Raw genomic sequence first — 288,358 nt, forward strand, 5'->3', positions numbered from 1 at the left:
TGTGGTCTTGTCATTTGTGTCTTTTACAGCAGTCAGTCCATCCGATCCTTGGATACCACCAGTAATGCTGGTTTTCTGTTGTGCCAGACAGTTTGTTACAATGACCTGTTGTTTCAGGTTCAAATAGCTGGAATACCTGAAACAGTAGGTGAATGTAATGAAAATGAAAAATGAAAGCCACTTCATTTTGTCATTGTACGTACGGTTACAACGAAATGTGGTCTCTGCATTTAACCCTTCCTATAGTACAGGAGCAGTGAGCAGCTGCTGTGCCCATGGACCAACTCCAGTTCTTCTTTCCATTGCCTTGGTCAGGGGGACAGACAGGAGCATTAACCCTAACATGCATGTCTTTTTGATGGTGGAAGGAAACCGGAGTGCCCGGAAGAAATCCACGCAGACATGGGGAGAACATGCAAACTCCACACAGAAAGGAGCTGGGACAGCCTGGGGTTCGAACCCAGGACCTTCTTGCTTTGATGTAACAGTGCTAACCACTCGGCTACCATGCCGCCTGAAATTCTGCCAGGTAGAAAACCAGTACTAGTGGTGGTATCTGAGGACTCAATTGAATACCACTGGTGAGAGCCCCACAATTACTTAAAAGGAAAAGATGTCAACTCGTATCTTAGGGGGTACTCGCTAACGTGGCAAAGGTAACTTAACAATTGCAGAAATACAACTTTCATTATTTCGCGTTAACATGGGTATAACCTTCCCTAAAGATGAGGATCCATGATATCTAGAAGACCTTGTTTGCATGAGAGCTCTCTTTAACTCCAAGGCCTCTAGTTACTAAACTGTTGTCAGTGCATGGGGCCATCCCTGCTCTGTGGCGGCATTACACTCGTGCCTTTAGAAGACTCTATAAAATCAGAACGACAAGGTCAGCATGTCTGAATTAGCACATAACACCCTTAAAAACCAAATGTTAATTTACCAGAAGGTAGTTAAGGATGCGAGATCAGTGTACTTCTCTGAACTAACATCAAGAAATAACCACAATCCTAAAGTTCTCTTCAGAGTAATTGATTCTGTTATCAACGGTCCCTCCACTTCTCTTTTTGAACATGAGTTGTCCAAAAATTTTCTCACTCATTTTGTAAGTAAGTTGGAGAATATTAGGTCCCAAATCCAGCCAGGCTCTTGCATTCATTCCATTCCCCATGTTAATTCTTCCTCTTTTACCCAGTTTCAACCAATTACAATTACAGTGTTAGAGAGTAAAGTCTCCAATATGAACTACTCCTCCTGCATCTTAGACATTCTCACTAAGCTGCTCAAGGAGGTATTTTCAACTATGAGCCCTGTTATTCTGCAAATTCTTGATAAATCTCTGGCCTCTGGTTCTTTTCCAGACAGTTTTAAGCATGCCATTGTTCACCCATTGCTGAAGAAACCTAATTTAGATCCCCTGTCCCTAAGTAACAACAGACCAATTTCCAAAGTGTCTTTTCTATCTAAGGTTCTGGAGAGAGTAATTTCTTCTCAATTGATTTCTTTTATGAACACTAACACTGTTTTTAATAGTTTCCAGTCTGGCTTTAGAGCACTTCATAGCACCGCGACAGCTCTAGTTAAGGTCACTAATGACCTACTGCTGTCTGCAGACAGAGGTGACTGCTCAGTTTTAGTTCTTTTAGACTTACGTCCTGCCTTTGACACAGTCAATCACAACATCCTCTTACATCATTTAGAGACTTGGGTTGGCATCAAGGGCTCGACTCTTAGCTTATTACACTCTTACCTTACCAACAGAACTTTTTCTGTTGTTCTGGGTAACTCTACCTCCTTGGTGGCTCAGTTGAGTTGTCATGTCTGTAACGGGGGCAGTCCTATGCTGTCCTATGCTGGTCAGCCTGCTGCACGCCCGTCACTCTCATCATTAGCTCTGCGTTGTGTTCTATTTTGGGTGGGGCCCCAGGTGTTGTGGGAGACCCTCAGTCTCTCATCATCATCATCATCATGATCAAGGAAGGAGGGGGGACACACAGGACTCTATTTGGCCCACCTTGCCATTTATTTTGGTTTCAAACCCTTCGACAAACGTCCAGTCCTCAGCGGGAGCGGTGTTTCTTACCGACGTGGGGGTCGAAGTTCAACCACTGCCCGGACTTCACTCGTGTGCATTAGAAGGAGAAACCGTCCACGGGACTCCGATGTAAGAAAGGATAAACAAGTATTTTATCCCACAGCTTGCAGTATCTTCTTACAGGGATACTCAAGGTTACGTTCTCCTCAACCAGCAAAACTGTCCTACCGTAAGAAACACGCGTGGCTCGGCTCGATCGCTGCTTGAGACTCCTCCCACAAAACAAAAATGGCCTCTCCCGCGTTCCCTCTTCCGTGTACCCACAAGACCTCTCTCTTAAAGCGACAGTACAAGTATATGACGGTCGTTATAAAACATACATAAAAGTAAATAATGACATAAAATAAAATGTAGTAAACACAAATAACAGCACACAGACAGGATCTGGTGATATTTCATACTCAAACAAAATAAAATAAAAACATTAATTTTAACCTGGTTACATGTCCCTCAAGGCTCAGTTGTTGGCCCCCTTCTCTTTTCTATATACATGCTGCCCCTTGGCCAGGTCATTCAAAATTATGATGTGCTCTACTATTTTCATGCTGACAGCACTCAGTGTTAGAGAGTAAAGCCTCTAACACGGAGTGTTGTCAGTTATACATGCCACTAAAATCCACAGATCCTAACACCTTAGCAAATCTCACAACTTGCCTCTGGCATTAAATCCTGAATGTTGGAATGGAGGAGTTGGATGCGCCTCCCCAAAAAGAAACTTACTGTGATGCTAAACCCAAAAAAACATACACTTCAAAAACCACATCCAAGGATGTAGGGTAGCACTCACCAATTTGAAAAAGGGCAGGGACAGTGCCTCATTTTCACCAATTTATTTTGGCCAGCAAAACATGCTAGCGTTTTGGCCTACCGCTACAGGCCTTCATCAGAGCTAGCAATCTTGGGGTAATATTCGATGCTAACATCGGTTTTGATAATCAAATCACACATGTTGTTCTGTCATGCCTTCTCCAGCTCAAGCTAGTCTCCAAAATTAGGTCGTTTTTATCAACTGCCGATCTGTAAAAAGGTGTACATGCTTTTATCTATTCTCGGCTTGACTATTGCAATGCACTTTATTCTGGTATCAGCAAGGGCTCCCTCCACTGTTTGCAGTTACAAAACACCGCTGCTCAGCTCATTACCAGGACAAAGAGGCATGACCCTAGCACTTATGTGCTTGCCCCCCTACACTGGCTCCCTGTCATATTTCGAAATGATTTTGAAAAAATTATTGCTCACCTGTAAGGCTTTAAATGGTCTTGCTCTTACATACATTTCTGATTTATTGACCTGGCATATGCCCCCTCAACCATTAAGATCCACAGATGGAACCTTGCTGGTTATTCCCAGGTCTCGGTTTGTTACAACGGGTGTTCGGTCTTTTGCTGTTGGAGCCCCCCACACTATGGAACGCTCTACCTATTGAACTAAGACAAACCAAGTCTCTTGCTTCTTTTAAATCCCGTCTTAAAACTTTTCTTTTTTATGAAAGCTTTTACAAGTGTTTGACATTTGTTTTTACTTGTTTATACTGTTTTTATTTTTACTCTTACTTATTTGGTCTTACGTTTATTTTTTACCTTGTCTGGTTTTATTTCCTTGCAAAGCACTTTGTAACATTGTTTTCGAAAAGTGCTATATAAATGAAAGTTGTTATGATTATGATGATGATGATTATTATTATTATTATCTGGGTGCCTGCCGTCTCCGTACATATATTTTGCCTCGTTTCTGTACAGCTTATGTACTCATTTGATGCCTCATTGAGTCACTATTGTAAATGTGTTACTGCTTGTCTAATCTTCAATATGTAATTCGGCACATATTGCATGTCTATCTGTCCTACAAGAGGGATCCTTCCTCTGACGCTTTCCATAAGGTTTCTCCCAGTTTTTGTCGAATAAGGTCATCTGGGAGTGTTGCCCACATTGTCATTGATTGTTGCGCGTTGTTATTAATTCTGTTAACACCTACTGGAGAATTTAATATGCTCATAAAGCCGTCTGGGACCCAACTGTGATGTAGGGCGATACAAATAAGATTGGCTTGACTTTGAGAAGACGCATAATTTACCTCGTTTGCGCAAAGTAGCGCAGCACTGAGTCTCAGAACAGGAAAAGGAATTTTTTACTTCCGCCGGCTCACGAATGTCTTCCGGTGCGTAGGTCACGGCGTCGCATGTGTTTGACATTCGTACAGTTGGTACGGCGCCGTGTTAGCTAACCGACCAGCGTCAGGGATAGAGATGTTAACCTTGTTAAACAGGAACAAAATATGCGCGTTTGCCTTCACGGCAGCGCGGATGTGCAGCAGTACAGCCAACAACAACCCCACTGTGTACTTTGACATTGCTGCGGACAACGAGCCCCTGGGGAGAATAACTTTCGAGGTGAGTTGTAAAACAGAAAATTAAGTGCACCGCATTAGCCCCCGTCGACTGCGTGCTTGTGCATGGATTTAAACACTTGTCATGCCGATATCAGATCTGCCCCGTGTGCTAGTTTGCTAAGTTCACCAATAACCCGTCAAAGGGGAACAGTGTGTTCTCATCTGGTATCATTTCGTTTCCCCCCGCAGCTTAACGCCGATGTTGTGCCCAAAACGGCAGGTAAACGCTTCCAGTTGTTCCAGTGTTACGTGACGCTGGCATGGCTGCGTCACCTTGAAACAACTGTCAATCACTTAAAACCTTAATTATCGTCGTATTTGGAAAAACGAATAAATCCTGATCTGTCCCTCAGAGAACTTCAGAGCCCTGTGCACAGGAGAACACGGCTTCGGTTATAAAGGCTCAACTTTCCACAGGGTGATTCCCCAGTTCATGTGCCAGGTACAGCAGAGGGTGTATCTATGTTGGGGGTTTATAAGCCGTGGTATTCAATTCATGGTCAACAAACTAATGGCGTGTTTACTGTTTCAGGGTGGAGATTTCACTAATCACAATGGAACTGGAGGAAAGTCGATCTACGGATGGAAATTTCCAGATGAGAACTTTAAACTGAAGCACACCGGACCTGGTAATTGTCCTTAACTGTTTGTGTACTGATAATGATGGCTGAATGTATTATGCCTTGTATGCCATTCAACACCAGGTGGTAGCATTGCACTAATGTTTCAGCCCCTAATAAAGATTAGTGAACCTTTGTTTTAGCTTCTTTTTTTTTGGAGCTGAAAACTTGTTAATGAGCCCAGGATGACAAAACTAATTGCCCTCAGTAAATTCAACAAAAATTGATAAACCATCACACGGCTGCAGTTAGGCTTTTTTCACACGGCCTTTCAGGGTGAAAATCAGTATTTTTCTTAAATGTGAGTAGACAAGATAAAAACAAGTGCTTACTGATCCTTAAATTGATAGGTTAACATACTTTTTTTAAACCCGAATCTCAATAAAACTTACATCATTTAGAATCGGTCAAACAAAACTTTACTGATTGGTTCCAATACGGGATCCAATGGGGAAATAGTTTAACCCTTTAGAAATCATGATCTATCTCCTTTTCAAAAACGGGACGCTCACAGTACAGTCATCTCAATAGGTTAAACTGGAAAATGTAGTCGCAAGTAAGTAACGTTGCTTTCAATCAAGTTAAAATGACTTTATTTTGTTTTCCTTACTACTTCCCCACCATTTCTTCTTTTACTGGACTGCCAGACAACAGGACTTCCTGCTCTCACAAGTTCAGAAGTGTACAAATGGTCGGGGATGCAAAAAGCAGTTCCAAATCAAATCGGATTTTATTCTTATTCAAAACACAGTCTTAATAAACATGAAATAATGAAGATACATGTGACTGTACTGTACATTTCCCATATTTGCAAAGGCTTAACCAATTGTCCCATTGGATTGCATTGAAGCCAAGCTAGATTAAGATTCAGCAATGTGACAATGTTGTCAATACTAAAATGATTAGTGACATTTTCTCTGTAGAATTATAAATGACAACAGTGTTTTAATAAGGTCTGGGTTAAAAATAAAATTAACATCTTTTACAAAAGTCAGTGTGGTTTCGGATTAAAGTGAGGCTATATACAGCTAAGCGATGGTGAAGAACTTTTCATGCAGGTCTCATTGTCTTAAACTTCAGTTCAAAAAAATTTTTTTTTCATTCAAGGAATCCTTTCTATGGCCAATGCTGGACCCAACACCAATGGATCTCAGTTCTTCATCTGCACCGAAAGAACAGAATGGTATGTCGTGAGAACCTCACCATTTTATGAGGTTGGAGCATCATTTATACTGCACGGGGGGGAGTAATAAAACCTCTTCTTTTTTCATTTAGGCTTGACGGCAGACATGTGGTCTTTGGCAGTGTCAAGGAGGGAATGGAGGTGGTAAAAAAAGTGGAGTCCTTTGGTTCCCGCTCTGGACGCACCTCAAAGAAGATCACTGTTACAGACTGCGGAGAACTTCAGTAGACCAAAGCCACGATCGGGGTCTGAACTCCTGTTGCAATTCCAATGTGACATAGAAAGACTTGCAGGGATGTTATTTTTTAAGGGTGTGGCAGAGTTGTACCTCTGACTGTTAATAATACACCCAGCAGGCATATGGCGCTAGTCGTCTTGTTGGTACATTAATCCTATGCTTTTTCAATGGGCAATGATAAACAAGTGCTTACATGTTTGTGTGTAATACTAGTCAATGTGAATTTGAATAATAAGTAGACACTGAATGCTCTTTTTTTTTTTCATAAAAAGAACTGTGTAGTAATCTGTGATGCAGAGTTATGCTGTAGATTTGGGGAAGGGGAGATGTCATTATATAAAATAAAGCCTTTTTAGATAAGTTTGTGATTTTAATGTTTCCATTCCATTTGGCATCAGAATCTGTTCTATATGCCAAGAAAGCTTTTATGAAATCCTTGAAATTTATAAAAGTGGGTGTGTGTATGTACCAAATTCTGTGGCTGTAAAGTTTGTGCAAATATTAGACAACAGTCAGTCTGTGTAGAAGAGGTTGTAAAAGTAGTAAAAAAAAAAAAGCCAGAAGCTGGAGAAGCAGGTCTCCAATGTACTCGCTTTAAAGTATACTGCACTGCAAAGATAACATTTATGCAGATCTTAAGCTATAACGGATGAGCCAAAACATTATGACCACCTGCCTTATATGATGTTGGTCCTCTGTGCACCACCAAACAGTGCTGACCTGCTGAGACATGGACTCTACAAGACCAAAACATTAGCAGCAGATCCTTCAAGTCCTGTAAATTGTGAGTTGGAGCCGCCCTGGATCGGACTTGTCGGTCCAGCACATCCCACAGACGCTCAGTTGGATTGAGATCTGAAGAATTTGGAGGCCAGGGCAACACCTTGAACACTTACATCATTTTCCTCAAACCTCGAACAATGTGTGCAGTGTGGCAGGGTGCATTTTCCTGCTGAAAGAGGCTACTGCTATCAGGGAATACCATTGCCATGAAGGGGTGTACCTGGTCTGCAACGATGTTTAGGTATAGGTGGCACATTTGACGTCCACATGAATGGCCGAACCGAGGGTTTCCAAGCAGAACATTGCCCGAAGCGTCACACTCCTTCCACCAGCTTGTCTTCCCACAGTGCATTATGTGAGCGGCCCAGTGGTTAGCACTGTTGCCTCACAGCAAGAAGGTCCTGGGTTCGAATCCCAGGCCGTCCCAGGTCCTTTCTGTATGGAGTTTGCATGTTCTCCCCGTGTCTGGGTGGGTTTCCTCCCACCATCAAAAAGACATGCATATTAGAGTTAATACTCCTGTCTGTGCCCCTGAGCAAGACAATGGAAAAAACGAGTTGGTCCTCAGGCGCTGCAGCTGCCCACTGCTCCTATACAATAGGATGGGTTAAATACAGAAGACAATTCCATTGTAACCTGTACAATGACAAAATAAACTGGCTTTCTTTTCTTTCTTTTGAGGGGCCACCACTTCCCCAGGTAAACGGCACACACGTACACAGCCTTCCATGTGATCCAAAAGTAAACGAGACTCATCAGACTAGGCGACTTTCTACCACTGCTCCAAGGTCCAGCTCTGAGGCTCATGTATCCATTGTAGGCGCTTTCGACAGAGGACAGGGATCATCATGGGCACTCTCACCGGTCTGCGGCTACGCAGCAGAGTGCAATGCACTGTGTTGTGACACATTCCTCCTACAACCATCATTAAAATGTTCTCGGACTTCTGCCACAGTAGGCTAGATGGGTAGCCTTAGTTGCCTTCTTGCATCGATGAGCCTTGGGTGCCCAACACCCTGTCACCGGTTTGTCCCTCCTCGGACCACTGTCGGTAGGTACTCCCCACTGCTGACCGGAAACACCCCACAAGCCTTTCCGTTTCAGAGATGCTCTGACCCAGTCGTCTGGCCATAACAATTTGGCTCTTGTCAAAGTCACTCAGGTCTTTACTCTTGCCCATTTCTCCTGCATCCAACACGCTGACGACAAGAACTGATTGTTCACTTACCATCTAATCTACACAGACCTTGCTTGACATGTGCCCTTGTTTGGAGACGATCGTTATTGGGTTCGCCTATGAGTGGTCATAATATGTTGTCTCATCAGCGAGGGCGTGGGAACGGGGGGGGGGCGGAAGGGACAAGTCCCCTCAATGTGGGAGGGGGGGCGGAAAAAGTCCCCCCACCCCCATAAACAAGAACATCCACTACTAGATATATGCATAAATATATATAATATTGGACATATACTCTCTGTATTCCCATCCCACAATATGTAAAAGTATTAACAACAACAAAATCCTCCCCCGCCTCCCCATGTCTTTGGCACTGGCGGCGGCGCGCTGAGACGTGACTGCTGTGACGTGGCAGTGGCCGGCACGACTTTTAAGCGCAGCAACGACGAATCCTCCTCTATTCATCATCGCTCACAGGTTTGTGAATTCCCTCACAAAACCAAGTGTGCTTACCCATTTTTAAACGATAAACATGTCGTTATGATTAAATCTGAGGTTGAAACATTTGTATTTGATTAAGTAAATGTATTTTTGCTAGCTGCTGTCAATGCTAGTCAGTGAGCGGGAAGGCTAGCTTTAGCTAGCGGAGACGCTGTGATAGTCACACGCAAATAAATCACAAAGGTCATGAAGTTAATACGGAACGGGTTACGTTCACCTCATTTCGAATACAATGTTTTATGTAGCGTTTACATTCATTCCAGAGTACCGTGTTTTGGTAGTCTGGGAACTTCATAATGTGTTGCTAAGCTGTTGGGTAACTTTGCTAGCTAGTTAAGCTTAATATGAGAAATGGAAACGTTGCATACAGTACAGCACCCTGACCTTGCAAGGCTGCACAGCATTTACAGTATGCATTACAGGCAGGTTAAATGCATATTTTGTTGCACTTTGTTGCATATTGCTTTCTTGCACTGTTCCATACTCTTTTATTATCAGTACAATCTTTCGGGGGAGGCCTTATCATACGGCCAATGAAACATGTTTTTCTTTGCTGAAAAATGTTGTAAAATGGTAGTTTAAAACAGTTTTTTCTTTAATTCCCGGGGGAGCTTGCCCCCCAGGCCGCCCTACAGGGTTTTGTCCCCCCCAATATAAAACTCTCTCCTACGCCCTTGCTCATCAATAGGTATGTCTTCTTCTACTTTAGGCATGTTCCCTGTTTTTCAGGGGTCGCCACAGCGGGTTTTATGGTTTCCGTCAGGACCCTGCGAGGGCACAGCACCGATGGTGGCCTCCACTGATCCGGTGTGGTCTTGTCAATCCGAAATGTATGTACAGGGATTATAGAAACAGAATATTTTCTCTTGAATGAGACATAACATTGAAACAATCTAATACAGTATATCACATCTTCATAGCATGTTATCATGAAATGTAGACTTTAAAAGAAGTGACTTAAAACACCATAGGCTTAAATTTAAACATATTTGTTGAAAATATGTTCTCCTAGAGGTCTAAATTTTAGTAATAAAAAAGTCATGGCCTTCACGTTATTCTTCCAGACCCTTCCATCCCGATTTAGCAGTTTTATGTGTTGCTAAATTACAGCTATGATATCAGTTTATGTCTTCAATCTTGCTTGATTGTAACTCCATCACAGATGTGAATGTCAAAATCCACCAAACAATAGAAGAAAAAGCAACACATTCAAACAAAACACAATTTTAATGTACTTGAGATACAAATTAGGCCATCGACTGTGTTGAGATATCCATTTCAGATATCCATTTCATGGGCAATCTTAACTAAGGCACATATGGGAATCTATTCTGTTCTCTCCTGGTGACGTGGCCAATGTATTACTAGCTGTAGACAAAGAAATCGGTTGGTGAGAATAAAGTTGACCAATACTTTTTAAAGCTTGCTTCTCCAATGGTATTCAGCTACATAACATTATTTTTTAACCTTTCAGTTTTAACTGGTACAGTTCCTAAGGTCTGGAAGGTCGCTTATGTACTTTCTTTACATAGAGGCGATGGAACAACCGACCTTAACCATTATAGGCCTATATGTAAACTACCTTGCCTAGCAAAAATAGTAGAATTCCTTGTAAATAATCATCCTAAATAATTTCTCGGCACATTCTATTATAAGCATACACCAATTGAGTTTTAGAGAAAAGAATAACACTGTTACTGCCACCACTCTTGTTTTAAATGACATTATTTTGGCTTTGGATAGAAACACTGTGCAGCTCTTTTTATTGATCTTTCAAAGATATTCAATACAGATGACCATACATTGCTTTTTAAAAGGCTTCATAATATTGGATTTGATAAAATTGCACAGTGGTTAGCATGGTCGCCTCACAGTAAGAAGGTCCTGGGTTCGAGCCCCGGGGTAGTCCAACCTTGGGGGTCGTCCCAGGTCATCCTGTGTGGAGTTTGCATGTTCTCCCCGTGTCTGCGTGGGTTTCCTCCCACAGCCCAAAGACATGTAGGTCAGGTGAATCATCCATACTACATTGTCCCTAGGTATGAATGTGTGTGTGTGTGTGTGTGTGTGTGTGTGTGTGTGTGTGTGTGTGTGTGTGTGTGTGTGTGTGTGTGGGCCCTGTGTGACAGTCTGGTGGCCTGTCCAGGGTGTCTCCCCGCCTGCCACCCAATGACTGCTGGGATGGGCTCCAGCATCCTCGCAACCCTGAGAGCAGGATAAGCGGTTCGGAAAATGAATGGAATGGATGGTTTCAGAGTTACCTCGTGGACTGACAATGGTGTGTGGCTATTGGAAATGTTAAATCTGAGTTTGTGCATGTTAAAAAAAAAGGTGTACCTCAAGGCTCAATCCTGGGACCGGTTCTGTTCATTCTGTATATAGATGATATTGTTTCTTCTGTAACTGGTGTAATATTCATCTTTTTGCTGATGACAAAATTTTGCACTGCAATGTACATTCTGTACATTCTGCTGTTAATTCCCTTCAGCACTACTTAACTGATTTACAAGTTGCACTCAATAACCATAAATTAGTTCTTAATGCTGATTTATGGATGTGGTGAGGGAGGTCATGGAGATGGCTGGCATGACAGACGAAGATGCAGAGAACAGGAAGAGATGGAAATGGATGATCTGCTGTGGTGACCCCTAACGGGAGCAGCTGAAAGTAGTAGCAGTAGTAGTAATAGTTCTTAATGCTAATCAAACTAAATTCATGCTTTTTACCAGAGCCAAATATATTATGATAATCTCATCATCTGTACTATGGTACAAACACTGAAAAGTCGCAGAATACAAGTATCCTGGAACTTGAATTGATGAGGACACAACTTGTAAATATCATGTGACTAATCTGGTGAGCAAATTAAGGGGAAAAAAAAGGTTTCTTTTATAGGAATAAAACATGTTTTCCTCTGCTTTGTAGAAGGACACTTATTGAGGCAACTTCTCTACCAGTATTGGATTATGGTGACATTTTATAAATGCATGCTTCAGCTGCAACCCTGAAGCCCTTCGATACTGTTTATAACTCTGCACTAAGATTTATTACCAGTGATAATTATAATACTTTTCATTATGAGCTGTATGTTAAGGAGGGGTGGCCCTGTCTCTCTGTAAGGTGTGATAAACACTTGGTTTATCTTTTAGTGTGGGCCCCTGTCAAACACGCTCAAATGATTGGATTACATTGCAGGTGCTGGCTGTATTTACTGAGTTTAGCAAATCCAGTTTTTTGCACTGTGCGCCTGCAACCTGGGTAAGATGCAGAGCTTACCTCATTTTATCCTTATGGAAATGTAAATCTTTAATTTCATTTTATTTCAATTCCGGTTGCTCTTCTTTTTACCTGGCTCATTTACTGGGAATTTTAAATTGCTTCAGTTAATCTTTAAGGTTTTAATATGTTCGTATTTTACTGATTTGATTTTTTTATTACTTCTGCTTTTTTATTGCCATTTCCCCCCCAAGTATCTTATCTGTGTTTCTTGGAGCGTAGGATGTGTTGTGTTTTTTTGCTCGGCGATATTTTAAACGAGGTCTCTACATCAATATATTTCTGAGTTTAAATAAAGGTTGAATGAATATATCACAACCACAAACTTGGGAATATTTCTGTTTAAATTTCCCTTTAATTCATAATTTCACTTTCCTGGACAGAGGGCTCTTGAATCTTTGAAGCTACATTCCTGAAGATTTGCATGCAACCAAATGTCCATTCTCATACTTTACATTTCTTGTGTATTCAAGACCATCGCCAGTACACACACGTATCCAAATCATGAACGCTTTAGTAGTTGCCCATTTTAATGGTTGCTGTCAGGTTGGACTTTGCTGGGAAAAATGATTTCGATGAATAACGTTTCATGTCCACCGTAGCAGCCAAATGTTGAATAAGGCAAGTAGGGGTGAGATCATCAAGAAAGCCAAGTCGTGTTGGCCAACAAGCAGATTTGATGGAACAAGATCACAAAAGACTTTTGCCAACAGATAGCACAACATCAACAGCAACCATGGGTATTTTTTATTTTCTTGGCAGTGCTTAGTTTAATTTCAAATGGATGTCTGAGATTTGGAGCAGTCATTACAATACAATTGCCAGTATCACCATAAATGTCAGCAAATGCAACAAATACAATCTGTAGCATTGTAGCCTTCGGCATCCGTTTCAAACAAAGAGCATGCACATTCATTCAGCCTTTCCCTTACTGAGGCCTTTCCACATAGCACGCTCCCAGTATATCCGAGTTTTTCCTTTTCTTTTTTTGTTGGTCAGAGTTTCCTGGATAGACACCACAGCAAAGACCAAGTTCTTCAAAAAGCACTTTGGTGAGTTTTTCCTACTACACAGTGCAGAAACGATGAGATACTTGAACTTTAAATGACCACCGATGGGTCAACCACTAAAATGGCACTTCATATTAGCTTTATGAACACAGTCTCTTAAAAAATAGCTAATAAAACTACCTGAAAGATATTATCGCAAATAAAAAAATGGCACATAGTATGCAACGAATAACCAATTGCTGGCTAATATATAATACTCCTTCACAAAGTGTCATTACCAAAACAGTAACAGCTTTAAAAAAAAAAAGTAAAAATATGTACCCTTTCTATAAAACTGATAGTGATAGATACACATTAATATATCCTTCTTAGTAAAGATTTGTTGCGTATTTTATACATAGTATGTTGCAGAACGTACATTTTCTAATAAAGTTATTATTTCTGTCATATACATCCAAATGTAGGGAGACGATCCCTGTCTCAAAACGTAGCTCAGTACAGACAGAGAACAGGCAGAAACATGTCCGACGTGAGAAAAGAAAGTGACAATCCGCAAATTTCTCGGTTCACAGTTGATGGAAGAGACATGTTCACATAAATTGATGAGGGGTCCGACTGCAAAAGCGAAAAAGAAGCCAGCAAACAAACTGAGGAATACTTCACGAACCCCACCTCCCCAAAATATCCACTGTGTGGAAGATGTGAAAATACTGAAAGTCATAAAAGTACACATTATGGGAATAAACAGTTAGTTTGATGTATTACAGTACAGTGAAGTTTACCGTCGGGACGTTTTAGTAACCGAAGTGTCGTCACCGCTCGGCGATAAGCTTTGGAGGAGTTATCTGAGTTTTAAGGCGAGCGGTGGAGTTTACTGCACGCGGCGACAGTAGTAGCCGAGGACTTTGCATTTTTCACACAGGTGCTGGGGATGCTCCTTGCTCTGGTCGGACACATCCAGCCCGTCAGGTTTCTCTAGTGGGCGCTGAAACAAACAAACACACACGGAGGATTAGTCTGGTACATCACATGCTGCATAGAGAACACACATAATTTCGAGATGCATTTCTCCCTGTCGCCTACCACACACTTAGCTACTTACTACAATACCTTACACCAACAAATACACTTTTTTTTTGTGGCTTTTTCCCCTCTTTTTCTCCCCAGTTGTACTTGGCCAATTACCCTATTTTCCAAGCCATCCCGGTTGCTGTTTCACCCCCTCTGCCGATCCGGGGAGGGCTGCAGACTACCACATGCCTCCTCCGATACATGTGGAGTTGCCAGCCGCTTCTTTTCACCTGACAGTGAGGAGTTTCACCAGGGGGACGTAGCGCGTGGGAGGATCACGCCATTCCCCCCCCAGTTTTCTTGAACAGGTGCCCCGACCGACCAGAGGAGGCGCTAGTGTAGCGACCAGGACACATACCCACATCCAGCTTCCCACTCGTAGACACGGCGAATTGTATCTGTAGGGATGCCCGACCAAGCCGGAGGTAACACGGGGATTTGAACTGGCGATCCCCGTGTTGACAGGCAACGGAAGAGACCACTATGTTACCCAGATTGCCCAGCAAATATACTTTTAACTTCATGTTCAGACAAAACCTTCAAAAGTATATTCATCCTTTCACCTACATGTTTTCATCTCGCAGCTAAGAAGTCCTGCTATTGTTGTTGCTATTGTGATTGTTTAAGGTTCCCATATATTTCATTTCCACAGTGAAGCAATTTACCGTGGGGCACCAGGAAAACACGCAATAGCTCTTGCATTGTATAAACTGACATGTCTGAAAAGATGAATTTCTGCTGAAGAAAAAGATAGCAACCACTTGATTATAGTGCAATTTATCACTTTTGTACAGTCAAAAAATACCAGGATATGCACAGGCGGCCACTTTGAGGCTTAGCATTGAAAGGGTAAAGTCTTCAGCGGTGAAAGTTGAGGGTTGAAATTTGACAAACAGGCAGTTACCAAGTACAAATCCGTTTCAGAATCAGAATCATGTTTATTGGCCATATACACTACCGTTCAAAAGTTTGGGATCACCCAAACAATTTCGTGTTTTCCATGAAAAGTCACACTTATTCACCACCATATGTTGTGAAATGAATAGAAAATAGAGTCAAGACATTGACAAAGTTAGAAATAATGATTTGTATTTGAAATAAGATTTTTTTTACATCAAACTTTGCTTTCGTCAAAGAATCCTCCATTTGCAGCAATTACAGCATTGCAGACCTTTGGCATTCTAGCTGTTAATTTGTTGAGGTAATCTGGAGAAATTGCACCCCACGCTTCCAGAAGCAGCTCCCACAAGTTGGATTGGTTGGATGGGCACTTCTTTGAGCAGATTGAGTTTCTGGAGCATCACATTTGTGGGGTCAATTAAACGCTCAAAATGGCCAGAAAAAGAGAACTTTCATCTGAAACTCGACAGTCTATTCTTGTTCTTAGAAATGAAGGCTATTCCATGCGAGAAATTGCTAAGAAATTGAAGATTTCCTACACCGGTGTGTACTACTCCCTTCAGAGGACAGCACAAACAGGCTCTAACAGGTACTATTTAATGAAGATGCCAGTTGGGGACCTGTGAGGCGTCTGTTTCTCAAACTAGAGACTCTAATGTACTTATCTTCTTGCTCAGTTGTGCAACGCGGCCTCCCACTTCTTTTTCTACTCTGGTTAGAGCCTGTTTGTGCTGTCCTCTGAAGGGAGTAGTACACACCGGTGTAGGAAATCTTCAATTTCTTAGCAATTTCTCGCATGGAATAGCCTTCATTTCTAAGAACAAGAATAGACTGTCGAGTTTCAGATGAAAGTTCTCTTTTTCTGGCCATTTTGAGCGTTTAATTGACCCCACAAATGTGATGCGCCAGAAACTCAATCTGCTCAAAGAAGTGCCCATCCAACCAATCCAACTTGTGGGAGCTGCTTCTGGAAGCGTGGGGTGCAATTTCTCCAGATTACCTCAACAAATTAACAGCTAGAATGCCAAAGGTCTGCAATGCTGTAATTGCTGCAAATGGAGGATTCTTTGACGAAAGCAAAGTTTGATGTAAAAAAAATCTTATTTCAAATACAAATCATTATTTCTAACCTTGTCAATGTCTTGACTCTATTTTCTATTCATTTCACAACATATGGTGGTGAATAAGTGTGACTTTTCATGGAAAACACAAAATTGTTTGGGTGATCCCAAACTTTTGAACGGTAGTGTAGGTTTACACATACATGGAATTTGTCTCCGGTTTCGTGGCTCTCTCAGTGTACTTAACATAGAATAACAACACTACAGCACAACAATCTTCAGATATATACACAAGGATTGGCTTATACAGGTGAAATAAGAGGTGATATGGTGCAAAGAATATATCAGAGATGCTGAAATAGATGTTACTTGCATACATAGGGATGTATGTAAGTAGGCATCAGTTTGAGGTGTCATTGTGTTTTGTGAAGCGGTCTTTATCCGAAACATTTCCACCATGTCAGTTTGTAGTGAACTAAACTGAAGTAAAATAATGAAGTGTGTTAATTGATAAAAAATGTAAAAAAGAAGAAGAAAAAAAAGCCCACAGCATCTGTAGTTGATGCTGTGATGCTGGTGTTGGGATCGATGGTTACCTGTTTGTGAGGGTAAACGTTGATGTGGCACTTAATACATTCTTGTCCCATGTTGGCCCAGGAGTTCCCACTCATCCACTTCCTCTTGCATTTGGGACACTTGTATTCTCCAAAACACCTCTTCTTTCCCTGATACGGGGTCAGGCCTTCACCTTTAGGGCGAGCCTGTGAATCAAATGCAGTGCTTCAGTTTTCAAACAAAAAAACAGAACAGGCGCGAACACGACGCAGTTGAATCTGCGGTGAACATATAGACACCCATGTTTTAACCAATAACCATTCACTTGTAGGCAGGTCATTTTAAAGCGCTACGGGGAGTTTTGGAATTTTGTTGACTTCGCGCCACCGTGGACAAAAGCGGCACTTTCACATACGAACCTAATTTAGCATTAGCAATAGCATTAGCATTGCCTCTTGTCATAAAGACTTACATCCACTCTCTGGTAGCTTGTGCATCTGTTTTGATGAGAAAAGTGAAAGTTGTAGTGGTTTTTGGAAAAACAGCGGTTTGCAAGATATACAGCGATGAGCTATAGCTCCAGTTTTCACCATGTAACCTGTCTGTGTTGCTGTAAATCATTTGGTCAGATCTTGCAGGGAATCTGAGCCGGATGCAAGCATTTGAAATCATCATAGAACAATATCTAATGTTCTGGCTGGTGGTCTTGTTAGCTCATATCGAGGCATCAACATTAAAGTGGGACTGATGAATAATCGGTGAAAAACTCCTCGTAAGTTAACCACAAACTAAGGCTTTTGCTTGGGGCCATGAAAGAAATTATATAATTCTCAATGTGTGTAAAACACCAAGGGCTCTGAAAACATTTTTGCTTCCCTCCTCTCAGCACCTCGTTGCAGGGGTGACCTCTTTGGGTCCTCTGGACAGCGGCCAATTCAAAGCGCTGCATGATTGCAGAAGGGAATGGAAAGCAGCCTCGCCGGTGGCCGAGGTGGTGGAGTTTATAAAGTAGATCACAATCAGCAATTGGCGGATGACTTAAGGTTTATGATTATCGCAGAGCAGGAACCACAAATCTGCCGTTAATTTGTTTTAATATTCTGCAGGCGGGAGTTTCCATATGAAAGGTCTCGGTCTGAGAAAGCCTGCCCGCTTCCGCTGGCCTACATTTTAACTAAGGGACCTCGCTTATCTGTTCTATTTTAGATCCATAGGTGTGATGTGAAGAGCAATACTTATGATACAGACCATGCAAATTCTTGCTTACTTTAGATGGGCTATATAGTATATAGGTAAGAGATAAAAAAAACACATTTGGAAAATGATGGTGTTACTCTTTTATAAATGTACACATATAAGACAGAAAAAAAGATGAAGTTTCAACTTTCCCATTAGAAATGAATTCCCTCCCTCCAGCTGTGTCCCCTAGAGACCATAAAGGAGGCCCCTGCCTCACGGAGGGGACCAATGAGAGGGGCCTCTCCTCTACGGGACAAATACCTCCGGCTCTCAGTCATCCCTCCAGCTGGCCGCGGTCCACCAATCGGCACGCAGAGAACTTGGTGGAGAGGAAATCAAACCCAGATGAACCCTGAACTTGTATATCATGACCAAAATCTTAAACCCGTTGTTGAAAAAAAAATCATCTTGACATGAGTGGTTTGAATTAGAGGCACCTTGGCAGAAAAGTAGGGCAAGTCAAGATTAGGCGTGGAGATGTGGGGAACCAGTACTGTCAGACCTGCCTACGTCAAACCTTTGTTTTGAACATGATAGCGAGGAGAAAACGTTGGCGGGTGAACGAAACCCTTTGTTGGTCTCTCCACCACAGAGTGAAACTGTCAGAAAGTGTTTCAACATCCAATCAGCGAATCGTTCCTAAACCCGCTGTCGATGTTGGCTGAGTGACGCGGTGTCATTAAGGGCCTGCGTTAGCGCCGCTTTGCCACTGCGGGGCACTGTGGGAGGTCCCTGGGAAAGAAGCACATGATAACATGCATCTGACAACCCCGAGGCCGCTCCCGGAGAGAGCAGAGGGAGCATCGCCTTCCTGGAGGAGGAAACAGCTTTCGCTCCCCACAGAACAAGCAAAACAAACTGTGCGTACGGTTTGCGGAATGTAAGGGTACCGGTGGGCACGGCGCTCCACAGTTTCCACTGGCCTCAACAAAGAAAGGCCGTCACACCAACAACTGACACGTGAAAAGGAAACGCACAAAGCGGAAACAGAATGGCCTCTTAAGAGTGGATGGGAAAGTATAAGTAAATCTATGTTTGGAAAAGAAAAAGGTTCAACTCTCACGATGACATCTGTATCCAAGAATGCAATCGGAGAGTTGGGTTTGAAAATCAAAAGAGGGATAAAGTGTCTGGTTTTCATATCGGGCTGAGAGCTTTGCAAGTAGAAACCACAACAGGTGTGAAGCTGTTCGAGTCCAAAATGCACTTCAGAATTGTACTTGTTAAGAAAAACTACTGTAGACAATGTGTTATTGTAATTGTATAGTATCTACCTTTCTACTTATCTCACAATCTATTGATCGATGACTGTCTAATTACATATAGTTGGTTACAGTTAGTTATAGTAAGTTAATTAGTATAGCACACTAATAAGCAGCTTATCTAAAGACCTTATCTTCTGTACTGTATTCAGTTAAATTAGACCTGGAAAGGTAAAACTAGATTTCCCCACTGTGCTGGATAGGCTTGGCTGGGATCCTTGTTCCTGCTGAGAGGGGCCCAGGAGGTTGGCCGCCTCCCACTGCCATCATCTGGAAACCATCAGGATAAACAATGGAGTCCTCCAAAGCCTGGATACCCCCCCACCACCCCTTTTCTTTCTTTCTCTCTCTCACTCATTCACTTTCTCCCCCTCGCTAATGATTCCATTAGACATCCATCCCAGAGAACACGGAGCCCGTCCGATACCATGTGACCAATTACTGCACACTAACGAACCCGAAGCCGTCTTGCCCTCATTGTGTTTCATTTGGATTAGGCCCACAAGCATGAGGGAGAAGCCCAGCTGTTACCCAAGGAACGCACCAGATAAACGCTTGGCTTGACCTCCACGGAGATAGGCCTCATGTGTTCTTTAAGACACCTACGTGGGCTTATGTAATATCTTTCACTGCCTTGGGCAAGCAATTATAACTCATCTCCAAGAGGGTTTCAAAACAAAGATATCTGACAGGGCAGTCATCTGTTGTAGTCATGGTCAGTTTCTTCCGGACAAATATAGCTATTGTACTTAAGTGGTCATTTTAACTTTATAGTGTTCATTTCCTCGTGGTTTCAAGGAAACATCTGTTTTTTTATTCTTTTGCATTAGTATTTTATTATACAACCTCTCCCTGTCCCTTCTTTCTTTCTTTTTAGTCCCTGCTAAAGCATATTGGCGGAGCACCTTTAAGATGAATTTAGCTGATATAGTGAAATTGGAGGCCATGTTGATAATGGTCATCAATGAAAAACCATTGACAAAACTCCAGTGAAACATTTCCAATACGTTTTACATTTTGTCATCGTCACCCACGTATTGCTATAAAAAAGATGAACTCTCTCTAAAGGATGTACTTGTAAGGACATTAACCTCCTCCTCCTGCACCTCAGCTGGGGCCCGGGCCTCTCCACAACTGCCTACTTTAGAGGCCCCCTCCTCCCCTACCACAAGGACAACTCTCCATCCTGCAGAGGGACATTAACAGGCTGTTCAAGAGAAAGAACCCCCACAATGCAGCTGGACCAGACTCTGAGGCTGTTTACACCTGGCATTAACATGCGTCTTGCATGATCCAATCACAAGTGGACAGCTCTATGTACAGGTGTGAATCCACCCAATGTGTCCCCCCCCCTTTTTTTTCTCCCCGGTTGTACTTGGCCAATTACCCTATTTTCTGGGCCGTCCCGGTCTCTGCTCCACCCCCTCTGCTGATCTGGGGAGGGCTGCAAACTACCAGCTTCTTTTCACCTGACAGTGAGGAGTTTCACCAGGGGGATGTAGCACGTGGGAGGATCACACTATTCCCCCCAGTCCCCCCCCTCTCCTGAACAGGCGCCCCGACCAACCCGAGAAGGCGCTAGTGCAGCGACCAGGACACACACCCACATCCAGCTTCCCACCCGTAGACACAGCCAATTGTGTCTGTAGAGACGCCCGACCAAACCGGAGGTAACACTGGGATTCAATCCGACGATCCCCGTCTCGGTAGGCAACGAAATAAACCGCCACGCCACCCGGACACCCTGCACCCTGCACCCAATGTGTCTTGATCACTCAGGCCACATCCTGAGGTGGCCTGGGATTTATTTGTCCACATCGCATTTGAAGTGTAAACCCACGTGTCCCAGGCCACATTGAAAGACTGCCTCGCCTCCTCTGGGTTTAGTTTAGTGGGGGTTTTTTTTTTAATTGTTTACCTCATCCGTAATTTCTGACACACATCAGACCCACAACTGTGGAAGAGCCCCCGCCTGCTTGCACATTCAATTTAATCTTTAAATTCATTTATACACCCACCGCAGTACAGAGCCCAACCCTCTCTATCTAATCTCAGTCTGAACCGACGTGACCGGGTCGAGCCTGACAAGGTTCGGGCTGAGAATTACAAACTCTAGTGTTCAGAGACATTTACATTTTCCCACATAACGAGTTTTCAGAATGAGTTTCAACTTTTGCTGTGTATTTTGAGCACAAAATGGAAGAAGGCAAACAATTGGAGCCTGACGCTCCTAATTCACGCAGTTAATTTTCCTCAGATTCTTTGTCTCCATCTGGCGCAACATGCATTTACTGCGTCCATGCCATTGTAATAATGTGAAACTATGTACCCACAATAAACTATTTCTTAAATACAATAGTATACCAGGTCAGGGATCTGAAGGCTTTCAGACAGATCTATGTCCCCATCATCAGAATAATGTTTATTTACTCTGCACTTTTTAAGAACCTGTTGTGGTTCACAACAAAGAGGAATGGAATACAAGAAAGGTCTGTGACATGTGCCATGGGGAGGGTTCGAGACGAGGGCGGACATGGTTTTGGGCAATTAACACGGGCTTTATTTAATAATGTCTTTCATTCATTCACTTAGGCAGGTGCGCTGCTCTCCCACAAGCCACACTCCCTCTCTCCGCTTGCAGCCGCAAACCACACCCTCCTACCACAGTGATGCATGTGTTTATTTGAATATGGAGCAGGGAAGGGAAATCCAATCACAAGTGGTCACTCGAGATGCATGTGGAGACACATTCTAATGCCAGGTGTGAACTGACGTACTTAGAGCTGTCTACTTGTGATCGGCTCACCCAAGACGCATGTTAATGCCAGGTCTAAACAGCCTCTCTGTCTCTCCCTCCACCCTGAAGCACTGTGCAGATCAGCTGTCTCCAGTGTTCATAGACATTTTTAACACCTCACTGGAGACATACCCTGTACCCGCCAACTTCAATACTGCCACTATCATCCCCATCTCCAAAAAACCAAGGACCATAGGACTCAATGACCACAGACCCATCATCCTGACCTCTGTGGTAATGAAGTCTTTAGTGCGCCTTGTTCTGTCCCACCTTAAAACTATCACTGACCCACTTCTATAGCCCCTGCAGTTCACCTACAGAGCCAACAGGTCTGTGGACGATACAGTAAACATGGCGCTCCACTTCCTCCTCCAGCACCTGGACTCTACAGGAACCTATGCCAGGACCCTGTTTGTGGATTTCAGCTCTACCTTCAACACCATCATCCCAGATCTGCTGCAGGACAGGCTCTCCCAGCTGCGTGTGCCTGCAGGTGGATCATCGACTTCTTATCTAACAGGAACGAGCATGTGAATCTGGGGAAACACTTCTCTGACTTCCGGACCATCAGCACCTGTTTTCCTCAAGGCGTGTCCTTTCCCCTCTACTCTTCTCCCTGTATATGAACAGCTGCGCCTCCAGTCACTAGTCAGTCAACCTCCTGAAGTTTGTTGATGACACCACCCTCACTGGGCTCATCTCTGGTAGGGATGAGTCCACCTCAACGCTCTGAAGACAGTTGAGATGGTTGTGGACTTCAGACAGTACCCAGCCCCACCTGCCCCCATCACCCTGTGTGGCTACCCAGTTGACACTGTAGAATCCTTCCTCTTCCTGGGCACCATCATCCCCCAGGACCTCAAATGGGAACTGAACATCAGCTCCCTCACCAAGAATGCACAGCAAATGATGTATTTCCTGTGGCAGCTGAAAAAATTAAATTTGCCAAAACCAGTGGTGGTGCACTTTTATACTGCCATCATCGAGTCCATCCTCAGCTCTTCCATCACTATCTTGTATGCTGCTCCGACTGCCAAGGACAGGGACAGACTGCAGCGTATCATTCACTCTGCTGAGAGGGTGATTGGCTGCAACCTTCCATCCCACCAGGACCTGTAGTATGCCTCAGGACACTGAGGTGAGCAGGAAAGATCATGGCCTTCCCTTCCCTCCCAGGCCATGGTCTCTTCTAAACACTCCCCTCTGGCAAGAGGCTTATGTCTATAAAAACCAGGACCTTGTGCAACAAGAACAGTTTCTTCCCTACAGCAGTAGGCCTTTCTAACAAGCCCCCAGACACCCACAGATACTGGCACTACCCCTCACCCACCCCACCCCCCCTTTTTATATTCCCTAGTGCTCTCTGTATTTGGTCACCTTACATAAAAACCGCACTACCGTGTAAACACCTCTTATTCTATAAATAACTTCTTTATATTCTCATTTAGAGAATTAAGTCATTTAAGACTTAAGTTGCATCTTAACTAGTAGACCGCTAAGGGGCCACTATTATTTTTTTTTGGATATTTATTATTCCTTTTTTTAATTGTTTCCTTTTAGAGCAAAAACAAAAAAACAACAAAACAAAACATGAGAACAGAACAGAATGAAACCTATAAGCCATTTTCCAACTGTACTTCAGTGTGACAGTGAGGAAAAATAAGGAAAGTGAGCGAGGGTTGTATTAAACTGAGGAGAAAGGAAATCAAATTAGAAATCATTAAAACCTTCAACTGGGCTCAAAAGTGAATTTAAAACAATTGATTTTCTATTTTTCCCTTATTTTGACTTAAAACAAAATGAACTAGGGTGGCATGGTGGCACAGTGGTTAGCGCAGTCGCCTCACCGCAAGAAGGTCCTGGGTTCGAATCCCGGGGTTGTCCAACCATGAGGGTCATCCCGGGTCGTCTTCTGTGTGGAGTCTGCATGTTCTCCCTGTGTCTGTGTGGGTTTCCTCCGGGTGCTCCGGTTTCCTCCCACAGTCCAAAGACATATAGGTCAGGTGATCAGCCATACTAAATTGTCCCTAATGTGCTGGCCCTGTGACGGACTGGCGGCCTGTCCAGGGTGTCTCCCCGCCTGCCGCCCAATGACTGCTGAGATAGGCTCCAGCGTCCTGCGACCCCAATTAGTATAAGCAACTTGGATAATGGATTGATATTCTCATTTAACTTTTTGTAAATACAGCTCCTGCCACCCAGTGCCGGGCAACAAGGGCTGCTACATGGTCTCATGTTCAACTCTAAACTGGTGTTGGGTGCACCTTATTTTTATTTCATTTTATCTTGTACATATATTTTGTTTATTATTCTTTTTAACTTTTATCTTTACTATTTACTGTTTATATTTCCCTCTTGCATCAGCATACCAAGACAAATTCATTGTTTGTTGTTGTAGTTGGCAATAAATACTATTCTGATTCTTGAACTACACCTCTGTCATCTCTATCTGTACGGTTATGTGTGACAATGTATTGGCAAGGACTTAGACTGCTTTTATTTGTCATTGCCTCATATGCATGTCTCATACATACAGGGGAACGAAATTACGTTTCACACTGACCACAGTGCCACATAAAAACAAATAACACACAATAAATATTAAAAACAAAAAGTGCATTAAAAACAAAAATTACTCCATAGACCTAAACATCACAAGCACACCTGACACGGACAGTGAGTAAGAAGGTCAAAAAGTAATTTTGAGGAAGGTCTGAGTGTTCAGGCTGTTGAGGAACCTCACAGCCTGAGGAATAAAACTGATGCATAGTCTGGTGGAGGCAGCATGGATGCTCCGGTACCTCCTGCCAGAGGGTAGGAGGGTGAAGTGGATGTGGCAAGGGTGGGTGGGGTGCTTCATGATACTGAGGGCCTTCCAGGTGCGCCGTGCATCATAGGTGGCCTGGATGGATGGGAGAACAGTTCCTATGATCTTTCCAGCTGTTTTCACTATCTGCTGTAGGGATTTGCGGTCGGAGGCCTTGCAGTTCCCATGCCAGACAGTGATACAGCTGGTCAGAATGCTCTCTATGGTGCCTCTGTAGAATGTGATGAGGATGGGTGGGGGGAGACTCGCCTTCTTCAGATGCCGCAGGAAGTGAAGATGTTGCTGGGCCTTCTTGGAGAGCGCAGTGACATGTGAGGACCAGGAGAGGTCCTCTGTGACGTGAACTCCCAGGAACTTGGCACTGCTGACTCTCTCCACATCCATACCATTGATGGTCACAGGGGTATGGTGGGCACTGGTCTTTCTAAAGTCAATAATAACCTCCTTAGTTTTCTCTATATTTAGGGAGAGGTTGTTGTTTTTGTGGCGGCACGGTGGCGCAGTGGTTAGCGTGGTTGCCTCACAGCGAGAAGGTCCTGGGTTCGAGCCCTGGGGTAGTCCAACCTTGGTGGGCCATCCCGGGTTGTCCTCAGAGTGGAGTTTGCATGTTCTCCCTGTGTCTGCGTGGGCTTCCTCCGGGGGCTCTGGTTTCCTCCCACAGTCCAAAGACATGCAAGTTAGGTGAATCGGCCATACTAAATTGTCTGACTGTGTGTGTGTGTGTGTGTGTGTGTGTGTGTGTGTGTGTGTGTGTGTGTGTGTGTCCGCGCCCTGTGATGGCCTGGCAGCCTGTCCAGGGTGTCTTCCCACCTGCTGCCCAATGACTGCTGGAATAGGCTCCAGCATCCCCGTGATCCTGAGAGCAGGATAAACAGTTCGGTTAATCCGGCTTCCCACCTGCAGACACGGCCAATTGCGTCTGTAGGGATGCCTGACCAAGCCGGAGGTAACAAGCGGATTCGAACCGGCAATCCCCATGTTGGAAGGCAATGGAATAGACCGCTACGCTACCCAGATGCCCTTTATTTTGTCCATTCTCACTGTGTCACAGCCCCGGCCATGCCTCCAGTTATTTCCCGTGTCTCCTGTTTTCCCCTGTCTTTCTGTGTGTGTGTGTGTGTGTGTGTGTGTGTGTGTGTGTGTGTGTGTATTTAAATATATATATATATATATATACATATACATATATATATATACATATAATCCAGTGACTCAAGTAAATTCTTTATGAGACAGTACAAGCCTGTTAGCCTGTTTCATGCCATAAGCAATCATATATATATATATATATATATATATACAGTGCATCCGGAAAGCATTCACACCCCTTCACTTTCCCCACATTTTGTTATGTTACAGCCTTATTCCAAAATGGATTAAATTCCTTTTTTTTCTCATCAATCTACATACAATACCCCATAATGACAAAGCAAAAAAGGTTTTGTAGAAATTTTTGCAAATGCATTAAAAATAAAAAACTGAAATATTGCATGTACATAAGTATTCACACCCTTTACTCAGTACTTGGTTGAGGCACCCTTGGCAGCGATTACAGCCTCAAGTCTTCTTGGGTATGAAGGTACAAGCTTGGCACACCCATATTTGGGGTATTTCTCCCATTCTTCTCTGCAGATCCTCTCGAGCTCTGTAAGGTTAGATGGGAATTGTCGCTGCACAGCTATTTTCAGGTCTTTCCAGAGATGTTCAATGGGGTTCAAGTCTGGGCTCTGGCTGGGTCACTCAAGGACATTCACAGACTTGTCCCAAAGCCACTTCTTTGTTGTCTTGGCTGTGTGCTTAGGGTTGTTGTCATGTTGAAAGGTAAACCTTCGCCCCAGTCTGAGGTCCTGAGCGCTCTGGAGCAGGTTTTCATCAAGGATCTCTCTATACTTTGCTCCATTCATCTTTCCCTCGATCCTGACTAGTCTCCCAGTTCCTGCCGCTGAAAAACATCCCCGCAGCATGATGCTGCCACCACCATGCTTCACTGTAGGGATGGTATTAGCAATGTGATGAGAGGTGCCTGGTTTCCTCCAGACGTGACCTTTGGCATTCAGGCCAAAGAGATCAATCTTGGTTCCATCAGACCAGAGAATCTTGTTTCTCATGGTCTGAGAGTCCTTTAGGTGCTTTCTGGCAAACTCCAAGTGGGCTGTCATGTGCCTTTTACTCAGCAGAGGCTTCCGTCTGGCCACTCTACCATAAAGGCCTGATTGGTGGAGTGCTGCAGAGATGATTGTCCTTCTGGAAGGTTCTCCCATCTCCACAGAGGAACGCTGGAGCTCTGTCAGAATGACCATCGGGTTCTTGGTCACCTCCCTGACCAAGGCCCTTCTCCCCCGATTGCACAGTATGGCTGGGCGGCCAGCTCTAGGAAGAGTCCTGGTGGATCCAAACTTCCTCCATTTACGAATGTTGGAGACCACTGTGCTCTTTGGGACCTTCAAAGCTGTAGAAATTTTTTTGTACCCTTCCCCAGATCTGTGCCTCGATACAATCCTGTCTCGGGGGTCCACAGACAATTCCTTTGACTTTATGGCTTGGTTTCTGCTCTGACATGCACTGTCAACAGTGGGACCTTATATAGACAGGTGTGTGCCTTTCCAAATCATGTCCAATCAATTGAATTTACTTTGGGTGGACTCCAATCAAGATGTAGAAACATCTCAAGGATAATCAGTGGAAACAGGATGAACCTGAGCTCAATTTTGAGTGTCATAGCAAAGAGTGTGAATACTTATGTACATGCAATATTTCAGTTTTTTATTTTTAATAAATTTGCAAAAATTTCTACAAAACCTTTTTCACTTTGACATTATGGGGTATTGTATGTAGATTGATGAGAAAAAAAAGGAATTTAATCCATTTTGGAATAAGGCTGTAACATAACAAAATGTGGGGAAAGTGAAGGGGTGTGAATACTTCCCGGATGCACTGTATAGCTGCAATGTATTAAAATCTTTTTTCCTGTATCTGTATTGATATTCCGCTCCTCATTAGTTGAGCACTCACAACACAATTGACGGTTTCGGGGAAAAAAACGCTATAGCTTTTATATATATATATATATATATATATATATATATATATATAGTGTGTGTGTGTGTGTGTGTGTGTGTGTGTGTGTGTGTGTGTGTGTGTGTTTGTGTATATCTACTCATATATTTTCGTAATGTGTGTGTGTGTGGTGTTAGTGTAGATAGCGGGACCGAAAACTAAAGCGCTTATGATCCTAATTCTTTTTGGAGGTGGTAGGTATTGTCTCAAGAGAGTACGGGAAAAATCCCAGAAAATTAAAATTATGCATAAATATGCATTTTTCTTAAAATGGCTAAAAAAAAACACTTTTCTTGGCATTTCAGATGATTCTGAGCATCTTTGATTTTTTTCCCCTATTTAAAAAAAAATTCTGGGACTTAGAAATGTTTTGACATTATGCAAAATATATGCATTTTTGCAAAAATGCAATTATGATCCTAATTTTTTTTGGAGGTGGTAGGTATTGTTCCAGAGAGGACCAGAAAAATAGCAGAAAATTAAAATATAATTATAATATGCATAATTATGCAAAATATGCATTTTCTAAAAATGGCTAAAAACCACTTTTCTTGGCATTTCAGATGATTCTGAGCATTTGGGGGGAGGGAGGGGGGGGTTTAGGGGCAGGGGGAAGGCGGTTAGCTGGCAGGATGAAGAGGAGGGAAATTTAGACGGGTGGATAACCAAACCGCTACATTGTAGCGGGGTTCTTCTAGTATATATATATATATACACTACCGTTCAAAAGTTTGGGATCACCCAAACAATTTTGTGTTTTCCATGAAAAGTCACACTTATTCACCACCATATGTTGTGAAATGAATAGAAAATAGAGTCAAGACATTGACAAGGTTAGAAATAATGATTTGTATTTGAAATAAGATTTTTTTTACATCAAACTTTGCTTTCGTCAAAGAATCCTCCATTTGCAGCAATTACAGCATTGCAGACCTTTGGCATTCTAGCTGTTAATTTGTTGAGGTAATCTGGAGAAATTGCACCCCACGCTTCCAGAAGCAGCTCCCACAAGTTGGATTGGTTGGATGGGCACTTCTTTGAGCAGATTGAGTTTCTGGAGCATCACATTTGTGGGGTCAATTAAACGCTCAAAATGGCCAGAAAAAGAGAACTTTCATCTGAAACTCGACAGTCTATTCTTGTTCTTAGAAATGAAGGCTATTCCATGCGAGAAATTGCTAAGAAATTGAAGATTTCCTACACCGGTGTGTACTACTCCCTTCAGAGGACAGCACAAACAGGCTCTAACCAGAGTAGAAAAAGAAGTGGGAGGCCGCGTTGCACAACTGAGCAAGAAGATAAGTACATTAGAGTCTCTAGTTTGAGAAACAGACACCTCACAGGTCCCCAACTGGCATCTTCATTAAATAGTACCTGTTAGAGCCTGTTTGTGCTGTCCTCTGAAGGGAGTAGTACACACCGGTGTAGGAAATCTTCAATTTCTTAGCAATTTCTCGCATGGAATAGCCTTCATTTCTAAGAACAAGAATAGACTGTCGAGTTTCAGATGAAAGTTCTCTTTTTCTGGCCATTTTGAGCGTTTAATTGACCCCACAAATGTGATGCTCCAGAAACTCAATCTGCTCAAAGAAGTGCCCATCCAACCAATCCAACTTGTGGGAGCTGCTTCTGGAAGCGTGGGGTGCAATTTCTCCAGATTACCTCAACAAATTAACAGCTAGAATGCCGAAGGTCTGCAATGCTGTAATTGCTGCAAATGGAGGATTCTTTGACGAAAGCAAAGTTTGATGTAAAAAAAATCTTATTTCAAATACAAATCATTATTTCTAACCTTGTCAATGTCTTGACTCTATTTTCTATTCATTTCACAACATATGGTGGTGAATAAGTGTGACTTTTCATGGAAAACACGAAATTGTTTGGGTGATCCCAAACTTTTGAACGGTAGTGTATATATATATATATATATAGCGTTTTTTTCCGAAACCATCAATGGTGTTATAAGTGCTCGACTAATGAGGAGCGGAATATCAACACAGGAAAAAAAGTTTTAATACATTGCAGTACATGCCTGTTTCGTGCGTAGCGTACTCACCAGCTGCTTATGTGGTTAAACAAAGAATCATACAGTTTGCGTTGCCCAGCGTCACGCCTCTAATTTTGGTTGGACAGCGACCAATCCGATGAGGAAACATTTAAACTATAACAACCAATGGGATAGGTACTTATGATGCACAGCAACCAATGGAGGAGTAGAAAACATTACAACCAATGGGTTAAGGGACTGGGGCTTGTTTTGAAAAGCATTTAGGGGCCAGGGCGCTGTTGAAATGGCACACATTAAAAATATAACAAGGTGATTTATGTGAATTATACAGTAGGGTGGTGTTGGGGCACAGTTGGAAGGACAGGCAGTTAAAATATTAAAAAGATATTTAAATAAAAATCTTCTAATGAATGTCATATATGTATCTAATGGGGGGGATAATAAAGACGTTTTATTTAGTTACAAAGGAGATATTTTTTCGTTGTCTAAACACCAAACTAGAAACGAATTGGCCACCAGCTGTAGACACCGAAAAAAAAAATACAGATACAGGGAAAAAAGTTTTAATACATTGCAGTACAGGCCTGTTTTGTGCATTGCGCACTCATCATCAGCTGCTAATGTATGTACTATATATGTATATATATGTGTGTGTGTGTGTGTGTGTGTGTGTGTGTGTGGTATGGGCATGGCTTCCTTTTTTGGCACTCTCTGGCTCTTTCACCTCACATGCCCAGTCTGCACACCTGCCTTCCATCAGCTCAACAGTATATCTACTCTGGCTCTCCATCCACTCATTGTCAGATTGTTGTTTCTACTTCAGTGGTAGTGTCTCGCTCTCGGCCGCACTGCAAGCACATATTCAGAGTTATTCCTCATGTTGTTTGCATTCCCTGTATTTACCTTGTTTCCAGGATCACTACTCACCAGTCCCCCTGCCTGTCTGCCTCGGCTGCTCTCTTACTGAACCCTCGAGCTTGTCCTCAGACAGCCACGCTTAATCCCTCATCCGTCATTCTGCTCAGTTCAGCTTTGACATCCACCATCACCTCTCTACCTTCTTCCTTGCCTGCCATCCTCATTCCCCCCTTTATTCCTGCAATAACATGCTTTTCATATTACTTCATTCCATTGTCTGTGCCTGTGTTTGGGTCCAACTGTCCTGATCAAAACAAAACGATCTGGCCATCATGGACGAAGTGGACTCAGACCACCTCTGCCAAGGTCTCGCCGCCCAGGGCACCCTCATGGGGCAACGTGACCAGGTCCTTCACGATATTGTGGAGACCCTCAAGTCACTCTTGGTCAATGTGGCCCAGACTGGACTTCAAGTCGACCAGGTTTCCATACATCTTTCCTCGCCAATCCCTGACGCCCTGGCTAGCCTCCCTGCTCCAGTACAACCTGCAGCTCAGCTAGCTCTCCAGTCCAGAGAACCTCATGTCCCAGCGCTGGAGCACTGTGCTGGAGACTTGGGGACATGCAGGTCTTTTCTGATTCTGTGTTCCCTAGTGTTCAAGCAGCAACCCTCTACCTATATAACCAATAAGGCAAAAATATCTTATATCATGGGGTTACTTAGGGGGAATGCATTTGCCTGGGCATCAGCTGTGTGGGATAACCAGTCACCTGTTAGCGCCTCTTACCTTAGCTTTGTCTCTGAAATAGGAAAGAGGTTTTTTCACGACTCTGTGAACGCTAGGGATGCTACCAAATGCCTCCTGTTACTGCGTCGGGGTTCCCGCAGCATAGCTGAATATTCAGTTGAGTTAAGGACCATAGTTGCAGATATGATGCTTCACTTCAGGGGGTGTTTCTCAATGGACTATATGATTCAGTTAAAGATGAGTCAGTGGCTAGGGATCACTCAGGCAGCTTAGACACTTTAATCTCCCTAGCTATTAATTTGGATAATCATCTTTGTAAGCCTTCTCTTGCTCATCCTATCCTTCTCTTGCAAGAACTAGCCCTGGTCCTTCCCCAAGCCTCCATGCACTTCCTAGCCTCCTGCCCCCTTCAGCCAAAAGAGGCAGCTCACCAGCAAGAATGGGGATTCTGGTGAGCCAAACCACCTCCCCTTTCTGTTCCCTGGTCCAGAATGAAGATTGACACCACACTTATGTGGAACCAACAGTCTCTTCCATTGTGTGTCTTGGTGAACTCAGGAGCTGATGAAAACTTCCTTGACGCCAACCTTGTTACCCTAGCCAGCATTTCCATTCACCCACTCGACTTTCCCCTTGATGCCCACACCCTCAATGGAAAGCTCCTTGCTGGAGTAACTCATGTTACTAAGCCCTTGCACCTCATCCTATCTGGCAATCATTGTGAATCCACCCAATTCCACATCATCTCTTCCTCTCATACCCCTTTGGTCCTTGGTAAAACCTGGTTAAAACTTCATAATCCCCACATCAATTGGTCCACCAATAAAGTTCAGAGCTGCAGCTCTTTTTTTTTTGGTCATTCATCTCACCTGACATCTGTCCTAGCCCCAGCAGAGGCTGCTGCTCCCTCATTTGACACTGAATCCCCAAACCTGTCATCTATTCTCTCTGTTTACCATGACCTGGGAGACATTTTTAGTCAGGAGCTCTTTCTCTTTGCCCCCACATTGCCCTTATGATTGTGCAATTGATCTGCTCCCAGGAGCTCTCTATCCTTCCAGCTGCCTGTTCAAACTGTCTCGACTTTTAAATCACAGGTTAGCCTTCTTAGACTGTGAAATTGCAATTGGTGATGGGGGACATTTGATTGTTGATGTTTACCCCGTAAATCAACACACACTGATCAGTACGTAAGGTTTGACTGTCATCATCCACTGGAGCACAAGCTAGGAGTCATCAGGATGCTGTGCCACCAAGCTGACAACATCTCCACCGACACAGTGGCCGGGGAAGGGGAGAAATCCCACATTAAACAGGCCCTGGTTAATGTGGTTATTCTAACTGGGGGTTTGTCAAAGCCAGGAATATGCCAAAACAGTACACCAGCCAATCGAAGAGAGAAGGACAACAGCTGCTGAAGCGTAAACCAGTGGTGATTCCGTATGCGGCAGGAGCATCGGAACAGTTGAGACGTGGATTTTCCAAACATTGCATCTTGGTTGTTTTCAAACCCCAAAACACGCTGCGCCAGAAATTGGTCCACCCCAAGGATCAGGTCCCCCGGCACAAACAGAGCAATATAGAATATGCTGTTAAGTGCCAGGAGGATTGCCATGAATTGTACATCAGGGAAACTAAACATATGCTGGCCAAGAGGATGGCAGAACACAGGAGAGCTAACACATCAAGCCAGGACTCCACAGTCTACACAATCTACAGGCCAGTGGCCACTCTTCCAAGGATGAGGATGTGCACATCCTTGATAAAGAGGAGCAATGGTTTGAGGGGGGGGGTGTGCTAAGAGTACATCTGTTGCCATCTTACAATGCTGTGATTGCAACCATTTTCAAATCTTCTGTGAATAGTACACATTGCCATTGAAACTCTAGTTAATGGTCCCGGCAATTTGCATATGAAACCGATCGTTGTTTTTGGTCATCATGCCATTGGATTGTTTATAAGGGTGGGCATACCTGCAGTCATTTGAGACTGAAAAGGTCACTTAGATGAGTGATGAAACCTTTCTCTTTCAATAAACCTGTCCAGATGAACTGATTCAACTTTCTGTGATTCTTGGACTTAAGTTTACACACTATTTTGTTTGCTTCACAAATAGTCTGCACAGTTGCATTTTTCATGCCTTATGCGAAGTTGCTGGCATCAACCCTTACATCTGGCCTGCTATCTTTTGCAACCCAGGGGATTTGGCCTATCTTGGACCTGAGTTGATCCTTTTCCTTTTCACAGAGAGGTTAACCTTGTTCCACAGCTCATGAAGGGATCCATATGTATGGGCTGCATATGTTGATTGTAGTTTTCTTGGTGTATTTGCACTTTTCTGTCAATAGTCACAAAGTCTAGCCCCACATAAGTTTTCATGTTCCTCATGTCCAACTTGGAATGCAGATATGAGCTGAGGTATTACTGTTGTGGAGAAACCTTGTGTGCCCCCCCCCCCCATATGAAGTCATCTACAAGGCAGGCAAGAACCCTGGTTACAGCACAGTCCTGATCCAGCCAATAGAAAACAGCTGGATCAACTTGAGACATTTTTCCTCCTGCTGTCAGCAATATTTCCTTTACTCTGTTGTAACAGTACAGGGAAGCATCTGCCAGACCATACACACACTTTTTGAGCATCCATAATGTTCCTTCACTCTCAGCCTCAGGAGGGGGCCTGATGTGAATGTCACGTGATAGATTCATTCTCTGTAGAAATACAGATTTTATATCCATAGAATGACGTGTACACTGTGACAAATTACTGTCATAAGTAGCCAAGGAGACTCTTTAGCACATGTGGGTGAATCTTTTTGCTTTTGCAGCACTGATACTTCTAACTCCTCAAAACCTCTAGCCATAAGCTGTGCTTTTGGTACTGGCCCAGTGAGTGTCTCTTTGAGGGTGCACATCCATCTGGTAGAAACACACTTCTGTCCCTCATCCCTAACATCATTAAACACATTGTTATCACTCCATCTCTTTATCTCCTCATGTTTTGCTAAGTCAAATGGTACACATTTTGGTACAAATACATCCTAAAATACATCTGTGGTATTAGTGTCAGTAGCATTTGTTTCTACCTGAAGGTTCTTCATGCTTGACTTGTCAGCTAACCATGTAGTGCCTGCAACATTAGTGGGCTCAATATACAGCAAGTTGCACCATTTACCCATAGCTTTGCCTGTATGCCCTAAGACTTTAGATGTGTGTAAAATACCTCTGTCTTTATCGCTGTATTTCATAATTTGTTCTGTTTTCAAACTGACATCTGATCTCTGCTCGGTACCACTATGTGTCTCTGTATTGTCATTTTGTGTGATGTTCTGTTTCAATCTGCGCCCTAGTGGTCATTCCTGTTGGCTCCATTTGTCTCAAACCTTGCTGTACCTCAGTTACAGTGTCTTCTGTGCTCTCTGTGTTATTGTCAGCAGTCTCCTGTCCTTGCTCAAGGTCTGTGTCCTTTTTGGTATCATCCTTTGAGACACATTGATCCAAATTTTCTGTATTCATTTTTCTCAATCTGAGATATTGTATCCTAATATAGGTTCCTCCATGTCTGACAAACGCCACTGCACCATCCTGACCGATGACAACTCCTGATCCTTTCCACTCTGGACAATCCACTTGATTGTAATACACTTTGCCTCCAGTTTCATATTTCTCATCTGTATGACGTATTTGTTTCCGCAGTGCTCTCCATATTCTTTCTGAACATTCTGCTTCTGTAAAAGCCTTTCTTGCTGCATGTAAAGCAGAGATGTGTTTTGCCATTCATTCACTTTTTGTGATGCCCTCTAGAGCTGAGGGTTTATCAGTTTAGCACAGAGGGCAGGTTGGGATTCTGTCCAAAAGCCAACTGGTGAGGACTGTAGCCATGGACATTTTGCATGGTGTTCTCTGCCATAAGAGCCAAGTCCACTGCAGTGTTCGAGTCACAACAGTTAATTGTCTTCACTTTCATTATGATCTGTGTTTGGTTGTGTCACTCCAGAAGTTCGTTGCTCCATGGGCTATAGGCAGCTGTTGTCTTTAGTTCAATTTGCAAGTTTTCTGCCATATATGTCACCTCATTGTTAAACTCTCCCCCATTGTCACTGAACAGTTTCTGAGGTGGACCATGCACAATTATCCAGACATGGACAAAGTGTTTCACTATTGCTGGCAGCCATACCAACATGTACCCTGGCTGTAACGGAAGCTAAGCAGGTATGGGCTTGGCTCATACTTGGATGGGAGACCTCACAGGAAAACTGAGTTGCTGCTGGAAGTGGTGTTGGTGGGCCAGTAGGGGGCAGTCTTCCTCTGGTCCTAGTAAAAAAAAAAAAAAAAACCCCAATGCCCAGGGGCAGCGACGAGGACACTGTGCTATAAGAGATGCCGTCCTTTGGATGAGACATTAAACTGAGGTCCTGACTCACTGTGGTCATTAGAGATCCCATGGCACTTATTACAAAGAGTAGGGGGTTCCCCAGTGTCCTGGCAAAATTCCCAACCTGGCTCTCTCCATCTGGCCACCTAATCATCCCCCATGTAATTCGCTCAATGATTCCTCCCTCTCAAGCTCGTGTGGTGAGCGTTCTGCGCAAAATGGCTGCTCTGCATCACCCAGATGGATGCTACACATTGGTGGTGGTTGAGGTGAGTTTCCCCCCTTCAAGGTGAAGCACTTTGGGTGTCTAAATAAAGCGCTATATAAATGTAATCCATTATTTCAGAAGATTTCTTTGTGGTCAGAATTCTGCCTGCACTAAACCGTGTGAACTGGTCAATAATGTGGAGATACCACATACCTGGCTCAAGTTCATGCAGACCTACAGTCACAGATGCCTATCGGAAGGAGGTGAGAGACATATCCATATGGTGTCAAGCTAACCTCTCCCTAAATGTTGAAAAAATAAAGGGGATAATTGTTGATTTTAGAACATCCAAAACAGTTCGGACACCAGTTTACATCAACGATGTCCCTGTTAAAATTGTGAAGAACTTCAGATATTCAGGCATTTAGGTCTCAAACTCCCTCTGCTTGTCTTCAAACACCAGTTGTATCATTAAGAAGGCAAAACACAGACTATACTTTTGGAGATGTCTTAAAAATTTCAGAATGTCCACAAAAACCCTGGTCAATTTCTATCAGACTACCATAGAGAGCATCCATACTGGACACATACTGGTGTGGTTTGGCAACCTGACAGAACAGAAGCACAAATAACCGAGGAGGTTAGTAAAAATAGCTTCAAAAATCATACAAACGGCACTACCACAGCTTCAGGACATTTACACCACCTGTTACAGAAGGAAGGCCCTAAATATCATGAGGGACGCCAGCCACCCAGCACATGGTCTGTTCTCGCTCCCTCCCTCAGGACAATGCTATCAGAGCTCAGACCAGCCACCTCAAAAACAGTTTTTACCCCCAGGAGGTCAGAGTAATAATTTCTTATTGTTTTTGTTATTATTTATGATTTCCTTATATTAGTCTTAAGAGCTGAGAGAGCCAGGGCATATGCATCTCACTGCATCTGAAGGAACATGGTACTTTTTATATGTATATGATAATAAAGTGAAACTTGAACTTGTCTCATTGTACTGAGATGCCAGTGGTAGGCCAAAAGCAGGCTATGGTGTAGTTTTACTGTATCTTTGACATATTTCACATTCACCCACAATTTTCTGCGGGATGGTGTTACATTCTGTATCTTTATTGACTGAACATTTTAGAAGCATCTGTAGTCTGTCAGCGGAAGCATCACCAAATTGTTTATGACGCTTCAACAAGATTTTCTGTTTTGTTGCTGAGGTCCTTTTTTCTGAGATTGTCAATATTTCATCCTCACACTGGCTTTCTTCATGCTCTTTCTCCTTTTTTCTTTTGGAGTGCCATCTTCTGCAGTTGCCAAGACCTGGTCATCCCATTGAATGTTTTTGTTTTTGTTGTGCATAATTTTCACACAGAGCTTGTAAAGTCAAGTTTTACAGGTTTGTTGAACATCACTATCCTGTCATTTTTCATATCCAGTTCTGTCCCTGCTCTTTTCATGAAGGCTTTGCTCAAAAGCAGTGGAATGTTAGCTGGGCCTACATTAATTTCAACATGACAGTCTGTCAATTTTTTGCAGGAATTTTCAGACTTTTAACGGAATAGACCACTTTTCCATCTCCAAATCTAAAGGGTTTACAACTGGGTGTTTGTTTTCCTCAAGTCATTCAACTCGTTCTGGCTTAGTCCTGTAATGTAGCTATTTAGCCATTCCTGTCCACACAGTCTGTGTGCATGCGGTGTTGATAATTGCTGAACCAAAACACTCTGTCAAAGATTTCTTCTTCAGTGGTTGACTCTTGTGTGTAGAGTGATGTTGTACTCCTCTACCTCATCCGTGCGTGTTACTATTTTCAGTCAGCTTGACTTGCTCACCTTTGTGTTGACAGTCCTTGGCCCAGTTAAATGTGGATTGACAAATGGCACACTTTGATGAGCGACCATACCTGTCCAATGGGTTTGTGCCAGGCAATGGTGTCTCCTCTTGATCGTTTTGGGGCAATGACTTACCTGTCTGTCGTCTCTGCTCCATTATATATATGCAGTTTCTCGGCTAATTCCCATGCTGGAAGCAGACACTTTTCCTTCAATTATCCTCTTCAATGCTGACTTCACTGATGTAAAAGTCAGGTCTGTACATGCTGTGAGAGCTAACTGTCTATCTTTCGTGTCCAAGCATGTAGTATCCAGCAGTTTTGAAAGCTAACACTGGATCAGGACGTTCCATCTTGTACTTACGCATCCAAGAGTACTGTTGTTTAAAATCGATCATAGAGTCCGCCATGGATACACTACAGTCTCTTGTAATCCAGTCGAAGCTGGACTGAGCTTCATAGGCTTGATGTTTTTCTTCCTTGAGAAACAAATTGTCAAGTTTCGCAAGTGAAGTGTTCATACCAATCTCTTTATTCAAATCATCTACCAGTATTCCCATCACCATTTCTCTTGCTCTTCCCGACAGCGCCAAAACCACAGCAAGCGCTTGCGTATTTTTCTCAAGTTCCATAACTCTGGTCCAAATTTGGACTTCATTCTTCCAACTTTCGCATAGCTTCCCTTCATCAAAGCCTGACAGGACCCTGTAGTTGCTAACCACTCTCTGCTACGAATGTTACTCGACAAGAAAACAACCATTTACAATTAGTCAACAGCTGCTTTGCTGGCAACCGCCATGTTCACAATAAACTCCATGTTCAACAACTTACACATCACTTCCTGTACCTTCACAATAGAAGTTCCTACTTCCTCCCAATACATGTATACTTTCACACAGGCTGTTATTTGGCCAACTGGATATATTGCAACCAGTAGAAAAATCTTGGTATCTGTAACTTAACAATACTCACAATTGTGGACAGATTTTCCAAGACCGTACATTTCATGCCCCTACCCAAACTCCCACAGCCTCGGAAACCATCAACCCCCTGGTCCACAATGTTGTCCGACTCCATGGGATCTCATCTGACATCGTCTCCAACCATGGACCACAATTCATATCCCAGGTATGAAAGGCATGCTTTCGGGCTCTTGGAGCATCTCCAGGTGAATGGACAGATGTAGCGGGCCAACCAGAACCTGGGAACTGTGCTTCGTTGTGTCACAGCCTGGAACACCTCTTCTTGGAGTAATCATCTTCCCTGGATTGAATATGCTCACAATTCCTTGCCCAGTGCTGTCACATGTATGTAACCCTTTGAATGAACAGAGGCGGCTCTGTTTCCTGCTCAGGAGGATGACATTGCTGTACTCTCAGTCCAGGCCCATCTTCACAGCTGTCACAAGGTGTGGAAGGATGCCCGCTCTGTCCACCGCAACCAGTGCATCACTGCCGTCACCAGACTCCAGCACCCAATTACCAGCCAGGTCAGAGAATTTGGCTTTTTCCCAAATGCATCCCTTTACAGTCTGTTCATGTCATTCATTTTCCAAGCTGCTTATCCTAAATAGGGTTGCGGGCTGCTGGAACCTATCCCAGCAGTCACTGGGCGGAAGGCGGGGAAACACCCTGGACAGGTTGCCAGTCCATCGTAGGGCTGACACGCGGACAGACACATTCATGCACACATTCACACTTAGGGACAATTTAGTATCTCCGATTCACCTGACTTACATGTCTTTGGACTGTGGGAGGACACCGGAGCTCCCTGAGGAAACCCACACAGATATGGGGAGAACATGCCGACTCCACACAGAAAGGACCCTGGCTGGCCGGCAGGGAATCAAACCCAGGACCTTCTTGCTGTGAGGGGACAGCGCTAACCACTGTGGCACCATGCTGCCCCCTTTATAAACCAAAACCAGAAAATTAAGGCCCTGTTACATTCGACCTTATGGAACTGAACCTTAAGAAATGGAAACGGATTATCCGCTGTGGCGACCCCTAACGGGAGCAGCCAAAAGTAGTAGTAGTTGTACATTGGACCTTATGAAATAGACTGTACCATCAATCCCTCTGCTGTTAAACTCAAGTTGCCTCCCTCCATGAGAATTCGTCCCACCTTCCATGTCTCCCAGTTGAAACCAGTTCCTATCAGTCTATTGTGCCCTCCGGCCTTTCTTTCTCCACCCACTTGGATCATCGACGACCACCCGGCCTACGCTGTCCGGCAGCTGTTGGATGGATGTTGCCAAGGCCGTGGATACCAGTATCTGGTATACGGCCCAGAGGAATGCAGCTAGATACCCCATCAACTCATCTTGGACCCTGCCCTCATCTGGGACATCCATAAAGACCACCCTGACAAGCCTGGTGGTTTGCCTGGAGGTTCTTGTTGGGGGGTGGGGGGGGGTATTGTAACATCCCTGGCCATGCCTCCAGTTATTTCCCTTGTGTTTCCATGTGTTTCCCTTTTCCCATGTCTCCTGTTTTCCCCTGTCTATCTCTGTGTGTATATGGTGTGGGCGTGGCTTCCTTCCCCGGCTCCTTCCTGATTGCGGCTCATTCATCTCACCTACCCAGCCTGCACACCTGCCTTCCATCAACTCATCAACTCAACAGTATATCTATTGCAGTTCTCCATCCACTCATCCCCAGCTCGTTGTTTCAGCTACAGTGGTAGTTTCTCGCTTTCAGCCACTCTGCAATCACATATTCAGAGTTAATCCTGGTGTTGTTTGCATTACCTGTATTTACCATGTTTCTTTGTACTTCCAGGATCACTACTCCGCAGTCCCCCTGCCTTTCTGCCTTGCCTGCTCGCTTACTACACCCCCAAGGTTATCCTCAGCTAGCCACTCCTTGTCCACCATCCTGCTTGGCCCAGCTTTGCCATCCACCATCACTTTTCTACCTTTTGCCTTGCCTGCCATCCACATTCCCACCTTTTATTCCTGTAATAAATCTTTTTTTCATATTCCATTATCGGTGTCTGCGTTTGGGTCTGCCATCTACTGATCATATCATGATGGGCCATAAACGCTGAACTCACCATTCCTGTTCTTCACATAAGTTGGAAAGTCTAGGTTGAGTCAGTTCATCTGAATACAACATTTATTGACATACGTTTCACCACTCATCTAAGTGACCTCTTCAGTATAAACTGACTGCAGGGATCCCCACCCTTATAGATGAGTGATGATCTGTCAATAAACATTGTATCCCGATGAACAGATTCAACTTTTATTTGATTTTCTTACCTGGATTGTTGAGCATGCATGAAGACACAAGTTTGAAAGCTTAAATGCTGATCTGCTCAAAATCAAGACTAACCAACATGCCCCCAACTCCCCCCCCCCCTTCTTCAGAGCTGGTAGAATAGTTTAATACCACAAAAAAACACCACAGCTGAACCACTGAGCACAAACCACAGGGCTGTGATTCAGAGAAATGAGACATGAGACGCTCCACCAACAAAGGCTGACATGTGTTCTGTTTACCACGACATTTCCTCATTTCTAGAAAGTATCAGCCCAAATGGTTGGCAAAGGGCAACATTAACATATCACATTATTTCGTTTCAAAATATAAAGCTGTAATCAACCCTTCTCCAAAAAAGTCTTGCAAATCAGCATAACAGCTAGATTTCACCTCCCCTACCAATAGAAACATGATTAGACCTGAACGAGTAGATGCCGCAGACCAGAGGGCTCCTTCTCTGTTTTGCTTCGGGACCCCTCAGTCCACCCAGTTGGAACGTGTATTACCTTTATAACCCAGATTTATATTACCACACACACAAAGCAGAAACACAAACTGATGCTATGCCTTTCGGCTGCCATTTCAGACATAGCGATGCCTTCGCAGAGCAAGGATCATCTATCAAATAGAATCGATGATGATGTCTAAACGCACACCGCTTTCTCCGGGGTCGGGCTGAGAGCGGGTCTTGGCCACGATCGAGCTGACGACTAGTACAGCTGAACAGCGGCATTATATTTCACATAGGGTGAATGGCAGGGGCAGGTGGTCTGGCAGACGAACAAGAAATGCAGCAAAACGTCTATTGCTTTATTTCCAAACACCGCTGAGGGGAAACTTCAAGAAGGAGTTATCAAAATCTTACAGTGGAGAACGGGAAAGGAAGAGTTATGGTTAAGGGTGTGAGGTCCTGGCAGAGAGGCTCCCAGGGACCCACCGGGGCCACTTTAAGGGGCTCCAGGTGCACAGATAAATGGCAAAAACTTACATTCAATCACCCCTGGTACACCAAAAAGTCCAAATTGCACCATTTAACTTAGAGAATGTTTGTTCTGATTATGGATTACGCTCTTTTCCTGACTTTTACTACCTCTCCATCAAGACGGATTGGAGAATTCAGTGCTAAATCACACCTTACAATTGCAGCCAAAAAAATTTTTTTCCTGTCTGCTTACAAGCAGCAGTATCTGCTTTCATAAGCCTCCTTATGCTCCTTGTCGGGCTAAATGTATTTGAACGTCTCAAGTGTATAAAAAGCCTGAGAATCCATCCCACATGTTCAAAGACAGCATTTTGTCACTAATGCTTTGTGATATCGCTCTGTTATTTCAATACTTATAAAAACAACTATTAATTTAGGAACGTCGTCTCCTTTAGAAATAAAATCCATCCCCTAAACATGCCGTGTTTTGGTTTGCTGCAGAATGAACTGGTGCCCAGTTAGTCTGGTGGCATTTTGTTTTACATTTGCATACAATATCTGTTAGAAGGCGTCTTCAGTCATGTCCGTCAACCATTAAAATACCATTTAACTTTGTTTGGTAAGCAGCCGTATGTACATACATACCAATCTACAACCTACACTATAAAACCTCCTCTGCTCTACTGAAAGTGGAGTGTTAATGGTTAACAGCTGTTCCCATGTTTCCTCCATACACAGCCTTTCCATCACTTAGATAGCTGTTTAGTTTGGTCTCATCCATCTATAAAACCTTGCTCTAAAATTCCTGCTTCTCATCTTCATAGTTGCTTACAAATAGGGCCCCTTTCTTCACACTTTAAAGATCATCTACTCCACTTGTCTGTTTTGGATTACCTTTGTTTCAGTAAATTGATGAGTTAACCGTTCGCTTTGGTTTTTGTTTTTTTTTGGGGGGGGGATTTTCCCCCTTTTTTTCCCCAATTGTATCCAATCAATTGCCCCACTCTCGTCACTGCTCCACCCCCTCTGCTGATCTGGGGAGGGCTGCAGACTACCACATGCCTCCTCCGATACATGTGGAGTCGCCAGCCCCTTCTTTTCACCTGACAGTGAGGAGTTTCGCATGGGAGGATCACACTATTCCCCCCAGTTCCCCCTCCCCCCTGAACAGGTGCCCCGACTGACCAGAGGAGACACTAGTGCAGCAACCAGGACGCGCTTCCCACCCGCACACATGGCCAATTGTGTCTGTAGGGGTGCCGACCAAGCCGGAGATAACACAGGGATTTGAACCGGCGAGCCCCGTGTTGGTAGGCAACGAAGTAGACCGCCACACTACCCAGACACCCTAACCATTCACTTTTGTGCAAGTACGCTCGAGATTGCTGATTCGTCAGTGTCCAACGTTTAACCTATTTCCCTGTAATACAGTAGTTTTCTTTCATTTTATCTTCAACATGCCACTGTTTTCTGTAAGACATAGTTCTCTGGTCGTGTTTTTTAGTTTTTACTGACTAGATCACATAGAGGACTCCAAAGTAGCTTCAGAAAAACTCAGCCTAGACCATCAAAGTTAGAAAGTAGTTGGAGAAAATATGCAAAATGTATTGCACAGGGGCATTTAGAAACATGTAAACTCAGCCCTTTGGCCAGATACTCATCAGCTAGTATATGATGGATGTGAGGCCTGGGCTATTGTTCTATAACAGTGAAGCATGTATGCATAGAAATTACCCACAGGACGAAAGGGGATAGCCTACTTTCTGCTTTTGTCTCGTATTTGTCTTTCGGTCTGTAATCCAAATTTCTTGAACATACAACAGAAATGGACTAATTTGACCTCCTGCCTCGATACTTGAGAGAGGACAGTAAAGTTGCACGAAACAACTCTTACAAAACCAATGAGGTCTGTTTCTGTTACATGACATATCATCACCAGCAGGGTAAAATTAGGAACTGGTTTGCTTAGTAAATTCAAACTATGCAAATAACACATGTTGAGATTTCAAAATACCTTGCACTCATTCCATTTTCCTGTTGCTATTATGTGCCTTTCTAATGACCTTCTAATACTCCTGCATAACGGTAAAGGCTTCATTTGGTCCTCAAGTGTGTTACTGTAAGATTAAAAAAAAAACAACACACACACACACACACACACATATATGGGCAGAGCAACAGAGAAGATGCAGGGACACCAAGCTCCATAACAGTCGTAGTCATTGTTCATTAGCTTTGACTGTGCAGCCCCTGACAGCCTCTGCTTACCAAATGGGAGTCTATCTGCTCCACATTCCAGTGTTTGCTCTATCTGGTTTGTCCCTTTGCTCCTCGGCAGATGTTTCAGCCAAAGGCAACAGACACCATACTTGGGACAGATAACAGATTTATCAGCCGCAAAAACAAAAAGGACCAAAGCAATCTTAATCAGTTGGTGTTGCTTGAGATTCACCAGCCATGCTTCTAGCTGTGAATGACTCTTGCACTGACTCACTCCACTTGAGTTAAAGTACACTGTACAGTACTACAGTGGGTGAATTTAAAAATCTACCGGAAAGTATGTGTATATTTTCTAAGATGAAACATCGAACATCAAACAAAAAAACTCTATTTTGGTTTTTGAGTCCCCCCCCCCCCGCAGGCCTCAAATAGATAATGTAGACTTCAACATAAGGCATGCAATGCCTCTTCAGAACAAGCCAGTATGGAAGAGAGGCAAACTTCAAAGCTCCGAGCTCGAGCTACCGTCTCTCGAACCTTTGCAATTGCCAATGGATTCCCCATCTGAAGTCATATACCAGACCTGTCATCTTCCTCTCATATTTAAACAATATCGAACCCTAAATTAAGACATACTATAGCGCTCCTCATCCGAGGATCCCTCAGCTCTCTCGTTTCCTCTTTGGTTACCCGAAAAAAAGGTGCCGATACTGTGGCCGTCATTAACATCTCTGGCTAGCCAACCGCTGGGGCCCCCTTTAAACCAAGGCGCCGATGGCCTTCTTGCACAGCAAGAGACATGGATGATTGCGTGGCCGCAGCCCGGTAGAGCTGCAGGCGGCGCCCGCTGAGCGAACAATACAGCCTGACTTCCTGACCTTTGGGTCCACAACCCTTTGGGAGAAACAATACGCGCCTTATTGAGCCCCGGCCCTTCCCGCCACACAGCCATTTACTGTCAGCACACTGTCCCTTGTGTGTTCGCTTTACAGTAACAGAGTTCAGCGACTTAATTGATAATGGGGTCGCTGAGCTGTGACGACCTTCAGGTCAGAGGATGGAAGGGTCTGACGCGGCCGCACATTTATTGCAATATGTGGACTGACCGGCTCAATAACATAACCAGCCATTCATCGGTGGGGCTTGAGAAGCAGCCCGAGGATCCAAGAGAGATGCTAAGGTTTTTGATGTGATGGTGCAAAATAGGTGGGTGACCCTTACTTTTGATGCTGTCTGTTTCTACCACATTGTCCGCTTAACTGCCTTGCAGAAAGTTAGCTGGAGAAATAAAAGTGTATGTTTTTCTATCATGGCTAATATGCTACACAATCGTTAGTGTTCTCTACGAATTCCACACATTCCAGCTTACGAGAACAAAAAAAGCAGCTAAGGATGTTGAGCTCGGCCTAAATCGGAGAGCTTTTTGTAGGCAAAAAAAAAGAAAAAAGAGGGGGGGGAAGGGGAGAAGGACTCCTAAATCATTACTTTGGATCGAAAACTTTGCAACACATGATAAAATCTGACATCATCTCCCAACCAGACAGCTCGAGTAAAATATAGCCGGCAGAAATGCTTTCCAGATTTTGCACATCTGAAGGGGCGGAGTTGTAAAAAAAAAGAAAAGAAAAAAGAAGTTGTAAATATCTCCTTGTAATCCTTTGACGTCTCAGCCTCCTCCGAGAAGCAAGTAACCCAACTCTCAGCTATGTTCTCGACAGGATGTTTACAACCACGGCGAACACCGCGGATGGTATATCCCATGTCTTTACGTGGAACGGTAACGTTTAAACCAAGTCTCTGTGCCACATCGAATAAAGCTCGTTTTTTTCACACTTATTTACGATAGCGGCACAGAAATAGTATGACACTCCCCCCTCCCCGCCTCCCACCCCAACCGACTCCCATTCAATGTCCACTGTGTTGTAGTAGCAAAGTGGCAGACTTTCAGAGTTGGCAGGGCACAGGGCCCCTCTCCACTTTACCTCTGGCTGAGAGAGAGGCCGTTAAAGCCAAAAGGAGAGTCCAGATGCCCCACATCCCCGTGTGCTTCTTCAGCCTTCTTACTGAGCCATGACGCACTTGGATTCCTCTCCCCTGCTGCTTTCCGTCCGAACCGGTCAGCTATAGAGACACTGCTCAAACCCCTTTGTTCACCATATTTCACTCCATCACGCTCCACCACTAATGGCGCAGTGTAACCGAGTCACCGAGTAATTAAAGAAACACTTCGATTCATCCATTTCAATTGTATGGCGCCCCTTTCGGCCTTAGCGCACGCGGGAGAAGTTTGCCCTCAGGGCTTTCTGCCAGAAAGGTTAAGAGCTTTCAGGGCTTTCTGCCAAATTTAATGAGTTTGCCTACACTTAACCCAGCCTCACCTAATATTAACCTAACCTCAACCTACCCTTAAACTAACCCTAACCTCAACCTAACCCTAACCTTAACTGATTGCTTACCGTGAACTAACCCTAACCTCAACCTACCCTTAAACTAACCCTAACCTTAAACTAACCCTAACCTTAACCGATAGCTTACCTTCAACTAACTCTAACCTCAACCTACCCTTAAACTAAGCCTAACCTTAAACTAACCATAACCTTAACCGATGGCTTACCTTAAACTAACCCTAACCTCAACCTAACCTTAAACTAACCCTAACCTCAACCTACCCTTAAACTAACCCTAACCTCAACCTAACCTTAATCTAACCATAACCTTAACCAATAGCTTACCTTAAATGAACTCTAACCTCAACCTAGCCTTAAACTAGCCCTAACCTCAACTTACCCTTAAACTAACCCTAACCTCAACCTAACCTTAATCTAACCCTAACCTTAACCAATAACTTACCTTAAACGAACCCTAACTGCAACCTAACCTTAAACTAACCCTAACCTCAACCTAGCCTTAAACTAACCCTAACCTCAATTTACCCTTAAACTAACCTTAACCTCAACCTAACCTTAAACTAACCCTAACCTTAACCAATAGCTTACCTTAAACTAACCCTAACCTCAACCTGACCTTAAACTAACCCTAAGCGCAACCTAATATTAAACTAACCCTAACCTTAACCGATGGCTTACCTTAACCTAACCCTAACCTCGACCTAACCTTAAACTAACCCTAACCTCAACCTACCCTTAAACTAACCCTAACCTCAACCTAACCTTAATCTAACCATAACCTTAACCAATAGCTTACCTTAAATGAACTCTAACCTCAACCTAGCCTTAAACTAGCCCTAACCTCAACTTACCCTTAAACTAACCCTAACCTCAACCTAACCTTAATCTAACCCTAACCTTAACCAATAACTTACCTTAAACGAACCCTAACTGCAACCTAACCTTAAACTAACCCTAACCTCAACCTAGCCTTAAACTAACCCTAACCTCAATTTACCCTTAAACTAACCTTAACCTCAACCTAACCTTAAACTAACCCTAACCTTAACCAATAGCTTACCTTAAACTAACCCTAACCTCAACCTGACCTTAAACTAACCCTAAGCGCAACCTAATATTAAACTAACCCTAACCTTAACCGATGGCTTACCTTAACCTAACCCTAACCTTCGCCGATAGCTAACCATCAAGCTAATCCAAACCTTAACCGAACACATCTGTTAGACCGGACGCCTGAAGGCAAACTTCTCCCATGTGCAGCCTTAGTTGAGGGACACATGTCGTACCAATATCTCACTCAAATAAAACCAAAACGTTGGATTTACTTAAAATTGTCGGTCCCACACAACCGTGTTAAGTGACTTACCATCAACTTGATTTATGAATATGGGCCAAAGGATTTAGAAAATTCCTTAACACAGTTGTGTGGAACCAGTTGAGATAACATTTTTGAGTAAATCCAACACTTCATTTTTCAGAGTGTAGAGTTTCCCGATCTGCTTCCCCCCCATTTCTTGTCTTAAGGTCAGCGGGCGGATCGTACATCACGGAGGTTGAATCTGAGTGGGGATAGAAGGGGTCAAGACCTGAGACTCAAAATGACAAAACTCTGGTACCTGTAGGGAAGTAGTATCATAAATTACCCAGCGAGCAAAGAAGTGTTATTATTTGCATTACCACCACAAGATGTTACTGCTTTTTTTCCAGATTTTTAAAAAAAAATATTTTGCATTTGTTGATTACAACCCAGTAGGTAGGTATTCATCATCTATTATGGTGTTTCGATTAGATTAAGATACATATTACGGAACAGATAATGAAGCCATCTGGTTTCTGTTTCACTCACACAAAAAAAGTAGCAATTACAATTTACTGACCACTTTATTTGACCGACCCTAAAGAATCTGACCAATTTTTGCAGTCTATACCTCACTTTTGACTACCTGCACTGTAATGGAATTTAAATGTCTAGATTTCCTTACCAGGCATAACCCCGACATCCCGGCCATAAATCATTTGCCATTACCATTACATCTGACAAATGTCAGGCATTTCCCTATGAAAATGATCACTGGGCAACTCCAGCTGCACATAAAGTTGTGGCAATATTTCTTTCCCCCCGGTTTTGAATGGAGTTCTTGCTTCAGCTCCGCAGAGACGCCTATCATCTTTCATTAAAGGCTGGCTTGGAGATCCAATCTAGCATCTGCTGCTCATTACCAACCTGTGGCGGCACAACTAACTCAAACATATACACGCGGTATGTGCTCTGGGATCCGTTTCACACTGAAGAAACAATACCCAGATAAGACTCCAACTCGACTTTGTTGTCTCTGATAAAGTTCAAAAGTTTCAGCGGATAGAAAAACGAACGCGGGATGAAGAACGAAGTTGTTTTTTTTTTTATATCACCGACGATTATGAGATCACTTCTCCCAGGGCGCATGTAAATGAATATTGTCAAAATATTGACTTACCTATGGTCTCTTCCAGTCATTGTATATGGCGGCGCTTCATTTCAAAGTATCGTGCTGTATTTGATACAGTTCAAAAGGCATGGGCGACACAACTGTTTCGAATTAGGCCGCCGTGTCTGCGCATCTGCATTTGACTGCAGTTTTTGCTAGAGGCAAATGCAAAGAGACCCCGTCGCGCACGGCTCACCTGAGGGCAGTCTTTGATGTAATGTCCTTTGTTGAAGCAGAGGTGGCAAAGGTAGTTCGGCGGAGGCCTCTTGCTGGGCTTGCGCGTCTCGCAGGACAGGGAGAGATCTGAGAAATGGTCCGTCAGAGAGCTGAGGCCCTCCACGATGTTGTTGAGGGACCCGTACTGCGAGGAGCTCTTGGAGAAATTGTTGTTCAAGGCCTGCCGAACAAAGACATGACAGAGCATGACCCACGGGTCACAGAGAGCGAAACCATGTGGATGTAAGGACTGAGAGGCGGGCATATCAATGTACATGGCCGTCTGGCATTTTACAAAAACATTGTAGAATGGGATTATGTATCTGTGAGAGGACCCTACTACTCCCAATATTGTATGAGAGCATTTTCCCATCAGTGTTTCAGCCCATCACACTGATAGGTTCTCCTGTTTGCAGAGGACAGACAGTAGTAGACGTGATTTTATTTCTCTGCACATGGGCCGCATTCACTCCATGAAGTAATAGTGTTCATTTCCTTAACGGAACAAAATGTCTTTGTCGTGCGTTATTCTACTTGGTGCTATTGGGACGGCACAATCGGCGTCATTGTGTCTTTGGAGGAGATTGGTTCTATGGTACCATAGAGGGAAGTGTGAAGAACCAGCCTGCAAGACACAGGCTCTTTACTCTCAAGTCATCACAGAAAAGGAATTGTGTTCAGAATGCACGCCAATGTACATTGCGGGGGGTGGGTGGGGGTATCTTGCCAACAGTCTGCTACACATTCGTGCAATGTGTGTGGTCCCTGTGTGACAAACAACGGACTCAACACTATGTAGTGCTGACACGATGACACGCCCATACCATTATAAACTGCTCAGCACTTGATGCACTTACAAAACTTACAGGTGTCTTGTTGATCGTTTTATTATTTTGTAATCCAAAATTAGAACCGAAGTGAAATTAATATTTGAAGTTCCGTCGCCGACCTTTACACAACATCACGTTCTCGAGCCCTAACCGATAATCATACCCGCTTTTAACACGGTATTTACTATTTCGTGCATTTCAGACTTTTGCTTAGTGGGAAGGTAATTGAACGGAACACCACCAAGTCCCCACAGAGCGAACACCGCACACACCACCCAACTCCCCACTGACCGGAGGGAGGCCGGCCAGGGTGAACTCTCACATTGAACTTTGGAAACCTTGTGAGAGTCCCTTTATCAACCTGCCACACCACCTTCGGCTGCGCACTGACACCGGAACAGGCTGGACACACACGGGCACTATCCCAGGGCACAAAACACATATTCATACACTACCCACTCACACACAGGGCTGCCCAACGGAGGTATGCAGGTGGGGTTTTCTCTATGGGCGACAGAAATAACACGGTGTGAGTTGCCGAGTCTAATATCCGCGGAATATTACACTCAGCATCCGTGGAATGTGACACGCAATATAAGATTTGCAGGGTCGAGCATGTGTGACGCGGGCAGCAAGGTCACGTCAATCATCGGAGCACTATAACGCTCAGGTGCACGGTCATTATACTAAAAGACGCTTCGTAAAGAATAACGCACCGAACTTCTAACTGCACATATACCCACGTTACAGATGCGCCCCCCTCCCCCCCCCCATGTCCTACCTCGCTCCTCAGCTGCAAGAAGTTGTTGAGATAGTTGGAGCTTAAAGAGGAGCTCAGATCCGCTGCGCTGCAGCTGGTATCCGGGTCCGATGAGGACTTGTCCGATTCGGGTCTGAACACGTCGAAGGCATTGGCTTGGGTGTCTTGCAGAGACATGTAGACCCAGTTCAGCAGCTGTGCCGGTTGGTACACCGAGGTACCTGAGTCTATGGCAGACATCATGATGCTTGGTTTGTTGTTGTTGTTGTTGAATTTTTTTTTTTGCTCCCCTGAATTTCACGCGCGTCTGTGGAAACCCCGCCGTCAGCAGCGCCGTGTCCGCTGGATCCCCCGACAGTCGTTCCCCCCACTCATCCCACTTTCCCCTGCAAAAGAAGAACCAAATTCACCTGAGGAGTCCTAAGAGGACCCCGCGTGCAGGACTACGGTCGCAGAGAGAGCGCGGTGAAAGCATGACAGAGCAGAAAGGTTTGTGCCGGTTCAAAAAAACAAAACAAAAAAAAACAACAAAAAAATAAAAACATCAGCGGTCTCAACGCTCGCAGCGCTCTGCGCGCGGAGCAGCGGCAGATCTCATTGCATTTTCCGCCGTCCTGGTTGCGTCATCGTGAATCATGAATAGGAAGGGTGCGAATTACCGGGGGGGGGGGGTACCGGGGGGGGCTAAAAAATAAAATAAAAACCCAACAGCCTGTGACCTGTATTCCCCTAAATAGGCAAATATATATATATATATATATATCATAAGGGCTCTTATGTTTGGAAGTGAAGCACATTTGAACGTTTGACGCTTATTATTGTGTTATAGACCATTTCTCATGACAATTAACCCCCCCACCCCGAGCATTTCTACATGACCCAAGACCCTTAAAAGTTTCTATACTACTTACTACACCCTCACTATCCTCTCACCTTTGACACTAAGTAAGGCTTACTGCAGTAAAGCAACGTTCAATCCCCCCCCCCCCCCGCTATAAACGGTTCGCTAAAAACAGCAGAGAGGTCACCGACAGAAGAAGGTGTTCATCAGCCTGTCTTATGAGAAGGACATTCAAGGTGGCTCTTAAAAAGCCAGCTTTAATTTGGGCTGTTTGAAGAGACGTGGGGTGTAGATTTTGGTGTTATTGACGTGTCAGTGTCTGCAGGTCGAGGAAAAAAGCGTCGAGCCTCGTGCTTACACCTTGTTGTGGATTAAAATGGAGTTTATGAGGGCAAATTAAATGAAGGGTAGCTGCGTTGCAACGTAGTGCATCCGCTGTTTTCAGCTGTAGTCATTCATTTTAAAGTTATAACTTCAACCTGTTTGGTGGCTTTCCTGGTTCTCAATTTTGAAGAAAAAAAAAGTTGCATTTTCTTTTATCCATTTAGATGGTCAAAGCTGAGACACAGCAAATACTGCGATGGTGTGCATGCAAAGCACGATGAAGCCTGAGGGCACCCCTGTTCCAGGGGAATAACAGTAAATAAGAGAAATAAATACCGAAATCTGGCGCCTCGTTTCTTCTTCTCAACTCTGCCACTGACGCAGATCGACTGTGCGCCATACAAAGGCAACTGCTGCCATCTAGCGTCTGTAATAGATAATGACCCGCAGGACTGGGGCTTAGAAATGTAATTCATCCCGTCTTCATCAGGTCGTCCACGTTGCCAAATAACAATGGCAAAAGCATTACGTTAAAACATACCTATACGAATGACCCCCACTGGATAAATCGTGTTATTTTTCCATAATCCAAATTATTCTGCGAGGAGGAGTTGCGGTAGGATGCGCGTGACCACCGGCTGAGCCCATACATTGAGCAACCCGCCTAAAATAGATAAGGGGGCGATTAAATAGTCATGTTTTCCGTTACTATTGTTTTTTAAAACTGCAGATTTACAAATCGAATATCCGTTGTGGTGAAATGAGGGTAGATTAAAGGGTATAGTCATCTGCAAATTAGTAAACGTCTACTGTTGTCAAAACAAAAAATGTGTTTAGAGAAAGGAAAAAAAATCTTAAAAGTTTGCCATGATACTATTTAGAGAAACCTGTGGCCCCGTAGGATTTCCTTAGCGATCCGGGTTTTGATCGCTCCGACCAAAGGTTATGCTGCAGGACGGAAACAATGTTGGGGACCCACCCACTTGTACGCCTGTTGAACCACGCCGAGCTGTCCGCCTTATTTTCCCCACCCGCATTTCGCGAAGACGGCCCCTATTCTGCTTCTGATTGGCTTAACTGTAACCCCAACCCCACCCTAACTCTAATTCTAACCAACCTAACCCAGGGAGGCAACAACTAATAACCAATCAGATGCAGAGGAGGGCGGGTCTTCGTGAAATGCGGGTGGGAAGAAATAAGGCGAGCTGTCCCCGTCTCTTCCTGGATCTGAAGTCGGTGGCGATAAAGTAAGTTCATCTAATCTTTTTTTATTGTCATCGGGAAATGTCAACGAAATACCGGGTTCACAGTTTCAAATACAATTCACCACCGCATCTCCATAGCACAAAGGTGTTGATCAAATCTGTCACGGTGTAATGTAAATCAAAGTCTGCCCTTGTTGTGAAGTCCCTCTCGGTGTTCATGCTAATGTATACACGCCGACCGTAAACGGGGCGCTTTTTCAATCGTCAACCTTCAGGATGGAGTTTTTTTTTTTTTTCAAAAAAATGTCTCCGCTTGTTTCTGCTTTAAATCCTGACACGTTGCTCAATGCGACCGACTCTGCAACTTCGCCTGGGTGGGATTATGTAACGGCTCACGGCAGGGCCGTGAAACGGATGCAGATGTCGGAGAGATGCGATACAACGTTTGTAACGCACACCCGGTGCGCGTTCTGCCGTAGATGCTGCGGAGCAGGAGGCAGGGCAGGTCGAAAGCCTTTGGCCGACGCGTGGATTGCAGGCCTGTCGAGCAAGAGACGGCTTTATGCGACAGGGACTAAATAGTCGAGTCATGCCAAGTTTCGCATCCCCAAAATAGTATGTATCCCGTAGCCAATATCCGCGGTATCTCTGGAACGCGCATGGATTTATCTAAAGTGGGTGCAGTATGTGAGTTTATCTAGTCAAGTCAAGTCAGTCTTCTATAAAAAATTTAAAAAAAAATGTAAATAATATACCCGCGGGAATTGTTATCAAAGTAATGCTTTTATTGGGTATAAATATATCAACCTTATATTTTTATGATTTAAAGAAATCGATTCGAACACTGTTTTGTTTGAAGTCAGGCGGCAGCAACATAACTGATTTTGATATACAGAAGTGTATCAACAATTTATTTATTTTATTCTCAAGAAAAATCAGTATTTCCATTTTTTTTACATTTTTATTGTTTAAGTAGAAAACCGTACTTGTTGTAGATTACCTATAATTATTTCCATTAAAGAAATTTAGTTATATATATATGTGTGTGTGTGTGTGTGTGTGTGTGTAGATTGTCATTATCAACACGGTTTTACAAACGACATGGCATACTGATAGCACAAGTGTTTTTCTAGTTGCCATTTGCCGACTTGTGGTTGGCTGTGCCACTTTGTACAACCAAAAACCAACTCCAACAACGAACAACAGTAATTCAAATAAAAGACCATCTAAAAATACGGGTCCTACGTAACCGTGACGTTGCTTTTCCGCGAAGCCACTGAACCAGGAACAGCCGCGGGAAACATATTCTTTCGGGGATACAAAATGTGTCGTGACAGGGCGCCACTCTGCAGTACTGCCAGATATCCGCCACCTCGTATAATCCAGTTTTCCAAGGACAAGCCTGTAAACCCGCGTAGTAAACGACGGGAGAGGGCGTGGAGGAGCAAATAACTCTGGGCAAACAATTCCTATTTACACTCAGAGGAGGGAGAGTAGGGACTTGCACCTTCAACAAACTTGCGTTTTCATTTAAAATAGGTCCAAAACTAATCTGCGTTCGTTAAACATAAGTGCGCCATAGGTCTAAAGAATTGTGAATTTGTTGCCGTAGAGATAATTGTGAAGTAGCCTACATTTTACCTATTGATTGACTATCCTTGAAAATTCATCATCTGATAAATAGACAATTTGTAACACCACTGATAACAAAATCAGCCAAGACAACGACAACAAGCTCCACATATAGTAGTAGTATGAGGTGCAGCATCCACACACACAAAGTTTCAGTCATTTTGTTTCACACTTTTGCCACGCTTTGGCATATACTGGTAGACATAAATGATCTGTGAGTTCGCCGGGTTCACATGGGTGGTACTCTATGATGCTGGCCAGAGGGCAACGACTCATATACAGTAAACAGAGGATGTGCACTGCATGCCCTTTCCTCCCCAGTCGGGACTCACAAATTGTTGTTGTGCACTTTTGCTGTCGTCCAGCGATCTTACTGGATATGCTGACTATCTTATGCAGTCTGTTTTTTATTATTCTCTGGCAATGAAAAGTACCACGCACAAGTAACCCAGCATAGTACTCTAGTCTGTGATCACTTAATTACTTTTTGAGAGGAAGGAAAACTCAGCCCTGTAAAAAACAATGAGCGTACTCTTATGTAATCGTCCAAGAATGGAGATCTAGACACAAGGAAATCACGAGAGCACTGTCCTCAAAGCACTCAAATAGCATTACATATGAAAAAAATTTATGACCAGAGATAAATTAAAACTTACAATAGCAGCCTAGTTAGAACATATTTCTTTATTGTTTGTTTATCCAATTTTGTTTGGCAGTGTAACCATGAACGTGCCACAAAATGGGGTTTAAGCTGCAAAAAATTATCTTCAGGCTTTTGACCAGAGTTTCAACAATTCCCTACATTGCTCTTAGGGGAAGGGAGGGACAGTTTTACACCCGTGCCAAATGGGAGTGAGGATTTGGGGGTGTAAATATTAGGTATTTCATCTTGCTTTTTGAATGTGGCTCAAGAATTCAGCTCCATTTGAAAAAAAAAAACTTAACTCACTAGAAACCCATGTATTAACAGCAATGAAAATCCACTGGCGCTTCAGACAAAATGTGTTCTTCATGGTAACATTCAATCACAAAATGTTTACAATAAATCCAATTATCTAGATTTCTCACATTCATCAGAGAAATAAGCCATGGCTTTATCTTGTCCCTATAGGAGCTTAAGATGAGCTACCCTGGATACCCTCCACAGTCCGGTGCCTACCCACCACAAGCAGGGGGTTATCCACCCCAACCAGGGACATACCCCCCTCAAGTAGGTGGCTACCCACCAGCAGTGGGGGGCTACCCTCCTGCACCAGGAGGCTACCCCCCACAGGCGGGGGGATACCCACCACAAGCTGGCGGATACCCACCACAAGCTGGCGGTTACCCTCCTGCTGCAGGCGGTTATCCTCCAGCAGCGGGGGGCTACCCTCCGGCGGCTGGAGGCTTCCCCCCTCAAGCAGGAGGCTACGCACCGCAGCCTGGAGCAGGAGGCTATCCTGCCATGCCTCCAGCAGGTGAGAATACGTGTTGTGACGTATCTGTTCATGAAGTTGAATCTATCAAAGGATGTGCCTTCTCGGTATTTTGTTTGTGATGTTAAACCAAAGTCATATATAATAATAATCTGAGTGCTGAGTACCTCAAGGCTTAAAAGTTTGCACACATGCACTGATCTTCCGGACAAAGTTGACTTGTCTCAATTCACCAGTTTTATTATGGCCCACTGTTGCCTTCATCATATCATGTAACATATACAGGAATTCCCTCCTATAAACAAAATCCAGTATTCAGTATGGCAAAGATAAAATGTATTGGTATCTCGAGGGCTGTTGCCTCAGTGAGATTATTAAAACTATATGTCACTTCACTTGCTTTTAGTCACTACCGTATTGTTAAAGAAAAATGCTCATATGACCTTATGGAATGATTAACTATGTGACCCTCTGAGCTAATCATCCACGAACACATACATATATACTACATACATACATATATACTACATACGCATGCATACATATATACATACATATGTATACATACATGTATACATACATACATACATACATACATACATACATACGTACATGCATACTTGTATGTATGTATGTATGTATGTATGTATGTATGTATGTATGTATGTATGCATACTCATATGACGAGACTGCTTTTTTTCCTCCATGCCCTGATGAAGGAGGCTTAGGGGCGACACGTCAGCATGTCTATTGACACGGCCAAAATAAAATTGGGTAATTGAGACAAGTCATCTCTGTCTTGTTCAGGAAGTCAACAAGACTTGGTCTTAAGCCTCTCATTACACTGGCTGCGGTGTGCGTAACTGGTGCACATGTCAGACTTGAAACTTGAGACAGAATTCATGTGAACAACAGGAACATTTTATAACGCCGTCGTCCATTCGTGTATTTATCTTCTCGTCTCCAGGAGGAGGATGGGGTGGGGCACCACCAGCTGACTATGGAATGGTACATTTGAATATTTTCTCTTGCTTCTCACCTTTGCACTGCCAAGGAGTGAATAACATATGGGCTGACTTAAGCATAATCTCTTATTTGTTCAAATCACCTTATCTCTGCTTACTATCCCATCTCAGCCTTCTTTGTTATGTATGAAGTTTGTCACCAAATTGCGTATTACCACTTACAGCTGTCCTCTCTTTCCAGCCAGGCGGGGCTCAGCAGGGGTACCCAGCGGGTCCCGCTCCAGGCCAACAGCCCATGCCAAATTACCCCGGAGCCCCCCCGACTAACCCCTCCATGCCTGGATACGGCGGCGCTGCCCCCACCCACTCACCAGCGGCACCTGCCATCTCAGTACGCATTCATATTTATTTTTTTAGCAAAAACTATATTCTGATGTCGATTACGGCGAATTTACATCTGAAACATTTCAACATTATCATAAATGAAAAAGTCCCTTTCTTCTTTTTCTGTTTTTTTTTTTTTTTCATCAGAAAGGATACAGGGGCTCCATTAAAGACTACCCAGGGGCTGATCCACTGAGGGACGTGGAAGTCCTTCGCAAAGCAATGAAGGGTTTTGGTCAGTTGATGATATTCATTTGAATAATGACTATGTTCAGAAAGAAACGCTGTTCATTAGATGACATGGACTCTGACATATAGTAACGTGATCTCGATAAACCTGAACAGGAACTGATGAAGGAGCTATCATTGAACTTCTTGGAAGTCGCACTAGCAAGCAGAGGGTGCCAATGGTAGCCGGCTACAAAACTACTTATGGAAAGGTAATATTTACCAAAAGAACAACAACCAAAAAACAGATGATTTGGCTTCCTTCGGCTGTTGTGGTCCACATGCGCCATATGGGATTCATATCTCGGGTGACCTTGCTTTCATGATGTTGTGCTTTTCTCTCAGGATTTAATCCGCGACCTGAAGTCTGAGCTCACTGGAAACTTTGAGAAGCTTGTTATTGCCATGCTGATGACGCCTGCACAGTTTGATGCCTCTGAACTCAGAGAGGCCATCAAGGTTGGAAAGCCAAGTTATTTCTTGCCCTCACTGCAGTTTTGGTTCTGGGGGCAAAAACCACATTGTGTGATGACTCATCATGTTGTGAGAAGGAAAAAAAAAAATCCTAAATTGAGTGTTTGAGTCGGACTTGAATCACTTGTAATAATAACAGATTAATTTTAAGTTATTGTTCTTTAAATGAGCTCTTCTTCTGTGTAAGTCTCAGGAGGTATGAGTTGCATTTTCATTTGGTTATGCTGTTTTTCCTTGCAGGGTGCAGGAACTGATGAAGCTTGTCTGATTGAGATCCTGGCGTCTCGCACCAATGCCGAGATCCGTGAAATCAATCATATTTACAAATCTGGTGAGCATTTCTCTCTTCCTTTCCATTGTTGATAAAAGTTAGTGGGATTATAAGGGCATGATAATACTATATCTGGTATGCAAACTTTTTTTTCAAGTGAGGTAAAAGTATTGGCTGTTGTATGTTTTGTATTTGTACTCTGATAGGAGCCAAATGGGTATCATTTTAATTCATCATTCGTATTTATGCTAATATTTGACTATGGAAATCTGATGTATTTCCATGCATCTTCTAGCTTAAAATATGAGTATGTATGCTTTTTCATGTTAATCTAGCCTGCAATCCTTTTTTATGGGTCTAATGATACAAGAGAGGAAGGAGCTCCTGATCTATTCAGTTCCCAGTTGGTTTGTGTTGTACTCTGCATTCAGATCAAAGTATTGTATTTATTTTAGATGCAAAATAGCTTCTCACCCATAGCTTGAACCTCTCTCAAAAATGATGTCTTTGTATAGCAACATATGGTGGATGAGGAGCCAGTCTTACCATGAACATCGTATGGCTACTGAGATAGATGCTTATTAGACTAGGTACATTGACCATGGATAGTAATAGAAGATAAGCCTGCAACCACTATTTATATACTTAGAGTTCTTAATGCTCATACCAAGATCAGTTGGCCACTCCTAAGAGACCGTGTGTATGCGTGTACTTAGCAGCACACACATACACACAGTCTATATTAGGAGTGGCCTTCTTTCCATTCAGGGCTGTAGCATAGCAGCTGGCCAGTGTGGATATTGTCTACCACTGCAGTGCATCCTGCAGCCAGACATTTGTGCATTGCCTGCTTTTAGCTGATGAGTTGACGCAATAGTCAGTTCTGACTTCGTCTCATTCAGCATATAGATTTAAGTGCATAAGTGCTGACTGTCGCTGTAGTTTTCCTTTTGCCATAGTGTGGTTGCATTACCTTGTTAGCCTGTGTCGGGTATGATGGAGATGGTGCACATTTTGAAACCTCGATCTGGAATTTTATTTGTAGCTCTAGGTTTTAGATACATCTTTTTTTTTTAAACATTTTTACATAGATTTTTTTTACATTTTACTACATTTAAATGTAAAATGCAATGTATTAATGCCTTACAGGATGAAATCCTGGAACTTGATAGAGTTTATGCCACTTCCCCATCACCCGACTTACATAAAAAAGTCTTTCACTACAAACAGAATATGAAGTTTTGTCAAATGGACATGCAGAGAGCCTGCTTTTGAAATCGCGCTCCAATAATTATGAACGGGGGGAAATCCGGTAGAATTCTTGCACATCAGCTTTGCCAGGCATCGGCTCGTCAAACCATAGTAGAAATTCCTACTCCCTCAGGTATAGTCACTACTGACCATGATGAAATAAATTATACATTTTGTGATTTTTATTCAAAACTTTATGCTTCTGACCTCCATGTAGGTCCGTCATTAATTGATTCCTTTTTCCAAAAACTTGAGAACCCCTCCATTGATGTGAATGTTAAAGATAGACTTGAGGAGCCCATCTCTGAAATTGAAATAATGCAAGCAATTGGAACCATGCAGAGTGGCAAGTCTCCAGGGCCAGACAGTTTTCCAACTGAATTTTATAAGAAATTTTCTTAGCTTCTTTTCCCATTATTGTCCAAAATGTTTGCGAATCATTCAGTGCTGTGAGGCCTCAGTTTCTATATTGCTCAAAAAAGGTAAGAAACCCCTTGATTGTGCATCTTACCGACCTATCTCACTACTTAATACTGATCTGAAGATACTGGCTAAAGGAGGGGTGGGCAACCTATGGCCCGCATGCCACATATGGCCTGTTGGGCTGTTTAATCCGGCCCGTTGGGCATTTAAATTAATGCTATAATTAATTTAAATTATTTAAATTAATACTATAATTAATTTAAATGACTGTTATTCGGGGCGGCGTGATGGTGCAGTGGTTGGCGCGGTTGCCTCACAACAAGAAGGTCCTGGGTTCGAGTTCCGGGGTAGTCCCCCCTTGGGGGTCGTCCTGGTTCGTCCTCTGTGTGGAGTTTGCATGTTCTCCCCGTGTCTGCGTGGGTTTCCTCTGGGGGCTCTGGTTTCCTCCCACAGCCCAAAGACATGTAGGTCAGGTGAATCGGCCTTACCAAATTGTCCCTAGGTATGAATCTGTGTGTGTGTGTGTGTGTGTGTGTGGGCCCTGTGTGATGGCGTGTTGGCCTGTCCAGGGTGTCTCCCCGCCTGCCGCCCAATGACTGCTGGGATAGGCTCCAGCATCCCCGCGACTCTGACAGCAGGATAAGCGGTTCTGATAATGGATGGTTTTAGATACGTTTATAGATTTTTAAAGAGCTCGACTAGAAAATGGAAGATGCTTTCACAACTTTCATAGCTAACCGTTATTCAGGGGACAGGTCTGTTTTACTGGAAGGTGTGTAAACAATGGGGCTGGATGTTGCCTCCTGATATTACAGCAATATTTTTGTGCCAGTTCAATGCATGTTGTGATTTTTCAGATATCACGATATTATAAATATTGCGATTTTATATTATAATTTTTTTAGGCTCTAAGTAAATTGTGAAAACTGCAACAATCCAAAGAAAATATACAATAAAGTACATTTAATTTAAACCCTTTGTGTTAGAAAAGCTTAAGATATGAGTAGTCTTCCCTTGAGTCAACATTCAAATAATTCAAATTCACTTATTCAGAGATGTAGTATAATCATAATGTAAAAGCTCAATTAACACATCATAACGTGTAAATTGTGCTTCTGCATTATGATTTGGTGGAAATACTACAAAATTAAAATCATCATGGCTTAGAAGCACAATATTGCCCTGAATCCAGTTTTCTCCCCTCACTGGTTAATTGGTGTAAAAAACACCAATTAACCAGTTAACTTAGAAGCAAAATATTGCCCTGAATCCAGCCCCCCCCCACTGGTTAATTGGTGTAAAAACACCAATTAACCAGTCTCAGTAAACATAAAACCATTAGAGATGTAATTAAAGTGGTATGAATGGTGAATGGGTTCCAGACATAGTTACAGTAGTAGTAGTGGTATTACTACTAGTGATAGTCATGGTAATTGTTGCTGTTGCTGTTGTTGTTGTTGGTGGTGGTGGTTGTAGTGATGGTTGTAGTTGTTTGAAGTAGTAGTAGCAGTAATAGTTGTTGTAGTAGTAATAGTAGTGGTGGTAGTAGTAGTTGTTGTTATTGCATGTAGTAGCAGTAGTAATTGTTGTTGTATGGAGTTGTAGTAGTAGAAGTGTTAGTAATTGTGGTATTAGTAGAAGCAGTAGTTGTAGTAGAAGTGGTAGTAATCGTGGTAGTAGTATTAGTAGAAGCAGTAGTTGTAATTGTAGAGGTTGTGGTACTAGTAGTAACAGTGGATATTTATTATCAACAAGTGTACCAGGAGAGATCACCCAGCAGCTCACTGGGAGCAGGCCAGAGGTGTTAATAACACAGCTGTGTGCACAGCATGGCAAGTTGTTGTATGACTTTTTACCCCGATAACGTGACACACATGGCCGTGTTATAATGAACAGTTACCTCTACAGTCCAGTTGAAAAGCCTACGTTCATGACACATTAAATGGCAAAAAAAGAACTCCACGGAAAATTGGGCCGTCGTTCGGCCAGCGGGTCTGACCTCACGAGTTCATCTGGCTGACATTCTTGAGTGCATGTTGTATACGAGACAGTTAAGGATACCGAATGGATTTGGTCAGTTTCCTAAAAGGTCGTGATTTTGTTTTCAGAGTACGGCAAGACTCTGGAGGATGCTATCATCAACGATACCTCAGGACACTTCCGCAGACTCCTGGTCTCCCTCTGTCAGGTAGCTGACCTGTAATAACCACCACAGTGTTTGTATACTGAGACTGAATTACTGCTTTTTGTCCGTTGCAATTGATTCTGTTTTAGAGTGAAAAAAAATTTTTTTTTCGCCCTGCTTTCCAGGGAAATCGTGACGAAAGGGAAACTGTGGACATCTCCCTGGCCAAACAGGATGCTCAGGTACACATTTGTTAAAATTCCGTTTCCATTTCAGAACATTTTATAAAGGAATTGGCATGCTAAGCTAAGCTAACTGCTAGCCCGTGCAGACTGGCAGTTCCGACAGTCATCCTGGCTGGCGTTCGTTCACTTGGACAGGGATTTTTATTTATTTATTTTTTGCTGTTGCTTAGTTTGGATATATGTGTTTAGTTTGGATATGTGTTTTTGTCGTTGTGTTGCACTTCTGTGGGCTGGGGGGAAACGAAATGACAAATAAAGTGTTGCTGATTCCTGTTGCTGCTATTTATGGGGCTCCTGTGTTTGTGTATGTATGCATGAAACAGAAACTGTATGCCGCTGGGGAAAATAAAGTCGGAACTGATGAGTCACAGTTCAACGCCATCCTGTGTGCCCGCAGCAAGCCTCACCTTCAGGCAGGTGAGCCTTTTTGACATGGCAGTCCTTCCTCAAATGATTATCGCTCTTCCTTCAAACACTTTGAGTTCCCCATTTGACTTATTCATTTTTGAAACATTTGACTAATGTACACACAATTTGGCATACTAAATCATGAACTCACTAACTTCTGAAAAAGCAAAAACAAAAAATGTATTATACAAATTTTTCTCTCATACATCCTAGTAGTCCTATACCTTGGGTGACATTGTCCGTATGCTGTGATTTAACCGATCTTCCTGTGACTCATGTCTCTGCCAGTGTTTCACGAGTATCAGCAGATGTGTGGCCGCGAAATTGAAAAGAGCATCTGCAGGGAGATGTCTGGAGATGTGGAATCTGGCATGGTGGCTGTCGGTAGGTCCTCCAATATCCCACATTGAAAACTCACCTTTGCACATCTGAGACTACCAAACCGACTTATCTGACAATGCCTGAAATGTGTTTCTATAATTTTAGTGAAGTTGCTAGAACTTCCCTGTTGTTAGCAACTTCCCTGTCACATAAAACTAAAACATTTTATTGCAGATTAGACTAGATGTGGCATTTTGAAGACATTTGCATTCATTATTTTAAATTACATTTCCCATTTCCTGGGAGTCCGGGTAGCGTAGCAGTCTATTCCATTGCCTACCAACACAGGGATCACCGGTTCCAATCCCCGTGTTACCTCTGGCTTGGTTGGGCGTCCCTACAGACACAGTTAGCCGTGTCTGCGGATGGGAAACCAGATGTAGGTCTGTGTCCTGGTAGCTGCACTAACGCCTCCTCTGGTCGGTCAGGGCGCCTGTTCAGGGGGGAAGGGGAACTGGGGGGAATAGTGTGATCCTCCCACGTGCTACGTCCCCCTGGTTAAACTCCTCATTGTCAGGTGAAAAAAAGCGACTGGCCACTCCACATGTATCGGAGGAGGCATGTGGTAGTCTGCAGCTCTCCCCAGATTGGCAGAGGGGGTGGAGCAGAGACCAGGATGGCTCGGAAGAGTGGGGTAATTGGCCGGGTACAATTGGGGAGAAAAAAGGGGGGAGAAATCCAAAAAAAAAAAGCATTTCCAAGTACTCTATGTTAGAGAGGTTTTACCGAAAATTAGAGCTAATGAAAATACACAGCTAGCCCTTTTGTGTCCCGTTAAAATTAGAAATGGACTGTGCACTAATTCTAGTCACTAATATTTCCTCTTACTTTTTAGTGAAATGTATCAAGAACACCCCTGCCTACTTTGCAGAAAGACTCCATAAGGCAATGCAGGTATGCTCATTGTAAAATCATGGTTTCCTGTTGTACAAATCCATGTCAATAAAGCGTTTGTGCACATCACTATACCTTTGAGCAGCAGATTGGCATTGGTTGAATGACCCTAACCAGAGATTCATAACCATGCATTAGCATGTGTTTGCCTTGCTGACGTGTCCTTTAACAAGACTTTGAATTATCAACTCGCTCTTGGAGGGCTATTCTCTAGCTGACCCTGTTCTGTGACCTCCTTGCGAATTATCCTGGCACCCTGTCCTGGCAAAATTCCCAACCTGGCTCTCTCCGTCTGGCCACCTAATCATCCCCCATATAATTGGCTCAATGATTCCTCCCTCTCCACCTCAAGCTGATGTGTGGTGAGCGGTCTGGCGCAAAAATGGTTGCCGTGCATCACCCAGGTGGTGCTACACATTGGTGATGGTTGAAGTGAGTTACTCCCTTCAATGTGAAGCACTTTGCATGTCTAGAACAGCACGATATAAATATGATGATGATGGTGATGATGATGCTTATAATTATGCATTGACAGGGAGCTGGGACCAAGGACAGGACCCTTATCCGGATCATGGTGTCCCGCTCCGAAATTGATATGTTGGACATCAGACCGGTGTATGTCAGGACCTACGGCAAATCCCTGTACACCCACATCTCTGTGAGTCAAAAAACTGGGTCTTCAATTTCTGCTCCTCATAATTGAGCATTTCTATGAGATTGGTTTTCTTATATGATAGCGTTACAACCATCCTCCGTCTCTTTCCCTCTTCATCGCAGGGTGATACCTCTGGAGATTACCAGAAGCTGCTGTTGAAGCTCTGTGGAGGTAGTGACTAGCAGGAACGCGCTTCCGCTCACAAGGATGGCGCAGTTGTCCACATTGTACCAATGTTGCCGGACCTTGTATCACTGATGCATGCATGCAGTAAATTTTACTTTTTAAACGACAGCAGCCAATCAATCTTATATACGTGAGGCATTTTCTCAACTATATTCAAAGATGTGTAACTTTTTGCAACTGTATAGTTTTATGTGATTGACAAATAATAAATAACTTTTATTTAGATACAGATAAATGGAGATATATGGAGATTTTTAAAGACGGGGTAGATAACTTTGCCTCACTGTTCGAGGCAAGGCAGTTTAGAGCAAAAAGTGGGCCCCCTAACGTTGTGTACAGCATTGCAACACCCCCCCCCACACACACACACAAACGCACACATTTTTGTGGCATAGACTTTGTGAGAACCACTCTTGATTGGCTGCAAAATTAGCCTATCATAACTGTGAGCAAATGTCAATCATCTGATTCATCTGCACAGCTAATAGTTGTAACCTATAGGAGCAGAGGGTCAACATGAAGCATTTATCTTCAGCATCAGTGTATCAGTCTACCTCAGTGCATTTTTCAATTTAATACAGTTATCCCTTCTCTCACAGGATCAATACAGTCACAACATAAGAACAAAAATAAAGGAACAGCTAAATAAAGTATAGCAGCAGCCGTGCCGTTTCCATTTTTAGAATGAGGGCAATATCTAAACGCATTATTTACATAACGCTTTCTTTTCCGACACAACATCAACAGTACACATGCATGAAATCTCGTTAATCATGAGTTGGCTGACTAATTGCCAGCGGGCAAAAGCTTCAATGATGAAATCATGCCCACATCGAATACAATTATGAATGTTGCAGCTGCAATTGCTCATAGTTGTTTGATGATGCCATTACCGTTCAGCCGTGTTAATTAGCAGTAATCTGTAGAACAGAAGAAAACGAGATATCGAGATCTGTAAAGTTACCTATTCCGTCTTTGAAGTGGCCATGTACACTAACTAACCTGAGCTTTAGTGCTGCCTGCAAGTCTATGCAAATGTCTAATTTACACAAGAGTTGCCACATTTCTATTTTTGTTCTTTGCATATGAATAGTTCCGTTTATGGTTTAACAGTTGTAGGAACAACGTGGCCTTTTATATGGGAAGCTAAAAAAAACAAAAAAAACCCCAAAGCCTATAGCATGTGCCTATGTCAGTGCTGCTGTGTGTCAACAACTGGCCTTCTCAGCTGTAATGGAAGTCCATATGTTAACACTTTTGTGTGGCAGTCAATCAGTATCCTTGTTTCAATGAAAAAAAGATGTAATAATAGCACTGTTTGTTTCTCAGTGCTGCTGTTACAATACTTTCATTCATAGATAGTATATCTATTCCTGGTTTGTGTGTTATTACCAGTAGAGGGCTCTTGGTGCACATAAAGTGGATGTATGATGTTTCTGACCTAACTCTGAGTAGCTACTGCACTAACACTGTTTTGCCGCCTTCCTTGCAATATGATAATATTCCAGTCCTGAATTTCAATGTATGCTGTTGTCATTTCTTTTTTTAACATTTGCCATGTGTAGTTGTGACGTCTCCCGAGGATTATGTAAAGCCGCCAATTATTTCAATAAAAACGTTTGGACATAATAGAATATTCTGTGTGAACCGGGGTGATGTGTTTGCATTACAGCACCGACCGGCCATTGCCTACCAACATGGGGATCGCCGGTTCGAATCCCCGTGTTACCTCCGGCTTGGTCGGGCGTCCCTACAGGCACAATTGGCCGTGTCTGCGGGTGGGAAGCCGGATGTGGGTATGTGTCCTGGTCGCTGCTCTAGCGCCTCCTCTGGTCGGTTTGGGCACATGTTCAGGGGGGAGGGGGAACAGTGTGATCCTCCCATGCCACTCCCTGGCGAAACTCCTCACTGTCAGGTGAAAAGAAGCGGCTGGCGACTCCACATGTATCGCAGGAGGCTTGTGGTAGTCTGCAGCCCTCCCCGGATCAGCACACGGGGTGGAGCAGCGACCGGGACAGCTCAGAAGAGTTGGGTAATTGGCCGGGTACAATTTGGGAGAAAATGGGGCCCCCCCCCCAAGAAAAGTAAAAGAAAAACACTGACTGGCGACTCCACCGTGAGCTGGCACACAATATGCACATTTGCATTTCAAAGCAAGGTCCATATCCCCCTCACCACCTTGGGCTATATCATGACAGCAGCAAGCAAGGCTCTCTTTGGAGGAATAGAGGTTGCACCTACTGTAAAGGTGCAAGTGATTTGGCTTATATAAGTGACTTATCTGTGTGTCTTGCTCTCTATTCCGAGGAGGAAGAAAATGTTCAAGTTTCGTTTTACAGTTCATTGACAAGGGCAATGGCGTGGCAGAGCACAAAGAGCTTTTCTGGAGACTATAAATAGTGTTTCATGTGAGACACACCAGCAATGTCTGAAAGTTTTGTGTCTATTGTCTCTCTCTCCTTGGAGTTGGGATTGGTTTGGATAGGGGAGCCCAATTACTTCAGCAACCTTTACTTCATTTTGTGCTATTCTCACTTCATTTATGCAAGGAATGACCAGCATGTACAGGCACAACAAATGTGTTTCTATATACAGGTGTGTAATGGTGCATTTAATGGTATTGGTATATTTTCTCTAAATATGACTTCATGGTGATACGTCCTGAAAATGAAGGTCAAAAGGAAATCAAGCCTTTCATTTGGTTGGTATATATATTCTTGTCATTAGAGATAAAGCAGAACATATCCTTGAATCTGATTTCTAAGTAAAATGACTTTAAATCATTAACAGCTGGCGCTGATGTGAGCTAAACAGTTTTGCCAGTGCTATGTCCAAAATGGAACTCATCACACACACACACACACACACACACACACACACACACACACACACACACACGGAGCGAGCCAGGGATGTACGCTGTCACCAGCTGTTTAGTGCAGCTCTCCGTGGCAGCACATGAGAGGCTTGCCGATCAATAATATCCCTTTTCACCACTAGTGCTGCTGGTAGAGACAGTGATTATCTGTATGCCTTCACAGTCCCTCACACCCCTGACGCTTTAACTCATATTCAATATCTGAAATTGAATCCGCTGACCATTTTTGACACCTACTCTTGCAAAATAATTGATATTGTTTCACAAATGAAGTATTGTCCATGCATGCAAAGTCCCATTTAATGCAAATCTTTTGTGAAATTAATGCAAGTTCTTACTGTACAACTAGGATAAATCTGCATTTTCAACACGGACCTATACCATTACTACTGTGTTATAGAAACAGGCAATCAATAGAGTAAGTATTGAACAGTGGCAACAAATCAGTGAAGTCAAGTCTTGAGTAAATAGTTGGTTGGAGTGGAATTTCCCCTGAATCATCCAATGTGGAATGTGTGGTTAAGTGACATTTGGTTGCCAGGGACATAATCCCGCTTTAAACTTCATGAGTGCATTTAAGCAAATTACAAACCCAAGGATTACAGCACATGAACAGCACATAATGAGATGTAGTAACAAATATCAGTATCCAGTCTCTCTGCTTTAAGCATGCAGGTCTCATCAAAACACTCAAAGCAATTCATGCAACCCAAAGACTTTTTTGATGAAATGTAAAAACAATCATCCTCAGACTATTTACTCTAATTTTCAATGCTTTGTGTACACAGTGTGCTTGTCAACTCGGACGGATTTGTAGGATAAAAAAGAAAAACACATCTTGAAATGACACCGCTCCACAACACATGGCTCTCATTCCACTTGACTGTGTTTAAACTTTTTTTTTCAAGTAGGAATTCCCAAACTTTAAAGATAAAGATGGAATATCCTTTTTTTCTTGGTACAATCAATGTGGAATTTCGCCTGTTACCAAAAAACAAAAAACAAAGAAAAAAAGATGTTGTTGAGTTTCATAATCAGCTAAAACTGTTTAAAATTCAAGTGAGACAATTTATGGGCACACTGAACGCTGGATTGAATTCATAAACCACATCCACTATGCTTTCATGGTTTACTCAAGGTAAGTGTAGTTACACTCCCCGGGGCTGTTGCGTCCACTTAACGACACTGTCATCCGCAGTCATAGTAATAGATCTAAAAAGCAGATTTCCATATCCTCATCTATGACTCCAGGGGGGTCAGAGGCATCTTGTATCCTTACACGTAATCTCTCATATTCTCGACCTCCCAGTTTCTTAAGAATCGCAATCTCTCTGCAGATGCAATATCTGCTTTGAGGGAGAATCCTCATTTTGGATCCATCACATGGATTATGTGGGCACTGGAGGACCAATAGCACTGTCTAGCTGTATATATAGAGAGAGTAACCTTGTTTGGAAACGTGTTATATACACAAAGTTTATTATTATTATTATTATTATTATTATATACATGGATTATGTGGGCACAGGCAGACTAATAGCACTGTGTGTGTGTGTGTGTGTGTGTGTGTGTGTATGTGGGCCCATATTAGATGAGAAAAATGAAATTGCAATATTCATAGCGTTGCATAACGAACTGTATGTAGCACAAGCACCTTCAGTTTGAACGGGAAAAGAATGTTCCGGGAGGTAAAAAGCTGAGAATAAGCGGTGTATTATTTGGAAAGTTTTGACATTGACGTAATTGTCAAGCGGTGAAAAGGTTGTGTTGGCCCTTCATGTTTGTTCACATGCAGATGGGAAAGTGTCGTTCTGCATTACCAGGTGCGCCTGGACTAAAAAAAATAAAAATAAAGGTCCCGCCCTCTTTTACCTAACATGGCCATTGGACGAAAATATGATTGGCAGGGCGCTCCAGCTGCTGAAACGCAGAGACATGGCGGAGTTTGTAGGCGCAGTAGTGAGAGGGACGCTTGAAGAGTTTGTCACACTTTGCAACATGGACACCGAAGTGATGACCCTGGGATGATTATCACGTACGGGGTGGACGGCTTTAGGCGTGTTCCCGACGAGGAGGGCAAACAGTCGGAGGGAAGGGTGCCGCTGGGAAATGTGTTGTTATTTCTTAGCGCAGTCAACAGCCGCGGGCAACAAATATGGCCACTTACGGCCGTTTCCATTCGGCTTGAAAAGCTTCTCGACTCGGCGATGCGACGGGTTTTCGTGGGCCGCCGTCACCCCGAACTGAAGCGGCTGTCAGAAGTCGCGGCGGTGTTCGTTTCGACGCCATCATCTTTCTGTCTTTTTCTGTGCTTTGCTTTACTTGCGGTACACCGCAGAGATGGAGTCCGAACATAAAGAGTTGCTGGAGAAGTGTCACCGCAACTTGTTGGAGTCGGTAACGGACGCGGACGGAGTGGTCGACACGCTGGCTCGCTCCGGCGTCCTGAGCCCGTCGGAGCGGTACGACCTCGGCCACGGTTGCTCCTCCAGCTCCGAGAAAGTGGATCTTCTGCTGAAGATGCTGATGAGAAAGGACAGAGACCATTTCCAGGAGTTTCGCACGGCTCTGGAAAAGACGCACCCTCACCTGAGCTCCATCCTCTCCAACAACACCGGACCGGTAGATCGCACAACTGGTGAGAAGTTTTTTTGTTTGTTTGTTTTTTTTTGTACCGACATTTCGGGTGATGCTGAATCACGGCATCGTAATGTGAACGATCAATACTGTATATCGTGAAGTATGTTCAAATGGGCAAACTTTGGGGGGGGGGTTCTCTGATTGGATAACATCTGATGGTACAGCGGTCCAGTTTGGGTTTAACCGGACCTTTGAATCTGATCCAATTCTGATAATGATCCGAGCTGAATGACGTTGACAAAATGACAGCCTCATGAAAGAGAGGACTCTCCTTTGGGCGAAAATGGTAAGAGAGACAGTCTTTCTGCACAGTCATGTGATTTGATTCTCATTCAAACTCGCCCTGCTGTGTTTGTCTCCTTTCATTCTCCTAAAGCACAGCCTGCTTGCTGTTTGTGATAGTATTTAATGGACTTAAAGCACTGAAACAATCAATGCAGTGACAGCATGGCCGGCTGTGCCATTACTGAGGGAATGGAATCAATAATGCCTTGTCAAAGTCAAATGAATGAGTCAAATGAATGAGCAGACACTTAAATGAGTTGCTATGTAGCTGGGTTCGAACAGCTTTGTAGTGCACACAGTTTACAGTGATCATTTCAGAGTGATGCGTAGGGAGAGCGTGCAGCGGAGATCACAAGATCTGGGTTTCAGTTGGTTTTTCTCCATCATGAATACATTGATGCATGATGTGTTTTTAAGAGGGGAGAATAAAATCTGTTTCAGCCATGACATCTGAATCATTGTACACGTGGATAACTCAATACAAGGAAGGTGGAAAATGTCAGACCCTTTTAATCATTGACGAAAACTTTTCCGAGCACATTTGAAGAGAGCAATTGGCCATGTCATTCCTTTTAGTCTATTTACAAACACATTTAAGGTTGAGCGTTGACTGCAGAGTACACCATTTGACACGTTCTTGATGGTTTCTAGTTTAGTCACCTAAAAAGACCTTGTTTGAAGGGGATGACACGAGACAGAGCCATGTTGCATTAGATTTGACTTGGCATGGCAACGATCCAATGCATTACAAATTGCATTTCATGAGGTCAAGGTAAACTTCATTATCCCAGATAAGGAAATTCAGGTGGTCAAAGTGCAGAAGTACACAAAACAGACATAAAAACAGATATACATACAAATATACAGTATGCAGTCCCCACTTCCATCCCCCTAACACACACATATGCAAATTGCATTAAATCCTGAAAATGTGAGCCTCCTCCAATCAGCTGAATGCCACTGTTGTGTTTTGTTTCCTCACATGAAAATAACAGCCTTTTGTGGCTGGTAGTTTTAAGTTTACAAGAAGGAGATGACACAGATCATAGGCTCCGGGGTAGATCTATTTTTGGATATATGTACTCCTCCCCCGCATCCCATTCAGTATAATTTAGGGGTAATTTTCTCCTGTGTTCATGAAAATGCCTCCTTCTGTCCACTTCTTTTAACCCCTCAAAATAAGCTTTTATTTTCCACAGCTATATCTTAACTCAGTAGTTATGTCTGTAGTTGAAATGTTAATCCATCGATCATCATAAGACAAAACACACACAGCACTGTACCCCGAATGGCCGTACTGTACATGATAATGCCTTGTCCTCTTGCCAAGAAAATTGAATGCCTAAGTCAAATTTAGGAGTGTGTCAGGATTGATTAGTTGTGTATGCATACGCATAAAACATGTACTGCCTCTAAACTGCATGTTTGCATTTCAAAGTAAATTTTAAAATGGCTTGTTTCTCTCATTGCCAAGCTATCATGTCATGCTTGGTAAGCCTGATAGGATTCTAAGCAGTTCCTCTCAGTGAGCTGTTAATTATGCATTTATTCCATTCTCATGAGAAATATTTGGCTTAAATGTGGACCAATATGGGGCATAGCATAGTGGTCTATTTCATTGCCTACCAATACGGGGATCGGCGGTTCGAATCCCCGTGTTACCTCCAGCTTGGTCAGGCGTCTCTACAGGTACAATTGTCTGTGGGTGGAAAGCTGGATGTGGGTATGTGTCCTGGTCGCTGCACAAGCACCTCCTCTGGTCGGTTGGGGTGCCTGTTCGAAGGGGAGGGGAAACTGGAGGGAATAGCGTGGACCCCTGCGTGCTACGTCCCCCTGGCGAAATGCCTTACTGTCAGGTGAAAAGAAGCGGCTAGCAACTCCACATGTATTGGAGGAAGCATGTGGTAGTCTGCAGCCCTCCCCGGATTGGCAGAGGGGGTGGAGCAGCAACTGGGACGGCTCGGAAGAGTTGGGTAATTGGCCGGGTACAATTGGGGAGCAAAAAGGAAAAAAAAAAGTGGGGGTGTCTGGGTGGCGTGGCAGTCTATTCTATTGCCTACCAACATGGGAATCGCCAGTTCAAGCCCCCGTGTTACCCCTGGCTTGGCCGGGCATCCCTACAGAGACAATTAGCTGTGTCTGTGGGTGGGAAACCGGATGTGGGTATGTGTTGTGGTCAGTTGGGACGCCTGTTCGAGGGGGAACTGGGGGGAATAGCGTGATCCTCCCACGTGCTACGTTCCCCTGTCAAAACTCCTCACTGTCGAGTGAAAAGAAGCGGCTGGTGACTCCACATATATCGGAGGAGACATGTGGTAGTCTGCAGCCCTCCCCTGATCGACGGAGGGGGTAGAGCAGCAACCGGGACAGCTTTGAAAATAGGGTTATTGGCCAGGTACAATTGGGGAGAAAAAAAAGGGGGGGAGGGAATATAAAAAATGATAATACATTTTAAAAAAGTAGACCAATATTAATTTTAATTGTTTTTTTTCCCCGGTCGTGCTGCATTTCACAATTGTGCATTGGCGACTGCATCCGGCAACTGTGGGGCAACTATGCTGTCTTTCCTAGGTTTGTACATTAAACACGTTGGAGTATGTTTTAAAGTATCTCGGTTGTCACACGGGCCTTAATGGGCCTTTGCTTCTTTTGGGAGCGAGGCTGTGACCGGGCAGACAGGTTCCTCCACTGTGAGATTGAAAGAAGGGCCTGTTTTAGGTCAACAGTAGCTTGTTGGAGCCTAAGTTTTCAATAACACTCAGTCTGCAGGGCCTCTCGGCTCACTTCAAGTCAGCTTGGCTGATTTTGAGCTGTTTTTGAGCTGGATTACAAATGCAATGAAAAGTAAGCGAGTCGAGAAGGGGGAGGCATTTTATTTGTTACCTATCACAAATACTCTGAACCTAAATATGAAGAGAAATCTTTTTTGCACTATGTCAAATTTGGGATAAGGGCGAAGATTAATGTTGCCTAGCTAAAAAAAGATCACTGTTAGAAATTTAACTGACGTAAGCCTAATACACATACGTGTATTGAGTTGACTTTTTTCCACTTCTGGTGTGAGAAGATGACGGAGCAAATTCACGTTTGCAGCAGTGTCACCCAGTACCGGTGTGGGAAGATGGCAGTGCGAATTCTCGTTTTTGGCGGCCTCACCCAATGCCGTACAGCCATGCAGTGTCTGTGTCTAATTTTAAGTCTTCTTTTGATGGCTGGGAGAGCTTGGTCTGCTGCGTCCTGTAGGCCCAGGGACCACGGCCCTACCCAGAGCTGCGCTCGAAGAGGAAACACTGAGGGTGGTCTGACAGGACAAGGAAGTGGGGCAGGCTAAGCTAACTGCTAGCCCATGCAGGCAGACCGGCAGTTCCGATAACACTGAGGGTGGTCTGGCGGCGGCCTCGCCTAGCGTTGACTGTTTTTAGTGTCGTCGTGTAGAGTGCGGAGATGTGTGTCAAAGGTGTCTGGCTGGGAGAGCTAGTAGTGTTGGATCGGCTGAGGGAGCCTGGTTTGCTGCCCGGAGCTGTGCCCGAAGAGGAAACACCGAGGGCGGTCTGACAGGACAAGGAAGCGGGGCAGGCTAAGATAACTGCTAGCTCATGCAGACTGGCAGTTCCCAACAGTCACCCTGGCTAGTGCTCGTTTTCTTGGATAGTAATTTTTTTTGTTTTGTGTAGTTTTTAGTTTGGATATATGTGTTAGTTTGGATATATGTGTACTTGTAGTTCTTGTAGGTTTTGGATATGTGTTTTTGTCTTTGTGTTGCACTGCTGTGGGCTGGGGGAAACGATATTTTGTTTCATTTCATGTACGCAAGTACATGAAATAAAATGACAAAGTGTTCCTGATTCCTGATTTATAGACAGGTGGTTAAAGCCTGGGGGCTCTTTCTTTCCATGTTAATAACCACATATTTTATATTTTATATAACTCTAGCTCCAGGACCTGGCAGCAAAGACCTTTATGTTTTCACAGTGTTCTCACGGTCTGTAAGGGAACAATAAAGTGAATAGATTGGTGTTTGGTAGCTTACTTAGGTCATGTCTCCCCATCTACAGCATATTCTGCCTCACTTCAAAATGTGCACACGCATGTAGTAGCAGGATTTTGCTTTATTTCTTAATCTCTTGGTTGTGTAGGTGAGGAAAGCGCAGAGAATCTACAGTTGTCTCCTATGCAAGTAACGACAGTTAAAAAATGTAGCAAAAAAGATGACAAGTGAGAGGCGAGATTGACTTTGTGAACTCTTACTAGATTGTAGCCCATGTTTGAACCATACATCCAAATGTGTTTTACATTAGTGCTATCGGTTACATGAGAGAACACATGTCCTTGTGTTAGTTTGTCCACAGAGTATCTCTCATTTTTATTAACAGAGCAGCTGCAGTCATGTGTCGTGATGACATCGCAGGTTAGTCATTATTCTCCTATGTCTTCCTTTGAGGAAGATGAAATCTCAGTTTATACTGAACTGTGCGAGGCCTTTTTATTTTTTTTTTTATAAAGAGTGGCTCATTGGTCTACTTCAAAACACGTCAAGTTAAGAATTTTAAACTGTCGCAACATAAACTTGCCGGTTCCTTATGATTTGTGTTGAGAAACTCCATCATGCAGTGTGATGCGTTTTCAGACCGATCCAGTTGGTTTCTGCATGCGCAGGGCGCTGCCGTGACTGTGGCAAAGCGTGATCAAACCATATGAGATGCTTGAGTGGTGAGTTGGGCCGCTGCGAGATCCAGGTCACATGTCTTCCAAGAAGCAGAGAAGTGAGCGAGCATTTCCACAGTGAACCTTGCCCATTGTGACACTGCTCAAACAGACTCATGGGAAACTTAAGCTTCAGAGGGAACAAAGACTGCTTGATCCATGGGATGCCACGGTTCCTGAGGCACATCACTCTTCTCCCCCCTTCCTCTTCTTTCAGCCCTGCTCAGAAAAAAAGAGGGGCGAACCATTTTAGCAGGGTTCCCTCCAGTTTTAATCAAACCCACAGTCTCCTTTTTAGCAAGTGGGAACCCGTCCAGTCGGGGATTGATTTAAAGTGCTGGGATGTGGGTAAATGGAATCATTTGTCATGCTCCCACTCTCAGCTGGGCCTTGGACTTTTATATCAGGGGTTGAAGTTGCTGATTCAACTCAATTGGTCAGCTGTTCATCCTAGAGCCAAGTTAAAGCTTAACAGTCTTGCTGGTTGGGGAGTTTTGGATGTCTGCGGCTTTAAGATGACACATGAGTCTGTATAAAACTGACAGGCATTGTCCAAATTCTCAAAGCCTGCTCCTTGATACCTCTGTCACAAGTTTAGTTCTATACAGAAACCTTTTTTTTTCTTTTTTTCTTCTTCTGTTCACATTTACATCGATGACATGACATCAACAAATAAACTTAAGAGTTACAAAATTAAGCTTTTTTTTTCTTGACTCTGAATTTAATTGGTCCATAAAACAGTTTCTGTTTCAATCTATTAAAATATTGTAGGATTAGTTTTCCCATCACTTTTTATCACACTGTTAGGAACTTTTCTGTCCAGTTAATTATGAATTGGGCTACGGGGGGGGGGGGCTTTCACACGGGGGAGACAGTGTGGTGTTGTCAGAGGAGATGAAAAGGAGCAGCTCTGAGGCTGCAGTGCTGAGCCTCTTTGGGGCCCTGGCTAGTCTACATTCAAGCTCCCAGGCCCACTGATAATTAGCTACACTGTCAGGCCCACAGGGCTGTCATCCCAAGTTGGGGAAAGTCCCACTTTATTGTTCTTCCAGCCAGCCTTCTTTGACTAAAGCCTCTGAAAAGTAACTCAAGCCACCGAGTCTTGATGTACAATACAATGCTGGAGGTGCTCGGTTAACTGCCGTGCAGGAGTCGCACAAGCTTTGGGGCTGACTTTCATTGACTTTGTTTTGTCCGCCTTGCAGGGTCCACGTACAGCGTCTTGTCCGCAATGCCGTCGGACTCAGAAAGCAGCAGCTCTCTCAGCAGCTTAGGTGAGTCTTGACACGCTCACTTTAGTTTTTGCTGTGGATTGCAATGTTGCTGTCAGAGAAAGGCACCATAGTAATTTACCGTAAAATGGATGAGCTACTGAGATACTGCGTCCTTGTGTAAACTCTAAGCACATGCATGTGATTACACAGACAAAGAGAGAAAGATTTAGACCCTCACCCCTGCAATCAAAGAAAAAAAAAATCTGTCGGTTGAATAGTGAAATGGTTCTGGTTACAACATTGATTTTAAGATTATGCAATAAATTGTAAGGAAAATGTGTTTTCTTACTTTGTGCTAAAGCTATAAAAGTTCACTCATACTGCAAGAGTATCACATTAAGTTTGACATTTTTATGGCACGTCAGAGCTTTTAGTGTGAGTTGTTGAATTTTCCTTTTTTTCTTTTCTTTTTTTAGTCTTTTAAAAAAAGCCTGCCATAAAATTGATGCCTTAGTTTTGCTTTCATGTGTTTTGGTTTCTTTATTTTTTTTTGAGTTTGCACTCCATCTTGCGTTCCACAGCTTGGCTGCCCTGCGCCATAAGCACGGGAGCCTTATAAATAGCGTATGCCACTAGTGATATGCTGACATACACAGGTACATCTGGTCAAGCCTCATCCCCTCCACCTGCCCACATGGAGACCCGCCAGACAAGTGAAAAGATGGAGACGGTTCTGTTTCAGCTCAGGCAGGTGACCCGCGAGAGGGACGAATTGCGTAAACGGCTGGCTCTGTCCTCGCCTGGAACCACTTTCGATGACTGCAGGTACTGTACTGAAGTCTAGGCACTTAACTGCTTACGTTCCAAAACAAAACTTAATGGAAAGACACTGCGACCTCAGTGCACACTCGCACGGAATAGATGGTCCATGTCTTGTTTATCTTTAAAACCCCTTAAAAACAACCTGAGTACTTAAAGAGATGCAAAATTGTTTTAGGCATTTCTTGTCTGTATAAAACAAGGGGTATGCATGCAATTTTGATGATGCTTTTTCCCCCACCATTCCCATAAGCACAGACTGCATGCTTTTATCTCGGTAAGGCTTCTGCCATCCTCCCATGAGGTATCTCAGAATGCCCTTTTCTTTTTTCTTTTTTCTTTTTTTAATGTCACACTTTTTTGTCCTCCCACTCCCCTGTGCAAATGTAGACCCAACTCCAAAGCAGGTCATGACTACGAGCGTCTGAAGATGCAGTGCATGAAGGCAATGGCTGACCTGCAGTCCCTGCAGAACCAGCACAGTACCACATTGAAGAGGTGTGAGGAGGCTGTGAAGAAAGCAGACTTTTACCAGTGAGTAGAACGCCAGCTACAGTGCCTTTGTAAATTTTTCAGTAGATTGTGCATTTGCGTTGCGTGCTCTCAGTCTGCAGGGTTTTTAAACCTGTATTTGGTTCCTATGTCATATTCACAGTGGATTTCAGAGAACAGACCCCCCCCCATTAAGGGAGTTATTGGGGCAAAGCTTATCACATTCTTAAAGCTACTCATTTTGCTCATAAAAACTTGGAACTTTTAATTTGTATCATGTTGACTTAAATCGATGCATAGATATTGGAATGTCTTTTTCGACAATATTGAGGCTGCAGTTGAGAGCGGTGTCTGACCAACGTGCAAGGGAAAGCCAGTCCAAATTACTCTGCTCTTAAGGGAAAAGCTGGTCCAAGTGATTCTGCTGTAAGTAATGTCCTGCTCAGTCCCAGGGGGGCCCATGCCAATGCGTGCTCCATAATCATCATCCGGCCGCAGTGGGCATGGCATCTGTGCCATCAGGATAATGCCACCAAGCGAGCATTTGTCATCCCATGAAATAAGCTGTGCTGACTTGCCGGTGAAGAGCAGGCCAGCCCATTTGTGTGATTTAATGATGCCATACAGTCTCCAAAGTATAGCGGACCAACAGCTGGTCCCAATGCAAAGAGACAGATGAAGGATTATTGCAGTGTTTAAGCCTCTCCCTTCAGGCCCTGTTGGGGTATCAGAAAAAGTCTTTACTGCCCTGTGCGGCCTACCGCTCACCATTCACATCAAAATGCCATTTCTTTTGAATTAGAAGTCATTTAAATCATGTATATCTTACAGACAACAATAAGTCATTTAACCTGTAAACTGGCATTTTCTTGCTGACACATGCCTAAGAGTAATATAGTTTTACTCAAGGATTTTACTGGTCCTCTTAGTAGCTCTGTCCTGTGCAGTCATCAATTTGTCAGTATTTCAATCAGGCGAGACATAGTGAATGAAGCAATCATAATTGTTTATTATAACAGATGATTTAGGGGAAATTAAGTCATATCAAGAAAGTCTTTGGTGCTTGGTCTCAACAGGGCATCAGACCTGAGCAGCAGCATAATAAAGTGTCCAAAATAAGAGACGTAAGCTGATAGCTCAATTGACAGCCCCAGATGATGACAGCAAGGGCAATTACGAGTGAGCATGCGTGAGAGATGAGAATGGTAGGATAGAATAAAGAATATAACTACAGGCCTTTGCATGCAAAAGGTAGTCTTCCAGACGGAACTTTCACTAAAGCTCCATTACACAGGAAGGTGTTATCACCATAGGCATGAAAGTGATACAGTCAACATCCGTTAACACTGCTGAAGTAGCAGTAAGCTCACTAAAGAATAGCTGCGGCAGCGATGAGATCCTACAACGGTTGCCACCAAAAGACTGTCATCTACATTTTCCCATTGAATAAGATAAAAACTATTTTAGCATAACTCTTGTGCTTACAAGCTAGTTTGTACTTACCAAAGACTCCACATAACTCCCTAGCAACCCTGAGAGGGTTCAGCATATAGCTTATCAGCATATTTAACCTCCATAATGGTCTGTATCTGTTTAAATAAGGAGCCGAAAACATCTCGTTCACCCCTCTTTCTGTATGTTGTAGTCAAAATAGTAGACTAACATCTTAAATGCAGCTCCTCGCGAAGAGCATGCCACAATTTTCTTACATCACCTTCATGAAAAGTGCAATATCTTGGGAATCTTTTAACTATATCTGATTATTTGTTTCAGTTATCGGTGTTTTTTTTATGGTATGTGGTTCGTATGCTGATAGGAGGCATGGTTGGAACTATTTTACCAGTCAAATGGCTTGGCTGGATCTGCCCAACAATTGTGTTGACTGTGTCCTCCACACAGTACACTCCACAGTCGTCTGGCGAGTGAACAGGCACAGCTGAAAGAGGAGCTGGAGTCGGTGAGGCAGGACAACATCCAGCTGATAAGGGAGCACAATCACGTCAAGCAGGTCTGTGAGGAGCTGAGGAGGCTGCATGATGAAGACCAACGAGAAGTGGCTGACATGAGGATGCTGCACCAGCAGGTAACTACAGTACACAGTGAGCACTCTATTTTCGTTCAGTCTCGCAATGCACAAACACGCAAACTACTAGTAGCTCTATACACACACACACACACTTGCTGGTTGTCCATCGTGCCCGATGATGACCATCTTCTTCTATTTGTGGGTCCTTTGAGGACTCAGATAGCAGAAGATACCTGCGCAGAGATGGTTTTTAAAGTGGCATGGGGGGTGCGCTTCTCCCAACGCCACATGACTTGATTGTAGAGGAGATGGTTCCGATGGCAAGGGGGATCCTTAGACGACCGGCACCTCCACACAACTGCAGGGGGCTGCCGGAAATCCAGTTTTTCGGAAACCGCCTCGAAGCGTGCCGCCACAGCTTGCTTTTCTGTTGGGGTAAGCTCCCTTAGCCTTATGTCTTCCAGACTCACCCACAAGGCAGCGGGGCAGTGGTTGATAGGTGCCAGGGTGTGTCCACCAGGGTGGGCCTGCACACCATATCTCTGGGGCCCACTGCTGCTCCGAGATCCCCTGCCAAGTTAGCCTGGGGCCGCAAGACCCCAGTTACCATGTGTGGCCACGGGGAGGCCTGGCAGGAGTCTTGGTGAAGGAGAGGCTATGTACTGGCAAGGGAAGGGTTACACGCTAGGATGCTTCCCTATTCGCCACAAAGGCTAGCCAGCGGCAGCAAGCTAAGGGCAGGAAGGACACAAGCGGGTTGGAAGAACACGTGCACCTTCCCTCCAACTACACACTGCTGCACTAGACGCATCACAACACTCTGTGTGTATGTACACACACACACACACACACACACACACACACACACACACACACACACACACACACACACACACACACACACACACACACACACACACACACTCTGACCTCCCACAGGATGCAATCATCAGTTTTTATCGTGACATTTGAGACGGAAGTCATATTATTTGCTCTTCAGTGACCACTCATTCTGAGAGCACGACTTCATCCAAGGAAATGGGGTCAGGCTCATTCATCCAATGTCCTTTTGAATCAGGAATTCTTTCAAATGAGGCAGATGACCTAACCTGTATCTGCCATTGCTGCTGTGTGTGACATTCTCTGCCCTGTTGCAGTCAGCAAGGTCAGGTTGTTAAATGTCTATAATAACAATACATAACTGTGGGGAATGTCTTTTTTTATGGCATTTTCATAAAGCTGATGGGGATACATGCCTCATTGTATCCATCCTGGAGAGTTTATGAGCTTACATTATGATTAGGTAAATGACTGTTTAGTATCATTCAAATGAGCTCAGTGATGTCCAAACTGGGGTTGTACTATGAACATGTCAGACACTAGTGACACGCACCAGCTCTAGCTGTTTATTTCATCCTGACGTACTCTATATATGTGTGGGTGTGTGTGTGTGTGTGTGTGTTAAGTTCAGGAAAGTTTTAATTACTGTTTAAATAAATAATTTCCGTTTGGCCTTGTTAAATGGTAAATTCAAGGGAAGCTGAGTGATGGTAACTTGCCTGGCCAAACATCCACAATTGCCTCCTCATCACCCCCTCAGTGATGGACCTAAATGTTGATCTTTCCAGTTGATGAGAGAGGGGTCCTCAGATGTGCTTAACAAGCTGTACGACACGGCCATGGACAAGCTGGAGGCTATGAGGAGGGACTACGAGGCGATGAGGAAGCGCTACAATGAGACAACAGCCAGCCACAACAAGGACCTGGGCCGCCTGGAGCAGGCTGAGGAGGAACATCGCCGGCTGCAGAACCAACTGGACGTGCTGTTGAAGCAGAGGGACGCGGCCATCCACTACCAGCAGCAATGTTCCTCCTCCATGAGGAAGTAGGTGCTGGCGCAAGCAAACACTCGCACAAAGACATGGATTCAAAACATTGACAGCTCTGTTCTTTTTCAAGGGGGAGATTGAACACACACACACACACACACACACACACATACACATTGCATGTACACATTGCATCACAATCTGCAGCTGTAATCAAAGCCTGACCATTAGCAGCAGTAGCAGCAAATTTGACTACTTCCTCTAAACATGGAGTCAGTGTGAGAGCCAGATCTGTACACTGTCAAGTGCTCAAAGCACTCTTAATCCCAAACAGATGAAGCTTTGCAGATGAGCAGATGTTCCCTTATTTCAATATTCCTTCTGTGACACTTTCATTGCCAGTTCACATCTTGTTTTCGCATGTCATTATTTTTAACAACCTAATGTTTTTCAGTCTGCCTGAGATTTCTTTTACAGAAGTTCTTATTGTATTCATTCACAAAGGGCAAAACTGATACAGTTTCAAACTCAACCATCTCAACACCGCTAATGTGCCCTTGTCTGTCCTGGTGGCAGGTTTGACACCACTCAGCAGGAGCTGTCCAAGGCCACCGCCCAGAACAAGGAGCTGCAGCGTGAGATGGAACGGCTGCAGTCAGAGGCCACGCGGCTCAAGACCCAGCAGCTGAAGGCAGTCAAGGACTGCGAGAAATACAAGGAGGAGCGGGACTCCGTGTTCAGTGAGTACCGCCTGATCATGAGCGAGAGGGACCAGGTGATCAAGGAAGTGGACAAGCTGCAGACGGGGCTGGAGATGGCAGAGGCTAAGCTAAAGAACACCTCCTCGGAGAAGCGGGTAGCCAGTGAAGAGCTGGAGGCCCTCCGACAGGTAACGCAAGCTCATTTGTTCTAATCAAGTAAGGAATGAAATTGTGTTTGCGATGTAACCACTGTAGCATATTATGGTACAGCATAGGTTAATATTCACTTCTGTTTCACAAGAAATAGAATTGATCATGGATTTTTATAAACGTACTGGCTTTAAAGTAGCTCTAACATTATAATACATGCTCACCATTCCACATTTAAAGGATTATTTTCCATACCATATGCAATATGTTGGAAGGGATGTAACTTATCAATAGTATATGTATAACTGTTTGAGATACACATATTAGTGTACACTATGACTAATTGATATTATGTCTGTGTTTCAACATGATACATTTTTGATTATATCTGCAGTATTTATTCAGTTTGGTTCTGCCCTCAAAAAATTTGCTAACTGGACCCCATAAGCTCATCATTGGTTCAAACTTGAGAGAAATGTCAAATGTAGACGATATAGAATGCAAGTCAAACTCATAGTTTTTGTGGAGATGTTTTCACCTCTTTTCAGTTTTGGGCTCCTTACCTGAAATATTGCATTCTAAAGTGCACACTTCTAAATGTATACAATCAATATTTTTCCAGCCTGTTGGACAGTAGCACACCTCATTCTGTATCAGGCCCAACCATCCAGGTCTTAAACATTTAATCTCTCTTTATACCTAGTTCTTTAAGCCATAATGATTGGTATGTCATCATAGTGGGTTTGATTAGATATCTTGTTTTTGTGTGATAAAGGAACTGGGCTCGGCACTGGTGGATCGGGACAGGGCCATCTGTGAAAAGAATGAGCTGCTGGAAAAGTACTGCCACGAGGTGAAGGACAAGGCCGAGACCCAGAAAGAGCTGAGCCAGGCTTGCAAGGACATCGAGACGGTGCGGGAAGAGAGGGACGTGGCCCGCAAGGAGAGGACCGAGGCCATCATCCAGAGGGACCAGCTGCTCCGAGAGTATTACCAGGCCAGACAGGTAGACAGATGGGAAATTTCTCATTACAAATAGGGGGATTGATTTATTTCCCCAACAGTAATCCCTACATCCCAGCTCATATATGGGAATGTTTTTTTTTGGCCTGGTGGCCTCCTATGCTTTTATTTCACCATTATCTTCTTATTTGTAGAAAAGCACACATGGCTTACCTTCCACTGTACATTGTAGAGTAGATGTCTGTCTTATTGATTGTTGAGATGAGAGTCCCAAGGTTCCTGCATTAGGAAATTACTAGCAATTACATTGAAAAGGCTTTATCTGACTCGGATGCATAGAACAAAATAAAAGCATGCCGTAATAGCAATAGTTAATTTAGCCAGCCACTCTTAAGTAGAAATCTAATGGAATTGATTCAGCCCCTAAACATAATTCATACTGTCACTACGACTCACTTTCAGTTCCCCTGCAGTATTTTTTTTTTTTAGGTTTCAGGGACCAAATGCAAATGTATTTTTGTAGTCTTTTATCCAATTGTCTTGGTCTCTATAGTTAGCTCAACCAACTTTGTGTGTGTGTTACACCTGCTCAGCATGGGTATACTGGCAGAATTTTCAGATGGAGTCAAATCCAGAAGTACTATATCTCACCTTCTTCACACCATTCTTCTTAATCCAATACACTGACTGTCACGCCCTAAAAAATCTCTACCACAAACAGTGCAATGGGAAAAGTCACTGTTTGATGTACAGCTTCAGCAATTGATTTTAGGTGGTAAGGCGTGATGGGAACATTCAATTTTCAACACATTAATCTTAAAGTAATTTAACTGAAGTTGTTCCTTTAAAAGATGGCTGGCTTTTCATTCATATTTCATTTACCTTTTTTAGGCAAGTCCTTTTCTCTTAAAGACAACTTTTGGTGTTTGATTATTTTATACATATTTTGGAATAAACAGTGTTGGGGTAAAAAGAATAAAGTAACGGTACAAGCCACCAAGTCATTTCCCCGCCTTGAAAGCTTGCATGAAGCCGTGACATTTCCTCAAACCTCCTTTCAGAAACAAGACTCTGCCACCCTGGACATGGAGCGAGCCAACAAGGAGATCGAGATGCTGAGGAAACAATGTGAAGCCATCTCCCAGGAGCTGAAGGAGGCCTCGCAGGAGGCGGAGGTAGCAAAGTGCCGTCGGGACTGGGCCTTCCAGGAGAGGGACAAGATTGTGGCGGAGAGAGAGAGCATACGGTAAAGATGCAGAGATTGAAATCAGGTTTAGGAAAGCTATATGCTGTATTTATTTCATGCTCCCTTATCTGTGCTCGGAGGCTTGAGGTGAAAATTGATTTGTTTCACGGTGTCTGTGACACTCATGGAAATGTGTGTGTCTATCAGCACACTGTGTGACAACTTGAGGCGGGAGAGGGACAGAGCCGTGAGTGATCTGGCAGATGCCCTGAGGAATCTGGATGACATGAGGAAACGGAGGAATGACGCTGCTCGTGAGCTCAAAGAGCTGAAGTGAGTCGTTCCTTTCCACACCTCCTTATTTTTTTTCTTGCGGGAATTTTGCCATCTCTCACACTATTTATGGAGCAGAAACTGGAATCTTGTTCTCACATTTTGTCTTGTGTGAGTTCCCTCTCTGAGTCGGTTTTAAAGATCCACTTCTGTGATTTCAATTAAGTTCTGTAGTGCCACCCAGTGGTGAAAATGCAAAACCTGTGGCACAGGCACCGTTCAGGCTGTTGATATACAGTATTCTGGTTGCACTTATTAAAGCGATACAAAAACTTACTTGTTTCCCACAGAGAAAAGATGGAAGATCAGTTGGAGAAGGAAGCTAGGTTTCGTCAGCTAATGGCCCACAATTCACACGATTCGGCCATCGACACTGACTCAATGGAATGGGAGACGGAAGTTGTCGAATTTGAGAAGGAAAGAGTATGAACAGTTACATGTTGTTTCCACAAAAGCATATTGAATAGATTACAGGGTCCAGTTGAATGGATCCTTATTGTGTAGTCAGTATATATATCAGTGTTATCCAAAGGAGTTGAATGAAGTGCAACTGGACTTGGTATATATCCAGTTGCACTTGATTCAACTCCTTTGGATAACCATGACCTGGATGAATGAGAACATTCACAGACATATATCAGTGTTTTTTTTTTTTTCCCTCTCTAATTCTAGGAGGACATGGACTTGAAAGCACTTGGGTTCGATATTGCTGAAGGGGTCAATGATCCATACTTTCCGGGAGACTGTGGCATATTTGTCAGCAAGGTGGATAAAGGAAGTATTGCAGATGGAAGATTAAGGTAGTTGTTAAACTGCACTGCACCATCACTTTGGGAACGAAACCAAATCATTGCTCATGTCACTTTGGGAGAGATTAATTCACTGATTTGTCACACCCCTATTTCTGCAGGGTGAATGACTGGTTGTTGAAAATAAATGACGTGGACCTGACCAATAAAGATAGGAAGCAGGTGATCAAGGTAGTGCTCAGTGGGGAGGGAGTCATCAATATGGTGGTACGCAGAAGGAAGTCACTGGGAGGACGGGTCATTACTCCCATCCAGTTAAACCTAGCTGGACATAAAGGTCTGCTCCATCATAGTGAAAAGATATCCTTCATTGTTATCAAGAGTATAATTACATTGCATTCTATTTTTATTAATTTAAACGTGCAATTCTATTGCAAGGAGTCTAATGTGGTTTCAAAACTTCATTGCTCAAATATTTAATTGACAACCATCTTTGAAATTGATGATGAGCATTTCTCCCCCTGTTTCTTCAACCCCCAGACAGTGGTATAGGTTTGGAGAGTGGTGTGTTTGTTGCTGCTTTAGCTCCAGGTAGTCCAGCTACCAAGGATGGCTCTCTTACTGTCGGTGATAGACTATTTGCTGTGAGTATTTGACTTTGTATTTACATGAGAAGGACTGACGGCCTTTAGCAACACTCTAATGGCCATTTTACCTCTTATAATACGGAGCTGTTTTGAACTGTAGTGCCCTTTATTGTTAATAGCCATGTAGTCCTCAGAACAAGACATCACAAATTTTGTGTAATATTCAAGATCCTCCCAAAATATCATATTTGATCATCATGTATTGGGGGACCATCCACAACAAATTGGTAGGGCTTTGGTTGCACACTAATTTTGTTTACAAGCTGAACAATGCTTATATTATACTGTCTTTTGGAGAGGAGAGCATGCTGTCTTGATTTGAGCAATAATCTATATTTTTTACATTTATTTCAGATAAACGGGATTGCACTTGACAACAAGACCCTTTCCGAATGTGAAACTCTCCTGAGGAACTGCCGTGATTCTCTCAGCGTTTCCCTCATGAAGGTGAAGTCTGCATTTACTGCCACAGAATCAAACCAACAATCATCCAGCTCCTGCAGCTATAGAATAACTGCAGACAAATAAGAGAGAGAAAAAAGATACTCTCTTCAAAGCTGTTTAGGTATGAATGATTACAATGAGAGATGAGTTAAAGTGTGTCTGGCTGAGCTATTGTGTCTACTTGTTGAAGGTGTGTTCTAAGATTGAGCTGAGTGAACTGTTAAGTCTTGTTCAGCATGCCACTTAAATGAGTTGGCACAGTCTGAAAAGTAAATATTCACTAATAATAATTTGAAAGTGTCTCATCTGAGTCTCAACAGCGCCCATAAGCACTGAAAGATATGAAACCATTTAACATTTCTGTTCCTCCCAATGGGATGGCATTTGGCTCTGTATCAAACATCAGTACTTCGTTCTCTCAGCCTGGGTTTTGTTTTTCACTCAACCAAGCTACAAAGACCGGTTTGAGCATTATAGCTTCTGTGTGATCATTTTGTTGGAATACCTTGTTTTGTGGGTACTGATCAAAGTCAGGGCTGTTGTGATGTTAGGAAATGGTTTGGCTGGATATTACCTTTTTGTAGGGTGGAATTGATTAGTATGTCACATCCCATGATGAGTCACATAGATGCATTGGTTTACAAAATCAATCCCATCTATCATGTCTTGAGTTCTAGTCCTGTGAAGGCAATGACAAAACCACCGATTTTTCCTCCACAGTTCTTCCCACAGAGCTGCTCTGGGCAAAGTTTGTTTGAAAGCTTGAGAGACTCGGAAAAGAGCTCAAACTACCGACTTCACTTGTGTGAGCTCCATGCCAGAGGCGGCAGGAACTCCAAGCACAACAGCTCCACCCAAACAGATATCTATAGCCTGGACTTGCTCAGCAGAGGAGACGGAGGGCATCAGGACGCGGATGACACTTTAGACAGCAGCAGCAGCTCCCAATGCCACCGCAAGCCCTTCTCCAGCAGTTCTCTGCACTCCCGATCTCTTTCCCACCGAGCGGGCTCTGCTGGCCTGCACTGCTTATCAGACCCTCACCAGGAGTTCTGCTACAGGAGACAGGAGCATCACCACCGGCCCCTCGCCTTCATCCCCATGGTCTCTGACTGCAGCCCCCAGCAGGTCCCCGTGGACAGAGGCTACGGCCCGGTGGAGAAGCCCAGTGGAGGCACGTGGCCCAAAGTCATGGTGGGCTCCCCCGTTTCCGAGTGCACCCAGCTCTCCATTTACAAAAAGCCCAAACAAAGGAAGTCCATTTTTGATGTGGATGCTTTCAAAAGACCAGAGGCGACCCCTAAACTGGACTATCTATCTCTGTCTCAGATGCCCAGGCACTCCCCACAGAGCTCCAAATCTGAGGCGGGGCAGACTCCGCCGACCCCTCCAGCCAGGAGTGACTCGTTCAAGTTCAAGCATCGTCAGCAGAATAGTTCAGCATCTGATTCCACTGTTACAACTGGCACTCCACCATCCTCCCCAGCCCAAGCTCCGTCACTGAAGGAAGAAGAGGAGCAAGGGAGGCAGCAGTACTATATGAATGTCTCCCCAGGGGATTCCAAAGCCAGCTCCAGGAAGCCTGGCGTGGAGGAGGGGAGTCGAAAGAGGCCAGAGGAGCAGGACAGGAAAAGGTATCGGCCCAAGTCTGCACCGGCCCTCCGGCGAAATGTGACCCCCTTACATATACAAGTTCCCATACAGGTAATTAAGACACCCTATGGTATTGGTTCTCAGTGACTCCCAGCTCTGCTGGGTTTTTCTTCTTTTTTTGGTTTCCTGCCAGATAGTTCATTGCACTAACCTGTTGTGCCAAGTTTAAAAACTCCCCAGCTGTTTCTGAAACCACATACTACTCATACTACTAATACTAGTGATACTGTGATGTAAGGGAGTTATCCTTTACATCACAGTGTGATCTTATATTTGTGAGACAGGAGAAGAAATGTAAGTCAGATGCAGTTTTGAGTTTGATTTAACAGCAGTACTTGGTAGTCATGAAGCTAATGAGATGTAAACAGTCTTTCAGAAATGTTGACATACCATTTGAACATGTTACAGTCTAAATGGTCTTGATAATGTTATGCCTAATTAATATTTGAGCATGTACATATTTGTACATAGTCCATGAGTCATAGAAGGTTGAATCAGTTCATCTGGATACAACGTTTATCCAACGTTGTACCCAGATGAACTGATTCAACCTTCTTTGATTTTCTTACCTGGGTTATTGAGCATGCATCAAGACGTAGTCCATGAGTATGTGATATGCAGCATGCTGGTGTGTGGTTTCAGATACAGCTCCTCACTAAGTGTCTAAAATACCAGCAATAGGTTAAAGTCAAGAACTACCTGACAACATAGAAACCCTTCAAGCGCTATATAAAATTGATTTATTATTATTATTAATGTGTTATTCTTTTTTTGTTGCGAGTTTGATCCCAGCCCTTTTGTGTGGGTTTGCATGTTCTCCCCATGTTCAAATGGGTTTCCTTTTGGGTGCCCGGACTTCCTCCCGCAGTAAAAAGACATGCACATTTGGTGAATTAGAGACCCTAAACTGCATTGGTATAAATGTTGTGTGAGTGATTACATGTGACTGTGTGTTTGGGACTGTGATGGACTGGTGACCTGTCCAGTTTGCCTGTCTACCTTCAGGTCAATGGCTGCCAGTTCCGCAACCCTTATGTGACTTATGCTTGTACAGTGAATGATTAAATTGATTTTTTTGACATCTTTATTTTGTTTCAATTGTTTACTGTAAAGCTTACGCTTTTGTATCTTCCCAAATGTCCAGCAAGTCTCAACAACTGTGTGTTTGCCTTTTGCAGGTACAGAGTTTCTCTAATGACGAACATTCTCCAGAGCCAGTAGACTTGGTGCGCTTCTCTCCCATGCGTTCCCATCGTTACAGTATGCCTTTTGTACCTATAGGCTACAGCAACACCATTGCTGGACGTAAGTCATGTGACCATCCTAATAAATCATTCTGTCAAGTCTAGGTCTAATGGAAATCTGAATTTCTATGCATGAGTGTTTTATTCATTCTTGTTATCGTATGTGGGTTTTTTTTTGGTTTGCTTTTAACCAGATTCGTTTCCTGTATTCAAATGTTTGCTGTCCTTTAGACCCCACACACCGAGGCCTGGCTCCATGTCCTGCAGTCACTGCCGTGATGAGGAATCCAGTTTATACTGCCTGGAGCCACGAGATCCAAACCAACAATGGTTCACCAGCATCCAGCTCAGGCATCCACCTGCACAACCACACCAGGTGCTGTATCTGTCTCTCAACCCAGCTTGTCTGTGTGTTTGTTTACACTGATAAATCCAGACTAATACCTCCTATTAAGATGTAACTGGTGAATTTTTTTCCACCTTATATGCTTATCTCAGGAATTATTTAAGTCATCAACCCTGCAACATGACGATAATTATTGTGCAAAACAATGTTGTTTACCCTGCCCCAGATCTCGTGAACAGATGGCTAGGAGCAAATTTTATCTGGCTCTGGGCTGAATGATTGCTGGGGGACTTACTTAGGTCTTCCTCTCTCTGTCTAGCCCCCAGCATCAAGGTCATCTCAGTCTGGACCTTAGCCACAAGCGCACTGGAGACTTTGCTGACACGAACCATAGCCAGCCACCACACAGTACCAACTCGCTGCCATCCAGTGCCAGACTGGGTAATTATGGAGGTCTACATTTACGAAAATGGGCTGTTGCATGCAGATAATTATCTTTCATAGTCTGTCCCACAAATGATCTGTCCTTGTATGTCCTCTTGGTAAACGATATCTTTGTTTCTGGGGCTTCTCAGGTTCCTCAAGTACTTTACAGTTTAGGACAGAACGCATAAAAATCCCCCCGACTCGATATCCACGTTGTACTGGATCTGACAGAGGTATATTGTTAATTCTGGTGCTAACAGAGTCAAGCCATATCAAATGAATATGAATCACATGAATGCATTGTTTCAAGTCATTGAAATGGCATTGGTCTGGTTATGTGATGACCCCTCTCCCTCTTGCATCTACAGGTTCGCTCTCTCATTCAGAGTGCAGCAGCCCGACACCTCCATTGTCCCCTGTCAACCTGGACACATCGTCCTTCACCAGCAGCCAATCACAGAGCTCCATTTCCACCCAGCCAAGGATATCAGTCAGCCCCGCTCCAATTGGTGACAGACGGAAGGATAGGTAGGCCAGCCCCCTCAAGGGCTGTCACACTGCCATTAGTCAATGAAACACAGTGGTGTGATTATGTCTATTTGTCTGCACCTCTGTCTAAGTCATTGTGATGAAGTGCTTGTGAAACGGTAAACAACGCTGTCAGACCTGTCCCACATCATTAGCCGCTGGCTCAGACTTTCCATCAATCAATTCATCCTAATCTCATCCCTTGTTTTCCTCTACATTAGCTCAGAATTGCCTCCTTTTTATGGATGCTCTTTCTTCCTTTTCTCTATCTGTCCCTCAGATATCTCTCTAGTAACACAACCTCTGTGATTTCCACTGGCAGCTAAGCCAAAGTTCATCTCTTTTAGAAGTTTGTGGTTTGTTTTTGTGCTGCTAGAGGAAATGTTTGCCACCATCAAGATTTTCTAAGAATGCAAAGACCCTCTTCTGAATACACATATTATAAGATTTGTTATTGTTGTTGTTACACATCTACTCAGCAAAAGTGTCTACAAGTTGCTTTGAGTGTTACAAATGAAATAATGAGGAAATGATAAAGATAGATTCCTTTAGTAACCCATCATTCTTTTACATGCCTGATTTATTTACAGTGCTGTTAAATTTTATATGATCTTATGACTTTGACATGGAATCTAAAATTCACCGTGCATGTGTGGTTCAGCTCTCCGTATTACCTTTTTTGAAATCTTATCAAAAAGGGCAAGGATTGCACCTTTGTTTTGGAGAACTGTCAAATACATCTTGCAACCAAGACAGATGATATTGTCTTGCTGCAGGCAGCAGCGTTCCTTAAGATATTGTTTACTTTTGATTTTCTTACCTGGATTATTGAGCATGCATAAATACATTGTTTTTTATTTTTGACAAAGACCGTACTTGGAGGAGCCACGCAACGTGACGGTACAGAAAGGGGCAGAGCCACTGGGCATCTCCATTGTGAGTGGGGAGAATGGCGGGGTGTTTGTGTCCAAAGTGACGGCAGGCAGCATCGCCCACCAAGCCCGGCTGGAATATGGCGACCAACTCCTGGAGGTAATAGCCGTCCTCTGCCCCAGTATTGTGGTAAAGCTTTCAATGCAAAGTGTGACTTGCTCCTTCTCTTATCACTTCACAACCATTTTAATTTCAGTTCAATGGAATCAACCTGCGAAATGCCAATGAGCAGCAGGCGCGGCTGGTCATCGGGCAGCAGTGTGACATGGTCACCATTCTGGCACAGTACAATCCTCACATGTTTCAGCTTGGCAACCACTCCCGTTCAGGGTAAGGTGTTGAGTCAGTGAGAGAGAGATGGATAATTATAACTATGGGGATTTAGCTTGTGTTTTAATGAGTTTCAGATGGCCCCTCCAAATGACAACACAGTGAATTAATTTACGCAGTGTGGAATGGATCCACATTGCTTTTGGTTTTTCATGCCATGCCTTTTAAAACTGCTATGAGGAGTTTTTCACTGATCATCAGTCTCAATTTAATTTTTTATGCCTCTATATGTGTATATACAAAATAAAAAAATGAGGCCATCAGTGAGAAAATTAGATACTGCAATATAATTTCAAATGCTTTTCTATGGTTGGATTCCCTTTTGAACGAAACAATTTATGGCACACAGATGGGATACATAGCCACAATTAATATTAGAGATACATTTCCTTATTACTGTACATCTTGCAGACAGCTGATTTTCCAAAAAACACGACTAAATCTCTCACTCTCCTCTTCAAAAACAAAAACAAAAAAAACCCACAAGCCTCCCAGAGAGTGAATGTAGAGCTTTGTAACAACGAAGTTGTTCTTTCGCGATACTCTACCGCCCCTGTCTACAGTGTTGCACAAAGTCAACCAAAATCTAAAACGCCTCATAACAGCTTTAAGATTCATATTGTAAATTGAAAATCCCTGAATAATTTCCATATTGTCAAGGTATTGAAAAGATGCTTCCACTTCCCCTTTCAACGCAGTTCTCGAATGGAGTCCATCAGCAACCAGCCCACCCCTCAGGACAGCGGCACCACCACCCCAGACAATCGCTCCACTATCGATACACTGAGTGAGCAAGATGAGGGCACCATGACTCCGCAGTCCAAACAAACCACTCCTGCCACCAGCCCCCACAACTCCTTCAGGTAGGAGTAGAGAGTATCTCAGCCAGCCAACTTCTGTGAGGTTTTTTTTCACTGTTCAGTGTGTTTTCATGTTTGATCTTCAGTTCATACTTCTCATCGCATTTTATTATTATTCCATTAGCTTTGCCAGATATTTTGTGGCTTGTGCTAACTTTCCTTAGCACTCTAGGCAGATCATGCAAAAAGCCTAAGGCTACAAGTTGGAGTTGTGAGTAGGGGACCCTGACCACAAATTCCTCTTTCAGGTTGCCAGGTACGGGCTCATGCAAGGCAGCAGAACCTCGGTTGGTGAGGTTGAAGAAAACCCAGGTGGATCTGGGGGTTCAGATCTGCGGAGGCAACCTTTATGGAATCTATGTGGAGTCTCTGGATGACGACAGCCCTGCTAAGTGTCCTGATGGTCTACTACCTGGAGACTTGATTCTGGAGGTAACGAGCAGAACTGATGGTTTTTGTTTTGGCAGGCACAACAGGTGCACATGAAATAAAGTTAACATCACTTAGCTAATAATACAGACACGACATACTGTAGGACAGCACACTTACACTGATCCTGTCCAAGTATACATTTGAAGTTGAAAAATATTCCACTGTACAGTAGCAGAATTTGTAGTGGTCGCAGATGTATACTGTACAACTGGTTTGATTTAAATGTCAACAGATGCAAAAATAACCTACCTATCCTAAGGTAAACATGATTTTTTTTTTTTACTTGATTTTTACCTATTCATTGTTAATTTCCCAAGAAAATAAGTTATATTGTGGATGCAACCTAGCTCATTGAACATACGGTGTAATCTGTCCTTCTAAAACAGTACAATGGCATCGGCATGAAAAAAAAAACTGCAGAAGAGGCTTACCTGGAATTATTGAAACCAGTTGAAACGGTCACGTTCAAAGTCCAGCATAGTTTGAAGGATCTTGCTGTGATCAGAGATTCCCCAGGAGATGGATTCTTCATAAGGTAACTTTATAATCAAACTAAGCTGACTTTTAGGTGCCAAGTTTTTCCCTCATAATTTGATGTTTCCTCATTAACACCAAGGTTCGGGGAAAAATCCTCCCTTTATTTTGAAACTATCACTACATTTTCTCCATTTGTCTCAGAGCACTTTATGATCGGGTGGCGGAGGTCGAACAGGAGCTGAGCTTTAAGAAAGATGACATCCTGTATGTCGAAGATTCACTGCCAAATGGCAACTTTGGCTACTGGGTGGCTTGGCAGCTAGATGAGAGTGCGCGGAAACTGGAGAAAGGGCAGATTCCTAGTAAATACATGTAAGTCCAACCTACTCCCTGTGCCTGTGATGTTTTTCCAATTTGCCCATAGACACTGAAAATTAGAAAATTGTTCAAAGTATTTTGAACTAGGAGGAGCACACTAGTATAGAAAACTAGCTTAGATATTTAAGGAGTAAAAGGGTGAGTACAGTCATTTTTAACCCATGTCCCTCCTTGCTGTGTATCTGTCAGGATGGACCAGGACTTTTACAGGAGGCATAGCATGTCCGATATGAAGGATGATAACGGTGGCGGCAAAAGTCTCTCTGCCGCTGCACGTAGGTCCTTCTTCCGCAGGAGGCTGAAGCACAAACGCAGTGGATCCAGAGACGGGAAGGACCCGACGGCCCTAGATGCCATCAGCACAGACTCCTTACCCATCACAGAGGGTGACCATCCATTTTGTCATGCCAATATGCAATGCTTGAAGTTGTTTTTTTTTTCCAAGAAAGAAATCACAAGGTACAAGCCAGTCACAACCATTAGGATAACTGTAGGTATCACGTATTGCAATGCACAGTGAGTAAAACTACTTACTGGATTTTGGTAAAACCTAGGAATTCAGACCAGCACTGGTACAGCACCTTTACTATGTTCTGTTGTGTAGCTGCATAACTGACGTCTTTTTTTTACTACATGCTCAGAAGGCGTTAGTCTGGCATATCAACGGGTCCAGAAGGTAGAATGCTCCTCTCCCAGACCAGTGCTTCTCCTGGGACCATTAGTGGAGACCAGCAAGGACATGCTGGTGAAGGAGGCTCCTGCAAAGTTCTGCCGTTGCCTGCCTGGTGAGCTTGTAAATGCAGTATGGCAAGTCTGTTACTAATTTATTCATTTGCGAGGGATTTAATGTTTGGGCCTCAGGTTTGTATTCTTGGTAAAGTAAATGCTTTAGATACATAATTCAGAGTACCCAATTTCCCCTCGGGATGAATAAAGTATTCTGACTGATTAATAAGAATATATATGAGGTAAATCATTGCTTAATTTTTTTTTTACATTTTTTGGTTGACCTGTTCTTAAAAAGCTTTCTTGTTTTCAGAGGTAATGAAGGCATCTCAGCAGGCCATTGAGCGGGGGGTGAAGGACTGTGTGTTCATTGACTACAAACGAAGAAGTGGTCATTTTGATGTGACAACTGTTGCTTCAATTAAGGAAATCACAGAGAGGGTACATAAATTCTCATTTTCTGCAAGGTGGTACCCACATGATAGATTTACATTTTTCTGCATGGGATCATTTTAAAAGCAGTTAGATACTTGATGGATACTTGCAATCCATACCAACTTGTGCGTAACTAATGTAAGAGTAGAGAAGCGAAGAAGTAATGTCCCCACATAATAATCAATGTCCTGTATTATTCCTGGTGACAATAGCCCATTGGCCATATTAAACGGTGGCTTGTAACTCTCTGTGCCAAAAAGGTTTCAAACCTTACCTCAAAAAAAAGACTTAGGCTGCATTTCAGATTAAAGTCCACGCAATGGGAAGTTGAAAACCAAAGCAGTATGTGTCAGAATTCAGACAGACTTAATTTTCTGCTCTTATGGGGCAGATGTTTGCATGGAGTGGGGTTATCCCAGATCAAAACTTGGGGGTGTAAAGAACTTGAGAGAGTCTACATTCTCCCCTGTCTTAATATGGACAACAGCAAATTGGCTAAAACCAATCTCATGTGTTGGAAAAGAAAACAGCAAAAAGAAAAGAAGAGACTTCACTGACCAAAACTGTCATCACAGGAGACAGGTGTTTTAACCTCTGGTTTCAGGGTTTTGCTCCCACTTGCAAAATAAGAATGTTTTTGTTGAGCATGCTGAAATGTGAATGACTTGCACCTCATCTCCAGACTGAACAAACTTTTGTTTTGACCCTAGTCAGCCAACTGAGTCGCTGTCCTAGTAAGCATTGCAACTTAAAGCTATTTGTTTATCTGTGTATGTAGTACACCATATGTATAGAAGTAACAATATTACACTGTATTTGTCATCTTTTGCCCTTTTTTTGCAACATTACGCTTCTCCCATCTTCCATTTCTCATGCAGTGTCTGTTGTTGCCATTTTCTTCCGTAGGACTGTCACTGCTTACTTGACATTGCCCCTCACGCCATTGAACGACTTCACAGCGTTCACATCTATCCAATCGTCATATTCATTCGCTACAAAAATGCCAAGCAGATAAAGTGAGTAGCCACATTACCTTACATGTGTTGACCTGGTTTTATTGTTTTTCTTTTTCTTACCCAAAGACATGTCAAGGTGCTGTGTTTGTTTCAGTGATGTGGCTGTTCTTAATCTAGTTCAAGAAGACTGAATCTTCATAAATTCCTCTGAAGAAACTGTTCCATCAAAAGACCTTTTGTTTGGAGGTTTTTAATGGAGAGAAAATTAAATTGTATGTGAAAATTGTACCAAAGGGCGTCGGGGTAGCGTAGTGGTCTATTCCGTTGCCCACAACACTGGGATCGCCGGGTCGAATCCCCGTGTTACCTCCGGCTTGGTCAGGCGTCCCTACAGACACGATTGGCTGTGTCTGCAGGTGAGAAGCCAGCTGCAGGTATGTGTCCTGGTTGCTGCACTAGCACCTCCTCTGGTTGATCGGGGCGCCTGTTCGGGGGGGGGGGGACTGGAGGGAATAGCGTGATCCTCCCACGCGCTACATCCCCCCGGCGAAACGCCTCACTGTCAGGTGAAAAGAATTGGCTGGCGACTCCAAATGTATCGGAGGAGGCATGTGGTAGTTTGCAGCTCTCCCCGGATTGGCAGAGGGGGTGGAGCAGCGACTGGGACAGAAGGGGTGGAGCAGCGACCGGGACAGAGGGGGTGGAGCAGCGACCGGGACGGCTCGGAAGAGTGGGGTGATTGGCCAAGTACAATTGAGGGAAAAAAACAAAAGGGGGAGGGGGGATTGTACCAAAGCTTATTTTAAATTTGAAACCTTAATGCACATATGTTTTAAACTGAACTATACTGTTTGTAAATGTTCATGCAGTAGCAATTTGCCATTTGATTTACATGCATATTTAAAGAAAGTCAAAATATTTTGCACCATTGTGTTGTTTTGCTTCACTGCTTTTCACGCTCATTTTGCACGGTCGATAACTTGTTAGGGAGATGAGGATAAATGAAATTGTACTATTCTCTCTGAATTACCTGACCTCTGTGCCTGTCTCATTTATGATTTGTGCCACTTCTCCTGACAGTTCCTATTCTTGATTGTTCTTCATTAATGTCCGCAGTGTTTTTTTGTTTCTGTCAAGGCCAGTCTTTGGGGAAACTGACGTTTCCAAAATTACCGCCAGTTGATTATCACTGATTTGTGTCACAGACGTGCCAAAAAATAATTAATCAAATTGATTTGATCACAATTTCATTAGTCCAGCTGCCTCTCTTCCACCACCTGCCAGGGTTTTGATAGGATCATTTTGATTTATCAAAGATGCCTAGGCTTTTTTTCATTTGTAATTGCAGGGGAAGATTAAGTCTGCTGAACCTTCACCAAGGTCTTTTATGCTCATGGACACACAAACACATTCTCTCTCTCTCTCTCTCTCTCTCTCTCTCTCTCTCTGTCTCTCTCTCTCTCTCTGTCTCTCCCTCTCTCTCATATATATGCACAGGCCTGGCAAACGCAGACTTTCTTAAACCAATACATGTACACAAACATGCACACAAATGCACAGATCCGTGAAGTGGTCCAGCAGGCCGACATTGAGTGAGACTGATTGCTGCTAAGCCTTCTTTGTCATCAGCTGAGTGCCAGCTGTTCCAGGGAGAGGCCTATGGCTCCACTTTGTGGTGTAGGCAGCTAAACCACTGACATATCCCACACATACACACACTGTCTGCCTGAAGCTTGACAGAGGCTCAGGCTACTCCCTGGGATTTTATCCTCTGGAAGGCATCACTAGCCCAATATGTTGATTGCATACTTAGTGCCAGTGAAAGATGGAGCGTGATTTTAGGTTAGGTCAGAAGCTCTCAGTGGATGTGACGAGGAACCCATTCATTGCTTTACTCCTCCTTTTGGAATTTTTTTAATCAGCTGTAAAGTACACCAATGGGTTGTTTGGCTATGGAGGGTTTCTTAAAGTTGCTGGTCTGTAAGTCTTTAAGCCTCTAGGTATGACTCGAGTATGAAGTCATATAAAATCTGTGATATTACATTGTCTGCCACAACATACTCTTTTTCACTGCAGCACAGCAAACTTGGTTGTGATGTGCTGTGACTTGAGGAACAAAAAAAAAAGTACATACATATATACATACATACACAGATAAATAACTGATCCTGTTCTCTCCCTAGAGAGCAGAAAGATCCTCTGTTCCTGCGGGATAAAGTTTCACAGAAACACTCCAAGGAACAGTTTGAGACGGCACAGAAAATAGAGCAAGAATACAGCAAGTTTTTCACAGGTTGGTCCTCGAAGTACCTTGATAATCAGTCTGACTCAGGCTGACACATGCTGTGGATACAGGAATGATGATTATTGATTTTATTTGCATAGAGCTCGTACAGATATTCAGAGCACTCCACCTTGGTGTAAGCCACTTCCCTTCTAAGGCTACTATATCTTGTTGCAAGTTTCCATAAACTAATCACGCATGATGACCACAACTTTAGATTAAGTGAAATAGACCAATCTCTGATATGAACGAATAGTGATAAATATCATCTCTCATTGGAGAGTCATTACAGGAGTAAGGGCCAGTTTGTTGAAAGGTATCCCTAAATACCGTGCTTCCAATGTCTACTTGAATTTTAACTTCCCATGTTGTGCTGCAGGTGTTGTACAAGGAGGAAACCTGTCCTACATTTGCAGTCAGATCATGGCCATAGTGGAAGAGGAGCAGAGTAAAGTTTTATGGATTCCAGACGGAGCGCCATAGAAGTGTCTCTTCTTTCGTCTCGCTGCATGTAACACCACAAATGTAGAACGGTTTTCTATGTGGTACGTGTGCAATGTATTAGGGTGTCTTGCAGCCATTGGGACAGACTATGTATATCTTTCCCAAACAATGACATTTTGCGTTATGATTTATGAATAAGCATGGATTTTATTCACGTAGTAATCTCACTACACTAGTGATGTACTGATGTACCACAGATTTGTTTACACTATTTTTTAACATATTGCTTACTTGAAGGTTTTATTTCACCTTGACTCTCAGCATACCTCTATGCTATTATGTTCCAAGAATTTTTAGGACCACAGGCAGAGCTCATTGAAATGTACACACATCAGTTAAGATTCATTCATAATGGCAACCGTAACACTAGTTTTTGCCAAACTATTTTGTTTTTGTTACTCAATGCCCATCCTGTCATGAATTAACACAAATACTTCCATTGTTAATCATGTAAAAGGTACGTTTTCTCCGTAGAGTATCAAATTCTGTTGTACTGATAATGCCACTATTGATTTAAATATTGCCTGATGTTCCTCCTGCTGAGGCGAACTATTTAAAAGGGACATTTGATTTCTGACCCATAACTGTTAACTAAACATATTTAAAAGCGCCTCTTTGTCTCGCAGTAAAGTTGTCAACGTTTCCGTTTTTCAGGTTGGATGAAACAATCCAGTTCAACTGTTACTTCCTAATGAAGTTTAATATTTGTATCAAATATTTAAAAAAAAAAAAGAATTAAAACAGTTAATGGTGTGGAGATTGTCAATTATTTATATCATTACATGTAAGGTAAATTTGTGTAGGATGTGATGCAAGCTGCTCAGTGCATCCTTCAGCCCTCACCTAGAGCCAAGAACGCCTCGGTTACCGCACGTTTAGTCCACTAGGGGGCGTAAACGACCACTTGTTATTGATGGGTTTGAAACCCCCCCCTCTTAAAAAGTCCTCACAGTTCTTCCTTAAATAGGCATTTTTTTAAAAAGCTTTTGTGACAGTGTTTGCCTTGTCTCCATTTTAAAGTTATCAAATGCGAACATATCCAATGATCTTTAAGGCCTATGGACACAAGCTATGACGTGCATCTTGATGACTCAGGACCAAGGCGATCAGAACTTGTATCCAGAATGTGATTAACAGGTTTTTTTTTTGTCTTAAAATATTTGACTATTTTCTGCAGCGACATCTTAAAAAAAAGTAACGTGTAACTCGACATCATTCATTACAGCAGCGAAAGTTATCCGAAAGTGCTAAAAGCGTCCAGCGTACATCCTCATCAGAGCGCCATAAAGCATCATATCGCTGATGGCTCCGCCCCGCGCACCCCCCCCCGCCCCGCCCCGCCTCCCTGGTAGCTAGCCACCTGTAAATCTGCGATGCCGCCTCCGGTGAAGATGTGACAGCCGCTATCAGCCGCCTGCCGGCAGGGGAAAATCCAGCCACACGTGAGGACGCGCGATACATTTTCATTTCGGGAGGTTTCATTGAAAGAAAACTTAACTCCTAAATCGGGTTTAAAAACCTGTTGCGGAGGGGCAGATACGGAGCAGTAGAAGTCAGTGGAGCTTTTGATTTATTTATTCATTCATCTATTTTCTTCTGTTTCGAGCGCCAGGCTGTTCTCCACCGGCTGTCACGGGGGGAGTGAGAGCCGTCCATCGGCGTCAACGACGAGAATCGAAGGCGACGCGTTTTTTTTTAATATATTTCAACAAAAATAGAAAAAAAATAAATCAGTCAGTGGGAATAAACGATCACAGCAAATCGGGAGCATCGCGTTGAACGCGTTTTGCTGTTTAAAAAAAAAAAGAGTTTTCCAAGAAATGTCGGGCGCAGATGCATTTCGCGTCATGAAGGAGTGAAGGGGGTGTCGTGAGGCGCACAAGTGAGTGGCTGAGTGTACATATATCCCGAAGAAGAGTTTGGCTCCGCGTTAACGGATCAGTCGAAATTTCCCAGAGACAGATGACATCGGAAAGGAGCCGGAGGTGATTGACGCAAACATGGCTGAGCCGCTGGGCACGGGCCGCTGGCAGGAGGTGCCCGAAGCCTCCGTATGATCGTCTCGGCCGGCGAACCGATCCCCGGGCGTCGCTATCCTCGGCTTACCGCGATGCCGAGAAACAGAGAGAGATTCAACCCGGACTCGTCCGTCCACATCGCCAAGATGAGCGTGATCATCCCCTTCACACCAGATGTGCTCTGTGACAGCAACGGCCAGCGGATGTGGTGGGCATTTCTCGCCTCGTCCATGGTCACTTTCTTCGGGGGTCTCTTTATAATTCTTCTGTGGAGAACTCTGAAGTACCTGTGGACCGTGTGCTGCCACTGTAACGGCAAAAAAAAGGTACGTCTCCCCCCCGTCAGACGGGCCGCCTGCACGGGCCGCCTGCGACACCATGTAAGCGCATTCGTCGTAGCCTCCACTGCGCTGATTGATTGAACCGGGGTTAAAGGTCACCCATCATCACAGACGACGGCGCACCTGCCAATGGCGTGGTTTAAAAACACCCATTTCTCTGTCTACCTTAATGTCGGAAGTGGCACCACTGAGGCATATTGGAGTCTAAAAGTCAGTTTCAACTCAAGAGTGATGCATTGTGTATTTTCGTTATGCATGGTATGCCGATGACACCTGCGGTTTCACACACGTGTCCAGTAAATAATCCATTTACTGGACACGTGTCAAGAGTATCCACAATGTGCAACATGGCAGGTTGTCTAACCATGCTTGTTTGGCACTTGAATGGGATATTCGATATTTATTATTAATAATATTCAAACACATTTCATGCCAGTTTTGGCATTGCACAAGTTGTAGCCTATCCCTTAACATTAGAGGCGTCGTTTTATCATCTCCAAGGATCATGACTCTTCTCTGCTTGACACCTGAACTTTCCATATTTAAACTTAGTGAATTAGCTTTGATAATTATTGATGGATAAACGAGCCTTTAGACTCACGCTGAATTCTTGGTCTATGTTAAGTATCACATATTGTCATCTTTGTTAACCATCAGATGACCAACATGTTGCCTGGTAGTTGTTGACGATATTCCAAGAACTGTTTTCCACTATTATTCATCCTACTTATTCCCAGGAAACGTTTCGTTGTCTCCCTGACACAGTGGACATTTGAGCTCCGCTTTCGTGTGTGACAGGCTTCCACAAGTTGGGAATAGTTTACTGCTTTTGTCCGGAACAGGCCATGAATATTCAAATCTAGCCTGCCAGCTGCCACTCCTACACAAGTCAAACGTTGTTGGATATCTGGGATATTCCTTGCCAACAGCAGTAATTTCAATTGCACGGTGTATAAGTCAGTACGTGCCATAGCACAACACTTCGGAATACTCTTCGGCATATTGAATTGTTATTGCAAACAACTAAATATTAACCAACCAATCAATCAATCAATCAATCAATCAAGTTGCATCTTAACTCATTAGCAACTATAATCTCTATTTAATAATTGGGATGCTGCTGTCTTTTTGAGACTTGGCTGCAGTGTCGCACCTCAGAAACTGTTATTTCTACCAAAACGAAAGGCCCCCTGACAGTATCTCTCACTGCTTCGGTACTTTTTTGATTGAGATATCACATTTCTGTCCGTCCAGCCACGTTAAAGGACAGAGAATAGTTGTAGCTGATAATGGTGCTGGTAATAATGGCAGTAACGGGGTATGGAGGGTACTTCCCCTGTTCTCTATGCTTGTATGTTAATCTGGATAGAAGGTCAGGATGGAAGGAAGGGAAATGGCTACGGCAGTGTCGAGAATACAGTGTTGGTCTTTGAACAGAGATGTCTCCTTCATATTCCTCATCTCAGTCTTTGCATGGTTTAATGACTGGTACCCAAACTTTATTCTCATGTCTTTGATGGGTATAACAAAAAGAATCAGGTTAGCGATTTTAATCCATTTGCGGCTAGGCCAGAGTGAAATATAAGTGTGCTTGCACCAAGTCCCGAGTAGTCCATGTCGACCAGACAGGCACGAACTGTCAGAGACCTCAGTCGGTCCCCTATACCCATTTATTTTTGAATAACAGCAGCACAGCACAATTATGAAAGCAAAAGCAAGTGTTCAGATATTGTGAAAAGAAACTGGTGAACTCCGCCAACCTGTTGTTCTGCCTCTGTGGGAGACAGCCAGAGAGGGTCCATCATCTTTCCCTCCTTGCCTTTTGCTCCCGTCTTGTGCACGCTGTCACCGCTGTCCCATCTTCTCCTCCACCACTTTTTCTCGTGTTCTTGACTACCTCCCCTACATTGTAAGAAATGCAGTGTCAAATGCATACGGTATGTGCCATATGAATCAGTGTTTTTGTTGCTAAGCAACTAGCAAGTGAAGTATTTCATTCTGAGAGAAAATCTCTCTTATGCAATTGTCTAGGCTCTGGGATGTGGCAGGTTGTGTTGTAGGAACACCTCCCACCCCCACCCAGTCTGTGAATGCCATGAGAATCCCAAACATGAAGCTTTCCGCGCAGCGCTCACACATGAGATGAGGGCCGATAATGTATCTTCCTTCTCTGTTGACTTCTGCGTAGTCCACCTCTGCTCGTACCTGTGGGAAGCTCCTTGTCCCGTACTGCCGGCTCTCCATCTCCCCGATTAATCCTTCGTGGCGGCCGTTCTGCCTTCCCAGTCCGATGACAATCGATTTAACTCCATCATTTGCGAGGTGCTTGATGGATGACAGCCGCTGCGTGTCTGAGAAAAACAAACCCTGCTCATTGTAAAGAAAAGCGTTGTACTGACACAGTGAGCCGTGCACACCAAGGCTGGTTTTCATTCATATTGCCGTGGCGGACTGGTTGTGACAGTTTCTTTGAGGGGACTATGATATTATCCATGGGGCGTTTAGAAAGAGTAGTCAAGCGTTGCTTGTCCACAAGTCAAGAACATCTGCTGTCATGCAAAAGTAGTCGAAAAAGGCAGCGTGCTTTGCTTAAAAACGCACTTGGGTGAAGATGGTGCAGGAGCCACGGAAGTAGGCTATGCACAGGCCATTGGCAGGCTCATCAAAAATGCACATCTTGGGGCGATGATTCAGTCAGATGCGTCAGGTAGTAGGAGGACGATGGCGAGATATATGCGCCTCACAACCCGTGGTTCAGAGATCAATTTTAGAGTCAATTATGTGGACACCAGCTGTCATGGTACCTTCAAGCGCTGTTGGAAGTAATGATTTCAGGATGGGTAATTGACCCAACAAGGTGGTTGTTATGAGCTGTAAAGTTGGAATAATAGCCTGTTGATGCTTCCTCACACACACACACACACACACACACACCGACAGATGAGGACACGCTATTACAAAAAAAAGTCCAGCACAGCTTGATTCTCAACATTAGTCTGTTTCTAAACTGAGTAAGTTATGAACATGCATGCTGTTGTTCAGAGACAAAGATGGAGGCGTTGCTGCATCATGCTGCATCTGTTTAAAAATGAAAGAGCCTCCAAAGCAGCTCCCATGTGAAACACTTGAATCCATGACACTTTAGCAGGAGCGTGTAATTGGCACTCGAAAGGGGCATCATTTACTTCATGTATGGAGGCCATCAAGTAAGTCTTCTCTTATTTCCACTGCGAGTACCAGTCGTAATGTCTATATAACCGGTTGTGTTGTCGGTCAAGTGAGTCGTAGCTCCTCAGACGGCTTAATGCAGCCAGTATGATGCGGCTGGTTGCACCACTTGTGGTCCAGTGGGTCGCACAGCAACACACATAGTATGTGTATCATGTCTTTTTTTTTCTTTTTTTTTGCAGCTGTGTGTTTGTGTTTTCAGTCAAAATGACGAAAGATGGACGAAGGATGGCTAGTGTAGCGGTCTATTCCGTTGCCTACCAACACGGGGATCGCCTGTTCGAATCCTCGTGTAACCTCCGGCTTGGTCGGGCGTCCCTACAGACACAATTGGCCTTGTCTGCGGGTGGGAAGCCAGATGTGGGTATGTGTCCTGGTCACTACATTAGCCTCTCCTTTGGTCGGTCGGGGCACCTGTTCGGGGGGGGGGACTGGGGGGGGTAGCGTGATCCTCCCAAGTGCTGGTTGGAGAGAGGAAGCGGTGGGATCCGGTGTCAGAAGTGGGGTGGTTGAGACCGCGAGGCCATCGGAAGCATGTGCGCCCAGAGGCGTGAGGGAGTTGATATGCTGAAGCGTGGGGACGCGCTTCCCGGAGGAGCGGGGGTAGTGTAACGTGCACGGATAAATAGACTCGCTAGTCCTTGGCTAATGGGTCGGACCCTTTAGTCGACTGGTTAACGTTGTCGCCCACGGTGCAGGAGATACGGGTTTGCATCCCGGCTGTGGCGGTTCCCGGGCTGCCCCCCTAATTTGCTGCATTGGTGTCAGAGGTGGGACGGTGAGACCACCATCAGGGTCCACTTGTTACAACCCCAGCTCAAGGGGTTGTTGTTGTACCCCGAAGCAAGACACAAACAAATCAAACCAAATTTTAAAAAAAAACAAACAAAATACTGGCCTGACCTGGGACAACTTCTGTCTCCTTCGGTCACCTCCCCTAACTGATCCCACCGCCCCCTTGGTGAAACCCCTCATTGTCAGGTGAAAAGAAGCGGCTGGCGACTCCACATGTATCAGAAGAGGCATGTGGTAGTCTGCAGCCCTCCCCGGATCGGAAGAGGGGGTGGAGCAGTGAACAGAATGGCTCAGACGAGTGGGGTAATTGGCCGGATACAATTGGGGGGAAAAAGGGGGAAAAATCCCCCCCCCCAAAAAAGATGAAAGATCCCCTGCATACCATCAGAAAATTAATTTCCTCCAAAGTGGTTTTTCAGGAAAGTGAGCCATTATGCAGTCCCAGCATGCACAGATAATCCTTAACAGGCTGTCCCTGTCACTACGACGACCACCTGTATACCTCCCCTCCTGTACCTTGCACTGTCATTTATGATAACGTCCATCACAACAAGGGATTTTAGTCAATGAAAACTGGAGTATGAACGTAGCTTTCGATTTATAATCTCACATCGACTTCACATGCTGAGTCTCAGCTTTGATGCCCTTTGTGTTTAGCGTAGTAGAGTTTGATATGTAGATATTGAGCAAATACATCTTCTATGGATATCTCAGTGGTTATTCACAACAAAGTATGATGACGGCTATGACAACAAATTTGGCCTGGGCTGTAAAGAAATGAGGCAAGGATCACTCCAAATTTGGGTATGTCCTTTTGTCTTAACTTTTTCCACCATGTAGAATTCTTTGATTCATTATTGAAATCCTCTCATATGTATTAATGTATATTTGAATAATTTAGACCCTTCTGCAGAGACTGTGTCATACATCACACTTTCTATTCTCGTGTAATGTAGCTGCCTTTGACAAATTACTGTGCAGGGTCCAGAGAGCAGACTTATAACGTTGGGCCATGGTCTCTGGTATCAGATGGGCTAGATTTAGGGTAGACAGTGAAATCTAAATTTAGAGACTTGTATAGTTGATCAAAATGTCATTAAGGGGAAGTACTCGGCGAATGGCTCGTACCCGAACAAGTAGTTAAACTTTGCTTGCATCTGCACTCTTTTTTAATTTCTCGAGATAAAATTCAGCATGCTATGGTGCGTTTTTCTTTCATTTTAGCTGTTTGGCTATTTTATTTTATTATTATTATTATATTATTCCATTATCAAAACCACTTATCCAACTTAGGGTCGCAGGGATGCTGGAGCCTATCCCAACAGTCACTGGGTGGCAGGTGGGGAGACACCCTGGACAGGCCGCAAGGCCATCATATTACATATTATTGTAATAATATATATTATATTATATATTATTATTATTATTATTACATGTAAGTCAGGTGAACTGGCCATACTAAATTGACCCTAGGTATGAATGGGTGTGTGTTTGTGTGTGTCGGCCCTGTGATGATGGCCTGTCGGCCTGTCCAGGGTGTCTCCCCACCTGCTGCCCAGTGACTATTGGGATAGGCTGCAGCATCCCTGCGACCCTGAGAGCAGGATAAGCAGTTCAGATAATGGATAATGGAAATATTTACTATATGATTTTTATTTTATTTTAGCTGTTTAGCTGTTTTAGCAAGTTTAAATAAAACTTTGCTTGAACAGTGACCAAAATAACAATTACCAAGGGTGTTTGTTAACTGTCAAGTTAAGCTTCATGGTGTTATCCAATCAATTGATGACAATTAGTTTTGAATTGGTCCTCTGTGTACATGGAACTCCATGCAAAACTGAAAATACTGTGGGACTTATATATTGAAAAAAAAAGTACTGGGGTGCACATTTTGTTGGATATATCAGAGGTTGAATCTATTTCCCCATTTTTGAATAGTACGGATTTGCGGGATTTTTCGTTTAAAGGGCTTACACAATGTCAAAGGTGGGGACCACGCGTGTGAATGAGGCCCCGCATCTTTTCATGGAAGGTAACTGTGCTGCGTGTGACTTTTGAGGTTGAAACCGGGCATCTTGGTCCCACGAGGGATCCCTTTCAAGAATAATTGAGCATGTCAGAGTCATGTCTTATATCGCCACACAGGCCGCTTACCGTTGAACTTTGCCTCCTCCGACATTAAAAATTCATCACAAATCCGCCTTTTTGAAGCCTGTATTTAGATGCGGTCATTAAAAGTGGTGGAGAGTAACAGTAGGGTGCCAATTAGGCCTACTTAACAGCCGTCGCGTTCTTCAACACTGTCAATTGTTGATGGATTTATTATAGCCGTGAAGCGGCACCGTCAGATACGGAACACTAATGGATGCAGCAGCAGGTCGGTTGTTGTATGCATTCCATGCGTTAGTCAAAAAAGCAACAGCCTATGAATTATGGAGGTCCGCTGCGGAAACACAAATCACACACAGGCGGTTTCAGTCAATCAATACGATTGGTCCAAGACGTGTGTGTGTGTGTGTGTGTGTGTGTGCGTGCGTGCGTGCACTGTTAATTCTCAAAAGACACCTTGGTTGTTGCTATGCAGACTCCTGTGCTAATCGGGACGGTAGTACCCAGCCTGTATTGTTTTCCTTTTTCGTCATTATGTATTTATGCTGCTTGGCTCTGTCTGTGGGCTGCAGCAGTTTAAGAGAAACAGCTGTACTACACACCTGCTGCATAACCGGCGTCTTCTCATAGTATTGCTGTTTTGAAATTCAGCGGAGGGGATTCCACCCTTACCGACTTTTAGCTCATCATTCAGCAAAAAGGCAACATCATTCTACAGTTTCTGAAAATACTTTTTTTTTGGGTTGTAATTTGAGTTTTGAGTTGGGATTTATTGAGATCATGCAAAACGCACAACATCATCTGGCTGAAAGGATGTTGGAAAAGAAATGGACTGACCCAAACATACATACATACATAAATACATGCATGCATGCATGTATATAGTATATGTATGAAATAATAATATAATAATAGTAATTACATTTATATAGCGCTTTTCTAGACACCCAAAGTGCTTCACATTGAAGGGGGTAACTTACTTCAACCACCACCAATGTGTAGCACCCACCTGGGTGATGCACAGCAGCCATTTTGTGCCAGAATAATCACCACACATTAGCTTGAGGTGGCGAGGGATGAATCACTGAGCCAATTACATGGGGGGATGATTAGGTGGCCAGATGGAAAGAGCCAGGGTGGGAATTTTGCCAGGACACCAGGGAACCCCCCTACTCATCGCGATAAGTGCCATGGGCTCTTTAATGACCACAGTGAGTCAGAACCTCAGTTTAACATCTAATCCAAAGGACGTCATCCAGCACAGCGTCCCCCATCACTGGACTGGGGCATTTGGGATTCTATATTTGTTGTCTTTATTGGGATCAGAGGGAAGACTATCCCCCACTGGCACACCAACACCACTTCCGGCAGCAACTCAATTTGCCCAGGAGGTCTCCCATCCAAGTACTAGCCAAGCCCATACCTGCTTAGCTGCCATCATTTGGCAGAGCCAGGGTACATGCTGGTATGGCTGCAGGCAACAAGGCATGCATGCATGCCTTCTCCTGGATCGCCATGTTGCCGTGGCGGAGAAGCTTGCATGTACTAATGATCCCAAGAGCTATGCTGTCCGGAGCTTGGCTCCTGGTAGGGTCACCCAAGGTGGATAGATCAAGGGGGAGGTTCCAGACGAAGGGCAACCCAACAAAGACCTCAACGGCGAATCCGGCGGAAGATGTCTCCAGGTCCCAACGGCAGTGAAGGCGGATGAAGGCTGCAACAGAGGGTGGTCCCCAATAGTCTTGGTTCTCCATGCCATTGGACTCTGGCCACCCCCTGCCAAGGACCGTGTGGTGGCTGCAGGAGCATCAGCCACTCCACATAAAAAGCTGTCACATGTAGGCATCCTCCCATTATGTGGCTCCAGGATCGGCCTCTACGCCCATCTGAAGACCCAGAGGGACCCAGGAGGAGGACAGTCATACTCGACCCTGAGTGACTGCCGATGATGATACATACATACATAAATACATTCATTTAGTATAGATTCTACATGTCTAATATGGACAAATGACTGGCCAAAATACGTTTCTCTCTCTTCCATTTAAACCAGTGCATCTTGATTGGGATGCTTTTTATTTTTCTTCTTTAGGGCACATGTCATCACTTTTCTCGTCATCTCTATGTTGCTAAAAATCAGTGTGGCTGGTGTCGCTGCTCCTGTTCACACAATTTAAAGGTTGGGATTTAGCTAAATTTGATAGAAGTGCTCAACCACAAATAGAAGATTTGTTTGTTGTTGAGTCTTTTCAAAATATGACATTAGCAATTTTGCAAAACGTCCTTTTCATACGTGCAGTGTCAGCTCTGTATTTGTGGCGCGGTGCTGTTCATGGACACGAAATTGAACTGGATGTCATGTCAGGGTCTTATCTGGTTAGTGCTGACCAGAGGAAGTGTAGCGTGGCTAATGCATGTGGGTGGTCTGGATTGGCTCTGACTAAATGGGTCCATGCCTTGATGACTTTCTCACTGTGTGAAACATTTTAGTCATCATGGAGTTTTTAATTTACTTGGCGTATTTGCCACATGCATTTTTCATATCTATATTAGTTTTTGTGGCAAAGTCCACAATTTAAATAAAGGCACAATCGATGTTGGTTTTCAAACATACATATTGATCATTTATCCCGATTATGGATTGAGTTCATTTTACCGAGCGCATCTTTTATTGAATTAGAGGTCGTCTGACTCGTGTTGGCTTTAAATGTGGTCTCTTTTTCTGCTCTAGTTCAGGTGAAAACGCCGGTAGTCTGCCTTATCAATCATAAAAGGCATGTTTCTTTGACCCCCATTCACTGTAAACAACATGAAGTGCCATTATATTGATTATAAAATCAACAGATAGAAGCTCTTTTACAGCTGCTGTCAACCCACTTGCATTATGTTATTAATTTCATGTTGCACTGTGAGCAGAGGCACTTGTGGTGCTCATCGTCTCATATTTGTCAAAAAGTAGAAGGCAAACAATGTGCTAGTTTTTACCCATATCTCATCCCCTTCCCATACCCGCACCAGTAAGTTCAATGGTTAGAACTTATCACTGCCGCCAACTTGGAATAGATGAGCAAATAACAAGAATTCCTTTGTTCCAGCTTGGAGTTTATTAGCCATAATTACCATTTAAATGGCCACTAATGACATAGATACAGTAGCTGGCAGCCCATGCGTAATATAGTAGCCTTATTGTTTCATCTCTTATTGTGTAAAAGAAAATATAATGTATATGATAGTGGTGTAAAGTAAGAAAACCTGTTGAGAGTCACAATCCAGGTTTTTGCATATCAAAGGTATATGAATTCATATGAATTTATATTATATGTTTTTAGTATATTGTATGAATTTGGGTCTAAACTTTTTGTCTTGCACATTTTTGTTACAGTTTACTGACATGGGATAACTAGATGTGGTCTTGGATACAGTGCAGAAATTACAGATGAACAAGCACTCATGATCGAGACATAATTCACATCAAACATAGGTTGTTTTGGGCATCCGGGCAGCATAGTGGTCTATTCTGTTGCCTACCAACACGGAGATCGCCGGTTCAAATCCCTGTGTTACGTCCGGCTTGGTCGGGCATCCCTATAGACACAGTTGACCGTGTCTGCGGGTGGGAAGATGGATGTGGGTATGTGTCCTGGTCGCTGCACTAGTGTCCCCTCTGGTTGGTTGGGTGTCCTGTTTGGGGAGGGGGAACTGGGGGGAATAGTGTGATCCTCCCACGCGCTACGTCCCCCTGGCGAAACTCCTCACTGTCAGGTGAAAAGAAGCGGCTGGTGGCTCCACGTGTATCGGAGGAGGCATGTGGTAGTCTGCCGCCCTCTCCGGATCGGCAGAGGGGGTGGAGCAGCGACCGGAACGGCTTGGAAGAGTGGGGTAATTGGCCAAGTAGAATTGGGGAGACAAAGGGGGAAAAAAAAAACATAGGTTGTCTGTCGGGTATCAGAGTCCTTCAGAGGTGCAGAAGTTTTAAAGGATCTCTAAGATGTGCCATGTGCAAATCATTGTTGAGTGAGAAGGCTCTGCAGGGGCTTGTTGTTCTTATTCGGCACTTGACATCCTTCCCCCATAGTCATGATATGCATGGTGCAGACCAAGCTCACTCACTCACTCATTCATTCACTCATTCATTCACTCATTCATTCATTCATTCATTCATTCATTCATTCATTCATTCATTCATTCATACCGCGAGTGTTGCAAGAGTGCTACCTCAGTGATGCTGTGCCGCTTCAAACCATCAAAAAAGATTTACGACGGAGTGGAAGCATAGCACATGCTGCGCAGATGCCAGGAGTGCTTTGACCACACGGTGCCCCATCTCAGGGTGACACAATGCCACCCCCTCTGCCCCGCGTGTGTTAAAAACAGTCCGCGCTTAAATCCTTGACATAAACACTCAGAGAATGCCCATTGATCCCGGCCAACTGCTGGGGGAGGGCACATGTGCGGAGAGAATGTAGCAGCATTGTTACATGTTCAGATTAATCCTCTCGTTGGGCATGACAAAGGTTGCCCGAATCAGAGCAGGCTTCTGTCTCCCCATCTGTCTCCGTGGTTATCAAAGCGTTGTCCTAGGATCCTCAGGGGCCCTTGATGGGGTTCCAGAGAGTCTCCAGTAAGAATAGGATTATATTATAGTATGTATATTATGCCAAAAAAAAACCCTCCCATGTGGGAGTCCCTGGGACATAATCATTTCACATCAGATGGGTCACATGCCTCGCTATATGGCAGGTGACATGGAGTGAGCCCAGAGCTGCTGGAAAGAGTGACGTGACACCATTTAGGGTAGAAGCGTAGGACGTTATGGGGTAAAACGGCAGAGCCGCGCTAGCCTTCAGGTGCTGGGCTGCTCGGCGTTTCATCAGGGAGCATGACTAACCTCGACATCCTGTCTTGATTTCCTGCTCTGTGAATCACGCCGGTCCCAGCAGACCGGCCAGCCGGCGGTGCACTCAGTGGAGCAGAAGCAACAAGCAACAGGAGCTCTGCAGCTACCATGGATACACTTTCTGAGTCTTTTCGCTCACTCTCTCTCTCTCTCTCTCTCTCTCTGTCTGTCTGTCTGTCTGTCTGTCTGTCTGTCTGTCTGTCTTCTTTGTGTTTCTCTGTTTTGCTCTCTCTGTATAGAACTATGTAGAGAGACGCATGTGTGTGCACGTGAACTGCTCACCTTAACCACTGATGTTTTGTTAAGACTGCTGCTTGTGTGGTCTTGCCTTTAATGTGTTCATCATGGTTGAGATGAGAGTTAATTGGCTCTAATATACTGGAAGTGTGTCTGATGTCTCAACCGCATCACTGTCTCTGTTCTTTCAGGATGTCCATCGAGTCACCACAGGCGAGGGCATCAAGCGTGTTGACAAGGAGGACGGGGCAGCCAGCGAAGTGGGGTGGATGACCTCAGTCAAAGACTGGGCCGGGGTCATGATATCTGCTCAGACGCTGACGGGCAGAGTCCTGGTGAGTTCCTGCTCTGTCATTGTTACTTCCGGTTATCGTTTGATTGACAGGGGCAGGCCAATGTGGCAGACATCTGGATGTCTGTCAGTCAGGCCAAGAACGATATGAAATGTGACAGCCAATCACGATTTGCCTCCAAACTTTTTTCATGACAGTTGCACACTCTAGTTGAACCCTCCTTTAACTATATCTCACCATGGCGACGGCAGCGGCGACGTTGGTGGTGGTGGGGAAATATATGCCCTTGTAAGATGGGCCAGAAATCTGAGGCAGAGCTGACATCTTGCAACTGACAAGTTCAGTCTACAGAATATGATGTACAGAATGTTGCTGTATGCTCACAACTGGTTGAGCTGATTGTCTCGCGGATTTGTGTTTGCTCCCTGACATATGATAGGGCCATCTTGAAGCATGTAGCGCGGTAGTCCATCTTCCGGAAAGGGACAGCAGGGCCATCAAAACAAAGCCAGGCCGACAACAAATTGGAGAAGATTTGAAGAGTGTATTAAGGTCATACTTCCCATAATGCCCTTAGCAGAGAGAGAGAGAGAGAGAGAGAGAGATTATCAACCACATTTTGGTCAGTGGAAACGGGGAAACGGACGGTTGCCATGGTTCCCTGTCTGTTGGAGGATGCTGTCATGGGGAGCACACATGCTGTTTTTATCACACGTTGTCATCACTATATCGTGCAGCGGGATTAAGTCGAGGCCTGAGATTAGAGGATCCTGATTGTGTTGTAACCTGTCCTGCTCAGAGTTGTGGGCTGCCAGTGGGGTGAGCGGGGGTTCAAGGACAATCTTTTGGAAGGAGCTGGCGCACAGCCATGTTGGCCTGAAAGGTTGGCAGAGTTGGGTTGATGCTTTTATGCTCTTCATTTTTTTAAATTTTTATTTAAGGCTTGATGGTTTGGCTATAAGTGCTTAGCAAAGCTAGTTTAGAGGCAAGGAGTAATGAAATGAAATGGTGGGAGTGGGTATGCCATGCCAGGTCTTGCCGCAGTGCTCAGGGCATTATCCCCGTCCTACTCTCACCCTCTCCCAAATGTGGCTGGCTGAGGGAGGATTATTAATGACGAGCGTCTGGCAGTCTCTCATTGTCTCGGGTTCAATAGGATTTATATCGTCACTGAGTAACTCCTCTTCTCTTGTTGTTGCTGTATTCATTAATAAGTGACACAAGTGAGCAAAAGTAGCAAAACAACATAATTCATGGTTGTATGAACACTTCACAGGGGTTGTCATTGGGGTATTTGCTGGTGAAATTTACACGGAATGAAAGGCAACGCCAACGTCACCGAGAGTACTGACAGTGCTAATTTTTTTTGTAGTGGTAGTTGGGCAGTTGCGTTGTAAACAACTGAGGATTTTCCACACGAGGATTTCACCATATTTATTTCTGCCCCCGTAAGACAAAAACACTTGAAGAGAGAACTTCAGTTATCCTGAGTGTGGCACCAACGTCTCTGGTCTTAACATGCAGATGATGATGTTTATGACCGCGCAAAGTAAGGTTTCGTTTGTTTGTTGTAGTTGCAAGTCGATTATACAGACCCAGAAAATGATATAGAAAACATCCATTTGGGGGCGTCTGGGTGGCGTGGCAGTCTATTCCTTTGCCTACCAACAGGGGAATCACCGGTTCGAATCCCCGTGTTACCTCCGGCTTGGTTGGTCGTCCCTACAGACACATTTGGTTGTGTCTGCGAATGGGAAGCCGGATGTGGGTATGTCTGCTGGTCGCTGCACTAGCGCCTCCTCTGGTTGGTCAGGGCGCCTGTTTGGGGGGGGGGGACTGAGGGGAATAGCGTGATCCTCCAACGTGCTGCGTCCCCCTGGCGAAACTCCTCACCGTCAGGTGAAAAGAAGCGGCTGGCGACTCCACATGTATCAGAGGAGGCATGTGGTAGTCTGCAGCCCTTCCCGGATTGGTGGGGGGGGGGGCAGAGATTGGAGTGGGGGAATTGGCCAAGTACAATTTGGAGAAAAGGCGGGGGGGTCGGTTGTGCTCCATTTATATGTCTTCCCCCCTCATATGAATCTACCTGTGACCTCATCGTATATGGTTGATAGTCATCCATTGCAGAGTCCACAGCTACTGAAGGCCACAGGATCAGGCTGGCTGCTGCTCTCTGTTTCCTTGTCCTGAACTTTAAGCAACTACGGAATCACATGCTGCCTCTGGCCATTTGGTCGACACTGTTACTAACCTGATGTGGGTCTCATCCCACCTTAAACTCCATCCTGTGCTTCCTTTTTATCGAACACACACCTCAATTATCAAACTGCCACTTTATGGGCCCCTTTTTAAGCTTTGGCACATATGTATGTATGTATGTGTGTGTGTGTATATGTATGTATGTATGTATGTGTGTGTATGTATGTATCTGTGTGCATATAATGGTTCTGCTGATGAGTCTCAACGATGGCTCGGCATACAAACTGTTTAGCAAAGCCCTCCTCTGTAACCATGGCAACAAAAGCTTGCCCAAGAGCAGCAGATATGTGTATTCTCTGTCATTTTGTTTAGGGGGGGTACATTGAAACCTTTTTCTAGGGCATCTGAGAGGGTTTTTAATAGGTGAGTATAAGAGAAGAGTGTATCTTAAATAAAGGTGTATGCGTTCATGTCAGTGTGTGAGATGTGTGTGTGTGTGTGTGTGTGTGTGTGTTTGTATGTGCACTGCTCCACATGTACTTGCCCCACATTGTTTGCTGTCTTTCTCTCTGTAATATGGCTTTGTTTGCAAGGAGCCCATTTTTAATAATATTCTCTAACTGTTTAATACTCAGTGATATAATACTATTTTTTCTCTACATACAAATCTCAATCATCGAGGACCAGTGCATTGTGTAGGATTTTGCTAGAGAAAGTGCACAATAGGAAAACCTTTATTTTCCTTGAGACAATATTGCATCTGGGGCAATTTCAACCTTTATTATGACAGAACATTGGTGGCAGTCAGGAAATCTAGGGTTGAAGAGCGAGAAGGAAAGACGTGCATGCATAAGAGGCCTGAAGCTGGAGTGGAGACGGGGTGTTAAATCAAGCGTGAGCTAGTGGGGTTTGCACTCATCTGGATCCCCACAGGAACTCCTTCCTGCACAATGAAAGTAAAATTCCAGAGAAAAAACCCGTCTGTGTGTCCTATGACACGTACTGCTCAGGTGAATCCAAATGAAAGCTGTGTCCCTTTGCTACTCTCAGCTGTCAGACCCACTTAATTCGTCCAGAGGAGATGTCACTGTAAGGCAGGAGAAACGTGAAATAAAGGTTTGCATGCTGTAAGACAGTCAAAGCAGGAACTGAACAAAAGCAGGTGTGCTTGAAATGTAGGCGAGGGTTTTTGCAGAGTCCTCTGCACACTCAGTGGAGGGACCGAGGCAATGCACGGGGTAAAACCCAAGGTATCATAACAACAGTGGCTTCTCGGCAGACTTCGGTAAATACAACATAAAAAAAGTTTCCTTATCATTCCCTCAAGTAAATACCATTTAAATTCCCAAAACCGAGCTACTAGAGCATGGTGTTAAAGATATGTGCCTTATTTTATACAGGACAGAAAAGACATGAAGGGCAACAAAGGGCTAACGTTTTTTTTTTCCTTTGGGGACCCCCCCCCCTTTGTTCTCCCCAATTGAATCCGGCCAATTACCCTATTTTCCGAGCTGTCCCGGTCACTGCTCCACCCCCTCTGCTGATCCGGTGAGGGCTGCAGACTACCACATGCCTCCTCCGATACATGTGGAGTCACCAGCTGCTTCTTTTCACCTGACAGTGAGGAGTTTCACCAAGGGGACGTAGCGCGTGGGAGGATCACACTATTCCCCCCAGTTCCTCCTCCCCCCGAACAGGACTCCCAACCAACCAAAGGAGGCGCTAGTGCAGCGACCAGGACACATACCCACATCCGGCTTCCCACCCGCAGACACGGTCAATTGTGTCTGTAGGGATGCCCAACCGAGCCGGGGGTAACACGGGGATTTGAACTGGCGATCCCTGTGTTGGTAGGCAACGGAATAGACCACTACCCAGATGCTCTATATTTTCATTCTTGATACCTCTTGATACCTCTGCACTTAACGTAGTTGTCTTTATAACATTGTGTTCCAGAAATTCACAATTTTTTTTGTGTGTTTATGACACTCTTTTTTTTCTCTTCCTGACAATTGCAATATTTTTCAATCACATCATCCATACACAAAAACAATATTTAACCAATGGGAGCGAGATGAGAGAAGAAGAGTGGTCTTCTACCCCCAAAATGAAACTACAGCCAACAGCATATCGATGTCCACATTCTTGTAAAATTGCCCGGCCGCCATTGGCTGTTAGTCAAATCAAACTGCCCCTCGCAAAATCCCGCCAGACCGTTGTGTTTCATTTGGATGTAAGTGAAATTGGGGAAGTTTGCAGAGCTCCAGGTGCCGTTCACCTTGCAAGAGCCTTAGTGTTTACCCATTAGATCAAAGTTAGATTTTGACTAAATTTGTCAAGTACCCAGTCTTGTCGGCTAGTCTTCCAGTGTTGGTATTCATACAGGACAGTGTTTGTCTCCTTTAGACATCAGATGGTGAGTTATTAACATGTACGCGCAGCCCCAGTGCAGGTCCAGCGGCACTTTGGTCATTTTCTGGTCTTGAAGCGGATCAAACCTTGCATTTCAGGGCGGTTTAAGTACCAGGGAGGATGTGTCCCCTATGACCCTCTACTTTGTGAAAGCTTATCTGTTCCAGATGAGCACTTGTCTACCCATGTTGGCTCAAATCAAATGGAAAGACCTCGTATTTATGTCCTGATAACTGCAGCTGGCTCTGCTGTATGTTTAAGACAGGGTTTCCCACAGTTTGAGGGAACAGAAGGATCCCATCTGTCACTTTGTTCATTGTTCGACTTGTTTTCCCTTCCCTCTACTTAATGTAAAGAGCCGGTGCTGAGGGCGTGAGCACAAGGTCCGTCCACGCACCCGCCTATTCATCAAAGATGTCATCGCATTACTGTTAGCTTGCGGCAAATCAAACAAACTCGCTAAGCAGGTGGCTGCTGTACCCTCTACCAGACTCCACGGTTCTCCCAGAGCAGCATGCATCTACTTCCTGTTTAATCAATGTTCCCTTTAGGATGCAGTCATGCAGATATCATTAAAGTTGAATATTTGATTTTGCAGAAGGGTTCTGCAGCTCTGGGTTTATGCATGTTTTTTTTTGTGGGAAAATGTGGTTTCTCTCAAATGTTGGGCCCTTGCTGAGTGACATTTAGCCCACCTGGGCTTGGCTGCGGAGGTCCACAGGGGGTGCCAGGACGTCACATATCTATTATGCTGGTCAGTGAAAGATGTTCTATTAATGGAAGCATTACTACCCACTGGCACTAGTCTGCCTGGCACATCATCTGCGGTACCTGCCCTCTGTCTCCAATCCCAGACGTAGACGGGAGTATAGATGTCGTTTGTTTTAAATGATTCACATTGTCCAGCATTGTCTGCCATATTCTACCTGTAAGAAGTAATGATAGAACTTGGAGCTTATCATGATGGAGGGAGACGTTGTCGGCGGACAAAGCACGCTCCGGACTCGAAGGCGTATGAAATTACCAGGGGTCAATATGTGGAAGTCATATTGGATGACAGGAACAATAGAGTCGTCTTTTGGAGTGACTGTTGTTCTTTAAGCTTCTGTGTCACACAGGAACTGCTACAGGAAGTGTGGGAGGAAAATATAGGCAGACCAGAAGGGCATTTTCATCAGGCAGACAAAACTCTCCCTCACCTCCCACCCCCCACCCCCCCTTCCTCCTTTGAGAGCCTTATTGAGCAGCGGCATTAGCAGCACGACAAGAAAAAGCTCTTTGTGTGATGAAAGAGGGCGAGAGAAAGAGATGTGCAGTTCAGAAGTAATACGAGCACTCCACTTTTACGCAACTGCGTATGGAGCCGAGGTCTAATTCGTCATTACATATTTTCTGTGGTATTCGGCTCGGTATAAAGGGTTTTCTATTCAAACGGCATTCCTATGCCCTTTCCGGGCCACTGAGACATGCCCAGTGGATTTTTGGCTTGAGCTCAGTGCAACAGTGTTGGCATATGTAATGGATACTTAGCAAATGCCACCAACCTGCCTGTGGCCTTTTGGCAGAGACAAGGGAACTGAATGCCACCTGTGGCCTGTGGTACCAGTGCAATCAGGAGGGTGTGTATGACTTTCACCTCTATTCATGTCTCTTGCAACGGAGCAAGGAAAAAAAGAAAAGAAAACACCAGCGCCACCAGTCTCTCTTTGCTTGCCCATTAGGCTGTCTCTATTTTGGGGTGACAGCAGCTGCACAGCCTGTTCTGTTATGGCCGCATTGACGGAAACAATGCCATGTGGGACTTCAGTCACTTTTTTTAGGTTTTTTTTTTTCATCCCTAGTTATTAAGTTTATTGATGTACACTTGCGATACGTTAGTCCAAATATAGATTCATTTCATAGCAGTTCGCTCACTCGAAAGGAAACTCCGGTATTGCATTTGTTGTTCTCGTCTCACGGACACAGCGCTGAATAGCACCGCTTGGGGGTATTAGCAAGATTTATACCGCACAATTATAAGTATGCATCCTGCAGCATGTAGGCGTACACGCAGACAAATGTGAGCAATGTAATATTGTGACAAGTTCGTCAGAGGTCTCTCGGACCCATGGCCATCTTTACCTCTGGGGTCTACAGGTTGAAAGTCGTTTTGGTCCTTACCGTCTCTCGGCACACTGGGGCCAAATCCTTGCAGCGGCACATCATTGTAGTTCGGGAGGCGAGTGTATACCAGGTGTAATAATAATAATTACCATCCCTCTGGCAGCGAGGGAAGGGGGGCATATCTGACTTGGAACATATCTGTGGTTGGTGGCCATTTTTCAGCAGGACCTTATCCAGCAGGACCCTATCCATCACAAACAGCCAAGTGAATGTGATTAGGGCGGCACAGTGGCATTAAAGGTTTTACTGTGGCATTCTTCTCCAGCCAAAAAAAAAAAAGAAAAAGATCTGATGTGTTTGCGGTATTTCAGCGTATTATATAAACCATAAAAGAAATGGTTCTTCGTATCTCAGCCCCTGATTAGCTGAAATTCCCCCCTGTATTTTAACAGCCGGTCTTTTAAATCTCATCGCAGTCTTCAATCGCTAATGGGCAGGAGGCAGCCGCTCAGACATGGGAGAGGTGTAAATGAACTAACTCTCCATTTTGCGGCTGGCACTTTATTTTATTCTGGCACTTTACATCAAACAAGGCGAGGCTTTTTCTTGGCAAGTTGAATGTAATTAATTAACAAACCCACTCACGGAAAATTAATATTTAGAGGTTAATAGATGGCAGCACAGTAATTCAGTCACAAGATTGTACATACATTGGAGGTTAACTTTAAAGTCGTTCAGGTTCTCTGGTGGTTAATTGCAATCAGACCGTGGCCATCTTTATTGACTAGCTAATTGAACATATCCGTCAGTGGTTATTCTGACGGTATTCGCCAGTTTACCTCGTGTTCCTCAACCTTTATGTACTTTTACTCCCGACAGCTCATCGGTCCGTTACGCCCACATATTGCGTTTCTAGTGTTTTTTTGACCGCTTTGCCTTCACCCTTATACACAGTATACGGTCGCTCTGTCTGTGACCGGCTCCCAGGAAGCCGAGCACGATTTACACTTTAACGCATGATGGGAATTTCCATTTTCCTCTGTAAGTAGGAGGTCAGAGGTTCTCTCTCTCTCTCTGGGTAAGAGTCCCTCCTCTTTAAAGAGGTGCTTATAGGGGTGAGTCATTGCTTGTTAGCTACAATCATACTCCCTCCATGAGATCCCTGTGTGCACCAAAGGGGTTGAATTTGCCCTTTGCTCACGGTCGGCCAGTTCTTCACCTTGTCTTCTGGACTTGGACGTGAGCGAATTGCAGTATAATGTTTTTGATTTTTGCACTACATTTTGGGGGGGAAGACCGCATCTATCTGTGCCATCCTAAGCTCTTTACGTTTGACTGTGAAAGGGGTTGGAACCTGCCCAGCGTGGCTTAAACGATGGTTTTGCCAAAATGGGATTTGGGATTCTATACTGAAGGTTTTATTGAGAGCAGGGACGTAGACTTTTTTTTAAATATATATATATATATATATATATATATATATATATATATATATATATATATATATATATATATATATATATATATACATTTTTTTGACATTTTTTATCTTTATTATAGACAGTGTCAGTGAAGAGACAGACAGGAAATGAGAGAGAGAGAGAGAGAGAAGAGGCAGACAGGAAATGGGAGAGAGAGAGAGAGAGAGGTATGACATGCAGCAACGGTCGCCAGCTGGAATGGAACCGGCAACGGCTGCGACCATGTTGTATGCGCTGTAACCATTTGGCTGCAGAGGTGCCCCCTAGAGAAATTTTTTAATAACTGACCAAGGAAATATACAGTATGCTGCACCAGTTTAACTAGTTCTTCGTTTTCTCCTTTGGACCAAACAAGACCCCGATCAAATCAGAGTAGAATAAAACGTGTCGTTACTGTGAGAAATTTGGGTCACTTTTGTGTCAACCATGACACTTTACAAGAAAAAGTGGATGAACTGAAGACATCCCCCTTTAAAAGGTGAAATCTGTGATTCTTCCCCCTCAATAAATCATTGTTTTCTTCATCTGAACCGTGATGTCAGATTACATAATACTACCCGCCATGTTTTCTTTTTTTTTCCACCCTTTTCCTCCCCAATTGTACTTGAACAATTACCCCACTTTTCCCGGTCGCTGCTCCACCCCTCTGCCAATCCGGTGAGGGCTGCAGACTACCACATGCCTCCTCCGATACATGTGGAGTCACCAGCCGCTTCTTTTCACCTGACAGTGAGGAGTTTCACCAGGGGGACGTAGCACACGGGAGGATCACGCTATTCCCCCCAATTCCCCCTGTGACAGCATAGGACAAACACGAGGGCAGCAGCAAAAATGATGAAACATGATACCGATGTGGTGATGCTTCTGTAGTTTGATATTTTGATTAAGTCGGTCACACATTAGACTGCCTGCATTAGGTTTGGGATCCCCTGACCAAACCTATTTTTACAAGGATGGGAACTGTGTACTGGTGAGTCGACAGCACACGAGCGGCTGTGGCAGTTACTCCTTGTTTGTAGTCTCAGAAAATCAGTTGCAACAGGTCTTCTCCTCTCTGCCTCCTACATCGAACTGTTTAACAAGACCGTTCTACTATAATATTGATTGTCTGTCCGGCAGAGTCGCCATATCATCGTCATCACATTTCAAATGGATGCGATAACCAGAAAAGTGGCGGCTTGCAGCTTTAAGCTCCAAACCAGACGGTACGGTGTGGCTGTCGGGCCGTCGTACGAGATGACCTTTAATGTCCGAGGCTAGCGGCGTTGTTTTTTCAGTTGGGAGAATGTCGTCACCACTCACAGATCACATCACTCACAGTGTACCACAGCCTTAGTCAAATAAACAGAGGATCAGGTTTCTGGCCCTGGGGTAGTTACAGTACACCTTACACTACATGAAACACAACCGAGGTGTTGTTGGGGGTTTAGGGGAGGCTCTGGTGTCTTAAGTGATTTAACCTCCATTATTTCCCTTATTATCTCTGCAGGCTCTCTAACGGGTGCATTTGCACTATGCAGAGATGAACCTCATGCATTTTAATTCTGACACCGCGTTACTACTTCCTGTTGATTTCTGCTTTGTTCCAAGTTTTATTAAGCATTTAAATGGCTTTAAATGTGCAGGGGACTCTAGATCTCTGCATGTAGGGAGTATTTTTTTAACTTTTTATTTCTGAGTATTTTCATCACAGGAACAAGAAAAAAAAAACAGACAACAAACAGAAAAAAAAAGAAACGGAAAAAAGGGGAGGTCATGGGAAGATCAAGAAACCGCTAAAGTGGAATGTCTCATATATACAGTATACTTACAATAACTATGAGCTGTCCTTCTCATTGGCCAAATAAATGCACAATTTTCGCACCGTTTTTCTCCCGAGCCGAATAGAGTAAGTCATCTGTTCTGAAAGATGTAATTGTTTGACGATACTGATAACAAGTCCAATAGTAGGACTATTTCTCTGAAGCTAGTGTTTTGTAATGGCCTTTTTACTTGCCACCAACAAAATCTGCAAAAGATAGACATCAGTTGTCTTAGTCCATCAGGGATATGTCCCAAGAAAAAGAATGGGATGTAGTACTGATGCTAAAACTCGGGGTTTTTGAGATGATACTTCCTTCCAAAAAGTCTGAATGGAGGGACACGATCAAAAAAACATGAGCATGTTAACTATGATTTCGCCACATTCCCTCCAACAGCTCAGCTGAGTGCCAGTTTGTTTGGACTTCTGTTTAGGGGTGATTAAAAAAAAGCCAATCGGGTTTTCCCGGCAGAAGTCTCTCCAGGTCCGGGAATTGGTGGAGGACGATTGCGTTTTCCGGGCATCCAACCACATGTCCTCAGTTATTTCAGTGTCCAGCTCTTTTTCCCATCGTTGTTTCACATAGTCTGTGGAGTCCTTATTCAGTGATGTGATGCCGTAGTATAACTTACTTATAAGATGTTTGTTGCTTTCTGAGTTAGATGCATCAGTAAATACACGACTAACAGCTGGAATCTCTCTTGGATCAGAACCTTTTATCTTTTTAGAGAAGTAATCGCGGCGCTGTAAATACCATATAAAAGTCCTGCCTCCCCAACCGATATGTCTGACGTAGATTATCAAAACTGTCAAGCTCCCGGTTTTTAGCAATCTTGCATACGGAAGTGATACCAAAATAGACCCATTGTTTATATCTACCATCTAAAGATGCCGGTGCAATGTCAGAATCATATGCCGGCTATCTGAGCAGGTTAGCTTCTCTGTCGAGTTGGAAACGTTTAACCACTTCCTCCCCATATTTCCCATGAAAAAATCCCCCATTGACTCGCTGTCTGTAATATTTCCCTGTCTTTGCCAACACAGCCAAGCGATGGCTGTGTTGGTGTATCAGTTGAGGATAACTCCATAGTCTTCCATCTGGCCACATAAGATGGGTTACACCAGTATACAAGGGGTCTCAGCTGAGCTGATAAGCAGTAATCCCTTAAAGATGGGAGGGCCATGCCCCCCCCCCCGGTAGCTGGAGAGTAGAGAATCTCATCCTTGCCCCCCCCCCCCCAATTGAATCGTGAAATATATTCCATTCTCTAAACTGTTTCTGAGGGATTTCTACTGGAAGTGATATAGTAATCTGGGAAGAATGTTCATTTCGACTGATCTGATTCTGTTATCGAAGTCACGTGGGAGCGAGCCCCACCCACTGAGGTCCTCATATATTTTTGTGTTAATGCCATTTTAGTTGATATCAAATTACTTCGACAAATCTTTAGGTAAGTTTACTCCTAAGTACTTAATATGAGATGAGTTCCAATTGAAATTATACTTTGCAATGAATTCTCATGTGGGAGTGTAATTAAATGTCATAACCTGGGTTTTGTGTATGTTAAGGGCATACCCTGAATATACCCCATATGTCTCCAACATTGCCATTAGGACAGGCAGACATGAGCCTGGGTCCTTGATCGTGACCAGTACATCATCTGTGTACAGACTTACTTTATACTCTGCTCTGCCTATGGATAACCCCTTTAATTCTGTCTTCTGTCATATTGCTTGGGCTAAAGGTTCTATGAATAAATTAAAGAGACCGGGACTAGTCGGGCAACCCTGTCTACAGCTCCGTTGCAGGGTTATAGAGTTAGAAAGGCCACCATTAACCTTTATTCTAGCAGCAGGAGAAGAATATAGTGCCCGAATACAACCTATAAAATGTTCACTGAAGCCAAATTTGTTCGGTACTAAATACAGAAATTCCCACCCAACCGAATCAAAAGCTTTTTCCGCATCTTAACTGAGAACAAGAGAACTAATTCTTCCTTTAGTAATCTGCTCAATAATGTCTAAGGCTCTCCTTATGTTGTCATGAGTTTGTCTGTCTTTTATGAATCCCGTCTGGTCTTCATCTATTACACCTGTCATTATTGCAGAGCTGTTAATAAAAAGCGTTGTTCATGCATTATCACTATTTTTCTCACACCAAAATCCGCCTTCAGTTGTGTACTCGACCCAGGGCTGGGCAATATTGACAGAATTAAATATGACAATAGTATTTTTTTGGGGGGGCTCCCCCCCTCTTTTTTTCTCCCCAGTTGTACTTGGCCAATTACCCCCGCTCTTCCGAGCCATCCTGATCTCTGCTCCACCCCCTCTGCCGATCTGGGGAGGGCTGCAGACTACCACATGTCTCCTCTGATACATGTGGAGTCGCCAGCCGCTTCTTTTCACCTGACAGTGAGGAGTTTCACCAGGGGGACGTAGCGCGTGGGAGGATCACGCTATTCCCCCTGGTCCCCCCCCCCCCCCCAACAGGCACCCTCACTGACCAGAGGATGCGCTAGTGCAGCGACCAGGACACATACCCACATACGGCTTCCCACCCACAAAGACGGCCAATTGTGTCTGTAGGGACGCCCGACCAAGCCAGTGGTAACACGGGATTCGAACTGGAGATAATAATAATAATTCCGCGAGCCTAATTAGGATAAGCGGAAAATGGATGGATGGAGGGATAATAATGATAATAATTATTATTACTATTTATTTATATAGCACTTTTCAAAACAAAGTTACAAAGTGCTTTACAAGACAAAGAAAAAAATGGTAGACAAACAATGATAAAAAACAATTTAAAAACAGTTTAAACATTAAACAAGATCCCCGTGTTGGTAGGCAATGGAATAGGCCGCCATGCTGCCCTGACTCTCCATATTACAATATTTTTGACTGAATACATTGATATCAATCATGTGATTGTACAATAATTATGTGACGATGTGGTCATAAGATATTTGTACACAATACCATAATGAGAAATGATCATTAGTCATGTGGATATGATGGCCAAGCAGGTAAAGGCGTTCATTGTTCATTTCATTCAGCTAAAACGATCCAGTGCAGTAATTTCAGAAAATGTTATCTGTCTACTATTAAGCAGCCTTTAACACAAGGGAATTTCAACATTTAAATTATATCACAATATTACGGTAACCAGAATCCCAGGTGATACCTGGTGATCCTGGGATCAATAATATATTGATATATCAGCCAGCTTTATGTAATAGAGTGTCCACTATAATATATTAAGACATTTAGTTTCCAAAATCTCCACGCCTTATAAGGTCCTCTGCACCAGATTGCCGAATTCATTCACCGGTGGCCAACACAAGCATCGCCTGTTGAGGGTTAACACACTGACGGCTGGTGAACGACTCCATCTTCGGAAAGTCAGATGGTTGATGCGTTTCAACCGCAAACCCTTTCTCTTTTTCACCTGCATTGGCGATATCGACGTCAGGCTCCATTAGCGACAGTGCAAGGCGTTGTAGATTGCCAAACCGAGCTCGCTTGCGCAGAGCCGTTAAATTTATTACCTTCAGAGGATCTTATCTACACCGCGACAGGGAAGTTGATGCAGTGAGGTGCTTGTGACAAGGTGCTCGTGCTTCCTCTAGTAGGTATACGGCCTTGTCTGCACAAAGTCACGATGTGTCTGTTTACCGCTACAGGTCTAACCGGGCTATATTTGGCAGCACTATTAGGCACACCTGCATATGGTGGTGAAGAATATGGCATTTCTCTTTATTAATCTTTATGCATAGTCGCTCAATGCTCAGTGCAACTCTCAGTAAGGTCTAACCTCTGATATGTCTCACCATATAAAAAATAAAGTCAACCCATAAACATAGAAAATAGGATACTGCTTGGACTTCATATACAATATAGAGCAGCCCATGAAAGCAAGAGGTATGCGAGGGGGCCTAAGCATGCACAAATTATGGCTCGGTAAGCTGGGATATTGAGTGAGTCAGAGTGCCTGGAGCTATGGGGATGCTCCGGGCCCTCCTGCTGGCAAAGCTTGATATCTTAGCCTATACCACGCTTAATGCAGGCGATAATTTCCGGTCCCCTGTTGTTTTCACCACGCATGGAACAGCTCTTCTTTTTCCTCTGGTTTACAACATCTTTACATGAGGTGCAGGGTTGTAATGATACAAGTGCGTATCCATATGCAAAAGTCAAGCAGTCCTTTTATTGCCGCTGTCTAAACTGTGGTTGCATTATATTGGACCCTGCAGTTGCTTAGCAAACATGGGATCTCCTGCTGCAGTGGCGGAGTGCTGGAGTCAAAGATGGGATTATTAAAAGTGACAAGTCATTTCTAAGTCACTTTGGTTTAATCAACAAGCGCCATGCTGCATAATGTGGACACAAGCTGTTGGGAATGTTTATCAGCCGAGAAAGTTTTTTTGAGGGGATCCCCCCCCCCCTTTTGTAAGTTGTAGCCGGCCAATTACCCCACTCTTCCGAGCCGTCCCAGTCGCTGCTCCACCCCCTCTGCCAGTCAGGGGAGGGCTGCAGACTACCACATGCCTCCTCTGATACATGTGGACTCGCCAGCCTCTTCTTTTCACCTGACATGAGGAGTTTCACCAGAGGGACGTAGCGTTCGGGAGGATCACGCTATTCCCCCCAGTTCCCCCTCCCCCCTGAACAGGCGCCCTGACCGACCAGAGAAGGCGCTAGTGCAGCGACCAGGACACATACCCACATCCGGTTTCCCACCCGCAGACACGGCCAATTGTGTCTGTAGGGACGCCCGACCAAGTCGGCAGTAACACGGGATTCGAACCGGCGATCCCCATGTTGGTAGGCAATGGAATAGACCACCACGCCACCCGGACGCCCCAGATAGTTATTTTTGACACGCTGTTTTTATCACCAATAAGTCATAGTTGAAATCAAGGTTGCTATCATCATGACCATTCACTGGTATGGGTGTGTGTGTGTGTGGGGGGGGGGGGTTAGATTAAAAGCAGTCATCCTCTTCTATTTTAGTGCTGAAAATGCTGCACAATGTTCCACATTTTTAGCCCAAGAGTGTTAATGCGTTTTATTGCAACAATCTAGTTTGCAGCACTTTCCTTGGAACTGTAAATCTCATCAAAATGCATTTGTGTTATTTGTTGTACTATATTAATCTCCCCGGAGGCTGCAAAAAATATGCACAACCAGAATACTGTTTGGATAGTATTTCACACGCTATCGATTCTATTTCCATCCCCATTCTTTTAAGGACTTTCATTCATACCTGCTGCTGCTTGCTTCCTGTATTTGAGCAATATGTGGGGTTTAAGATATTGGTTTTGGGTACACATTATTTGTTAACAAGATCATTTAGAAAATGGGAGAATTGATGGATGGATGTTTGTTCTGCTTCCCCCCCCCTCAAAAAAATACTCCATCTGAGAGAGAGAGAGAGAGAGAGAGAGAGAGAGAGAGAGAGAGAGAGAGAGAGAGAGAGAGAGAGAGAGAGAGAGAGAGAGAGAGAGAGAGAGAGAGAGAGAGAGAGAGAGAGAGAGAGAGAGAGAGAGAGAGAGAGAGAGAGAGAGAGAGAGAGAGAGAGAGAGAGAGAGAGATTTTTCCACATTAGGTTCCAACTGGTCCCTGTGCTGTTGAGCAGGTCTCTCCCAATGATGTCACCGAGGGCGCCTGTTGGCTTTTTTCGCCTGGCGTCTCTCTGCAAACTGCAGCTGAAAGCGGTGATATCGAGAGGCTCTGTGGCAATTACAGCTAGCCATTCTGTCTCCCGTGGGGTTGAATGCCACTAACAAGCCATCAGGACCTTTTTGCTGGTGCCTTCCTTAATTACCAACAATAACAACAACAACAACAAGAATGTGCACACTGCACCAGTCGCACAACTCAATGCAAGGTGTAAGCAGTCTACAGCAGGAGCTGCATAATGAATGAGGGCAGTATGATAATGTCAGAGGTCACCACATCCAGCGCCACAAAATATAATGTTGTTGGAGATAGCCAATAGCTGAATCCAACAATGATTCACCAGTAGAAAAAGCTACTCTGTACAAATAGCCATTTGGGAATGGTCAAGTCTTTACTTACAATGATACTGTGACTACTTCGATGCCAGTCGTGATCTGTATTGACGGAGAAGTGGCTGCACACAGCTCCCTGGAAAGCCAATGCAGCAGACAAAAGGAGTAATCTACATGCATTGATAAGACGAGAGTGAAAATCCCCTATTCCTCCCGAGGCGGATTTTCTCTCATGTGTGTCAGTGTCACAGGCGTGTGAGAGAGATCCCACCGGTAAAGCCCTGCTCGGTAGACTCTGATTTCTGTGCAAATATTTGGAATGATTCAGTGCTGTCCTTAAAATATCATATCAAAGCATGAGTCATCCAGTTTCCTAGTTCGTGCATGAGAAACGTTTTAGCCGATACTCATTCTCTTCCAAATTGCACAAGGTAGATTTATTTTATTTGCAGTTTTACACAGGTAAGCGCGTAAGGGAGTATACTCAGAGTGGGTTTGTGGTTTGCCTGCAGTTTTTCAGTGGTTTGTCGTGCATGCACTAATCCTGAGTTACAATGACATAGTGAGGGAAAAGCCACTGAAAGTCCATGACATAATTTTGTGCCTTATGAACAATAACCTAGTCTCAGACACACTTTACGTAGTCAAACATGGCAAGTCCGATTCCTGTATCGTATGCTTTCTTCTGGGTTGTTGTTTCTGCTGGTTATGATGTACTCTCCGCAGGAGTGCTCAGCCCACTTAGTGTGCAGCCACCACTTAGTCCAGTGTCCTTAATAAACCAGTAGGGCCAGAAAGTGAGGAAATCACTTTGACAGGGTCTCTAATGTCATGGTCTTTCGACTCGGCCCCCGTTGCTACGTGTCTTTATCCTGTTGTGATATAGGTGACACATTTGAACAACGAGTTGTGTGTCCTTCAGTCCCTCCTCGTTCACCAAACACTTATACAGGAGCTCAGGTGACATCAGAGTGACATCCATTCCATCCATTATCCAAGCTGCTTATCTGAATTCGGGTTGCGGGATGCAGGAGCCTATCCCAGCAGTCATTGGGCAGCAGGTGGAGAGACAGCACAGGCTGCTCGTCCATCACGGGGCCCACACATTCACACCTAGGGACAATTTAGTATGGCCGATTCACCTGACCTATACATGTCTTTGGACTGTGGGATAAATGGCGAGGGTTACCTCAGGACAGGCATCCGGCGTAAAACCTTTGCGGATCATAAATCAGATTTGGGGCGGAACGGTGGCGCAATGGTTAGCGTGGTTGCCTCACAGCAAGAATGTCCTGGGTTCGAACGCCGGGGATTTCCAACCTTGGGGGTCATCCCGGGTCGTCCTCTGTGTGGAGTTTGCTTGTTCTCCCCGTGTCTGTGTGCGTTTCCTCCGGGTGCTCCGGTTTTCTCCCAGAGCGACATGTTATTTATTTATTTATTTATTGGAAGTTTTTTCGCCCTTTTTCCCCCCAATTGTATCCAGCCAATTACCCCACTCCTCCGAGCCGTCCCGGTCACTGCTCCACCCCCTCTGCTGATCCGGGGAGGGCTGCAGACTACCACAATGCTTTCTCCGATACATGTGGAGTCACCAGGAGCTTCTTTTCACCTGACAGTGAGGAGTTTCGCCAGGGGAACATAGCACGTGGGAGGATCACGCTATTCCCTCCAGTGCCTCCTTTCCCCCCGAACAGGTGCCCTGACTAACCAGAGGAGGCGCAAGTGCAGCGACCAGGTTCACTTACCCACATCCGGCTTCCCACCCGCAGACACGGCCAATTGTGTCTGTAGGGACACCCGACCAAGCCGAAGGTAACACAAGGATTTGAACCGGCGATCTCCGTGTTGGTAGGCAACGGAATAGACTGCCACTCCACCCAGACGCCCCCCAGAGTGACACGTTTTGAGCTGAGTTTCTCACCGTATGTCAGCATACCGTGTAATGGATGTGTCGTCCTCCTGTTGTTATCATTGCTGACTCGAGCCCACTCTGCAGTTTAATTGTTACCATGTCTAATGATGATGAATCTCACTTTCTGCCAGTGCAAGGCTCAGGCCTCCTACAGTCCACAGATTGGAGTACGCTTTTAAAAATTACCCTCGCCACAAATGCGTGCTATCCCAGCAAATCTAATGAAGGTAACCCATTTAATCAACTGTTTGTCCCTGTTCTCTTCTCAAATGAATCCAAGAGGTAGCAGCAAAGTGGCACTTCCCCCATTATGCGGCATGCTGATGAATTAGTGTGACTAATATATTCTGAGGACCTCCCAACATCTTTGCAGCTAATGGGTGGCTATAGATCTTTTTTTGGATTTAGTTCATGTTGGCCTTTTAAACTGCTGTGTATCCAAGGATGGAGGAATGACATTTTGCTTTCCGGACTGTGACCTTGTCAAATATGTCTGCAAAGCATGTGTATGCATGCACACACAGACACACACATACAAACACACACATACACATAAAGTGTGTTAGTAAGGTGTTGGTCCACTGAGAGCCTCCAGAACAGCTTCAGTGCTCCTTGTCATAGATTCTACAAGTCTCTGAACGCTACTGGAGGGATGAGCACCATTCTTCCGAAAGATATTCCCTCATTTGGTGTTTTGATGATGGTGGCAGACAGCGCTGTCTCACACGTCGGTCCAAAATCTCACATAGGTGTTCAATTGAGCTTAGCTCTGGTGACTGTGAAGGCCATAGCATATGAGATACATCATTTTCATCCTCATCAAACCATTCAGTAACCCCTCGTACCCTGTGGGTGGGGGCATTGTCATCCAGGAAGAGACCACTCCCATCAGGATAGAGATGTTTCACCACAGGATAAAGGTGGTCACTCAGAATAACTTTGTATTGATTTGTGTTCAACGTTGCCCCCCCACAGCATAGCAGAGCCCCTGGACCGCCTCACTGTAGCGGTCACGCATTCAGGTTTTTCCTTTAATGTGTCTCCCGTCTGTGTGTGTGTGTGTGTGTGTGTGTGTGTGTGTGTGTGTGTGTGTGTGTGTGTGTGTGTGTGTGTGTGTGTGTATCTATATATCGATATATATCTATATATATACGTATCTATATCTGTATGTATGTATGTATGTATGTATGTATGTGTATGTGTGTGTATGTATATATATATATATGTGGGCTGTTAAAATTAATGTGTCAATGCATGTGATTAATTTGAGATGTTTAACGCGTTAATTAAAAATAATGCAATTAACTTCAATGACATAGTACGCACACGCAAGGCTTATTACCTGCCTTGCTAGCTAGCTGAGGGGGAGAAAGATTTATTTCTCGGTGGAAATTTTACTTTCAAAAAGTTTCTGGATGGTACTTTGGACGAAACAAATGTAATATGCATAGTTTGCAAAGCCGAGTAATTGATCGTTGAAGTATCACGCCAGGGCAAAACATCTGAAGACCGAGACAAAAGGTGGGCTAAGTCAACAACCTACACTGCAGCAGTTTGGCCACTGAGGTCGATCAATGGCCAAAACAACCCTTGACAAGACAACGGAGGAATTAGCTAAATGGATAGCCAACGACTTTCGCTCGATTAACACGGTAGAAGACGATGGACATGTCTTATATTCCACCATCAAGAGGAGCCGTTGTGTCCATAATCCATGTGTTGTATGACAACGAGAGGGCCATTAAGATGAACATGCTGGAACAAGCGAAAGCTGCCACTCTGACTGCGGATTACTGGGCTTCAATCAGCAACAACAACTACTTGGGTGTAGCAGCGCATCTGATTTGCTCTCATGGGAGCAAATTTGGATTTGCTTTCCTTTTGCCGTAACTTAAAAAAAACCACAGAACGACACTACATAGGCATGTGCTGATTATTTTTTGGATGTGGCAAAGGATTGGAATGGAAAATTAAAGAAAAGTGAACCCCATTGGCACAGAAAGTGGCCGAAACATGATTGCAGTCGCAAGGCGTGTCCCATTTGAGCACCTGCTCTGCTCTACGGATGGTTTGCAAAGATCAGTTACAGTTTCCCTACGCGATAGTGGAGTTGATGGTGTTCTGGCCAAGTGTCGCAAGATTGTAGATCGCAAGATTGGCACTTCCAGGCATAGTCCATCAAATGTGCAGGAATTAGGAGTACAGCCAACAGCACATGGACAGAAGCAAGACTCGCTTGTTCGAGATGTGGCAACAAGATTGAATTCTACCCTAGAAATGGTGAAGCGGATCCAAAGAAATAAATCGCCTCTGGCCGCTACCCTGCCTCAGCGAAATAGCAAACTTTCCATGTTGACCACATTGAAGCTTGACAGGCTGCAATAGCTGGAAGCACTGCTTCAACCTAGCAGGTAATAATTCTCCCTATGCTCACTGTGGGTGCTGACAAAAAATGGCATATCACTCTCTAATTACGACATTTACTAGTATGTTGAAAACGTCTTTTATCTGTCATTACAGATATATCACTGAGCTCCTGGGGGGAGAGCAGCACATTTCCTGTTCGGTTGTTTTACCTGCATTGTGGCAGTTATTCAGAGTCATGCAACCCTCAGGTGATTGATCCCGTCTATGGTGTGAGATGCAAGAAAGCATTCACAGCAGTCTTGGCTACGTAGAGCGACAGCAGCAACATGAAATGACTATAGACCCGAGATTTCAAGACCTAAAGTGCATTCCCAGGGGTGAATGGGATGTGGTGTGGTGTTAACTTGATAATGGGAGAGAGGCAACAATAATCTATAGAGGCAGAAGAGCGGCAACTACCAAGGAAGGGGATGGTGTCCCTCCTGCTTGGTTCCTTTGATTCCGAAGCAGACGAAGGGGAGGACTCCGTTGCAAATTGTGCGGCTGCTTATAAAGCAGAGCTCAAAATTGGCATGACAGGGGTCGTGGTCAAAGAGAGAAGGGGCACATGCCAGGTTGGCACATGATTCCTCCTAAATACCTGTCAGCACCTGCAACCACAGTGCCCTGTGACTTGCAGGACATATTTTGCAAACAAAAAGAGGGCCGCTTTGTCATCTGAACATGTGAACCGACTGGTCTGTCTCAGTGAATGGCTGCATAGAAAGGAGAATTAGCATCTGTCTCTATAGAAGAAGATAGAATATTAACATTTTGAATTCTCTGTGGACTGTGGACAGCTGAGGTGAAAATGCAGCTGGCACTTTAACCTAAAGATATTTTTGGTATTATTGGGTGCATGCAGAGAAAGCAGAATTTTGTTGCAGTTATGTGACATTTGTATTATGATTGAAAGGCAAAAATGCTATGAAACAATATTTTATTTGGTTTACCTTTGTATCTCCCTCTAGTAATTCCAAAAGCATCAAATGTTGTTGGTTATTATTAAGGGTATACAGAGAAAGCAGATTTTTATTTGCAGGAATGTTGCTTTTATGTTGAATGCAAAGAAAATGCCCTTAAACTATTCTACTTGATATACCTCTTTTGTATTGATTTCTCATCAATTTGGGGGAAGTTTCATTCCGAATTCAAATCTTTTCGATTTTAAATGTTTGGAAAAAAATGCAGTTAATTACAGCAATTTTTGCAATTAATTTTTTTTTTTATCGATTCACAGTCCTAATATATATATATATATACACACACACACACACACACACACACACACACACACACACACACACACCCAGACACACACACTACCCCCTCTTCTTGTCAAAGTGATGGAGACTTTAATTTCTCGTCCAAGCCGATGACACCGTAGAATAAGTGTTTATGGAATGTGTGCTGGTTATATTAGGTTAGGTTATATTAAGATCACACTAGAGGAGGATTCAAGGCTATTTGAGCACCGCCTAAGGTCCTATTAGTATGCATGTTGTGTTTTTCGACTTCCACCGAGAGCGTGAGGTACACACACACACACACACACACACACGTTGTAAATACCAGTCGGAGCTTTTGGACGGGGATGCAGCTGTCTTTCAAGACATTCCCTGTGTGTCTCTGTACAGCCGTAGATTGTGGCGAGGAAGTGGAGAGATGAGAATATTGGATGTGAAGTTGCCTATCTTTAACCAGACCGCCTGCCGGGGCAAATTCTGCCCAGCATTAGATTAACGGTAACAAAAGCCTCTTTCAGTATCTAACCTGATTATATTGAATCCATCAAAATAATCAGAGGGCATCAAGTGAAAAGTTAACGTGTGTGTGTGTGTGTGTGTGTGTGTGTGTGTGTGTGTGTGTGTGTGTGTGTGTGTGTGTTTTCAATTCACTAAGGCCTAGATCTGGTGTGTTGCTACAGTGCTCCCATTGGCTCTTACAAGAGATGAACAGCTGAGATGATGCCATTGCTCCGTGTGCTGAAGTGACAGACTTAACTGTGTTTAAACACTGCTGGCAGGGCTATAGGAGACCTCATGTGTTCCACTGACTTGAGATCGCAGGGTTTCCTCTGGGTGCTCAGGTTTCATCCCACCATCAAAAAACATGTATGTTGGGTGTCAGGGGTAGCGTAGCAGTCTATTCCGCTGCCTACCAACACAGGGATCACCGGCTTGAATCCCCTCGTTACCTCCGGCTCGGTCGGGCATCCCGTGTCTGCGGGATGGAAATTGGATGTGGGTATGTGTCCTAGTCGTTGCACTAGTGCCTCCTCTGGTCGGTCGGGGCACCTGTTCGGGGAGGAGGGGAAAGTGGGGGAATAGCGTGATCCTCCCACATGCTACACCCCCCTGGAGAAACTCCTCACTGTCAGGGAAAAGAAGCGGCTGGCTACTGCATGTTAGGGTTAATACTCTTGTTTGTGTCCCTGACCAAGACATGGCCGGAAGAACTGGAGTTGGGCCCCGGGCGCTGCACGGCGGCCGCCCTCTGCTCCTAGCCACAGTGTGTGTTGGGTTGGGCTAAATGCAGAGGATGAATTTCCCCATGAGGATTAATGAAGCACATCCCTCTCTTATCTCTCTCTTATGATCTCTGATGACCTCTGTCCACCAGGAAGCTAAAGGTCACAGTCTGGACATAGACCATTTGTAGGGAATCATGCTGTATTTACAGTATGTCGGAGGAATCATTTCCAAAGGTGATGTTTATGCCAAGGTTACACAACAGTTGTATAGGCCTGTTGTTATAATCCATGATTTTGCAAGGAATAATTTCAAAATTTGCAGAATTTTTTTTTGCATAGGACACGAAAAACTCAGGTTCCCCAGATGAGCTTGTTGATGGGAGAAAACCAAACGGTTAAAGGGTCATACCCTGACCAGAGGTCCTTATCCCCCATGGTACTTCAGCACCCACTATGCAGCCAGTCTTCTTTCTGCCCTTGTTGGCAAAATGGAAAACAGCAGCAGCTGTGAATTTGAGATGGTTGAGAATGAAAAGTCATCAGATTTCTCGGATTTGGGTGAAACACATCCTACTGTGGGCTAGAAGAGAGCTGGAGTTGCACAGTAACGGCGTTGTAAATTGACTCAAATGTTCACCCAGTGTGCCTTAGTGCCCCGATCAATAATGTTCATGGATTCTGTAGTAAACATGCTAATGTGCTCTTATTGCCCTGAGTTTCAACTAAAACATATACTCTGGAGGAGCAGTGTAAACACAATACAGGCTGGAGCAGCTGTCCAAACCCATCCCTCCCATTCTGGTCTGGTTAGTGGGTATATTTATGATGCCAGTTTGGAACACATCACACAAATATTTATAGTGGCGCTGATAGGTATGATGAAAAAAAAAATCAAATAAAAAAAATGAATCATTTAAAAACGAGTTAATCCTTAATTGGCGAGGCAAATTTTATGTTATGTTCAGGGCTGTGGATTCATTTGGAAATATTTACTGAACAGATTGTTTTTGTACAGAATCCCTGTTCTGCATAAATCACCATTTATTTTCTAAAAACATTGAAACTGAGCAAATTAAGTACTGGCAATATAATGCCAGATGGTTTATATAACTATATACAGCCTTAATAGTGTGTGTGTGTGTGTGTGTGTGTGTGTGTGTCTATATATATATAAAATATTCACACACAATACTAGGGCTGTTGATCAATTAAGAAAATTAACTAATTAAATGCACAATTTGCTGTGGTTAATCAATTATTTATCGATTCCCCCCCTTAAGACTGAAACTTGTAATAATGCATATTAAAATGTAAAATCACTGAATCAATGTAGAATCAGCACAACGGAAGTATATTTAAATTCAAATAGCATCTTTTTAACTTTGAACACAGATTCTCTCCTGTGAACTACAGATGTTCAATAAAACTATATCAAGGCCGTCAAAACTGACTGTCGGCTTGAAAGGCATATTTCTTCTATACACTAACAGAAATAATAATGAAACCCAGGCCTAAAGTATCAGTTGAATTTCAAAACCATCAAGGCCATTAAAAGTAGATGTCAGCTTAGAAGGCGATAATTTCTTGTATGCACCAATATAATCGATAATTAACAACAAAAAATGTGTTCCATGTTCAAGTGCCAGTTGAATTTAAAGTATCGTGAATTCACGATATCCATTACGCGTTCATACTGGTTTATCACAGAACCCAATATGCGGCCCAATGGCACAGCGTAGTACTAGAATATCTAATGTTCTCCATGAGGGGATGAGAGCTGGGAACAAATAAAGCCTTCTGCTGTGAGAAAAAAGAGATGAAGGTTACGCACTGTAACAGAGGAACAGAGCAGGGGAAATAGACCTATCCATGCGCCAACAAGCAGGAAGGAGAGTGCACAACCGAATCCCCCCCATATGCCTGTCAAACAGCCTCGCATAGCCACCACTTCCTAGCAAACAAAACACAGCTGCATTAATTGCATTAATTTTTTTTGAACGCATTAAATATTTCAAATTTATCCAGGCTCTGAAGGAAATGGGGGGGGGGGGGTGTTGAGGTTTTTTTTTTTTTGGAGAGTTATCTCATTTGAATGACTTACTCTCATTTGAACAACTTAGTATCTTATTTGAACGACTTCGTATCTCATTTGAACAACTTCATACCTTGTTTGAATGACTTAATATTTCATTTGAACAACTTAATATCTTGTTTGAATGACTTAGTATCTCATTTGAATGATTTGCGATTGGTTTCATTTGCATAAGAAACCGACAATCACCAATCGCCTATGAAACCAGCAACAGATCATCAGTCGATGACTACTGCCAGCCAAAGAAGCTGGTTCATCCTCTTCTGCCTGTTGCCCCCCCCCTCCTCATCCTCTCTTCCATTTGTAGGAGCTTTTCATCTGTATACTCTGGCTCAAATAAATATGGGCGGCCATTGAACTCAAATGCCTCATCCACATTGTCGAAATCGGCTAAATATTCAGCCATGTTGTTGGAAATGAATTATTGCTAGCAGTTCCTCCATGTCTCAGGCTATGCTACCTCAAATGAACGGTCAGCTTTATAAGATTTGGCATGACTTCTTACTTTGTAAACATCCGAAATCACGCCCCTGCATGCAAATAGTAGCAGCAGTAAAAGGGAAGTTACAACAGAGACCGGAAGAAGCGTAAAGAAAAAGCTCTATCTCTGTAGGGATCCTTTCCATAATGTTGTCAGACGCTTATAATATCACTAAGAGAGTTTTCTGGTAATTTTTAAGGAAGTCATTCAAACGAGATTGTAAGTCATTCAAGCAAGATACTAAATTGCTCAAACGAGATGATACTAAGTCGTTCAAACGAGATAACTCCTCAAAATAAAAATCTCCTGAAATCACCCCCCCCATGTCCTTCAGAGCCTCTGCACAAATTAATTACAAAAATTCACATATTAATTTTGACAGTATATATATATAGCGTTTTTTTTCCCCAAACCGTCAATGGTGTTGTGAGTGCTCGACAAATGAGGAGCAGAATATCAACACGGATACAGGAAAAAAGATTTTAATAAAGGCCTGTACTGCAGTGTATTAAAATCTTTTTTCCTGTATCCGTGTTGATATATATGCAATATCATGATACTAAGCTGTAACAATTTCAGTATTGCAACATTTCTGGTGAATCATAATATTGAAACAAAGAACAGATGCTGTGAAGACGTCTGATGAAAGGCTTTCTACATCTCTGGATTTGAATTGTTTGACTCTTTACTCAGGAAAGTGTACTCATGTTTTGAGCTTCTGTAACACACGGAGCTTAAAATAAATGCTCTTTGTCACACATTTTCTTTGGATTATTGCATTGTCCATGTTTTGCTGTAGATTAGAGGGGGTGGAGCCTAAAAAAACATCCTAATTACATAATAATTAATCACAGTGTTTTTAATATAGGGACGTTTGCAAAATCACAATATGTATAGAACTGGCTGATAAAGAAAATGTTTCATTCCACCAAGTCAAATCCCATGTTTGTGTGAATGTACTTGCCCCCCCCCCCAAAAAAAGATTCTGATTATATGGAACAAAAAGATAAATTTTCCACACTTACATTGCTTCCACAATTGTAAGATTCATCCGTCCATCCATCCATTATCTGAACCGCTTATCCTGCTCTCAGGGTCACGGGGATGCTGGAGCCTATCCCAGCAGTCATTGGGCAGCAGGCGGGGAGACACCCTGGACAGGCTGCCAGGCCATCACAGGGCCCACACACACACACACACCCATTCATACCTACAATTTAGTGTGGCCAATTCACCTGACTTACATGTCTTTGGACTGTGGGAGGAAACTGGAGCCCCCGGAGGAAACCCACACAGACATGGGGAGAACATGCAAACTCCACACAGAGGACAACCCGGGATGACCCACCAAGGTTGGACTACCCCCAGGCTCAAACCCAGGACCTTCTTGCTGTGAGGCGACTGCGCTAACCACTGTGCCACCATACGGCCCTTGTAAGATTCAACAGAATAAATTGATTGCAAGATAAATTCTGCAATTACACAGTTGCACTCTTTCTATGTGTGAGACGTTGTGTTAAAATTGTCTCGCAGTTGTAGCGAAAGCATCACTTCTCAGTATCATGATGGGCGGATGGGAAGGTCAGGAATTTCTCAGGACAGCCCTCTAGTTTCTAAATTTTGGAAGATATTGCACACTAGGGCAACTTGGTGACCTTGGAGGAACAAGTGATATTTGGGTCTAATGAACACTCAGCCAAGTGGCATACAATGAAGACAGAGAGTTTCTTTTCCTGGACGTGACCGGGAGGGCATCGTCTGTCGACCAAAATGGATTTGGTGCAGAGTGGATAGGTTTTCCTAAACAAAGATGGTTTATCTTGAGCCCACACAAATATTTGGCATCCCACCAATGCCACTTTTATCCCACGCCAACCACAGGCTTTCAGGGAATACGGAACAAACCCACCCCTGGTTGTTGCGTACCCAGTCTTAAGATAGTGCCACATATATTAAGGGACAATGCAGTCCTCGGGGATGTTGTGTAACTAGTCATACATGTGTCTTTTCTTTTTTTTTCCCGATTTTTTCTCCCCAATTGTACTTGGCCAATTACCCCATTTTTCCGAGCTATCCCGGTCACTGCTCCACCCCCTCTGCTGATCCGAGGAGGACTGCAGACTACCACATGCGTTCTCCGATACATGTGGAGTCGCCAGCCGCTTCTTTTCACCTGACAGTGAGGAGTTTCACCAGGGAGACACAGCGCGTGGGAGGATCACACTATTCCCCCCAATTCCCCCTCCCCCCACTGACAGGCGCCCCGACCGAACAGAGGAGGCGCTAGTGCAGCGACCAGTACACACACCCACATTCAGCTTCCCACCCACAGATATGGCCAATTGTGTCTGTAGGGATGCCTGACCAAGCCGGAGGTAACACGAGGATTCGAACCGGCGATCCCCGTGTTGGTAGGCAACGGAATAGAGCGCCACACCACCCGGGCGCCCGTACATGTTGTGTCTTAAGCCATCACATTTAGTGGAACGCTGGGTGAAATTAGTAAAATATGTTTGTTTCAGTTAGGTTACTCGAGAGCTTGATGCTGTTGGCAGTGCAGTTTGTACACCCACAGTCACACGTTATTTCTGCATACTGGAGAGGGAGAACTGTTCCGCTTCAGCTTAGATATGCTGTATTTCAACTCTAAGAAGTGGGAACACCACCTTGCAGTTTCTTTTAAAGTAATCTAATGTAAATTTGATTATGTCTGTGCTATTGATTATCTGGTGTTTTGTTATTTTTCACTTGAGCTCCTATGGGTTTTTTTTTGTTTGATGCCTGGCAGAAAAATAAGATAAAATAATAAATAAAGATGAATAATAAAGTAATAAACAAAATAAAAAGATAGTAACGATAAATAATAATAAAAAAAGATAATAATAATAATGCCTGTAAACATTTTCGGTTGAGCACCTCCCGACACTGCGTTTTAAAGATAAATAAAAAATAAATAAATTGAAAAATCTGTCTGGTTCCTGCTTTCTGGCTGCCACCTAATAAAAATGAGTTTACATGGTCTGAACTTCCCTGTTCTCAGCATTGTCAATGTGATTGGCATGTGATGGTAACACTACCTCAGGCCTTGAGGTCGCTCCATTGTCATTTGGTTTCTTGGTCAAGTGAAGTTGCCGTTGGTTCTGGTTGGTATTCACACGAGGCTGTAGTGAGTTAGACCGCATGGGGCCCAGAGGAGTCGTGAGTCTCTTCTCTGATGTGTGCCAGCGGGTTTCTGAATGGTTTGGACTCATTGCCGCAGTATTGCTATATTCATGCAGACGTTTAGCACCGAGTGGACTGTTGTTAATATGCTAGATAAACCTGCTCCAGGGGTATTCTGGGGCAATTGCCTGCATACAACTCAAACACACATCACCTGACTCAGTTGTTGGCTCAGGATTTAAATTATACAGTGATAGCCTGTACTGTACAAAGCGAAAAAACAATGGCGTCGGATGGAACGCTCCATATGGCTGTCGTGTCAGGGAGAGCGGTACTTCCGAGAGAAGTGACGAACGCGCTAAGTGTATTTTGTCACACAGGGCTGTGATGGCAGTGCGGGTGTTAAATCTGAGCTGGACCGGGGTCAAACCCTCTGCCAGCGGTTTGGAGGAATCATAATAATGATGACAGTCTTTTTTTTCCTACATGTCAGTCTGCGTCTTCTCACAATCTCCTGCGTACACAGGTTTTCCTTGGCTGAAAGCACGCATCGTTAGAGGAGTAAACACAGGTCTACTCTTCTATAACCTTGGACAACTCCTATTATTTCTAAGCCATTACTGAGCGGGCAGTGCAGATGTGTCCAGCCCATCGACCGTCACTAGTAGTAGATATTTTACCGAGAAGCGTTAAGGCAATACAGAGATTTCATTGGGAGACATCACCAGGGAAATACATGCACAATGGCCTCTCTTTGATTGCACGTGGAGTTTGCATGTTCTCTCAGTGTTCACACAGGTTCCCAACCTGGGGTTAAACTTATCTCTCCCACAATTTAACTATCAAAGAAAGCCACTTTATTTTGTCGTTTTACAGTTGCAATGAAATTTGTTCTCTGCATTTCACCCATCCTATTACCCAGCTGCAGCACCCGGGGACCAACTCCAGTTCTTCTTTCCATTGCCTTGCTCGGGGGCACAGACAGGAGGGGTATTAACCCTAATATGCATGTCTTTTTGATGGTGGGAGGAAACCGGAGCATCCGGAGGAATCCTACGCAGACATAGGGAAAACATGCAAACTCCACCGAAGAAAGGACCTGGGATGGCCTGGGGTTCGAACCCAGGCTCGTCTTACAGTGAGACAACAGTGTTAACCACTGGGCCACCGTGCCACCCTATATGCATGTCAGCTGAATAGGAGACTCCCAATAATGTCCATACTACTACTACTATTACTTTCGGGTCACCACAGCAGATCATCCATTTCCATCTCTTACTGTCCTCTGCATCTTCCTCTGTCACACCTGCCACCTGCATGTCTTCTCTCACCACATCCATAAACCTCCTCTTTGGCCTCCCTGGCAGCTCCATATTCAGCATCCTTCTCCCAATATACCCGGCGTGTCCATACTACGTTTAAAATGTGAGGGAGAAAGTGTCAGGGTACTAAGTTCTGCATTGAACAGCTGGTGAAGACGTTTTTCCGCTTGCACCCAATGTCTGCCGCCTGCCCACCCCCCACCCCCACCCCATAATCCCAAATTGGATTAAGCAGGTAGCGAGAATAAATGGAGGATAACTTAATATCACTTCCCCTTTAGGTTTCATGCTGCGTGGATTTTGTAGAACTTAAACCTTAAATCCTCTTCCTGGAAGGGATTTATTTTTATTTTTTCACATTGATACGACAAAGTTGGCATTCTCTATTGTTACGAGGTCAGCAATCCATGATAATAACAATGCTGATATTTTAAAAGAGAAATGGAAATGTGTAGAAAAGATGGCAAAGAAATGAACAAAATACTAAATGGCTATTGTGCAGACATTCATTAAAACTATTGGGAAAAAAAACACAGACCAGCAAATAGAAGCAACACAAATAGATAAACAAACAAATGGGTAAATAAGATGCATTTAAGGCTAGCTAATCTAGAGGAAGTTATATTTTTATAATTTGATTAAAATATACAGACATCAATATACAAGTGCCACTGGAGCAGATGGTCGTTGTAGTCCTCCATTAACGAGTGGTAGTTTAAGATCCCCATTTATTGGGGAAGGTTTACTTGATAATCACCACCATACTGAAAATATACAATTTCAATTACACAACTGCAACATGATGTAACAAAGTCAAACATTTATTTTTATGGCATTTTTTACTACACTTCTTCACACCCAACTAACTGAGTGCGTTCCTGAGAGTGTGGAAAATAAAGTGCGCTTATTTTGTATCAGACGGGCAAATGAAAACCAACTATTAGATTAGAAGTTAACAACCGACTCAAACGACAATCATCAGCTCACTTCCTTTACGCCCCCGGATACTTAAAAGTAAATCTTATCGGTTTCAAATGAAGACTAAAGCAGAAAGAAAGCATCCTGTATGAACACTGTCATTGAAACTGACTGCTGTATTCTGTACACAAGTTCACAGTTCAAGTCCTTATCACCGACCATAGCCTATTTTGCAAGTGTGTAGGGTAGCTATTTCTCCACAAACTGAAGGATTTCTGCTTTCTCGCTACTCCATTTATTTCTTCTTCCATCTATTACTTTAGATGCAGTCTTTCACTCTCTATGCAAGTGCAAGGTGAAGTGGCAGATGCCAACTACTGGCCAACACAATGATGCATCCCTAGCTAACTGTAAACATCCTACATAGTCAGCTTGATGCTAATCAGTGTCTGAATATCCCACTTACAGTTTGACAGCATTATATCTCGGTACGGTATCTAGATAGATATGATCCCAGCGGTGTTGCAATTAAAAATTGTAGAATGGTGTTTTTGAAATATTTTCCGTGGCTGTGGGAGAGATGCAGGCATGCAGATGTTCATGCCCAGATGTATACTCTTGTGTGTTAAGGGCATCAGTGATTTGTCATACTCTAGGGCTTCCTGGACACAAGTGTGAGTTCCAAATACTTGACAGAAAGACGATTTTGCATACTGGCTATCATAGCTCACGGGGTTTTGAACAGCAAGATCCAAATTGGACAGAACTTTTCTTGGCAGGTCTCTCCGGTTTGCAGAGAACCTCATGCAGCGGTCAGTTACCCTTGTGACTCATTCAACCTGTGCTCACCGTGCCCCCTGGTGGACGCAGCCATCCGCCAGTGTTGAGGCTTAAGTTGCAGATGTGGCAGTGTATGGTGGTGCAGAGGCTGATAAGGATGATGAAAGCTGCCACGTTATCGTCATCGATGGACCAGGTCGTGGCGGTGAAACCCCTCGTCACGGCCCAGCTGTAATGATTTAATTTTCCGCTCAAATTTCCATTTGCTGTAAAGCGCTGGCATAATCTAGGGTTGCATTAGCATCGTCTTGGGTTTCCAGACTGAGATGACCAGAGACAAAAAAAGAAGAAGAAAGATTTCCTATCTTTGAAAGAAAGAGGAGGATTACATTAATAATGCGTGGAGGCGTTTCGTCATTATGGAGCCGTCAATGGTGCAGTCACAATACAAATTTCCCATCATGGAAATGACTTGGCCTAAGCTCATCTATTATATATGCCAGTGGGCTGCTTATTGGTGAAGGCCATTGTGTCGTTTCTAAATACCCCAAACAAAAGCCAGGTTGGGTCACAAACACATTGGTGTTACGTACGTTATGTAAAACGTGTGTGGGCTCGCTCCCGGGGGAAGAACCTCTCTGTTCTTATCTGCGGATTAAGCCCCTGTGTACATTAGCTCTTGCTTTTAGAAGTGGAATTTAGGTCATTCGTTTTGTGACAGTAATGATGAGCTGCCGCGTCGCGTGGCCTGGCAATGGGTTCTATGCTACATAACGTGTTTTGGGGGAATATTCTGGATGGCAGACGCGGCTATGGGTGAATTTCATGGACTGTGCTTTGAGGTTTACTTGCTTTTAGCCTACTTTGTAAACACAATGCCCTGATTAGGTAATGGAGATTTTGCCCTAGAAAACCATTTCCTGATAATTGTTTACCTTTTTCTCCCCACTAGATTTTTAAAAAAAAAAGTTTTGACCGATTTCTTAGGTGTTGCACGGTATCGGTGTTAACGCACCACATGTGTCGTGTAACAACACACATCACAGATTGTGTTAGTCTTTCCGAGTCTGCCTAGACCCAGGAAGCAGGTTCCCGCTGTACGCTCACTGAACACACGTCTAAATACTGCGTGTTGAGTGATTGCAGGGTGTAACCCTGTTTTCCGCCTCAGACTGTTTGTCTTCGCAGTTTATCCCAATTTCCTCTGGCATCTCGCGACTTTGCCGCTGATTAAGTTTCATCTGAGCTCGATCAGTGCCCGAGCTGTCACCTGTCATACGGCTTCGTTCAACAATGCCTCTGGAGCTCTGGCGCTTATTACCCCCCCTGAAGCCCCGAAGCCTCGCTCCAAATCTGTTCTGTAAAGTTTACACACACACACACTCTGGTCCCTCGTGTTATTCTGCGGCATATCCCACTCGGAAAACAAACAAAAAAATAGGCAGAGTGACAGAACGTAAGCCGTGCCCCGGTTTTCTATTATTGTGCTTTCCTGTGGTGGCAAGGCTGCCGTGTCCTCGCTCGACTCTGTGAAAGCTGAAGCCACATTCTGCCACCTTGCCGCTCTTCGAGGGCCAGTTTAGATGATGAGCCGATGTCCTGCGTGGGCGCTTATGTGTATGTGTCTCTATATCCCGTTTTCCTTAGAAGAAGAAATTTTTGTCATTGTAAATACATAAAATGAAATTCATTCTCTGCATTTAACCCATCCTAGGAGCAGTGGGCAGCCACAGTGTAGCGCCCGGGGACCAGCTCCTGTTGTTTTTTCCTACTGTCTTGGTCAGGGGCACAGACAGGAGTATTAACCCTAATATGTATGTCTGTGATGGTGGGAAGAAACCCACGTAGACACGGTAAGAACATGCAAACTCCATACAGAAAGGCCCCGGCATGGCCTGGGGTTCAAACCCAGGACCTTCTCGCTGCAAGGCAACAATGCGAACTACCGGGCCACCGTGTTGACCAGCGTATGTATTTACTGTGAGATCAAGATGACGGGCAAACCCTTGACGGTGCCATTTTATGGAATAGTTAATTTTCTGTGGAGTTTATATAACACATCCATAACAAGGGGGCCTGCCAAGACTCAGCCATATGAATCAGGGGTCATAGATAAACACTCAGTATTAACAACCCTTTTATGGAACAAAACTACATCTGTTTTCTTTCTTTTCAAACATTTTAGTTGGACTGAATTTGCCCCTGAGCTCTGAGGAATAAGCAAACTTGTTGAAGGCCATATGGCATTACGAAGCCAAATGGGATGAGAATACTTAAGAGTAAGTTTGAGACTTATTGGACAGGAGCGCCTGACCGCAAAAATAAATCTGCCCTTAATAAAACTGGTGAAACATTTCGAATTCAAATGATGTAATTTACCAACATCCCTCTACTGTGATTTGTGGTGTTAGAGCAAACAACGTATTTGTCAGCAGAACAGGTTCCACGGGGTAGTAACAGCTTGTTTGGTGACTATACTACTCCTGCCGTGCAATCCACAACAACACCCATGTTTCCAATAGTCATATGAAGGCTCAAAATATCTTTTGGTGGGGTGGCGTTCTATTCCGTTGCAAACCAACACAGGGATCGCCGGTTCGAATCCCCATGTTACCGCTGGCTTGGTCGGGTGTCCCTATAGACAATTGGCTGTGTCTGCGGGTGGGAAACTGGATGTGGGTATGTGTCCTGGTCGCTGCACTAGCACCTCCTCTGGTCGGTCGGGGCGCCTGTTCACCTGTTCGGAGGGGAGGGGGAACTGGGGGGAATACCATGATCCTCCCACACACTATGTTCCCCTGGTGAAACTCCTCACTGTCAGGTGAAAAGAAGTGGCTGGCGACTCCACCTGTATTGGAGGAGGCATGTGGTAGTCTGCAGCCCTCCCCGGATCGGCAGAGGGGGTGGAGCAGCGACCGGGATGGCTCAGAAGAGTGGGGTGAAAGGCCAAGATTCAATTGGCGAGAAAAAGGGGGGGGGGATACATATATCTTTTGGTGATTTCATAGTTTCATCACTGAATCCCAGTCTTTTTCTCTTTTTTTCAGGTGGTGCTCGTATTCGCCCTCAGCATCGGAGCCCTTGTAATATACTTCATAGATTCCTCCGAGTGAGTATATTTCTTCTCTATTTTTTTTCCAGTGTTTTATTTCACATTTATAAGTGAGGTCCTAATCTTAATCACCGGCTATGAAATTAAGTCCCGTAATCACGGATACCCTCTTGATCTTTGAGGCTCAAGCTGACCACAGATTGTCAGGCTTCACTTTAGAGTATGGTTTTCAAAGGATAACTTGATTATTATTTCATGTGCAGCATAGGCGAAATATCAGCTCGCGAGCTTGATGTCCCTTATTTGTCCATAAGATCAGAGTCTGTTGAGGCGCACTGCCTTTCAGGGGTTGTAGCCCACTGTACAAAACAACACCACCGGCCAAGATCTTAGTACACTAGTGTGGGTGCTTGACAAACCATGTCCTGTGTGTTAGTGTTACCATATCTTAAAAGCCTGTCTAGATCATTTGTTTGCTTTGAGGCTTGCAAAAGTGGTTGGAGAGACCATGCTGTATAACCTACTAGGTTTCACATTTGAGGTTGTACATTTGGCTCCTCTAGCCGTGAGGCTAGATTTATTATCAGCCTGGGAGACTCATCGTGGTTTGCTGGCGCCAACACCTAAACACTAACAAATTCTTACAGCATATGGAGTACTTTCCTGATAACCTTGAATGCTGTATGCTCCCTGCGTGGGACATGAGCATGTCTGCTGTCCCTTTTTATCTGATCCCCTGTCAGGTAACTGCGTGTGACTTACTGGCAGTTTTTCATGACAAACAGTCCTTGCCCACAGATGAAAATTGCCTAATCTCTGTAATGAAAGGGTCGGACTCTCAGACAGACAGGAAAGACGAAAGTTCCTGTGCCAGAACAATCGCCATCACTCATCGAGCTCGCAGAGGCAGGAACAGCCTCCGCTTTTTATGCTACAGTATACCATCACTATTGCCTGTTGATGTTTGGACAGGACGTGTCGTTAGAAAGTGGAACAAAATACACCAGGTTAAAAGCCCTTATGGAGCTGTAAGCACACAGAAGTTCATGTTAACAAAAACAAGAAAAGAAGTTTTTGTACTTGTAGTATCTGGGGCATGGTCCTACATAGCTGTGAGCTAGTTGTTATTTGGGATTTGCGTAGACAGCCTACTGCTGAGGGCTTGGCTTGCTCTGATGTGGTTTTGTGAGCATGGTCTCATTTCATTATCCGGACAAGCCCAGGTAGAGTTACATCCTCAGCAAGAACCATCTGTGGCCTCCCATCCTTTCCATCCTGCTTACAGTGTGCAATACCTTTTCATCTGATGAAGGGTGACCTTTGACCCCTCTCCACTGACTTTTAAGGAAGAACATCGTGTATGGCAGATGAAAAATGATACTGCAGCATCTATTTAACTACTTTGGCTTTCATATTTGTCCTTGTGCCCCACGTTATCTGCCCTATTTTCTGTTGTTATGCTCGCTTTTTCCAGTTCTCACCATTATTCAGTTGTATTTTTACATTACCTGTCAACCCAACTCGCCTGATATTTAAGGCCAACGCGCAGCCGGTTAGCTGCTCTCTTGTGTACCTGTTAGTGGCAGCAGGCTGTAACAGATATGGTCCTTTCTTGTAATTAGTCCAGTGGGCCTGCTGAGGTATCTGTATGATGGACGGGCAGACCTGGATTGCAAGAGACACCAGGACGCAGTGAAGAAAAGTCAACACATCAGACCAACTTCGATCCACGTAAAAGAACAGAGGCTATTACCTGCAGAGAGATAAACAAGGCAGACAGATCTGAGGAGGGGATTTGTCTTGTGGGCAACTAACCATCAAAGAAATTTCTTAATCATAAAGCTTCTTGGCATGGAAGCTGTAAGGCTGGCTTTACACGGTGAAACTTTCACACAGCTAGTTGCAGGTTGCAAATTGCCTGAAACATAATTTCCATGCAGCTTGACAGTTACATGAATCCAAAAATAATCAATCTCATGCAACATGATTTAATAGTTTATTCACTAAGATTAGCTAGCTAGATTGGTAATTTTTCCATCTATTGTTTTCTCGCTAGATTATATCAAGTGGGAAGTGTCATTGTAGCTACATTTGCATCTTTGTATCTTATTTCATATCGTTTCCTTGCTGGGTAATATCAACTTGGCTGTGTTGTATCACTTTTTATTCCAGCAGTGCCTGGTCACTTTGTTTCATAATGGCTGTCCTGGAGAATAGGAAGAGAGCTATATGTGCATTAATGCTTATTGATATCTACTACTACTACTTTCGGCTGCTCCCATTGGGGGTTGCCACAGCGGATCATCCATTTCCATTTCTTCCTGTCCTCTGCATCTTCCTCTGTCACACCAGCCACCTACATGTCCTCTCTCACCACATCCATATACCTCCTCTTTGGCCTTCCTCTTTTCCTCTTCACTAGCAGCCCCATATTCAGCATCCTTCTCCCAATATACCCAGCATCTCTCCTCCACACGTCCAAGCCATCTCAATCTTGCCTCTCTTGCGTTGTCTCCAAACTGTCCAACCTGGGCTGTCCCTCTAATATAAACGTTCCTAATCCTGTTCTCCTTTGTCACTCCCAATGAAAATCTTAGCATCTTCAACTCTGCCACCTCCAGCTCCACCTCCTGTCTTTTCATCAGTGCCACTGTCTCCAAACCATATAACATAGCTGGTCTCACAACCATCTTATAAATCTTCCCTTTAACTCTTGCTGGTACCCTTCTGTCAAAAATCACTCCTGACACTCTTCTCCACCCACTCCACCCTGCCTGCACTCTCTTCTTCACCTCTCTTATTGATACGCTGGAGGAAAAAAATGGGAATCAGCATCAGTTTATTTGGCCAAGTATGTGTAGACCTACAAATACAAGGAATTTGACTCTGGTTCCTACATTGCATTCCATGTATTTACACAGAATAGACCTACAGCTAAAACAAAGACAACAAGGTAAACATAAACATTTAACTACTATGTACAGATATAGATGTATGTAAAAAGTGTATTATAGAAAATGACGTTATAACAGAAAGAAAATAGTGCAATGACGCAGAGTGCAAAGATGCTGGAATAAATATAACAGGTTACTTTACATATACATGAGGTAGGTGGACATGGCAGAATATGCATGTATACGATATACAGTATATACAGCATGCTTTGATTTATGCTAAAACCATGTTTAAGCTACAAGATATATAATTTAGTATTTGTAGATGCAGTGGATGTTCAGTGTTACAGGTATATTGCACGGGGATTGTTTCTGACACTGTGTGACTGTATTAAGTGTTCGTCAGAGTGACAGCCTGCGGAAAGAAACTGTTCTTGTGTGTGGGTGTTTTTGTGTACGGTGCTCTGTAGTGCCTACCAGAGGGGAGGAGTTGGAACAGGTTGGAACACGACCTACAAAGTCTATGCAGATAATCGCCCTCTGAAGCATCCAAGAGACGAGCTTCTGTTTTGTTATTTTGTTTATTTTGGTGCTAAGTCACATTTTCGAGTTGAAATCAATCAGTTGAAATCGGTTGAAATGATCCTGCATCAACAGTATTTTGAGGTAATCACCTGACATGTTATCAGCGTTTTGATTGGCTGTTGCATGAAACTAGTTTCACAAAGTTGAGAGTTTTGCAACTGTTGCGGCTGACTCTCAGACAGGTTTTCAAGTGCGTTGCAGAGGACTTTACACCATGCAACTCAACTGTTTCACCTTAAGTACTATTCCCATGGGACTAGTATTACCTGGGGACCTCATGTGATTTAGAAATCACCCCCCCCCACCACCACATCTGTGTTTTGTGCGGTGTATTCATTATGGGATAAGCAAAGTGTGTATTTTACTTGTAACTGTAATTTACTGACATTATACCCCTGGATATGATTGAAAATGTCAATGTTCTGCCTAACATCTGCATCTAAATCTTACTCTGGCTTCACCCTGCCCAGGCACCATCTTTTGGGTCCTGTCACACACGCTCATGTGCCACCTCCCTGGTGGTACAGGATGGTACACCCAGTGCCCTAGTGGCCAGGATCCCACCTCAGCCGGCCCACGCTAACCCTCACTTTAATTGCAGAGATTTTGCTCTTCTTATGGATTTGAGCTTGCTCTCTCTGTGAATGGGTCTCCATGCTTTGTAGCAAAATGAGCCTCCTGAATTTGCATCCATAGTGCTGTCAAAATATTCCCAGAAAGCTGAATCAGTTTAGTGGGAGAAACATTTCATCACTCATCTAAGTGACTTCATCAGTCTCAGCCGACTGCCGATATCCCTAACCTTATAAACAGCTCAGTTGCATAACTACCGAAACCGTCCCAGTTGCATCACAACTGAAACCAGTGATTGGGCTCATGTGCAAATTGCCGTGACCATTGATTAAAGTTACAATGGCTATGTGTACTATTCACAGAGGAATAGTTGGGGAATAGTTGCAATCACAGCATTGTAGGATGGCGACATATGTACTCTTAGCGCCCCCCCCCCCTTTCGGTTCAGGGATGGTTGTTCCCTCGTCACGTAGATGGCCTCTTTGACTCCTTGTTCAAACCAGCGTTCTTCCCTATCAAGGATGTGCACATCCTCATCCTTGAAAGAGTGGCCACTGGCCTGTAGATGGGTGTAGACTGTAGACAGTGGAGTCCTGGCCTGATGTGTTAACTCCTCTGTTTTGTGCCATCCTCTTCACCAGTGTCTGTTTGGTTTCCCCGATGTACAATTCATGGCAATCCTCCCGGCACTTAACAGCGTACACTATAATGCGCCATTTGGGACTCGATCCTTGGCGTGGACCAACTTCTGACACAGCGTGTTTTGGGGTTTGAAAGCAACTGGGACACGATGTTTGGAAAAAATGCATCTCAAGTTTTCCAACACTCCCGCCACATATGGAATCACCTCTGGTTTATGCTTAGGCAGCTCTTGTCCTTCTCCTCTCTTTGATCGGCTAGTGCTCTGTTTGGGCATCTTCCTGGCTTTGACGACTGCCCAGTTAGGATAACCACACTTAACCAGGGCCTGTTTAATGTGGTATTTCTCCCCTTCCCTGGCCGCTGTGTCGGTGGGGATGTAGTCAGCTTGGTGGTACAGCGTCCTGATAACTCCTAGATTGGATAATGAGAGTCAAACCTTAAGTAATAATCAGTACGTATTGGTTTACAGTAAATATCAACAATTAAATGTCCCCCATCACCAACTGCAATTTCAGTCTATGAAGGCTAACCTGTCATTTTTCACATCCTCCCTGGTGAATTTGATGTGGTTGTCCACAGAGTTAATGTGGTCGGTGAAATGTGGTACCTCCTGAGATATAATTTTAACCCAGGTGTCATCCACATATGTGAACCAATGGCTAGGTGGTTTTGCTGGATAGGACATCAGAGCCCCCTTTTCCGCTTTCTCCACATACAAGTTGGCCACTACAGTTGACACTGGGGAACCCATAGCGCATCCATATTTCTGCCTTATAGTATGTGAAGTACATGGACTGAAGACATAGTTTCAGGAGCAGACACACTTGGTCAGTGTTGAGGGTGGTCCTATTGCTAAGGGTGGGATCTTAATGATCTTAATAATCTTTTCTTTTTTTTCTTTTACTAGTCGTTTATCTGTGAAGCACTTTGAGATCTGTCTCCCCAGATGAGAAATGCTATACAAACTCACTTTATTATTATTATTATTGTCATTATTATTATTATTATTATTATTATTATTGTCTTGTAATTTCATACGGACTACCTCCACTGCTTCATCAACAGGAATGCACGTGAAGAGGGATGTAACATCATAAGAGACTTGTTTCATCCGCCTCCATAATGTCCCTCACCTTATCCACAAAATCTGTAGTTCTGAATGTGGTGTTCAGTACTTTCTACCAATGGATGAACAATAGATGCCAGAAACTTAGAGATGCTATAGGTCACTGAGTAAATCATATAAACAATAGGCCAAAATGGCACATCCTGTTTATGCATCTTTGGTAAACCATACAGACTGGGTGTAGCTTCCTCTGGGTATAATCTATGGTACAAAATTATGTCAATAGCATTGTCCTGTTCTAACAGTTTCAGACAATCTATCAAACTTTTCTTATTCCACTGCCTGGATCTGGTTTCAGGGGCTCATAAGTATTCATGTCACTAAGTAACATCTTAAATTTCTCATGGTAGTCTGTCTAGTTTAATAAAGCAGTGCATCTGCCTTTGTTCTCGGCCCTGTGGTGGCCTGGCGGCCTGTCCAGGATGTCTCCCCACCTGCCGCCCAGTGACTGCTGGGATAGGCTCCAGCATCCTCGGGACCCTGAGAGCAGGATAAGTGGTTTGGATAATGGATGGATAGAATTGTGATGATGTTATTGTCCTTACTGAGAGTCGTGAGTGCGTTCCTCTCGTCTCTGCTGATGTTGGACAGTTCAGCTTAGCATTGCTTGAGGCATGCTGAAACGTTTGTCCACAGTTGCTCTGTTTCACGGTCCGTGATGTTGTTATGGATCGCTGATTCTGTGGCTGTGATCAGTTCTACTAGTGGGACTTGCCTCAGCGTGACAGCAAAGATCAGCTCCTTTGCAAGGATGTCTTTCTCCGCCGGGATGAGTTGTCTGTCAGACAGATTCTTCACCCACTTGCCTACATTGTTGTTGTGTGTCTGGTGTTCGTCTCTCTGTCTGCCGATGTCTCTGGCATACAGCAAGTTGGTTGAACTACTTTTGCTGCCTGGTTTTTGACTTTCCATGTTGTGCTAGATGAGCCTTATCCATGAACTCAATCACATGTTGGAAAGTGGTCTCATCTAGATGCAACATGAGTCTCTGTTGGATATGCTCCACTTTGGCTGTCAAAGCATCGATGGTAAAATTAGTTTGTCTTACCCGTTCATTCAACAGAGGCTCTTGCTAGCTCGGTGGCCCTTGACTGAAAATGTCATTTGCAGGCTCTTGGGTATAATCCCACTGTCTGCACCCGTGGCTGAATCTCAGGTGGTTGCTGTAGTCTGCCATTTTATGTGCCGTTTGCTCGTACTCACAAGTTTAAGGCAATCCTCGCCGAAATGAGTCAAAGTGTCTTGATGCATGCTCAATAATCCAGGTAAGGAAATTCCAGAAAGTTGAATCAGTTCATCTGGACACAACATTTAGTGGGAGAAATGTTTCATCACTCATCTAAGGGACTTCATCAGTCTAAACTTTCTGGGATTTCCTCATTTCTGCATCAAGATGTCAAAACATTAATTTATAATTTCCACCGCAGCCTCCATAATTCTCAACTGGGAAAGAGGCAGAAAAAGGTGCAGAGAAAACGAACTCCTTGCTTAAAAAAAAAGGGAGAAAAAAAGACCCCAAATTCCTGAGATGCCTATTCGTACGGGACTATTATCAGATGACCTTTGTGTTTGCCAAAATATGCTAGGTAAATTGCGCTGGAGTCTTTACTTTACAAATTACAGACATGGCCAATTCGCATGGGATTAAGATCGCAGACAACCGCCACAATTATTACAAATTACTAGAGGTCCCCAGGTAATACTAGTCCCGTGTAAATAGGACATAAGTTTCAAGCAACTGAAGCCACATTAAAATTTCACTGTGTAAAGCCAGCATACAACAGTAGCATTTACCCATTTTACGTAAAAAATCTCATTCCAAATCGTAAATGCGTTTTTTCATCCATAATCTCTGTAAGTAATGGCTTCAGTCAGATTTGAGCAGATTGCACTATGTTTTTGTGAAAATGAGAGGAGCTGGGTACAGTTGGTCAAGATAAGGGTTTTTGGCTTGACCGGTTGGCCCTGTGATGGCCTGGCGGCCTGTACAGGGTGTCTCCCCGCCTGCCGCCCAGTGACTGCTGGAATAGGCTCCAGCATCCCCGTCACCCTGAGAGCAGGATAAGCAGTTAAGACAATGGATGGATGAATGGACGGCCAGCCCTATAACCGCGAATGTCCATGGGACGACCGACTGAGAGGACAAGTTACACAATTGGGCTGCTAGATCAGGTGACCAACGACATCACTGAAGTTACATGATTGGTCGATCGGCGCAGTGGTTCCAGGTCATTCGAATAGGATCTGACTGCAGCCCGCAGAATGAGGCGGGGCTACATATGGGGCGGGGCTGCACATATAGCCCCCTAACCCTTTTTTTTTTTTTTATTGAAAGCGATTCATTTTCAAAACATAAGGGCATACAAACTATGACAGTAAACATCTCTCAACATAGAAGGTACTTAAGTAAGAAAGAGAAATGGTATAAAATAAAATATATAACATAGATGGCTTGGACATGTGTGGAGCAGTGGCGCCCCCAAGGGGTGGCCAGGGGTGGCCACGGCCACCCTGATACTATCCCTGCCCCCCCCGCTGGCCCCCCCAGCCACGAGTTGCATATGCAGAATATGCTTCTGATTATGCATAATATGCTTCTATCTGATATTTTACATTAGGTGCTGTTCATTTAAATCAATCTACTTATATTTTCGTAATGTGTGTGTTTGTGGCGTTAGTGTGTGTGTGTGTGTGTTAGTTAGTGTAGATAGCGGGACCGAAAACTAAGGCATTTATGATCCTAATTCTTTTTGGAGGTGGTAGGTATTGTCTCAGAGAGTAAGGGAAAAATCCCAGAAAATTAAAATTACGCATAATTGTGCATAAATATGCAAAATATGCATTTTTCTAAAAATGGCTAAAAACCACTTTTCTCTGCATTTCAGATGATTCTGAGCATCCTTGATTTTTTCACCTATATAAAAAAAATTTTCTGGGACTTTTTTTGGAGGTGGTAGGTATTGTTCCAGAGAGGACCAGAAAAATAGCAGAGAATTATAATAATTATAATTATAATTATGCATAATTATGCAAAATATGTATTTTCTAAAAATGGCTAAAAACCACTTTTCTCGGCATTTCAGATGATTCTGAGCATTTTGGGGGAGGGAGTTGGAGTGGGGGGGGGTTTAGGGTCAGTAGGGAGGCGGTTAGCTGGCAGGATGAAGAGGAGGGAGATTTAGACAGGTGGATAACCAAACCGCTACATTGTAGTGGGGTTCTTCTATATTTTCGTAATGTGTGTGTGTGTGTGTGGTGTTAGTGTGTGTGTGTGTGTGTGTGTGTGTGTGTGTGTGTGTGTGTGTGTGTGTGTGTGTGTGTGTTAGTTAGTTAGTGTAGATAGCGGGACCGAAAACTAAAGCATTTATGATCCTAATTCTTTTTGGAGGTGGTAGGTATTGTTCCAGAGAGTACGGGAAAAATCCCAGAAAATTAAAATTATGCATAATTATGCATACATATGCAGAATATGCATTTTTCTAAAAATGGCTGAAAACCACTTTTCTCGGCATTTCAGATGATTCTGAGCATTTGGGGGGAGGGAGTTGGAGTGGGGGGGTTTAGGGGCAGGGGGAAGGCGGTTAGCTGGCAGGATGAAGAGGAGGGAGATTTAGACGGGTGGATAACCAAACTGCTACATTGTAGCGGGGATCTTCTAGTAATGTATATTTTTCTTAACTCTCATATTGACAGTTTTCAACTAGCCTATACAGTATACTGCAACAGTATCATAGAATTCCCGAAATTCAGTCATGGCTTTTGGTTTTGGAGTGCCACCCCAAGATTTTCAGTGGCCGCATTTGGCCACCCCTATGAAAAATTTCTGGGGGCGCCACTGGTGTGGAGGAGAGATGCTGGGTATATTGGGAGAAGGATGCTGAATATGAAGCAGCCAGGGGAGGGGAAAAGGGGAAGGCCAAAGAGGAAGTTTATGGATGTGGTAAGGGAGGACATGCCAGGTAGGTGGCTGGTGTGACAGAGGAAGCTGCAGAGGACAGGAAGAAATGGAAACGGATGATCCGCTGTGGCGACCACTAATGGGAGCAGCCAAAAGTAGTAGTAGTAGTAGTAGTAGTTTATGTACATTGTCGGTCTCTCGGCATTTGAATTTGAGTAAAAAAACTTTAAAAGTCACTTCTGTCTGACAGTGTGGTTTATAGTGATACAAGAAGCTTGTTATTTTCTCTATAAAATGTATTAGTCTATATATATATATATATATATATATATATATATATATATATATATATACACCCTGTGATGGCCTGGCGGCCTGTCCAGGGTGTCTTCCCGCCTGCCACCCAATGACTGCTGGGATAGGCTCCAGCATCCCCGCGACCCTGAGAGCAGGATAAGTGGTTCAGATAATGGATGGATGGGTAAATGATAGAGAAAAAAATAGACGAAACAAATTAAAGATAATATGTCTGCACTTTTTCAGTTCTTCATAAGCTTTGAGGGGAGATTTTGCATGTTTTTTTGTTTTTTTTCCATTAGTCTCAAAGCACTGCAATGATTGTCCACAAGGTTCCTTTTGAAAACAGAAAAAAGGGGGTTTCATTTTCCTCCATTTGGATGTGTGGATGAACAATTTCGCCAGGAGTATCAGGTTGTTCAAAATCAAGTCCCTCTTAATGTCCTTCATGGTAATACCAAGCACAATATTTTCTCTTGTGAGAGGAACAAGTTGGATTTTAGTTAACAGCCAGTCCTGCAAATCCTCCCAAAACGTCGCAGAGTACATGCCATGGAAAAATAGATCATCAGTAGTTTGAATTTCTGTATCACAGAAGCTGCAGTTATTATGATCAATAGCAAATCTCCTTCTTAACAGCTCATTTGATGGATAAATATTATTCATAATTTTGATATGGAGTTCTTTAGTCTTGGGGCTTACAGGATAAGTGATACAGTTAGTCCTCTATTTCTTAATGTCTGATTTAGAAAACAGTTGGATAATCGAGTTTCTATTTGATAGTATTGGGAATAGTATGTTGTTTAAGTGATACACATTAATTTGTTTGAGTTTTCCTCAGCTAGAAAATGATGACCATTAAAATGAAGCACAGGTAGATTTATCACACCTGACTGTGTCTCTATATTTTGGACTAACATTCTAACTGATACAGGGATCGTTTTGATTACTCTATCAAATTGAGCACGTGTGCAGACTATGTCCTATTTCGAGCAGAAGTTTTCACAAGATAGCCAGTATCCCTGATCGTTAATTAGATGGGTTACTGACCAGACGTTTTTATCCATCCAATGTCGTAAGTAGAGAGATTTGCCATTACAAAGTACATACTATCTGTTGTTCCAGATGGGGGTTTGATGTGGGGTGAAATTATGCGTGTACATGAGTTTCCAGCTTAACAGTACCTGTTTGTGAAATGAGGACAGTTTGACTGACAATTGTTCAACCTGAAAATCACATTTAAGGACAGACTCTATACCACCCTTTCTTTCTTTTTTTTAACAAACCTCTGGGGAGACAATACCAAATACAATTTTTGTTCAGCAGGAATGATTTTAGCCATTTTAATTTTAACCCAGCATTTAAGCATTCAAAATCAATAGCTTTTATATCACCATCTTCGTATTCTTTCACTATTTCTGATTTTTTTTAATATAATGAACCCGATTTTTCCAAATAAAATTCAAGTTCAGTTGGTTAATGGTTTTAATGAATTTATTAGGTATGGCCATTGAATATGCAGGATAAATGCATCTTGCTAAGGATTCCATTTTAGTTAAGTATGTTCTTCCAAAAACTACAAAGTCCCTTTGTAACCACATATTCAGCCTAGATTTACTTTCAAGAATTTTGTCTTGTATATTTAAGGTTTCGCTAGTTTTTTCATCTTTGGTTATATGAATGCCAAGATATTTCACAGAAGATTTGATGGGAATATTATAGGCATTTGTAAGGTTGCAGCTGTGTATGGCCATTAATTCACATTTAGTGTGTTAAACACGATGCGTTAGAGAAAATATCAATTAATTCAGAAACTTTAGGAATTTGTTCTAAACTTTTTATGAAGATGGTGGTATCATCAGCCAGTTGGCTATCTGTACATCAAAAACATTCACTTTGACAAGAATTTTTTTTTTATATGAATCGTCAACATTTCTGCTGCCAAAATAAATAAGAATGGAGAAATGTTGCATCCTTGTTTAACCCCTCTATTGATGGCGAAACGAGGTGAGGTACCTTGAGGTTGTGCTACTGAACTAGTTGTGTCATTATAAAAGGATTCTGTTATGTTACAGAATCTAGGAGTAAATCCATACACTACCGTTCAAAAGTTTGGGATCACCCAAACAATTTCGTGTTTTCCATGAAAAGTCACACTTATTCACCACCATATGTTGTGAAATGAATAGAAAATAGAGTCAAGACATTGACAAGGTTAGAAATAATGATTTTTATTTGAAATAAGATTTTTTTTACATCAAACTTTGCTTTCGTTAAAGAATCCTCCATTTGCAGCAATTACAGCATTGCAGACCTTTGGCATTCTAGCTGTTAATTTGTTGAGGTAATCTGGAGAAATTGCACCCCACGCTTCCAGAAGCAGCTCCCACAAGTTGGATTGGTTGGATGGGCACTTCTTTGAGCAGATTGAGTTTCTGGAGCATCACATTTGTGGGTTCAATTAAACGCTCAAAATGGCCAGAAAAAGAGAACTTTCATCTGAAACTCGACAGTCTATTCTTGTTCTTAGAAATGAAGGCTATTCCATGCGAGAAATTGCTAAGAAATTGAAGATTTCCTACACCGGTGTGTACTACTCCCTTCAGAGGACAGCACAAACAGGCTCTAACCAGAGTAGAAAAAGAAGTGGGAGGCCGCGTTGCACAACTGAGCAAGAAGATAAGTACATTAGAGTCTCTAGTTTGAGAAACAGACACCTCACAGGTCCCCAACTGGCATCTTCATTAAATAGTGCCTGTTAGAGCCTGTTTGTGCTGTCCTCTGAAGGGAGTAGTACACACCGGTGTAGGAAATCTTCAATTTCTTAGCAATTTCTCGCATGGAATAGCCTTCATTTCTAAGAACAAGAATAGACTGTCGAGTTTCAGATGAAAGTTCTCTTTTTCTGGCCATTTTGAGCGTTTAATTGACCCCACAAATGTGATGCTCCAGAAACTCAATCTGCTCAAAGAAGTGCCCATCCAACCAATCCCACTTGTGGGAGCTGCTTCTGGAAGCGTGGGGTGCAATTTCTCCAGATTACCTCAACAAATTAACAGCTAGAATGCCAAAGGTCTGCAATGCTGTAATTGCTGCAAATGGAGGATTCTTTGACGAAAGCAAAGTTTGATGTAAAAAAAATCTTATTTCAAATACAAATCATTATTTCTAACCTTGTCAATGTCTTGACTCTATTTTCTATTCATTTCACAACATATGGTGGTGAATAAGTGTGACTTTTCATGGAAAACACAAAATTGTTTGGGTGATCCCAAACTTTTGAACGGTAGTGTACATACATAAGACTTGTAGAAGTCAAGGAATAGAATGAATCCTTTATCCTCTATTAGATGGCTATATTCTAAAAGGTAAGGTCTTGCACTAGTCTTATGTTATTATGTATGGACCTGTCGCTTATAAACCCTGTTTGTGTTTCACTAATTATTTGATCCAGACTTCTTTTTAATCTGTTAGTGTAAATGTAGGTTAGTAACTTAAAATCGTTGTTTAATAGACGATAGTTATCTAAGAGCTTACTGACTTTACCTGGCTTTGGTATGAGTGTAATGATGCCTTGTTTCATGCTGATTGGTAGTGAGAAATTAGTTGTAATTCTCTAAAGACTTGGAAAATTAAATTTCTAAGCAAACCCCAAAAGTGTCTGTAAAAGTTGGCTGTCAGACCATCAGGGCCTGATGGTCTGACAGCCTGATTTTACTTTGGAAGAATTAGACAAAGCAGTCATGCACTTAAAATTAGATAAATCAGGAGATTTATCTTATTTTAAGCCCATGACTGCTTTGTCTAATTCTTCCAAAGTAAAATCCTCATTACATTCTTCCCTGAAGCCACTGTCAATTTGGGGAATAAAATCTTTAATTTTGTTCAAGAAAAATTCAGAATCTGCTATAGAAAAGGATGAGCTATATAGATTTTGATAGAATGCCCTTATTTCTTTTGCAGTTAATTTTGGGTCTGTGCAATCTGTACCATTAATTGTAAGAGTTCTGATAGAATTTCTCTCCTGCCATTTTTTTCCCAATCTACAAAAATACGCAACATTTTTCTCTCCTTCTTCAATCCACTTAGATCTAGACCTGATAAATGCCCCTCGAGCTTTTCTTTCATAAATTCTATCAAGTTTGAGTTGCAATGAAGATAGTTTATTTTTGTCGTTCTCTGTTAATATTGGGTTGATGCTAATCAAATGTATCTCCTCTCTATTTTCTTCTTCCAAGCCGTTTATCTTCGTAATATATTGTAACGATCACGAATAAGTAGGCTCGGTAGCCATTGGCTAACGGGTCGGACCCTTTAGTCGACTGGTTAACGTCGTCGCTTGTGGAGTGGGAGACACAGGTTCACGTCCCGGCTGTGGCCATGGTCTCCTAGACTGCCCCCCGAATTTGCTACATTGGTGTCAGAAGTGGGATGGTGAGACCGTAAGGCCATCGGAAGTGTATGCGCCCAGAGGTGTGAAGGAGCTGATATGCTTAAGCGTGGGGACGTGCTCCCGAAGGAGATTGAATATTGGCAGATTTTTTATTTTAAAAATGTCCATTTCTGACAATATGATAATATGATGTCATCCTGCAAGACTTCTTGAATAAGGTCTTCAATGCCATTATAGTATTCATCATATTTTAGACGATCGGCATTACATTTCCAGTATCCTTTTTTCCTGGCAGACTGCATTATATGTGTTACTGATAAATCAATACAGCAGTGATCAGTAAGTGGTGCAGGGGATATTTCGCAATTTGATATTTGGCTAAGCATTGTATCTGCCTCTAACCAGTAATCTAATCTAGATTCGGTTGAGACATCTGGTTTGAACCAAGAAAATTGTCTATGATTTGGATTTTTTTCTCTCCAAGGGTCATGAAGGCATAACATGTTGCAGAAGTTTACCAATACTGTGTTAGGATGAGGGCTCATAAATTTGCTGGGAGATCTGTCAAGTCTCTCGTCCAAAACCACGTTCCAGTCACCACCTATTATTACATTTTCTGTAGAATATCTTTCTTTGAGTTGTAACAGTTTCTTTGATGTCTGCAAGAAGGTTTCTATTTTGCATTGTGTTGCGGTAACCATAAACATTTCCCAGAATTAGGGAGGAGTTGTCTAAATGTAACACACATATAAGCCAATGATCATCATGACTAGATTTAGTTGTTGCTACTTTTCCCGGACAGTTATTAAATAGAATTGCAAGCAACATAGCTTTTCTTTTTAGATTGTCTCTGAGGCCCCTCGCATTAACTGTTAAAAGTTTAAGATTGTTTTTTAAGGACATTGAAATGCTGCTATATATTTTATTTTATACCATTTCTCTCTCGTGGATACTACTGAAATGCCAAGAATGGGATATTTGGCTGCTCCTTCCCACATCTGGTTACGCACTTGCCGGTCCAGCATAGAGCAGAATAGGAGAGAAAACAGCTTGCCATGTGCTGAGAGGCATGATGGAGAGCGCACAGTTAAAGCACCCCAAATAACAATCACTCTGTGACAAAACACTCAATACAGAGTGAGTCTTGGAAAAATGAGAGACATCCGCAAGTAGATATTGCACACTAACAAATGGAATGCGGTACATTGTAACAACAAACATAACAGGGACCACCACAGAAAATTGCAGGTAAACATTTAACATCCAGTAATTAACATTATAGACTCTACCACTGACTTATCCCTTTAACAAATTGGCCAAACTTTCGAACATTGGCCATACATGGTCCAGTCTACGAGGTTTTTTACCTAGTCTCGTTTGCATTTGGCTGCATCTGGTCCATCCTGGACACACCCAGTTTGATTTGAGTATCACAGCTAAGTGATGGAGAGAGGACCAAAATAGGAATAGAGGGGCTTGTGCTTCATATCAGGCTTAGTCACATCCTGACCAGGCTCACTAGAACTCAATTATTTAACATAGCAGATCTGGCTGCAGTATGGTCATTACTCTGGCCTGTCACCTTGCTGTGACAGGGACTCAGCAGACTAGTACATCATTAGTGTGATTGAGGGTAGGACTATTCAACACATTGAACTATTCTTAGAGGTGCCAGTGGGAAAGAGTTGTCCCGTCTTACGATGACTGTACTATTTCAGAATTTCCATGAATACTGACTAGACATGGCCACGTCCTCTGGATGGATGAAAAATTGAGGTTTTTGTGACGGTAGGAAGTTTGATATGCCCAGGCCAATAGCGGCTGTTCGGCTCCGATTGGCTGCATCACACAGGAAATCACCTCACCTGAATTGCACCGGTGTACATCAGACTGGCCTTGAAATGGTATCCCCGAAGGTATTCTAGTGTCTGCAAACTTTATTTTGGGAGAGTATTTGATCATAGCTAGTTTATTATATTTCGATGCAACAGAAGGAGTTTGGCCTAAATCTGTCTGGTATCAAATGGTGTTTGCCACGCTCAGAGAGACTTTCACTGTCAAGATGAAACTATTGGAGCTCGGCGGCACAAGAGAAACTGCATGGAACGGTTAACTATGAAAAACCAACAGCATGTATGACGAACAATCACTCTTAACATGTGACAGTAATCCGCTTGACACTAACATAGGCTGCAGATATCTCTGGTACGCTCACTGAGGAATAACAACATGCATGACTCGCATTTACCAAGATGCCAAGTACCATTGAAAACTTGATCAATCACTTCGTCCATCATAAAAAAAAGTGACATATGTGGAACATCAGGTTGAATGAACTTATGTGCTTTCTTATCTACCTCTTTCAAGCTTTTTAACTGCAAAATTCATGAAATATGTCTAAACCCCCCCCCCCTACTTTTTATGGTGAGTTTTGTGTGTGCGGTATGTATGAAAAGTGAGCCTGTGTTGTCATTTCAGGTCCGGATAACATACAGGGTGTGCTATGTTTCATCACCAGGTTATGAATGTGATAACAGTTTCATCACCAAGTCATGACATTTACTCGATTAATTATCTCTTTGTACTTGAATTCTTAGTGCCAGATACGAGCGTTTTGAGGGTGAGACTTCACTCCATTGCTAGCATCTGCTATGGCTGCCTGATCACTCAAAAGAAGACATAAACCCTGCATGTGTTTAACCCTTAAACGACTGCCCCGTCTCTGCATTTCCCCCAAAATATATCCCTCCATTCACCTGAAATGCTCCGGAACCCAAAACGGAGGAAATGCAGTGTTGTGACCAAAAAAAAAAAAAAGAAAAGAAAAAAGAAAGAAAAAAGATGAAAATCATACTTTCATGAAGTGATATTGCACCCAGAAAACATAATTTTCTTGGAAGTTAAGGATTTAGGGAAGATTATTTTGGCAGTTATTTAAGGGTTAATCAAGCACATTGAAAAATGATTGCTTGTATGACAATAAATGCATGTTCCTTTCTCAACAGACAAACGATTGGGAAAATATCAACTATTGCACTTTTTTGAACACTTGTGTTGCTCTTCTTTTGAAAATCTTAAAATGCATTTTCAGGAAAAGAAGAATGCACTATTATTATTATTATTGTTATTATTATTATTATTATTATTATTATCATCAATCATTTTCATTAAATGAAATTTAATGCATTTTAATATATTCATTTTTTTGCCCAAATCTTTTCTGGGCTGCTGATAACATTTTTCATGATTATATCTTACTTTCTGCTCCACAGTGCTATCGAGTCCTGTCCGAACTTCTACAAAGACTTCACTCTGCAAATTGACATGGCCTTCAACGTGTTCTTCCTATTGTACTTCGGCCTACGCGTAAGTAAAACCGCTGGTACCTAATGCAAATCAGACCCCCCTGGGTTCAGTAGAGAAACACAGAGAAGGAGTGCGGGCACAGATCTCCGTCATGGACAAGCTTTCAAATATGAACAATGTTTTCTTTATTTCCACAGTTTATTGCTGCCAATGACAAGCTGTGGTTCTGGCTCGAGGTGAACTCAGTGGTGGACTTCTTCACGGTCCCCCCAGTATTTGTGTCGGTGTATCTGAACAGGAGTTGGCTCGGTAAGGAGATGGAGATTGATTTTGCTTGGCTGCAGACCATGTTTTTCAGAGTAGCCATTCATCTCTTGTTGTCAGACCAGGATAATGCATGTGGTGCCACCCTGTGGATCTCGGGTGTGTAGCGGTTGTCAGTGATGACAAAGTCTCAGCCTCTTGTAACGGAGAAAACAGTTAGGCTGTAAACTTTGTAAAGTACTTTGGTCGAATTATCATGCCGAACATGCATTTTTGCTCAACGCAGTGACTTTGCAAGTTGAGATGAGACCTCAGTACAGAATAAAACAGCCTCCATTAGTTTTCAACCAAGGTATCGATCACCAATGATTCAGGGCTCAATGCTTAGTGAAATAAATATACTAAGCCCACCATCATGATGGGTGCAGATTGGAAACCCGTCTTGATGCATGCTCAATAATCTAGGTAGGGAACGACCATCCCTGAACCGAGGGGAGGGGGGTTAAGAGTATATCTGTCGTCATCTTACAATGCTGTGATTGCAACTATTCTCCAATCCTCAGAATAGTACACATGCCCAGTGTAACTCTGATTAACGGTCATGGTAATCTGCATATGAAACCAGTTGTCTGGTTTCAGTTGTGATGAAACTGTGCCGGTTTCGGTCATTATGCAACTGTATTGTTTATAAGGGTGGGGATACCTGCAGTCAGCTGAGACTGACCAAGTCACTTAGATGAGTGATGAAACGTTTTTCCCGCTCAGCGTTGTATGAACCGATTCACTTTCTGGGGTTGGAAACCTGTTGGTACAATGTGGTACTGTACATCTGTAACCATCAGCAATAATCTTAATTCCATTTCATGTTCTGCACGAAATGCATGGGGAGGTTGAACGTTTGAAAAATCACGAGAGCTTTTAAAGAATAAATGTTCTGTGCTGCTAACATGGAAATGCTCAGCGGAAGGATGCCTCTGCCGCAGTTGCTTATGAGCTTCTTGAGTTTCACGCATCAGCCTTATGCTCGTACCTGAGATTATTAAACACTCAGTCACTGTCATCCGCCGCACCGTTCAGACGACCTTTTCAATGACCTTTCACGAATAGTGATTTGATTTGAATGCTCCTTAAAATGATTCTCGGTCTTTGACTGTACGGGCTCGGCTGTGCCGCTATCGTTCCAACATCCTTCACCTCTCGAACTGAACTCTCCAGCAGACCTGTAATTACTCTCAGCGGAAATCTGTCTATGATTGAATGTGCTTGAATGGATAAAAAAATAAAAAAGGCCCCGGTGCTGGAAGACAATCTGCTAAAATGTGTGAAGCTCATCACTAGGAAAGGTCTGGAAGGATTTAGAGGATTACGGAGATAATTTTGTGCTGCCTTTCAGGTGTTTTAATTCTGGTTTCTAGGAATATGCGCTACTGGTACTGTCCGCACCACCTAGCTCTACCCTGAGTATGCGATGTGCCCCCGCCACAACTCTCACCGATAGCAATTTCTTACTTGTGTGTAAATGCGGAGGCCCATAGATACAGAGACATAATCTACTTGTGTGTCTGTCCAGGCGTGATTAAGGAAAGTCTGTGGTAGCTTTAAAACAACAGGGCCACAGCTGCCGCGTAAGGCACGTCTAAACACTGCCATCTGGTGGACATATGAGACTTTGAGGTTGCAGTTTCAATTTTTTTTTTAACTGTAAAACAATTCTTATGGAAGAAGTAGGGTGACTACAAATACAATATGCAAACAGTAGAGACGCCCATGTGTGTTTGCAAAGGTTTTTTGTTACTCTACTGATTTTGGTTTGTGAGAAACTGTGAGAAATGGATCATAGGAGGATCTTTTTTTGAAAATCATCTGTTTGATATATTGTCTGTAGCCTAACAGAATTTATCCTCAAGCTAATATAAATCATTAAGAATCTGCTGGTTATGAATTTCAGTGAGGTATGACATGACTTACTATGGACGGCAATAGTCTTTTATCGCTTGGCTTTAGTGCTGAACTCGTTGTGCAAAGCTTTTGTGCATTTTTAACCATGCACCCATTTCAGTGTCCACTCAGTTTAATCAGGACTGCACTTAAACACGTGCAGACCAGCTAGCTGTGCCTACGTAGGCCTGCAGATGACTATCTTTCTTTTTTCTTTTTTTTACCCTCTTTAGTGAAGCCCTAGCCTGCGTGTTGACATATCAGTGATGCCATTGAACTGTCAAGGATACTTGATAAGGAGTTCATCCTCCACCAATCTCATATTTATCATTTTACATGTGGAAACTGTTAGTTTTTTTTACAGTATGCATTTTCCTGCACTGATAATGATAAAGTAACGTCATTGATGTCAACGTCGTATTATATAGTAACCTAAGATTTCTTTAAATGTTGCCTTTCAGAAGGTAGGGATGTCCAAACTAACCTTTTCCTCTGTTTGCTACACAAACCTGCATAATTTCAGAGGATCCCGAAGAACAATTTACTCGGATCCTTAAAGCTCATTTCAGTGGAAGAATTGTACCACAAGACATAATCCTGGTCGATATGGACAGGGGATGATTGTTTAGTAGAAGATTAGCGCATTGCTTTCTTTTATTCTGTTTAAATGAGGTGAACCATGTGACAAGTGCAAGGCCATAATCTTTGGCTGTAGTTTAACACTATTTTAGATAAGGCTATGAAAACTTCTCCTGCCATCAAATTGCTGTATCTCAATTATTCGGCCCTCAGTCATTTTACCAGTGCTGTTATCTTAGCATTTTGATACAGACACACACATATGCTCAGGAATACACACACACACACACACACACACACACACACACACACACACACACACACATCGAGGAAGCATTTTTTGCATGCCATAGAAAAACACTTTCGAGGTAATGGTGTAACCATTTTCCAATGGACCTGTCAGAGGAGTTACTCTTGAGAATGATGTGTGACGTGTTCAAATAATGGACTCCTCAGCCAAACCTGTCAGAGTTAACCAGCAAGCTTTTAATGACTGTAAGACAAGCCAGTGATAACAGACACAAGTTTGTATTGGTCTCAGCTTTTTTCCTTTTTTTGGCCGCAGAACTGATCTAACCTATTTGCCTACTCTTTACACTGATGGTGTCCAATACAACTTTTCTAATAACGTCCCCATTACCTTCCACAACATCCCCGCTATCTGTAACAGATATGCCCGTTTTTAACATGTTCAATATCCTACAATATAACACAAAACATTAACACTCTTCAGCGGCATTGTGGGTAATAAGCAAATGAACCCCCTGACTTCCAGCAGGAACACTCCAATAGAATTCGCCACAGATATTAGAAGTACAGCTGCAGTAGTTTTTCCATGTATGTTGACATTTGTAGTCGCAGGTTGAAAATCTACCAGATCTATGTTTGAGAACTTTGCTCAGACAGTAGCCACGCAAGTCATTTGTTTCCGATTATTCGCCATTGGAATATTCCAGCAGTATTCCAAGGAGCGAAAAGAGTAGAAAATAGATTAAAATAGAAAATAATAGAAAAGAAAAGAAAAAAATTAATAATAATATAAAATAATAATAATAATAATAATAATAGAAAAGAATAGAAAAGAGAGTAGAAAATGGTAGAGAGAAGTATAGAAGTGTAGTAGTAGTGGTAGTCCTGCAAATGTTAAGTTGAACAGAGCATTGGCCATCTAGATGGGGAATCCATGGCCGGCTATTGACCACATGTTGCAGCGTTTCACCCAGGGGCTAAATGTAAACACAGAAAGAAGCTTTTAGCATTAAGCCGCCTGCTGTGACCGGCGTCGGCTGTCCTCAAACGCAAACTCTGGGGATTGAATTTATTTTCCTTAAATCCGTGCCGCGCTCAAATGAACCGAGGCAAATGTACTCCATTACCCCTAACAGAGGCCATTCTAATTCACCTTTCGACCACTGCGCCGGTTTTATCATCGAAGCTGACACTTTGCAGGCTCATATTTCAGTAAGCTGTTGCTTTGCTCTAATTTCTTTCTCCATAATTCATGCTGCACGTTCAGTTTCAATAGCAGCTACAATCGCTGTAGGGCTAATTACATCGGCTGTGATTAATTTAGGATTAATGATGCCCCCCCCACCACCACCACCCCCACCCCCACCACCTCACTAAATCCAGTGAAGGAAAGCATGGAGTTTTCTAGCCACAGCTTTGTTTGATGCTGGTCTGACATCAGCTGACACCTGGTATAAAATAAATTTTAAAAAAAGAGGAAGTGTAAGACAGCAGACGTCCTGTTCTCTCGTCAAAGATTACCAAATAAAGCTGTGATTGTGCTGAGCTGCGGGTGTTTATGGGATGAGATGTAGGTTACATTATCTGGCCATCTGATGGACAGACTTGCTCTCTGGCCTCTTCCTTTCCCTGGATGAATCCTAAAGGAGCTTACACAGTAATATCCTGATGGGAAAGGGGTGTGCTTTAAGCTCGCCATACGCGGCCGTACACAACGAGAGGACGCCATGGGGGTCTGCGGCACAACAAGTTGTGATGCTTCTCCAGATCAAGCGTCCTCAGCTGTTTTGGCCCTGCTTGGCTTGGTGCTATTATTGTAAACCTCTTGACTGATTTTTTCCTCCGTTTTTTTCCGAGTGTGTTGTTGTTGTCGTTGTTGTTGTTGTTGTGGTTTTGTTTTGCAAAGGATAAGGAGATGACTGCAAATCGGTGAAGAAGTAGATACAAGGAAAGCATCACTTGGAGCCGAGTGACCTCGGGAGGTTTTGAACTTAACGAGGTTTTTTTGGGGGGGGGAGGCTGAGGTGAAATTGGTGGTAAAAGCTCTCCAGCTTGCCGGGCGTTAAAAATGATTCCCACTAAGATGTTGGTGTACAGAGGGCCCGATGGAGGTACACACTCGGAGACTTTTCTCAATACAAGAAGACGCAAGAAATCGACGGGGGACCTGTTTCAAAAGGGTTACAGGGTCAGAATGGGCCACGGACAGGCCAATGAGCCGGAGGACCAAGACGGCTTGTGCCACAGTTTATGTTCATGTTTCCATGTAATCTCCTACTGGGGTAAGACCTGCGGGGTATGGTGATACTGGTTTCTCTTCCAAAGCCTTGCAGGAGATTGGCTTGTCCAGAGCTTTTTGGTGGGTGTGTGTGTGTGTGTGTGTGTGTGTGTGTGTGTGTGTGTGCGTGCGTGCGTGCGTGCGTGCGTGCGTGCGTGCGTGCGTGCGTGCGCGTGTGTGTGTTAGCTGGAGCAGGTTCAGGTACAGGATTTTGTACTGTATTGTTGCCATCTGGCCCAAACTAACTTGAAATGAAAAATGAGCATGGAGAATTACACCATGGATCACGGCACATTTTTGTTTTAGTGATATCTCGTCACATTTTTCTGTCCTGGTGTCACATGTTCAGTGCCGGGAATATGCTTGTCCATATTTTTGCATGTGAAGATGGATTTTTACTTGATTTATGACATGCAAGAATTTTATAGGAACATTTTTGTTATTATTTACAGCTTATCATTTGCAAGAGCTGTTACTGACCGTGGACTCTATTCAACCATTGAATGCAATGTTCAGTCAACTGTGGAATATTTGGTGTTCAGACTTAGTAGGGAAGTTCATTGCAATATTAACAGTTGATGCTGATCTGCCTGGTATCGATGATGAAATACAAACCAGTTGATTTTCATCGAGCTACATTATCAGACACGCTTTTTTGGAGATTTAGTGTTATTGTAAGAGCATATAAAGTAGAACATCAATATGATTTTTTATATATATATATATATATATATATATATATATATATATATATATATATATATATATATATATATATACAGTCCAAAGACATGTAGGTCAGGTGAATTGGCCGTACTAAATTGTCCCTAAGTGTGAATGTGTGTGTGTGTGTGTTGGCTCTGTGATGGCCTGGCAGCCTGTCCAGGGTGTCTCCCCGCCTGCCCAGTGACTGCTAGGATAGGCTCCAGCATCCCTGCGACCCTGAGCAAGATAAGAGTTTTGGATAATGGATGGACGGATGGATAACATCAGCAGCTGTTACCTTGCATACCTTGCATAGCTGACATGCCTTTGGTGTGTGAGTGTGTGTGTGTGTGTGTGTGTGTGTGTGTGTGTGTGTGTGTGTGTGTGTGTTTGTGAATTAATTAATTAAGTGTAACGCGCTTTGAGTGGCTGTTGCATGTAGAAAGCGGCATACAAAATGCAACTTGATTGACTGAATATGGATTTGTCATCAGAGCTTTTTAGACAAAATGATCAGAGATACATGCAGTATATAACACTGTTTGCGTGCTAAACCTTGGTAGCCTCCGCAGTGTCAGTATCAGGGCGGCATCATTGTGCAACAGTGAGTGTTGTTGTTCCTGTTGATGGACGGCCGTCAAAGCTGCTCGCTGGCAAGCTGAGGTCAGTGTCGATATTGTTAATTTCTGAATAACTGTGTCCTTGACCCCGTAGCCACAGGTCCAGTTAGGTAATTTTCCTACCTGAATTCCCTCAAATTTTAGGATTTGACGTCACTGCTGCTTACTCATTCAGCGGGGCCGGTCGGCTTTCCACCTGTCTTTACTCTAATCCAGGTTTACATCTCTTCCACGCCGGGCCGCTTATGCCGCGCTAATGAAAATGCTACCAGGTACATTCGGCGTCGGTGCTTCGAGAAGAAGCGAGCCTCGTGAACCTGAAGCGTATGAGTCGTGCATTTGATCCAAAGATTTCTTGGATGTTCTGCTGATTTTCATTTTTACCTCCACAATTTCTGTATTTTCATATTTTTTTTTCCTTTTGCAATGACTTGATGGAAGTGCTCTTTTACCTGTAGTGTTTTTTTTTATGAGTTCAATGAAGCTTATAAGCATGGATGAACATTTCAAAGGTGTGTTATTGTGGATGTACAGTATGGACCATTGGGGCAATGTCTTTTGAAAATGTTGGAAAAGTATTTTTTTATTCACCTTCAATAATTTCTTTGTGGTCTTTTCTCTCTTAACAGGCTTGAGGTTTTTAAGGGCCTTAAGGTTGATACAGTTCTCAGAAATTTTACAGTTTTTGAATATATTAAAAACAAGGTAAGTGTGTTTACATCATCATTTATATCTTGTTTGTCGTCTCTCTCATTCACCTGAGTGGTTTGAAACACTGCATGCATAGCACCGTGTGGTTTCATTGCAAGCTGCATTCACTTCAACAGAAAAGTACATTGACTTGCATGAACATTTGCCCTTAGCACCAAAGACTGAAGCAAATTTAGCCATAGCACGAGTTCAGCCGCTTGCCTGGCTTTCAAAACGTGTAGATGAGAGTTTAAAACGACACCGTGGCGGTGTTCACTGAAATATGAATGTAATTCTCAATTGGGTGTTGGGCATGTGATGGGAGTTGTTGGACGATCTCGAACTCTGCTCGCCCGCTGCTTAGAACCGGGGCTTTTTGCACAGATGTCAGCAGGAGCTTAGCAAAATGTTTCAGAATAATCTTCTGCCTCATTTACTCAGATGGAGGCAAGAGCGACGCACACAAAGCATGAATGGAGAGCGGCAATGCCTCGACCAAAGCAAGCAAAGAGATATAGATAGCTATATTTATTCCAAATATATATACCATATTATATATAATAGTAATAATACTATATAATATGATATAATAATTTGCGTGGTATATTGGCGCAGTGGTTAGTGTGGTTGCCTCACAGCAAGAAGGTCCGGGGTTCGAGCCCCAGGGTAGTCCAACCTTGGGGTCGTCCTCTGTGTGGAGTTTGCATGTTCTGCCCGTGTCTGCGTGAGTTTCCTCCGGGTGCTCCAGTTTCCTCCAACAGTACAAAGACATGTAGGTCAGGTGAATTGGCCATACTAAATTGTCCCTAGGTGTGAATGTGTGTGTTTGTGTGTCGGCCCTGTGATGGACCGGCGGCCTGTCCGGGGTGTCTCCCCGCCTGCTGCCCAATGACTGCTGGGATAGGTGCCAGCATCCCGCGTCCCCAGTTGGGATAAGCGGCTTGGATAATGAATGAATGAATAATATAATATATATTATATTATTCCAAGCAAAGAGTTCTTTTCCAAATATAGATATAGATGTAGACATAAATATAGATCTAGAGAGAGGAAAAAAAAGATTCATGAAATTGACTGCTTCATTTACCAGGTGATCCTAGCTATGAAGTGAAGGCACATTATGAGGTTTAGATTTACATCAGGATTTATCTACAAGCCTTCTAATATAGTCGTGGTTTTATGACAAAATCATCTTGTGTTTTTTCGGTGGGACCGACTGATGAATTTCAGGCCATATATTCTTTCAAGACACAGATATACGATGTTTTGGAAGGAAACCGTTGACTTCATCTGTTTTGAGATTTAACGGGATTACGTATTTCTTTGCAAGAGAATGTGCGTTTAACTCTCAACATATGCTTTTGTGTGCGGTGTCTCGTGCTGTTTTTGTGCACAGAAGTGTGTTGCCTTGCAATTCAATGCATGCAGACGAGACCGGAAAAGAAAAAGATTTGAAGATAACAGCACTTTTGCCTTTTAATCTGACCCGTGTTAGTGCCATAAGATGGCACCATTTTCCAAGGCATTCTGTGGGTTTTTCCTTTGTTGAATGCAATGATGGCTAAGCAGCTCAGGACTACATCTGTAGAGAGATTTTAAAAGAGCCTCTTGCAGTATTAACTTTGCATTTATCATCGTCGGGCGTACTGTTTCCTACATTATGACTAAATTTTGCATGAGAACTGTGTCCAGTGGATTTTGGTGCATGCACCTATGCAACATTATACATACATATTTCATCTGATTGGATATCTTGCAGTCATATCCACATTCAATTAATTCGAATATAATGACGTATGGAAATATTTGCAGAATTTTTTTTTTTTTTTTACTTCTATTTATTGTCTGGCTCCCTTTTTTCAATAGCAACTCAATAAAGCTGGTGAACCTATGTTCAATCTTCATAAGCACATGGCTTACGGCAGCGGGCTTCATACATTTGGTAAGTCAGCGAGGGCCATCGCAGGAAACAAGGAGATGCTTATTGTGGTGATAGATATCCATGCACTGTAGCAGCAGATTAGCTTTTTTATCTCGGTTAAATTTCTGACGATCATTTTAGTAACAAATGAAGTTGCGTGTCATGTTGTTAAACCATTATGGAAGCTTTCTAGAAAAGAAAAGAACAAGACATATGTACGTCACCTGTTTTAGTAAAGCGTGTGTGTCAATTCTCTGTGTCCTGTATGAATACTGACTTTTGTTCCAGGTGGAAAACTCAGGGGACCCATGGGAAAACTTCCAAAATTCCCAAGCACTTTCCTACTGGGAATGTGTCTACTTACTCATGGTCACTATGTCCACTGTGGGCTATGGAGATGTTTATGCAAAAACCACCCTGGGCCGCCTTTTCATGGTCTTCTTCATCCTTGGTGGTTTGGTAAAAATCCCTCTCTTACTTTATTCCTGATCAGCTCCTCCATATAGCCAAACGTCATGACGACAAGTGACACGTAAATGCTGGAAATGCTAAAACAGATAGAAAGAGAGCACTGAAAATATCATCTTGCATGGAACAATTTGTGCACAAACAGTTTGTCACAGTGTGGTGTGTGAGATGTGTTAAATAGGCCTAAACATTGCACACAGTTGCACATGATTAGCATTTCAATGACGCTGAAGCTACAAGTTATGCTTATTTATTCATTTGTTTGTTTGGTTGTGTATTTGTTGGTTTGTTTGTCTGTTTTAGTTACTGTAAAGTATGTTCAATATTTGATTTTAACTTGCACCCATTATCACCTGTAAAAGTACTGCGGTTTCAGGTGGCTCCACCCTCCGGCTCCTCCTACCCACTTTCCAACAAATACACTGAGAGGGGGATTATTTGTAGGCCGGCATGATGGGGTTAACGCTGCAGTCTGACATTCTCACATGGTCATAGAAGACAGTGCACATGCACAGATATCCCAGTAGGGTGGGCCATACTCTGTATTTTTTGTAAATCAATCGAGAGGAGTGTTCAAATAACATATTTTGGTGTGTAGAACACAAATCTAAAGATTTTTTTTTTTAAATTCTGATAACCCTAACCTTACATAAGTTTGCATTTGATTATTACATTTTTGATTATTTTGCTATTCTTCTGGAAGAAATAGACTAAGTTGGGGGGGGGGCTTTTATTTTGAAGTTAGGGCTTTTACTTTGGTAACCCAGTATGGTGAAGCGATAATGAAACAGTCCTGTCCATCGGAGATTTGTTACAGTGTCGTTCATCTGCGAGACACAGACCTGATTTACTCAATTAAATACTATAACAAACAAGGAATTTTGCATTTTATAGATGCCGGCCAAGCCCCCTCCCCCAAAGACCAGACAGAATCTGAGAGTATTGTCTCATGGTACCTTGAGCAGACAGGGGAATCCCTGTTTATTTTTGCCAATAAAATATATCCTCCAAATTCATGAAAACAACATACAATCGCAGGATCAACAATTGAAGCACCCAATCTGGCTCATTGTAGAGGATTTAGTAAATTCATTCAGTTTCACGTGGTGTTGATGGGAGCTTTCTCTGCCCCCGAGTTCAGCATCTCCTGGTTTAACACCGTGACATCTGTGTTCCCTCCAGCCAGGCCGCTCAAATCAATCCCCCGTGTGTGTTTGTTGGACGAAACATGGCACATAAGGCTTTATCTTGAGACTTGTCACTTTCATTTTTCTAGCACAGATTGACATCTCAGTGGTCAGCTGTGTCATTTTTTTTCCTTCTTTTGTTTTTCTTTTCCTCTGAAATCCTTGATAATTTCCTTTTCTTTCGCTCTCCATTCTTTTCTTGTTTTTTTTCTTGTTTTTTTTCTTTTTTCCAGTATTTGAAATATTACCATGGAGCAAATTCAGGCTGCATTCATACACTTCTCTCCCATCATGGCTGACTCATTTTAAGAATTTGCTCGTTTTGTACTTTTTCATTTTCCTCTTCTTTTTTTTTTGCCCTGTTAATAACTAGATATAAATACTACTCTTGCACACGTATTCTTTTCCCCCTACCAGATTTCACGGATATCTCTTTAACAAAAATAGAGGACCTGCTCTTCCTTTGCCTGTCTATTTTTTTTAGTCTCTTTCTTCTGTCTCCTATCTTCTCCCTTAGGCCATGTTTGCGAGCTACGTCCCTGAAATCATAGAGTTAATAGGAAACCGCAAGAAATATGGTGGTTCCTATAGTGCGGTTAATGGGAGAAAGTAAGTATTCTAGGAGGCTCTACTGCCTCCGCAGTAGTAGAGCCATCTCTGCATGCCCTTTTCTTTTTCTTTTCCATGCATGTAGGCCATGTTTGCTCGCTACGTGCCAGAAATTGCTGCTCTCATCCTTAATCGGAAGAAATACGGAGGGAGTTATAACTCGACCAGAGGCAGAAAGTAAGTCAAACTAAATGAAGAAAAAACCCCAAAACTTACACTGGTGTGGTTTTTGTGTGACTCAAGCGACCCTCTCTTAAAGAGGTGATTATACCCTGATCTTGGAAAAAAAAAGATATTGTGGAACTGTAATTTGAGGTCTAGCAATCTCCCACATACAAAATGAAAAAGTGTTTTGTAAAAAAGTCACACCGTGACTGAAGAACTTGGCCATGATTACTGTATTGTATGCTCCTGCTTTCTATGTGTGCGTATTATCATTGCTGCTTGAACACATTTAAATGGCTGCTTCAAGTCATTTAGAAGAGTATCTGTCATGCACCAAAATGGTACATGTAGGATTTCCTCAGTGAACTGTTATTGTGGAATTAGATGTGAGTCGACCATGCTGTTGAATAATAGGTTATAATGTTATTATTATTATTATATTTGTCACTGTTAGAACAGTGTCCCTGTTTATCTTTGTGCAAATCCGGTCTGAAACTGCTCAGGGTTAGCCCCCTGTCCATCTAATATGTATTAAGAGCCATCACAGCTCATTTGACATTAGTTTATATTGAGAAAATCCTACAGTGGTTACTGTTTTATGGTAAATTGTGTCTTTTGTTATGTTCATTTGTGCTTGTGTTTTGTATTTGTGGCTCGCACATCTTCCCATACCAGTCCATAAAGCATTGTTCTGTTTCACCCCACCTTTCCTCCAAACGCACGTCCCATAGCCAAACAATAAGCCGGGATGGCAGAAGTTTTGCACGAAAGGGAAACTCAAATTCATCAGTGTCCTTTACTCACAGCATGAGACCAGTTAGCATGCAATTTAATCATCCCCAACTATCGGTCCACAGTCCTAATTTAACCCAATCAAAAGACAGCCACACGCAGGGGTTGACCCTATGCAGGTGTCATACACATATAACCCACATGTCTTTGCCTTTATTGGACTTGATACGAGGCATAATAGCGAACAAGAAAGCAGCAACAATCAGTGCAATGTCATCAACTGGCGGCACGGTGGCCCAGTGGTTAGCGCTGTTGCCTCACAGCAAGAAGGTCCTGGGTTCGAACCCCGGGGTTGTCTGACCTCGGGGGTCATCCCAGGTCGTCCTCTGTGTGGAGTTTACGTGTTCTCCCCGTGTCTGGGGTGGGTTTTCTCCGGGTACTCCAGTTTCCTCCCACGATCAGAAAGACATGCACGTTAGGGTTAATACTCCTGTCTGTGCCCCTGACCCCGAGGCATGGCAAGACGAACTGGAGTTGGTCCCCGGGTGCTGAACGGCAGCTGCCCACTGCTCCTAGCTACACAGCTAGGATGGGCTAAATGCAGAGCGTAATTTCCCCACAGGGATTAATAAAACATCTCAATATCCAAAAAAATCAAATCAAATCAAATCAAATCAAAGACACCATGTAAATGCATTCGGCTAGTTCATGTTTTACTTCTCTTGAAAGGCAATTCAAAATCCAGCAGTACCTCTTATTAAAGTCCACTGGGGTGATCTGGAAAAGAAATACAGCAAAATGAGAAACTCAAGAGTCACCGGAGTGCAGGATTGATAACATTGCATCAAGTCTCACATGCCATCACTTGCTTCTCGCTGATTTATATTTCTTTTTATTTCTTCTTTTGTTTTTCTTCACTGGAAAAACAGATGTCTTTTTTTTTTCTTTCCTGGCTATGCTTGTCTATCTTCCAAGTCTTGCTAGTATTGTACTTTCTTGGCCTTTATCTTCAGTCGAACCTACACCCTACGGGCTTAATGCAGTCTTGAGAAAAGAAAAATACGACTCGGGACTCCGTATAAATCTAACATTGTTGTTATGAACAATGTGGTGGGAGTCGTCCGGCCGCTAAGCCTTCTGAGCATTTCTGTTAGCTTGCTTTTTATTAGATTTTGTCCTTGTAGTGAAGAACCGAGGCTTGGTTTAGGCTGGTCTCTTCGACCAAATCTTTTCTTCTTTTGTTGGTCTTTGTATGTTTATTTATTGATTTATTTGTTTTATTATAACAAGTCAAAGTACATCTGGTGTATTACAGGTTCCAAAGTAAGATGCATTTCATTTTTTAATCATGTTTTTTTGTTTTTGTTGCTGTATTTTATATATATATATATATATATATATATATATATATATATATATATGTGTGTGTGTATGTGTGTGTGTATATATATATATATATATATATATATATTCCCATTACAGTTTATATAAATGCTAACAAGACAATAAGTGTTCATGTCACTGATTTATAGATGAGAAATGTTGTTTGTGGTGGTCATAGGGAGCACACACACTAGGCTTGCTCATACGTATTAGAGTTATACAGTGTGTATTGTAGTGTATGGTATAAATAAATTCAGCAAGTACATTTCACCTACACATCCCACTGAGGTAGTTTGTGAATTGTTTTGACAAATTTTAACTTTGCAAACAGTGAACGGAGCAGTTTGGTGCTCAGTATGGTTTAATGCTCCCTAGCAAACTTTTGATCCTGTGCGTGATTAATAATGTTAAGGTGCTTCCACATATATGTATGTATATCTGTAAGCTGTCTCTACGTTAACTTGTTCATTACCGGACAGTTCACGTCAGGTCTCAAGTTAGTGCATTGTGTTCACATGAGTCATGACCGCATCCATGATGGAGCATCGACTATTATTCTTGTCTACATGTGTAAGACACTAACAAATATATTTCACATTGTTTTCTTTTTAATTCTTTCATTCTTTTTTCTGTTCCTTTTTGTCTTTCTCAATTTTCTTGATTGCTTATTTCACACTTGCCTCTTTTACTCTCTCTCTCTCTCTCTCTCGTTCTCTCAAATTCTAAAGTGCTTTATTGGCATGACAAATAGGCACTTGTATTGCCAAAGCAGTCATTACACATAACAAGAAGTCAGAACATATACCGAACATGTACATATACATATATGTAGACAGATACAAGAAATCAGAACATATACAGGTGCAGCGTAAAAACCAGACTGGTAATCAGTTACCAGTAGTGCTTATTAATTATTTAACTATTGTTATTATTATTATTATTATTATTATCATTATTATCCTCTCTCTCTCTCTCTCTCTCTCTCTCTCTCTCTCTCTCTCTCTCTCTCTCACACACACACACACACTAGCTATATATATATATATATATATATATATATATAAAACTTTGTTAAAAGAAACACTCAACAGTAGGGGTAGTGCTCAACAAATAAGGAGCAAAATAATCCATTTAGTCAAGTACATTCTCTATGAGACAGTACAAGCCTGTTTCAGTTTGATAAGTAAATTCTCTCTGAGAATTAAACAACAATGTTTAATCACAGTGGCAGCTGATGAGTGCGTGATGCATGAAACAAGCTTGTACTGAAATGCATGAAAGTTTTTTTCCCTACATCGATCTTAATATTCCGCTCCTCATTTGTTGAGCACTTTTTATCTACACCGTTGATGATTTCCAGGGAAAAAAAGCTATATATATACACATATACACATGTACACATACACACAAATTAAAATAATGTGCAAAAACTTTCCGCATTAACGTTAAACCCTGTAGATACATCATAAAATATGCTGAACATGCTCATATTCTTCTGATGTTGCAGCCTTGACGGAAATCTGCAGAGCAATCGGAAAACATATGATTAGATAAAAAGTAAATATACTACAATGGGACACTGTTTGGAAAGTATCACATATATAATCACATTATAACCCACGAAGTACTCTCACAATGTGCAATGATTTAGTAAACCACACTGCATGGATTTCATGAAGATGACCAAAGTGATGTGATGCTTTTTCCAACAAGTTTCATTTTTTTTCCCTGCACAAAAGCCTCACAGCCGCTAAGTAAAATGTGGTTTAAAATGGTAAATGATAATAATTCACGCTACAGAAAGGACACGTTTTGTGGCTTCTAATATGGCTATGATAGCGTGTGCGACCTCCACAACAACCTCTACATCCTACCTTTGTGAGTGGGTATAAATAAATTATATTTAAGTATATTTGACCATAAGCTACTCTAAGTCTCACTAAACAAAGTCAGATGCTCGCCTAAAGGTCACTGAAAAATTGAAAACGAGCAAGATTGAGATGCGTGCAACGCTAGATGAGCGGAGCGGAAATTTCATAATCTCCATCTAAGTAAATCTGATCCTTTATAATCTGATACTGAAATCCATAGTTCTCTTTAACCTCCCCCACTCGTTCCTCACTCACCACTGCATTAGCGTAAATAACCTGAAGCGCTCAGTCCCACCTGTTCTCTAACAAAAACCTCCCATTTTCCTCCATTAACATCACAGTCTGCATCGTTGTTTAACCCGAGTTTCACAATAAGGTCTGAACTGCAGCATTTGCAGTAGCACTGATTTTTAACTTCATTTCCCATCATCCCCTCATACGTAACATGACTCCAGAGCGAAGGTGACGATGACACCTTCACATTTGTCTTGGTGATGTGAGCTGTGGCCACTACCTGGTTTCTTTATTATCCTGCACCTCATTTTTCCAGGCACATCGTCGTCTGCGGCCACATAACACTCGAGAGTGTGTCCAACTTTCTAAAAGACTTCCTACACAAGGACAGGGATGATGTCAATGTAGAAATTGTTTTTCTCCATAAGTAAGTACAGAGTATTAATGTCTTTTTTCATAAACTCTGAAACTCGTGCAACACAGCAGTTGATGTATTCAGACAGCCACCATCGTGTCTTTATGGGACTACAAACAAAACAGGCTCTGAGATTTATGCAGGCGTACTGTTTTCTTGTCTTTTTTTTGTTGTTGTTGTAGTATTTCCCCTAATCTTGAGCTGGAAGCCTTGTTTAAGCGCCACTTCACACAGGTGGAGTTCTACCAAGGATCTGTCCTGAACCCGCACGATCTGGCCAGAGTCAAGGTAACTGACAGATGGTAGTACCGTTTCCTTTGTGGCCCGAAGGGGAAACTATTTGTAATGGATGGGCCGTGTCCAAACAGTCTGTGTTTTTGCTGTAGTACGTGCGCGATGACCTCATTCAGTCATCTGCTCCTGGCTGCTGTCTTTCATCTCGTTTTCAGATTGAATCAGCAGACGCCTGTTTGATCTTAGCAAATAAGTACTGCGCAGACCCCGATGCCGAGGACGCGTCCAACATCATGAGGTAGGTGGACGGGCTTCCTGTAATAAACCAAAAAAAACAACTTATTTTGAATTCTTTTGTGACTAAATATAGCAAATATAGCCTTGAAGAGAAGCATTACAAATTGGTTTGCGTCATTTTCGTGGAGTAGAATTACTGACGCTGGTAAAAGTAATGAGTCCAACAACGTTCATCATGGGGATGACTTACTTGTTAACATGTGCTTCATGTCTGACATGAATTTAGAAAAAGGGTCACTTCCAAGTTCGTTACAGTTTTTAAAGGTTAGTCTGTATTGTCTTGATGCATGCTCAATAATCCAGGTAAGAAAATCAAAGAAGGTTGAATCAGTTCATGTGGATACAATGTTTACTGACAGATACGTTTCATCACCCATCTAAGTGACCTCTTCAGTCTAAATTGAAGCGGTGGGGGTGCCTGCTGTCAGTTCAGACTGAAGATGTCACTTAGATGAGTGATGAAACGTATCTGTCAGTAAACATTGTATCAACATGAACCGATTCAACCTTCTTTGATGTCTGTATGTATTGTTCGTAGTCGTATAAAGAATCCAGAAACTATTCAAAATACACAAGGCTCAGCGTTTTCGGTTTTTATTTTTCAAAGCCATCCAGCGTGCCGAATTTCGCCACAAGAGGACACTGTTACATAACCTCACACAAACAGGAACAACTTTTGGATCCGTGGAAACATAAAATCCGGGTGAAAATCAGTTCAAAAATCTGGTTATTTTTCGGTGAAAATCGGTAAAAACCGAAAACGCTGAGCCTTGAAGATACAGAACCCCTTGTGTTTTGCAGGATTTTATAAGTAGTTTGTATTTCACCTCTACTTCTTAGCCCCATCCCCCCCTCGGAAAAAAAAGCTTCAAAGCAGTCTGGGATAAGTGCTCACTCCAAAGACACTGTATGTCATGCAACGGATGGTAGACACATGGTGTTACAGGAAAACCAATATCTACTTTCTCCTGGATGCAAACCATGTGCATAAGAGTCTGTTAGATCTGGTAATTGCTGTACGCAGATGTTTTCTCACCAGGAGCGACCTACTGATTGCATTACTCTCTTATGTCAGAGCTAAGAGCACGACCTGAATCAGTTCAAACTCAAAAAGCATTTTTGGAACCATTTTGCAAACTTTGGGGATAAACAAAAAAACATGCTCTAATTTTGTTTTCGGCCCATTTCAGGGTCATTTCCATCAAGAACTACCATCCGAAAATCAGAATAATCACCCAGATGTTGCAGTACCACAACAAGGTTTGTACCACAGGCATAACGAGTCAGCGCTGGGCCACAATGCAAGATGGTCAAAGCGGGTCCCGGCCTGCCCATCACAATCAGACATAACATAATTTTATGTCAGTAGTGAATGAAAGAATGCAAGCCCACAGCTTTAAAACAACCAGCAACAGCGAGATGCACTGCACAGTTGATGCCTAAATGAAATGATTACTAGGAGACCCCCATGCTATAGGAGCCTCAATACCAAGGCCAAGATAATGATAGACCTGGGCGTCCGGGTAGCATAGCGATCTATTCCGTTGCCTACCAACTCGGGGCTTACGGGTTCAAATCCCCGTGTTACCTCTGGCTTGATCGGGCGTCCCTACAGACACAATTGGCCATGTCTGCGGGTGGGTTTGTGTCCTGGTCGCTGCACTAGCGCCTTCTCTGGTCGGTCGGGCGGGCCTGTTCGGGGGGGGGGGAACTGGGGGGGAATAGTGTGATCTTCCCCATGCTACGTCCCCCTGGCAAAACTCCTCACTGTCAGGTGAAAAGAAGTGGCTGGCGACTCCACATGGATTGGAGGAGGCATGTGGTAGTCTTCAGCCATTCCCGGACTGGCAGAACGGGTGGAGCAGCAACTAGGACAGCTCAGAAGAGTGGGGTAGCTGGCCAAGTGCAATTGGGGGGAAACAGGTAAAAAAAAAAAATTAAAAAAAAGATACGTACTGATACTTAACAAAATAGGGTATTGGAGCACCTTTTACAGATGAAAATATAATTGGCGATAGCTCGCCAGCACATTGATAACATTATTCATGTCTGCGGATAGGCCTTATAAACCCAAAACACAAGTGTGTCAGTTGAGTTGATTATTAGTCAAATAAATAATGAATAAGACCTACATACATCATAGGCACACTCTCCGGGCTTCTTGCTGTGCGAAGTCTTGACATTTGACCAGCTAGCGAACTCTTCTGTGTGGATTTTGCTACACAGTAGTACACATATCCATAATTACGTGCGGGCACACTCAATATCTTTGATATGATAGTGGGGAAATAAAGAGGGGGTCCATGAGTGCGGGTCCTAAACTGTTGCGGGCTCCAACGCAGCTGCATTACCTGCATGTATGGTAGTTTTGCCTCTGGTCTGTACAGTGTGAGGTTCGGGCACCAGCCCCATGTGTAACGCTGTAAAGAGAGCGTGGGCTCACATGATGTCTTCCTGTTCTGAAGGCCCACCTCTTGAACATCCCAAGCTGGAACTGGAAGGAGGGGGACGACGCCATTTGCCTTGCTGAGCTGAAGCTGGGGTTTATCGCCCAGAGCTGCCTGGCTCAGGGCCTCTCTACTATGTTGGCCAACCTGTTCTCCATGAGGTCCTTCATCAAGGTACTGTCCAGGCTATTACATTCCCATCTGTGCCCACCGGCGTACTTTCAAGAATGAATTTTTAAAATAAAATGTAGTCTTCATACATTTTTAATGCAGAGGTGTGTGTGTGTGTGTGAGGGGGGGGGGGTTCAAGGTATTATTATATTTAACGTTCCATTTTTTTGTAGCAGTGATTTTGCAAAAATAGATTCTCCGTTTTTGTGCATTCATTTTTGTTTCTAGATTGAGGAGGACACATGGCAGAAGTATTACCTGGAGGGAGTAGCCAATGAAATGTACACCGAGTACCTGTCTAGTGCCTTTGTGGGCTTGTCTTTCCCTGTCATTTGCGAGTAAGATCTTTTTATATATGCATATATGCGTGTCTTTTGCTAAATGTCATTGTCATTGCCTTTGTCTCTCCAGTTCTGCTCTGCTCTTCTGAATGCTCGGCACTGAAACATTTGCCGACTTCAGACATGTTGTTTTGGAGTTGGTTCTGCTGAGCAGTTTTTATAATTTTCTGTTGACTGTAGAAATGTTCGTTAAATGTAAAAACCACACAGTCAGCCAATTAGAATAAGAAGAATTGCACTCAATAGACTGGAAGCATGGAAACACGAGGCAGTATGTATTTGTGTGTTCTACAGCAAAGACCGGAAAATAGTTTCTGGGCTATTCCTAAAATTAGGCTGTAATTTTTTTTTTTTTATTGTAACACTTGCAACAACTGGATTTGTTTTGTGAATGTTTTAAGAGCATGAACTTTATTTCAAAAAAATGTATAGTTTACGTGAAGTCTAATGACATTACCATTCCCTTTTTGCAGACTGTGCTACGTGAAGCTAAAACTACTACTTATAGCCATCGAGTACAAGTCTGACCAAAGGGAAAGCAGGTAAGGTTTCCACTGCATTGTTTCTATATGACAGACTGCTGCAGTAAATGTACTGTGTGATGCACATATTGGAAATTCTTCATTAGGAATAATCCCTTGAGATGTTCATTCATAGATTAATAAAAAAGCATTAAAGTCAGTGATAGCATTAAGTAATACAGTCATAAAACATAATTATAGAGGTATTATTATGGACATGTACAACTCTATCCTTTGATAAGAAGACATGGTATTTTCCAACAAGTGGAAAATAAGATATAGGTCAAATATTTGCAGGTAGATTATTCCAATTAGAGAACGCTTTAAACATGAAGGCTTTCTTATCTGTTGACTTAGAGACTGCAGAAACAGAAAAAAAACGCTGTATAGAGTGTTAATTAGAGAAGAAAGGTACCATTAACTGTTTTAAATAATGAGGGTAATTGCAATGTATACATTTAAAAATAAATTGCAGCCAATGTCACTGTCTTCTTATGGTGGGAGGGGGCCAATAAAGAGTTTCATACATTGTACAAAAAAAAAAGGTATGAAACTCTAAATTGCCCTCATACATTGTACGGGCCGGCATGGTGGCGCAGTGGTTAGCGCGGTCGCCTCAGAGCAAGAAGGTCCTGGGTTTGAGCCCAGGGGCAGTCCAACCTTGGGGGGGGGGTGTCATCCCGGGTCATCCTCTGTGTGGCATTTGCATGTTCTCCCCGTGTCCGCGGTGTGTTTTCTCCGGGGGCTCCGGTTTCCTCCCACAGTCTGAAGACATGTAGGTCAGGTGAATTGGCCATACTAAATTGTCCCTAGGTATGAATGTGTGTGTGTGTGGGGGGGGGGGTGTGTGGGGGTGTGTGGGTGTCGGTCCTGTGATGGCCTGGCGGCCTGTCCAGCATGTCTCTCCGCCTACCACCCAATGACTGCTGGAATACTCCAGCATCCCCGCGACCCTGAGAGCAGGATAAGCGGTTCGGATAATGGATGGATGGATGGATACATTGTACAATGATGAGCTACTATGAAAGGACAGCCAAGAACAAATCTGTACAGTCTATCATAAACTATACTGAGAGGAAGAAGATTAGTTTTGGATGCAGCCTGATATACAAAATCAGCACTATCCAATATTGGTAAGGTGAGTTATAGTGCGAGCTTCTTTCTAATGAAATGAAAAGCAATTTCTGGATTGGAAAAGAACACCAATGCCAAGGTTCATTTTCTTCGCAATATAATTGATATGGATTTTAAATGAAAGTTCAGAGTCGAGCCATAGAGCCAGATATTTGCTGCGTTCAACTCTTTGCAGTGGCGTACCATCAAGACAGGCAATAACACATGAATAAACTTTAGATTTGGATTTAATGTTTTGGCAAGTACCAAAAATCATAGTGTGAGATTTAGTTTTTATTCCCCCCAGGCGCTAGCCTGGAGAGGTTTATGCTTTGGGTCGTGCGTGTGTGTATGTGTGTGTGTGTGTGTGTGTGTGTGTGTGTGTGTGTGTGTGTGTGTGTGTGTGTGTGTGTCTCGCAAACTACTGGACCTATCAGCCTAAAAGTTTTGTGCACAGTTATGACTGTATGATGAAGAACATCTCATGCTTGTGGTGATTCAAAACCTTGGAAAACTGTTTGTTCTCGCTGTTGCCGCTCCCTCACTTCATTCACTCTCTAGCTCGCTCGACCAATGCTGCTCTCTGTCAACAACCCGATCTAAGTCAACTGTGTGCATGCATGACTCACATTTACGGTTGATCGGGCAGCGACAGTGCCAAAACATGTATTCAGGTATGACTCTAGAAAGTAAATGAGAAGTTGATGATCATATTTCGCAAGTCAGCAAATCATTCACTGCTGATCTCAGCACAGGACAACTGGAGGAAAACTGGATGACCCAAAACTAACATAACCTCTGTCTTTATTTCCCCAGGATTAGGATTAGACCAAAATGGTCATATAGCCAACCTTTTCTTTTTGGAAAGAAAGTGAAGTTCATATTATGCTTATATTATACTTATATCATGTGAGGGTCCACCTAGGAGGCTGCACATCCACAGACTGACAGGCAAAACGTTTTTATGAGATAGATTTTTTTAGCTTGAGCGCTGCATATTAAAAACTTATTTTTATATATTTCCCATGTAATTGACTTGGGCGCTGTGCAGAAGTGTTATAATGGCAGAAAAAACTTTGGTTTTTCCGTCTGTGTGTGTGTGTGTGTGTGTGTGTGTGTGTGTGCGTGTGTGTGTGTGTGTGTGTGTGTGTGTGTGTGTGTGTGTGTGTGTATATCTGTCTGCTGCTGATCTCCCATACTACTGGGCCTGTCAGTCTAATACTTTTCGTGCACATTTATGACTATGATCAAGGACCTCTTGTGGTTGCAGTGATTCAAAACCTTTGAAAAACCTGTTTTATACTGCAGCTGAGTACTAACTCCTCAGCTGTTTTTTTGCCCAAGTCCGAGCACCAGAGAAGGGACGATACGCCAGGCGGGGAGCTGCACTCTTTTAGAATTTAGTAGTAATTTATTGGCTGATCATGTTGTAGGGTATTAAAATCTGAGCTGATTCAATCGGTAATAAATTAGTTTGAGATGTGTATATTACCGTATCGGCCGCATAAAGCTGAAGCCAACATTCAGAATAAATCGAGGAGAGGTCATTAACAAAAATGAAAAGAAGTGGACCAAAGCTTGATCCTTGAGGCACGCCTCGTTGTTGTACTAATGTAGCAGATTTGCTTCCTTGTATGACAACATATTGTTTTCTGTAATGAAGATAGAAATTGAACCAAAGTAAAGTGTTATGTGACAAACCAACAGAGTAACATTTATCTAAAAGAGGTTAGTGGTCGACCAGATCAAAAGCCTTGGTCAAATCAATGAAAATTACACTTGTTAATTTAATGTAATTTAATTTAATAATTTAATGTCCCAAGCATCATGAACATTTGGTATTAGTTGATATCTGTCCCAATTGATTGAAATTAAGTCATTAATAAATTGAACTATATTCCTTTTCTTATATTGTCTGATTCTAATTAATTTGGGTGGCAATTTGGGTAGTTTAATTTTCCAAATACAGTACACAGTGGTCATGGTCACTGAGGCAGTCAGACATAACCTCTGCTTTTAAAAGTCTATTTGGGTGTGTAATCAGTATCCAGTCAAGCAGAGATTGACATGTAGGTGTAACACGAGTGTATGCATTTGCACACAGTGAAGAAGTTAACATTAAAATGCATTCTTCTGTCAAACTTTCCTAAAATGTGTGCTGAATGATTTTCTAACTCACTTTATTCGCAGTCATCGTAGTACTTCCTGATCATGTCTTGAGTAGTTCAGGTCAATGCAGGTTTTGCAAGATGTTTTCACTCGTATCTGCAGTCATCTGCTGTTTATCTACAACAGAGGCAGTGCTTCCAGGTGACCTATATGTAGATGGGATGTATTCATCCCCGAGAATAATCCGGAGCTTCACAAGCTCTTGGAAATGACCCATGAAATGACTTTAAACTGCAACAACTTTGGTCTTTATATTCTCACAGTACCCTCATAAACCCGGGGAACCATGTGAAAATGGAAGAAGGTACCTTGGGCTTCTTCATAGCCAGTGATGCCAAAGAAGTAAAGAGGTAAAAAAAAAAAAAAAAAAGAACTTTTGCACCAACAACAGTGGTGTTTAAAAGTCAGAAGTATCCTGACGGAGGCTGTCTCATTTTTAGTATTTTCTTCTCTATTGTATAAGCCATCATGTCATGAAAATGTGTATGCATGCTCCTTCAGTAAAGATGACTTGTTCTTGTTTCACACCCTGAAATGTTGTTATTTTCTAATGTGTGTCCTGGAAAAGCTGTCACATTGGATTCTCTTTAGTACAATGGTTTGGGGGGGGGGGTTAAGTGTAAATTCCATTAAAAATTATTGTTCTTAAGTCCTGGAGTTACCCAAGAGCACTTGACTGGATTGCTGAAGTGCAATATGTGCCATCAACTTGTAAGACTTTCAAAATGATTGCACGTTTTGTAGCCAGGAAGTAGCACCGATGATTTATTACTGTTGATTTAATTAATTAACACGGTCATTTCTTATGTGTGTTAAAGTTTCCCAGCTGAACTTTGATAATTTATGTATTGTAATCAATATGCTCCAGCCTCCATTTGCAATTCAGAACATCTAAGCCTATGGTCTTCATGTTATTTGACATCATATAATATGATTATAATGGTATGATTTGGCTTACATGCAGTTCTTTATTTTAATAGGGCATTATTTTACTGTAAAGCCTGCCACGATGACATAACAGATCCCAAAAGGATAAAGAAATGTGGATGCAAGAAATGTAAGTGTTACACTCACCTATAGAAACACTCATTTGGAAGGGTTGTTTACCTTCATTAAGGCACCTTCAAATACTGAAGGGAAATAGTTTCCAGGTAGCATTAATAAAGCGCTGTGACACTGTCTTAACATGACCTACATAGCCGCTTGTCCAGACCACTTAGTTCCTGCATAAATAATTCATATTGTGAAACCTTATTACCTGTTTACCTCAAAATTCATAGGATTCTTTTTTTGTTGCTACAACAAACAAGGTCATTGTAAGACAGTATATTTGTTAGTCACAAAATTGATATTTGGGCCTCCTTATGAGTAACCTCACCATAACTTGTGTTTGATAATGTTCATATGTTTTTATATTCTTCACCGTCTTGCTTGCTACTAATGGTAAATATGACAATAACACGTATTTGTGTGCATCTTCACAGTATAATGTTTGTCTATGTGATTATCTGGTACACACAGCAAGGTAGCAGAGTCGACACCTCTGACTTCTATAGGTTTCCAACTAAATCAAGTATTTTAAATCATCAGCAAACTATATATACAATTATAAATTATATGTAGTACCTGTAGTTCCTATATGTTGTACCTGTTATAATTTTAGCTATATTGCCTTTTAGTATATACATAGTAGCTGTGTTTGCTGTTATCTAACTGTAAAATTCTAACAATTGATTATGCCACAGTTAACTGTGTAGCCCATAGAAAGTATATGTGAATAATTAAGCTAGCCAGTTATTATATTATCATTTATTCAAAGTACTGTAACTTATAGTATTGAAGTTTATCTCGAATGCCGATGCCGAATAATACCTAACCCTAACATTTAATGTATTCTTTTTCCGCTGCTTGGGATTTTGACTCATTTTCTCATACATTCACTTTTTAGTAATATATAGTGAGTAATATATGAATTCGTTTCCCCTCAAATCACAGCCTGCTAGCCCCGGTATATGCCAACCTATGTGATTGTACTGTAAATGTTGCATGTACAATGGTCAATTCTGCTTGTGTCCCTCCCCAGTGTCATGTGCACGCTATTCTCAAAGCAAGGCCAACGTTCAATAACAAAACAAATCCGAACAACTTTTCCCAAAGATTCTGTACCAACAGACTTAATGATGAACGGTTGACCATGCAATGCCTACAGTACAAATTTATTCATTAAAATTTTGAAAAGGTATGTCAAACTATGATTTGCAGCATCAGGTCATATTTTTTTGGGTATATTATGAAGTGTTAACACTTTCACTGATTAACTAGTATTTCGCTTGTGTTGGAAAGTGTATTACTGCTGCTTACCACCAGAGGGCCCCCAAGTCCTGTTGCAAATACACTGACCATCTGCTATCAGAACCTACAAATTTTTTTACTGCAACTATTCAGTTGATGGATAATAATGTACCTAACTGATATGATGCAGTTTTGTGTACATTTTCCCCCAATTTCACCTAAATCACTGTACGGTTGAACAAAACAGTCGTGCCGTGTTCTGTAAAAGCTGGTATTCCTGTCTGGTTTTGCTGGTTGCTTATGTCATGTTTTTTTTTTCCCAAATTTTTATTACAAAACCTAGAGAACTCTTTGCATTACTTTGGCTTGCATATTTCTCTACTCAAGGCATTGGAACATTTGTTCCCACCACTTTATGTTAGAGGCCTCTGTTGTCCACAGTTTAATTTCTCACATAAAAAGTAAACAGCATGGAAAGATGAGTTCAAGAGCTGTGACAACATGCCATGCAATAAACGCATAAGTGGTGCCCCATAGCATGGAACGTTTTATGGTCATGTGAACGTATGTCAATCATTAGTTCCTGAGAGACGGCGTTTCATAGTCTGCCTGAAAATAACCTTAATAAACCTACCCGTCTTCACCCCACCATTGCATCACATTTGACTCTCATAGTCACAAGGCCCTCCAACCTTCCGGTATTCTCCTCAAAGATCCGAGAACCTGAGTGTACGGCGGGGGGGTTCTTTGTTGTTTTTCTCACCGTGTGCTATACAAATTGGCAAAAAACAAAAACAAAAAAAAAACCCACACTTATACAAAAAAAAAATCCAAGGTGTTTCCAAGACAAACCTGTCCCACTTTCTCTATACTATATGCAAGGAGTGTACCATTCCTTTGTCACTTGTGTTGCCCCTCTTCCACATGTCCCTCTTCCTTTACACCAGGTGCAGAGTGACCCTCAGCCTTAACCTGCTTTTCCTCTCGCCCCACCCCACCCCATCCTACTCCAAACCCCACCACCCTACCCCACCTGAACCCTGTGACTGTAGCCAAGATGTCCACCTACAAGAGAATGAAACTGGCATGTTGTTTTGATTGCGGCCGTTCGGAGCGTGACTGCTCTTGCATGCCGGTTATTGTGCGTTGTAACACGGACACGCCTCGACGCGACATTCCACTCTCTCCTGTCTCTGTTAATGATTGCTCAGCCACGTTGCGTGCCTGTAAGTTGTCAACATGACGTACGCCGCTTCATGTCTGTCGTACGCCGCTTCATGTCTGTAGCCAATGCTGTGTGTACAGCGCCATCGTAGTGTCTTCTTTGGCTGTGGCGGTGCTTAGTCCTAGCAGCTGTGTTGATGCTGTTGTCGTTGATCGTCATGTGACTCGGGTTCGATGTTTTTTAGCGCCTTTTTGTTTTGTTTTTTTTGCAGTTAGCTTGTGCCGTTTCAGTGTGCCGACCTGTGTTGTGAGGCATGCTTTGATTTATATGTGTGTGTACACACACACACACACACGTATTTATGTATGTTGCATGTTTCACAGGTGTTTAGTGTGTTAATTCAAACTAACCTGCAGCTTTAAAATAATTTCCCGCTTGAATAATGGGAACTAATCCAGAGATTATGGACACTAAGCTATTGAATGATGGTAATACGTGCAATTAAAGGTGTTTCCAGAATAATGATAGATATAGTATAATGCACTTTGTCAAATGTCAATTCCAGTCTTTTCCATAAGACTCCTTTGGGTGACTCATGTAAAGTTGCTAGTTATCCCACCAAAGGAAAAAAAGAAAGCTACACACTTCTACCTTGCACCCGAACATTAATTTAACTGATGTTATACCCGATTAAAACTAATGCACAGTGTACATAACAACTTCTATTTAATATCTAGATTTTACTAATGGATAATAAAAAGCCTAACGGTTACTTTAGAGGTAATCTGGATTTATACGTATTTGCCTATGAAAGAACCTTTTCTCTTGCCCGGCGTTATTTGTGTCAATTTAGAATTAATTAGAAAAGACATAATATGTGGTTGCAAGAGGGCCGAAGGGGGGAAATGACGACATATTCGGTCCAGTAATAGGAATATTATTGATGCAATAAAATTAAGATCCAAATCCTAATAGAAGCTCAAATGACCAATAAATCTACCAACCCATTTATTACCAGTGAAGTAAGCCCCGGTCGCGGTTTCAAGCTTCAGAGAAGAAAATAGTTTATGCTCATAAATGTTGACTTAACTATCCGAAGGGCAGCGCTTAAAGTGAACTGAATAGCATGCAAATTCTTAGTCGGAGTTGATGTTCCCACAGGCTTAAACTTGAGGCACATTAAACCTTTTACAGTTGATCCCAACCCCCCAACCCTGCAAGGCGTTGTTAGAATTTGCCGGCGTGCACCGTGGACTGTCATAGCCACGTAGCATACGTCTCTTGATCAAAAAAAAAAAAAAACCCCAAAAAAACAACAATTCAGCGTATAGTTGAACCGATCTGGGCGTTTTCTACTCCAGCACACGTCCTCCGAGGCCGCAGGGGGCCGCCCGGCCAGCCCAGCGAGAGAAGAGCTCCGGAGTTTGCTGTCAACATGGTGCGCGGCGCACGGCGAGCAGGGGGGCGGCTTACATGGTCTGACACGGAAATTATGTTTGCATTTTCATTTTTGGAGCGCTACCGGTTGTCACGAAACTCGGCCTGACAGTTCCTAACCACCAGGCAAAGCCGAGTGCCCCCCCCCTCTCCCACCACCACCACCAACCCCCATCCCCCCCCCCCTTTTCTTTCCCTTCCGTTGTGGGACAGATGCTAGCCTGTTTAGTCCTGTGACTCTGCTCGCGCCCACCGATCGCAGGCGACAGATGCCAGGACCAGCGAGGTCCCTGTTTCAACATGGCTGTCACTGTCCCGCCTCGAGCGCCGCGCGTGACCTTTATCGCAAGCGGACGGGATAAGGTACTAATGAGCACGTGGGACTTATCAGGTCCAAAATAAATAAATAGGTGAATAAAGCCCGGCTTCGTAAGAAACTCCCATGCACTCATGGTTTTTCTCAATACAGTACTGCTGGGATAGGCTCCAGCATCCCCCCGACCCTGAGAGCAGGATAGGCGGTCCAGATAATGGATGGATGAATGGAATATGGGGGAGTGGGGTGGGGGACACCTTCTCAACTTGTGGGTGATAAAAATAACAATAATAATGATAATAATAATAATAAAGATGGTAAACGAAAACAAAAATGCACATCCTATGTGCCTCCATGGAGGTGTGTTTCGGCGTGTCGGACATGCAGAGGAACAGCAGGTGACCTTAACTCCAGACACTCCATGCTCCACCATTTAAGCTCACTTGGCAGCATTAAGGCTTATCGTATGTTTTGAGCTGACTCATTTATTTCCCATTGCTTTGGCCACGGTCTGCACCCCTCATTTTCAAAGTACCTTCAAGAGAGAACCCCACTCTGAAATGCCCACAAGGCTTTGCAACCATCCCGACCTTCAGTTCCCACCTGTCATTTATCATTTGCTCTCATTTGCAACCAGTACTCCCCTGTAACTTCTCATTTGTCTTTGCATTTTTCTCAGCTAAAAATAGCTATAATGGATATATCAAATCAAGTAAGTTTTTTTTTCTTTTACTTCCATTCTCTTTTTTGTCATTTGTTTCTAACCCCCCCCCCCCCCCTCTCTCTCTGTGTGCACTCTTTGGCTGTGTCTCTCCATTTGTACTGTTTCTAATCCTCTACATGGTCCCATTTTGTTTTGGTTTTTTTGTTTGGTTTTTTTTTTTTACGGCTCTCGTAAGCTACGCATCAGTTCACTGACATTGTGCGTAACAGAATGTCATTCGTTATGATTTACACAGGCAGAAATCAGTTGAGAAGCGGTGTCAAAGCGTTTCCGCTGGGTTTCGGTGGCAGCTCAGCAGATGGTGCTGCAGCTTCAGTCTTCCTCCGGCTGCAGCACCACGGTCAATGCAATGCTGGGTGATGCTGAAAAACCAAATACACACCGGCACATGTGTGTGCAACATTATTAGAAGTGTTTTTTACTCGTTTTTTTTTTTCCATCGGTAAACAGTCAAGGCGGTATGACGGACACGGGAATGTTAACCACAGTATTGTCTTCTCTCGTCAGCTTTTGCCGAAGAGGAGACCAAAACCTTCGGGGCCGTAACGCTATAACGGGGTGTGCGATAGGCTGCAAATCTGCCACAACATGTTGTCATGTAGAATGGCTGTGCACATTTGACATGGGGCAGATGAATAGTGGAGGTTAGGAGCAGGGTGGGTAATCCGCCAGACAGCTGACTGTTGAAATAATCATCTCTTGACTTTTACTTTCCCGGTTTTCGCTCCCAGACAGGTTTTTCGGGGGGGGGGGGGTAAGCAAAGACACCAAGTCTGCGTTAGCTGGATGACTTCTTCATCTTGATGTGACGCTATTCAGACGATTCAAATTTCAATTTAGCGCCGATAATATTGCTCAGGAAGGAATCCGCATTTGGTGCTGTAGCGCGTTGTGCGTTCACATTTGTCACTTCCTTGTTAATACGGTGACCAATTACCCGAATACCTGAAAGTATGTTTATTAATTCATGTTTATTATGAATACCAAAGTGAATGTCAAAACCAGCATTTCATTAGAGGACACACCAAGTGGTTAAGTGGTGTTAAATAAAAATGAGTTTTTTAAATTATTCAACTATTAACATCCTTGTGCCACAAAGAATTACCCTTAAAACTGTTGATAGTAATTACATGATCACAGGCGACAAAAGATGTTATATTAAAAATTAAGGCTCACATAAGTCGGTTTTAGTCCCACTTTAACCTATGATAAGTGTAAACGGCAAATAGCCACAACTGTTGGGGTCGTCCGGGTGGCGTGGCGGTCTATTCCGTTGCCTACCAACACAGGGATCGCCTGTTCGAATCCCCGTGTTACCACCGGCTTGGTCGGGCGTCCCTGCAGACACAATTGGCCATGTCTGCGGGTGGGAAGCTGGATGTGGGTATGTGTCCTGGTCGCTGCACTAGCGCCTCCTCTGGTCGGTCGGGCTATCTGTTTGGGGGGGGGCTGAAGGGAATAGCGTGCTCCTACCACATGCTACGTCCCCCTGGTGAAACTCCTCACTGTCAGGTGAAAAGAAGCGGCTGGCGACTCCACACGTATCGGAGAAGGCATGTGGTAGTCTGCAGCCCTCCCCGGATCAACAGAGGGGGTGGAGCAGCGACCGGGACGGCTCGGAAGAGTGGGGTAATTGGCCAAGTGCAATTGGGGAGATAAAGGGGGGGAATCCCCCCAAACCCCCCCCCCAAAAAAAAAGACTCACAACTGTTGACTTTGATTATTCTCCACTTAGCAGTTACGGATGACCCCCTAATCAAAACGCCAGCTTATCAATGCCAAAGTGCCAAACTGAACCACAGATCAACCATCAAGGCCTATAGTGGACCCCATAGTGGCGTAGCCGCTGTGGCCATACCGCTGGTCAACAACCGCAAAGGAAGCCTGCTGCCGCCCTCCAGGCCAAGACTAAGTCTAATGAGCTCCGGCGACTTGGGCCAAGTGGCTCGGTCACAAGGGTTGGCGGCGGCGGCAGAAGAGTCCAGCCATCTCCAGCGGGCACGCAGTCTGCCAGTGAAGTACAGATACCGACGCAGTCTGTCCAGTACCGCCACAGTGGGTCCCAGGCACTGTAAGGCCCTCCTCCCCTGTGCAGCGGGGCTTGTGCTCCACACTATGACCAAACCGCATGTGTTTGTGAGGCTGGAGTGGTTGCATGTGTAGCATTCCTTACTAATGACCCAGTGTGTGCAGCTGTCAGCTGTGAGACATTAAATATTGAACAGGCCAAGCTAGATGTGAAGGACCAGTGTGTCGGAGCATCCCTCTCCACTGGAAGCCCCCTGTACTTCAGCATTTTCCATTATCGTGTCACACACAGACATGTTGGCGGCTCTCGAAAATTGTGTGTTCATCTCCAGAGGACCATGATCTTTGAGACATTATTCATTTTAATGTTAGCTCTTTTAGTTTCTTTGTGTGAAGGGTTCTGTTGAAACCTTTGTTGACAGACTCGACCGTCGTTTAAAAGCACTCGAGACCCGGCGGCTCTTTCGCCACGGTGCCACAACATGACTAGAAACAGACTGTTCGCTGCTTATTAGCAGAAACATTGACTATCTTGTTGCCTTTGTTTTGTTTTCGCCAGCGACTGTCTCAGAGTAGCACCCTTCCCATTTCTCCCCTCCCGGTAATTGTGATATTGGCTTGTGAAAATGTTTGTCTCGTTATTCTCACTCCGGGGTGAAAGTTGTAATTCATTTCACGAGGAGCGCTCGGTGAGGTTCGGTCTAGCGGTGAAGACGGGTGGCCGAGGGGCACCGCAGAAGGACATAAATCACGCTGGCACTAGGACCAACCTAATTACACGTGCCGAGGGCGTCGCCCCCCGAGACGAGGGAACGCCAGAAATCCGGGGTGCAGTTCAGAACCGGCGCAAAAATCCTCAACTTCCAAATGTAATTTTCTGGCTATTTATGCGTTATTATGCGAGTTAGACGAGCTTGTGAGTGATCACCGCAGCCGGCAGATAAAACGGCCCGAGTCCACCCTCGTAATGAGGAGAACGATACCTGTAAGGAACGCAAACATAAACTGAACACATACGTCTCATCAGACACGTGCACAGCTGCACTAATCTGGTCCGACTGCGGTGCTAAATGCTATAAAACCGTTAGCTGTTTTCTTTACGAGCCGCTTGAGAACCTGACGCCACGTTTGCGTTGATCTGTAATGAGAAATATAACATTCATCTTGAAGGGGTTTGCAGGGAGTAAAATCCGAACAGATCTCGGCAGCTCATATTCGGCATGACGGTTGATGACGGCACGGCCAGCATGTTTGCAACCTCACACTTCCAACTTATGCAAATGATGTGCTCGTGCATCTTGTTGTCATCAAACACACATTGCACTATCTTCACGTTGTCGTGGTGGTCTCCCTGTGCCGCCATCCTTTCCGTTTTCGCCCACCCGGACCCCTCATCCCTGCCACTGCGTGTCTCCTGTCATTCTGCCTCATGTATTCACTAATCGTCGAGTATGCTTTTCACCACTTGTTGTTGGGAGTGTGCCTCTCATGAGAACGAGCGTTGCCCTTTTGCTCGTACCCTCGGTCACACGGTTGTCTGTGCTTGCAGTCGAAGAGGAGCCGCCGTCAGCGCTCTCGCCCAAAAAAAAGCAGCGCAACGGAGGCATGCGGAACTCTCCAAACTCCTCGCCCAAGATTATGAGGTAGGAAAACATTCATCTTTACGTTTTTTATGCATTGTGACGACTGTCCTCTGTTAAAGATGGAAGGGGGGGCAAGTTTTCTCTCTGTCAGCCAGTCAGTACAACTTGGTTTGCAAAGAGGTGGTCTCAAAAGCACTGAGTACTGTAAGGTTTAAAGTGACACCCTCCCAGATCCATTCTCACTGGCACTAATGAAAGCGCCGACCAACCCAGGAGCTGTGAAGACTGCATGGCCCAGGGCTATTTATCTATTGTAGGGATCCCTCCGAGCTCTCTCCCAGCACATGAGGCCACGGATGATATGTACCACCGCGATCAAAACTGAGTGTAAATGGTACCTTGCTTTTATCTTGTCCCATAGAATTAAATTGGCGCTTATTGATTTTGACCCGATTACACGCCGTGACGCGACATGAAGCCATTAATAGTGATAGCCATTGTCATTAGGTGCTATGTAAAAGGAAAGCATGGTGACAGTAATATCAGATAGTATAACACATGCAAAGTGGAGTTGTACCGCGGATGTAAGACAGATCTCTATCTCTATTAAAAGTGACAGATAGCTTTATTTTTCTTTCTTTTTTTTCGGACGGGGCTGCTTTTCACCTGGTGTTTAAAAAATGAAACGCAGAATTGTTTGCACACCTGAACAGTTTTCCATATGGTGCGGTGTATTGGGACATACCTCTCCATTCATGCTCTGTATGACATGCTCTTCTCCAATAGACATGCTTTAATCCTTACGGTGAAGCCAGCATGTACATGGTCTTAAACAGTGGAGAGGAGTTTTTTTTTTGTGGGGGGGTTAGCCTAGGGGATACTTCGTGGCTACAAGCGGAGGAGGGAAAAAAACATCTGGGTGTATAATATATCAAATGTGTTTTTACAGAACCTGGGGCCTCAAGGCCTTTGTAAATAAGTAATGATCAACAGATTGGCTGTGGGTTTTTGAAAGGCAAGCCTTTGTCAGTTTTCGCGACGGGAGGGGATTCTCACAGACTTCGCCTCACTCTCACTTCTCACCGGACCCGGGAAGAGTTTTGAGCCTCACCTGACACGGCAACGCTGCTGCCTCAGAGGATGCTGAAATGTGAAAACTCTCGATGTTATGTTATGCGTGATTATGTGACACCTTCTTTTTTTTTTTTTTAAAAATCACAGTCAGATTTGACATTTAACGTGATCTATTTCTAATATAGTTTGAATCATATTGTTAAGAATCAAAATCTCAAGAAGGTCTTGATATGGAATTGATTTCTGCACTCCATGCGATGTAATGAAAGGAAAAAGAAGTCAAACCGCCTCCTGACTACAGATGCTGTGTGTGCGGACAACCCACCTTGCTCTCTCTGACAACAATCGCGCGGAAATTAACACCGTTTCCAAAGGCCCCGCGATGGGTTACGGGACATGTCTAATTGTGGGAAGTCACAACGCATTTGCTCGCGTCCGACTGCACCCTGACATACACGTCATGTCGGATACAATAGTGTCGAGGCGGTCGGCGGGGCGAGTGAGCGACAGGCCCTCATGGCTGACAGTTTGTGAGAGATAGCTATCTTGGCAGAGCTCTGCCCTACCAGTCATCTGTACACGGACAGATTGAAGTGACAGGGACTTCACTGAGTAAGCGGTGAAACGTTCGACTTGGAGTGAAATATTCCGCTGAGGTGTAAACCCACTGAAACGCTCCCACTCTTATTAGCCCATCTCGGACCGAACCAGAGGACTAACAAATAAGAGTACTTAGCTGAGGTTTCATTGGGCATGGTATGGAGAAGTAATGGAATTTGAAAAATTCCAAAATTTGCAAAAAAATCATACATTGCTAAAGATTTTGGAAATATTGTGGAACTTGTGTATATCTATAAAACATTTTTTGGGGGGGGCAGATCACTGTGTCATGTCCAGCTTATCTGCTGTTAGTTGTTTACACTTTATGAAGGAATGCTAATCAAGTTTAATGTGAACTTTGTCATATTTATCAACTATCAACACACTTGTACTTTCATATCAGCCATTTGAAAATGCGCACATACACACACACACACACACACACACACACACACACACACACACACACACACACACACACTAGTAAAGATGATTACATTTGACTGTAGAGTACTGAGTTGTCCTGGTGGCTTAGCAGTTAACAGTATTTCCTCACAGCGGGGGGGGGGGGGGGTCGTGGGTTCGAGCTTCATGTGTTCACGTGGGTTCCCTCCAGGTTCTCCGGTGTCCTCACTCCCACAGTCTAAAGAGACACAACATACACACTCTGAACTGCTCATAGATGTGAATGGTGTGTAAGTGATTGTATATGCATGTCCTGCGATAGACTAGCAAACCTGTCCTCGGTGTATCCTGGAGTCTATCCCAGAATCCAGTGCCTCAATTGGATTAGGTGGGTATAGATAATGAAAGGAGAGACAGATGAATGTATTGTACAGTAGAATATTTAAAAATACTTGTGCTGGAAGTTGCAATCTGTGTAAATGGGTTGGCACTGAAAATCGGAATTTGCCCAAAAACAGTTCAGTGTCAGGTATTTCTTCATTTTGGCGGGGGGGGGGGGGCATTTCACTCTTCTTCTTTTTTTCTTTAAAGGCAGGGAAATTTTTACTTTTTCATGCTCACACAGTTGTCATGCTCACAGGGGTTTTCTTCTCTGGGCATGAAAAGATGCATGCAGACATGTCCAGTATGCCGCCATGCACTGTTGTTTTAAGTTGTGGAAAGATGCACGTAGAGAACTCAGGAGGGTGGGTGTCGGTGTCTTTTCAAATTACAGTTTTATCGACAGACTGGTGTTTTGAGAAGTGGAGCACATTAGGGAAGACATTTTCCTTATCAAACTCTTTTCATTCCTGAAAGGACATCCTGGTTTTGCCTGAGGGTCTAAGCCCAAAGGCGGCCTTTTTTATTTTTATTTATTTATTTTGTTTTTTTGCCTCGGTCTCTCAGAGCCTAAGGGATGGTAGCTTCAGCTGACACTTTCATGCATACTTAACATGTTACTTAAGGTGGCATTCTTCTAAAATACCCGCAAGGATTTAAAAGAAATGCCTTTCTTGCGGAGGAAAGTTATGAACTATTTAAAAGACTTGGGACAGAGACAGAGGGCTTCTGTCTGCGTTGCCTAAGATATTATCTCCAAATCAGTCTGACACGCACAATTTGGCTGCGAAGGGAACTGCGGCGTGTACACTACAGTAGATAACCGGCACATATTAATACCGCAGCCGCGCACCAACGGCGACAACTAGTTCCGCTATGGCCAAACTGAAATAACATGTAAAACTTAACATTTGATGCGCAACGCGGATCGGACGCCACGTCTCGGGGCAGCGGTTTCCACGTGTTCCTCCTCCTCCTCCTCCTCGTGGTCGTACCGCGCTCATGACCCGCGCCGGCACGCTGCAACCGCTGCTGTTGTTCGGAGACCGCTTCGGCGGTCAGTGTTGGGTGGAATTAGACTCACCAGCTCATCGCTGTGGACAGTAAAATGCTTCTTTCTTTCTTTTTCTTTTTTTTTTTGCACTTCTGTTGCTCAGCTGAAACATTAATGGCCTTCACTTTGGAAAGCAAATGTGATTGGGCAAATTGTTGAAATATTTACCGTGTGGTCTGTTAAAGCTTTTACCACGCAGCGCAGCGCGTCAGAAGCCTTATGCAGTAAAAAGGGGGCGTAATTGCTTCTCCGTGCTCGTGCCAGTCAAAGCAGTGTGTCGCTGCCATCTCCTTCCGCCCGGCTGCCGCTGTTGATGTCACTCTACTTGATGACAAGACAGATTTGCTGGCATTTCTGCAGATGGCCCTTGACAGGAGTAAGCACAGGAAAGGAAGATGAAGAAGAAGAAAAAAAAAAGACGGCATCTTCTTGACTGCAAGGGATTTGTTTGTAGATTCCCCAACATTGCAGTTGTCTATTGAGAGCTAAGCTAATGTAACCGGTTGTTTTCTTGCCCGGTGCGGGATTCGATACGGGTGTACTGCACCACAAGGCGACATCACTAACCGCTCGGCTAAAGGGTCAGACCCGTTAGCTAGGGGCTAACGTGTCTTATTAGTAGTTTACACTAAGCTAACCGCTAGCTAGCCCGTGCAGACCGGCGGTTCCGGCAGTCATGCTTACTGGCGCTCGTTCTCTGGACGGTGTTGCACTGGGTGGACCGTGTTGTAAACTGTTTTTTATTACTTTGTTCTCTCTGTTTTTGAACGTTTTAGGTGGTGGTGTTTTTTTGGGGGGGGGGGAGTTTTGGATATATGTTTTTGTCTTTTGTGTTGCACTGCCGTGGGCTGGGGGAAACGCAACGTCGTTTCTTTTGGTTACGCAAGTACGTGAAATGAAATGACAATACATTGCTCCCGATTCCTGATGAGAGCGTTTCATGACGAAAATGATGACATGCGGATACCTGGGAGTCCTGGTAGCGTGGCGGTCTATTCCGTTGCCTACCAACACGGGTCGAATCGCCGGGTCGAATCCCCGTGTTACCTCCGGCTTGGTCGGGCGTCTCTACAGACAGTTGGCCGTGTCTGCGGGTGGGAAGTCGGATGTGGGTATTTGTCCTTGTCGCTACAATAGCGCCTCCTCTGGTCGGTCGGGTTGCCCCCCCGGATCGGCAGAGGGGGTGGAGCAGCAACCGGGACGGCTCAAAAGAGCGGGGTAATTGGCCAGATACAATTGGGGAGAAAAAAGGGGGGAAATTGAAGAAGAAGAAAAAAAGGACAGTCTGATACCCGGAAGGGACGAAGGGCCGTGCTGACTGCGTTAAACTCAGCACCCTCATGACAGGCTTCACATATTATGAGCTACCCTAAAGTTTAATGACAACAGCTTTTCGGGGCATTGGAGCAAAAACACAACATTATAGTCATCGTATCGTATTAAAACATCTAGTAGAGGATTTATTTTATATGTGACACACAGGATCTCAGCCCCGTTATATCTTAACCTCAGATAAAAACCTCAATAATAGTTTTTTGGGGTTGCCTGCAAAACGATGTTCCCTGGATCATGTAATAATGTTGCCGCGGCTGCTAAAATGCCGAGCTGCGGTTCATTTAGTCAATACTGAAACAATCCTATGCAAGTTTCCTCCACCTCCCCTTCCTTCTCTCTCATCCCTTTGTTTGATTAGGCATGACCCCCTATTTGTCCCGGGGAACGAACAGATTGAGAGCATGGACATGAACGTTAAGAAATACGACTCCACGGGGATGTTTCACTGGTGCCCGTCCAAAGACATCGAGAAGGTCATTTTGGTGGGTAATAGTAACCCCCTCACTCCCCTCACATCGTTTGTCCCAGACAATCTCCTCCCTCGGTGACAGATGTGTCCTGTCACAAAAGCGCCATCAGAGGTTGACAGGGCACTTAAACACTTCGTAATGAAGTGTTTGACATGTCATTTACTATATGAAGGGGGGGGCTCAATACATAGGACATCTCTTATACTAATACATATGCCACATCGCCAATTACTTTTTATAGTCTATAACGGACATGCACTCAGTTATTATCCGATGAGTTGGTCACTACATGAACAGGCAACTGATAGAGTAAAGAACATCGTTTAAGTGTTACCGCCACTATAGAATAATAGAGATACTTGGTCAAAGATAACACTTTCCTTGTTCTTTTTTTCCCCCCTCCCAGACACGGAGCGAGGCAGCCATGACAGTCCTCAGCGGCCATGTCGTTGTCTGTATATTCGGCGATGTGAAATCAGCCCTGATCGGCCTCCGAAACCTCGTCATGCCACTGAGGGCTAGCAACTTCCACTACCATGAGCTAAAGCCCATCGTGTTTGTAGGCTCCCTTGAGTACCTGAAGAGAGAGTGGGAGACTCTTCACAATTTCCCAAAGGTCTCCATTCTTCCTGTGAGTACCGTTGAATCACTCGCTTCAAATAATTCGATCATCGCCTCTGCAATCAGGGCGCGAGATAAGTCATCAACGAGCAGATTTCTTTTTAAAGAAGATCTTAATTTCCCCTCATTGTTGCACCAAGGTGGGCGTAACAAAGTTTGTTCTCCTCTCCCCTCTCAAAGGGCACTCCATTGAGTCGGGCAGATCTGAGGGCTGTCAACATCAACCTCTGCGACATGTGTGTCATCCTGTCAGCCAATCAGAACAATATTGACGATGCGTCACTGCAGGACAAAGAATGCATCTTGGCGTCACTCAACATCAAATCCATGCTGTTTGACGACAGCATCGGGGTCTTGCAGGCTAATTCCCAAGGTAAGGAGTGCCCTATCATAGTTCACTGCATCGCCTGGAAGGGACAGGGGCCTGGCAGAGAGAATATCCCTCACTCACTGGGTACTGTGTGGCTGACCTGGTGTCATTGTGTTTGACATTAAACCCTTGTGACTGTTCCTCAGGTTACTGTAACAACTGGTTTCCTCACAAACCTAATTGGTGACAACATGCACAGCATTGGCACAAAGCCTTACTTGGATTGGTACAGTGGATTTTTGTTTACAGATAAATATCTAACTATATCTTCTTAGAGATACTTTTTTAAATATTGTATGATATACGGTCCTTCTCTGACCTAGAATATAATGCTTTTAGAAACCTTGTGACCTATGAGAGGAAAAAAAAGTCCTGCCAATTTTATTATTCTTCTAGTACGTGTATGACCTAGCATTTGCCTTAGTCAGCAGTAAGTGATGGTTGTCAAAACATGGCCTATGTATAATGCATATGGCATCACCGATTTAATGTGCTCACTTGTCAGTCTGAGGCAAGCAAGGAATGTCAAGTCAATTCAAATACCATCTTGTGTCACTTATTTTCCGTTTTGTGGCTCTGCTGTGTACACATCATTTTTTGGCCATAAAAGGTTTTCTGACCCCCATGCAGTCACTCTAAGGGAAACAAAAAGAACAGGATGTCACATCCATTATACATAAACTAATACTGGACCTTTTGAAAAACACCATCGTCTCATTTAGAAACTCCCTCGTTTTACAAATGACCAGGACGGCATCAAAAATGTCCCAAAAATTTGGATCTGCTAAACGGCTATTCAGCAGATCAACCAATCCTTTATCCTTTGTTGAAATATTAAATATTACGTTATTAACAAATAAATATGCCCTTATGTCTCTGTGCTCATTTAGGCTTCACGCCACCGGGGATGGACAGATCATCTCCAGAGAACAGCCCGGTCCATGGAGTAGTAAGGCAAAGTTCAGTCACAACCGGAGCAAATATTCCCATTATTACAGAGCTAGGTATGCCCATTATGTATTTGTTTATGGTGTGGAAAATTAACTTTTCCATTTTCTGGAAAAGAAAACCCGTACTGTGTGATTTTTTTTGTTACGGCTTAAGTGGTTGTAAAAAAAAAAAGATTTGAGAAATACAAGTTGTGTAATTAGAGGCTGTCAACCCTTGATAACCAGCACCAAAGATTTTGGTTTTTGTGTTTCTTTTTTCCTTGTTGACATGCTTCAGTAACTGTTTTTCCTCAACGCTTGTCTAGCACCATTAGCAAAACCTGGCAAAATACTGCCTGTGATTTCATTCAGTCAGGATAAAAGCAGTGGGACCAGCATACAAATGATAACTGAGCTGGGTAAGAAGTGCCTCTGTCCTGTACCGCAGTGCTGTAACTGCCGCTGCCTCCATATCAGCTTCCTTTTATTTTCTCTGGCTGCACAAGAGGCCCACTCCATTCCCATGGCATCACTCTGAGCAAATGTTACCCTGAGCTCTGGCTGAAATTGCCTGCCTTGTTTCGGCCTCTTTTCTTAAGTTGTATCGCCCCCCCCCCCGTCTTATTTTTCCAAGGATTTGCGAGGCTTTTGAGCACTCAGAAGTCCTTGTGGCTGTTTTTCGTAGCATCTTCTGTCAGGACCATATTCTCCAGCCCGTGCCCTCTTTCATCTCAGCCATGTCAATTTGAGTGACATTTCTTTTTTGCAACCGACAGAAAGTCCTTCCAGAAGTAACAGTTCTCAAACCAAATTTGACATCATTATGTTTTTGCCCCCCCACCCTCCCCCCCCATCCACTGTATGTGTTTTAATGCTCAAAGATATCTTCAAAAACGGTTCTAGGGCAATGAGATACTTTCATTTGTTTTGACATACAAGTACAAGTAAATGGAAGTTCTGTCTTGGATTTACCAAACAAACAATGGCATATTGGTGTTACTGATCTTGACCTCAGGAGGCCTTATTGGTTTGAGTCGAGGCCTGGAGCTCTGACAATATGCATGGTGTCATGAGAGTGCATGGATGGCCTAGATATGGAATGTGTCAGAGGCATCAGCTGCAGCGCCTAACACAAATATCAGATTCAGATGTATACTTCAGTCCCATTAAAAACACAAAGTAAGATTTGGCTCCAAAAAAAAATCAAAAATGAGTAACGCAGTAATTCATGCAATTTTGTCATATGCAGTCCATATCTGCAGCTGTTAATTGTTGTGCACGGCCACTCTATCGGGCATCTCGTCCTTTTCTGATATGTTATTATGTCTACTGTACTTCATGTGAATTAAATCTTTACACGCTTGAATACATAATGCATGCAATCTCTAAAGACGGTATTGTAAAAGACGAAGCACGCTGTAAAAAATCCAACATGAGCGATCCCTTTTTTTTCCCCCCACGTTTCCCCACAGTGAATGACTCCAATGTTCAGTTTCTGGATCAAGATGATGACGACGACCCAGACACAGAGCTATACCTCACACAGCCGTTTGCCTGTGGGACAGCCTTCGCAGTTAGTGTGCTGGATTCCTTAATGAGCGCTGTAAGTCATCAAAGCTCCAACAGAGAGATCTATTCAGATAAGAATAGATATTCTGTGTCACGCCATAGATTATACTCTAATTTTATTTATGTAGAGAAATCCTCCATTTATGATATCGAGGTCAATTTCAGTAGAACGCCTCTGGCAAAAAAGAAAAAAAAATGTTAGCATCCTTTGTTGCTGTTAAAACAATAGACGACAAGACTGGCACTTGTACGGGGTATGATGGCTTCATTTGTCCACCCTTCAATTTGAGTGAGGTTAGAACAAAGCTGCCTTCCAGTGCGCTCCGCTGTAGACAAAGGTAATGCTACCTAATGGACAGGGCTCATCCATCATCCTAGTCAATAGTGCTGTCAGCCGCCAAGGGAGATGTCACTATGCTGTACAAGCAGGGAGCAACAGAGGACTGCACCGCTAAGGAAAGGGCACGCATTTGCCCTTGCTTGTTAATCAAAACAAAAGAGTATTAGAGAGTTTCGTTTATAAAGGCGTCAAGTAAGAAAAATGCACAGAATCATGACTAAGCCACTTTATAAATAGTTTTCTTTGGTGGTTGGCCAGACAAGTGTCCAGATGCTATATCTACACCATGAATGTCTGTAAGGAGTCCCCATGTCGCTCTGTCTCTCTCTGATGCGAGCAAGAGTAACCTGCAGTAATTGGATTCTCCTGTCTTTTCACTCAGTGTGCAGCGCAATGTGATGCGACATGCCGGGGTTAGATAGCACCCTTCAGACCTGCTGGCACTTTGAGTAGGTTCAGTTGTGACTTTGGTGGTGTTTGCTTAAGGATTTCCTCCCTTCTCTGCCTTCATCCCTTCAGACATATTTCAATGATAATATCCTCACTCTGATCCGGACACTGGTAACAGGCGGGGCCACGCCGGAGCTGGAGGGGCTCCTGGCGGAGGAGAATGCATTACGGGGAGGCTACAGCACGCCACAGACGCTGGCAAACAGGGACAGGTGTCGAGTCGCACAGCTGGCCCTGTACGACGGGCCCTTTGCCGACTTGGGGGTAAGTGACTGGTTCTGTCACCCAAGGGTCAAGCGCATCTTTGTTTGCACATGTTCCCTAGCAGGGGAGCTAGATTTGGTGTGGAGACTTATTCTGCTGTGGCTGTGACACAGAATGGAGATAAGTCTGCAAAACAGGAAGTGAACGTCTACAGCAATAGTCAATTTTATTTGTATAGCCCAATATCACAAATACTAGCTGGTACTACAATACTAACTGGTACTCAAACATCATACTTTACGCTACCTTTGGTGGGGAGCGCTCTTCACCTCACTATGTGCAACATGAGGGTTCCCCTGTAATGCAGACATGCATGTGATAGTCAGATTCCAATTTGTAAATTTACTTCTTTGTATACGCAAGACATCATGAATAGGTCTAGTTGTGCTTTAAAGAAACACAAAATCGTCACTACATTTCTGACATGAGAAGGAAGAAATCCTTGGCCGAGGGACGTCTACTTGTGCAGCACATAACTTATATAAAGATGTGGCTGACTGATAGCCATGTTTCAGTCCTAAAATCAGTGGCCTTATTTTCTTAATTATTCTGACTTCAAAATAGAACACATTTAATTTGAAAACAAGATGAAAGTATGACTTTACCTCACTAAATAACATTATACACTGCTTTTCATAATATGTAATCACTAGGCACAACAGCCACATGGTGCTTACTGTATGCAGTATAATCTATATGTGTTGACTATAAACCTGCATCTCAGGCTGTTTAACTCAACCCAAGTTACTTTCCATAGACCTACAGTAGATATCACATTTATTCACAAACATACTCCACAACAGGAAGAGATAAAGTTGTAGTCACTGTTTTAAAATTAGATAACCTAATAAGGCAAGAAAACCTTTATCAAAAGCCAATAAATGTCGCATTGAATCTCTTCAAATTATGGACACGGTACATTAGCTCATATAAGTCTTTGGAGAACAAGTCAACCACAGCCACTACAGTCCTCGTCTATATTTGTGTCATTTGAAAGCACAAGAACATGACCTATGACCCCTATGTATTAAACATCAAGTTTGAGCATTGTCATAGTGGTTCCTAAGCTTGTGTGTTGACTTTGATAGCACTGTGTGTATGTGTGTGTGTGTGTATTTGTATATATATATATAAAACTTTGTTAAAAGAAACACTCAACGGTAGGGAAAGTGCTCAACAAATACTGTGTGTACTGTCTCATAAAAAAATTACTTGACTAACTGGATTATTTTGCTCCTTATTTGTTGAGCACTTTCCCTACCATTGAGTGTTTCTTTTAACAATCAATGCTGTAGATAAAAGTGCTCAAGAAATGAGCAGCAGAATATGAAATTATGTGTATGTGTATATGTATATATATATATACATATACACACACACAGTGTAGTTTATGTCATCAGTCAAATTTTATTTGATCTCTTTGTGTGTGATTCCAAGTGGTTTTGCTGTTGACAAGGTCCATGATGTAGACTGCATGCCGTATTGTCCCTGTGTTTCTTTCTTCCAGGATGGCGGATGTTACGGTGACCTGTTTTGCAAAGCGTTGAAAACATATAACATGCTGTGCTTCGGAATCTATCGATTACGAGACGCACATCTAAACACACAAAGCCAGTGTACCAAACGGTGAGTCAGGGATATGTCCTTACATTTAGCCGTTCAACAGCGGAAAACAATGATGGTCATATTTGTGCTTTGAAAAGAGTCCGTTTTGGCGTCTGGGTAGCGTAGTGGTCTCTTCCCTTGCCTACCAACACGGGGATCGCTGGTTCGAATCCCCGTGTTATCTCCGGCTTGGACGGGCGTCCCTACAGACACAATTGGCCGTGTCTGCAGGTGGGAAGCCGGATGTGGGTGCCTGTCCTGGTTGCTGCACTAGCGCCTCCTCTGGTCGGTCGGGGCATCTATTTGGGGGGGGGGCTGAGGGGAATAGCTTGATCCTCCCATGTGCTATGTACCCCTGGCGAAACTCCTCACTGTCAGGTGAAAAGAAGCGGCTGGCGGCTCCACATGTATAGGAGGAGGTATGTGATAGTCTGCAGCCCTCCCCGGATCAGCAGAGGGGGTGGAGCAGCGACTGGGACGGCGCGGAAGAGTGGGGTAATTGGCCGGACAATTGGAAGAAAAAGAGTGGGGGGAGGGGAAGCCACAAAAAAAGAGAAAAGAATCCCTTTTGACTCAGATGATGATATACAATGTTAAAACTCTTCTCCCGTTCTGTATTTTTTTTCCTGTAGGTATGTCATCACGAATCCACCGTACGCGTTTGAGCTGGTGCCCTCAGACCTAATATTCTGCCTGATGCAGTTCGACCATAATGCTGGTCAGTCTCGAACCAGCCTGTCCCACTCCACTCACTCATCCCATTCCTCCAGCAAAAAAAGCTCCTCCATCCACTCCATCCCAACTACAAACCGCACCAACCGCGCCAAAAGCAGGGACTCGCGGGACAAACAAAAGTATGTGCCCCTCTAAAGCTCTCTGACTTTCTATGTCCGTGACCAGTGCCTGCCAACAACTGTTTTCCTGTGTGTCCGTCCGCGAGGTTCTGAGCGTGTACCATGTCTGTGCGTTGGTGTGTGTTTGTCCGCCTGGATGTATATGCTCTGTGTCCGTGGGATTGAATGTGACACGTTGTTATTTTTGGCCATCCTCCATTTGTATGGAGTCTTAATTCCTGATATATCTCAAGTGTAACATCCTCACTACCAGTGTTGCTGCTTAACTTGAACACGTGTGCTTGGGTTACATTCCATAACACTGACACATAAGTGTTAGACTGCACTCAGAGGAAAGGGTCGACTTTCCTCCCTTTTTGATATTTTGAATATTTGCCCCCTCTCCCCACACACAAACACAACTGTATTTCTTTCACTCTTAAACAATTCAAATGATGACACGGCACCAAATTTGAGAACCTTTAATTTCGCTAACTGTATGTGGTTGCTTTGTGTTGTAGTGATCGCTGGATCAGTCTTTCTATTAACATCCCATAATTTCGGTTTTCCAAGTTTTGCCATGTTGAAACTTGTGTTTGCAAAATTGTTTATTTTTCTTTAAATTAAAGCTGGACCATGTTGTACTTGAATTGCACTTGATTAGTTCTATGTGTAATTATGTCAAACAGCTACTATAATTCAAATTATTTGTCTTCACAGTGTGTTTAATTTCTCTGTAACTGGGCGTAATAACCTCCGATACATTATGTCCTCTTAAATGCCTTTTTTTTTTTGGTAGTTATATCCTGTTAAATTCAAACGGCGCTTTTTAAATTTATTGTTGTATTCTATTATGATTAATCATTTATAAACATTTATTGAGGTAAAAAAAACAACCTACAAACTGCAACCGTTACAAATAAAGTTTAATCTGTTCATAAAAACATCGTGAATTATCTGTGATCACATTTGTCCCATGAAATGTATGTCATATTTCAGTTAATAATTAAGCGATAAAACAGTCATTAAATAACTAATTGTTCATACATGTCCTTTAAAGACCACTTGGCATGCCATGTTATAACCGCAGATAGACCGCTTCATAACGAGTCAGTGGATAACAACTAAATAATTAGGTAACACTTTCTATGAAGCTTGCATCTATAACACCCTATAAGCATCTATAACACCATATGTGTAGCTATAAGTCATTGTAAGATTCATTATAACCATGTATATGCCCTCACAACACCTCATAACCACCTTTATGATACATAATGTCAATTTAAAACAAATGTATGCATTGTAAATATGTCATCATTAGCCTGTTTATTTGTCAAATGTCATAAGGCATCATAGCCAACTTGTTTTGCTGAAGTTTTGTAGAGATGCATAATGAGACTTCAGTAATATTTCACAGTCTTCAGCCATAGCCGTTAGTCATTGTAATACACATTATAGAAAAGTACGGGTGTTATAAATGCAATGGATGCTTATAGGGCATTATAGATGCTTATAGGGCGTTACAGATGCAAGCTTCATAGAAAGTGTTACCAATAATTATTTCATGTTCATGGGGGTATCTGAGCATTGAGAAGGTGTTACGTCTTTAACAGCCACTGAATGAACGACAGTCGACGGTTAGTATTCAAGACGCATTTGTGTGAGAACATGAATCATCCTACGAAAACATTTTGCTACACTGTTAGAGAGTTGTTTTTACACTTTTGAGTTTGCACGTCTCCGTATGTTGTCTTTTTCTTTCTTTCATGCATATAAGGCATTTGGTATGCCAGATGCATGCTTCTCTATGGGCTCTGAATTACAAGGAAAACATGGGAAACCGTATCCATCCATTCATTTCCTTCATTGCTTTAGAAACTATAATTGATACACTATGGTTGCTTAACTTTTCCATGTGCAACAATGCTTAAAGGATAAAAAAAACATAAATCATTTTTGATTTATTTTTTCCCCCTGAATTGTTGATGGGACATTATTTTTAACCTCCTCTACATCCATGTGATAAGGGTGTCTGCTACGCAGTTTCATTTTTTGTTTCTAGTCATATTAGTAAGGTTGAATTATCTCACATTTAGCGTTACATTTAGTATACTACTTTCTTTTTCCAAAGTGCAACAAGGATGAATAGAGTGGGCCGAGGTATGGAGGGAAGTGAATGATGGCTATGCATGACTTTAGATATTGCATCACATACAGTCATGTACCGGTTGACATTTTGCTCTCCAGATGAAAACAGTGGTGTCGTAGTTTGTTGTTTCTTAATGACTGCGTGAGGACTGCATGGACCACCTGTGCAGTATTTCCTTTTAATTCCTCATACTGTAGGTGTGACGACTGACTATGTGATCTGAGCATAATATATTATATTTATTATTACAATTTGGGCCACTTCCAGGGTCTAGTTTGGATACGTACCCAGTGTGTGGCTATGAGAGTCTGCATGGAGTGAAAATTCAAGAACATTCTGTCACTCTACATGACACAGATTGGCAGGATTTGCTGCTTGTATCGGCACTATGGCCTGTCTTTCACTGACCAATCATTGCTATCGCCTTCGATCGAATGAAATTGGAAAAAATACCTGCAATGCATGTGAAGATGCAATTACTGCATGTCTTATGTCAGAAGTTAGTTGGGGGCAAGAAAGACACCCATGGTAATCAGTGGAAAAACAGTCACCGTTTATAGATTTGTTTAAAAAAAAAGGTCATATTCAACCTGAACCCAAGGGCGCAAGTTTTAGTTGAACAGTGTCGAACAACTGCAGGTGAAACGGCTCAGTGTGGTCTTAAAAGGTCAGATGATTTTGTTCATTTGCATGTGCAAGCCATTTCAGGTGGGACATCAGTTCACACTGGTATCCGATACGGGCCACTTTCAAAAATGAATGTGATCAATAAAACAAAAGGAATCAGATCTGAGCGAACAAATCCAAATTGAGTATTAAAGCCTGCAGTCTGAACGTAGCCTTATAGGTATGTAATGTGGGTTATTGTGGGTTGTATAAGCACGCTCCACCCCGCCCGCCTGAAGTCACGTCTATCATGAATATACATGTCTATGGATATTGCCAATTGGATAACTCACTCATTTCTATAATCACTATTTCCTTCTCTAAGAAAAGCAAGATGCATCAAGCCAAAGCCTGAAGCCCCTCAAAAAGAAATCTGCCAGATAATGAATACGATTATCTTTTTTAAACTTGTTCAACCGTAAACTGATCATTTGACACAGTGAGATATAGAAAAACCTTTTGGATCGGTAACTTAACAATGTATTGCATGTCCGCTGACCCAACAACCCAGCATGTCTTAATGGCACACGTGCAATAGACATCTGGATATGAAATGGTTCACCCTGTACCAGCGAAAACTAGGACATTGGGACATCAGGTGCAGCTTATCTACAATCACAGGGGCCTAATGGGGCTTTTTATCACGTCAGAATATCTTTCTACTCCACAGTCTCTTAATGCAACTATCAAATACGCCGTCTCCCAATGTTCTCTGTGCACTTTGAGCAGTCAGACCACAGAAAGGTGACTCAGAAATTTGATAACAATGGAGTTGTGCTTGACACCCGTGGACCATGAACTTTTCTGATACCCCCTCCTCTTTGTCTCTATATCATTTGGCTCTTTCTCAGAAAAGACAGGGTTTACAGATGAGCCCGAGAATACTCGCCCGAGGAGAACACACACCAAGGCTGTGAATACTCTCTCCACCAACCAAGTCAATCAGTGTAAATCCACAAGCAACCTGATACCACCCATCAGAGAAGTAGAAGATGAGTGCTGAACTCCTGACCCGCGCCGACACTCGGACTCTCAGGAGACTTGCATTGTGGGTATTTAAAGGGGAATTCAACACATTATGATCAAAAACCAACATTCGGAGGGAAATAAGTACCCCAAAAAAGGATGATACAATCCATTTCCCACATTGACCCATGAAGTTACTTAATGTGTGAGTATATTTTAGTGTCATGGGTAAATTCTACACGAAGACAATCATTGCCACATTCAACAATCACTAAACAGTTGGTCAGCACAGCTAAACATAACTGGACACCGGACTCATGTTTTTTTCCTATTAGTGGGGAATGATCACTTTATGGGGAAGAGTTATACAATTGGCAATCCATTTAATTAAACTTATTAAGATTATTTGAGCATGGATTCAACTGAATATGTCCGCTCCTCAGCTGTTGCAGACCAACTACTGCTTACGTTTAACCCGGTGTCTGGGAGATGTTCTGTACAGTATGTGAACTTGTGCACAGCATTTGACATGCAGCTTCAGCACCGACCTAAAGGCATTGTTACCAGCTGACTTTCAGTGATTCCTGTGTCATTTTGAGCTATTTCACAACATTCGTGACAGTCTAGATGCCCGGTGTACTTGCAGAAATGGTATTTGACCCTCACCTTACCGCTGCCCATTTATCATCTCAACGTTGCTTTGTGATATTAGGATTGATATATCAAATTTTCTTTTAATCGCTCTTTGGCTGAAATATCCGAAACCCCGGAAAGCTAGTTTGAAACTACATTAATACAAAGCTTTTTTTTCTCCAAGATCTGCAAAGTTTCTCACAGAGAAAATACTTAAACGTGACTGTAAATCTGAACTTGCTGTTGTCTTGTCAGTAGCCAACCATGATGGAGCTGTTTTGAAGGAGATTTTATAATGCTGCAAAAACAGTTTGATTCATCAACAGAGGTGCAGATAATCTACATAGACACCGCAGAAAGCCAAGTGCTGAGATGTACCCTCTTGCCATGTAGTAATTCTAGGCGAAGTGAATCAACTTGAAAGCCACGAATCGCATGAAGTGGGCATTTATGAGTCCTCCTTTGGCTGAAAGCACTGCCTGCCACGGGATTGTCTCGAGGGCAATTTGATGTTTCTGTGTGCACCATGACCAATCCCGATACCATAATCAGAAATGTTCATGCTTTTTTTTTTTTTTTGCACACGCTCCAAAAACAGCTCAATCATAAATGGTGCTCCTGGCTATGTATCTATGTGTCCTGCCAACCCTCATTACTTTAATACCCCTTAAAAGCAAAATAAAAAAGACATGGCAACAGTTTCTTTATGCAAATCATCTTGAGGATCAATCACAATCAGACATCTTAATTCGACTGATAACGTGTCTATCTGTAGAAGAACTGATAATGTACGTTTAGGTTTCAATTAATCAGAAGACAAAAGTCGGCCAAGAACATTTGTCAGTCATGTCTCATTAAAACAGCTGAAGTGCTTTTGACCCTCTTGTCATGTAACTTCAGAAGCAACAAAGGAGATGTTGGGAAGGAGTGAGCAAAATACACATTTATGGGGCGTCCGGGTAGCGTAGCGGTCTATTCCGTTGCCTACCAACACGGGGGTCTCGGGTCTGAATCCCCGTGTTGCCTCCGGCTTGGTCGGGCGTCCCTACAGACACAATTAACCGTGTCTGCGGGTGGGAAGCCGGATGTGGGTATGTGTCCTGGTCACTGCACAAGCGCCTCCTCTGGCCGGTCAGGGTGCTGGGGGGAATAGTGTGATCCTCCCACGCACTACGTCCCCCTGGCGAAACTCCTCACTGTCAGGTGAAAAGAAGCGGCTGGTGACTCCACATGCATCGGAGGAGGCATGTGGTAGTCTGCAGCCCTCCCCGGATCGGCAAGAGGGTGGAGCAGCGACCAGGATGGCTCGGAAGAGTGGGGTAATTGGCTGGATACAATTGGGGGGAAACCCCCCCCCCCCAAAAAAAAGAAAATACACACTTGCATCTGTAGAACAAGCTTCATGTTACAGACTGTGACCCACCTGCTTGAAGAAAGGAGGTTGTTGCATCCCTCAGTGCGAGTAGTGTACCAGGCAGCGCTGAAGCCAAAGGGGGGCTCCAGAAGACCCACCACTGCGAAAAGAGGCTTGTAGTCATTCAGTTTGAATGTTATTGTGTTGAGACTCAGAAATACGCTCACCTCTTTATTTTCCATCTCGCCAGTTAGGAGTTGAAGTAAAAAATTAAAAAATTAAAAAAAAGACTTGAGTTTCTCGATCAGCTGTTGAAGCATCAGCGGTAAAGCCCTCAGGCTGTAGTACGTTTGTCTGAACCAAAGTCTTAAGACAGTTTTCAATTATGGTTGATAAATGATTGCAGAGTCTAATAGCAGTTCTTGCTTATATTATTCATGTACTCTCTCTGTAAAGCTGTATGTAAGCTATTTCTCTCTAGTGAATACTACTCGCTTGACAGATCGCATCTGTGGGCTCGAAAAGGTGTGGGATCACTATCGTATTATTTTGTGCATTTCTTTTTAGCACACTGACCTGTGGATACAACAAGAGTGCTAAGTTAAGATTTCTGACTGTCATCATTATATATACAGTATGCTGTCTTGTACAAATAGGCCTGTAAATAACATGTACATTATTTCATTTTGTATTTTCACTAATTAAAAGCTGATATATTGTGCGCATTGTCACATTGTTTTTGTTGTCAACTTTCTTTTGCCTAAATACAGTGTTTCAGAGACAACAGCCGGTATATTAGGAATGCACCGGTACAGATACTGGTACCGGGTGTCGGGCCGATACCAGGCTAAGGTGGAAAATAGGTATCCGAGATTTAATCCAAGGCCAAAATCTGATAGCTAAAGTTATGAGTAACATGTCAAAAATGAATGCAAAATAGGGCGTGCGGGTTGCGTGGCGGTCTATTCCGTTGCCTACCAACGTGGGGATCGCCGGTTCGAATCCCCGTGTTACCTCCGGCTTGGTTTGGCGTCCCTACAGACACAATTGGCCGTGTCTGCGGGTGGGAAGCCGGATGTGTGTGTGTGTGTCCTGGTCGCTGCACTAGCGCCTCCTCTGGTCGGTTGGGGCGCCTGTTTGGGGGGAAGGAATAGTGTGATCCTCCCACATGCTACGTCCCCCTGGTGAAACTCCTCACTGTCAGGTGAAAGGAAGCAGCTGGCGACTCCACATGTATGAGAGGAGGCATGTGGTAGTCTGCAGCCCTCCCCGGATTGGCAGAGGCAGTGGAGCAGCAACCGAGACGGCTCGGAAGAGTGGTGTAGTTGGCCAAGTACAACTGGGGAGAAAAAAAAGAAAGGGGGGGGGGGTCCAAAAAAAAAGAATGCAAAATTATTTACTCCATTTTTGACACGTGGCAGCCTGTATTTCTCTAATGATGAAAAAAAACAACAACTGATTATATCATTTATTTTGCCAGATGACCCAAACTATGAGTCTGCACTATTCGACAGAAGTAATGGATCAGATTGGTAGTCAGCACCAGCAGATAGCTAAAACATTTTGTTCCTGGAATCGGTATCGGCGGTGAAAAAGTGCTATCAGTGTATCCCTACTATCCAAAAAAATACTGTAATGGGATGCTTACAATACATAGGCAGTATTTAAAGTCCAGACCACAGCTTGCGCTCCTTACACTTACACACAGAGACTAAGCTGCACTATATAAAGCTGCATCTTCTGCTTTTTGACACTGAGGCGCTACGCGTTTACCAGACAAATCATCTGACATGGGACACCTCGGTGCACCCTCTGGTTAATGGCTGATAAAAACACCCTCCACATTCGCACCTCGGGGATGTAATGGTCCCGTCATGTTGCTTATTAACGATTTTTACACGCCGTGACGCGGCAGGAAACCTGTCAGCATGCCAATAATATTTACTGTCTGACACCTTGCCACAACACGGAGCAACCAGAGGAGCTGTTGATTGCACTTATCCTCCTGCCTGCGGCCTCGTACCCTACATACTAAACAGGCACACCGAGATAAAAATGGGGGCCATGACTGAAACACCGCTGCTCGCTAGCTGCATCAACTGTTAAGTGAGGTGGAGTGGACTGACGAAAAAAAAGAAAAAAAAAAGGCTACACACAAATAGTTTTTACTTTCTTGGTAGATGTTTTGGAGCCAGTGGCCAGATTATTTTTCTGTTTTTTAAATCGGTCATTGGGAGAGTCGTGATGTACTGCAGTACGGCCTGCCTCAGCAGCCCATCTGTGAAAAAACTTAACGATCAAATCCACATTTGTGCACAGATTATTAGTCGACCTGTGACACGCTCCTTTCAAGCAACTCACGGTAAAAGAGCATGCTCAGACTTGCTAACAGCATCTCTTCTGACTCCTCGCATGTTTTAAACAGAAGGCCAACATCTACCCTCCAATAGGCAACTCAGAGTCCCTCAATATAAATACAACAGGCTGGAGAATTCTCTCATGCATCAGTCTATCCTGTTGCCAAATGAAAACCAGCATGCTGCCAACTGAGGTCTGAATCCAGAGGACATAATGTGATATGTTCGTCATGACTGATGCGTTTTGTACGTCTATAAGTGTCACATGGGTATGTTTAATGTGTGCTAATCTCTTGGACATAACCGCCTAAGGATGCAAAATGAATTTCGGTGCAACCTGACGATAAAGTTGCATTGTATCTTATTCTATCATAGTGTGTAACCACGCGCTGGTGTCATGGCCCATGTCTGCATCTGCAGCATTAATAATAACTTTTCTCATGTCCCAAAACCCTGAACACAGTGTTATCTAGTAAACCATTTTCTAATTTGTACACGACTAATATTGTTCTTTTAATACCTTTAATCCATGACTTCTTTATTGTCTCCTTAATATTCATGAGTTGACCTTTGAGTGACGTGTACAAACAAGGATTGGTGGCAAGGGTGGGCGGGGCTTCATATTTCGATAATCTGATCTGATTGGCTGTATGTAAATGAGTGTGTCTGACGACATCAGGAGTATCCGAAAAAAGGTGGGCTAAAAGATGCTGAACAAGGAGGAGCTTTTACTTTTTATAGTTTTTGTTGTTTTCAGTAGAGATAGTAAAAAAAAAGGCATGAATATTCAAGCAATAAATGATGTTAGAAAAAAATTAATGTCTTAATAACTACGGCCCGACTAAATTCCTACGTGGTGCGGCGCGCCGACAGAAGAGGGAAGGGTGTAGGCTGCGTCGTCGGCGGTCACCGGGATTTCTAAAAAGTCGCAAAGGATAGCGCGCGTCATGCGAGTGCACGTTCCCACACACACGTGGACGTGAGCGTGCGATTTGCCCGCTGCTAAAATTACCACGCAAGCTAGGCGGGCTATGGGCTCGCTGATAATGGTTTCCATGACAACGCGGCACTCCAAAGTGCATCAATGCCAGCCCGGATAAACAGCGATCCTTTACCAAAACAAGGGGGTCATTACGCCAGCTTGTCAAATCAATGTTGAGAGTGTGCCGGCTGATTAAGGCGTCCCCTCTCCGTCCTGACACAGTGTCAATACCGGCTGGCCTGTGGCGGTCCACTCCCATGATTGGACTGAAACGCCTATCAGTCAGGCAGCTGAGCTGGACTAATGATTCCCTGTGCTGCCTATTAGGGGGACATGACAATTTAATCCTGTGGGCCAGGCAAAGGAAAAAGTGACCTTGGTGCTTTATATTGAAACTGAGGCAAATTGACAACAGCAGATAAATCTTTACCTTGGGCTATTAACAGAATTAAAGAACACAACAAAAGGGGGAGAGGGTGCTCCGCTGCATTGTTTTCCCTCGGATTAGCAGAAGTCCACAGACCTTTGCAATACTTAATATGTCTCGACAACGTCTGTAACAGCAGAGCATCAAATAAACGCCGTGCACGGGGCTGAATCCTTACAAGGAAGGCTGGATACGGCGCCGGATACTGGACGAGGTTATCGCTCCAAGCTCCAGGTTTTTAGATGTTCGCAGCAATGCCGGCGTGGCCTCGGGGTAAGGTATATTGCCTTGGACATCTATCTGAAGGCTACGAGAACATTGTCTACATGGTTGGAAAGAGGCCATGTGTTTACACAGATGTTTGAAGCTTTCAGAACACAGATCCTCTCTGCCAGGCTGTACCGCCATCTTTTGTGCCGAGGGCCACATACATTTTGCATTAGTTTACCCTTTGATACAGTAATGAGTAGGGGCAGCAGAAACCCACATGTTTACGCCAAAGCTTTAAAATCAGGCGGAGACCCGCGAGTGCGGCCATTTCCTGATTTCAAGGAATATGACTCTAAATTGAGGAAAACATTTTATAAACTCCCCCCTTTTGGTCTTTATAATGGCGGTGAGGTGGCCCTCGCCACATATCACCTCTTGTGGTTCCCGCCCGCGAGCCGTCCATTCTGGCTCTCCGTGTTTCGACCGGTTAAAACAGCAAATAAATGGCAAAAGATAAGCCCCTCGTCCATGTTGCACGCAGGCCCCCGGCCCGTAGGGCACCGTGCAACCCTTTCTGTCCCCGCTAAAGGTCAACATTTTCTTTCCTTTTGTCTCACTTTGCACATACATAAATCCTACCTTTCGGCTATTTATGTGTAAATATGAAATATTGTGTATCAATAGCAAACCACCTCTCCAACAATACAAAAAATGCCAACATCATATTTAATTTTCTTTTTTTTGGGGGGGTACTTTATTGATCCCCATAGGGAAATTATGGTCTGCATTTAACCCATCCTAGCTGTGTAGCTATGAGCAGTGGGCAGCCGCCGTGCAGCCCAGGGACCAACTCCAGTTCTTCTTTCCACTGCCTTGCTCAGAGGCACACACAGGAGTATTAACCCTCACATGCATGTCTTTTTTTTTTTTTTTGGATGGTGGGGGAAACCGGAGCACCCGGAGAAACCCACCGCAGACATGATGAGAACATGCAAACTCCACACAGAGGACGGCCTGGGATGACCCCAAAGGTTGGACAACCCCGCGGTTCGAACCTAGGGCCTTAATTAATTAATTAATTGCTTGAAGTGGACAGCTACACTACCCGGACGCCCGGGTATTCATTTTAATGTTACTTAAAGTGACTGCCCATTGTGCTAATTTCACATAGATGGCAAAATATCACATCAAATAAAAGGCAGGATGGTGCATTTACAAATGTTAAATTTTAGCTTGACAGGTTGAAAAAGAGTTATTTTCAATTAAGTTTTGACATTAGCATTTATAAAAAAAAGTTGAATACATGGGAAAAGATTTTATAAATAGGAATTGTGGATGTAAATTTGCATGAAAAAAAGTTGTACAGTTGGTTATTTCTGGTAGCCCTTTAATAAACTAGTAGGAAATCCTGTAAAATAGGTAAATAATCAAAGTTCTGCAATAAGGACATTTAGGAAAGTTAGTTTTCTTTTGTAGTAATGTAATGAATGCTCTGCACCATAGCATCCCTGTGGACGTCCGGCATGAGAACGCCTCACTTTAACTACATGATGCTGCACCTCCACGATAAGAAATTAGCCATAACGACAAACAGATGGCAGTATGCCACAGCGTTATTTCTCTGCCCAGGCTGTAAACATGATTTATAATTTGCAAGATATTATTTACCGTGATTCATGTTTCTGTCAGTCGCACATTGGAGGTTAATAGAAATGCCAGCATCCCTGCTGATTTACTTAGTAAAATTTTCATCCCAAGGTTCAGGTTCAGAAGATTGGAGTCAGAAAGAGTTACAAGATTCATGCATTATGTAGAAGGAGCCGACTGACCTTCAGCCATCACAGTCTACTCTATATATTAAACTGGGCTTGACCCTCCCAAGGCCATCAGGAACATTTGATATACTGTATTCAACCACCACTGTCATTAAATTACTCACATTTTTTTTATGAGTCGAAGCCATTTTTATATAGCTAGTAACATAAAAGTGATATAATTTTGATTAAAAGTGGTTTTATACTTTTATGTTCGCCTTTAAAATATGGGTAACGCTTTAGTAAAAAAAGACGACTTTCAAAAGTCAGTAGAAAAGCGAACGAAATCCACAACTAAATATAGCGAATGACCGACCCATCTTGTTGTCAAGCCTGATGTTAAAGCATCGCCATACATGTGTCTGTTGGCAGTATGGAGATAAAACCAACCAAATCTGCCCCACGGCTCAATATGGGCCACACATCTAGAAGATGCAATGCCGGGGGCGTCCGAGTGGCGTGGCGGTCTGTTCCATTGCCCACCAATATGGGTGGGGAGCCGGATGTGGGTATGTGTCCTGGTCGCTGCAATAGCACCTCCTCTGGTTGGTCGAGGCGCCTGTTCGGGGGGGAGGCAACTGGGGGGAATAGCGTAATTCTCCCACACGCTACACCCCCCCTGGTGAAACTGCTCACTGTCAGGTGAAAAGAAGCGGCTGGCGACTCCACATGTATAGGAGGAGGCATGTGGTAGTCTCTAGCCCTCCCTGGATCGGCAGAGGGGGTGGAGCAGTGACCAGGACAGCTTGGAAGAGTGGGGTAATTGGCCAGATACAATTGGGGAGAAAAAGGGGAGGGAAAAAAAAGATGCTGTTTTTGAGTGCGAGGGCCATTGGGATATAATTGACGTTAGCATTATTATTAACAATAATTGCCACATTATCGACTGGCTGTTGTCCGCTTGGCCATGAAGTCCATCCTCCTTCCCAAGGAACGCTGGCTTTGCCTAAAGTAGACTGACAAGCCAATTATACACCATCTTCCCTCTCAATGATAAATTAGTGGTAATTTGAAACTAGCCCTGAAATAAGGCTCGCCCACGCCAGCTAAAATCTTCAGAAAGAGATACTTTGCTCTTCTCCATTTCCTCCTAAATGAAGTCATCTTACAGAACCACTCCAAGACCTATGAAAGGGCTCTCTCTCTCTCTCTCTCTCTCTCTCTCTCTCTCTCTCTCTCTCTCTCTCTCTCTCTCTCTCTCTCTCTCTCTCTCTCTCTCTCTCTCTCTCTCTCTCTCTCTCTCTCTCTCTCTCTCTCTCTCTCTCTCTCTCTCTCTCTCTCTCTCTCTCTCTCTCTCTCTCTCTCTCTCTCTCTCTCTCTCCTCCACAGATGTCATCGAATGGCTTTCACTGATCAGCCGGCGTGTACGACTCGTCGCTGCAGAATATATTCCCCTTTTCTAGATCAAGGGACGATTTCACCCTCCCGCAGCCAGAGCTTTAACGGGAGCAAGAGACAGCATCGATAATATTTCCCCGTCTCGTTCCGCCCGAGCTGCTTCTTGTACATTTTGTTTCTTTTTAATGACACTGTTTACATATGCAGACTTCACTGAGGAAGTACCCTGACAACAATGAGAGCTGACACGTACCAAACTTGGTATGTCCTGGAGCCATCTTCAGTGGCTGGGATGCTGTCAGCTCCGTCTAAATCAGCAGCACTGTCTCAATGGCAGTGTGACACATGTCAGAAACTTTTAAATATCTGCTCTTTTCAGCAGAGCGCCTCTGCAGCCCGACGAGGGGGAAGATGGCGTTTTATGTGTATTAACATGTGTATGTCTGCACTAGCAGAAGAGCAAGTACAGCCAAAATCACCTATCTCTCTATCTCTCTATCCATCCATCCATCCATCCATCCATCCATCATGTCCTTCTCTATCTATTTAGTATCTCTCTCTCTCCTCTCTCTCTCTCATATGTGAATTGGTTTTGTGATGGAAAATAAGTCTTTATTGGACAGGTTACTGAGAAGGAGTGACTTTGTTCATATTGTTAAAAAGATGTTAAAGTCTGTTTCTGGTTAAAACTAAATTTGGTTTACAATTCCAAAAAAAAGGAAGATGAACTCTTTTTTGTGTGTGTGGATGTGTTAAGGTAAAAGAGTGATTTTGTTTATATTGTCAAAAGATGTGTCGTTGTTACATTTTGTTTTCCTGTTTAATAAAGAGCTGTTTTAAAATTTAAAAAAATCATCCATCTATCTAGCTCTCTATCTACCATGTTCTTGTCTATGTATGAGTATCGCTCTCTCTCTCTTACACATATATATGTGGTAAAAGGGCCAGCATCAAGCCCGCCTCTGCGTCAAACCCCGGAGACCTAATGGCTATGGTTTATTTAGACACGTAGATATCTATTAAGTCATGCTCAGTGAATTACAGAAATGAATGGCATAATTGCGTCGCAATTAGATCACCCTGAGCTCGGTCTTTTAATGGCAGAACAGCAATTCGGGTCCTAGACTGTGCCTGTGTTTGGACAGCCAACACCATCTCTGGTGATTGCACATGCTTAGTGCAGCCGGCTACAGATCTGAACTTCGACCCGTCTTTGATCAGCAGTTTTGGCAAAGCAATCCATCATGGTGCTCTTACTGTCAGAGGAGGTGCCTGGCTGCAGCTGTGTGTCACTGGCTAAGAGGGGCTGCTTAAAGGCAATCATGTCAACCTCCACACGACTGCTCACACGCCGAGATTGAAGGAGGACTTGACAGGGCCAGAAGAGTCTGCTGAAGACACCGGAGGGCTGTGTCTGGGTGAACTGCGGCCGTGACATGACGGCAGATTGGCAGATGCAAACAAGTGGGATATTCTCACCCAATAAACTGGAAAATGTTGGAACTCTAGGACGGGAATCTCTCTTCCGGGCTACCGTGGTGTATATGTGCGCTGCGAGAGGAATCAATTATCGGCTATCTAATGCTCCTCGGTGAAACGTTGTGGCGATGAGCGGCGCTCATTAAGGCTGAGCTTCACAACATGACAAGTTATTTTCACCTCGGAGATACTTCGAGATGTGAGACTCTCACATAAAAGAGCACACGGCAGAAATATAACTCAAATATAATTGTCGTGAGATATGTAAACTACATTATCTTATCACATTCGGGCAATGGCGAAAGGGTATGCTGAATATGCTGATGCAACACAACGAACAAATCGACGGGGGGAAAATCCTATTTAGGTACATTCTCAAGAAAATGTTATGGAGGAATGGTGGGACACCTATGTTGTGCAGCTCTGACGTATATATATGATGGATATTTGGAATAAACCCTCGATTACACGCCCGTGGATATAGAAAAGTGTTGTGCAGCTGGTTTGGGCTTTTCGTTGTTTTGGTTTTCTTTCTTCTTTTCCATGCTGTGATGGCCACATGAAAGATGCTGGAGAATTAACATCACTGTGCAAACGAGGTGATCGGTGAGCGCTGTCACACCTCCGCTGCAAAAATGATCTCGCTGAAGGAAAATAGCCCATTCATTCCCCATTACTTTTTAAACAGACACACAGGGTATTAATGGCAAAAACGGGCCTGACTTCCAGACAAAGAGGCTGAGTGATGGCTTGCTGACTGGAGCTCCGAGTGTGCAATAACATGATGTGAAAGGACATTGTCAGGAGCCCAGACAGGCCCGGATTGTACATAGTGACAGAAAACAGAGATGAGGACAGAGATACTGGTGCCATATTAGTGGCCAGCATATTCAAACACCGTCCTTGAGTCTAAGCAAACTTGACATCACCTCCGATGGCTTCAAAGTGCTCGCCCCACCACCACCACCACCCCACCCTCTTCCTCCGTCTGTAGCCAGCAATCCTCTGTGATGTGATTCCAGACTCCGGCCTCTCTTATATGCAGAAAACTACCAGCAGGCCTGTTTTGTCAGAGAAAAAGGAGGATAGGGGCACGGGGGGCCTGCAGATACCCTCAGTCAATCTACAGCTGGTCGCTCCGTCGAGAAGTGTGCTCATTTTTTTCCCCGATATCTGAGCTACTTGAGGTGATCCGAACACTGAAGTGTGAGGAGCTGTCGCCTCGCATAAAGCTCTTCACCAGCGGAAGATGTCAAATCTCCTGATATGCGAGGAGGGAGGCAGAGGAGGAGAGATCTGTCTGTCTTTATGGGCTATGGAGAGACTCTGGGACCCCAAACGAGAGGGGGGAAAGTCATTTTATTTTTGCCCGCCTGGTGACAAGAGGTTGGGGTGGAAAAGAAACCAGCTCATCTCCAGACCCTTGGTGGATGGAGGACAGATTTAAGCTGCCACTGGGCCCAATATGGTGGGAGAGGGGAATCTGGGTGCCATATAAAAATACCAGCAACATAACAAAAGACAGATAGAAGTACTAACAACAGATATGCCAGTGTTTTGTAGTAAGTTCAATGACCAAAACAGCATTGTGGTGTCATACGTTCTGCTCGCTAATCAACAATGGATGTACGGTTCATCGGTCACATTGGCTCAGTCCACCTTTGCATTTTATGGCAATACAGTTGTCAAATTTATTTAAAAATACCCAATATAGCTTATCTTCATCACCATTTTGAATAATATTACCAATATTTATGGTTGACTCATTTTGACCCAAACAGTAGCTACACAAAGGTTAAAGTTGGACTGAACACCTCACCTCACCTAGGTCGTCCGTCAGGACGCCCCTTGGTGACATCAGTAATCACATTTAGCTTTTCTCGTCTAAAAACCTTGAAGTCGGCACAATAAAACATTCAGCAACATTTTTTTAAAAAATTTGAACGACTAATATTGTGCTTTTATACCTTTATCTACAATTGTTGTCAATTGTCTCAAGAACTGTGAGGGCGTGGTCTAGTCCTAATCAATATTCATGATTTGACGTTTTAGTGTCAATGGTGGGCGGGGCTTCATGTTATGATGATTTGAGCTGATCGGCTGTATGTAAATGAATGTCTGATGACATCATGTATATCAGAAAAAAGCTCGGCTGAGACAAACTGCACTACAGGGGGAGCTCTTTTAAAAAGAAAAAGAATGAATTCAACGTTTTATACTTTGTCAGTAGAGACAGTACAAAACACATGATGACTAAACTAAACATGTGATGTTAGAAAATATTAGTGTTTAAATTTCATTCCCAATCTAATATATCTCTAAATGATATACCTCATTTATATCCATCCATGCATTATCCGAACCGCTTATCCTGCTCTCAGGGTGGCGGGGATGCTGGAGCCTCCTATCCCAGCAGTCACTGGGCGGCAGGCGGGGAGACACCCTGGACAGGCTGCCAGGCCATCACAGGGAGATATCTCATTTATATAAAGAAATTAAATCTTCTTTACATCTCATTTATATGAAGAAAATATATTTATATAATTTTCTCATTTATATAATTTTCTTTATATCTCATTTATATAAAGAAATTAAATCTGCTTGTAAAACGCTTCTCTTTTCCCCTTTTACTTTAAGTAGGTTTTCTGTGAAACTCTATTGAAAGGCATGCCAGGCAGCAGCAGCGGGCACCGCTGTGTGCAGAATACGAACCATTAACAGTTCACCTCACCATCTCCACCAGGAGGGCACCAGCTGGAGAGGAAGAAGCAGCAGTGGTGGAGGGGATCACACCATCACAAAAAAAAGAAAAAGAAAAAAGAAAACAGGGCCAGCGGCGGTGGGACTGGAGTACGTTCAGAGTAATGCTGGCAGTCATACAGTTGTGTGTGATAAAGTGCAGCCCACCATAAATACACTCCGGGGCTCCCCCGCACAGCTGGCGACCCAGGTTACAGCTCTGAGAGAGGCATGGGAGAAGGATGGTGGGAGGATAAGAGCGATGGGGGAAATAAAAGCCGCCCCCTCAACATATAATCCGTCTGATGTGGAGTGGATTATCATGGCCAGATCCATGGAAATAAGGAAAATAAGTTGATAGTAATTAAAAGCAACTGAGTTGGTGGGTGTATTGAGCATTACAAAATTGTTTGAGTCCAAAGTAGGTGGGCACTCATGCCTGCCATTCACACGAGAGGCTGTGGGTTATGGTAGTACTAGCATTGGTATTAGTACTAGAATTAGATATAGTACAGGAAGTGTTGTCACATTAGAGAATACGCTGAGAACACACTTGAACTAAGAATTAGTGGAATTAGTATTGGTATTAGAGTACTTGGGGTCAACTGTCCAAAGTAACGGGGAGTGAAGAAGAGAGTGCAGGCAGGGTGGAGTGGGTGGAGAAGAGTGTCAGGAGTGATTTGTGACAGAAGGGTACCAGCAAGAGTTAAAGGGAAGGTTTACAAGATGGTAGTGAGACCAGCTATGTTATATGGTTTGGAGACAGTGGCACTGACGAAAAGACAGGAGGTGGAGCTGGAGGTGGCAGAGTTGAAGATGCTATGATTTTCATTGGGAGTGATGAGGAAGGACAGGATTAGGAACGGTTATATTAGAGGGACAGCTCAGGTTGGACGGTTTGGAGACAAAGCAAGAGAGGTAAGATTGAGATGGCTTGGACATGTGTGGAGGAGAGACGCTGGGTATATTGGGAGAAGGATGCTGAATATGGAGCTGCCAGGGAGGAGGAAAAGAGGAAGGCCAAAGAGGAGGTTTATGGATGTGGTGAGAGAGGACATGCAGGTGGCTGGTGTGACAGAGGAAGATGTAGAGGACAGGAAGAAATGGAAACGTATGATCCGTTGTGGTGACCCCTAACGGGAGCAGCCGAAAGTGGTAGTCGTAGGTTAGAGCAGCGTTTCCCAACCCATTCCTCAAGGAACCCCTATCCTGCAGATTTTCATTGTAACCCTGCATAGGTAGCCCTGCTTGTGCTTACTCAACCAATCATCTCACAGCACTTAATTACGCAAGGTGTGCAACATCTGACATAATTCATTGCTGATTGGTTGAATAACTACAAACAGGTACCTATTCAGGGTTGCAAAGAAAATCTGCAGGATAGGTGTTCCTTGAGGACTGGGTTGGGAAACACTGGGTTAGAGTACAGGAAGTGTTGTCACAGCAGAGCATAAACGAAGACCATAAGTGAACAAGGAATTAGATGAATTAGTTTTAGTATTGTTATAAGTATTAGTACCGTAAGAGTCATTTAATTTGCAACTGCTTATTTTATGATAATTATGAAGATTATAATTTTGGCTAGTGCAGAGGTTCCCAAACTTTTCAGACTATGTACCAAACCAAATATCCTAAGTACCACTCCCCACTGCAGATACCAACAATGCCACAATGAAAGAGCCATTGTTTTGGAAAAGTGTTATATAAATAGAATCATTATTATTATTATTGTCTTGCCAATGTAGGTCCACCTGACTAATTCTAATACTACTACTACTACTACTAATAATAATAATAATAACAACAACAACATACCATTTCAGTGAGACGGATGAGCCTGTTTGGATAGGCATAGCCTTGGAATGTCAGTTGTAAGTGCAGTCAGCATAAGCCGCAGATCTGGCTCTGTATCTATTCGGGTGGGGTACTTGGTCTTAGTGGCAGTGACAGCAGAAAAGCCTTTTTCTCTTGTGTGTTTCATGTTTAATCACAACAGGCTAATAGTGTTAGCTAAAACCAACGACTGAGGAGTACGAATCCTACTGTGACAAGGTCAAGGTCTACATTACTAGTTCATGCTATGTTGGACATGATGTGATGTGTTACCCTACGTGGCTAAGCACAGGCAAAGGTTATTTCTAAAATATTTAGATGATTAAGAACTATTTTTACATCATTGCAATGCAATGTGTACATGTAACAACTGTTGTCTGCAGTAAAATGAAATTAAATGACAATTGTTTGATTTTTAGTTGAGGACAGGTTGCAGGTGATTAAAGAGCCTGCTAGGTTTAAACCTAGTACAGATGTGGAGTCAGCTAGTTTAGTCAATATGTTTAGTCAGGGAATTTCTCATAGTATAAATTGACAGCTTGGTCTATAACGTTGATACCGTCTCCTTAACCTGTTGTATTGCTCCCAAGCTCTCCTCTCCTAAATTCACAATAATCTAATAATCACTCCTACCATTGGTGGTGGTGAAATGTGCAACAAAGTATCTAATAAACTACAGAATCAAACATCTAATGTTATCAAAAGTGTGACCACATATCGTCCAAAGCATAGGTCATCAAAATTGCCAACTAATAATACAAGGTGTATCATTCCAATTATAATATTTCATCTATTGGTAGCTCTAAAGTTCTGCCTACTACTGATCACTTCAACAAGATGTTTAAATTTGGTTTCATAAATATCAGATCATTGTCTACCAAAGCTTTACTAATAAATGATCTGATTCTTGACCATAGTTTCGATATGATTGGGTTTATGTGAAACACGGCTGAAACCAAATATTTTCCTTCCCTTAAATGAAGCTTCCTCACCTGACTATACTTATGCCCATGTAGCTCAGGTAAACAAACAAGGGGGGGTGTTGCCTTAATATATGTCTATTTTCAATTTAACTTCTAAACTTGAATATAAATTCCAATCTTTTTTAAGTCTATCTCCCTCTGCCACGAATAGACTCGGCTCAGTCCAGATTGTGATACTCTATCGACCTCCTGGCTCTTACACACAATTTCTTGAGGAATTTGGAGAATTTGTCTCAGGTCTTATTACTCATTCTGATGAGATTCTAATTTTAGGTGATTTCAATATTCATCTGAATAAGGCTGGTGGATCCTCTAAGTAAAGCCTTTCTGGCACTTGTCGATACTTTTGGGTTTGCTCAGTTTGTTCAAGAGTTGACTCATTGCAGCGGTAACACCCTTGATTTGGCTGTTTCTGATCTGAATGTCTTGCCAACCACATCTGCTGTGTCAGATCATTTTCTCACCAAATTTGATTTGCCTTATGTCCGCGGTGGTGTAGCGGTCTAAGCATCGGCTTTGTGTAATGCAGTTGCCGACTGGGGACCTGGGTTCGCGCCCCGGTCTTGTCAGATCCGACTATGGCCGGACTCGATGAAGCAGCAATAATTGGCAACGCTGTCTTCGGGAGGGGGGCGGAGTCAGCTTGTGTTCGTCACATAAATGAGTCTCTGTGTGTGTGGGAAAAAGCAGTGCTTCGGCCTGGATTCGCCTTGTCACGAAAGTGGGGAGGCGTCTCCTTCGAGACTGCCGGCCAGAGAGATGCAATTGGCGAACGCATGCAGTATGAGGGTGGGTGTTTGAACTAAAAATAGGGATTGATTGGCCACTAAATTGGGAGGAGAAAAAAAAAGAAAAAAATTGATTTGCCTGTCCATTTAATGTCGGCACAGATGTAATTGCCACTTGCCACATTGGTCTGTCCACTGTACTTGCATTTGGCCAGCAGCTGCCTGAAGTCTTGGCTTCTTTCACTGTAGAGACTGACTGTTGAACATTTCACTACAGACTTAAATGTGGCCCTCTCTAGTCTCCTCGATTCAGTTGCACCTCTCACTACCAGAGCTAGGCGACTAAAGAGGCCTACACCCTGGTTTAATGATGAGACATGTGCTCTTAAGTGGGCCTGCAGGAAACTGGAATGTAAATATCTATCTTGGCATGAGTGTTTATTGAAATACAAGCATGCTTTATCTGCTGCAAAAGCAGTGTATCTCTCTCGCTTGATCAATATTAATAAACATAACCCCAGATTTCTCTTTGACACTGTACCTACATTTATTAAAAAGGAGCCATCTGTTAGCTGCTCATCATTCACAGCCCCTGAGTTTCTATACTTTTCTGCAAAAGGTTGATGAAATCATAAAAAAAATTACTTCTTCAACTCCAGCTACTCCTGCAGATCTGGTATTACCAAATGTATATCTATACGAGTCACTGAGAGTCCCTGTTATTACAGCTTTTGAGACTATCTCTCTTGATAATTTGACTAAGCTTGTGTAAGCTTCTAAATCAATTACTTGTCTATTTGACCCTTTACCAGCAAAACTTTTTAAAGACCTTTGGTCTTTTCTGGGACCTACAATGCTAGACATTGTTAATTTATCACTTGCTACTGGCACTGTTCCCAGCAGTATTAAGACAGCTGTGGTTACACCTCTACTTAAAAAACCGCACCTAAATCCAGGGTCTCTTAATAACTACTGACCAGTCTCTAATCTTCCATTCTTTTGTAAAGTACTAGATAGAGTTGTGTATCAACAACTTTCGACCTATATAGAAGAAAACTATCTATATGAACCTTTTCAGTCAGCTTTCAGGGCCTGTCACTCCACCGAAACTGCTCTGACCAAAGTGGTGAATGATCCTCTACTATCTACGGACTCTGATTCCACTTCTGTGCTTCTATTACTAGAGCTCAGTGCAGCCTTTGACATCATTTATCACTATTAGACAGAATACATTGTAATTTGGGTGTCTCTGGCTTATCTCTCTCTTTGCTCAAGTCCTACTTATCTGGAAGAAAACATTGTGTCTGCTATAACAATATTACAACAACTTTCTCTGACGTTAAATATGGCATACCCCAGGGCTCAGTTCTTGGCCCTCTATTTTTCTTTCTTTATAGTTCACCTCTTGGCCAAATTATACGTAGTCATGGAATAAATTTCCATTGCTATGTGGATGATACTCAGATGTATGTGCCTGTAAGGGCTGATGGTCATACTCAAAGTACTAATTTAGATACCTGCTTGGCTGCTGTGAGAAATTGGATGTCACTAAATTTCCTGCTTTTAAATTCATTGGCCCTGCTAGACACAGACACCAATTTGATCAAGTAGCAATAACAATCGACAACTCTGTGATTTCACAAAGTATGACATCCAAAAATTTTGGCATTAGGTTTGATCCCAGCCTTTTCTTTGATAAGCACATTGAAGAAATCACCAAGACTGCCTTTTTTCCCCACTTAGGTAACATAGCTAAAATTCTATCTTTCCTGTCTATGGCTGATGCAGAGAGTCTAATACATGCATTTGTTTCATCAAGACTTGATTATTGTAATGTTCTGTTTTCAGGTCTGCAACATGCTAATACTAAAAGTCTTCAGATGGTTCAAAATGCTGCAGCTAGAATCTTAACTAAAACAAGAAAATTTGACCATATTACACCAATTCTTGCCCTCCTTAATTGGCTTCCTATCCATGTTAGATCAGACTTCAAGGTTCATCTGCTGACTTATAAAATCCTAAATGGGCTTGCCCCATCATACTTGTCTGATCTCCTTAAACCATACATTCATCTCGAGCTTTCTCAAAATACAGGGCTCCTGTGTGTACCCAGAGTTAAAAAGAAGTCAGCTGGTGGCAGAGCCTTTTCCTATCGGGCCTCATTCTTATAAAGTAACCTGCCTGCTGCCATCAGACAATCAGAGTCTGTTGAGTCTTTTAAATCCAAATTTAAAACTCATCTTTTTGCCTTGGCCTACAATTAGTTGCCTTTAAGTTGAGTGCTTCACAACCTGTACTGCATGGCAAGTTGGTTTCTGTCTCAACAAATTTACCAAGCACTGTTCTGCTGACGAGATTATAGAGTATAGGTTATTGACTATTGCAAACTGTTCTCTTCTCACATATGTATTTTCTCTCTCTCTGAATGACATCTTCTCCTTTCTCTTCTTCTGTGTATGTGAGTGGTGTGATGTGAGTCTCCCTTGAGTACACATGCAGTCTGTCCTCCTCCCAGTTCTCCATGGTGATGGTGGTTACCACCTGGACACTGCTTGGCATCCCCCATCACATTTTCTTTTTATATATCTTATAAATCCATGTAATTTTGTTATCCTGTTTTAACCTTATATCCTTCTCTCACTAACATGTGTGACTTTTTTTTTTTAATATGGTGATGCTGGTCACGTGGCTTGGGTCCTGGGCTGTTTGGTGGTGTCTGGACACTACTTGGCATCCTCCTCATCATATTCTTCATATATTTTATAATTCCATGAGAATTCTGTTATCTTCTTTCAATGTTGTATTCTGCAAATTGTGAAACACACAACATCCATTGCATGTTGTCCATCTTGGGAGAGAGCCCTCCTCTGTTGCTCTCCCTGAGGTTTCTTCCTATTTTTTCCTCCCTGTTGAAGTGGTGTTTTTTTTTAGGGAGTTATTCCTTATCCAATGCAAGGGTCTAAGGGCAGGATGTTGTGTTGCTGTAAAGCCCCTTGAGGCAAATTTGTAATTTGTGATATTGGGCTATACAAATAAAATTGACTTGACTTTGTGTTTATTTACCTCAATATTTTCTTTTATCTGTTTGGTTAATTGCATAATAACTGGAACTTCCTGTGGGGTTGTTCATGTCGTGTTTGGAGAAGCCATGAGAGCTGTAATGTGTGCTGATGAACTGAAGGTGCATCAATGATAATCTGTCTCTATCTATTTATTTGCTCACACTACTATAGATTAATCCACCAACTAATACATATCCCAAACAAGCCCCTTGAGGAAAATTTGTAATTTGTGATATTAGGCTATACAAATAAAACTGACTTGACCTGACTGTCATCAAGATATCACTTGGGTTTTGCACGCTACAGAGCAATTGGTTAGCCAGAAACTGACAATTTTTGCGTGGAACTCTTACACCGTCTGCAGTATCTCTTTTCACATCTTCCAACACCTTTTGAAAATAAAGAAAACATTTGAAAAAAATGTTCAACATAGCTATTTTTGCCTCCTTTCTGTTATTTTACATGAGAAAATGCCTGGAACTGAAACTACTTCTACAACCCCCACATAAAGTGCTGGAATTTCACAACACCTCTCAGGACGTCTCCGTGTTGACCTACTATCAACTTTTAAAGAGGCCATATCATGCTTTTTGGGGTTTTCCCTTTCCTTTAGGGTGTTATATAGCTGGGAGGTACATGTAAAATGTCTGTAGCGTTACAAAGCCCAAAGTACACGCCAAATGGAGTTGAGTTATTCACTCTGACAAAAAACACTGCCTGAAACACCTCATTTGCAGTCCAGCGTTTTCTTCCATTACTTATCTATGTCACTATATAGCACATTTTCATAATGCCCACCTAGAGGCTAGTTTGGTCCATCCTCAAACAAAGCTTGGAAGAGCGGACTCAAACAAAGCTAGGTCACAGATTTTGGTGCAACACTGGGAAGAGTTTGGTTAGCAGGTATCACAAGACAAAATGAAGAATCAGCGGTAAAAATTCCTCTTTACCACTATTCTTCAGCAGTACAACCCAAACCTTTTATTGTGTCCCCTTCATTTTATCGAAGATTGCTCCAGTTCAACGCTGGATTTTCAATTTGTTTGCCTTTCCTAAAGTAGAAAGGACCAGATGACATTGGATATAGTTTCTTTTTTCAGGCCAACAACAGATATATGCCAACATGTTTGTTTGCCAATCCCACTTCAGAGGAGTCTTTCCTCAACAGAGTCCAGTATGAAGCTAGATAGTCGGCTAGGTTGGTGCTAAAATCGGAATCAGAATCGGAATTCGAATCTGTTCTATTTGAGTCTTTATCTGAGAGTGAGAGCTGGAAACTAAACAAATAAACAAAAACAGAAAAAGTACTGGAGTGCGCAGAACCGAGGCTGACGTCTGCGGCACCATCTTGGTGTTAAAAGATGTGGTTGTTCCATCTGTAAAGGAACATGTTGAGGAATCAGCAGCACAAGCTGTAAGCAACATTATATCACTGAAATGTTTGTCTTGCATTAGTAGGACCAAATGGCTTGTGAATACAGTTTCAGTGCAGAAAACGGGTGTATACATTGCAGCTTAAGTTATTTAGGGAGTTAACGGTGATTTGCAAGTAACAATACACCCGTGCACCGAGCAGTCAAATATATGCCTTATTTCAACCACATCCACTCAAAATCATGGCGTTATTTTCACAACCGCCAAAGATAAAAGTCACCATCCCCCAAACACGAAAATTTTTCAATAAGCAATCAACTATAATTCTTATGATACTAAAAACAGTTATGCTCAAGTGAAGATATTCCAAGCCAAAAGCCTGTGAAACTATGGTCTTCTTGGTAAATGTATGTACACATTCTCGCAAAACACCCTACTTGAGTAGTATTATAGGCATTTAATGTACTTCAGCATACAAATAACCAATGATGCAGGGAGATACTATACAGTCATTTGGCAACAGCAGAATAACATTTTACTAGCTATGTAAATATTATTTCCTGACAGCAGACATTTTCCACTTCAGTCGGCACTTTAACACATTTCCCACACATACACTGACTAACAGGGGCATATATAGAACATTTTCTTATATATGGCTTGTGATTGAAAGGCTACATCCAATGTTATGTCACACAATAAACATGTAATGAGTGTAATATTTACCAGAGACTTCCTGCTAATCTTTGTTTCTGCAGATGTTCATGCAGTCCACTCTCATATTCTGGATCGTGTTCGGGCTCGAACATGTAAGGGTGCATTTGAGAAGTTGCCATTGCCAATCAAGAACAATAAATTACGTTACTTAGTAGGTTTACAGTTTGCTTTCGGAACCTCCACACCGGTGTTGTCTTGAACTCTGTGTCCCTGTCAAGATCTCTTTCCCCTTAGCCAGACAAAAGCCTTCATATGGAAACAGGTTAGCTATCCATTACAATTAGGTTAAGCTAAGTGTTAGGTTAAGTTTAGGGTTACAGTGAGCATGAGGAAGAGGATGAGGTGGTCGTCACAAGTACTGGGTGCTGCTGCTCGGCAGGCTTCCGGAAGTTGGCCAATCAGAAGAAGACCACGGTTACACATGCGCACGAATGCGGATGAATGACCATCACTTGCCAAGGCGAAATTCGTGATTTCTCATGCTAAATGTGGGCAGTCCAGAATGTGATACACACGGAAATCAGTTTTCTGGTTTGTAGTCCACTTGAGTGGTTGCTGTTTTTGTGACGGGAAAATGTACACTGAAGTCCAGAGAAAGATACATAAATGTTTTCACTAAAGTGTCTTACTTGCACATGTTATCATTGTTTTATGGACAAATACAGAGGAAGAACATTGGTTTACAAGTTGTATTTGTATACCCCAAAATATGAATCGATGTTATTAATACATTTTGCATTCATTTACGTTCAATGCCTGTCTGCCGACTCACTGCCAGCTAGGTAGCATCTCTTGTGGGGCAGTTTGTAGTTTTCACGGGCCATGTAGTACAATACCTTTAAACATGATGGCACTGAATCATTTTCGGCTGGTCACAACGTTTTGAAGTAGCTGTGCAGGTTATGTACAATCAATCTGATGCTGAGCTCTCTACCATCCTAGCATCATTGTTGCCCACCCGCCTAGCTGATGCTGCATTCCTGTACCGGGATAGTCTTTCCACTATGCTAAAGAGGGACTATGGCTTTGTCAAGGAGAAGATGAAGGATGTTTTGGTCCAAAACACTCTCTTCTATTCTTCCAGACATAGATTAATGCTTGCCCTCGCAAGCCTGGTGAGAGCTTGAAAGTCTACAGTGCAGATATTACTCAGCTTGTCCTAGAAACTTTTCCACAGCATGAGCGCTTTGCACAGGATGGGGAGAAGTTTCACCGCTTTGTAGCTGGACTGGAACCTACCTTACAGGCCAAGATAAATGAAATGGGAGGAGAGGGCCTAAATTATGCCCTACTTGTAGCCAGACGCTGTGAAAGAGCCTGTGTTGCTCTGAACCTGACTGCTGCCTACCTACAAGTGACGTCATCACCAGACCAGATGTCAGTAGTCCATTCCCATGGTGAACTTGACAAGTTCGCTGATGCTATGGAGATGCTGATGCTTACTGTACAGAGCCTGAGGAGTGAAGTGCACCACCTGAAAGAGGACAATGCTCACCTTCGTCAGCAATTTGACTCCTCTCCTGACCGAAATGCTGACTCACATAGTTCCTGAAATGCATGTAGTCACTCACATTTAGACTTCTGAGTTTGACATCAGAACAGAACTCTCTACTACTCATCTGAGCACCAGAGACATCATCCAGAGCCTCTACACTGCTTGCGCTCTGATTCACCTGGATACCGCCACAACAGATACGACCAGGGTCCCTATGTTGACTGTTATCACCATAGATCTCCCGACTGCTCACCACGTGAACATCGTGTCAACTGCAGACACCAGCCTGAGGGAGACAGGAGACTAGCAGTCCATCTCCATGAAGGGAGAGGGATGAAAGCCCTCATGCCAGTCACAGTGTTCGCTTACAGTCTCCTGACAGATATAGGCAGTCTAACAGATCTGCTTCCATGCAACAGGGAAACTACCACTATCTGGTGTTGAAGGGGAAACACCAGCTAGTACCAAAGCAGCCCCTGTTGATGACCCACAGCGATTGACCACCCATGACAAGAACGCTTCAATAGACTACTTGTCCAATGTTCTAGCCAGTGATAAATGTGGGCCGGTACTCACCGGTATGCAGTTTCGGCACTTCTACATTTTACTCTTTAGTAAAATGTAGACGTGCCGGCTCTTCTACATTTTACTCCATGACTTTTTCTGGCACACCGGCACTTCTCACAAGTTGCCAGTACTCTTTTCTGCCCTCTCCATATCAGGTTCTCTGGATGATTCATAATGGCCCAAAATAAACTGCATTACCCAGGGGGCACTGGGGGTACTACATACCCTGCCCCCCCCCGGGTATGTGATGCTCACCTCCCATTCTCGCAAAAAAACCAAAAAAACTCCCGTTCTCGCTTGCCTGCTTTTTCTAGTCTAAGTAACATTACCCTTACAATAATGTCGGCCTGACTTCAAAACGTTTACACAAAGAGAACACGAACAGAGTCAGAAAATAATACAGAGCTTCGAAAGTCAGATGTAGGCTGGCAGCTGCAGCTAACGTTAGCGCCACTCTTAGAAGCAAAGAGCCTGTTGATGACATAACGTTTGCATCAGCAAAACCACCTGCAGTTACCGCCACCGCAGCCAACTATGAGTAATGGCCCGAATGTTGGTCAAAGGATCAAATGCTGGGCCGCCCTGATGGCCGAGCGGAATAAACCGCCACTCTGGCAACCCACTCGTCATGTGGCTGGGAGGTTCGTATCCCAAACTCGCCGTAACTGGTCACTGCCAGAGCGTCCACGGGGTAAGGCATTAATTAGGCCACCCTTATCGGAGGGGTAGTGGGTGTAGATCGGTGTAGTGTTTGGGGATTCGTTGTTCTCCAGCGACCCCTCTGGCCCATCCGGGCTCCTGCAGCAAAGAAATCGGAAGCATTCTCCCTACGTCTCCTTCGTGACCTGAAGGTAATGCAATCCATGCGAGGCTTCAGCGTGTAAAATAGCGAGAGCAGCCGACACGAGTTTGAAGGAAGCTGGTGTTACGACTACCTGCTTCCTGTGGAAATGTGAGCCAGGGGAGTTATTCGACAAAAGTTCCGGCCATATGACATTGGGTAATCGGGTGGGATAAGGGGGAAAACTAGAAATAGATTTTTAAAGGAAAAAAAAAAAGAAAAAAGGATCAAATGCTGTATTTTTGCTCCCAGAACAACTGGCTCATTGTCAAAGACAAAAAGCTTGGGTGCAAATTATGTAGCAAAGTTACATCTCTTACTGCTCAGAAAGAGAAGGGACCGAGGCGGTCAATCGAGTGTAGTGGCTGTTTAATTTCTACCTTTGGTACGGACAAAGCTAGACAACAACATTCATTGTGTAAGAAAATCAAGGAATACAGATTCCAGATCCCAGTTAAAAACAGCAAACAGCAGAGATTGAAAAGACGGCATCATGCGATGAAATCACAAGAAAATTCAAGACATACACAGGGCTGAACACGATACAAGTTGCCGAGTGTTCCAAACAGCCAACAAAATCGGTAAGCATGGGTGTCCATTTACAGAAATGCCAATTGATGTGAGCTCGCAAGAGTTAATGGGAGTGAACATGGGCCCAGTTTTGCACTCAGACAAGAGGTGTGGTGACATCATTGACCATATTGCAACAGAGATGAAAAAAAAGGCTGACGACGTAATCAAAAACAGACGAAAATGGTGCGTGTTGATTGACGAATCCACAACAATCAGTGGCAAGTCTGTGTTGGTGGTCTGTTTGCGGGGAGCTATTGCCGACACAGAGCCAGACATGATATTTTTTGAGCTGTTCGAGTCTAATGGGACTACAGCAAATGATATCACAGAGACATTGCTGGCATGTCTTCACAAATATGGCTTTGATGACCACTTTTGGGGTGAGTGTTTTGTTGCCTTTGCATGTGATGGAGTAATACTTGGCAGAAAAGCAGCGGTTGCTACACAGCTTAGGGCTAGATTCCCAGGCCTGTTTGTATGGCACTGTCCAAATCATCATCTAGAATTGGTAGTTGGGAATGTTCTCGCCTTTGTGCCCTTTGTCTTAAATCTTTCAGTTATGTATGATGCCCTCATATTCCTCAGTGATTTGTCAAGGATGCTCCAAAAGAGAGGCACGATGCTGCCTTCATGCAGAAATGCTGCCGGCTCGACAGATTCGGGTCTTTGAGTCCATCGTTTCAACTCCTGGCCTCTACACAAAAACCGTTCTTCAAGCTCAAACACAGAAGTCTGTCAAGAATGCAGTCAAGAATGAAGCTTTCACCATTACCTCTACAAACAGCCATTTGTCATTGTTACTGACACAAGCCTCTTCTGGAATTGAGAAGAATCCGCATCAACAACAGAATTGGATGTCGTGCTCGCTGGGCCCTTGAGCTTGACCCCTTCAAATGGACAGTTATCCACAGGGAAGGTCACAATTACTGGAACGCGAATGCATTATCACACCACCCAGAGTTTAGTACAATTTGGGAGCCAGAGGTAAAGACAACTCCTGCAGTGAGCAAACCAGCAAACTTCATCAGATAGTCACACTATCTGACAATACAATACAATGTGTACAATACATACAATGTGTGCAGTACCGAACCTCTATTTGCATCAAAGACCACAGTTGAGCCACCACCACGGATTGGTCAAGAAAAAATCTGATGCCTCTTTGCCTCTTGTATTCCAACTCTCAAGTGATGAGACAGACCTGCAGTAGAAACAGCAGAAGGACCCCATTCTCTCAGAAGTCATAAAATGTAAATCAAGAGGTTACAAACCCCCACACTGGCAGATGACGAAACAACCAGTCGCAGAGAAAATACTCTAGAGTGAGTACCACAGACTTAGCTTTTACAATGGTCTGCTCTGCCGTAAAGTGTATCACTCACCCTCAGAGTCCTTGACCTACAAGAATGTTGTCCCTCAAGAATTGACCTGTTCTGAAGCTTCTGCATAAAAACTCTGTCACAGGCCATGTATCTCCAGAGGTCCTGCAATGTGCACGATAACTGTTACCGCCTGGTATAAGAAATGTATACCAGACATACTTCTGTAACTCATGCTCGAGCACCCGTCTAGACCAAGCACTCTAACGTGCCATTCCAGAAAGTGGCAGCTCACATCATGGAGCCGTCTGTTACCACTCATGGCAACAGATATGTGCTAGTAGTTCAGGGCTACTTTTCCAAGTACATCAACCCCTATGCCATGCAAGACCAGAAGGCAACAACTGTTGCCAAGTGCCTTTTTGAAAACTTCATCAGAGAACATGGCATTCCGGAAACACTACATGCAGATCAAGGGCACAAAGTTTGAGTCAGATCTTGCCAAAAATCTATGTAAACTCTTAGACATCAAGAAGACCAGGACCAGCCATTACCATTAACAATGTGACGGAATGGTTGAGCACTTGACCAACTAGCCTAGATGCTAACGCATCAGTTGAGTGAGTGGGATGAATGTCTGAGTCAAGTTTCCCTGGCTTACAAAACCAGTCCTCATTCGTCTACTGGTTTTACACCAATCTTCCTCATACATTTTCAAGAAGCCCGCATGCCAGCTAATATGCTGTTTGACTCCAGGCCACAGTCATCCTCCTCTACACCTGGTTCTCCTGCAGCTTATGTTGCCCAGCTTACTCACAGGTTGCATTCTGATTTTGGAGCTGCTTCAGCTTTAGTATTAGCATTAGCATTAGCATTAGCATGAGTGTTAGTATTAATATTAGTATTGGTATTAGTATTAATATTGGTATTTGTACATATGTAATAATATTTATTATCATTTATTCTAAATATAATAAAATAATATAGATTATATTATTATATTTATATATAATTTAATTATTACATTATATCATATCATATTATATTACTATTATATTATTATATAAAGCATTCATGTTAGTATTAGTATTGATATTAGCATTGGTATTAGTATAAGTGTTAATATTGGTATTCGTATACATGTAATACTATTATTTATTATAGATATAATAATAATAATAATAATAATATAACAACAATAATAATATATAATGTTGAGGAATGCTTTATACGATATTTGGCTATAGCCTTTTTTTGTTGCCATTTTATATTGTCTAAATATGTAGGAAGCCCAAATTTAGAAAGGCCCTGCATTTTGTTCCATCTATTGGAATTGATTTTTATTGCCTTATACAGGCTATAGGCCCTGTGATAGCCTGGCGGCTTGTCCAGGATGTCTCCCCACCTGCCGCCCAGTGACTGCTGGGATAGGCTATAGCATCCCCACAACCCTGAGAGCAGGATAAGCGGTTTGGATAATGGATGGATGAATTATTTATTATTTATTATATTTTATAATATTAATTATTACGGCAGCATGGTGGCGCAGTGGTTAGCGCAGTCGCCTCACAGCAAGAAGGTCCTGGGTTCGAGTCCCGGGGTAGTCCAACCTTGAGGGTCGTCTCTGGTCGTCCTCTATGTGGAGTTTACATGTTCTCCCTGTGTCTGTGTGGGTTTCCTCCGAGGGCTCCGGTTTCCTCCCACAGTCCAAAGACATGTAGGTCAGGTGAATCGGCCGGACTAAATTGTCCCTAGGTATGAATGTGTGTGTATGTCAGCCCTGTGTGATGGCCTGGTGGCCTGTCCAGGGTGTCTCCCCGCCTGCCGCCCAATGGCTGCTGGGATAGGCTCCAGCGTCCCCGTGACCCTGAGAGCAGGATAAGCAGTTCAGATAATGGATGGATGGATATTAATTATTACTAATAATATTTGTTTTTGTTTTTTTAGGGAGTTGATCCTTATCTGATGTGAGGGTCTAAGGACAGGATGTTGTATTGCTGTAAAGCACACTAAGGCAAATTTGTAATTTGTGATAATGGGATATAAAAGTAAAATTGACTTGACCTATGGATTAGTATTACTATTAATATTAGTATTAGCTTTAATACTAGTAGTAAGAGATAAAGAAACTGCTCTGGTAATTATCTGAGTAAGTGTCAGTAAAAATATACACAACATTGTGCACAGTTATTGAACACAGAAATGTTCTAACAGCGTCAGCCTCTTAAGCACACCCCAAAGACAGCCTATCTATGATATATGAAGCATAATAGGCTCATTCGCAAGTGGATCAAAAATATCACAGCTGAAGTATTCAACAGATCTGACAAGCCCTGCAGATCCGTCAGAAAGGGGAAATCACAATGGGTTTAATGAATACATTATGAACACAATCAGTATTTAGCCTTTCAAAGGCCAGGAATATGTCAGAAGATGACACAGCTATAGGCTGCACCAAGGTTATCTAGCCACTGCAAAAGTCAACCATTTACGAGTTGCTCTTTCTTGTTTTATATAGCAGTTCAATTGATGAGGGTCATAACATTGCACGGAAATCAATTAACAATGCAATTACAATTTTGTTATCGTTGCCAAGAGCTTAGGCAATACCCTTGTGGAGAGCAGATATACAGCAGATATACTCAAAGGTGTTTATAGTCCAAACTCCAAACAAATTGCTCTGTGAGGTATTTTAGCACCATTTCAGACGCAATGTCAGGTCATGAAAAGGTAGCGGTCTCATTTGTTTTCTACACGTTAAAAATAATTTATACATGTCAATTGATTTTAGGACGTGAACTAGACTGTCTCTAAGTCATGAATATGTGTGACATGTTTGAGATACAGTATCAGCGTCAGCATCTGGTTTGCCTTAGTAAAGTGAGCTCGTCTGAAATGTGATACGTCTTCGTTTTTAAGTTGAAGCTATCTCTTCTGATGGTAAATGTCAAACAGTTTTCATCTGTTGCGGATGAAACATCACAGAAGTGGTTGTGAGGCACAGTGACTGCGTGCAGACAAGCTGAAATGAGGACTGACCTTTAATCGAGCGACGGTAGGTCATGTTCACCCCAGTCGAGCTGCTTTCTCAAGGCTGGTTATTTAGAACACTGGTGACAAACTGTTGACAAAAGCAAAAATTGAATCCAAATAAGTGAATAAGTTGGCAAAATTACTGGATGCATTTTATTTTATTTATTTATTTTTGCTTTTTGCGTGACATCCACTGCTGTTCCAGGGAACAGGAATGTGCTGTTGGTAAAGTTATATGGACATTCATTTTTCTTTTTCCATGATTTAGCGTGACTGGTGTTGTCACTGTGATTTAGAGGGGGCTGCAGTTCCTGTTCTGTTTATTGTGACCAAACAAGTGCAGTGCCCGTGTGCTTTCAACTTCAGGTTATTGATTAAAGTTTTAAATTGTTGCCATGTTACCTAGGGACTTCTGGGAGATTAATTTGTGTCAGTGTTCATCTGTAATACATTTGCCATTTAGACAGGCCAACCACATGGCTTCTGTCTTCAGATGACCAGACAATTTTTCACTATGCGGAAGCTTAGGAGCCAACACTGTGAACCAATATGCTGAAGAACTAGTTGTAATTATATATTTCAAATGGCAGGATTTTAAACAACGTACATAATGTACATTATATGTACTTATATGTACCTTGTGTCTTGAATCTACTAAAAGTCATAGTTCATCAAGTAGACATGATATACAATCACACACACACATACACACACACACATATATATATATACACACATACACACACACATATACTATATATATGCATACACACACACACACACACACACACACACACACACACACACACACACACACACACACACACACACACACACACACATATATATATATTTAGAATTACATAGACTCGACTACAGAATGTCATGTGATGGTCTGGCAGCCTGTCCAGGATGTCTCCCCGCCTGCCGTCCAGTGACTGCTGGGATAGGCTCCAGCATCCCCACGACCCTGAGAGCAGGATAAGCGGTTTGGCTAATGGATGGATGGACATACACATACATACATATATATATATGTGTGTGTGTGTGTGTGTGTGTGTGTGTATGTATGTATATATATATATATATATATATATATATATATATATATATATATATATACACACACACACACACACACACACACACACATACAGATAATGATCAGCCAAAACATTAAAACCACTGACAGGTAAGTGAATAACATTATCTCGTTACAATGGCACCTGTCAAGGGGTGGGTTATATTAGGCAGCAAGTGAACAGTCAGTTCTTGAAGTTGATGTGTTGGAAGCAGGAAAAATGGGCAAGTGTAAGGATCTGAGTGACTTTGACAACGGCCAAATTGTGATGGCTAGACGACTGGGTCAGAGCATCTCCAAAAGTCTTGTGGGGTGTTTCTGGTATACAGCGGTCAGTACCTACCAAAAGAGGTACAAGGAAGGACAACCGGTGACCCGGCGACAGGGTCATGGGCGCCCAAGGCTCATTGATGCATGTAGGGAGCGAAGGTTAGCCCATCTGGTCCGATCCCACAGAAGAGCTACGGTAGCTCAAACTTCAGAAAAAGTTAATGCTGGCTATGACAGACAGGTGTCAGAACACAGTGCATCGCAGCTTGCTGCATATGGGGCTGCATAGCAGCAGACCGGTCAGAGTGCCCATGATGACCCCTGTCTACTGTCGAAAGCGCCTACAATGGGCACGTGAGCATAAGAACTGGGCCATAGAAAAGTGGATGAAGGTGGCCTGGTCTGATGAATCACGTTTTCTTTTACATCATGTGGTTGACCAGGTGCGTCTGCGCTGTTTATCTGGGGAACAGGATGCAAGCCAAGCAGGCGGAGGCAGTGTGATGCTCTGGGCAATGTTCTCCTTGGAAACCTTGGGTTCTGGCATTCATGTGGATGTTATGTTGACACGTGCCACCTACCTAAATAGCGTTGCAGACTACGTAGGTACATGTCAGCGGCCTCTTTCAGCAGGCTAATGCACCCTGCCACACTGCAAAAATTGTTCAGGAATGGTTTGACGAACATTACAAAGAGTTCAAGGTGTTGCCTCGGCCTCCAAATTCCCCAGATCTCAATCCGATCGAGCATCTGTGGGATGTGCTGGAAAAACAAGTTTGATCCATGCAGTCCCCACCTCACAACTTACAGGAGTTAAAGGATCTGCTGCTTAAGTTTTGGTACCAGATACCAGAGGAAACCTTCAGAGGTCTTGTAGAGTCCATGGTTCAATGGGTCAGAGCTGTTTTGGCGGCACGAGGGGGACCTACACAATATTAGGCAGGTGGATTTAATGTTTTGGCAAATCAATATACGTAGTATATATATATATATATATATATATATATATATATAGCAGATAAAAGACAGAAGGTATGCGTACAGTACAAGTGGAGGATTTGTCGTTTGTGTCATGGACACTGGCAGGACATTTGACAAGTTATGGTTAGGTTTTTCACGATACTGTATTGTGTGTGAGACCAAATATCAAGACATATGACTATGAATATAAAAGTTAAGCTGGCTGTATAAAACGGCTGTCTGTGTCCTTAGGCTTTGGGTCAACAGTCAATTAAATTATCACACTAAACTGAAAGACTTTTAAAATCCCCTTACTGAATAATGGTTGTCAGACACCCTGTATCCTCTATGATGTTCTGTAAAAATGGTTGCAGCAATAGGATTAGGGCTTGATCCTCAGCTAGTGCTGTGCCCAGTCTAAAATGACTATCCTCTTATCTCAAGGCAACAGAGCTACACTATGTTATGTAGCGACTTTGTCAAGATTGAATGGATGTCGTCGAAATTAATTTAATCTTCCTTAAATTAGCATCTGACTATGATCTCTTACAGTCAGAATTTATGTCCTCCCAAATTCAATTTCCTCCATGGTGTGATATGCTGTTATCAGTTGGTAACTATTCGGTGGCCTCCAATAATGAGAGCTGTCACAGGGTCCAGAAGTGGCTGGTGTTTGATGGCAGCCATTTTGTGACCCCCTGAACTGTCACCCACTTCTAAAGAGGATAAAGAAGACTCACGGGCTCTCTATATGAGCCTTTAAAGGTTAAAGATACTGCACAATAATTTTGAGTCAGCCACTGTTCAGGGAATAATCACATTAATTCAATTAGTCATCATTAGACCATTAGAGTGCAACCGTACTTGATTCATGTTAGCTGAGATCACTAGTATATGATAGGAATATTTTAAGTTACTCTGATAGCGAGATAAAAAAAAACCCACTTAGCATAAAACAGAGCAAGGTTGTGCTTAAACTCATTTCAGCACCAGCTTTTACAATGAATTCTGTAATAAATCAATTAACCGATAAAAATCTGTGGATGATAATATTTATTGGATGGTTAATCCTTTTGAAGTAATGGAAAGATTATTACAGCAACTTATATCAAAACGCAACCATCTATGCAAGGCTGGATCACTTTTTTTTGGTAAAACTGAAACCATCTGTATTGTGTACAGCACAATACAGAATCTTGTACAGCGAGCTTACCAGGAACTGCAATAAAAAGCAGTGTCCTTCACCACCTTTATCGCTAACATGAAAAAGCAGCTGAAGAACTGGGTTGTGTCTCCAATTTAACATCACAGTTGATAAGGTATTTTGAAACTGTCAAGCCTCCAACCTGGGTGAAGTCCTAAAAAAAAAGAAACCCCCCCAAATATCACTTTCTACCTGACATCCTGGGTGCCCACCACTAATGCCTGGTCCCCATTATAACTTTCATCTCATCTCGGCTCCCGATGCTTGGCGAGCTAGTACCTGAGGGTCCTGCCTTTGTCTCTAGACTGTGATTTGATGTGGCAAGGAGACAGAAAACAGGGGAGAGGGGGGACAGAAATAAAAGAACAAGGGATCAAAATAACTGTGCCTGGCTGGCTGAGTGGAGTGGGGCCCATCAACACCAATAACCGTTAGCCGCCAACACGAGTGTCACGGCAAGACAAGTGTCATATCACTCAGGCTACTGCTTCATTTGACTGGAACACATCAATCATTCAGGGTAATCCACATAGACGCAGCGAGATAGGCCTCACCTCTGGCTCCCTCATTATGTAGCGTCAGTGTTAGTGAAACCTTGCCATGTCAAAGATTTGGTCCACCATTTTTCCTTCGGAGAGCCTTTGCCATCCAGTTGTTTATATCGGGGGGCGGGGGGGAGGGGTACACTGCTGCAAAGTGTGGTTAGAACGGCAGAAACAAAATTGTGCATCATCAGAATGTTGCACTTCAGTATTGTTAGGTTGGGACACCTAGCAAATTGGGACAGTTAAACTTTACAATGAATATCTTTTCAAGGAATACACAAAATAACCCAAAACCCCAAACCCAACCAATTTAAGGAAAAAATGCCACATGGATATGACATCATATAAGTGGACATGGCATCACATACAGTGACACCTGATTCCAGAATCACAATGGAAAGTGAAATGATGTAAAAATGAATGAATGAATGAATGAATGATGTATTTCGGTCACACATTTGTGTTCATATGCGACAGACAGCAGGAAAAAAAAAGAAAAACATCATCGTCCATATTTACATCAGTCCATTTCACACAACAAAACTCAATCAATGACCGAAAAAGGAATAGGCTGAAGCCCAAGGCTTATTGTTGCCTATCCTATACAGCCTTAAATTAACCTAGAATACCAGTTACAAAAGGAAGAAAAAAATAAAAATTTATACTAAGTTGTAATCCTTATATTACATTTTAAAGATTTTCTGAAACTCAACAGTGAGCTACACAATTTCAACTCATCATTAACACCATTCCATAGCTTGACTCTTAAATTATAGTTTCCTTCTCTTAATTTAAAAAGCTGTTGAATACAAACAGCTTTTTGGCGGGCTTTTACTCCTAGCTTGACAAAGTATTTCCAGTTTTTTTAAATACACAATATCTAAGCATTTTAAGGTGCAGGACCGTATAAATATTTGTTTTATAAGCATTTCCTCAAACCTCAACACAGTATGACAGACATGGCATTATCAACGAACAATATAATATACGCAAACATTCAGCAGGTCCCTTGTTTTGTAAAGAATGGCAATAGATCTAGATAATTTCCATTTAATATAGTCTATATGTGGTTTACATCAGAGTTTATAATCTATAATCAATCCCCAAAATTTTGTTTCAAATATTCTTTCAATTTCAATTCCATTTAACTTCAGTTTTATTTCACAATTAACCCTAAAACCACAGAACATCATAAAGTTTGTTTTATTTTCATTTAGTGATAACGTATTGATATCAAACCATTTTTTAAAATCCTCAATTCCCTTTCTGCTGTTTTCAGCAATTCTTCCATATCCTCCCCAGAACAAAATAAATTTGTATCATCAGCAAACGTAACAAATTTCAACATATTAAATACTATAGAAATATAATTTAAATAAAGTATAAACAACTTAGATCCCAATACTGAACCTTGTGGAACACCACAAGTTACTCTTCTTAGAAGTGATTCAGTGTTTTCAATATTCGCATATTGAAACCTATTATTTAAATAACTTCTTAACCAGCATTGTGTGACACCTCTTATGCCATAGCGCTCCAATTTCTTCAAGAGTAAGGAATGATCAATGGTGTCAAATGCTTTACGTAAATCAATAAAAACACCTACAGTGTTTTGTTTCTTATCTACTGCTGTCGCTATATTTTGTACAAAATCCACCACTGCTAAAGATGTCGATTGATTGCTCCTAAACGCATATTGATTGTCCCTCAATAACTCATCTCATATTTGTCAATGAAGTCATCAATTCTATTTACAAATATTTTTTCAAGTCATTCATTCATTCATTATCCAAGGATAATTTTTCAAATATTTTGAAAATTGAGGTAGCAAAGAAATTTGATACAATATGTTTGTCACCATTTTTATTGATTGGAACGACCTTAGTCAATTTAATTTTATCAGGAAAAATACCTGTTTTAAAAGGTTTATTCCATATATAAGTAAATGGTTGAGGACTCAGTCAATTACCTCTTTTATTAGTGACATATCAATAGTATAACCATCAGTGGATTTTTTATTCTTCTTATTTTATTCTAAGAATAAAATATTATGCGTTCTGAAATAAAAATGGTTAAGCTTATAAAAATCTAAAAACAAATACTCTCATTCCAATATATTTTGTAATGGGATGTAATTGTGTATCAAAATTACTACAAATCAATCCAATACTCCTATCACCCATTTGAAAAATGTAAACTATGATAGTGTCCCATTTTGTCAATCGCCTCCTGTTAAAATGGGACACCCTGTTACTGTCAAAATGGGCCACTGCTCTTAGTCATTTTGATAGGAAATTTGTTTTTGAGGATCACAAAATACATGTCGTCTGGAGAGAAATAAGTTTTCTAAACTGGATCAAATATAATTTTCCTTAAATATGTTATCAGCTAGCTTACTGGAACTAAGCTAATAGGAGCCAGCATAACCATGTTTTAGCCTAGCCTGCTTAGAAAATATTACCACACCAATAAAAGCTCTAGCTAGCTTTTCCTAGCTATTTTACTTGTTCTCCTAACATGTTTATAACATTTTAAATAAATATTATATAAATATTTTAGATAAATAAATAAAAAATAAACAAACAAATAAATACATAGCTTAAAACACCAAAATGTATGTACATTTCAGAAGCCAACGGCAGACTAAACAAAGGCACCAAGGAGAGACAGGAGAGGAGAAGCAAGGAAAAGGCAAGGAAAAAAATTACAATCAGTGGAATGAGGACAGAATGAAAGGCGCAGTTCTAGAATATGAAGAACTAGGCAAGAAGCAGGGCATGTATCCCGACTCATGCTTGGAACGTTCCACAATGTACACTGCAAAGGAGGGTGAAGGGTGTAGTTAAAGGGTATCAACATGTCTCGGAGAGAACCTCTGTTTAGATGAAGGAACAGGAAGAGGAACTGGTGATGCTGATTAAGACACTTGCCAAGTGAGGCTTCCCACTGAGGAGGCAAGAAACACAGGCCCAGCATATTAGTATGCAAAAACAAAACAAATTTTCAAGCAGCAAGACAAAAAAATCTGACTGAATTTTCTGAGGTAACTGTAAGATGCCTGTGCAGTATCAATTCAACCACTTCCTAAGAAGGCATCCAGATTCAAGTATGAAAAAAACCAGAAGCCCTTTCTGCTGCCCGGGCAGCTGGGTTAAATTAAACTGTGGTTGAGAAGTGGTTTGATGGCTACAAGGAAATCTTAACAGAACTGGGAATTAAAGATCTCCCATCACATTTGTGGAACTGTGATGAAATAGGTCTGCAGGACCAATTTGTGTCCCTAAGAGTTGTGGCCATTGAAAGTGAATTGTAGTAGAACGGACATTGAACTGTTTGCCATTGTCATTTGAGTAGTTCAAAAGAAAATGGCGATTGTTGTTAGTTGTTATAGTGACAACATACGTAAGTGGGGCCGTAAAGTATGTCACACGCACTAGTTTGAGAACATCTCCATTTTTGGCCTACTGTCCTCACTAAGCCGGTGTTTTCCATCCATAAAAGTGAAGCTTTATAGAAAGAGTCTCCAAGGTGTGTAACTCTGAAAACATTCCGTTTCCATGGTCGAAAATCAACTTAAATCTCACCGATATCTGACATAAGAGCTATGGATACAATTAATTTCTATGGTGCAGCTGCAGGCTATTGGCAAATTATGCTTTTGAAATATTGGGGGGTTTTTTTCCCTTCGGACGCATGCAAGTAGGCGGGGATGGAGAGAAGAAAAAGTAAAGAAAAAATACTGGGAGAATCGCCGATCCTGCATTTGATTTTGAAGATTGAAATCTAAAGCTCATTTGACAGTTGGTCGTTACTGCAAAACCTCACCACACTAAGTCCGGGACTGACCACAAGTCAGTTTATACAGCAGTTTGCCCACTACAACGGTCACAGTTCTTTGCAATGGCAGCAATTCAAATAAAAATGCCCGCATCCTGCTATGTTGATTTTAATGGGAATGCCCGTTCGACTCCAATCAATTTCTATGGTTGTGGCAGGAGTAGGGAGTAGAGAGTGTGCGAACCATGGTTTTCGGGGGAGCTCACTTTTTTACGGGGGGGGGGGGGGCTTGCGCGTGCCTCATGTTGCAAAGAAGCATTTATAGCTGCAAGCATGTAGGCCTACTTGCTTTACGTCAGTACATCTGATTTATAGGGAATGTGAAGGTTCGTCACCCGCGCTTGTATATTGCAACGGGGGCGTACTCATGTCATGAGGCCTGGCTTTAGTGTCTTGTAGCTCCATGTCGTCTGGATAATGAATTCAACAATAGCAACATAATCAGTTAATTACCACATTAAACCTCCATATGGGTATCAAAACCAAACACCACAGTATGCTACAATACGACCAACTAAAGCAGGGCACAGTATACTCTGCATAGGTTCTTAGCACAAATAAGACACTGATAGGTCAAATAGCACAACAGCCTATAAACACACAAATGTATGAGCATTTAAATCAAAAACAGAGCATGCCAGCCTGCCTACAAGGGTTTGACTCCTCATCAACAACAGTTAGTTACCCATCACATACAGATGAGCATAATAATTTCTCGGTACAATTAAGACATCAAATGCGAGGGTCACGTATCAACAAACCAGCCTATAACAACACACACATGCATAAGCATTGTAAATACCAACAGAAATAAGCCAGGCTGCCTATAAGGGGTCAAGTCCTCATCAACACCCATCACATACAATACAGTGCTAACAGTGAATAATACAGTTAATTGGGAATAGCCCTTACCTTGAAACAGAAACGATCACAGTGGCCTGGGATCAGCTGCCTTTGCTGTTCGTCCAGAAGCCCATGATGTGGACTGGCGATGACCTGATTTAATCCAAGATGTGATAAAGGGAGTTGGGTTGAATCTATCTAAAGGGGGTCTATTAAGATCCACAAAATTTTGATTCTGTAGAGTTCGATGGGTTTATAAAATGTTTTATTTCACTATTTGTTTGGTATATGTGTGCTGTATTTTCAAGGTTTTTATTTCTATAGAATAAAAGAGAGAGGAAAAAAAAGATTCACAAAAAGGAGCGATGAGAGGCTGTTTTCACGCAACCCATTGTAGGCCTTGCTATCAGTATAATTGCAGAAAAACCCCTCTCACACTCAGATGAGGTGGGAAGGTATGCCCTGCTTGCTGTACAAAGCTTTCCCAGTGTTTTGCCTGGTGCTTTATCTTGTAACTTCCGGTTGCGGAACTCCTTAACCGCCTCTCTGGCTGGTTCGCCAAGTGTTTTAGCAATCCCAGTTGACAGCAGTCCCAGCAGGTGTAGCATCAGTGCTGGTTGTAGAAGAGGCCTCTTGCTCTGGTTGCTTTTCGATTGGCTTAGATTTTTTTAGTAAATCCAAAATTTGCGACTAAGCTCCCTTGTTTTCTTTTTAACATAGCTATCTGTATGCTGACTACAAAATTCGGCATGGAGTGAATGGGACTGAGACTTTGTTTTTTGTTTTGTTTTGTTTCGTTTTTCAGAAAGTATGTTTTTTTTGTATTGCGCCACCACGTTTCGATGGTGATGGCAAGAATTGCATGCGTGCCAGTATCTACTAAAAGTGAATTAGTGATCCTCGTGTATGAATCATGCATCAATAATACCCCAATTTTACTCATGATCCATGATGATGAAGACACAGAAAAATAGAAATGTATAGCATATTGTCAATATTTTACAGACCCCCCAAAATTTCACAAATCATGTCGTCAGGGGAGCTCATTAAGGGCAGCTTGGCTCCCCCCTGGCTCCCCCGTAGTTTGCACCCTGGAGTAGACCCCTGCACGGGACTGTTTTCTTAATCCCGCTCGCTCCCGCTGGATTTCTTACTATTACCGCCCACTCTCGCAATGCGTGTGTCCACTCCTGCCCGCATCCGCAAACATTCTGCTCATTCACACCCGCACAATAGAGTTCCACTGATTCCTCCCGCCCGCAGGGGAAACACGTTATTTTACTGTGTAGTTGGTATTAATAAAGAGATGCATACGTGTCGGTAATAATGTGGTGAAATTACATTCTAGTGTATGATTGCATTCATACTAGTGCAATAATTACGGTTATTCTAGTGCAATAAGTGCACCTATTCTGGGGTAAAATGACATTGTATTTATTTATTTTACTTAATATTTAGAACGTGTTGTCGGCTGTGGTTGTTTTATTTTGTTTCGTTTCCTGTCTTTTATCGCACTGATCAGGAGTAGTATTTCATTGTATTCAGTACAATGACAATAAAGGCTTTCTATTCTATTCTATTCTATTCTATTCTATGTCAACAAAGCTTTTCCCAGCGACGAAGTCATATGGCCAGATGTCTTTACAGCACAGTGTGACACGTTTCTCAACAGTATCTTGTTTAATATGTGCAGGAAGTAGTGCTTCATCTATGAAGGAGAGCTTACTTTGACCGGGGAGCACGAAGCAAGTATGTCACCTCAACCCAGAGGTGCCAGATTTGTGCTCGTTGTAAATCAACACTTTTGCACATTTGTCACAACTAAGAAAGTCCAATTCATTTGCATTTTTTTCAGTAACAACTTAAATTTTGTTTCCAAAGGTCAGACTTGCCTTACCTTGCTTTTGTATTGTGATGGCCTGCTTCGGTGTTCTTTTCACATTCATTTGTTGACTCCATCCTTCTGTTTAATGCTAGCTAAATCTCAGAACTCGCGGTTTATTTTTTGACCACCCGCTCCTGCCCACAGCAAAGTTAAAACCACCAAGATTTGCGTTGGGTCCTGCGGGACCTGCTGGATCCCAATCCCAATGCAGTCCTCTACTAGGGAGTGCTTGCTATAAGGTCAGAGCTGGTGAGAAAGGAGAAACAACTACAGCGCTTGCCAGCTTCAATACAGTGGAAGACTACATGGCTTTTCTTGGGATTTTTAGAGCCAAGCGCTTGAAAGCTGAATGGCTCTACCAGGCATCACAAAACACTTTTGTGAAGGTTTCAGACAATGGGTGGATTAACAGTGAACTGAACCTGGATTGGGGGATGCAATTTGTGAAAAACCTGCCAAAAAAAGACCCAAGTCCACATTTGCTTCTTCTGGATGGGCACAGTACCCATGTCTACAACATCGACTTGAACAATGTGCATGTCATGTGTTACCCAGCACGCACAACACACTGTCTACAGCCTGCAGATAAGCCCCTCTTTAAAAGTTTAAAAAAAGCTGGCACGAAGAGGAGAGGAGATTTACTTGGGGAAACAGAAGATCAGAAGTTGAGAAAGTCAGAATTCTTCACCCTGTTTTCCCGAGCATGGAAAAAGGCTGCTACTGTGGAGATTGCCCAAATCTGGTTTATAAAGACACTTTAAATGCTGACATTTATGAACCAAGTAAAACCACTGAGAGAGCTCAGCAGCCAGCAAATCCAGGCACTACCACAGAGGGCACCAGCAGCACAGGCACCAGTAAAGTGGCCTCCAGCACAGCAGTCACCAGGAGCACAGACACCAGCAGCACATACACCAGTTCTGTGGCCTCCAGCACAGCAGGCACCAGCAGCACAGGCACCACCAGTACAGGCACCAGTACAGTGGCCTCCGTCACAGCAGGCAATAGCAGCACAGGCAGCATCATGGTGGCCTCCAGCATAGCAAGTAAAAGAGGCTTCATGGATTGGTGCGGCGGTGGAAGTGAGGGATTTACAAGACACTGTTCATCAAAACAGAGAACTGGGCACAGAGAATAGCATCAGGGAGAAAGTAACCTTCTCCGCTCTTATAGCCATACCAACACGTGAAAGAGGGGCAACAAGAAAGCCCCCAATATACCAACTGACGAGTGAGGAGCATCAGCAAGAACAAAGAACAACAACGTGAAAGACTGTGCCAGCTCTGAGGGTCAAGATGTGTGCACAGTCTGCAAAAAACAGATATGGCAAGAAATGACCCCATGAATACAGAAGATTGGATAATGTGTATTGCATGTAAACAGTGGTTCCACGAGTCATGTGAGGACGATAGAAGATGCAGAGGTATTCACTTGTTCACAGTGTAATTTTACTTCATGAATTGAGAGTCTCCTTATGGGCCCACCATTACCTCCCTATTAACTCTTTAGCCCTAGAATGTTGGGGGGGGGGGTTGTGCCTTACTTTAATGTTAAATATAACAGTAGGCACATGAATTGCTTTTCTATTTTTAGCATGGTGTTTTTGTAAAATAATTTTGGAAGCCCTGTTTGAATTTTTAAAAGAGCAACAAAAAAAAGTTAAATACTTAATGTTTCACTTAGTATCTCAGTTGTGTTGTTGTATTTTCATCATATGGTTATTTGAAGACACTGAAAGGTTGAAATCACCTTTTAATTTCTCTGGGTTTTTTCTTTCATATCAAAATACATATAAGGTGTCCAATTTTGACAATGAAGGTGTCCCATTTTGCCAGTAGCGCCTATAAAAAAGTCGTCTCAGGACATATTGTGTCTGAGATGGCGTCATTGATTCTTTTTGGTTATTCATTATTTTTTTCCCTTCTGTATATTGTAGTAGCTAAGGCATTGGGATGATTCAGTAAATTGTTCCAGAATGCACATTTTCAGAAAGTGTCCCATTTTAGCGATACTCACCCTATGTCAATTTGTTTGGCTGTAAGCTGTACTCTGCTACCCCCTGCCAAATAAAACAACAACAACAAAGCACCTGCATGGCTGCACATGGGCAAAGGCAAAGCCCTCAAAACAAATTACTCATCATGACAAAAACTTGCTCACCGCCCAAACATTAAAGGTTCATCGCCAGATGTGAGGCGCACTCGTGTTGCTGACATGCAAAATAATGAGTGGCCCTCAAGTTATTAATTTCATTTAAATCGTTCTGAAGCAATAGACGCTATACGGCTCTTTTAATGATAAAACTCATTATTTCTTATGTGCAGATGGTGGAAATGGGAAAGTATCCCTTGGTAGTTTGCTTTAACGACGGATTAAAGACTTATTAACAAAGAAGTCCCCTGAAAGCACCGGCGCTCTCTCTCTCTCCCGCGCCACCGCTACACTGTGGCCAGCTGTGTATACAACTCTGACAGGTAGAATAATAACGGTTATACATCACTGCACCTGAGAGCCCAATCATCTAAATCTTCCCCTGCCACCACCTCCCCGACTCCATTACTTTATTGACACACAGTCTAAAGAAGGAGAGAAGTATTGCACATGTAAGGTCACTTGGTTATGAAGACGTATTATCATATTATCTGCATGTGGGTTGTAGGGCTCAGGCCTGACAAAGCTAATTATAATTGGACATGATACAGAGCTCAGAGCATATTATGTGCTTGGCTGCGTGACAAAGTCGCAGCTGAGATATCGGGGAGAGGAGAGGAGAGGAGAGGAGCATGATGTGAAAGTCAATGCAGAACGGGTGAGGCTCCCCGTTGTAGTGGAGAAGCTGTGGATGCATCCACTGCGAGCATCAAGCCAAAATCTTCTTTTTACTTAGTTCATTAAGGATGCGTATGTAAAGGTCATGGCGAGTACAATTACAACTCTCTGAATGTCACATCTAGTTAGGGATGACAGAAGTTGCCCTGTGGCTTTTTTTTTTTAATCTCTTTCTCCAAGGATATCTCAATATCACCAGGGGCACAACAGAGAAAATCAGTCAAATCATCAAATCAATCAACTCTACTGTTAAACCCCCATCCCCATAACTGGCGATCACAAAAAAATAAAGCATATCTTATCATATCTAATGGTATACACCAATGACGTGCGGTCAGGGTAGGCAAGGTAGGCAGTACCTACCCTGTGATAATTCAATCCAAATAACCATACAACAAATTCATAATAACACATCAACATCTCACTCTAGTTACAAGAATGTCTGTTATAACGTATTTTTAATTATATTTTTACGTCCTTGTCCTTTTTAAGTCCTTAAACTACTAAGAGTTTAACGCCATATAGCGCACAAGCTTGCCTACTTCTTCAATGGAAAGGGCAGGCTTGGCTTTTTTCAGGATCGCCTTTAACGTTGTGAATTTCGGAGTTTGCGCATGCGTATTGCGTAGCTTAAGGCAAAATCAGCGGATGAGGACAGACACTGCTTATGGCGGGAGCTGGTCAGAGCCATCAAAGTGCTAAATCACTACAATGTCATAGATATTTGTGCTATCAATAAAGCAAGCTAGCTCATTTGAATTTGATCAGCTTGGCTACACTTCAGAGCAAAATTAGTAATTTCAACCATCGTACGTTTTAAGAGTTTTAATAAACTGGATTACCAGCAAAAATTACTCATTATCAAGCAAGGCAGGCCTACACCAGCTCTCCCTGACATCCACCAGCGTAAAGGGCATAAAATCATCCGACCATTCCTGCCAGAGCGATACATAAGGAAAGAGTGGCTATGCAGCTCCGATGCTACCACCAGCAAGCTGTACTGCTTCCCTTGTTTAGTGTTTTCCAGAGAACGGGACAATGTATGGGTAGGCGCTGGCTACTGTGACCTGGACAACCTGCCTGCAGCGCTAGCCAAGCACAAGTGGTCCAGTTCACACATCCAACATCAAATAGCATTGAAAACCCTTGGAAACTGCACTCCGACCAACCTAGCTTTAAATGAGGCTAACAAACAGCAAGTCTCCACGCACAACGTGAAGGTGAGGGGAAATCGTGAGATTCTGAAGGACTTGATACGTGCTACTTGCTACTTAGGGAAACAGGAATTAGCCTTCAGGGGAAACAAGGAAAGCACCGGCTCATCAAACCCGGGAAACTATGTGGAGCTCTTAAACGTCATTGCGGAGAAAGACCAGTGGTTGGCTGCGCATCTTGAAGTTTCCTCAGTGTTTTCCAGAACATCGAACCATATTCAAAGCGACCTTATCTTGGCAGTAAGTGACACTCTTCAACAGAACATTCAAGATGAAGTAAGTGCAGCTGCTTCCGCGTCCGTACAAGTCAATGAGACCACTGACACAACCAACAAAGCGCAGCTATCTGTTGTATTGCGGTATGTCTGCCAAAATGGAGTTAAAGAGCCATTGTTGCGAATTCGGGGGCAGCCAGGAACCACTGCAGCCGGGACGTGAACTCGGGTGTCCTGCACCACGGGCGACTACGTTAACCAGTCGACTAAAGGGCTCGACCCGTTAGCCAACTGACTAGCAACTCTACTTATTCATGATCGTTGCACTACCCTACTTCGGGAGGTGCGTTACTGCGCTTCAGCATATCAGCTCCCTCATGCCTGTGGGCACACGCGCTTCCGATGGCCTCATGGTCTCACCGTCCCACTTCTGACATAAATATAGCAAATTCAGGGGCAGCCGGGAACCGCCGCAGCCGGGATGCAAACCCAGGTTACCCACACCATGGGCGACTACGTTAACCAGTTGACTAAAGGGTCCGACCCGATAGCCAAGGGCTAGCGAGTCTACATCCGTGGTCGTTACAGCATTTTTGGGATTTAGTGACGTAATGCAGTGTTATGTAATGATGTGAGGCAATGGTGTTACTTCACAGCTACTGAAAACCATATAAAGCAAGAAAAAAAGTACTTCATATATACTTTGACAATATTTTTGTTTAGGTTTTCATTTGGAATGTAGTTCAGCCGTGGGGGGGGGGGCGACACAATATTCTAGAGCTCTGTGGCAGTTGAACGGATCAGATTGTTATAAAACATTAGAGAGCACATAAGGATGTGATTTGGATTTGTGAATGCCCGCTGCTTACTCAGCTACTGACCTCACCGCACGTCACTGGTATGCACTGTTATTAATAAAACAAACACACGTGGTCAGACTTGCAAGATGAAATGACATAAACTTGAATCTAACAGGATTTTATCATTAACTGTCTGCAACCTCCCCTCAAAGAACGAGCAAAATCATGTCAACTGTTGCAAAAGACCGGTCCTCGTTGCGTTCATTGCATTTATTCATGGCACATATTCCTCCGCAATCCAGCCTTACCGCAGTTTCACAATCTCATCAAGTGGGTCGTGACAAGTACTGGAGTAGCTGCAATTTGTGAGCAGACCCAGGGGTCAGCGGTCGGCTTTGGTTTAATGGTGTCAGACAGAGGGATAGTTTTCCCCCCACTCGTTTGCAATGATCCGTTGCTTTAAGAGTCTGTTAATGCTATACGTACGCACTCATTCCCACAAATAGCACTATTTTTACAACGAATCTCGTGTCTGTTACTGCGCGGCACTCTATAACTTTCCGCTTCGTAAGTAGGTATCAACACTATATCTGCACACTAATGGAAATGTACTGACAAGGAATAATCGTGGCCTTTTTCCACGAGCTGAGTATGAGATTAATTTGAGGGCTGCAATTGTCTGATGTCAGCATACCACAAGTCAGATGTGCAAACCTGACCCAAATGACTTAGGCTACTGAATCATCCCCCGACAATGTGGGACGTCAAAAAAGATCGACGTTTTAAATTCTGTCAGAGAAACGAGTTGTCTTTTTGCATTAGCGTAGCAGGAAAACGTTTTCTCTTCTCTCCGCGTGGTTTAGAAGCTGGCTCTATTACTCAGCTGGGTGGAGAGGTGACTATGGGCCGCCATGGTGCTGGCGAGCAGATGTTATGTAACGTCAACGGCGCATCTGAAAAATGGCGTGGCGAGCGAAATTGTGCCTACAGCAAATGCTGTGGTCCAACTTTGAAAACATACAGCGCTCGCTCTGAGAACAGCGGGTCCAATTCTCTATGAAAGATACTGGAAACATCTGGAATCCTGTTTGCCAATAAATCTTCCTGATAAACGACGAAGCTTAAAAAGTCAGGGGAAAATAATGAGTGGTGCAACATCTTGGCACGACTAAAAACATACTTGAAATACAAGACACATCTCAGATTCTCAGCACGCTCAGAGTATTAAGGATTTCTTTCAAAGCCCATCGTGACACCCACACACGCATACACACATGCACACACACACACACACACACACACACACACACACACACACACACACACACACACACACACACACACACACACACAATCGCCATTTTAAATCTTTCAGATATTGGCCGGTAATACTGGGAATGTGGTAGGATTCACATCGATATACTGGCTTAGATGAGAACATTGCATCTTGAATTTGAAAGGCCTCAACGTGTTTTTAATAAATTGTACTTTTTTGTTTAGATTTGGCATACAGGTGGAGTGCTATTCCAAGACTGTCCGATCAGATAAACACACACACACACACACACACACACACACACACACACACACACACACACACACACACACACACACACAAAGAAGTTGTTATATTATTTCTGATATGAATCAAGGGACAGAGGATAATACTAATGTGTTCCCAGACTATGGGAGTTGCAACCCGTATAGTGTTTGAGCATACCGGCAATTAGCAACTTTATTTAATTTACAGCGATGTTCCTGTTTGAAAAAAGCCTCACAGCTTTGCCATTTGGCCTTTCAGCCTCATCATGACAGGCCATTTTTCATGGTTTCTGTTGGGTTGGAAAACGACCAGTATTTTAATTTAGAGGCCAGATAAATGTCCAGATATGTGCCTGTTTTCCAAACGATTACTTATCGTGGGCCAGAACCCAAGCAGCAATACTTCAACAACAGCAGACTGGGAAGTAAGAAATCACCCAAGTGGGCTTAAAATGGACTTTCCTCCCTTTTGTGACGGCGGCGTTTGCACAGTTTAAGGACCCCCTGTGACGTTACGCAGTGGGAGTGGGTTAACTTGCTGGTAGGGGTCCCCCCCAAATAGTCACACCCTCCCTGTAGACGGCCCACATTACTGCCGTAACGGGACACCATAATCTACGTGCAAATTCTACAAACGGAACTGGTGGAGCAATAGGTGGCAACATTAATCACAAACCTGAACCGGTTGGATGATGACACGTGGGCCGCCAGCGGCTCGGATGAGAGTGGGAGGCAGATGAGCAACCCCCCCCCCCTCACGTTGCAATGTGAGGACATTCCAACAGGTGGCATAAGACCACTGCCCCACTTCTTCAAAGCCACATTGTACTGAGTGACCACTGCTGCAGCACTGCAGAGTTGCCTTTGACTTGTGGTTGACTTTGCAGAGTCAGTTCGCAGACAGGAACTGAACTCAGCTCCCGCAATGCAAAGCTGAATAAGCAGCGACGCGTCGCCCTTTCTCGGCTTCTCCAAGAGCAGAGTCACTTTGCTGTGCCTAACTCGAAATATAGTGCACTTACTTTGGAGTAAAAACCCTCGTTTAAGAAACTGATTGGCTTTATTTTTCCTCTTGAGAGAATGCCTCTCATTTGTGAATGTTTACCGCGGGCCACGTTAACAATATTAGTCCCTCAAGAATGTCAACAATTTTCTGGTTACTTGTTTCAATATCCTCTTTGCACAAGCCTTTCATTTCCTTAGGTGCCCTGTTTAAAAGGCAGCGCCAGTCTGCCCTGACTAATTTCCTCTCAGCCTCACAGATCACAGGCCTTTCCCACCCAGTGCTCCCTTTGCTCCCACAAAGTCCCTCGTAATCCCGCTGCTTGTCCACAATTAATCTTCCCAGTTGCCACATTATTAACACCACCACCCACCGGCGGAGGATGCAAACGTAAAAACGAGGCGCAGGCCTCTCTGCGGGTCGGTCCTCCCTCTCCGCCCACGGCCGGGCAGAGAGGGTGTCAATCACCCCCCGGGACCTTAGACCGCTGCCCACTATCAACATCAAGACCCCACCCCCCCTACCCCCCCACCACCTCCCGCCTCCGCACCTACCCCTTCCCCACCTTTCTCCGCCATCACCACCGCCATCTGCTGATCAAACAACCTGCCCCTCCCGTGACCCCCCCCATTTTCCTTGCAACCCCTCATTTCCACACCCCATCTCTCTCTCTCTCTCTCTCTCTCTCTCTCGCTCACACACACACACTGCCTTTCTTCCGCTCTTCTCTGCGGTCTTCTTTTCAAACTAGAAAAAGGGCCGAAACACTGACAGAAGAAGGCCAGATCCAACCCTTCATTGTTTTTCTTCATCCACGTGGACCAGCTTTGAACACACACACACACACACACACACACACACACACACACACACACACACACACACACACACACACACACACACACACACACACACGCACCCATCAGGATTTTAGACAAATGCTATGACAAGGCACTGGTCACCTTGCTCACGGAGAACGTATCTCATCTGTCATAAAAACCAGGATGAATCAGCTGGCTGTTTTCTGTTGTACTGATGTTTTAAAGACCTGGCTTGCCAACATTCGGGGTCAGCTCTATCCAATCTCTCTCTCGGCACAAACAAATCATGGGTGTTATTAAAATAAAAATACGTTCAAAACCTTGGCTTTGCTTGGTTTAAGTCCAACACATCACAAAACAACATCATAAATTCAGCAGGATGTTTGGAAGACAGCTGGGAGCGGGACGCACGGAGGCTTATCTGGGAGTTGGTCACTCTATTCCCTTCAGTGACACTTGACATGAAAGTAACGCCAGTTCAATGGATGTCCAAGCTGTTCCCCGCCGCTTCACATGCTATTGTGTTTCTGACAAAGGACATGGTTTCATAGCACCCCCTCCTTGTTTGCATGCATGACCAGCACTTTCAAATAAGGCCTTTAGATCTAAATCTCGTCTCCACTCAGGATGGGAGGCAGCAGGGCCCGTTGCCGGTGGTGGGAAATTGCCAGGTCACTGTTCAGCCCCCGTATCAGTTTGATGCTCAAACTGATACAGGGCATTTACATCCCCGAACAATTACACCATCTTGATCCACTGCAGAGTCACACAAGGTGAAAAGCTCTGAGCTTGGAGTTTGTTGTTGATAGAAACTGAAGTTCATCAGTAAAAACGTAAGTGAAAGTTAGACGGAAGAGAAACCGAAAGTCAATTTTAAGTGTTGGCAGTCTTTCTTTACGGGACACTTGGTGTTAATGTCCTCTGAGAGCAACAGGGATTTCAAACTTTCTGAATTTTAATTTAGGAATTTCTGTGTCATTACACTTCTGCTTCATTAGACTTGGTCATTATCAGTTCCTCGGTTGCAATTTGAGGCAGGGTCTGATTTAATTCACATATTCACATATTTAAGGATAAATATTTTGCTTACAAATTTATTTTTATGAAACTTTATGGTCCTTTTGTAACTTCATCGTCAGAAAATGATACTGTTTCAGTCATACGCTTCAACTGGGAAACTCCTTATCACCTTTCAGTCATCCCTTTAAAAACAGGGCAACCGTTACTCTGCAGAAAGCCATGGTTCAATGATGGATTATGGCTTTGGATTGGTAAGGACTGTCTGTCAGCTAAATTATCTGATAGGGTTTTCAACTATAATGATCCCATGAGCAACAGAATGATAGATAACATACCCTATGACATTCTGCACTAAACCAGTGGTGCTCAAACTGGGGTAGCTATATGTCCCACGGGTGGTACGCAGACTATCCCTCGGCGGTACGCCAGATGACTCCTGGAAACGTTTTGGTTTGTTCTGAGAAATCCCCAAAACCTGATCAAAACCATTGTAACAGCTGACCATGTAGTGCTGGGGGTAGGATTGTACTTGCATGCTCAATAATCCATCCATCAATCCATCCATTATCCAAACCGCTTATCCTGCTCCCAGGGTCGTGGGGATGCTGGAGCCTATCCCAGCAGTCATTGGGCTGCATGCGGGGAGACACCCTGGACAGGCCGCCAGGCCATCACACAGGGCCCGCCCACACACACACACACACACACACACACACACACACACACACACACACACACACATACTCATACCCAGGGACGATTTAGTAATGCCGATTCACCTGACCTACATGTTGGACTGTGGGAGGAAACCGGAGCACCCGGAGGAAATCCACGCAGACAAGGGGAGAACATGTAAACTCCACATAGAGGACGATCCGGGACAACCCTCAAGGTTGGACTATCCCAAGGCTCGAACCCAGGACCTTCATGCTGTGAGGCGACCGCGGTAACCACTGCACCAATGTGCCGCTGCTCAATGATCCAGGTAAGGGAATCAAAGAAGGTTTAATCAGTTCATCTGGACACAATGTTAATTGGGATATACGTTTCATCACTCATCCAACTCTAGTTAATGGTCAGGCCCATATTTGTATATGAAACCGGTCGTTGGTTTCGGTTGTTATGCAACTGTATTGTTTATAAGGGTGGGGATACCTGCAGTCAGTTGAGACTGAAGAGGTCACTTAGATGAGTGATGAAACGTATCTGTCAATAAACGTATCCAGATGAACTGATTCACCTTTCTTTAAATCAATGAAATGTCTGTTTTACTTATGTGATGATGAGAGATTGTAGTCCATTGGAAGTGTGCATGTGTGTGTGTGTGTGTGCATGTGCTCATGTCTGTCAGTGAGATTTCTCTGGAGGCTTAGTAAACTGGAAGGCTTGTAGGTGGTACGCTTTGGTTTGGTAAGAGGTGGTGCTTGCTTTGCTCCACAAAGTTTGAGAATCTCCGTACTAAACAACAGTTTTAACCGTTTCTTAAAGATTTGAATTATAATGTACATAGATGAGCAAAAAAACTATGCACTAAGCTGTCTTTATTGCATTTAGAAATGAAGCAGGTGTATTGGCAGGTAAAGTAGATCCCAGTTCCTCAGAAAAGGTATACTGCGTCATAAGGCTGTGAATCCTCCGCCTCAGTAGAAACTGGGGCACCATTTTACAATAAGACCATCTTTAAAAAGGGTTTATGAATAGTTTATAATTAGTTTATTAATTAAGTTGTGAACACCTTATAAATCATTAATCTGTTATAACACATTAGATAAAAAGGGCAACATTGACCTGTTGCTTGCCAAATAGTGAGCCCACATTTACCTGTACTGTTAAGCCTCAAATCTCATCTGTTACTGAGCTAGCAACTAGCAAGGTCTGCTAGCAGCTATTAAGGTCTGAACTAGCAAGGTCTGCTAGCACCTATTAAGGTTTGAACTAGCAATGTCTGCTAGCAGCTAGCAAGATCTGCTATTAACTGTTAAGGTCTGAACTAGCAATGTCTGCTAGCAACTAGCAAGGTCTGCTAGCAACTATTAAGGTCTGAACTAGCAAGGTCTGCTAGCAATTAGCAAGATCTGCTAGCAACTAGCAAGATGTGCTAGCAAATTTATAAATCTTTTATAAGGGTAGTCTTGTTGTAAAGTCTCACCTGTTTTTCAACTGCAATACAGTGAATATTGTGATTTGATATTGCCATTTTTTTTAAAGTTCTAAATTGTGAGGATGGCAATCAGCCAAAGAAAATGTCAAACCAAAATGCATTTATTTTAAACCCCTTGTGTTGCAAAAGCTTAAAACATGAGTATCCTTCCCTGAGTAAACATTCAAACAGTTCAAATTCATTTTTTGCACAGAACTGCTTTCGCAACCAACCCCTAATAAGAAAATTACTCTGAAATGGGTATCAATTTTGTAATTTCATATCCAGATTTTGCAATACATCTCTGGATTAGGATAACATCCTGATAAAGTCCTAACTCCTTCTGACCAAAAGTCCCAGGCAGTGCGGACTCTGGCAGGATGAAGCTCCACATCAAACATGTTGGAGTTTAATGCTTCTCATTTCCTCCGCCTGGATCTCAACCAAAAGCCTAACCACTGGGATGGGATTCATCATGTTGAGACAAGGGCAAGAGCTGCATTATCTTTTATTCAAATTTAGTCTAGATCTCAGTCAAACAGTCAAACGATAAAGCTTAGGTCTGTTCTTGGCATTGGACCACACCACAGACATGGAGCTGAGGGGAAAGTGGGTTCTTTGAAATGCAAAGACAAAATATTTCTGAAGCTTCCTTTTACCCAAAGGTTGGCCTGACCTTGCCCGACATTGGTTAAGGCCAAGAGTGTGTGAATTTAAAAGGAGAACTGAGGTAGTCACTCTTAGATAATTCAAAACGCTTATTGAGACCTTGCAGACGACACCATTGGGCTGTGTAAATGGTAAATGGACTGCATTTATATAGTGCTTTTCTAGTCTACCGGCCACTCAAAGCGCTTTACAGTGTATGCCTCACATTCACCCATTCACACACACATTCATACACTGATGGTGGAGGCTGCCATGCAAGGTGCCAACCTGCTCATCAGGAGCAGTTAGGGGTTCAGTGTCTTGTTCAAGGACACGTTGACCTGCTCTTTGGAGGAGCCGGGGATTGAACCAGCAACCTTCCGATTACTAGACGACCCACTCTGCCTCTTGAGCCATGCCGCCCTGTCCTGTTACTTAGCCAGCCTTAAGATTAGCTGTACACTGTTTTTATCCTGTTTCCTGACTATTGAACCATTATAAGTTCTATTCTTATCTATTTTAACCTGTTGTGAGAGGTGTTTATGTCGTATTATGTATCAAACACACTCTGAACTGACAAAATGAATGAAAAAACTGCTGCAACAATATGGCCACAGAGCTGGTCTATGGCCATGGGACAAGGTAATGGCACAAAATAAAAGAACATGTTAGGTGCCACTGGATCTGATGTGAGGTGAAGAGTACAAGACCTAACTGTATGTCGTAGGCACTGGTTAGGCCTCAGGGAAAGGCTTAATCTCCCTAGATGTACCAACAGCAAACTTTTTGGCTTCGCTGTTGTTGATGGAGACTTGAACACCAGGATTGATGGAGGTCTGCCCCCCTTTCCCCTTTCAGTGTGCTGCGCTAACCGAAAGGTCACTAAATATTTGCCTTTCTTTGAAGGGATCAAGTGAATAAACACTCGAATAAACGCGTCTGTATTAACAGTGAAATGCTCTTGTTTCTGAATGTTCTCCGACACTGGCGCTTGGGGTGCAGAACTCAAAACTAAGCGGCTTTGCAAACAAACAAAAAAAGAAAACAAAAAAAGGAAAAGCAAACTATGCAGTAGCTAAAAACTAATGTTGAGTTATCACGGCCATCATAAACGGCGGACACCCGCTGGCCTTTGAAAGAAATTGATTTCAGCTGAGGAGAGCGTTCAGAACTCAAATCTCCAAATGTCAACCACAGAAATCCCATTAAGCCGCTTTGCCAGACGTCCTCCTATGATCCGCCAACATGTACGTCTCCCATCGCCAGAAACATCGTGAGGAACACAATTTAATTATGACGGGAAGAAGAAAAAAAGAGTAAACACCACTCTCTTTCACGCTTTTATGTACGTGGACAAGAAGACAATGTGGTGAGAAGAATTAAATCTGCCTTGACAGCCACATCAAAGGGTGCAGTGAGGGGCTTACTGCTGCTTAAGGCACAGGAATTCAGTTGCTAAGCATGAGTCTACAACCTATCAGCCCTGCAAGGACTTCAGTCGTCAGAGAAACAGGCCATAACATGGGGTTATAACATGTCTTGATGCATGCTCAATAATCCTGGTAAGAAAACCAAAGAAGGTGGAATCAGTTCATCTGGATACAACCTTCACTGACAGATACGTTTCATCACTCGTCTAAATGACATCTTCAGTCTGAGGGGGTTATAACGGGGGTTATAACAGTAGACGAAAACTCATCTCTGACTCCGACTTGAGTATTCACGGGTGGCTGTCTGAGTCGTACGGAGAGATGCATGAAGCGACAAAGGTTGTAAATTAATCAACCACAGAGGCCTGCTCTCGGTGCAGCGTGCACGCTTATAATGGGGGTGTTTGTTAGGACCTAATAGGGACTCCACCATCTAGCAAGGGTGTTCTTCTTTACTCTTTCATGAATAAGTCACCATTTGTAATCTATAAACCTCCTCTGTCCTTTTAGGGAGGACATTGTACTTGTTGATGAATTAGGATGCGCTCCACCGCATAAAGGCTATGTGTCAGGGCCGGTCGTCACCCTCCTCTGAATAAATTCAGTTCCCTCGTCTCTCACCGGTGAGGTGCTAAATCAGCGCGGCTGTTGCGAAGCGGCGGAACTGTGTGTCATTTGGAGGACTAGGTAGCCAGCGTGTTGTAATTCTGTCCCTAAGTCTAATTCATTATTTTCAGGCGCTCCGAGTTAGCAGAAGTGACAGGGAGGAATTCGGTTCAAAAGCAACGGAGCTGCAGGTTTGACTCGGGCAAGAAGTTGCATCGCAGCGTGTGAACGGCTGCACGGCCCGCTGCAACTTGCACAACACAGTTGGTGCTCTTTTAGGGCCGAGGGGAGGAAATGGAGTGAAGAAAAATGAATCTCACTTATAGGAAATAGAAGCGATAGGTGACCTCTGGCTCACTTGTAATCCACAGAGAATTAGTCATAACAACATCGGGTAAATCCCTTTGAGAGAGCTGAGCCGTCTAAGCATGGCATGGGGCTGCCTGGCCGGCAAATCTCCTTTTTTTAACACATTGTGGAGATGAAAGGGAACGCTGCTCTGGATTACAGAGAACAATCATGCATTATTAGGGAGAAAAGAAAAAAATACAGGATCGGCTCTCCACAAGGCCACTCATTATCAATTAGTCACAATTTCTGTCAGCCAGGAATACCTATTAGCCGTTCTTCTGGACAGACTCCATCAGTGTTTAACTGAAGTCCTGCACCAGGATGGCCGATGAGCTTTCCGTTACAATCACAACCGAAATCTGTTATTTTCACACGGCGCAACGAGGGCTCAAAATCTAGCTCGAAGGCTTAGATATGGGGGACACATGAAGAGCTGACACAAAGCCCGTAGCCCATTTGGAACTAAGTAGCATTTGTTTAGTTTGTCGGAACAAACAACAAAACATTTTTGTTCAGTCGTTTCTTCCTCGGTACGTAATATTATTCACAGTGAATTAGGTCGAACCGAAGGCGTTTAAGTTCGGGTATTCATTTGTATGCCAGCGATGCCAAATATTGCATTGGGTTCATCTTGCATATTGCTTATGCTAATCGCTAAAAAAACAAAACAACGTAGTCTAGAAGTTTCAAATTCAAACAAACAAAAAAAAAAATCAAACAAATAATCAAATAAAACCGTTTCACTTTGATTTGTCTGTGTGCGCTCCATGTATTCTCCTGCTCTCACAGCACCACGTCATCCAGGAGTTGAGGAGCTCTTCTCTTTATTGTAATCAGCTTTCATTCCAGCCCTTTTATCCTTTGCTTCCCTTTGTGTGACACACCTCATCACCTTTATTTTCTGCTATAATTGCACGGGAAAGATATCCCTGTTGATTCTGTCTGCATGCCAAATCACTATCGGAGGGGGGAAGAGTGTCGAAAAGTGCCATGTGTGCTGTCTGCCGGGAGAAAAAAGGAGTTCGTACACCTGTGCAAGACAAACAGGGTTTTCAGAGATATGACATATCTATCATCCCGGTGCAGGATACGAACTGTTCAGTAATCTAAACGGCAGAAGAGGCTTTGCATAGTGGAACAGTAGGTGCTGAGAGACACGTGTTGCACACGGTGAACTGTCTGGCAGCTGGCATTCCCGGGTCAGCCCCCGCACACCCAGCCCCCTCTTTCTCAGGCCTTCCTCTCCACTGCTGGCCCCTAATCTGCAGACACGGTCCCCTCCTCCGGGCTCATCACCCAGCTGCTGAGTGGGGCCGATCAGGGTCCTCTGGTGACACCCCCCCACCCCCCAGCCCCCTCAGGTGAAGTGCTCTGGCCCATCTCCTGTCCTGCACACTATCTAATTACTGTGGTCATTTTAGCTAGCATAGCATTGTTCTTTCACAGGAGCTTGTTTGAAATTCAGCGGCCATGCTGAGCTGTGTCCATTGCAAACCCGAAGGCCCTTTTTCCTCTTTAGTAAGATATAACCCCCGAGCACTGTACCTGATCTGGATGTGGCGGCTACACATTAGCTCTGGTCTAGTGCACAATATAGCATCTGATGAAATGTTGTCCACTTTTACACAAAGCTGGACATTTAAACATTTATCATCCAAACAACTTGAACTCTTTGAGATACACACTGCGAGGGCATTCAGGTAGCATGGTGGCCTATTCCATTGCCTACCAACACGGGACTTGCCCGGTTCGAGTCCCCGCCTTACCTCTAGCTTGGCCAAGCATCCCTACAGACACAACTGGCCATGTCTGCGGGTGGGAAGCCGGATGTGGGTATGTGTCCTGGTCACTGTACTAGCGCCTCCTCTGGTCAGTTGGGGCACCTGTTCGGGAGGGAGGGGGAACTGCGGGGGAATAGCGTGACCCTCCCATGCGCTACGTCCCCCTGGCGGAACGCCTCACTGTCAGGTGAGAAGGAGCGGCTGGAGACTCCACATGTATCAGAGGAGGCATGTGGTAGTCTGCAGCCCTCCCCGGATCAGCAGAGGGGGTGGAGCAGCGAATGCTCGGAAGAGCGGGGTAATAGGCCGGATACAACTGGGAAGAAAAAAAGAGGGCAATTCCAAAAAAACAAAAAGAGAGAAAAACAACCTGAGTCTCGTTTCAGTAATGCCTACTTAGCTTTCCAGCTAAGAGTTTCGGACGCCTCCTCCACTTTCACTTTTCAGCCAAATTCAGCCCAATTGTAGCCTAGATGGCGCATACCATTTAGACATCTAATCAACACAAAATTGCGTTGTGGGATTTCTGAACGCCAAGACGACGTGAGAACACTCCCGCTGAATATCATTTTAAAACAACTCTCCAAATGTCTGACAAACAAAACAAAACAAAAAAACAAAAACAAAAAAAAGAAAGGAAAAGGAACACGGCCTGCCGCGGTTTTCCCCCCACCGAGTAAAGGAGCTGCAGCCTAACCACACAGCGGGGAGATAAGCAGGGTGGATTCTACTGAGAGAAGCTGTTATCAGGGACGGTGCTATGCACTGACATTAAGGATAATCATATCTATCAGCACGCTGCCAAACATCCCCAAGTGAGCTTGGCAGAGAACAAAGCCTGCATCGTCTCTCAAAGCTAAGGTTACGGGCGGATGATGATGTACTTGTCATTGGGGTGCAAATGATCCGCGGCCCGGCCAGTTCCAAGTGCAATGAATAGAAGCCACACAAAGATAGGGATATCAGCCCCGCGGTTGAGATAGCCGCTCATTCCTTACCTTGATAGTTACATTTGGCTTGTTTGTTGCCTTTCTGAACCGGGAAACTGTACGGACACTCCAACAGCACATAATGAGCCGCCTGTAGATAAAATGCAAAAAAAAAAAAAAAAAAAAAGTGGCGGCGGGGACAAAAGGAAGGGGATAATACGGTCACTGCAGAAACCTGTCTGGGCCCGTTCTTCTAAAAGTCATTGTTTGTTCAAGGTTATCGCCGTCTCATTACACACACAAGATTTGGATATCATCGTTTTGTTATGTGTGGAGAAATGTCTTCCCTCTTCTCACCTGCTATGGGATACAGTATGTAATGAGGCTGCATGGATTGTCCAAGGATGGTCCTGGTTTTTTTGTAGTGATGCTACACCAATAAGAGCATTGGCTACCCAGCACAAAACCTTTAGCTGCACTGGTATAAAGTAACTCATTACTGCAAAAAACCAAAACACAAACAAACAACGGGGAGAAATACGGTGCCGAATAGTTTGCCCTTGCACTCACGCCAATTGCTCCAAGTCCACATGTCACCATTTGTTTAAGTCCATGTCAAAACCAAACCAAAAGGGTCAGCAGGACAATTTGAAGGTGGAAAAGTGGTCGAATTGAGTCGGTGAGTGATTCACCCTGAGCCGTGCAGCCCGGCGCTCCGGCGCTGGAGAGAAATCCACTGGCAGTGATGAACTGCTTCTCTCCGCAGCATCTTCCACATGGTTCCCATCAATATCCCATTCATTATGATGTATTGACTCACATCACAGGTATCCTTGATGCATAATTCAGAACATTTCTAACTGATCTGACTCCAGCTTACAGTTACAAATCATTTCTCTCCATGAGAAAAATTGAGGAAACTAAATATCTCAAGCACTTCAGTCATCATATCCAGCCTATTTATCTTTTCTTTTTCTTTTTTTTTAAAGCCACAAAACAAAGCCTCTGTGAATATTTGCAGCTTTATTCTGGCCCCCACCCCACTTCAATCCCACCCCCCCACCACCACCACCACCACCTTTGGCTTTGGAAATAGTGGATTGCATGAGGGACAGGCACTGAGTACAGCGAGGACTGGACACCATTCCACCGTCCGGATTAAAGGGTTTCAAAACTAACCTTATCTGTATTATGCCATCTGCCACCCCACCCCCCGCTTCCCAGAGCCAGATCACACACAGACACACATTCGGAATTATCGGACGTGGTCGTGACCTCTGAGGGGTCACCGCGCAGAAGGTAGACCCGCGCATGCGTACGTGCGCACGGAGAGGCAAACACGCGTGCACGTGCGAAGGTGCATGTAGACGTGATGGGCTGCGGGTTGCACACAGCCAGACAAGCTAGCTGGCCTTGCACGGTCAGCGAGCGAGCGAGAGAGAGAGAGAGAGAGAGAGAGAGAGAGAGAGAGAGGAAGACCTATCAGTGAGATCACATCACTTCACTCCACACACTGGAGTCTAAACAAGTCTCTGTTTTCATTTCCATAAAGCCGCACTCTGTCTTTTGTTCTGACGGAGATAAGATGTATAAATTATGAGCAGCTGACAAAGTATACTGGGGCGCCTCGGGCAGCTCATCAGTCATGCTCGGCCTGTCAGCAGGTAACTGATGGGGGCCCTACGGGCACAAAGCCCCCTTTTTAAGCACGGGGAAGGGGCGGGTGGGGGTTGGTTGGGGGTGGGGGGGCGGGGGGAGAGGCGCAGGAATTAAAGCTGTTGTCGGAGTCCCAAGCACAACAGCTGACTCATATTTAACAGTCTCTTTAGAGGAGTGAGGCACATGCCAAGAACTTCAGGCTTCGAGGGCGTGTTTTGTTGGTCTCTCCTCGGGAGTGTGCGTCTCGCTGTCGTGCGCCGTCGACATTTTACAAAGGCCGTTATGAATAGATAGAAACGGAGGCTGCGGTGGAGGGGAAGAGCACGACCACCCAAGAGCGGCCAGGGAGGGATGTCTGTTACCGTGGGGGGGGGGGGGGTATGATAAAGAAAACATGGCTGTTGTGGCAATAAACATCTCTTGTCAACTCAAACAACATTTCTACGGCTAAACAGACAACAACCACTCTAGTCTAGATCAAACCCATATAAGCCTACTGTATGTATATATATATATATATATATATCGTGTCGTTTTTTTGGTTGTCCATTATGGATCATTGCATTTCATGACAGCCTGCCCTGTAACGAAGCGGTTATCATTTACCTGTGCTTAATTTACTCGATGTATTTGGGAGATAATCATTATGAGTCAGTGCACGGGGGAAAAGACAGGTGAGAGGCCTCCGTTCCCTGCAGCTGTGTGTGTGTGTGTGTGTGTGGGGGGGGGGGGGTTATTTCAGTGCTTGGCCCTGGACTGCTTATCTCTATAGGTTACTGCAGGTTTTCAAAAGCCATCTAGTGGATTTCAATCTTCCATGCGACACCAGAGAGAGACGTTGTGAGCGTGAAGCACCGAAATCCCTCCGTACCTTACACATCCAGGGGTCCCTATTTAACAGGAAGTGACTCCTGGCATGGCTGCTACGTACATCACTCAGTTGAACATCGCGACAGGAACAAACCAAGTAAAGACTGAACATGTTGTGCGAAAACAGACCCTGGGCATCCATATCCCCCCCATTCCATCGGTAACGTCCATATTCCCCAAGACCCGAGTTCAGTAAGCTTCTCTTTTCCTTTATGACGGCAAATGGAAATAATTCACAAAGTTTAAACTGTACTGGTTTTAAGAAACAGCTTTTGGAGGATCTGGAGACGAGCATCTGACACAAAAGCTCTTTTGCAGGTAAAGGCCAACGAGTTCGGAGACGTTATGTCCCCCCACCCCCACCCCCCTCATCATATTTCCGCAAACCAATCTCCGTGGCTGTCTGCAGCGTCTGGGAGGACATAAAGCGCCACGCCTTCATTTGGGTCAGACAGACAGCTACTCCATCGTATCAAATGATTGGGGTATAAAATTCTACAACTGTGAATAGAGTCTGTCACCGGGAGAGGGACGACACCGCTGACACTCAGGAGCCGTAAGGAGATCCGGGGGTCACTCTGCAGGGCAGAGACTCGTCTACGCTCAAAGCTAATGCCATCTTTAGGCTGCCACATGTACAAAACAAAGATGCCAACGTACAAAACTTTTTTTTTTTAGATCAGCTATTAGAGTGGAAATGTGAATACAGCCTGTTGACATATTCCTCCCCGTACGTTAGCCCATGCGGCACGGTGACGCAGTGGTTAGCACATGTCGCCTCACAGCCAGAAGGTCCTGGGTTCGAGCCCCGGGGTAGTCCAACCTTGGGGGTCGTCCCGGGTCGTCTTCTGTGTGGAGTTTGCATGTTCTCCCCGTGTCTGCGTGGGTTTCCTCCAGGTGCTCCGGTTTCCTCCCACAGTCCAAAGACATGCAGGTCAGGTGAATCGGCCGTACTAAATTGTCCCTAGGTGTGAATATGTGTGTGTGTGTTGGCCCTGTGATGGACTGGCGGCCTGTCCAGGGGGTCTCCCCGACTGCCGCCCAATGACTGCTGGGATAGGCTCCAGCGTCCTCGCGACCCTGAGAGGAGGATAAGCGGGTTGGATAATGGATGCGGGGATGGAAGTTAGCCAATAGGGTAGGTAGGAGGCTCTTCTCGGGTATATACTGACAACTGACCTTTCTGCTGACCGCAGTATGACCTCGGACACAACATCATGACAAGTGCCCTTCTCACATTGTGGTTACGTGTGTGTGCATGTGCACGTGCATGCTTGTGTGTATGCATGTGCACAAGAATGCACGTTTACATGCGAGTGCATGCGTCTATGTGTCGATGATGGAGCGCGTCCTGCTTATATCCAGGTGAACACTTCAGGTTAGCGGCGGGTTGATAAAAGTGGATCCAGATGGCCGGTGGGAGGTCTCCACCAGCCAAGATGTCCGATACAATCAGTCCCTCAGAGCTAATCATTACCCACAAGTCACCACAGAGTCTCCGACTGATCTTTTCGGGGGCAAATTCCACAGCAAATTTACCAAACTGAGCGTAACTCACCACAACTGCTAAGCTGGTGTGCAACCGGCCCTGAGGTGCCACCTCCTTCTGAAGATCTGACGCCTCCTGTCTTACTGTCTTGCTGCGCTCAGCTGTGAAATCTTCAGTATTCTCATTCTACCAAAGTGTCGGGTTGTTGTGAATGTCTCTTCTGAGGGCCGCGGTTAAAGTAATCAACGAAGGAGACATTTTAAAAGTGTGTGTGTGTGGGGGGGGGGGTTTCAAAGTGAACAGGATGACAGCCTGGTGCGTGCTCATTCTCGTTTTAAGAGCCGAACAGAGAGCCTCGAGGTAACTTTCTGATCTTTTGTCAGCGAGGTTGAAAACACAACCACCGTGTTGTCTGTCAGGTATTTGAGGCCCTCTCTCAAGAATTGACGGTGTGTGTCGTGTAATTTATTTGAGGTTAAACCCAGGGAAAGTTACAGCTGCTTATTTGACACCACAAGGTGCTTAAACTACTGTACATTTTATATGCGGGGGGGGGGGGGGGGGACAAAAACCACCGCCGGCCACGATCACAATGCTGAGAAAATGAACACGACTTTCAATACATGTGGGATTTTCTTCCGCTTTTTTGTGCTGAAATTAGGAGATATTGCCTCTTGGTGCACATTATGCACCGCCGTGCCACCAGGTGCCCCACAGCAAGAAGGTCCTGGGTTCGATTGCAACCTGGTGCTGTGTTGGCACTGGGGGGAGTTGAATGTTCTCCTCGATCGGTGTGCATCGGCTGTCTGTGTGTAGTCTGAGTGCTGTCCCCTCTGGGCTCTGCCGGGTTCTCTCTGCTCGGTTCTCTCTGCCGGGTTCTCTCTGCCGGGTTCTCTCTGCCGGGTTCTCTCTCGACTAGGGGCCTTTCTGTGCGGAGTTTGCACGTTCTCCCAGTGCTTGTGTACTTGGCATGTTCTCCTGTGCCCACATGGGTTTCATTCCACATGGGTTTCATCCCCCTGGAATTGGTCCCCGGGCGCCCAAGTAAAGGGCTGCCCCACTGCATGTGGCTGCTGCCCCTGGAGGAAGGACAGCAGGATGGGGATTCTTCTGCCACCACCCCCCAGCCCCCCCCCCCGCACGTGTGTGTTCTGGTGTGTAGCTGTGAGACAAATAAAGCCTCTCTCTTTAATAAAGTCTCTCTCTCTCTCTCTCATTATGTGAAGTTTGTGTTTATTACTTTGATAGCAATTAAAACCGTCTCAGCTCATTTGTGTGGAGATCACTCGCTCACAGGTGTGTGGCTACACTGTTTCCACACGAGGACTTTTTTTAAAAACGATGATTAAAGACAATGTTAAAGAACTTCTTACTCCAACCTTTTGCTTTTGTGTATAGGTTTTGTGTGTGTGTGTGTGTGTGTGTGTGTGTGTGTGTGTGTGAGAATTTGCATGTGTGCATGTTTGAGACAAGGAGCTGGGAAAGAAAGAGAAAGCAAGCATGAGTGTGTGCGCGTGTGTGTGTGTCTGTGTGTGTGTCTGCACGCACGCACATGTTTGAGTGAGTACAAACTGGTGCGCCCACACTATTCAGAGCAGGCCCAAAAGAGTTGTCTCAGTAACAACAATAGTGGGTAACATGATCTTTCATTACACATTGAGTAAACAGTGTAAGCTATCACTGCCGTCAGTCAAGATGATTGATTGTACCGTGTCACGGGGGAAGAGTGACACGTCAGAGAAAAAGTTTTTTCGAACAAAGCTGAGCGCATTCAGGCTGCCACAGAAAGTAGTGATTAATGTGTTCTCGCCGGGTAATCCCACACCCCTGGCTAATGAAGGAGGAATCTATCATCGGCAACGGGGTGGCAGATGTGGTGAGGACAGCAATCCAAGTGCCTGGGAACAATTTACTTTCTTTTCTGTAATTGTTCCTGAAAAGTGTGACGGATCTGGAAAAAAAAAAAAACCCCGCCGGAGACGACGGCTCCTCGGGGCGAGACACGACGAGATACAAGGACGGCCACTTCGACATACACAAACCAACAGCAACTCGCCACCTGAAAGTGTCACTTATCTTTACACAGCATCTGCACCTCAACGACAGGTTAAAACCATTGTGTGCCGTGTGAAACACGGGGTAATTTTCTATGGCAGCAAGAGACTCTGCCAGCAGTTCATAAACAAGTCATCCCCAACTTAATTAAACTGGGTACATCTAATTATCAACCGAGGAAATTAAGAAATTAAATTGCAATTAGGCTTTTTAAAGGCCGAGGATTACTGTCCCTGAAGTTACCATGTTCCGCCAAACAACCAATATGGTGGAACATCTGAAGAAAACCAGCCTTAGATTCACCATCGTTCATGCAAACTTGACGAGTAGAGACATTTTCAAGACTCGATCGTTGTATTTTTTTACCTGTAGTTTCGTATATGTGAGAGGCATTTGCCGCTATCAGCACAAAGTGAAAAGGAGCAGTGTCCAAATGCGTCACAGCTGTCCGCACTCACATCATTTGATTTAATCTGGTGTCATGCCTGTTCACATTATAGGGCTGATAAAACAGCAACACTTTCAAACATCTGCTTCGCTCGGGGAGCCATGCTGATTATTCATTCAGCTGGAGGTCAGATGGCAAATCACACAGCCTCACACCCAAGCTAATAAATCAATTTCTGGAGCAATAATGAGTAATCGCATGTGCTTTTAAGTTTTACAGTCTGCTTTATGAGGTGTGGTTTCATGTGAATTAATGTGAACAAGATGAGTCATCACTCTAATTGCACTTGTTTTTGTGAACGCTGCCCTGAGTTTGACCCCTCCGCGGAGCCCTCGTCCGGCACTTTGCTTAGGGAACTCAGGGAGCTTTCTTGATTACAGCCTCATGCTGCAGGTTGGACTGACACAGCCTTAACTTGAACCATGCATATGGGAAAAGCTCGTTTATGTTGTCTGCGTCGTAGCACTCGGCTGATTTGAGTAACAGTGAGCCGAGAAGTGTTGAAGTTTTTATGCATTGTGGCTTTATGTATTTCTTAAAAAGATGAAACACCAGAGAATATAACAAAAACTGAGCCACGACAGTTCCCTTTGTGTTTTGACTGTCCTGTGAGAGAGCCTTTGTTTGCGGATAGGGAAAGTAAAGAGCACATAGCAAATCTGCCATACAAACCAGCATTAAACATGCATGCATGGTATTGAGACCAAAAATGGAGTCAATAGACAACTGGGCACAAAGCAAGAAAAAGTAAATCGCAAGGCAAAACAGGAAGTTTCCACAATGGCACAATGGGCCACGTTATTCCATGCGTCAGCTGTGAAATTTTATTGGTGTCGTGATCATAGAAATAATATCTTGGCATCAATATTTATAGAGATGGAAGCTGGAGTTTGAAATACATCATGAGCAGCTACAGCGCAAATAAACATCCAAATTGATAATGTGGTCCTGCATGTAGAGCTGAACATTGCTACCATCCCAGCCCTCACTGGTGGACTCGGGGGGCAATTGCCCCCCCCCCCAGTGGTCCCATGTTCGATAAAACACCGCAAAAGTGCAACCTTGGGTGCCTCTATGGTAGATAAATCTCATGTTTAAGTGCCCTCTAGGGTGGCCCAATGTACAAGACAACGTGGCCAAAAGGTGATCAAGTGCCCTCTAGGGTGCCCTTCCGTGGAGAAAACATGATAAAGTGCCCTCTAGAGTGCACCTCCAGTGAAGACAACATGATAAAGTGCCCTCTAGGGTGCCCTTCCAGTGGAGAAAACATAATAAAGTGCCCTCTAGAGTGCACCTCCAGTGGAGACAACATGATAAAGTGCCCTCTAGGGTGCCCTTCCAGTGGAGAAAATGTGGTAAGGTGCCTTCTAGAGTGCCCTTCCAGTGGAGAAAATGTGATAAAACACCCTCTAGAGTGCCCTTCCAGTGGAGAAAATGTGATATAGTGCCCTTTAAAGTGCCCTTCCGTGGATAAAATGTGATAAAGTGTCCTCTAGAGTGCCCTTCCAGTGGAGAAAACATGATATAGTGCCCTCTAACGTGCCCTTCCAGTGGATAAAATGTGATAAAGTGCCCTCTAGAGTGCCCTTCCCGTGGAGAAAACATGATCAAGTACCCTCTAGATTGCCCTTCCAGTGGAGAAAACGTGATAAAGTGCCCTCTAGAGTGCCCTACCAGTGGAGAAAACATGATAAAGTGCCCTCTAGGGTGCCCTTCCAGTGGAGACAACATGATAAAGTGCCCTCTAGTGTGCCCCTCCAGTGGAGGCAACATGAAGTGCCCTTCCAGTGGAGAAAACATGAAGTGCCCTTCCAGTGGAGAAAACATGATAAAGTGCCCTCTAGGGTGCCCTTCCAGTGGAGAAAACATGATAAAGTGCCCTCTAGAGTGCACCTCCAGTGAAGATAACATGATAAAGTGCCCTGCAGGGTGCCCTTCCAGTGGAGACAACATGACAAAGTACTCTCTAGAGTGCCCTTCCAGTGGAGACAACATGATAAAGTGCCCTCTAGAGTGCCCCTCCAGTGGAGGCAACATGAAGTGCCCTTCCAGTGGAGAAAACATGATAAAGTGCCCTCTAGGGTGCCCTTCCAGTGGAGAAAACATGATAAAGTGCCCTCTAGAGTGCACCTCCGGTGAAGATAACATGATAAAGTGCCCTGTAGGGTGCCCTTCCAGTGGAGACAACATGATAAAGTACTCTCTAGAGTGCCCTTCCAGTGGAGACAACACGATAAAGTGCCTTCTAGAGTGCCCTTCCAGTGGAGAAAACATGATCTAGTGCATTAATGGGTGCCCCACCGTATACAGCTGGTGCCCTTTTTGTTTGTTTTGTTTTGTTTTGTTTTTTTTTGCCCCTGCTCCTCAAACAGTCCGAGCCCGCCACTGTGGCGGCCCTTTATCAAAACCAAAACAAAGCGGCATGGAAATGTGGTCATATTGAGCTCATGGAAGACTAGATAGATCAACACCGGTGTTTGTGTAAGGCATCAAAGACCTGTCAGACAGATCTGCCACTGAGCTTTGATGCCCGTCAGAGAAGTCTGAACTACGGGTTACAAGGTTTTCAGAAGAATCTGATTAATGAGCCAAATAACATTTTCAAATGACAGAATAATTAGACAGAAAAATCTAACTTGCTTAAAGCACCATATAGGTGCGGTTTAATACGTCATCACAGAGTGTAGTGCAGTCATGTGTCTTTCGTATTTCATATTCTTGTGGTTGTCAAAATGTTCTGACATATAAGAAGGCTATTTCAAAACACTATCTGACCCGAGCATGTAAGGGACCCATCCCTCCTATTAGCTCTGATGTAATGTAAGAACAACCATATGAGGGGGAACTAGAGAAGCTGGTAACAGAATGCTTAATGAATGTTGTAACATTGTTTGACCCTGTTCGAAGTTTATCATACCAGCTCATGAATCAGTCTTAGCTCAAACCCCCCCCCAAAACTCAAGAAAGCAGTTGGAAAGAGTAAATACAAATGATCAAATATTACTATCAATATTAATCAAACAAATTTGTAAGTGTCCTTGAGAAGAGCAGCGTGCCTCTTGGTACGGCGCTCTCAAGGTCAGTAAAACTGCATGGCCTGAGCCTAATTAAGCAATTACAACCTCTATGTATGTGCTCTGTCGCTCCAATGTGAAACACTGTCAAGTGGGAGACCGCTGCCTGGACTGGACGGATGCTGTCTACTTTGATGTAATGCATATGAAATGAGGTCAGATCCTGGTCATTAAAAAGAACTCTTTTTTTTTTTTTTTTTGGCGGGGAGATCACGCTACACGAGGCAACGTCTTCAAAGGGCTCTTGGGAGATTTGCAAAGGATTATGACAGGAAAGCATGTATAAGCAAAACAATGTGAGAAGAAAAGGAAAATGGGTCAGTTAATGCCCTCTGTCACAGTTATTACACGTCTCAATTACTCAGGCCACAGTCAGCACTAGAAGTTACAGCGAACGTTTGCCCAAGCACAAAAAAGAAAAAGAAAAAAGAAAAGAAAACAACAACCCAGGGCCGGCCCTGTGGGAGGGTTGCTCTTATATCGTCGTCATCGTTTCTGGTTTTATTTTTTTTTTATTTTTAACCTATTTGATAATGTATTATCCTACCTAACTTACAATTTCAAAGAGGAGACTTTCACCTAGCTCCCATTAAAGCGGCAGTAGACAACTTTTAGCTTAACGTCTCATTATGAAGTAAATGTTGATTGCACAGTGTATTGCTATAGAATGATGACACCACCGGCGTTTAGATTGATTGCCTATAAGCCTCACTTTCACTATGCAATTCTGTCTGCCACCAGGTACAATCTTGCAGGAAAGTGAAGGCTTGATTTATGGCACAAAGGAAGTGCATCAACCATTGTACAACCAAAATAGGAAGAGGATAGCACTTTTGCTTTCCCCGGTAGCTATCGGTAGCTATCCCCAGTAACAGAAATGGCGGACAGTGGAACAACCAAAGTGACAGTGGAAACTCTACCCAGCAAGAGAAAAAGAACCCTGTTGACAGAGGGGACAAAGAAGGTGAAGAGGGGGGAGTGACAGAAACAGAGGTAAAACAAGAGTGAACCTCAGACGGGCACTCACTCGATGGAACAAGCTCCAGTGTTGTATCGAACTCCATTTCCCAGACGAGATCTGTTTCCCCCTAGCCAGGCGAAAGCATTAGCATGGAAACAGGTTAGCTATCAGTAACGATTAGGTTAAGGTAAGTGTTAGGTTAAGTTTTGGGTTATGTTTAAGTTAGGCTAAGTTTAGATTAGGTTGAGGTTAAGGTTAGGGTTAAATTGGGGTTAGGTTAAGCTCAGGGTTAGGTTGAGATTAGTTTAAGCTTAGGTTGAAGTTAGGTTAAGGTTAGGTTAGGTTGATGTTAAGGTTAAGCTTAGTGTTAGGTTGAAGCTAGGTTAAGGTTAGGTCAGGTTGAGGTTAAGGGTAATCAAGCATCCCGTTATTGAACTCTGGCTAGGGGGAAACAGATCTTGATGGGGAAACAGAGTTCGATACAACACCTGGGACATGAGAGGGTTCCAAACCGACATTTAGTTGGCATTCTTTCTAATGGATCAGTAAGTAACACAATCTGCCTACTTATTAATACTACCGGATGTTTTACTCTGCCTTTATCATAGCACTGCGATCGGGGTTTCTAGTTCAAATTCGGATTCTTACTGTTGGTTTCATGCTTTGGACAGTAGTAGGGCTGCTAATAAACAGAAAGCGACTCGGTTATCGACAGTGGTGCAAATAATAAAAACACTTGGAAACAAACGGGGGGGGGGGGTTGAAAAGTTGTCTATAGCCGCTTTAAGGATCGCCGCTCTATTGCTGTTATCGAGTGTACTGGCTTCAGAAGGAATACAACATGAACCAGAGATGAAGGAAATGGTAGTTTCACTGTCCTGCACATATCCACGTAACATAGAGACGTAAAGGCAAAGACCACCGTGGTAACATAAAAACATTTCATGCAATATACATTGTTGACTTTTCAAATAAAAAAAAAAAACCTTGGCTAAAACTTTAAAAAGATTTGCCCAATTTGCCCTGTGGCTTTTGGTAATGTACCGACAACACAGTTTGTTATAAATAGCCTTTCATTCCATTTCACAACAAACAGCAAACTCTGCCTTTGCTTTCAGATCAATGATAATCTGCTTTCATTTGTAACTTTGATCCAGTTTCTTAAAGCCCTCTTTTATCCCCTCTGTTAATGCAGAAAACCTACATCATCTTTGAAGTACTGTGTGTGAAACTGCCAGGGGGCCAAACTTTTGTATTTTCTTATCTTTTTTAGATTTGACTGTGACCTGCCCTTACCCAACCACTGGCAGCCCCCTGTGCCCACGACTGAAACAGTAGCCCATTCTTGGCTGCCAATGTGACATACAGTATAGTGATAAATATTGCATTGGAGGAGCCAGCAATGCTGTCAGTCAGGAGATAATGCCTTTCGTCAGCATCAAACCAACCACAAAGGCTCTCCAAAGCAAATGATCCTTTAAGGTATTCCTGTATGTTAAATGATTCATAGAGTCTGCATTGTTAAAAAAAAGCACTTAAGGGGACCTGGTAAAAGTAAATATATTTATAAGTCAAGGTTAAAAAAACAATAAGCCTGTTACAGTAGCTGCCATCATGGGCTAATGGCCATTGATGTTAATGGATACGAAGGGACTCAGCAGGGTTTTATTCTGAATAAATCTGCCCTGGCACTGATCAAAATCTTTGAGAGGTCTGTTAACGTTGCATATTAACAGAATCAACTTTAAAATACCCCCCCAATCTGTGATTGACATTGCTTTGGGGAAAAGAAGTCATCAATGCCATAGCAAGGAGGGATGAAATCAAATAGTTGCTAGAAAGGCCTCTTTCGTCTCTCATCATCAGACACTTTTCCGGGGTTGGGTTGTGGTGGCAGCAAGCTAAGTAGGGCACTCCAGACGTCCTTCTCCCCCAACAACGCCCTCCAGTTCTTCCTGGGGGATCCCAAGGCGTTCCCAGGCCAGAATGGACATGTGGTCCCTCCAGCGAGTTCTGGGTCAACCCTGGGGTTTCCTCCCAGTTGGTCCTCCTGGACCAGTCTACGGCCTACATTGCACCCTACCCAAATTCTCATCCCCGTGGGTGGTGGGTCCACGGAGTGGTGCTAGAAGGGTAACGGACATACTTTATGCTTCGCTTAAAACTAAATCAATGCTTCACTACAACAATTCATCTCGCATTTGCATCCCGGTTGATGGCGTTCGAATCAATACTCCTCTTAACGGGAGTAGAAAAACACATTTTCGAAGCCCAGCAGGGTTAAACAGCTGAACGAGCAGCTTCGCGTTGTCAATAGTGCCACCGTTTATTTACCCCGAAGGTATGTCAAGCTGAAAGACGCCGTGTCAATTTCACACGTCTTCCACGCTGCGAGTCGTCGCCTCTCGTCTGAGACAAATAGGTGGAAGTGACGTTTATGTAAGGCTAAAACGAATGGACGGGGGATGTGACTTGAATGAGACTGTGAACTCTGTCCACATACATTGTTCAACGTATAAGACACTTCCTGCCATTCAGACATCACAAAAATCCTCTCAGACAAAGAGGGAAGGAAGGTAGGCGGGGGGGCTCGAAATATAGCTTGAAAATTTGGCATGCCATGAAAGCAACCAACCCCCTCCCTCGCCTGTGTTTCTCTCTTCTCTGGACCCAGGTTGTGTAGATCCAAAACAGTGAGAGCGATGACAACATGATGGATGAGCCATGGTAAAGTGGTTAGTGATCGTAAAAGCTCTGAAATCTTTGTTTTTCCAAAGCACAAACAAATGACCACTTCGCGTTGTATCCATCACCAATACGCCGGCCTAATTGGAAAACGAGACCTACGGTGTCAAAACACAAAACCACTGACACAGTGCAGTGGACTACAAATGTGTCTTTGCCAGAGAACCACACGCATAATTGAACCTTTAGTCAGCACATGTGGCACATCGGCCCATGAAATCTAGCACACCGCAGTGGAGTTCCACATTCCTTTACACGCAAGTTTGTTTTTAGATTTCAGACGAGTGCTGTTCACGAAACCCATCGACAAATGAGCTCAAGTTCAACGTGTTTGTATACGTGCAATTAAACACCGCACCGGTTTTGTACTCGCAGCTGATATAAAACAAATAGGCCTGGGATGCCTGGGAATTTGTGTCCACGCTGACACTTCAAAAACATTCCTGCATTGACTTATAGGGTTCCCTGTCTGAAGGCTTCGTCGGTAATCTGTTATTTAGGCGATTCATCCAAGGCTGCATCGCTGGCAATAAGAAGAAATTCTCCCCATCTGCAGAATTGGATGAAAAAACATGAATTCGCCAATGCATATTGCATTGTGTTTGGAAAAACCCAGCATAATGGTGATCAAACTGCCATTGATGAATGGTATAAACATATCGTTTACATCCATCGTTTGTATTTACCATTCTCGTCTGCCGTAAACTTATCATCAAGCTTCAGGGTGGCTACAAACGGGGACTGCTGGTAAAAAACCCCACTTTATTGTGATATCATATCAGATAATCCTTGTCAGACCACCATTTTCAGTCTCCACTAGAGGACTCTGTGGCTCACCACCTTTGCTCTTCACTGTATATCCCATTACAGTTAAATGTAAACACTTTCTTTCCCTCAGGAGTACAAAATAAAGAGACACGTGAAGAAAAACAAAGACAGATGTATCATCACTTGTACACATAAACATATATTTACATGTATCTACAGGTATTTCTGAGCCATTCATTGTACATATGCAGTGCGTGCACACATATACACACACACACATTATGTATATATATACACACACACACACACACACACACACACACACACACACACACACACATTCATTCATTATCCAAGCTGCTTATCTGAATTCGTGTCGCGGGATGCTAGAGCCTATCTCAGCAGTCACTGGGCGGCAGGCGGAGAGACACCCCGGACAGGCTGCCAGTCCATCACAGTTATATGTGTGTGTGCGTGTGTGTGTGTGTGACAGATAGATAGATAGCTAGATAAGACAGAAAGACAGACAGACAGACAGACAGACAGACAGACAGACAGACAGACAGATAGACAGATAGATAGATAGATAGATAGATAGATAGATAGATAGATAGATAGATAGATAGATAGATAGATAGATAGATAGATAGATAGATAGATAGATAGATAGATAGATAGATAAGACATACAGACACACAGACAGACTGACAGATAGATAGATAGATAGATAGATAGATAGATAGATAGATAGATAGATAGATAGATAGATAGATAGATAGATAGATAGATAGATAGATAGATAGATAGATAGATAGATAGATAGATAGATAGATACAGACAGACAGACAGATAGACAGATAGACACTTTGCAGAGCTCACTTTAAACTTCAGGAACAAACAAAAAAAACAAGTGACCCACAGTGTAACAGTTTCTGAATACTACAAACACGGCCAGCCTTTAAGAGGGTCAAATATGTC

At 43.4% G+C, this 288,358-nt stretch overlaps 5 protein-coding genes across 6 annotated transcripts; 4 read left to right on the forward strand and 1 right to left on the reverse strand.

The window, feature by feature from the left end:
* Window positions 1–4,271: 4,271 nt before the first annotated feature.
* On the forward strand, window positions 4,272–6,881 carry ppifb (peptidylprolyl isomerase Fb). The gene is made up of 6 exons (XM_056296598.1): window positions 4,272–4,481; window positions 4,670–4,700; window positions 4,834–4,922; window positions 5,013–5,109; window positions 6,208–6,283; window positions 6,376–6,881. The coding sequence occupies exons 1-6, from the start codon at window positions 4,338–4,340 to the stop codon at window positions 6,509–6,511; spliced, it is 573 nt and encodes a 190-aa protein (XP_056152573.1). The 5' UTR covers window positions 4,272–4,337; the 3' UTR covers window positions 6,512–6,881.
* Window positions 6,882–12,588: 5,707 nt separating this feature from the next.
* Window positions 12,589–51,780, reverse strand: LOC130127815 (zinc finger CCHC domain-containing protein 24-like). The gene is made up of 4 exons (XM_056297535.1): window positions 51,169–51,780; window positions 49,538–49,738; window positions 16,891–17,055; window positions 12,589–14,247 (listed from the first exon to the last, which is right to left on the reverse strand). Exons 1-4 carry the CDS (start codon window positions 51,388–51,390, stop codon window positions 14,134–14,136), a joined length of 702 nt encoding a protein of 233 aa, XP_056153510.1. The 5' UTR covers window positions 51,391–51,780; the 3' UTR covers window positions 12,589–14,133.
* A 1,721-nt stretch (window positions 51,781–53,501) lies between these two features.
* On the forward strand, window positions 53,502–67,088 carry anxa11b (annexin A11b). Its single transcript, XM_056296599.1, has 15 exons — window positions 53,502–53,559; window positions 56,261–56,606; window positions 57,532–57,572; window positions 57,771–57,920; window positions 58,061–58,148; window positions 58,259–58,353; window positions 58,487–58,600; window positions 58,856–58,946; window positions 62,669–62,748; window positions 62,871–62,927; window positions 63,254–63,347; window positions 63,627–63,722; window positions 64,555–64,613; window positions 65,149–65,271; window positions 65,391–67,088. Exons 2-15 carry the CDS (start codon window positions 56,270–56,272, stop codon window positions 65,448–65,450), a joined length of 1,485 nt encoding a protein of 494 aa, XP_056152574.1. The 5' UTR covers window positions 53,502–53,559; window positions 56,261–56,269; the 3' UTR covers window positions 65,451–67,088.
* Window positions 67,089–70,442: 3,354 nt separating this feature from the next.
* Window positions 70,443–100,775, forward strand: LOC130127384 (disks large homolog 5-like). Its single transcript, XM_056297013.1, has 33 exons — window positions 70,443–70,970; window positions 77,167–77,235; window positions 77,832–78,000; window positions 78,385–78,528; window positions 80,386–80,569; window positions 82,141–82,397; window positions 82,918–83,230; window positions 83,968–84,198; window positions 85,217–85,401; window positions 85,549–85,674; window positions 85,965–86,097; window positions 86,347–86,474; window positions 86,585–86,760; window positions 86,964–87,067; window positions 87,425–87,517; window positions 88,235–89,218; window positions 90,346–90,472; window positions 90,643–90,787; window positions 91,077–91,198; window positions 91,333–91,416; window positions 91,552–91,711; window positions 92,581–92,743; window positions 92,841–92,974; window positions 93,673–93,837; window positions 94,083–94,266; window positions 94,653–94,801; window positions 94,945–95,115; window positions 95,311–95,507; window positions 95,763–95,906; window positions 96,161–96,288; window positions 97,189–97,298; window positions 99,422–99,531; window positions 99,902–100,775. Exons 1-33 carry the CDS (start codon window positions 70,673–70,675, stop codon window positions 100,003–100,005), a joined length of 5,991 nt encoding a protein of 1,996 aa, XP_056152988.1. The 5' UTR covers window positions 70,443–70,672; the 3' UTR covers window positions 100,006–100,775.
* Window positions 100,776–101,441: 666 nt separating this feature from the next.
* Window positions 101,442–218,189, forward strand: LOC130127298 (calcium-activated potassium channel subunit alpha-1). Of its 2 annotated transcripts, XM_056296897.1 has the most exons (30): window positions 101,442–102,370; window positions 113,843–113,986; window positions 148,551–148,612; window positions 166,236–166,329; window positions 166,467–166,578; window positions 173,532–173,607; window positions 175,459–175,534; window positions 175,802–175,972; window positions 177,686–177,777; window positions 182,479–182,589; window positions 182,760–182,865; window positions 183,027–183,109; window positions 184,299–184,368; window positions 185,574–185,729; window positions 185,955–186,064; window positions 186,541–186,609; window positions 190,134–190,220; window positions 190,851–190,927; window positions 195,760–195,792; window positions 199,382–199,475; window positions 204,623–204,746; window positions 205,141–205,365; window positions 205,536–205,728; window positions 206,616–206,729; window positions 208,127–208,257; window positions 209,083–209,277; window positions 210,785–210,903; window positions 211,515–211,736; window positions 213,850–213,878; window positions 215,385–218,189. In XM_056296897.1, exons 1-30 carry the CDS (start codon window positions 102,080–102,082, stop codon window positions 215,534–215,536), a joined length of 3,618 nt encoding a protein of 1,205 aa, XP_056152872.1. In that variant the 5' UTR covers window positions 101,442–102,079; the 3' UTR covers window positions 215,537–218,189. The 2 variants fall into 2 exon arrangements, with proteins under 2 accessions (XP_056152872.1, XP_056152871.1); XM_056296896.1 differs by lacking the exon at window positions 195,760–195,792.
* The last annotated feature ends 70,169 nt before the right edge of the window (window positions 218,190–288,358 follow it).

The sequence above is a fragment of the Lampris incognitus genome, chromosome 17 (assembly GCF_029633865.1).
Source record: "Lampris incognitus isolate fLamInc1 chromosome 17, fLamInc1.hap2, whole genome shotgun sequence".
NCBI classification, from domain to species: Eukaryota; Metazoa; Chordata; class Actinopteri; order Lampriformes; family Lampridae; genus Lampris; species Lampris incognitus.

Bases quoted from the DNA above. Each gene is read 5' to 3' on its own strand.
- ppifb (XM_056296598.1), top strand. From the start codon at position 4,338: ATGTTAACCTTGTTAAACAGGAACAAAATATGCGCGTTTGCCTTCACG. The intron at 4,701-4,833 runs GTAAACGCTTCC...TCTGTCCCTCAG, and splicing joins TGTTGTGCCCAAAACGGCAG to AGAACTTCAGAGCCCTGTGC. The intron at 6,284-6,375 runs GTATGTCGTGAG...TTTTTCATTTAG, and splicing joins TGCACCGAAAGAACAGAATG to GCTTGACGGCAGACATGTGG.
- LOC130127815 (XM_056297535.1), bottom strand. From the start codon at position 51,390: ATGATGTCTGCCATAGACTCAGGTACCTCGGTGTACCAACCGGCACAG. The intron at 17,056-49,537 runs GTGAGCCGTGCG...TTTGATTCACAG, and splicing joins ACATCAAAGACTGCCCTCAG to GCTCGCCCTAAAGGTGAAGG. The intron at 14,248-16,890 runs GTAACCATCGAT...TGTTTGTTTCAG, and splicing joins ACGTTTACCCTCACAAACAG to CGCCCACTAGAGAAACCTGA.
- anxa11b (XM_056296599.1), top strand. From the start codon at position 56,270: ATGAGCTACCCTGGATACCCTCCACAGTCCGGTGCCTACCCACCACAA. The intron at 57,573-57,770 runs GTACATTTGAAT...CTCTCTTTCCAG, and splicing joins CACCAGCTGACTATGGAATG to CCAGGCGGGGCTCAGCAGGG. The intron at 62,749-62,870 runs GTAGCTGACCTG...CCTGCTTTCCAG, and splicing joins TCCTGGTCTCCCTCTGTCAG to GGAAATCGTGACGAAAGGGA.
- LOC130127384 (XM_056297013.1), top strand. From the start codon at position 70,673: ATGGAGTCCGAACATAAAGAGTTGCTGGAGAAGTGTCACCGCAACTTG. The intron at 91,712-92,580 runs GTAGGCCAGCCC...TTTTTGACAAAG, and splicing joins GGTGACAGACGGAAGGATAG to ACCGTACTTGGAGGAGCCAC. The intron at 96,289-97,188 runs GTACATAAATTC...TTTCTTCCGTAG, and splicing joins TTAAGGAAATCACAGAGAGG to GACTGTCACTGCTTACTTGA.
- LOC130127298 (XM_056296897.1), top strand. From the start codon at position 102,080: ATGATCGTCTCGGCCGGCGAACCGATCCCCGGGCGTCGCTATCCTCGG. The intron at 173,608-175,458 runs GTAAGTGTGTTT...TTTTTTCAATAG, and splicing joins TTGAATATATTAAAAACAAG to CAACTCAATAAAGCTGGTGA. The intron at 206,730-208,126 runs GTATGCCCATTA...GTTTCCCCACAG, and splicing joins TCCCATTATTACAGAGCTAG to TGAATGACTCCAATGTTCAG.